This window comes from Ailuropoda melanoleuca, chromosome 7, assembly GCF_002007445.2.
Source record: "Ailuropoda melanoleuca isolate Jingjing chromosome 7, ASM200744v2, whole genome shotgun sequence".
In the NCBI taxonomy this organism is placed as follows: domain Eukaryota; kingdom Metazoa; phylum Chordata; class Mammalia; order Carnivora; family Ursidae; genus Ailuropoda; species Ailuropoda melanoleuca.
Window position 1 is genome coordinate 35408448 of NC_048224.1, and position 288358 is coordinate 35696805.

Below are 288358 nucleotides of genomic sequence, written 5' to 3' on the forward strand. Positions count from 1 at the left end.
TGACTAGTTCAAAATCATACTAAGAAAAGGAAGGTCCCAAAAAATGAAGTTTAGCAGGCAATCACCAGGAGCACTTAGGGTTGAATGGGGATTTATGAAAGAATAAAATCCAGTCTTCATCCTGGCAGATTTCCTGGCAGATTTTCATGTTTTGGTAAATATGAAAAACCTGGATTTCAGCTTTAAGCAAAGAATGAAAAGAATAATGATGTGTCCATAAGCTTTAGATAGATATGTTATAATTTTATAAATAATTTCTCAGATTAGAAATGAAACAGTAACTAATTAAGATAGATGGAGAAAATATAAGGCAATATGTACATATAGGTTTATGCACTTTAATAGACATTCACCAATTAATGGAGAAATGTGAGAAAGGCAACTTTTAGAAATTAATAAAGACAGTGAAAAGTCTTTCCTCTGATGAACAAGTTATAGCATGTCTTTTAGACTTTCATAGTCAACTAAGATCATGTGGTATTTGAGTGAAAGGGAGATGAGAGGTCTTGCAGGCCAACATCTCCTGATTTACAGCTGGCTTCTTACATCATTCACCACACACATGTTGGGTTTAGACAGACAAAGGAAGGAGTGTAGGGACTGAGCTTAGATCTCTCTAAGAGATCGTGGTGGGAAGATGATGAGGGTCCAGCAAAGAAGCAAAGTGTATGGCTTGTGAGATTAGAGGAGAATCAAGAGAGTCAGAGGCCAACTGAATAGTATATTCAAAGAGAAAGCAGAAGATCAAGTTTGATGAGGGGGACTGAGGTTTCATTAGAGGTCATAGGTTAGATGTTCTGGTTCTAACTTCCATGTTTTTTCCATAATGCCATCTTCCCTCCACTCCATTGTTACCTTACCTGAGCTTCAGATAGGATCCCCCCTCTCGCTCTGGGGAGCTGCTTACTCGTAATCAAGTTCACTGAAATTTCAATAGAAATGGTGAAAGAGGATGTCTTACTTTGTGTTTTTTTGAAATAAGGATTTGAGGGAGACAGAGAGAGGCTGTATTAATAAGCATATTATTGCTATGGGCAACTGGCTTAGTTTCATAGCGACCCTCTGAGGAAGCATGGAGGATATGCTTCCACATTGTCAGGAGGGTCCTGCTGGGGTAGATATTCACAGACTCACTGGCTGAGAGTTTCCCACCTGGGGGAGTAAATATTTAGCATGTCCCAGTTTGCCTTGTACATGTTCTTCAGTGCTAGCAAAAGTCTCTAAGCAGAGAAACAGAGAAGCATGGGTACTTGAGGTGGGAAGCTGTCTGCATGCCAAGGAATTTTCAACACTGCTGCACGTGAACCCAGAGGTAGGCTGTGTAAATATGGGCATCTGCTATTGAGGACAATGCACATTTGATTATGGTAGCACTGTTCACACACTTGGTCGATTGGCTGGACTTAGTTTCTTTTTAAACTATAAGCTATTTGGGCAGATGACCAAGTGATATTCTTCTTTCTTTTTAAATTTTGTTAAAATTTTATGTATGTATGTATGTATGTATGTATGTATGTATGTATGTATTTAGAAGGATAGAGGGAGATGGAGGGGTAGAGACAGAATCTTAAGCAGGCTCCATGCCCAGCACGGAGCTCGAGGCAGGGCTTGCTCTCACAACCCTGAGACCAAGACCTGAACCAAAATCAAGAGTCAGATGCCCAACCAATTGACCCACCCAGGTGCCCCAGGTGGTACTATTCTTAAGCACTTGCTAAACTGGGAGAAAATATATACTAGGTGAGAGATTATTTTTTAACAATATTTATCATGTCTTGAGAGTAATAAAATATGGCTTGATAAATATTAGAAAGGATAATACTCTGCCCACTTTTTTGTATCCAGAAACTTCTGGAAAATCTTTCAGTTTCTGCTGAAACTGAAAACAGAAGAAACAGAGAAAACAGAAAGAAAATTATGGAAATATAAATATTATTATTAGCATTCTATTCTTTTTATTTTAAACTTTATTATTTAAATCCATCTAATATCAAAAGGATTTCATCTGGCTAAAATAAATATTAATATTTTTATGTGTTTTAATCATGTGCAAGTCTATGTAAATATCTCATTAAAATGAAATTATTCCTAAGTTCATCTAGTGAACTACTGTCATTATCTCAAGAAGCTATACTTCTAACCTTGATAACCAATGAGTTTTAATTAAATAGATGATAAACCATTTCTTAGTATACCTTCTTAACTTTCTACAGGGAGGTTATTCACATAGATATGCCTTTAATTGGCAACACAGACGATCTGAACTAGGTTCTCACTAGAGAGCCCAGCTATTCCAAACAAATAAAAAACATGGTTGCAAGCAATGCCATTAATAGAGGATTCCCTGAAGCACAAGCCATATATCCTACCCTCTGGTTCTCTGGGTTGTCCTAGATGAGGTCAGACCATGGAAAACATGCCCACACAGACAGTATTGCTTTGGCCCTTCTAGAACTAATTTTATCCAATCACGATTTGATACTATCCCACTGGCCTACTGAGGGGCTGCAGATAAATCCACAGATGTAATGGCCCTCTTAAATGTTTAAAAAACAAACATAAACAGACAAAACCTTGCCTTTATCTTCTGAGTGCTTTGTCACTAATGTGTCTCACTTGCTCTGGCCTGCCCCAAACACACATGTAGGAAGGACTCTGTGCCATGCATTACTGTGTGTTAATTTACCTCTGCTGTGATTACCTTTCTACTCATTTTTACCCTGGCTCCCATTTTCTTTAACCGTTTTCCCCTTTTTATTGAATTTATTTTTATAATTTGACCTGAATCCTTTGTGTAACTTGAAGAGAAATAAAAAAGAAAGAGGGTAGGTAGGTAGGTGGCTGGGATAAATGATTTGTAAGCATTTAGGGAAGATTACAGTGATTATTGGATCCAGTATGGGTTCAATAAGTATAAATCAGGCCAAATTAACAAGTATGGGAAAATATCATGCATGTAATGTATCCTAATTTCAAGAACATGTTTTCTCTTTCTCATAATGTAATACATCAGATGCTAACTTAGTTAAGTCAATTCATCCCTGATTGAACAATGATAACAAAGGAAGATTGATTGAACAATGATAACAAAGAAGGATTGATTAATGAACTTATTCCAACTTGGAAGAGGTCATTAGTAACACAATTTAAAACTCCCTCGTTTGCCTTGAATCTTCAAAGAGATCACAAAAACATTGGGCTTTGAGGATTTCATAAAGCTGGGTGAAATATCTAATAAAATGGAAAACAATATCAAGACTGAAAAACAGTTTGGCAATCTGAAATGGTAGACCAATTATTGCTTTAAAGATTGTATTCAACAACAATAATAATAAAATCTTGATTTAAGAATTAAATGTAAAAGATTTAAAAATTGTATTTCACAAGTTCAAAGTGAAGGAAAAAACTAAGACCTGGATGGGTGAATATTTGTTAAAATAAAAATGCAGGGGAACTGAGTGGTATTACGTTGATTTAATTTAAGTACATAACATTATTGCTGTCAAAAGCTAGAACCATTATTGCAAATATTAATTGAAGTCAATATTCAAATGAAAGTCAGTTGAACTCCCTCACACCACCATTAGCATTACACTGTTTGTGTTCAATACCCCATCTTTTAAAGACAGGATCAAATACACATTTGGAGAAAGAAAATTGAGATGGAGAGCCTCTGGAAATCCAGCAACAAATTTAGATGGGTTGGGGGGTGGATTTGTTTTCAGACTTTTGGAAGGTGCTCTGGTAAAAGAGAACGGGCATTTCGTGCTTTCTAAACAGAAAAGGCAAGATTATAAGCTGTTTGAGGGTAGAAACCATGTCCGAAGGATTTTAATGTTCTTAGCAAGTCCAATTACACTGCAGGTGTTATCTGATATTCACAGAAGTAAGGAACTGATGCTATTAGAAGACAGATTCCATGCAGCACCTGGGTGTTTCGGTTGGTTGAGCATCTGCCTTTGGCTCAGGTCATGAGCCCAGGGTCCTGGGATCAAGCCCCACATCGCTCCCTGCTCAGCGGGGAGTCTGTTTCTCCCTCTCTTTCTGCCCCTCCNCCCCCCCCCCCCCCCGGCTTGTTAGCTCTCTCACTGTCTCTCTCAAATAAATAATATCTTTAAAATAAAAGAAGAGGAAAATGAAGAAAGATTCTAACACTATATAGAGAAGAACCATATAAGTGGAAGAACAGACTTTCAAAATATTGAGTTTCATATCACTGGAAATATTTCAGCTGTAAAAACAGTAGGGTGTAGTGGCTCAGATTATGATCATGGGTTCTGGGATAAGGCTGACTTGGGTTCAAATTTCAGCCCTGTGAATTAGCTGTGTGACGTTAGGCAAATTATTTAACCTCTCCAGGTCTCAGTTTCTGTCTGTAAATTATGTATGATATTAACTAGCTTTCGGTTTTGTTGTGATGTTTAAATCAAGACAGTGTTTATAAAGAGTTAGGATGGTATCTGGGACAGTAGTAAACATTCAATAAATCATCATTATTCTGGCAGAAACTGTCTTACAGTCTTCCAAGAATGTTGTGGAAGGAATCCTTGCATCGGATGGGAAGTTGAATGAATGATCTCTTGGTCTTGCTCAATTCAAACATTCTCTGATTCCGTGATTTCTCAGCACTATTCTTTTCTGTATCCTTAGCATTTATAAATGTCTCTAGAATTGCATTTATCTCACTAAGCTGAAAGCATTAAATTAAGGCAAACTTCAACCACCTCAATAGAAAGGACTGGTTCTTGTTCATCTTTATACCTCCAAGTGCCTAGCACACTGACATATAGTAAATAATACCATATTCACTTTATAAATGAGTTATCAAACCACTGAATACTTAATTCATCTGAAAATGTAGATTTGTCATCTTTCAATGAAAATTTCAAGTACAAATGCTTGAAAATATCTGCTTGATCCAACATGCTTCCTTTAAGCCCAGATAAGAAAAGCAAATGATAAAGATTACAATTTCTTTATCTCTAAGCTTAGCCATTAAGAAACCAACATTTTGAGCACCTACTATGGGCCAGGTGTTTTCCTACATAGTCTCATGTGATCTATTAACCCATCTATGAAGTAAATATTATTTTACCTAATTTGTAGATAAGGAAATTGAGTCTCTGAGGACTTAAAAACATTCAAGTCATACAACGATTAGGTGATATATACCTAGATTTAAAATCTGGTCTGTTTCATTCAAATACTAAGCTGTCCCTTTTAAAACATTTTTAATTGCAAAAGCACATGCAACGTGCTTATTTTGAAAATTTTGAATTTAGCAATACACAAACTAAAATAGTAAAGCTCCTTTGTAGCTTTTTCCCCAACCCTACCAATCTCTGCCTTATATGCTCCAATCCATAAGAAATCATGTGTAAAAGCACTCTTTTAAATACTGTTCTATGCATTTACATACTTACATGATATATAAACAACATTAATAATGTAATATGTAATATTAAAAATGTGGCATTTAAAAAATAATTTTTAATGTAATTATGCAAATAGGTCTATCTTAATTGTAATGAAAACATAAAAATTTGTAATAGTGTAAATTTATATGCTCTAATTTATTAAATAATTCCACTATTGTTGGGTATTTAAGTAGCTTCAGATTTTCTCTGATTAGAAACAATGCTACACAAACCATATGAGACCCTTGACTCCAGGAAACAAACTGAGTGTTGCAGAAAGGAATGTGGTTGGGGGAATGGGGTAACTGGGTGGTAGGAATTAAGAAGGGCACGTGATATGATGAGCACTGGGTGTTATGTTCAACTAATGAACCACTGAACATTTTATCAAAAACTAATGATGTACTATACACTGGCTAATAGAATTTAAATTTAAAAAATAAAATAAAATTTTTTAAAAAAAATTAAAAGAAACAATACTATAGTAAGCACCTTTGTACACATACACAAATATTCCTATAAGATGAATTCTTAGAAGTATAGATTTTCAGTCAGAAAGCTATGAATATTTTAAATTTTGTTAGATATCACCCCATTGTCCACCAAACCACTGTACAGATTTACATTTCCACAAACTCAGTACTGGTATATCCATGTCAACACTGGATAACACAAGTTTAAAAGATATTTGACAATCTGATGAATGCAATTATGATTATTATAAGTTTCACTTTCATGATTATTAGAGGTGTAATGTTTTTTTAATAGGTATTTTGCCCATTTTGTATGGCTTCTTTGAACTGTTTGATGACATTCTATGTCCATTTTTAAAATGTAGATTATTTTTTCTTTTTTTTTTAAGATTTTATTTATTTATTTGAGAGAGAGAAAGTGAGTGAGAGAGAGCATGAGCAAGGGGAAAGGACAGAGGGAGAAGCAGACTCCCCACTGAGCAGGGAGCCTGATGTGGGGCTCTGATCCCAGGACCCTGGAATCAGACTTGAGCAGAAGGCAGCCACTTAACTCACTGAGCCACCCAGGAGCCCCTAGATTATCTTTTTCTTATTGAATCATTGGAACTCTTCGCAAATAATATTTATGTCATATATGTTGAAAATATCTTCTGCAGGTCTGTCATTTGTCTTTTTTTTATGTAAAGTTCGATGCTCCATTAGTTGCGTATAACACCTAGTGCACCATGCAATACGTGCCCTCCTTACCACCCATCACCAGTCTATCATTCCCTCACCCCCCTCCCCTCTGAAGTCCTCAGTTTGTTTCTCATAGTCCATAGTCTCTCATGTTTCATTCCCCCTTCTGATTACCCCCCCTTTCTTTATCCCTTTCTTCCCCTACTGATCATCCTAGTTCTTATGTTCCATTGATGAGAGAAATCATATGATAATTGTCTTTCTCTTTTAACTTGCTTCACCTATAAAACTTATTACGTAAATTAACTGGACAATTACGACATTTTAGAAAATCTTTTCATAACCAAGATTATAAAAATATTTCCCCATGAGTCCCAGTATATTACAGTTTTGTTTTTTCATGTTTATAATTTTAATCCATCTGGAATTTATTTTTGTACATGGTGTGAGAAGGGAATATAACTATTTCTTCCCAAGTGGAGACATGTTTCCAAAATTAAATCTGAAATAATTGATTATTTCCAACTGATCTGAAATACTATATCTATTATATACTAACCCTCACATGAACATAGGCTGGTTTTGGATTTTATATTCTTTATTGTGTTCCATTCTGTATTCAATTTGTATTCAACTCTTGTCACTGTACCTGTATAATAAATTTTATGATATATGAGGCATTAGGCTTCACACTGGTCTTATTTTTGACAATGATAATTTCCTCTTATAGATAAGTTTTAGAATCAGTTATCAAGGTGAAAAAGAAAAGGCCATTTTGGTTGGGACTACTACGGATTTGTAGATTATTATAAAGGGAATCAACAATATTGAGGCTTTTCATATGAGAATGCAATGTGTCTCTCCATTTTCATGTCATAAGTCTTAAATTCTTTCAGTAAAATTTTTAAATATAATCATGTGGGCTTTGCACATTTCATTGTCTATTTTAACTACATTATAGATGTTTTAAAAATTGTCATCTGTGTGATTGGGATCTTCTATCCCCGTTGTATTTTCTAAATGGCGTAGTGACACACACTGTGAGTCATCTACCAAGTAACCCTCTGATCACTCCTTTCTTGCTAATTTTATTTGGGGTCCTAATTTTATTTGGGGTCGGCAATATGCCCATTCCCAGAGGATGAATCATGTTAAGGTCTCAGTCAGCCATGGCAATCTAAATGATTGTGCTTTTACTACATGCTTACTTTCTCTAGCACTCTTGCCACCAATATATTAGCTAGTATTATACAATGTGTGAGGAGAGAAATTCTGATAATATTTACTCCTTGATACAAGTAAAATCTCCTTTGCTCCTGCCCCCACTCTTTCTTCTAACTTTCAATGCTGATGAGCAGGTCTGACACCTGACTGGGATAAACCATGTGAAGACAAAAAAGCAGGATGTTGAGATGCTGTAGCAGACAGACAAAGTGTCTCGGTCCCTGAAAACATTACTGAGCCACTGAACATACCAATGAACTGATTCCCTTTTCAGGAAATAAGATGTAAACCTTAACTCAGCATTCTCTAACTGAGCTGAATGCTTCCAAACCTATTGAGATATTATTGGCATATGGGGAAATTAATAGATTTTTGTATGTTTCCCTTGTCTTCACTTCTTTTCTTGAACTCTGCGTTCTATTCATCTTTCAAAGGGTTGTTTGAGAGTTTCTAATTTGCATTCGCAAGTGATGACGGTTTGGTCCCAAGCTTTCTAATATTTATTCTTAAAATTTCTTGAATTATTCCAAAGGCCGAGACTTCAGTGACATGTTGAATTGTATTAGTGAATAACAGGTATTGTCCTTTTTAATTCCTGACCTTAATGAGAATGCTCTTAATACTTCAATAGTAAGTTTTGCTGTAATTTCCTGGTAGATATCCTGATAATGAAAAAAGTATCCTTCTAGTTGTGAATTACTGAAAATTCAATTTTGTTTTATTTTGTTTTGTTTGTAATCAGAAATGGATATTAAATTTTATTAACAACTTGTTTTGGCATCTATCAAGACGATCACATGGTAATTCTACTGTGTTCAGTTAATGTAATGAGCTACCTCAATAGATTTCCTGGTTTTGAGCATCCTTGCTTTTCTGGGATAACCTTATTTAGTCATGGTGAATTATTTCTTTGATACACTGTTAGATTTTTATATGAAATATGTTGTTCAGAAGTTTTGCATTTCTATTTATAAGCAATATTGATATAAGGTTTCATTTCTGTATTTGGTTTGCTTTGTTTTATTGTGGGGTTATAGAGTAACGCTAAGACACAAAGAATGAGTATAAAATCTTTAAACAGCACAGGACTTATACTGTGATGTCTAAAACTTTCTGTATTCTTTAAATTTTTCCATGAATGTCTATTACCTTATAATAAAAATAATTTAAAGATAGGGGCGCCTGGGTGGCTCCGTTGTTAAGCGTCTGCCTTCGGCTCAGGGCGTGATCCCGGCGTTATGGGATTGAGCCCCACATCAGGCTCCTCCGCTGGGAGCCTGCTTCTTCCTCTCCCACTCCCCTGCTGTGTTCCCTCTCGCTGGCTATCTCTGTCAAATGGATAAATAAAATCTTTTAAAAAAATAATAAATAAAAAAATAATTTAAAGATAAATACATACATATATTTTTCAAACAGGAATTATCAATTCTATAAGATGTAATAGTTTACCTAGTGCCTCTGCAGTGGGAGTTGGGGATTTAACTATGCTTTCTGTTTTTCTGTAGTAATTAGTTTATTTTTCTTTTCTTCTTTCTCTTGAGTCAATTTTCATTATTATATAGATTTTTGGAAAATTATCCTTTTCACCTAAGAAATTGAATTTTATTGCTATAATATTCTCATAACTTTTTAATCTCCTCCATAGTTGTGTTTCTTTCCTTATCTTAATGTTATGTATTTGTGTTGTTTTATCAGAACTATCTGACTTTTCTGTTGATAGTTTAATGGATAAAGTTTACTTCTTAATTTTAATAGAATTCTGCTTTTAACACTCAATACATTCTACTTAAAAAAATCTGGTGAGGGATTTTTAACTCCTTCAATTCAAAGTATCTGTGTATTTTAAATATGTTCTGTTTCTAGTTAATGCACTTGAAGATATTAATTTTTATTTGACTAAACCTGGGTCACATTACATAAGGTTTCATATGTAGTATTCTCAGTGTTGTTTTTAAATAGCCTGTAATTTCAGCTTTATTTTTTTAAATCAAAGATTATTTTCAAAGGTATTTTAAAGTTTTTCAGTAGATAGTTTGTGTGTGTGTGTGTGTGTTTCTGTTCTTTGGTAGCTTATTTATAGTTTTCTTGCACTCTGATCTGTATTCTGCTTTCAATATTTATTGAGATTATAGAGCTTTTATTTTTGTGGCTGAATGCCTGGTCATTTTTAGTAACTGCTCCATGGGTATTGAGAAAGAATATCAGGCACACAGTTCTACACATAAATCTACAAAATCGAGTTTAATGAGTGTGTTATTCAATTCTTCCATATCCTTTTGTGTTTAAGGGCCACTTAATTTGTCATTTTTTGGTGAGCATGTCAAAAATCTACAATTATCATTATAGTTTTGTAAACTTCTCCTTGTAGATATAACAAATTATACTTCACATATTTAGAAGCTATGTTATTAGGTACAAAAATGATGAATTACTCCTTTAACCAATTAAAATGTTTTCTTTTTCATTTTAGTGTTTTAACCTTGAACTTTATTTTGTCTGGTATTGCTTTATTTTCTCCTAATTCCTTTCTGATAGTACTTCTCTGATTTCTGGTTACTCCCTTTTATTTCCAAAAATTCCTGGTCGTTTATTTTTACTTGCAACCTATTTAAATAGCTGTTTGCATTTTTTGTTTCTTAGACCATCATGTTGTTTAACACACCTCCTTCTGGAAATTGACAGATTCTCTGACCCTCAGATAACAAACAGGATATAGAGGAATTATACAACCCATTTAATCAACTTGAATAAAGTTTATGGTTATTAATTTGGTTTAACAATATGAGGTTCTTTATATCTCAGTAGAGAACCTTCATTCATTAACATTTATTCTGAAAATTGACACAAACATATTAACTATACAATTTGATTTCTTCTTACTTTTATTTCTGACATTGTGTTTGTGTTTTCTATTTTCAAATCCTCTTGTTTAAATCTTTTATTTTCTTTTATCGTATTAACTGATTTTCTCATTTCTCTTTCTTTCCTGAATTTTGAAGTCACTGCTCTAATATCTTAACTACTTTCTTAGTGAGAAGAAAGAAAGTTAAACAGTAAACAGAGATATACGATGTTAGATTTAGGATCATGAATCTAACTATGTTAAGAAAAAAGCCAAAAGAAAGATAGAAAGAAAGAAAGAAAGAAAGAAAGAAAGAAAGAAAGAAAGAAAGAAAGAAAAGAAAAGAAAAAAGCTGATGTAAACTTTTGAATGGACTGGTAACCCAATAATGTGTCTACAGTTTTGTAAAATGATAAAGGGGCCATAGGCAAAACAATAACCTATGTACCAACTGAAGGAATTTGTCTAAGTTAAATTACATATAAATTTACCCATTTGTATAAATATGCACATACATGTTATATTTATACATATAAATATACATATAAACTATTACATATTATATAAATTTACATAAATATGTATAAATTACTATTTATATATATGGAGAGAGAAAGTCTGCTCAAATATTTAATAAAACCTAAACAATATTGTGATTTTTTCTAGTTTAAAGAGATTAATCTGATAATAAAAGAGAAAATTAGAACCAAGAATAAAACAGACACATTTGTTAGAGTAGACAGATAAATGGAAACAAATGGGGAGTCCAGGAACTTATTTTACTACATACAAAACTCTAGTGTGTGATGAAGGTAATCTTTCGATTAAGTGGGTAAAGAAAGGGTGTTTTTAGCAATACTGTATCAATTAGTTAATGATTTGGGAAACAGTTGTTTGATCCCTACCTCATATCTCATATTAAAATAAATTAAACATAGGTTGTACAATTAAATGTGAAAATAAAAATCTTGAAATTTGTGGGGGGAAAAACACCCACGTAGATAAGTAATTGTCCCATTAAGGATTTTGAAGGCTTTTCTAATATTACACCAATGGTAGAAAGCCAAAAGAAAATGAGTGATAAATTTGAACACAAAATATTTTAACTTCAGTATATTAAAAAAGCAGCATTATCAAATTTAAAAGCAAAAACTAAGAAAAATATTTTGTTCCATATTATAAGGGGTTAATATCCTTATTCTATATAGCGACATCACAAGTCACTATGAAAACACAGATACACAATCATACCAATAAAAAATAAGCAAAAGATATACATTATCCAATTACGAAGGGAAAAATACAGAGGAAAGATTAACAGTAGTTCTCTCTGTATTTTCAGACTAGATATTACCTTATTTTTTCTTTTGTTTAACTTCTCTGTATTTGCTAAGTTGGCTACAATACATCTTACTTTTATAATCAGGAGATCTCGATCTATCAGGAGGTATATATATAGACATGATGCAAAAAACATATTCCTATGTTATATTGAGAGTTTAATACTTGACAGTGAGGAAAGATGGTGCTATCTGGAATCAGAAGTCCTGAGTTCAAGTCCCAGGGCTCATTGAATGATCTTGAGCATGTCACTGAACTTTGAGCCTCAGTTTCTCCAAATGTAAAACAGAAGAAATAATCCTCATGTCATAAATTGTTGTGAAGAATAGATTTTTAAAAATATATGTGTTGAATGCTTTGTGAGGGTCATTTACAGATGTCAGAGATTCCTATCACAGGTCCAGTGTGTTAGGGCTTTTCCCAGCCTCCAGACAAAATCTGTGCATCTTCTCTTACAAACACCATATCCCTTTGCCTGATGAGGACTTGGGTTCCTAAACTGAGGAGGTGACAGACGTGCCTTGGATTTTGCAATCTCCTCAGTGAATGGGACAGGAGCACCTACTAGAGCCTGGCTACATACAGGTTTATAGTTAAATGAAACTGTAGTAATAATCACGATTGCTTTCCTTTTTCCATGTCATAAGCTTTATCATTCAGTTCTAGTATCCACAAGAGTTAATTCAATTACCAAACCAATACTACACAATTCCATGTTTATGACATTAAGAAGTCTCTACTAGGGCCCCTGGGTGGCTAAGTCGGTTAAGTGTCCTACAGTTTCACTCAGGTCATGATCTCAGGGTTGTGAGATCTCTCTTGGGATTCTCTCCCTCTCTAAAAAAAAAAAAAAGACTCCCTACTAATTTCAAATTTGGTGCTCTGTCATAAATCAGATGAGAGAGCACTGGCCAATCTCCTTTTTCAATAACAGGAATAAGTCCTTTGTGAATGCTGCATGATATAGAGGTATAAAGGCAATGCAAAAGGACCAAAAGAACCCAAATTTCTTTTCTGTGATTCTATGCAGAATAGCGCCGATTCTCCATTTATACCTCTATGTGAAATAAAAGCAGAATTACAGTTTTCCAGGTGAAAAGACTTACGCCTCCTTGCCTTTTTTTTTTTTTTTCCTTTTTGAGTCTAAGCCTATAAAAATCCTTTTAGATTGAAAGATGAGAAGGGGGCGCCTGGGTGACACAGCGGTTAAGCATGTGCCTTCGGCTTAGGGCGTGATCCCGGCGTGATGGGATCGAGTCCCACATCAGGCTCCTCTGCTGTGAGCCTGCTTCTTCCTCTCCCACTCCCCCGGCTTGTGTTCCCTCTCTCGCTGGCTGTCTCTATCTCTGTCGAATAAATAAATAAAATCTTAAAAAAAAAAAAAAAAGATGAGAAGGAAAAAGCGGAGAAAAACCCTAAACATTCTCAAGGAAGAGAGCATGTTGATATATGGAGAACATAATTAACTGCTCTGTTAATCGTCCGAGTTTACAAAAACGGTGAAATGGACTGAAAGTCATCAAAATAATTTAGAGAAAGAATAAAAATTATTTATTGGTTGACTAAGCTGTTAATTATTGTTGGTTATGGAAAGTATAAAATCTCATTTCTGGGAAACCTTATGAAGGAAGGGAAGGAGAGAGAGAGGGAGAGAAGGGACCAAGAAAAGGAGAAAGCTGAGTTTTTGGTTCAATACCAGTTCAAGGAAATCTCTTTTGCTAGGATAGGCAAATTGGATGTAGTAGAAATCGCCATGAAGAGAAATTGAGTAGGTGTGGATCTTCAATAACTTTGGTATGTAATCCCGCGCATGTTTTCATGAGAAAATTTCTCATCTGGCATAGATCAGTGGTTTTCAAATTGTGCACTAGCGGAACGTTGCTGATCCAGAAGCTAAACCAGAGAGAAGGAGTGGTCTCTATACAATTTACAGAAAAATGAAGGAAAATAAAGTTCCCCCTTTGCTGTAGTTTATTATAATAATTCCCACACTGTATGAATTTTTCTGAACATATAAAACTGTTTCTTAGATTTGAGATTTCAATAAACAAAATATTCTTGATTTTAAGATTTTCTCTTCCATTTTTAAAAAACCTTTGGCACTAAGGTCCCATGTCTGGTAGCTGAGTTCTAGCAAATAGCAAATGGAAAGAGCAAGCAGCAAGTAAATAGTACTAGGAGAATTTAGATATGACTAATTTGCTTGGGCTTTTTATTAATAATTATTGTTGATTTTTAAAATTTTGTTTAAATAGTAATGGATTGGTTTTTGGCAGGGGTGCCTATTTTAGTTTTGAGTTTCTGGACTAGAGACCTGTCTTTTGACTTTAGAGATTTTCCTTTATCTGTGCCCTCTCACAGTGAAGCTTTAAGGACTTGGGTCATACTAGCTTACACTTAAAAACTCCCATGTTCTTTATATGCATTAAAAAAACGCTTCATAGCAACCTTATAAATATTTAATTGTTCTTCTTTTACAGATATAAAAACTGATGCATGGAGTCCAAGGTCATCATTCGTAAGAGCAGGAGCTGGAAACTAGTGAGTAGATGTACATTGCTGGATTTCGTTTTGTCTTTCTTCTGAACATTAAATCAATAAATACTCACTTAAAACATGCTCCTTGGAATGAGCAGATTTTCAGGATAAACATTAGAAGGATACTAAAGAGTAAACTTGTTCTGCATTTTAGACACTTAAAAAAACCTATAACTGATACTCAACTTTTATGAAACACTGTTCTTAGCAACTTGCTGGGAAATCAACCCTCAACCTAATAGATAGGAGAGAGAATGTGTAGATTCCACATTATGGTGAAAGGGTAACTAACATGAAATCTTCAAGGGGTCAGTCAAGGGTTAGTGGTTAGTGGATGAAAAGTCAAGTTAATTTGGTGCTGGTGGTTATTATACAAAATCTGAACATTGACCTCTTGAGTATAGGCTGTTTAGGAAATCAAATGAATATATTCAAGGACTTCAAGATGTTTATGTTTTAAAATAATGATTAATGAAACCTTACAATTAAAATTTCTTTTATACATTTGACAAACATTTGGTTCAGTCAGTCATTATAATATAAGAGAAATTCTGGGCTGGCAAAATTTGCTTGCAAGTTCTAAATTTTTTCCTTTCTAACTGCAAAAAAAAAAAAAGATATATTCATTGTAGAAATGTTTAAAAATCTGAGAAGTTGGGGCTCCTAGGTGGCTCAGCCGGTTGAGCTTCTGACTCTTGATTTTAGGTCAGGTCATGATCTCAGGGTCCTGGGATTGAGCCCCTTGTCCAGTTCTGTGCTGGGTGTGGAGCCTGCATAAAATTCTCCTTCTACCAGGGAGACAAACGGTGAGAGACTCTTAACAATAGGAAACAAACTAAGGGTTACTGGAGGGGAGGTGGGTGGGGGATGGGGTAACAGGGTGATGGGCATCAGGAGGGCACTGATGTGATCCGCACTGCGTGTTATATGCAACTGACAAATAACTGAACTCTACATCTGAAACTAATGATGTACTAAATGTTGGCTAATGGAATTTAAAAAAAAATTAGAAAAAAAAAGATTCTCTTTCTTCCTTCAGCCCCTCCCTTCCCGCACTCTAAAAAAAAAGTTTGAGAAGCCACAGTGAAAAAAAATATATACCCATAATTACATCACCTAGAAAAATTACATCACCTGGAAAAAACTATTAACATTTTCATTATACTTTCCTAGTCATTTTTCAATGCCTCAGTACACACATAAAAACACACACACACATACACATGTGGAATAATGCTATATATATATTGTTTTGAACTCTGGTTTTCTCTTATCAAAAAATCATGTAAATATTTCAATGTCATTTAATATTTCTTATAGAATTTGGTAGCTATATATATATATTGTTTTACGTAGATGAACATATTTTCTTTAACCAATTACTTGTTGGGTATTAATGCCACAATGAACTCTTGTACATAAATTTTTGATGACAGTCATGAATATTTAAGCCAATTTCTAAAAGTTAAATTTCTGGGTTGAAGACTTTTAATATATCCAGAAAGACTGAAACTTGTCATAGACCCACCAACAGAGAACTAAAGGGTCTATTTTTCCATATCCTCCACAACTGGGGAATTATGTATACTCTTAACAATCGGTAAATGTAAATACACACACACACATATACACACACAATGCAGTATATATTTCTGCCAACTTGTATGTATAAAAGAGTATCATAGCTTTCATTTTCATAACTGATGAAGTTGAACTTTATTCATACTTAGCCATTAGTAACTTTATTCTGAAAATATTTGGTAATATTTTGAGAGTATAGAATTCTAGATTTCAAAATACAAAGAAGTTAGGAGACCTGGATTTTAGTTTTCTTTACACCATTAGCTTTGGAAGACCTTAGGTTAAATCATTCTATCTCTTTGGTCCTAAATTTCCTTTTGTATATAAAATATACTCTAAATGGCCACTCACACATTCCTGTTGTCCCTGTGAAAAGCAAATTAGATTATTTTTTTATGAAAAACAGTTACTGTACCACTATTTTATTAACAATATTAATTAGCTCTTTGAAACTCATTTATAATTACATGACACATAAAAGGAGGTTCTATCATTTAACTTGAAAATGTTTTTAAATAAACAGATAATTGACAATTCAGTTCAAACAAAGCAGTCAACCACATAGCAGTATATATATGTGTGTGTATATATGTATATATACATATGTACATATGGTTTATATATACTTATATAACTTACAGATTATATATAAGTTGCACATTTTCTAAATTTTTTATGAGAAGTCAAGTTACTATTGACGCATTGGTATACTTCCTTTCAAGGTGATCTGCATGTGTGTGCGTGTTATAAAAAATAATCAGTGATCATAATTTTGTATCTAGGTCTTTTACCTAGCAGGAGGCCATTTTTCTATTTAATTAGAAAATCTTCCTAACAATTTTAAGCTGCCTAATACATCATATTGGGGATATATTCTTATTTATTTACCATTCCTCTTCTCTTAATCATAAGTTATTTTCAATTACTTACCTTACCTGTGCCACTTTTTTTGTATAAGTTTTTTCTCCATTTCTGATTGGTCCCTTAGGAGAGATTCTAACGGGAAGAATGAGGGGACAAAAAGTGTGACCATTTTAAGATTTTAAATATATATTGTTAATTGTGCTAAAAAGACTTGTGCAAATTTTTAATTCTTACTAGGAATACATAATGGGAGGGCTTAATTTGGGGGTATATTAGTCACCACTGACTAGATGATGATGATTATGATGATGACTTCTGAAATTTTAAAAGTGATTCATGTTTGTACACACAAAAATAACTCAGGGGCGGCTGGGTGGCACAGCGGTTAAGCGTCTGCCTTCGGCTCAGGGCATGATCCCGGCGTTATGGGATCGAGCCCCACATCAGGCTCCTCCGCTGTGAGCCTGCTTCTTCCTCTCCCACTCCCTCTGCTTGTGTTCCCTCTCTCACTGGCTGTCTCTATCTCTGTCGAATAAATAAAAAATAAAATCTTAAAAAAATAACTCAAAAACCATTTTCTTTTCCGCTTCTCTCACCCCTTACCATTAACAGTTTGGCATGTATACTATCAAACTGTACTTTAATCCAAAAGTTTTTTGTTACTTTAATTTTAATAATATATTTACTTTGATATGTATTGAAAATGTATATATAAAATAGCCCATTAGACCTGTGATATCATGGGTATTATTGCTTTTGATAAAGCTAAATTATTTTTAAAGTTGATTTAAAAATAATATATATTAAGTAAATAACATGTCAATATGTAAAAAAAAAAATCTTGAAAGTGATCTGGGAACAGTAACTTTAGGAAAATGCCATAGAGGTATAGCTTCTAGAGTTGACTGCCTCTGACCAGCTCTGTGGTCCTGACCAAGTCATGTCCCTTCTCTGAGCTTTAGTTTCCGTGCAAGTAGCAGGAATCTGGAAATACTGGTCTTTCTGCTAGAAGGGGATGCTTCAACAAATGGGCAATCTTTCAGTTGAGTCTTTTTCTTCTGAATTTTGGTTAATCTAATCATAGTTGAGCTAAGGTTGCCCTCTTTCCTAAAAAGATCTTCTCTATTAAGAAATTTATGTAAAGGGGCGCCTGGGTGGCACAGCGGTTAAGCGTCTGCCTTCAGCTCAGGGCGTGATCCCGGCGTTCTGGGATCGAGCCCCACATCAGGCTCTTCAGCTATGTGCCTGCTTCTTCCTCTCCCACTACCCCTGCTTGGTGTTCCCTCTCTCTCTGGCTGTCTCTATCTCTGTCGAATAAATAAATAAAATCTTTAAAAAAAAAAAAAGAAATTTATGTAAAAATATGAGTTAGGCAGGATATTGGCTTTAAAATGAAGTCCCAAAATTTTTCTTTACAAAATATTACTTCTCAATAACTCCATAATAGGAGCAGAAATGTTCGAGTTAATCATAGTCTCCAAATTGGCTAAATTCCTGTATTGCTTTTGAGAAAGTAAAAACAAACAAACAAACAAAAAAAACAAAAAAACCCCAAAAAACAGAGACAAAAAAACCCAAAAACCAAAGTAAAGTTCTATAACCAAGTAATGTGATTTTAAAGCTAGCGGTTCAACAAGTAGATCATGCATTGACACTCTAACCTATTGTCTCTTCTTCATCTTTGCATCCCTAATATTCAGCTCTGAGTGTGGCACATTGTAGCTGCTAAACAGATATTCAACAATTAAATGATATTACACATGAATGTTCCGTATTACGGTAACTAGTTTGATAGAACTGTAAATTTAACTTGTACCTATGGGAGAAGGACATTTTTTTTTTTTTTTTGGAATTTTAGAACATTGCTATTGAAACATCCTCTCTGGTATCCAAAGGTATATACATAAAGATTCATATGGAGTAAGTTTAATATAAGTTATTGCAATTTCTCTTCCTTTGAGAGCTGTTCAAAATCATGAACTATCCACCTTTGCCTTCTTTTCGTCACTCCTCCCTAGGCATGGACACTAGTCAACTAGTTATACATATTTGGATATGGGTTTATGAGAATATATTAATTTTTCTGTAAGGGTTTAGAAAGAAGGTGTTAGTGACTTAACTTTTTGGGTATTTGGTGGATCCATAATTACCGAATTTAAAATAAAAAAAAAAAACTTTTTAAAGACAGTAATTTCCAATGACAGTAAAAGATCTCAAGGATTTAGAATAACCCTTTGAAAATCAGAAACTCAAATAATAAAAGGCTATATTGAACTGCATGGAAAAGGAGTTTTACATAGGCAAGAAAATAACACCAACTTCAAGAGGTCTGTCATAATATGGTCAAATGTTTAAAGATGGAATAATTGAGGCTTCTGAAAAAGCCATACTCAATTCATTTACTCTTTGTTTTGCTAAAATCATCAGCATAAAAGTTTTCCAGCTGGAATTTAGAAAGTGGGGTTATAAACTGGATTTTTTTTTGTTTCTTTGTATAGTTTTCAGTAAGGAGAACTTTTCCTTTTTTATATGTAATATTGTAGAGTAAGTAACTCTTGTTTCAGTTGAAATTCTCTTTTTAATGTAGCCTCTGGACCAATTCTTCCTGCCACGATTCCTTCCCGCAGGTGACAGAAGGCCCTTTTCCTCCCATAAACACTTTTCTTTGAAAGATCTGGGTGCCTTCCTTTCCTAAACCTTTAAAACCCAAAATGATTTATAGGCTATCCCTATCCTGGTAGAGGTGGGCAAGTAAGTGGATCATATTTGCATGGGTCACTCTGATTATGGGACTCGGCTGTTTCTTGAACTAAAATTGCAAGATTTAGTATTCTGTTAATGCTCATAAAGGCACTCTTTTGATGAGCCATAATTTCCCTTTATGAGGAGCCTGCATGCCAGTCACCCATGATAAGGGAGAAGAAAGTCCAGACTTCCAACATGTTCATATTTCCTTATGAACATTAATAAAGTCTTGAAATCCCATATGACCCCAGGGCATAATGGCATGGGATACAGAAACAAAAGGCAAATTTCACACAGTCAACATGTCCCCATGAGACTTCCCTCACATTGGTGGCTGTATACAAAACCTAAGCTTTTCCATTTTTAATGCAAAAAAGTTAGAAATTAACCTTCCTGGTGGAGAAGATAGCCCACCAACTAGGGTTGTGTTATCCTTGTGAATATTCTTAAGGAATGACATAGCAGGAGGTGCGAACTTTCTCCTGTTATCTTAATTGTCCGCTAATGGCAAAGCATAATTACAGTTACTTAGGTGCCAACTTTATCAAGGTTTTCACTAAAACCTTCAGCCACAGCGCTTTCCTTGACTGACCCAGCTTTTATTTATCCAGTTGGTTTACTATCATTTAAAAGAAAACTGCCCCCAATAAAAACAAGCAAACAAAAAGCCTAATCCCCAACCATGTTAAATTTCTTTCTGTTATTTTAGTTGGAGAGTTAAGGCACTTGTGACTCCAAAAAAGTCGAAAAAAATTATGCATGGCATCATTAACTGAAAATTTAGCCTTCCCACATTCAAAAAGCAGGGCTTTGCGGGAGTTTTGCAATAGTTCGCTTCACGGCTTTGGGAAGTCAATTCTCTGCTAAACCAGAAGATGGTCTTCTAAAGACTGTCCTGTATTTGGAATGGAAGCTTTAGCCATTGTACCTTTCCCCCAATGCACCCACATGAGAAGCCCGAAAGCCACCCATCGGTGTCTGGATCTCCTCGCTGCCTTTGTCCCTTCTAGACGTAGAGGCTTGGAGAGGAGGTTTAGTTTCCAAGGATTGGAGCGTTTGAAGGGCGGGGCCATCTCCAAGTCCATCTCCCCTTTTTGTCCTCTTCTCCTGGGACGGGAGGGAGGAGCCAGGTCCCCCCGCGGCCGGTTCGGGAGCTCTCTGTCTCGGTCGCTGGAGGTGAGTCTGAAAGGGCGGCAGCCCGTTTAATTGTAGCGCAGGTTAATTTCTCGAGTTCACCGCAGTCGGTCGGCCAGCCGCTTCCCGGGTCTTTGCCAAGTGGGTTTATGAGGTCTGAGGCGTGTTGGGGCGCGCTCGCATTCTCGCAAAAGTCTCCTCCCCAGGGCTCATTCCCCGACTGCGGGCAGCCCTTCGGTGCCCCAGGAGCCTTGGGTTTCCTCTGACCTCGGCGCTTCCTCCTCCCTCCCCACCGCCTGGTTCCGTGCGACCCTGCCCCCGGGGAAGGGCGGCCCCCATCTTAGGACTTCCGACCCAAGCCAAGCCAGGAGGTACCTTCACGTCGAGGAAGATTTTTATCACAGCCTCCAAAACCCAGCGGTAATAGGGGCTTTCAACCTGAAATACGATTGTTATTTTCCCGGTGCAGGGCTTGACAGAGAAAGTCAGCTTTTTATTAAAGACAAAGAGGTAAATTATCAGCTGGGGCACTGAAGGGACGGCGGAGACCTGGCGCGCTTCCTCTCGTTGCCACGAGGAATTTGTGGGGGAGCGGCAGCCGGCGCTCAGACACCCCTGGGGTCCCGGGGGAGGAGCTCGGGGCAGAAGGACTTCCCCGGGTTCCTCCGGGCACCTGGAAGGGGGAGTCCTCCCAGTTCTGCACAAAGCCAGGGGCATTTCAGTTCTGAGCAGCCTTACCGTCCTCCTCTCTCCTTTCTTCTTTCTCTTCTCTTTCTTTGACTCCCGTCTCTCTTTCGCCTCCGTGCTTTCTCCTCCTTGTTCTCCTCTCCCTACTTTTTCTCTTCCCTCTCCTTGCCCTCCCCCTCCTTTCTTCTCCACCGCACGCGTAGAGTGTCATATATTTATTTATTTATCACCCCCGCCATCAACACCCTTTTAGGGCTCCCAAGCTTTTCAATGTGAGTGGGAGGAGAAAAGGGCAGGAAGTGTTGACTGCGAGGGGGTGAAATCGTGCCTCTGGGTGAGAGATTCTGCCCCGGAATAAACGATTGGGAAAAATCTTGGAAAATGAGGATTCGGATCTGTTTATGAAAGCCCGCTATCCGATGGGAACCAACTCCGCGCGCGTCTCCTCCTCCCCTTTATTGTATGGGTATATGGGTCTGTCTTCCCGGACTGTTGTTTGGAGGGCCGGGGGTGGGGGGAGTATTAAAGAGGACAATCTAGCCCTGGATCTTCTACACCGCGCCTTCTCCACCGGATGCGCGCTCCCCAATGCAAAGGAATCCAGCAACATCCCCCAATTCAGACGCGGACAAAAGAAACTTTAATTAAGGTCTCTGCCCCGCGCGCTGTGTGTTTCTCTCTCCCGATGCTGGTGATGTCCAACTCGAGGATGCGAGAAATAGAAATGGTACAACCAGCCCGTGCCCTTGAACTTCAATTGCTCCTGACTTGCTGTATTGATTCTTTTTTTATAGTGTAGGCACCCCTCCCCCCATCAAATTAAAGCCTTAGGAGACATTCGACCTGGTGAGGGGTGAGGGGGAACCCATTCCTTTGCAAAAGAGATAGTTCAGAACGATTTGGGGAAAATTACACTAAATAAAAATTCAAGGTGTGAAAGCCTCATCTTGGTTCTCTTGTCTTCAACACCATGACACCTTATCATTAGAAGCGCTGATTGTTACTTTCCGAGCCTTTAGATGATCAGCCAGAAAAGTGCAAACAACGTGGGGCTGGAGAGTGTAAAGTTATTTAAGTAGGCTTTTTTTTTTTTTTCTTTTTGGTGCGCCGTCAAAACATTTCACAAGTTAGGAAAATAAAGTGGTGGTTCCGAAGCTCGGAATGATGGGTTGCTTCCCTCCCCCATCCCCCTTTCCATATCAGAAAAGAAATAAATGCACAATGAGCCTTTATTTCGGGGGAGAAGACTTCAAAATACGTGCCAGTAATGGACAATTTGAGCTTTTCACTGGAGATACTCACACCGCAAGCTGGAAAGGGATTAAAAAGCCCCACGTGGTTGATCTGGGTTTAGACTTGCAACCTCTAGTTCCCCATGTATGTTCTTTGCAAAGATTGGCCTCTAGATGGATGCGGTGTGAGGGACTCTCTGGGGCCGGGGCTCGGCGCCTCGGGCTGGGCTGATGGTGGGAGAGCTATGAGCGGCCGGTCAGGGTCCTCACTGGGGGCTTCTTCCGCCGGCCAGGGCGGCCGGGCGCCTCCGGGACGCGAGCGCGCACGCCTCAGCCCGGCCGCCGCGCTCCTCGCACCGCCTTCTCCGCAGGTCTTTATTCATCTCATCTCCTTCTTCCCCTTCTCCTCCTCCTTTGCCTCCTTCTCCTCCTCTTCCTCCTCCTCCTCCTCCACCACCACCTCCTCCTCCGCCGCCGCCGCCACCTCCTCCTCTTGCATCTCACTGGCCTGGCTCTGTGTTGCTCTGAGTGACAAAGACAATGTCCCAGCCTTAACTTTGCAACCACCTTGCCTCCTTCTGGGGTTCAGCGGGGGGGGAGGGGGGACAGCAGCCGCAGCCTCAGCCTCAGCATCTCCTCCAGCTTCTCCTTCTGCTTTTCTCCAGCTCTTGGATAATTCTCCCCCTCCCCAGCCCTTTTCTCATTTCTTTCTTTCTTTTTTCTTCCTGTCTCCTGCACGTTGTTGTTGTTATTAGAAAGGCTTCGCGCACCCCCTGGTGCTCCGGCGTTTTGTGTGGCAGGAGAAGATTGTCTTCCTTCTCTCTTTCTGTCTTGCTTTCTCTCTCCCTCTGGTTGCTCATTATTCAGAGAGAGACACAGAGGGAGGGAGAGAGAGAGCGCGCGAGGGAGAGGGAGGAGAGGAGAGAGAAGAGGAGAGAGAGGGGAGAGAGAGAGTGAGAGGGAGAGGGAGGGAGGGAGAGAGAGGGAGAGGGAGAGAGAGACGGATATCTCAGGTCATCTGCAGCTGCAGCGAGTCTGAGGAGCCGAGGAAGGCAGGGAAGATGGCGATCCTCCATTGCTGAGACCCGGCAGAAGCACATGAGACTCCCAAACAACTTCCACAACAATAACCCGAGCAGGAAGAGGAGAAAGAGAAAGAGGATAAGGAGGCGGTGGGGCTGGAGAACCCGAAACACCTCCCGGCGCCGGGACGCTTCTTCTGTAAGTTACTGCAATTAACAACCACCTCGGGGTGGTCCGAGTGCTCCGGGGAGGAGAGCGCGGGGCGGTGGAGGCACAAACGCGCTCATTCATTCGGCCAAGGAGGGTTGGTGGAGCGGGGAGGAGAGGAAGTCCCCTGCATGGACTGGCTGTTGGAAGAGAAGAAGAAGCGAGAGAGAAGAGGAGGAGGAGGAGGAGGGGGAGGAGGGAGAGCAGGAGGGGGAGGAGGAAGAGGAGGAGAAGCGAGGGAGGAAGAGGAGGAGAAGGTGGTGGTGGCAGTGGAGGTGGCTGTGCTTTTCCTGCTGGCTGCTCCTTCTGCTGGGGGGAGCGGAGCGCTGTGGCTTAATTAATTTCGTGTAGTTCTATGGAGAGAAGAGAAAATGAAAGATGAGTGAGAAGAGAGCTGTAGGCTTAGGACGGATGCTCCGAGTGTGGGGACAGGAGTAGGGACAGAGAAGGGGGCGGAGGGCGGGAGGCGAGGGGACCTGAGCCGAGAGCCAGAGGGAGCGAGCGAGGGGCAGAGGAGGGAGCGCTCCGAGCCGCCCCGACCTGAGCGGGTTGACCTCTTTCTTTCTCTGTCCCTCTCCTTCCTTTCCCCCTCTCTGTCTGCCTGTCCCCAGCCCGATGGCAAAGCCGTGCGGATTGGCACCCCCCTCTTCCTCAGGTATTTGGCTCTCTCTCTCCCCGAAGTTGGGATGCGGGGTCGGGATGTGTCGGGGGGTGGCTGCTGCCGCTGCTGGTGCTGCTGGTGCTGCTTGTGAGGAGAGAGGCGAGGAGCGGGGGGCACGGGCCGGGTTGGGGGGGCGCAGGTTCAGGAGCAGCTGAGGAGCTGTCTCCAGGCTGGGGGTTCAGAAGCGTCTGGTGGAGGAGGACAACGGTTTCTGGAGAGGAGAAGCCATTACACACGCTTGGCTCTCTGAGGAAGGGAGAAAAGAAGGCAGGGGCCTGGGGGGTCGCCTCACTCCTGGTGCAGTTCCCAGGGGTCTGCCCTCCTTCCAGGCACGAGGGGAAGCCGCAGCCGCCCCCCATTGGAGCAGCCCCTCTCTTTCCCTTTCTTTATCTCCCTGTCCTCCATTTGCAAGCTGTCTGCTTTGGTTCCAGTCCAGACTCCAAAACACAAAGCTCCTTCTCACGTTCATTCTCCAGGCTTTTCACCATTCCTGAAGGAACCCTCATTTTCTTTTCATTGTAGCTTCTAACCTACAGAGAGGGAGGGAGGCTGCCTGGAGTTCCTTTTATATTCCTCCTCTACCCAAAGGGGAAAAAAAAAAGTTTTATTTTTCAGCACGCGTCTGGGATGGGAAAAGACCAACCAGTTGGGGCTTTCTCCCAGGGCTCCCGGGGTATGTGTCTGAGTGTCTGTGTTGGTTGTTGGTTTGCTTTGGTTTTGTTTCTGGAGGTGGCTTGCAGGTTTTTGGAGGAAGTGACTAGTTTGGTTGAGAGCTGGGAACTGAGTCAGGTAAGCCGTGTCATGTTGTAACTCCACCAGAAAATGGAGGAGAGCGGGTTTCCAGGAGACAAAGCTGAGATGAGAAGTGTTTATAAAATTATGGATGTCTCCATTTTGAAGCTCTGTTGGTGATGGCTGGAGGAGGAGGCTTGCCTGCTTACTCCTTCTTCTTTTCCAAGGTGAAATCTTGTGGTGGTTCCTCACCATCTATTCATTATGCAAGGAAATGAGGGACTTGTAAGGGCTGCTCAGATTTTTCTCCCACCAAAGGAGTGCTTTCACAAGTTATTGAGGTGTTTGTTGCCATTTTAAAGTAAACTTTGGAAATTTTTTTTCTTCTTTTGAGTGGACCCTGAAGGGTTTTGACCTCCTTCAGGAAAGGCAAGGCAAAAGCTTAAACGTTTTCCACCGAGGTCTTCACCCAACTTTTAAGCTGCTCCAGGTCTCCTGAAAGTCACCAGGAATTGTTATTTCCTCATTGTGAAGATGGTGGTGACCCTAGAGCTGAGATTTTGGAGTTCTGAGGCTTGGTTATCATCATGATTTGATGCATGGCAAGACTTTATTGTCTGGTTTGGGCTGATTTCTGCAAAAAGGGAAAACAACAACAACAACAAATCCTGCAAGATCTCAGAGGAACTCTAAGACCAACTGACCCCAGTTTCTCCAGAGTCCACATTTCTCTTCAGGTTGTTCCATTTGTGTATAAGGCCTTCTTTTAGTTCCTTTGTTTTCCCCCTTCCCTTTCATTCTGCTCTTTTTCTCTGTGTCCTCAAATACTGTAAGTCTTCAGAAATATCAGATGTCTTCTTAACAATGTCACTATGGAAACAAATTTTTAAAAGATTATGTCTGTGGAGAAAACCTTATGTCCAGGTATCTTCCTTCACCTTTTTAATTGGGAAGAATTTAGTAGTCCTATAGGAAGACATTTTGTGAGGATGATTTGAAGGAAGGACCCAATACTACCCCAGTCCACACACATTGATTGGAGTTCCTCACAGATTAGTTCTAGAGAATGTATGTAATTGATCCAAGTAAAGAACAAAATCCTGAAATGCTTGAGGAATTAATAAAAGCCAACCATGAAGATGTTGCTTTACCATTAGGTAAGGTAGCCATCTTGAGGGTGAGGGAAGATGTTGGAAGAATTTTAGGTGGACTATTGATAAGATAGGTGAGGAAGCCTCCACGGTGGAATGAAAACTTGGAGGTGATTCAGAACCAATTAATATATTGTAAGGAGGCTGATTGGACCTTGTTTTCACCTAAGGAGAGACTTAGAAAGATACCAGCTTCAACAGAAATAAGGGACACATTGGTGAGCGACTTACACCAGCTTTTTTCTTACTCTGCTTTCTCATTATGTGTCAGATTTGTGTGTGTGTGTAAAGTTCCTCTGTCTACAGTATTATTGTGCATATTGAAGTGGTTTTAGATTCCAGATGTAATTATATTCTGTTGAGTAGCTGGTAGCAGTGTCATTCAGTAAATGCACAATGCTGTATATGACAACATCACATTTTTCAAACCAAACTGTTGTGTCATTAATTGAGGGTTATTGTTCTTCTGAGGAGTGTGAAAGGAAAGGAGAAATACATGGTTCTTTGGCTGATAATTGTCCATGGTCAATGAAGTAAAACCCTGTTTTTGCAGACGAAGATGTATGGTTTTCAAGATTTTCAGTTGATGTGTGTGCTCATTTAAAAATACTTCTCTTCACATCTCTGCTTCTTTATTAAAAACCTGGGCTTCTCCCAGAGCATTTGAAAAATCTTACTTCTTGGAATCATACCTTTTATTATGCAGTTTTGAATGTTATCTTTTGATACCATTACTTTTGCTCTTAAGTGGAATGTTGTCAGTGTTAATACTTATAAAATTTGTTAATGCATGTATGGATCCTACTTGATCAAACTCGGAAGTTCAAATGCAATGGAATAAAAAGAGTTATTTGGGAAAGTAATTACCAGATAATTTTGCATCTTAATTAACCATATTCGTGTATGTAAACATAAATACGTTATAGGTTGATCTTGAAGCAAACTTCCATTATATCTTTGTTGTTGTTGTTGATACCAGGACAACCGGTTAATTACTTATTTTAGTGGGGGAAAAAAAATCTGACAAACTGGTTGCTGGTCCAGCAGTTTGACTCACCACATTTTTTACTTTGTGACCAAATGTTTTGGTGTCTTTATAGACAGTCTTAGAGTTGAGCTTTCCTGGAGGGAAAAAATTAAGTATCTAAGAGGCATTTTGGAGTTTGAGAATATGTTCTAACTGGTTACCTAAGAGACATGTTCATCTCTGATGCCCTCCATTAACATGGGAAGCACCTAATATTAAAGATGTGGTTTCTTGCATTTTTCCGAATATACAAATTAGAAATGGGACACGTGTTTTGGATAAAGTGCTATGAGAGAAATACAGCGAGTGTCAAATTGAACATTTTCATTTGATGTCAAGGCTCAGAGATTTTTTTGTTGTTGTTTTTGAGACATCAAGTTGATGAGGCTCGTTATGCAAATTTTTTCCTTAGCTCTAATATATCACAAAGAGAAATCATTCTGGAGAAATATATGTGAGCTATGAGGCACATTGCAGTAGAAAAAATTCTTGTTGGATCTTTGTATTCCATAATATTTTTCATATTAGATTTATGTCTATCTAATTTATTGAACACATTCCCTGAGGACTTTTTTCCATACTCCTTGGAGTTGGAAACAACTTTTAGGTAGAAAAAATATATATGTACACACATGGACACACACACACACGTGTATGTGTGTGTGTGTGTGTCCATGTGTGTGTGTTGTTCTTTCTTTCTAATGAGTCTTCTGGAAGATAGTAAGAGAAAAGAAATCCAACCCCACTAATGGACTTGAGAGTATTTGTGGTCAGTTTTCCTGAAAGAAAAGAATGGTAAAATTGCCTCGGGAAGAGCTCTGCTTTCTGTATGATGGAGTTTAATAGGGTCTAGTCTGTCTTGAATTCTTTCCTGGTGTTGCAAGTTCTTGGTTAAGGTAACCTTACTCATCTTCTTTGTGCTATATGCCTTTATCAGACTTAGCGCTCACCGCCTCATGGGACAGAGCATTGACAAAGCTGTATTGAATGTTTCAAGTTGAAAACTGGAGAACAGAGGTGCTATTACACAATGCCACACTCATAAATTAGGAAATATATAAATAATGAGCTCAGATTGCAAAGGGATCTGACATGAGTGTTTGATTGGATGATTGGTATGTGGAAATTAAGGAAAATCAAAAGAAGTGGAGGAAAATATTTCCAGGGTCTATCATTACAATCCAGCAAACTGGAAAAAAAAAAAAGTTAGCCTGTATATGTGTGGGGGGGGCAGGTATTTGAGGTTCACATAGTTAATGAAATTGGTGGTTTTGAGAGAAACATTGGCTGGGTGTTGGTGACCTATTAATTGATTATGAGAAAATAGAGAGGAGAGTAGATAATGCTAGAAGAAAATTCCTCTTGTGTGATATGCCAAGACATCTGGCAGATGTTATGTTGGGCCCTAAGGAATGGACAGTTTAATTTTAGCCCTAGCAAGGAAATGGGAAGTTCTGAGCTCTTTTAATAGCACAAGCCTTAGTTTGGGGAAGGTTGCTTAAAAAAATAAGAAAGGAAAAGAAAAGAGGCATTTATTGTAATATTGAAAAACTCCAGGGAGCACCAAGATTAAGCTGAAGTTTTGGGGTGAGGGATAAAAATCTTACTTCCTAAGTAGAAATGAATATAAAAATCACTTAAAAGTTGACTAATAGGTACCCCATAAATGGTGACTATGAAGAACTTCTAATTGAGAAGCTAGTTGTTTTGTGCCTTAGAGAGATAATCTACCTCAGATCTTCCCTTCCCCCGGCATTTTATTGAAGAGGAAACTGGCAAGGAGACAGGCAGTGACTTGCCCAAGGTCAGAAGGTTCAGTTGTAACAAAGCCAGGCCTAGCACTCACAGGTCTGCTGACTCCCAACCCAGTGCCCTTTCCACCACCCCGCTGCCTCTGATTGTAGCGGTTTGTGAAACACCGGCTCGCCTCTCCAGAGTCCAAGCCTCTCTGAGAAACTCTGTAATCAAACACTAGTGGGGAGGGAGTATTGGTTTTTGTTAGTTGAATTTACCATGTTGGGGCTGAGCATGGATTCATTCATAGAAGTGATATGTTCCAGAGGCCAATTTTGTTCATGGGACTTTCAGTCAAGTTGTAAGCTAGTGGGTTTGAGACTATGCTTTTCTTTAAATTGGCCTACTCTCTTATATAGTTTTGTCATTCAGGGCTTGGGAGTCCTTTTCAAATGCCCTTCTTTGGAGGTTTGGGTTTGTTTGGGTCTATTGCAACTTCCCAAAGTGCCCACAATTGGACTCAGAGGATCTATTTTGCAACATGGTACAGATTTAAATTGGCTTCTCTCAGAGATGCCATTTTGTAATCCTGATGAATGGCCAAGGGAGTGAAATCCAGTCTAAAACAATTACTGGTGATTTTCCAGTATTCCAGACTCCTCCAAAAATGTGCCCTCCATATATCTTCTTGGAGCCCAGTTCTCTCTTGCAGACCAATGGCTAGCTATTTGCCATTCCCCAATGAAGTCATGAAGTCATCCATAAATTGAGTTTTTAACAACACTGGGGACATTTAACCAGAGAGAGCTAGAGAGATAGGACAGTACTTTGGAAGGGTGCAGTGGGTTCCATTTCTGACCCCTCTTGGACAAGTGAAAGTCATTTTGTGTAAAAAGAAGAGTGATGTTTGGAAGTTTCCACATTTTCTAAGCTTCTTCCAAACTAAAGCATAAATTCTTAATCCAGGAGGCAGTCTGGAGAAGGTATTGCTGGATGTGGACTTCTGGCAGAAACACAGTTAACGCTATAAACAGTTGAACCTCAGTGTGGCACTCCTCCAAATGAGTTGACTGTCGAAAATAAAATGTTCCAGAAGAACTGGGAGAACAGGAAAGAAGTTAAAACAGCATGGTTTGCATGCCAGTACTGAAGGAAGAAAAAAAAAAAGTTGGGCTTGGGGGGTGGGGGCATTGGAGAGAAGATAATCCCAAATTGAACTGTCTCCTGGATTTAGAAGAGCTGGGAAGAGAAGTTTCCAAGTGAGGGAAAATGGATTTTTATGAATTTAGATTGTATTTGCAGTTTACTAGGAAGCTCTTTTGAATCTTTTGTCCCCTTGAACTTTGTCTCTGGAGAACTGTACACACTGATAAATAGAAAGTCAGTTGGAAGTGCTTTGGATTTACAGTTTCTGCTTAGAAATACTACCATCAAATTTGTCTACTTTCTCAGGGCTCCTGTCCTTATTGGTTGAAGCTTTTTAGCCTTTGGATGTGTGGCTTCAACTCCAAGTTGGTTTTTTCAGGTCTTGGAAAGATGAGAGGTTGGGAGAGTGAGTGGGGTAGGAGAGGGTAGGAGTATGGTCACCTGCAAATGCATTGTCTTTTAATCCTGGTTGAGCAGATTACGTGGTGTCTTCAAAGCCTTCTTGCCTAATTCCTAGCTGGAGACGTTTTTTCATGAGTTATTCTTGGAGGGAAGGTTTCTTTTTGTGCCAGGTCATGGGTATTTTGATATTGATTTCCTTGCTTTCGTGTGTTGGCTTGTTCCGTTGCCTGCATGTTGCTTCTGGATATTAATAAAATACTTCTGCTGTGCCTGTCCACATCTTAGCCCCAACTTCATTCAGAGAACACAGCCTGCACTTGGGGGTGAAGGGAAGGTTGGTAGGTACTTATTTGTTCAAAAAATAAATCCTGAAGACGGCTTCATTCAGAGAAGGATTTGACAGGCTTTTGAGTAGACTTTTAACAAAGACCACGCAGGGGAAGATGGGGAAAATTCTACCAGGGACCAGTAGCTCCTGATTAAAATGTTTTAGGATCACTTCGTAGGAAATTAAGCATTTGTCCAAGATGAGTAAGCAAAGACTTACCTTTGGATTCAGATGGGCTGGAGCACAAAAGCAGCTGGAGACCCAGGCGAGACAACTGTGTCAGAGGTAATTAAGCCTGGGATTTGTGGAGAGGCTTATCTGCCACAGAGCCCAGCTGGGGAAGGCCAGCCTCCCTCCCTAAGCCCTCATCTGGCCAGTTGAACCAGAACAGGAGCTAAGGCCTTCAAATTTTGGAGTTTCTCTCTTCCCTGTTCAGATTTAAGAAGGTAAAGTTGTCATTATTCAGTTTTGCTCATGTCAGCTGAGTACTTGCTTCTCTCTTGAGCTGGGAAATGCCACGGGGTGGGGGTGGGGGGCTGATTTCCTCTGAGGGAACATTCTCCCTTTTGACACTACAAATGTGCCTATAACATTGTACTTATTACTCAAAAAATAATTGTGTGGTGGCACAATGTGGGATACTTGAAAGATGTTTGCTGCACAAAGGTTCCAATACTCACCTGCAGATTAAGAAATGGGTTTCTAAACCATCTCATTTCTATTGCTAATGAAAAGCTTTGGAAGGCACCTGTGAATTAGAGCTCCAGCTGCTATCATGGTAGGGGAAGTTAGGCCTTGAAAGGATACACGGATTAGCCCGTCAGAAAAGCAAACAGTAGCATCAGCACAAGTAGGAAATAGGGTTGTTAAGCTAACAGAAAAGTAGGCTAAAGCATTGCCATAATTATGTGGTGGAAATTTGCTGGGAAGGAGAGACAGGAGAAGGAGAAGGAAAAGCAGGAGGAGAGAGGCAGGGGAGTGATTGGCGAGTCCCAAGTAGAGGAGGGCTATCCATTGGGAAGAGCCTACAGGAAGAAGAAAGGCGTTAGCAATAAAGGAAGTGGGAAAAGCCCTGGTAATTTGGAACCTATTGCATGTGAGAAATGAAGACCAGAGCTCAGACCCACAGTCTTTGGTCAGTTCTTACTGTAAGAAAAAAGGAAAAAGACTTGAACTTGGAAGACCATTTATGTGACTTCAGGGCTACAGATCGGCCTTTTGATAGAGGACAGATGGACACTTGAAGGAACTGGTTAAGTAGGCCCAGGTGCAGCTTTTCCTGGAAAATGAACAAAGTAGAGAATAGAGCACAGCAGAAAATCGCTGCATTATTAGTGGGCAGGCAGTATGATAGTCCTTTCCACGCTTACCCACTGAGCTGCTCTACCCTCGCTGTGGGTGTTAGAAGGAATGAAGGAGGAACAAAGACGCGCTTCTTTCCAAGGGGAAAGGAGTGGACTGTGACAGCACCTGGAGTCCAGTTTGGGATTAAGCCATTTGCTAGAGCCAGGAGTTGCAGGCCGGTAAATCCCATCCGGGCACATAAAAATCCAAAATAAGGCCTTTGTGGCCCAGAATGGTTAGCCATTCTAATCCCTAATTACATCATCCCTCTGTGTTGTGACCAGTTAGTCAGCAATTGAGTATCAGTCACTCAACCCAGATGGGGTCTGGTCTAGGGGTCCTTCCTGTGGGGTAAAATTTGAATACTGGGCCATAGCCCGAAGATGGCCAGAAATAGATGCCAGCTAGAGATTACATAAGGATTTCAATAACGAGTACTTATCACCCAGAAACTTTTTCTCTTCAGTGGTTTCTGTTTTATACGGTCTTCTGTGAAGCCTGGAAATTGGTCCTGATTATTAATAGCTGGGGAGGGATGCTGTGTTGGAAGAGGCCATTTTGATCTGAATGTCAGAGTTCGGCTGCTGGAACTTCTCCCCCTTCTGCTGTCAACTGAATATTATCCCTTCGGATACTGGGTAAGAATACCATCTATAAGGTGAATAATTATGACGGCTTCATCAAAAAATGCTGCCAACTGCTCTAGAGTAGGAAGATAACACAGACCTTCCACAAAATGCTCTTCCCCCCCCCGGAGAGACTCACAGTTATTATTATCACTAGGTTGCATTGGTTTAACATTGAATCTGAACCAGGGACTGTTCATATGGTAGAGAAAACTGAGGTTCGGGGAGGTAAAGTCATTTACCCAAGGTCGTGGAGCTGGAAAATGGGGAGCTGGGGTTCACACACAGGGGTACTACCTTCTGGCCCTCAGCAGGTGGGAATTGGCCTTGGTTATTACTTACTATGCTAATAGCTTATAATCCTGATGGTTTATCTCTTCCAGTTGCTTGTGCCACTAGTAGATCCTGGTGTTCTAGAAGGGAAATTTGAGCATAATGGAAAATTAATTGTAATATATTGGTTGATATGAGAGATATAACTTATTGTAATAGCTTGACAAAGTGTGTTTGACTAAAGAGTACCCTGTTTTTGTTCTTCTGAGTTATAGAGGGGATGGTGAAAAACAGCAAGAGACCCTGTACAAGGAAATTTAGAGAAAAAATATTTTTAAATTGTACTGTGTGAAGCTCAGAATTGTAGTTACACATGTGGCTATTTAAAAAGGAACACCTACCTGTTACAGCAGAAAGATACGATGTGTGACTTTTTTGTTTTTCTTTTTGTTTTTTTTTTTTTAAGTAAAGAAGGTGTCTTACTTTTTTCCTTCTTAGGGCTCCCGTTGAAAGTCTCAGTGTCCCATATTGGCTCTGGTTTACTGTTAGCACGAGACATGTTTCCAAAAGCCACACGGACGTATTTGAAAAGTAGTTCCACTATCTAATGGTCACTTCTAGAAAATAGCACAGATAGTCTTCAAAGCGTGTGTGCTAGTATCCCCCATGCCTTTTAGTGATCACCACGTGCCCTATTTAGATCCTAGAGACATGATGAATGTTTGGGTTTTTATTTGCCTCTCCCTGAAACATCACAGTACAGTAAGGAAGCTGCTGATGGATGACCACAAATGCCCTTAATAGAGTAACAAGTTGTACTCAGGGAGCTGGAGCAGGTCCAGCTATCCCGAAGATACCCAGGACAGTAGCTTTACTGTAAGACAGGCAGTTGGGGCATTCGTTGCTGAGTAGGCTTTTTAACCTCGAGACAACTAGTCGTGGTTTTATAAAATCTTAACTGCTATGGATCTGTTCAGGTGATCTCCTGTTCCCAGACAGACTTGTACCCAAAATCTTTGTAGGTGGATAAGCACGTGTCCTGTTTATAAAGTGTACCGAGGAGGCTACACAGCTACCCTTTTTTTATTTTAACCTACCATGCGTGTCTTCTGCCAAACTTACCAAACCATTGTTTTCTTAGATAAAGGCCCTTCATGGGGGAAACAACCTCAGAAAAAAAATAGCTACATAGTGGGAGAGAATAATGCTGAGTTATAGCAAATCATGTGGGTCTCCAGGTGGAATTTCTGAGTTAAGAGGCTTAGGGAGCATCTGCTGGGACCCTAATCAGCAGCACCCAGCCTTCTAAGATACTCCCTCCAACCAGCTTGTCTCCAAGACCAGTTCTGAACATGGTTCCCCAGTTTTCCTCTTAATCCCACTAGGAGAAATCTACCCGGATTACCCTCAGGAGCTTTGCAGAAGGTGCAGGTGAATTGAGTCAACACACGTTTGTGGGTACAGTGACATTCAGTTGGGACTAGGACTTTGAATTCGAGAATATACTCCACGTGAGAGGCAGGGTGGCCGAGGGACCCTTGGAGCATGTCCAAGGAGGTAACTGTAGAAAGTCTTATGTATTTAGGCCTGGTGGGGGAATCTCCCATTATACTGAAAACAAAAGAAAAGAGCCTCTTCAAAGGCAGGTTCCACTGTGATGTGAAAAATCACATTGCAGAGATCACATAAAATGGCACGCATTCAGGAAAGCAGAATTGTATCCTTCCTTTCACTTGGGTGGAAGTTCCCACCATGCATTCTATCTTCTCCTGTGGTTTTGCCTTGGATTAGTAACTTTGGGGGGGCTGGGAAGTGACGTGGCTTTGAAGAACAGATGTCAGCTGTCTCTGACATTCCTCCCGACTCCTTGGTCGACTCAAGTGTTTTGAGTACCTCACCCATTCTTTTTCTGACCAGTGGCTGTAGCTTGTTAATAATGAAGGAACACCCATAGGTCCTGAAATTAGCAAGTGTTAAATGTTATGTGATTATTAGGGAAAAAACAAGATAATCTAGTCAGTGGGCTTAATTAGGTTGTGATTGCCCAATTGCTGCTTCATGATAATTATATTCATAACCCCGTTTCTAGACGTCAACTACAATTATCAAAATTGACCCCAGCACAGGTAAGTTTTAGCGATCTTATTTGAAGCAGCTACTGAACGGTGAATTTCCAATGTTCCCGGGGTGTTCCTCCCTGTTCCTTTTCCCCCTACTTGCTACCTTCCCATCATCTTTTAGCATTCATAGCAGAAAGATCGCTGGTAACATTATTTTGTCTGTGACTATGTACATATTGCATAGCGAGTGTTGATGACTACAGAAAAATACTGAAGAGTCAAATATGAGTAAAAGAAAAAAAGAGTAAAACATTAATAAATCAGCAAATAGGAATCTTGAAGCATAAAGATCCGAAATGGGCTAGATTTTTTTTCAGCACGTGAAACCTGTTCAGTAGATTTAATGTGATTCATTTGAATTGAGCCTTTACTTTATAAGGAATAGTCCTACGGTGAAGAAGAGTTCCCCCTGTGTTTGAGATACTGTCTTAACATGATTATTAAGGTCTGAGGAACAGGCGGAGAACTTTTAACTTTGAATTAACCAGACCCTCCTATCCCCCAAATTCGTGACATTTGCTGCTAGAGTATTCTAGTAGAAAAAGAAAATGTCATTGGTGGGGACGTTGTTCACTGTTTTTCTCCCCAGTGAAGGCAATGACTTCTAGGAAATGCAAACAACAACCTGTATCAGAAGTGGGTATGTCAGTGTGATACCATGAATCACTGGGGCCAGATTGTCACTTGGCGGCTTTCCCTTTCTGACATTCAGTTATATGAAAAAATAATGGACTTAAAATTTGCACACCATGGCTAAACTTCAATGCAGTTGAACTGTCTGAACAGCTAGGAACTTGGTTACTATATATGTGTGTGTGTGTGTGTGTTGTGCGTGTATATATATATATATATATATATATATATATATATATGTAAACATGTATGTGTGTATTCTCTCTGGGAGAAGGTGCTTATTTTTTGCTGAAACATCAGGAGTGCAAATTTCGCAGAATTCCTGGGTGAACATGCAGTTCTGTGTGCGGGGGTCTTCATTAAGAAAGTGGTCTGTAGTGTGTAGAGCAGACTCTCTGGGACTGCATGAGCACAGGATGAAATTGCTCTGTCCCTTCCTAGCTGTGTGACCTTGAGTAAGTCACTTAACCTCTCTGTTCCCATGATTTCCTACCCAATGAAAGGGAGATACTAATATGAATCTGTAGAACTGACATAAGGATTACAAAATATTGTGTGGTTTAAGGGTCCTGGTTCATAATGGGCACTTGAAAAATGATAGTTCCTTCCTTCCTCACTGATAGAGAAACTGGGGTAGAGATCTCCCAGGGCTTTGCCAGATGTGAATTGTTTTGTCCTTGGTCTTAAACTCCGCTTTTTGAGTCCCGCCTGATTAACCTTGTGCCATGTCTGCCTTAACTGATGAATGGTCCTCACTGCTGCTGTGCAGTCACGGGGAGACTTCCCGGATTGTGCACCTCTGCTCGGCCTGCCTGTGGACCCTGCGGTACTCTACATCCGTGTGTGGGTGTTCATTCGGGATTCATAAGCGACCTGAGGATGATCCCATGGCCTCTTGGGATAGTGTATTTTCCTGGTGACAAAGCCTATCCCAACATTGCAGAGATTTCCTGAAATGTTGTGGGGGAACAATTTTTAATCAATGTGAACTTCCTTGAGCATTTTGGAAGCAAGATGTTACTACTGTTCCTATCGTTTGGCATCATTCTGGCAACAATGATTTTGTCTTTTCAAGAATGCGGAGTTTATTGCAATGAAAATTGTGCTTTGGATGCCCCTCCATAGCTTCACTTATATGGCCAGTTCCGAGCCAGTTCGAGGACTGGCCAGTGGCCTTGTCTAGAATTGCTTGGGTCTTCTCTGTGCAAATGTTTATTTTGATAGTCCGTGTCTGCTTGGTCTTACTAATGCACTGTAATATCAGATGCTTTGAGATCTCAGGGGTAAGGAGGCTAATTTTAGAGTGCTGTAAGGGTAGATGATATTTCAAAGTGTAGAATGGTAGGACCTAACAAGACTTACCTAAACCTGTTTGCTCCAAGTCAGAAGAACATATGTTGGTGGCCTCCATGGTGAGCTCGTGGTGGTTGGTGATGGCCGGGGCAGAAATGAAGAACGTTTGAGTGGTTCTTTGGTAAAACAGTGTAGGGACTTTTCCCCTTCAAAAGCAAATTACCCATGATGATTTATTTATTTATCTTCTGTTCAAATTTTTACATTTCAAGAACTTCCAGAGACAAGGGTCTCAATGGACTAATTTTTTTTATTATAAAAAATTTATAGTTGCCGCTTTAAAATTGTGTCCAGAGATATTTGAGGAGAGAAGAGACCATGCATTTGTTTCCTGGTGTTCAGATCTCTAGAATGATCTTGAGTGAGAGATTTTGGGTCTCCAAGGGTAGACCCCAAGACTAAAATAAAGGGGTGGTGGTGTAGCTGGTTGTAATCATACGAAATGCCCTCAATAAACTAAGACATACTAGGAGAAACAGTAGGAGTTGAAAGTGGGACCTCTTAGGATGCCTGAAAAGCTGGGAGTGGAAAGGTTTCTCCAATTTCCTTGAGATTTTGCTCAGAGGTGTATTTGGGAATGCCCCGTTCACACGTGTTTGGTTCTTTGCAAGTTGTAAGATCCTTACTTAACCGGATGGCTGCAAAGTGGTAGAATGGTGATTGGTTTAACTTGGGTCAAGCTCCTACTTCTCCAGCTTATCTTTAAAATGGAATTCTGTCTAAGAGGCATAATGTATGTAAAGCACCCAGCACCCTAGCAGGTACCCAATACATGGCCGCCTCTGCAGTTCATTTGCAATGATCAATTAGTAGCCATCCAGTGCCTCTCCTGCACAGGGCTTGCTCCTTGCCATTCATAGCCGCCTGGCTTTGCACGCCCAGTTAGCAGTTGTGGGATGATGTCGAGTTGGAAAGAATGTAGTGTCTTCACTATCCTACAGCGTGTTTTATGGATGCTCTTGTAGTTCAGAAATGTGTGCCCATCCATATCTCCATTCATCAAACATTTACTGAGCACCTTTTGAGTACCCTTGGCACGCCTGCAGCATGCCTGGGTGGTCGAACCCAGGGGGGTGTGAGATCTCTCTCCCAGTCACGTTGGGTTCTTTGTTTTGGTAATTGAAATGATTATGATGGAGATGGTTTCCTTAGCCCCATTTAAATAGGTTGGAGCCAGGGGCTGGTGAACTGTGGCTTTAGCCAGGGGGAAATGGATTCCTGTTTAGATGCCTGCATTGCTGAGTCTTTGTGTGTATATGTTTACAATATCATTTGCTAACCGTGTAGTCAGTGCTGCTGGGGTACGTAATCTGGCAGATCATTTAAATATTTACTCCAAAATATCTTGTTCTCTGTTGGTGTGAAGTAGAGTTTCCAGATATTTTTAGGTCATTTTCATCTTAGCAACCCTGTTGGAGATGAACCAGACACGCTGCTGTAAACTGTCCCCACATTTTGGTAGAATTTAATAAAGTAAAGTTTAATGGTTTGGTCCCAAGAGGCCAGTGAACCATCTGGTTAGCAGAAGGTTAGGTCGAGTTGTGCACGGCCGCTGGGAGGGCCGCGGAGCCGCGCCGCCACCCCGGTGCCATGTCCAGTTGCCGAATGCGTGAAGCATTGAAATGGTGCTTTCAGGTTTGCCGAGCCAGCAGTTCTGTTAGCACCGCTGTGACGCAGGAGATAATTCAGCTGGGCAAGCGGCAGCATGGGGGTGGATCTCCAGTACAGGATGTGTAATGTCAACATGAAGGATTGGAGCTGGCAGAAGGAAGGGAAGCACTCATTTCATGCCAGTGCAGGAAGCCTAGAGAGATGCTTCCCACCCCCTTGCGTCTTGTCCTCTTCTGCAGCTTTCACATTATATGTTCAATGATTACCTTGTGCATGGGCCATGGCAAAACTTCAGCTGATTTTCTGCCTCTTTTGGAACCTGTCAGCATAAACAGAGTGAACCACATTCCACACACATGGAGGGCGGGCGAAGGCAAGACTTAGCTGCACAGCCTGGGAGGAGGAGAAAGGGCTTCGTTAGGCAGGAGCATCTTTGTGCTGGAGATGGAATCCCATTGTCCGGCCCTTTGTGCTCAGATTTGAGACCGGCCATCCGTTCAAAGGCTGCAATCATCCCAGAACACTGGGCTGCAGCTGTAGTCTGTGGAAGCCTGCAGAATGGTCCCAGAGATTCTGCAGGAGCTTAGCAATTACATAATTGCCGTGTAACTGGAGAGAGCCATCAGGACTGTCTAGTTCCCCTGGAAAGAAAGCTTCTACAATTTAAGGGGTAGATTGTTTTCCCTTGTTAAACCTGAAAGCTGATGAGCAAGGACATCAAGCCACCAGGCTGGAACCGGGTCCTCTCCCTGGCATGAGACAGGAAGATGTTCACAAGTACACTTGGCTGGACATTCAGTGGACTTCACAGCTGCGTTCAGGGGGGGGGGGAGAGTGAGCAACTAACCAGGTCTCAGAAAAGTGGATTCTTATATCCGTTGAACACGGTATCTGACTTGTTTCTAATCTGTGAGGCGACATTCCGTATGCATTCAAGGCATGGAGTTTTCCAGAGCTTTCCTAGGAATGGGACCAGCAGAGCTGCACTTCATCACCAAGAGCCCTCTCAAGTTCTGCTACCTGCTCTGGAGGATTTTCACAGCCTCTCTTGAGGGAGCACTTGCCTCAGACGCTGAGCAGCGGACGCATTGCAGGGCCTGACTGTCATGCGACGTTCCTAAATGCTGGAATCCTCGCCACATCAACCCATGGTAGTGCCTCGGCAGCCCGGGGGCTGGAGCAGACTGGACACTTTGTCTGTGAAGACCTCACAGCGCAGGAATGAATTCCCTCTTTCAGCTACCTGACCGCTTGTTTTCCATAGTTGAGAAAATTTTGAGGTGGAGTTGGTTAAACGTAGGCGTGAGGGCTGCACTTGACCAGCGAGAAGTCCAGGCTCCATTTCTTTAGATACGAAACAGTCATCTAAAATTAGCTGCATCTCCTAACCCAAGTTTGGGCTTGGTGTTTGTTTATGTGAAGTAGCTCTGCCCTTCAGCAGCCCTGCCTTTCTGGGTCCGTTCTGCAGGGCTGCTGGAGTAGAGAGTGGGTTTATCAATGGCTTTCAGTTGGGCCTTTGATCGCTATGCTCTTCATCTGTATCTCTCAATTGAAATGTGTTTGTAGTCAGAAGGCAAATACAACATTTTGGCTCCTTTGTGAGTTTTTAAAAGGAATGGCCAGCGGGCGCTGTAAGGGGTTGGACCTCCAAGGTGGATTGGGTCCACAGACTCCTAGACCTTTTACCTTTAGACCTGCTTTATTCTTTACCTCCTGGGTTTAATGCTGAGGTTGATGGATGCCAATAGTTTCTTTTAGAATTTTGATTCCTGTGAAAGAGTGCTGGTGGGTTTTCAAGGAGCCAGGCTATCTCAGCACTGCACTTTTATTTTGTAGCAATCTGAAGGGGCGTATAGGATCACCCATGGTGACCCTTTCCTGCGTCATTCCAGGCAGGCCTTGGCATGCTTCAGCAGATGAGTAAGGGTGAGGGCAATTGGCAGGAGGACCCGCTGAGTTCATCTTGCTTCGTATCTTAGAAACTGGCCTGACCTTGTTCCATCATCGTGTTTGGGCACTCTGAGAAACACTGGCCCATCTTTCAAGGGTCCTGGAGATTGTGTTGGGATCAGTGTACTCTCATACTAGGAAGGGACACTTGACTCAAGTGCAGAGACCACATGTAAGGAAACCCTTGGCTATCAGTGTTGGGAGGCCTGTGAAGGCCTTGGCAGTGAGGGCCATGGTGTATAGTAGAAAGAACGGAGACCTCAGAGCCAGTGAGTAGCTGCGTGACCTTGAGTGAATGATTTCATCTTTGATCTTCAATTTTTTTTTATCTGGGGGAAAAAAATCTACTTTGTAAGCTTCAAGCACATGGCGAGTAAATGATATTGTGAATGTAAATCTCTGGTGTAGAGCCTGACGTATAGTGAGCACATAAAAAATATTCCTTTTTCTCCCATTCTTAAGTTGCCATAGAACACTTATTATAGGCAGAGCACTTCTAACAGGGACTGAGTCAGAATACCCTTGAGTCCGCATGAAATCCCCATTAGGGGGCTTGTACTGGTGGGACTGATGAACATTTAACATCTTGGCTTTAGGGGGCTGGAGCAATATGTTTTATTATATGGTGACTTTTATTTATTTAATTTTTAAAAAGATTTATTTTAGAGAGAGAGAGAGATCATGCTTGCATGGCGGGGGGGTGGCCAGAAGGAGAGAGAGTTTCAAGCTGCTCTGTGCTGAGCGCAGAGCCTGATGTGGGGCTCGATCCCATTACCCTGAGATCATGACCTGAGCCAAAACCAAGTGTCAGACACCCAACTGACTGCACCACCGAGGTGCCCCTGTATGGTGACTTTTAAAAGCCAGTGTGTTCCTCTATGAAACATGACTCTGAAATCTGGTAAAGGGGGAAAAAGTACCTTAACCTCTGTTTGCACTATCTTGAACATTCTGTAATAGATTATTTATTAAATTCCTCAGATGCGGTTCTATTTTTATTTTTTGTTGTTGTTTTGACTGTGGTTGCACAACTAACTCCTTTAAAAGAAAAATCTGGCATTTCCCAAAAATAGCACAGGTGGGAGATAGAGTTGGGTGTCCAGAACCCAGTAGACTTGAATTAATGATCCTCAGAGCCTCTTTTCTCTGACGTCTAACCCAGTGTGGCATTCCTTATGTTGGTGTTACATGAAGCCTTGTTGACTGTTTTCAGAGGAAAAGTTAAAATTTAGCCAAATCAACTTTGAAGGCCAACCAGTAGTTTCTCAAGATCAATTACTGAACAGGACTTGACTAGAAGCTGCAGGAAGGCAGGCCTGGGCTCTCTCTTGTCATGGGTCTCATCAGTGCCTTGCACAGTGCCTAGGGTAGATGTACGGCATCAAGAATTAAGTGTTGAGTCAATAAACCAAATCCAACACTTTTTAAAAAGGTCATCTTGCTTTTAAATATCTGTTCCCTAAATACACCTAGATTTTTTAAAGACAGAACCGTATCTCTTAGTTTCTTCTAAACAATGACTGCTACTACAGATATCACTAGTATAAAGCATTCAACTTGAGTTAAGTGGAGATTTGGCCCTGACATTTTCATTTAAAAATGAGAGTTAATGTAAGTTCTTAATCAAGGAGAATGTCCCAACTCTGCAATCCGTAATAAATAAATATATTCTGGAAGTAAGAACAACTAGATTGCCATCTAGGATAAAGAAGCCAAGGAGAGTTTGAGTATTGGTGGCTTGGGAAGGATACTGATTTGAGGATGACAGTTTACTGGTATGATTCTGAATGACCCCTTGGGGCATTGTAAAGTTAGATTTTGTGGAACTGAGTGTGAGACATTGGGAGGAAAAAGTCAAACTCAGGAATACTCAGCAGCTCAAGGTCAGTGGTTCTGGAGGAATCTTATTTGTAGTTTTATATGAAAAAGACATGTCTTTTCCCAAGACTTTATTTGACCTGTTAAGTCTATATGGATCATGGCATGTTTTTCATGGGGTAAATGGGTGATATGGAAGCCTCAAGGAATATAGAAAAAAATGTTAGAGAAAGAAAAGATGAGTATGGAGCGTTTCCTGTCAATTTAACATAATTGGGAGAATGAGGCAATGGAAGTGGGACAATAGTCATGCTCTTTGAACATGGTCAAGCAGGTTCAGAAAACGTGCTTCTCCACCTTTGACTTCAGTTCTTGAACATTTCAGTGGAATGATTTAGACCATTGAAAGTCTAGTATGTGCAGAAGCCTTCTAGGTATGAGGTGACCTTGCAATATTAAAAAACCCACGGATCCTGTTAGTTCCAACCCCACTGAAGGACATATTCTGAAGAGCCAGCTCATTAAGCAAGCTTTTGAAGGGTGTGCGCTGCAGAGCAGTTTCCTGTTATTTGGTTAATGGTTGACCTAGTTCTATTGCCATATGCTTCCTGGAACGCATTCTAATATAAAGTATGTGTTAAAGCAAGACTAGGATAATAGCAGGAAAGTCAAAGCCTCCTGAAGCAGAGACCATGTTAATGCTGGCTCGGTGAGGGCAGAATAGGGTATGGGTGGAAAATGAAAAGACTTTTCTCTTCACCGTCCTGTTTACTAATTCTTACTGGAGTCCTCGCACTTCATCCCAGGGCATTCCAAGGAGTTGCCTTTTCGCACCGTACCTCGGACGTACATAGCCTGCATTGTTAGTTCATTTTCTCGAGCGTTCCAGACCCGGTTAGATGTTGAAGTACCCTGAGTAAAATTATTACTGCAAGGAAAGATTAGATTAGATTTGGCTAATGGCAGGTGATTTTGTTTTTGTATTATTATTTTTGTATTGCCAACAAAGGATTAGTAAATTTTTTTGTCTGAAGTTTGGATGGCGTCCAGAGTCTAAGACTGAGGCTTCTTTGACTTATTTATCATTCTACCTGGAATCGGCAGCCTTGGCTGTTCATTTGGATGGACAGGAAAGTCCACGCGATCACAGGGGCTGCCGAGCAAACTTTGTACCAGACACACAATGTTTGTTTTAACAGCTTCAGAATGTGAAGAATCTGTGGGTCTAGTCTGCTAATTGCTGGATATTTGGGTGGTGGTAGAGGAAGCTGTTCTCTTCATTGCACATAAAGAAAACACTTGAGGAACCACAAGTGTGTGGGGTGGGGGTGGGATGGGGTGGATGGTTCCTTTTAAATTCGTTTTTTAAAAAAATCACATCATTGTAGAATGGGACAGTGATTCCTAAACCAGGCTGATGTTCAGAATCATTCTGAGAACTTGGAAACAAAAAGGAGGTTATTAAAAATAGATTTTTAGGTTCTACCACAGGAGAGGGATTCAGTAGGTCTAGGGTGGGACCCTAGAATGTGTATTCTTAGAAGCCTGATTTAGGAACCACTGGTCTTGGGAATTCAGTATCCTTAGGCAGGCAGGGAGGAGGAAGCAGCCACTGTGCTTTCATGTCTCACAAGCAGGAAGTAGGAAAAGGAAAAGAGATGCTGTCAGAACTTGGTATTTGTAGCTGCTCATAATTTGAGCTACGGAATAGGCTTTCGTCTTTTCTTCCCCAGGAAGTCAGTACCTCCAGGGCACCTTAAGGGTACCGTATACTAAGTGATTTGGGTTTGGGAAATGTCATCTTAGTGGCAGGCCACTCAACTGTGCTCCACCGCCGTCCCCATCCTCCACTACCCCGTCATCTCCCTCCCACCGTGGAGACAGTGTGAGCAGAGTATCTGTCATTCATCAATTAAATTGGATGGCGTTTTTTCATAGTAATACCTTTGGCTGGAACAAAGGGAAGTTACCTTATGTTGATTTCTGTATACAAAGAAATTGCTACTGATCACCCAAATAGCTGCTGCTTTTTTTTTTTTATCCCCCTCTTATTAACAATAAAGAGATGCACATGTTGACTGTGGACTTGCTCCACATAGCTGCCCACCTGGCCTGGCTTGAAGCTATTGACTCTGACACTGGGCCACAGCTCAATAACCCATTTGTGAGCCAGAATGGCTTTGACGTCAGGATCACCCTGATTTGGGGTCTTATAGTGTGCCTGATAAATAGTGGATCTCGAACACACAGTTAGTGGGTCAATGAATGACTGAACCAGCTAAGTAAACAATGCCCCCAAGAGATAAGAAGTAACTTGGAAAGAAGAAGATTCTGCTTCAAAGCGATGTGTGTGGTCAGCATAACCTTTTTAAGGTTGTTTTCTGCATTCATCTCAACAAAAAGGAAAATGACCCTGCTTTAAAATTTGACAGACCAGATACTTCGGCTTCCTGAGAAAATGCAGGGAAATTATTTCTTTATGTGTTCTCTATCCCCTAAAACAACTGTCATCACTACTATCACAAAAAAATCCCTGCACCACATTCAGGAGAGTGGCACAGAACAATTATCGTTAAGGCTGTGTGATGTTCTTTCTCCATTCTTCCTTCGAGCTTGAAAGGTCTCGTAAGGAGTGAGAAGAATGTTGTTTTGGAAGAGTAGAAGAGAAGAAACAGTTGGGTAGAAAGAAGAGAATTGAGGAAATTTCTCTTCTTGGTGGTAATCTGTTGGTAGCAGAAAACAGTGGTCATGGCCTAGGAACTCATAGTCATGTCCTTGGCATGCTTAGAAGCTCCAAGAATGGAAGATCGTCTTTTCAAAGTTATTTTGAGGAGTTGGACACTACCTACTGGGCTTCTAATGCTTACCCAAGTTAAGAGGTTGAAGTGCCTCCAAGGCTTTAAGTAGCAGCTGAACATGTGATCTTGTTAACCCTGAGATGTTGTTGAATAGTGACTCAGATCACAGTGGCAAACGATCCTGTCCTGTTCCAGCCGCCCCAGCAGAAATCGGCGTTAGGGTCACCCTGTGGGCAGATAGTACAGGGTTCATATGAAAAATTTAGAACAAGGACAGCTTGAATTGGCTGTCCTGTACATGGGACTTAGGTTGAGTTGGTGGACTTCTGTTGCTTGGTGTTTTGGACCCATCTGATTCATAAGTGTTGCCAGTTTCTCCCTCCACCCCTACCCCTGCCCTCTCATGAACCACTTGAAGAGAAGGGGAGGATGCCAGAGAGAGTCATGAGTTCTCCTAATGATTTGCTCTTTGGATGTTTCCTCATCTAGATAGACGAGAGGCTTTTGTTTTCCCCAAGAAAAGGTAAAGTATGCCCAACGTAGCCTAGAAAATGCGTGATGCCTATTTTGAATAAAGTAACAGATGAATAGATTGCATTTTTACTAAATAATAATTAGGAGGTAACTCAGACCCAAGAAGCTAGTTTGTTGGCCTTCTATGAGAGGAGGTAGCTGCATAATGACTCACTGAACATTACTGACTTACTACAAAAGAAAAATGGGGGTGGGGTGGTAGGAAGGTGGTTGAGCTTGTTACCTCACCAGACCACTCTTTAAACTTTCTCTGTCTTTTCATGACTCCAGTATGTTTATGTAAATCCAGAATTATTTTAAAGCTTAAAATGTCTTTCTGTTCCGCTGAGTGAATGTGCTGCCTATTTCAAAAGTTGATAATGACTCAAGGGTATCCAGCTCTCAAGATTCAAGCCACTGCATGTTGGCAATGATACTGAATCCCAGTTTTATAAATAAAATGCCGGGGTGCCGCCTTGAAGATCCAGACGCAGTCTGCGAGCACATTCTAAAACTTGATCCATGGGTACACAGCAGTGTCAACTCCAAAAAAAAAACCCACCAAAAAACAACACACACATACACACACACCCAGAAGAGAGGGTCCAAAAGGGAAGGAGTTACTGTCATCTGCCCTGAACGTAAGGTTACTAGTTATATTCAAAGAAATGAAATCCCAAGCCGGAATGGATCTGTGAAATCATCCTGCCCAACCCCTTCATTTTGCATCTCTGGAAAGGCTAAAGTGATTTGTCCAGAGTCCACAATGTTAAGAAGTTGGTTAGGGAAGCCTGAAATGCAATTTCAGTGTCCTGCCTCAGCCATCTCTGCTTATTCCACTAGAACAGTGTTGGCAAGAAGCTTGTATTTCTTGTGCCCGTTTTGATTGATTGGTGGAGACTGCCCGGAGCTCCGCTTTGAGGGTTCTGTGCCTTGTCGAGGCTTGTTGGAGAGGATCGTGGAGATCAAGCAGAGAGGGCTGCAGTAGGCGGGAGAGGGTAAATGATAGGCGGTGGCACTTCCCCATACTTGCTGTCCCTTACAATTATGTGTTTTGAAATCATAGACTCACTCTCCACCAAAACACTTTCTCACTTGGTGTTCATGACGTCTTTCTGTTTCCAAATGTTTTAAACCCAAGAAGAGGATATTTAGTCAGGAGGCGACTCTCAGGCAGAGCAGCTTATCCAGGTGACTTATCCAAGGTCACTAAGTTGTTAGGGAGCAGTTGGAACCAATGATTGGGTGTTTGCAGTGGTTTTTATCAACTAGCCTGAGAGCTTGCTTTCTGCCTTCTTCTTACGGTCTCACCTTGATACTGGTGAAGGGTCACTCCTCTCCCTGTTCCATTGCGACCTTCTTGGCTGTTCTGCATGCTGTCCACAGTTTGCCTTTTATTGCCTACACGCTTTGTGGGACCTCCTAGACCATCTGCTAAACCCTTTCCCTCTGTGGATGGTTCAAAGAGGTTGTTAACTTGCGCAGGGTCACACGGTCAAGTTGTGGAAGGGAGCCAAGCCAGAACCCTGATCGTGACCGTCACTGCTCCAAGATAGTTCCTTGGAGGTTTCCTACCTGCTACAGCACATGCGATTTTGAAACTAGAAGCAACCTTGGAGGTTATTTATTTAATCTGATTTTATAGCCAGAGAAATGGAATCCAAGAACATTTAAGGGGCTTGCCCAACCCAGGTAACTAAGTTGTCAAGGAGCACAAAACCCCTCTGGGTCTTGAGGAACAAAGCCAAACCCACGGTGTACATTTTTTTTTTCCCTTTACTTTCCCTCTTTTCTTTATTTTAATGAGAAAAATGAACTTTTTTTCACTAAGTTCACAGGGGGCATGATTGCCTTGCAACATATTAGAATCTATAGATTTCATATGGTTAGAAGTATGAAACGGGTTAGAAGACGACGACTTTTTGGATTAACCTTATATGATGTATGTAGTAAATTTAGAAAGAAAAACTTTGGTCATAAATTTCTTATAGGACCCTCACAAGCTTTTAAGTATAATTTCAGAAACCTTTCTGCTTCCAAAGATAGGCTGATGTGAGGGTGGGTAGCAATCTGAAGGGCGCTGTGAACTGGAAATTGTCTGGCGCGGCACTAGGCACATGAGGGTTGTTCTGTCGCTGTGATGTTGTTTATCTCCATGATTTGGAGCGCCTCCTGCCAAAGCTGCGTCCTGCTTACCGCATGTATGAACTAATAATACTTTGCCCTGGACCGGACCAGTGTTTGGTGGGGCGGGAGCTGCGTTTCACAGGCAGAGCAGTCTGTTCACGTCTCCTGTGAGATGAATGCCATTGGTAACATAGAGAGAAGACCCTGGCAATTTCCCATGAAGGTGCAGCTGTTTGCCGCTCGTGGCTGGTCTGGAAAACAGAACTGAAGGTCTTCCTATTCTTGTTGCATTGTCAGTGGCGGACGGCTCCTCTGGAGCGAGCTCAATGCTAACTCCACCTGTTCCCATTGGCCACTTCTATCTACCCCGATCCCGACCACATTAGCCCATGGGGAAGGAAAGCGATCTAGATTTCGAGGGGTTGTTGGTGCTCCAAAGGGTGTCGACCCATGGACCTCCTAGCAAGTAGGCGAGGCGGCCCACCTCGGAGCCATTGCCCTCTGCTGGAACATTTCGTTTTCAAGTGCCACCACTCACAGAATCATCAATAAAAACCTTTTTTGCTCCTTCAGGTGCCTCAGTGGAACCTTGAGCCTTTTGTTTTGGAAGATAATGGTATCAGTTCTACACAAACCCGGGAACAAACCACTCTTAATTCCTTTTCCTCCCAGTCAGTTGGTTTAGCAAAACGATCCCCTTTCACTTTAACAAAAAGATTCTCTTTCTTGCTTAAAATATTCCGGATGTGCTTTAACTTGCCTTGGGGTCATAGCGCTTGTCTTCCAGGACTGATGAGTCTTGTCAGTTGCCCCAGGGTGAGAACTTTAATAAGCAAATTGCACACACCTGGTTTTGCAAAATATTGGCCTAATGGGGCACCTAGGTGGAAGTTCCTACTTCCACTCCCTGTGTACACACCCTCCATCCCCACCCCTTTTAAAAGAGAGGCCTCAGAAATTGCTGCCTCTCCATTTATCTTGTAAAACTTTCCTGTCTCTTTGCTTCCCTGTTGTGATTGTTAACGAGCTCCGGTTGTTGCTGTCACTGCTGCTGTCTTGGGTTTGAAAGTAATGGCAGTGATGGGATGTGGTATAGGTATGGGGCAGTCTGGTTGAAAGGGAACAGGGCTGGCGAACTCTCTTTGTCAGGCTGTGCATCCCCCTGCCCTGCTCTTTGATTTGCCGCTGCCGTGGGTGTTTGCACAGCCTTTGCCTGCTCTGACTCTTCTCGGTTAGTTGCAAAAATGACAGCCTGTTGCCCTGTTTTTAGAGACTGGACGCGAGGCTTACCTGTCTTTCACTTCTGTGCCTTCGTTTGATCATTCATTCCAACCTTTATTGAGCATTTGACTACTTGCCAGGCATTGTGCTAAATATTGAGGGCTACAGAAAGGAAAGACCCAGACCCTCACTGCCTTCCAGAAGCTCATAATCTAGTATTTACATCTCCAGTCGTTGGCAGGCGAAACACACTGACACACCTCAAAGATGAATTATAATGCAGTTCTTTTGGATGCTGTGCTCTCTCATTGCCAAAGAGCAGCTTCCCCAAATAAAGCTATTTGGATGTCTCGCTTGTCACCCATTCTTTTGGACATGTTGGGGCACCCAGGCGATCCGGATGAAGGATCACTCCCTTAAAAAGCTGCAAGTGGCATTGATGTGTATGTATATTCAGACCAACTAATGGGCTTGAACATTTGAGCACTTTATGCTCCAGACTAGATTCCACATTGATCTCAGATGACATCTGCCATCCTTCCAAGATGCTTACAAGATTCGTAGAGTAGGCTTTTTCTGCACTGGTCAACCTGTGCATCATTGGATGACGTTCTGCCTAAAAGTTTATAAAATCTGGTGATGGCATTTAGCTCCTAAGCCATGAGAACGTATGGCTTTCCTGGCTTTGACTAGGCTGTGGATGAGCTCACTCTTCAAATCTGTTATCAGCCCGTGTTCCACCATCATTTCCATGTATATACCTCAGAAATTCCTGTCGTCAGCCCAATAGCACCCGAAATACTTTTTTCAGGAACATTGGTGGTCTATTCTAGTCTCTTGGTTTGAAAGAGTTTCTCAGCTTTAGGAAAATTCTTTCATCCACTCCTAGAGTCCCTTTTGGGGCGTATAGAAAGCTAGCACAGGAAACCACTCGATCATGTCCTAGCCTATCTGCCTTTGGCAGTTCTTCATTCATGTCCGTGAGCATGGCTGTGCATTTGTTGAATTATGCAGTTAGGCTCAACGCCATTTGTGATGAGAAATTTTTGAGGCTTGTCCCTACTCAAGCTGACATTTAGGCTTACCTTACGAGTGTATGGGTAAATGTCTCAGGTTAGCCAGATGTGTCTAGGTCAGAGGGCACATGCTTTGATATGGAATTCCAGAGGTCATTCCCTGCCTTTGTCCTCTACACCAAAGCTCATGTCACTTGCATCATGCTGTGGCATGAAACAATATTGCATCGCAGGGAGTGCATAATAGACTGTGTTGTCCAATTATCATGAGATTACTGAATACTTTTGCCTGGAAACTTGCCAGCAATAGTGAACAAAGAGATGCCCCAAGCCACTTTCTCACCTTTATTCTTGAAGACTAAATGGCATTCTTAATGTCTGATGGTTTCCTCTGTACCCTTCTTATTGAGTAAAGAATAAGGCATGCTTTTTTTTTTTTTTTTTTGCTTGCTCGCTTTGACAAAGAATGTGGCTGGTACAGGAAACCAAGATTTTTAGCTATTTTGATGAGAATTGGTAAAAAGTCAAAGGTGGAACAGAGAATACTTATAGGCTGGAAAAGGAGATGACCAATTTCTAGGAAATGGGAGATTGTTTGATATATTTACAGTAATAAAGAGAAGTTCTTCCTGGAACAAAAATATTGCAGAAATAACAAAAAGAGGCAAAAAAAAACGTGCATTTCCCTAGCACACAAATTATGAATCCCATGCTTTTTGCTACTGGAAGTCCTGACATTTCTTGAATTTCTCCAACTTTCTTGATTTTCAAAATCTAACATTTAATTCCAAAATCTTTATTCATCTCTGTGTTTTCGTTCTCCCTGAATTATCTGTGTCCTCTGAAAGTTTAAAAACAAGTGATATTTTTTTTCTCATCTCTGTTGGCGGAGACACACAATGGGCTGCCTTTCCCCTTCTCTGTGGAAAGAATGGAAATATGGTAAGCAGCCAGCGGAGCTCCATACGGATTGACATTCCTTACTTCTGCTTTTGATGTTAAGATGGTCACGAGAGAGAAAAATATTTTCGGTTCCAAGCCTAAGAAAAGGACATTCCTTTCTGTCTTGGCACTCTTGTTTTCATGGTGTTGATTTCCCCCAGAATCATCTTCAGTCCCATTAATAAGTCACATCTGAAAATGAAATCACTTTTGTAAGTTCTTTTCCTCTCCACACCCTTGGTTATAGAGAAGGTGACGTTTTCTTAGATTTATCTGAAGTAGCTTAGGATATATTTTCCTGGCATTTTTGCTCTGGGTGAGTTCCCATTGTTGATCAGGCATATTCAAGAGAGGTTTCCAGAGCCCTGCGAGACCCATCCATGCATTCTGTTCTGTTAAAGAAAGAAAAAAAGTAGTTAAAAGAAAAAGTTAGTGTTCACCTTGCTTTAGAGAAGGAAATCTCAGAGGAATCGTTTTCCTTTTAGGAAGATTGGGGTTTGTAGGTTAAATTCCACATTATACAAATTCCCTAATGACAAAGAGGCTTCGCGATCAACAATCTTTCTTCAAAATGCATTTCTGTATTGAAAGAGGGGATTCCATTCCATTTGAGGCTGTTGATTAAGACATGAAGATGAGGTCTGAAATTGTTGGTGGCCCAAGGTCATTGGTAGAACTAATGGACCATTTGAAAATTATTAGCAGCTGGTTTAATAGAGTTGTAATAACTACAGCTGTGTGAGAAAATCCAAGCACAAGGTACTTGGAATGTCCCCTTTGAGGTCCTTTCCTATTGTTCCAGAATAATCCTGGCATCCATTTAACAAAAGTGCAACTTGGACAAAAGATTAGGGAGCTGTGTACATGAGCGTGTAATACAGGCTTTATTTGCTTTAGGTCTTTGACCATATTTTTAAAAAAATTTTTTAAAAATTTTGGTGTCATTTACCTTCTCCTGCAACCAGCACATCCCCATGTCCCCACCAAAAGCACCACAACTTCAGAGCGTAACAGTGTTTGAGGATTTTAATGGTTTATCTAAGGAGTGCTCTTTCTTTCCACTTAACATTTTTTATTAAAAATTTTAATCATATCAAAGGATTTATGGGGTTTAATTTGCTAAACTCCAAGGCAGTGGAGAAAAAGACAACTAGAAGAGATGCCATCCTTTTCTGAAACACACCTTTTCTTAAAACATAAATGTTGTTTCTGGTTTTGTACAACCCAATAGAGGAATAATTTGCTCAGATCTTTGCTTCAAACCTGGAGGCACACACATGCACACATACATAAGCATGTATGTGTGCATGTATACTTAACATTTGGTCTGTACAGAAATATGCCTATTTCCTCCGTCTGTCATCTGTACCTTGCTAACCCAGAGACTTGACAAGCAAGGGAAATGCAGAGAGCGTTCCACCCTTAATGAGTTCCACAGTCATGAGTCACCCTGGCCTCAGGCTTCTCCTCTGCCTCATCCTATTCCTGCTCTCAGAGTCAGAGGTCTGGATCTCCAGTTCCTGACTTTGGAACTGGGGAAGAAGGTGGGAGATGACATAGCTAACATAGAGCAACAGTCCGCTTCTGCATCTCAGGGAAAATTCTCAAAATATCCTGCCAACACACAGAAGTGTGGAAGTCAGGTTTAGATAAATCCCTGCCTTAGGGTGATTTGCAAAGCTCTTTATAAATTAGACCAAGGGCTTTCAGTGTACATCATGTAAATGTGTTCTCCACAACAACTCCGTGAAGCAGATGTGCTCTCTGTGACCCACAGAGGTCAAATGACTTCCCCAAAGCTACAACTGGTTGAAAGCCAGGACAAAGTCCCAAATAGTGTCTTCTGACCAGCCCTTTCCAGTACACCATGGATGACTCACCCATGAATGACAAATGCTTTGTAGGTTTTTAAAGGAAGTTGGGGATATTCAGGAGACATCCTCTAACCTTGTGAGGATGTATCACCCTGGAAGGAAATCACCATGCTCTTCATAGAATTGTCCTCCTCAGGGCCAGTGGCCGAGGTGGCTTGCTTTGGCTTTTGTAGGATAGATTGGACATGGGCGAGGACACTGTAAAGATTTCATAAGATAGCAAGTGTCCCCAAAACAGTGAATAGTCCTGTCATGGTAGTTTCCCTTCGCCTTGACTTCACTCAGAAAAGATGTACTCCAGCTCGTCCCCAGAGTAATATGTTCGAAGCAACAGGCTCTGCTGGAGAAGGGGAAGGGGAAATGCTCATGCTACCCGAGAGAGGACAGACACTCTATCTTCTAAGGACCAATTATCTACGATGTTTGTTGTCGAATCTTAATGGTATTATTGTGCAGTGGCTCCCATTCTATTGTGATTCCTGTTTTGAGTATGAGAAGACAGAGGCCCAGACAGGTTAAGTAACTTGCACGTGGTCACATCAGTTAGGTGTCCATGCAGGGATGTGAACACAGGTCAGCTGTGATCTTTCCGTTGTGCAATGTGGCCTGCGGACCTCTCAGATTGTTGAGAAACAGGATACTGGCATTGCTGCAGGAGTAGAGATGTCCATGCAAGTAATGGCTAAAAATTATTGGCGACAGACTATGTGCCCAAATAATTTTTATGTAGCACCTCATTTAACCCTTACTGTAATCCTACGAAATAGTGCTATCGTTTTGAACCTGGATTCAAACTCAGGCAAGAGTGCCCCAAGCCCATGCTCTTTAACTGCCGTGCAGGATAGGGCTCTGCAGGCCAACCTCCGGGTTCAAAGTAGCCCTTGTTGGCCCAAGGTGTTTTTCAGCGGGATCATCTCTGGGGTTGGTGCGTTATGAAAACGACCAGTTTAACATATAGGTAAAGAAGTCATGGTTTGAGGAAGTCCTTCATGTCTCTATTATTACAGAGATAAGCTACCGAGATCTTATTTCAATAATCCACAAAGCTTGATGTGACACCTTCCTTGTTGAATGGAAGGGATCTCTCACTGGTTCATCTTTGAGGAAAATGTAAAGACATTGCAGGGCAGTAAGCCAGGGAACAGATGTGATTCGATTAGCAGCTTTAATCTCTCACTCCAGATGTTCAGCTGCAGTAGGTGACTACCTCAAGGTGAGTTCCAGTGCAAACTCTACTGAATAAGTACTTCGTTCAAGTACTCGAAGTACCTGACGGTTGTTGAAGTCTATGCTGTCCCACTGCCATAGCTCTGAGCCACATTTGAAGAATGCCTGGTCCAAATGGAGATTTTGCTAGAAGTCTAAAATATATTAAATTTTGAGACTTAGTAGATTAAAAAAAAAAAAAGAATGTGTAAAGTATCTCATTAACATGTGTTTATATTGATTACCTTTGAAAATAATAGTTTGGGATATATTAGGCCAAATAGAATATGTTATTGAAATTAATTATACCTTTTTCTGGCCGCTAGAAATATTTAATTTACCTACATGGCTTGCAGGATGTTTCTTTCTGGTCTAGGTAATTTCCTTGCTATCTAGTTAAATAGAAAATATCTAAAGAGGGCCTTTATCATAGGTTCATGCGCTATCTCTGAGTACTGTCTGGCTCAAGTATTCCAATCTAAGGACTCTTTTGCTTCTTAAAGTTCTTGGTCGACATTCTATGCTTTCATTGGCACTGTTCTTTTAAAAATACAGTTAAGAATATAATTTTTCATCTGTCACTGAAGAACAACTGTTCCTGATGTTAAAAAAAAAAATTGAGCTCAGACCATATCTCATTGTTTACTCTAGGTGGGTCAGAAAGTGCTGAACCGGTTATTAGATAGAATTCACAGAAAGAGAGTTAGCTGCTGTCCTTTCTCCCTTCTCAATGTTTAAGTTTGACCCTAGACATTTTCCTCTTCACCTCCTGTGTGTCTTCCTAGCCCAGACCTGCTTTCTCCCATCCCCGGACCATCTCAGTAGCTGCTTAAACAGCTTCTGTCTCACCACCCTCCCTGCTTCCCCCCGCAGCCTCAGAAGTTCTTCATACTGCTGCCGAAATAATCTCGAGAGGACACAGCTTTCATTATATCACATTCCCCTGATGAAGGATGATAAGCGTTCTTTGTTGCTGTCCCAATGAAGGTAGAAGGGGAAGGATCTGACATTTAAGACTTCATAGACGTTATCTGTTTAATTCCTAGGAGATGGATATTTTTAGCCCCATATTTTTAATCCCTAGGAGATGGATATTTTTAGTCCCATTATACAGGTGAGGAAGCAGTTGTGTATCATGCCTAAGGTCAAGGGGTAGGCCATAACTCTAGATCCTGACTGCTAGGGTGAGGTCCTCTTGCATTTCTTTGCTAAAATCAATGCTAGTTCTACTGACTGTGCTGGCTCCCTAGCTTTTAAGAACATTTATTATCAAACCCACGGACTCACTGTGTCCTTTGCTTTCCTAGTTGTTCTAACTATCTTTGTACTTGGAAACTGTACCATAACAATCCACGTTTCATTATAGAGTGTTTAGAATTCTTCATTCTCTAATTTTTTTTAATGTTAGTCTTGTCCCAACTCTATTTTTTAACTTCTGTTAGAAAGAGCATGCCTTTTCCCTGTCTTTTGCCATCCCCCCACGTCCCCGTGGTTCTTGTTTTTTGACCCCATGCCTAGAACCACACCAGTTGCCTGGTAGGCACTCAGATGTTCAAGAAATGGATGAAATTGGCACATGGTCCCCGATCAATAAATATGTGTTTTTGGCTCAATTGAAAATGATTTTTCTTTTAAATGAGGGCAGAGAACGCCAGGTCAATGATTCCCTCTTCACTAGTCTAGATGTGTGATGAAATGGCCTTTGGCAATGACAAGATGCTTCTAAGCCAAACCTTACCTCATTGAGTCTCAGATTTCCACCTTATCTCAGTCGTGGCATGAGATGGTCATGACTGGTGGCCCATATATCTCCAGGGGGTAATGGATTATATTGCTTCTAATATTTCCTGGAGGGACATTTAAGATGTTCCTACCTGTTTGGGGGTAGATTCAGGGCAGAATCGTTTCCCTCCATAGGGACTCTTGGAACAAAACTGAACAGTAGGTGGAATGGTCAGTCAGTTGGGTCCACCGATTGAGTAAAGTTTGTGTTCAGTTATGTGTTCTGCTCAACTTTGCTTTTTCAAATCGTGTGGGACACATCTGCTCCTGTCTGAAGTTTATGAAGAGAGCTAGCGAAGCATTGACATTTGGTCTGTTTGCTAATCGGCAGTTAGTGTTCTGTGGTCAGTCTTGGCTGTATGCCTTTTGTTCATGTGCCCACATTATTGTGTGGACACATATTAAGTCTTTAAACACCAAAGTGATCACACACCCACACGTTCCCTAAAATGTGGGCTGACTTGTTGGAACTGGGGGACTTTTTTTTTTTTTTTTTTTAGATTTTATTTATTTATTTGACNACAGAGATAGAGACAGCCAGCGAGAGAGGGAACACAAGCAGGGGGAGTGGGAGAGGAAGAAGCAGGCTCATAGCAGAGGAGCCTGATGTGGGGCTCGATCCCATAATGCAGGGATCATGCCCTGAGCCGAAGGCAGACGCTTAACTGCTGTGCCACCCAGGTGCCCCTGGAACTGGGGGACTTTTTTTAAGGGAGACCGTTGAGCTTGTTTACTTATTTCTATGAAAACACTTAAACCTTAAAAAGAATTTCCAGCTTGTAATAATCAAAATATATACAAACATTATGGAAGTTGGAATTCAGAGAAAGTGAAAGTTCTTTCTAATCCCACCCCCAGAGAGAACTTCTTTTAAGGGTTTGGGGCATATATCCTCTTTTCCTATATTTATATACTAGCATGTTGTTATTGTTGTCATTTAAATAGCAATAGATGATGCATTCTGTTTTGCAACTTACTTGTTCATTTATCTGAAATGTGAAGAACACTTCCTAAGAATTCCTTAAGGAGAAGTACAGGTTTTATAAGGCGGGCAAAGGAGCTGGATGCCTGGGGTTCTTAACCTTTGGTGATGCGAGCTTTTCCTATCAGGTGCTGAACTTTGGCCATCAGTGACCTCATTCTACTTTCATATGTCGGTCTTTAAAGACTTTTTTTTTTTTTTAAAGTAATTCCGGAGAAGTCAACTATTTGGAGATCAGTTAGTTCTTTTTTCAACCTGACATTTCTCATTCCCCCTCAAATACACCAGTCTTCTGGAATGCAGTCGCGTTTTATGAGTGCAAGTGGTATTTTGTAAGGACACTCTACTCGGTCTGAAATTTCATTGCCAGAGGCAGGAACAGTATAAGGAGCATGGTAATGTGCACAAGGAGGATGAAGGTAAAAACATATCATTAAATTAAAAAAACTCCAGATTAGCTGGGAAGTCTTAAGACAAGGACAGCATTGAGATTAGGAAGGGGATGCCTTGTGGTTGAGAATAGAATACAGAGGGAAAGAGGCAAGCAGAAGGGTCCTGCTCATCTCCCTGAAGATGGCTTCCAGCCACAGGGCCCCTTGCTCATGGCCACATGGGAGTGAGGCTAAAGCCTTTCTCTATTTCTGATCCCCAGTGTCTCTGTCAGCCCCCCACCCCCCCGCCGCCCTACATGTACACACAAATGCACACAGCCCACCAGTCCGGCTTGATTCCTTATTCCTGGGTACTAAGACACATTCTGTTCCACCTTTATAATTTCTCAAAAAGGATGCATCTTACAATTAAAGTTTATATTTAGTATGCATAGGTTTTTTTCCCCTTGAAAATCTGTGTTAAAGTATGTCTCATAGTAAGTTTGTTTTCCCAGTAGAGGAAGGAGACCTACATACTGTAGGTTCCAACCATTGACCAAGGCTGGGATTGAACCACACACAGTCCTAGCTTTCAAGGAACTCACAGTACACTGTGACAGTTAAGCATAACTACCTAGTGCTATATGAAAATTGTAGTATAGCACGTGCTACCTAATGCTGTATGAAAAATGTTTGGGAGATTAGGGACATCTAGGAAGGGTCTCAACGTAGCTCTGGGGGGCCAGGCAGGGCTTTCTAGAGAAGGTGGTTCTCAACACGGCGGGGGGCCCCGGGGGGGAGGTGTGATTTTTCAGACCAGTGGAAAATACTGTTGGTTTCGCTACTGGGATTGTTGTCGCCAGAGGAGGGAGATGTTACTGGCATCTAGTGGGTAGAGGCCAGGGTGCTGTCAAACATTTTTCAGTGCCCAGGACAACCCCCTCCCCCCGCCCCCAACAACAATCAGTAATCTGGCCCTGAATGTCCATGTACCAAGGTTGAGAAACCCTGGGCTGAATTGAGACTGAAGGGTGCTGGGGGAAGGGGGTCAGTGTAGAGAGAGTCCACAGTGTCCAAGGGAGAGAGAGTTCCTTACAGGAGAGCGTGGGCTCTGGTGGAGAATGGTGTGGAAGTAATGGTTCAGTTAGATAAGGAGTCAAAGTATCCTTTCATTGGCCCTAAGAAGGCTGCTCCTGACCATAGGGAATTTGTTTTAGCAGAATGCTACTTAGACATGCCAAATGTAGAGGACTGAAGAAGGAAGGAGCAGGAAAGCAGTTTGTCTGTGAAAAGGGGGAGCTTATGGTAGTAATGGCGGTTATAATTAAGCCTTCATGTATGTTGGAAACTATGCCAAATGCTTCATGCTCACTGTCCAGGATCATTCCACACAATGACCCTGTGAGATGTGGATTTCTTTGGATGAGGAGGTGGAGGTTTGGAGAGTTTAAATAATTGGTCAAGGATTCACAAAGCTCATAAATCATGGAAATGGGATTCAACCCCAGGCATCTTGGACTGGACCTGTATTGTTTCCCAAGGGAAGAAGATAGGCCAGGGACATGGGTTGGGCGGATGTGCTCGTGTGTATCTGTGTGTGTGAGTAGGTTTCCCTCTTGGATGAGAGGGTTTTCAGATGGGAGTGAGTCGGAGAGACTCACATTGGCTAGTAGTCAGAGAGAAATTGAAAATGCAGGTCAGGTGGGCTCTTGGATGAAGCAGGAGAGGACTGGATCAGGAGCCCAAGTTGAGGAATCAGCCTGCGATCAGGCGGAGTGGGAGCATGTCTTCTAACTGTGGCAAGAGAAGAGGGAAAGGATGGGTGCCCCTTGGGATGAGGAAGGGAAGGGCAGACAGAAGATGGAAAGTTCTTTTTCTTCTCAACTAGACATAATGAAGAATGGAAGGCAGGTCAACATCAGACTACGGGGTAGAATTGAAACCAAGAATTTGCAGAGATGCCAATTTGAGGTCAAAGAGAAATTGGGAGAAAACACTGATTTAGACAAATCCAAGGTTGAGATTTTTTCTAGGTGGTTATGAGGGAAAGACAATGAGCTGGGCTTCATACTTTGATTTCAGGAGCTCATTTTCAGTCTTCCTTTCACCTGCTTAAGTTCCTTTAAGGAGATCAAGTGTAGCTTTTCTTTCACAGAGCTAGAAGACTTGTCAGTGCATGTGTAGAGCAACTTGTTGGTTGAAAATTGATGATATGTGGATATAATCAATTAAAAATTATCTTAATGACCTCAAGACTGGAATTCCCCGAATCACTGGATATGGCTCATCTGAGATTATTGATTTAAGGAGTCATTAAAGAGTCCCAAACAGGGTAGAAAAAGGAATGCCGGGGTTGGCAGAAGAGTTAACATTCTTAGTAAGGTGAGCTGTAATAAAGCCATTGAACACCAGTATCTTGCCAAATCACTCCAGTGCTTTACAGTTGATGAGTGTTTTAGATGCTCAAGTAATAAAGTCTTAAAGTTGAGAAAGTTCTGAATTTTTAAGTAGAAAATGACAGTGTTGTTCACCTGGGCACACATCTGGGTCATTTACTTGTAAATTTTGGAAACTATCTCATCTTTTTCAAGTGTTATTTATTTTACTTTATTTTTTTAATTAAAAGATTTTATTTATTCATTTGAGAGAGTGAGCAAGCATGAGTGGGGGCCGGGGGTGGGCAGAGGGAGAGGGAGAAGCAGTTGCCCCACAGAGCAGAGAGTGCGACATGGGGCTTGATCCCAAGACCTGATCATGATCATGACCTGAACTGAAGGCAGAAGCTTAACCATCTGAGCCACCCAAGTGCCCCTTTATTTTCTTGTACAAATGCATTGGCTAGCATTTTCATAACAATGCTAAGTAATTATAATCGTTGTCTGGTTTTTAACTTGAATTCTTTTAATGTTTTATCATGAAGCATATGCTGAGTTGTGTGTGTATATATCCATATATTATCTTACTAAACCGTTTTTTTAGAAGTGGATCCTGAATTTCATCAAATGCTTTCTAGCCTGTTCTGTATTGATCAAATTATTTTTTCTCCTTTGACTGCTTAATGTAGTGCCGTATAGATTTTCTGGTATTGAAATACTGCCTTCCTGCGTGAATCCCACTTGATCATGGAGTAATACTCCTTTAATGTGCACTTGGATTTTATTTGAACTCTTGCCTCAATACTTATAAGTATATTGGTAGCTTTTATTAACATTATGATTATTGTTTTGAGGTAAGCTTTGCTGTCTGTGTTACACTAGCTTTGGAAATACATTGATGAAACTCTTAATGCTTTAAACTTTGGACCAAGTTCAAAAATATCTGATTTACTGATTCTTTGAAGGCTCTCTGATGATTGGGGTGGCTCTTTTGTCTCGGATCCTTGTCTTCCATCAGTATGGTTTCTTCTTGGATTAATTTTGGTAATACATGTTTCTAGACAATCATCCGTTACTTTTATGTTTATAAATATTACTATGACTTACACGTAGTAGTTTCTAAATATAATTTCCTTTTTGTTTTTATTTACATTTGTGAATATTTCCTGCTTCTTTAATTTTCTGTATTTGTGGTCCCTCCCCCACTCACACCTTTTCTCTTATTAGGCTAGCTAGAGATTTTTATTGGATTTTATACAGTATTAGATTTTTTTTTAATGTGGTTATTTGGTCAGTTTTATTGTTTTTTGATTTTTTTTTTACTCCTGATTTTCTATCTTTATCTTAATTATATCCTTTCTTCCACTTTTCTTCCTTTTTCTTTTTACTTGTGTTGGATGTTTAATTAATTTAGTGTTATTTCTTTTTTTTAATCTAGTATTCTTGATTTTTATAAGAATTATTATTTCTTGATTAACAATTTTCATAGAGCTATGAAATTTCCTCTAAGTACAGCTTTTACCAAATTCCGTATTTTCTATACATAACATTTTAAAAGTCACAGTCTGTAGTTGAGTTTTCATTTCTGGTTAATCCAGAAATTGTTGAGGAGAATGTTAAAAAGAATTTTCCAAGTGTTTGGAATATTTTGTCATTTCCCCCACCCCCACCCCCAGTTTTATTGCATTGTAAGTAAAAGTGATGGACTTTTTTTTTCTGTTTCTAATTTATTGCCTCCTAATTCTGACATGATAGACTCCTGTAAAGCTCCATGGGCATTTGAAAATATTTGTAATGTCCCGCAGTTGCTTGAAATGAAAATGTGTTTTCTATATCTAGGATATAGAATTTGAAATGTATCCCTTAACTGAATTCTGACTATTCTTAGTTAGCTTTCCTCATTTACTCTATTAAGTACTTATGTCTATTTCTTCTTTTATTTGTTGCCATTTTGTGCCTTTATTTGGTGATGCTAGGGGGCCATAAATATTCAGGATAAATCTTCATTGTGGATTATACTTTTTTACATTAAGTGTTCATCTTTCAATTTCTATAATTATAATTTATTTTCCTTTATATTGTGAAAATTTTCTGCTTTTTATCCTTAATTTTCTTTAACAATTAAAGGTAGGCCCAAAAGCTTTCTTGAGAGTTTAACTTTGAATAATATTAATCATGATTTACTTTTTCTTTCCTTGATGTTATCTTTTACATTATTACAACTTTCAAACTTTTTTGTCTTTTTACTATGTGTGTCTCTTATAGACCAAATGGAATTAGAATCTGACTTTGAATCTACTCTGGGGATATTTTCCATGGGAGGATTTATCCAGATTGCTTTTAGTGATATAACATACATACTTGATTCTAATTAATTTCATTACTAGTATATTTCTGTGCAATGTCCTTTGTCCTCATCTCTTACTACACGGTTTGTGTTGGTTAGAAAAATTAAAAGCTACATTGTCATTTTATTTTTGTTACTGATTAAATTTTTAACTTTAATGTGCTTTATACCTTTACTTGGAGATTTATTAACTTCAGAAGGAAGCAATATCTAGTATTTTTTCTTATGTGCTACTATGAAAGTTGAGAATTTTCTCCCACTTTCATTTATCCTCTAATGCCTCCCTCTTTGTTTCTGTTATTATGCTTAAGGATTTTTCCCAATTCTATGCAATTTTATTGTTATTCTATGGGATGATTTATTGTTATTACAATTATTACATTGAAGGGTTTGTAATCTTGTTTTGCATTTATTATGAATTATTCAGTCTTAGTTCTAGATGAAAGAGGACTCAGTGCTCAATCTTCAATTTATCTCTGTGTTCCATATTCTTGAGATCTTGATTTTGAAACTTCCCTTGGTTGGGTATCTTCCATCATTGAGTAGACATGGAAGGAGAGTTATTAGTAAGTGCAGCATCCCTTGACTCTGCTGCTTGGAAAATGCTTTCTTATTACTTTTATACATGGTTGCAAAGTTAGTTGGGAACTAAATACTAAAGATGCTCCCTCCTCTCTCTTTCTTAAGCCTCTGTAGACATCCCTTCACTGCTTTCTGTCACTGAATGTTCCTGTGAAAAAGTCCCGAATTTCCCCCCCGTAATTGACTAATTTTAAAGTGTCTCAATTTTATGGCAGTCAGTGTTTACTCTTGAAATTCTGTAAACTCTACCAAGATGTCTCATTTTGATGATTCTGTGTTACATTTTCCCGGAATGTCAGATATTTCTTTATTTCAACAAAATTATTTCCTATCACAGATTTGAGCATATTTTGTTTTGCTCTGTTTTGTTTTGCTGTCTACTTCTAGAATACCTTTTATCTGTGTGTTGGATCTCTGTTGTCAAACCTTCTTATCTGTCATCTTCTCTACCTACTTTCATCTGCTTGTCCTTTTCCTCTGCATTTTGTGCAGTTTTTTGAAGACTGTTTTCCACATCATCAACTTTGTTTTTGGTTTGTGTATTTTGTCTCTTTTTACTTTAATATATTTATTGGTTGTGCAGTGGTACTATTTTTGTTGTCAGTTTCTTTCTTCAACTGCCAGCTTCCCTTTCATCTCATTCTGATGTCTTATCATCTTATCTTTGATCTCCTCTTTCATAGTATTTCTGTTAATTGTTGTATGTAATTTTCTTCTGCGTTCTGTTCTTTCAAAATAGATTATTCATTGGTCTTTTCCATACCGTTTCTTTCTATTACTTTTTTTTTTAACCTGTGTTCATTTTTTTCTGATTTATCTCTGGTTGGGACATAACTATCAGAACCTGCTCTTGGCTCCCAACGAGTAAGAGCAATATCTCTTTAAATTTTCTCCTTGAGTCCTGCTCGATTCTACTTTCAGAGCCTGAGTTTGGATCTTGATGGGCTGGCTTAACTTCTTTGCCCCTTGAGCAGTCTACCATGGTCCCGTGGTTAGGTTCCTGGGCAAGACACAGTTGATGAATTTTATCTCTGAACTCTGTAATTCTAAGCTCTAAGTCCTACTTTTGATTTGAGGGCCCCATCGGTCTGTTGCTTTGGTGTCGCCAAACTTTTTTCCCCTTTGTTTATGTTGTCCTTCTTTTCCTTCAACCAAGCCTTTGTTTGCAGTTTGAGACAATTAGCCACCATTTTTTCTGGGAGTCCCTTGGTTAGCTTAAAGCAATATCCTTCCTTTGAGGGATTTCCAAACACATCTGTGTTTTCAGATGTTGATTCTTACTTCAGATTTAGCTCTGCACCCTAGCTTTGGTGTGATAATCAAATAACCACACCAAGTTTGGAGGTGTTTTCTAATAAGATTTTTGATCATGAAAGCCTCCTGTCAAGGAAGATGATTTCGGGTTTTGAAGATTTACCCAGCTCTTAGTATTTTCTCGGTAAAATACTCTAATTCTTTCCTTTGTGCATTGCCACATCCCACTTTACAGATATCAAGGACACCATGTCATGAACTGTTCTGAAGTTTTTATGGGAGATGGATATCAATACCAGCATTGTATTGGCCACAGTATTCACTGTTTCAAAGACAGGAACTCTGCCTTTTATGAGTGTGCTCTTCTGATGCTGGATTCTGCAACTTAGTGTTTTCCCATTAATTGCTAAATAAGAAGTAAAATATTTGCAAACATCCATCCTCTCTTAGGCTCTTTGAAGACTGCAGAGCTATTATTGTAGTCATTCAATGACCAGCATTTAGAAGTAAAGTTCCCCTCACACTGGAGAAGGGGATTTACCATTGTAGCATACACTGTTTCATAGAAAGGAAGATTTGAGCTTAATCAGAGTCTCCCTAAGGGCTTGTTAAAATACAGATTGCTGGGCCCTTTCTGACATATTAAGTCTGGAGTGGAACGTGAGAACTAATTTCTAACAAACTCTTGGATGATGCTGAGGCTACTGGTCTAACAACCCTCCCTTTGAGAATCATTGTCCTAAATGATGGGGATTACTTGGACCCTAAAAATGTAAGTAAAAGTATTCTATAGAGAGGAAACCATGAAGAAACGTAGAGATCTCAGCATCTTCTTGATTTCTAAACCATTCTCTTCGTTACAATAAGGAACCCTTTCTAAGAGACCCTTATGGAGAATATTTAAAAAGCTAAAGATGATTCCCAGCCTTTCTGATGCATTAACTTTTTCATATCCAGTAATGAGTATAGATGTTTACTAGGAATAGAGATAAATAGAAGATCGGTACATACATACGTATATATGTAAATGAGGTGGAATATTCCAAGTTCTGGTTGGTTTCAGAACATCACACATAATTTGAAGTAAAACCTGGTATCAGCAATGTTCTGGAATTAATTGGTCCAAGCCACACACTAGATGTGCCATGAGAAGGCTGGCTTCCTTGCCAGGCATTTGTCCAACTGACTGCTCTTCTCCTTCCCGTTTTAAAAAAACTGACCCTGGTATTTCCAGATACCCCTAAGACGCATTCAGCTGGCCTCTTCAGTGACTTTGTTGGCAGTGCACATTTTCCATAAGAAACAAGACGGTGTTTCTCATGGGGTAGATTTGGCAGGCATAAAGCTACGACGTAACCTTGCTCCATTCCATGAGGTTGGATTCTGAAGAAAGATAATTCAGTGTTATAGCTCTTGTTCTTCTGTGTATACCTTTGTCAGCAACTTTCAGTCTTCCAAACGTGTTTCCAAAGTAGGAACACGCTGTTTGCATGCCTAAGAAGGTCTTTGAACAAACTGCAGACGATGGATTTTGCACCTTTTCAGTTACTCTCCTGAGTGTAGAATTTGAGCAGAGGAAACGGGACGTTATTCTGGAAACGGCCTCCCCAGTAAAGAAAGGCTCTTGTGAGTGAGGATATATGGGGCATGGACTTTAAGTGTGAATAGCTATTAATGAACTGAATAACATTTATAGTGTGGTTACTGCTGATGTCCTTTCTCAAATTATGGAATTGGAAAGATTTTTTTTTTTCCTGGCTTCAGAGAATTTGTGTTCTAGAAGCCCTGGGCAGGTTCTTTTTTCATGAGGCCTCAGTTTCCCTACCTAAAAAGTGAAGACATTGGACCAGGTTGATTCACATGGTCTTTGAGATTTCCTCTCTAGTGGACATTATGAACCGATAGGTAATTAACTTTTAGAGTGAATTCTTCCGTTTGGCTTAAGGAAGGTATGGGTAATATATTGCTTCAGTATTTGTCAGGGACATGGAGGAGAGAAAATTCTGCTCCTACCTAATTCCGTTATACTTGCCTCCACTGAAAATGTTTATACAGTTTTGAGCTATAGGGGAGAATTTTTCCTCAGGCTTTCCAGAATCCTTGCAAACAAGAATTAAAAGGTTTTTGTGGAGGGAAGATAACCAAATAGTCTCAAGAATAGCCCCAAGTGATGATTCCAAGTGTCACATCAGTTCAGGGAAGCTTAACAGTGTTATAAATATATGGGTGGCATGATGCCGTCAGAGAACCTTCCCCATGGGTGATGAGGAAAAGGAAGATGGTCACTTACGCAAATACAAAGACAGGTGAAGACTTAGAGTTCCTTGTACCCTAGGAGTTAGCGAATCATTATGATGTGGCTTCTTGAGTTTCATTAGTTGGAGTGGGGAGGAGTGTTGTATAACACTAAGTTTTGTTTTTCTGGAGGTTCTCTGGAATTGCTTAGGTTCCTAAATGTTTAGCTTTCCGTTGGTACCCCTGGCATATCTTCTCCTCAAAAGCAGGCATGTGCACAGTCAGGCGTCCAACAATTCTCATCAGGACCAGACCTGTGCTGGGCCCTGGGGGTGTAAGAACCAAAAGGAACACATGACTTGTCCTCTGAAGACTGATTCTGAGTAGCCTGGGGCCCCATCTCTTTGAAAGAAGATAATTTTACATATTGAAGAGCAGAAATGTGCATTATGTTTTCCACAGAAATTTTAGTTGGAGGCCACATGTTAAGTGTAGAACTTGACATTTTTAATGACATTGACCCCTTACCCTCAAAGCCCATGCATGGGATCATCAACAGTGCAAGGGCCTTATCACTGAAGAAAGATGGACCAGTCACTCACCTTCATCTTACATTTTTTTTCTTGAAAAATTTTTAGTAAAATACCCAAATCAGAAAAATAAAACTAAAAACCCATGATCTGTGACATGAAGACTACCAGATCATTTAGAATCATAGAATCATAAAATCTTTGAGCTGGGAGAAAATTTGCTGATCATCTAGTTCAGAGGTTCCCTGGCCAGGACCCCGTGGAAGGGCTACAAAGGCAGGTGGGTTATATACAGAGATTGAAAATGACCCACAGACCAACCACTTGTGAAAAATTTCCAACTTCTGTGCTATTGACATTTTAGACCAGATCATTCTTTGTTGTGGGGACTGTCCGGTGCTTTGTGGAATGTTCAGCCACATCCTTGGCCTCTACCCATTAGATGCCAATAACACCCCAGTCTCTGGTTGTGAGAGCCAAAAATATCTTCAGAAACTCTCAAATATCCCTAGCCTGGGGAGGGGGGGATAGGCAAAATTGCTCCTGGTTTGGACCACCACTGCTCTGTGCTAACATAGGTTTAGTAGAAGAATCTAATTCTCAGGACCACTCTTTTTATGTTTGACTGGAATCTTCAGAAGCTCTGACTCATTCATTCATTCAACACATTTGCTGAACCCATTGTGTGAACTGTCCCCAGTGCTGAAGATACCAACACGAGTAGACAGGCATGGACTTGCTTTCAGGGTGCTTATGTTTTAGAGGAAGACAGACCACAAACGGGCGTCTTGTCCGCAGTGAAGGAAATAAAGCAATAGAATGTGGTAGAGAGAAAGTGAGTGTGGTCAGGGTTGTGGAGAGGGGGCTTGATTTCATGGGGGGGTCAAGGGGGTGGGCAAATGTTAGATGGAGGTGTCAGGGAATGCCTCTTAGAGGTTAGAATCTTTGAGCCCAGACTTCGATGATGAGGCATCAGCCGTATAAAACTGCACATTTGTCTCTGAATAATAATAAAAGTAAAGGAGTGAATTAAGTCAGAAAAAAAATTCTTTCAGAGATGAGAAGGAAAACTTGTAAAACACTCCCTTTTTGTATAAAAAGGTTGAATATCATAATCTAACTTCTTCATTTAGCAAAATGTGCCAGTAAAAGCTTCGAAAGACTCGCTCAGGGTGAAGGTGACAGGCAAGAGTCATCACACCTGCTGTAAACATTCTTTCACTTGCTGGATAGGCATTTCTGTATCCTCGTCATCTCTTTTCTTTCTTTTCTTTTCTTTTCTTTTCTTTTCTTTTCTTTTCTTTTCTTTCTCTCCTTCTTTCTTTCTTTTCTTTCTTTCTTTTTAGAGCAACCCAATAGTGAATAAGCTGAAAAAACTAAATTTGTTGGGCAAAAATTCGATTTATCATTAAGGGTTTATGGAATGTGGGGCTTGGCAGAGTACTGGAGCATTCTAGTGTTTTCACATGGTGATAAATTCTACTGTTGGGTTGACAGATGTCTTAACTTTCTGTTTAGAAGTTTAGGGGTTAGGTAGGAGAAGAAAGGGATAAAGAAAGGGGGGGGTAATCAGAGGGGGGAGTGAAGCATGAGAGCCTGTGGACTCTGAGAAACAAACTGAGGGCTTCAGAGGGGAGGGGTGGGGGAATGGGATAGGCTGGTGATGGGTAGTAAGGAGGGCGCGTATTGCATGGTGCACTGGGTGTTATACGCAACTAATGAATCATCGAACTTTACATCAAAAGCCAGGGATGTACTGTATGGTGATTAACATAATATAATAAAAAATATTTTAAAAAAATAGAAGTTTAGGGGTGCATTGGTTATTAGGAGTAAACTTACTTGCTAAAAGTAAATTGGACATTGCAAGAGAAAAATTCCTTGCCTGTCTTTTTTTTTTAATTCCTAATTCTTGGGTATTTGCCAGTTCCATACATAAACACATACTGTGTTTTTCCTATTATAGGATTCTATTAATTTGTTGGAACAACCAATGGATGTGAATGGGCCAGCTGGTTAGCTTAGCAAGGAGGAAGGACAGCCTCTGATAGCTTCTGCTGTAGGTGGAGGCCAAGAGGAGAAAAGGAAAACAAAACAAAGCAAAAAACCCAGCCCACAGTCTCCTTGGTCAGGAGGATCTGAATGTGTTTGTGATTCACGTAGGCCCTGCCATTGTTTACCTTTCTAGAAAGGAGTCTGCTGACGGCTTTCATCCTGAAGGGTTAGTTAGATCAGGAACCAGGGTTTGGAGAAAGACAGGCAGACCCAGGTGCCAGGCTCGTTTAGTCAGTTTTGTCAGATACAAAAAAATGAGGCTGGAAAGGTCGTTGCAGCGCTTGGATCCGGCCCTTGCGCTCCACGGATAGGGGCGAACTTGGGATAATTCACATCTGAAGGAAGTGACTTGTCTGAATTTTCTGAGCGAACCGTGTACAGAAGGCAATGTGCAGGTGTCTGAGGGATTACATTGGGATTCTTGTGGGCTTTTCTCCTACCTCAAAGAGTTCTTATAGCAAAACTTTCTTATCCTCTCCACAAGTCAACTGCCATACCCCAGTTTTCTGTTTTGTTTTGTTCTCTTCTTCTCTGAGCGGTAATAGAGAACAAGGTAAATTGTTAAAATGGTGTCTGGATTCAGTAACTGAAACTGTGGAATTTAGACTGTGTGTGGTTGGCCAGACCTGCGCCAGGGACGGTTACAGCTGCAAAGACATGCTCAACTCCTGAGGTCAGTCAGGCTCTCCCAGCCACAGAGGAGGGACTCCTCCATGCCTGGCGTGGTCTCTTACGATGTGAAAGATGACTTTCACTCCAGCGTCTGCTTACTCTGCGTCTCCATCAGTTCTGTAATGAAGACCCAGCCGCGTATCTGCAACTTCCCTTTAATTTTGCCATTTTGATAATGAGAGTTCTTGTAGTGTGAAAAGTGTCTGTGGAAACCCAGCCAGCATTCTGAGAGTCTCTAGGGGAACACCATGATTTTCCGTCTCTGCCGTTTGGGTGCGGACTGGCCCCCCAGGAGAGAAATCCGTTATCTCTTGTTCTCAGTGCCAGGGCAAGAATGGCCTCAGAGTTTCCAGGGAACTTCCTGATGGGCCCATGACATTTCAGAGACTTCGTTCAACACCAAGAATGGCTTTCCGTCATCTGGAAGAGCAAGATGAGCTGGGGTCTCGTTTGTCACCATTGCGTTTTGAGCGTTTTGGTGTGAAGGGGGCGTCTTGGTTTGTTTTGTTTCTCAAGGAGAATATTGTCAGGACGCTTCTCAGAATTAGACTTATCTGGCGGACTGCAGGTTCCCCTTTACAGACAATGAAGTCTAAAGCTACTGAGATACCACCCTGCTTCCTCCCTTTCTTTTCTAGTCCCTTCTCTCCTCTTTTATCTCCTTGTTCAAATCACACGCTTCCTTTTCTAAGGACAGGAGAGCTGGCAGGCTGCCGATTGGCCTGTTGGCCTCAATTAGCCTTATATCATTGCAAAGGAATGCATGAATTCTCCAGAAGGTATGTACTATCTCTTTCTGTATTAGACACTCACTACCTGCCTTCATAACAGGTCACTCAGCCAGAATTGCTTATTTACATATCTGACAGTTTTTTTAGTCACTTAGATTACATCCCTGGATGCTCGTCTCATTTTAATGATGATCCCAAAGGCATCTGTTATGAAATACTACTCAACATGCCCTGTAACACTTGAAAACTTTATGCAGAGCAAAGCTAAAACAAGAGATTACCTGCAAAGGACCATCATTGGCCAGAAAACGAGTGGGTTATTAATCTGCACGTTGCCTGCTTCAGACTTGTGCTGATGTACAAGGTCCACAGATGGACCGGGCTGACCACACAGAACAGAGGCGACGTGCATTGGCAGGACTCAGGGCCTCCTGGTATTTCTCTGCTAGCATTTAAATTCAGTCTCATATTGGGGGTTACATATGTGATTGCAAATTAATCCTTTCTCTTCTGAAAATTTGGTTTTGAAGAACAGCTGTGTCTCCCTTCTGAATTCCTTAATTATTTATCCTCCCTGATATGTTAAACCTTTCATTAGTGTGGTGAATTGCCAAGAGTACACAGAACTGCTTAGATCATGAGGCAAACAGTATAAACATTGGATAGGACATTTGAAGACACCACATGGCGAGCCAGGATCTATAGTGGTCCCGAATGCTATGGGATCGATGGAGATAGCTTGCTGTCCGGAGTCCTTTGTTGGTTTATTTTGCTGGCTTATTTTATTATTATTAGTTTGTTAACTAAGCATGGGGGGAGTACATAAATCATTTGTACTTCTTCGGAAGGGGCTGATTGTGCTCTGGTAGAGTCCCTGTCAAGTTTGGAGTGTACATGCTCATATCTGAGGTCAAATTAAATCAGTAAAATTAATTAATTTCATACATATAGAGAGAGAAAGAGATAGTCTTCGTTTGCATTTATCACCTTGATCCTGCAACTACTGTTCCTGTTCCTGAAAAGAAGGTTCACCTCAGTCTCTTTTGGAAAGATGCTTTAAATGATTTTTAAATTACTAGAACTCCCACTTTGACCGTGATAAGGGTAAGTGATAAGTAGTGATGGAGAACACCCCTTGTTGTCAGAGTACCGACCCACCTCCACCAAGTGCATGAGTTAGTGGGTTCCCCCCCTTTTGCATCCTCAGCTTGAAAATTCTTCCTTCCTCCCAAACCATGGCAGTGCTGGGGTTTACAGTTAGAAATGCTAACCTCCTAACACCCTCCCTGCCCCCAGCTCTTTGACCTCACCCTGTCGGCTGTTTCCGATCTACGTTCGTAGAGTGATCTTCAGGTTCCTGATGTTTCTGTTTTTCTAGCTGCACTATTCCTGAGTTGATGCATTTCACTACCAGTCCTGGGATAATTGGTTTTTCCATTCATTGGAAAGTAGGAGAAGCACAAACAACAGGTGCGAACTCAGACCTTTTATTAGAATTGTGATGCAGGAGAACTGGGGAGCTCGGTGTCTTAGAAATGAAACTAGGTTTCTGGAGTGGACAGAGGAAAAGCACCTTATGGTGTTTCTGATTCTATTTCTCAAAGGCTTTGAAGGTTATAATTAGTTGCCGCTGAATCCCTGTGGCCGTGGCGCTTCCCGGCTTTATTTCTGGTCTGCAGTCCTTCAGTCAGAGAACAGGCTTGATCCAGGCAAGGCCTGCAGGTTTTAATTCGGGCACTTCCTGTAGACAGTTGGGACTTTGACTTGAAGACCATGTTTATGCACACCTGGAGAACAGGGATCGTCAAGCTGCCCTGGGCGAGGGTTGATGGTGGCCGGGTGGTGAGAACACCGTGAACCATCAAGGGTGCCTCCCCCTCTCCAGGTACGTCTGGGCTGTGAGCAGGAGAAGGACACACTGTGAAGCTGCGGGTTGTCCCCTCTCACCGTCACCGAGGCATGATGGCTCCCCGGGATCCTGAACACAGAAAGTGGGTGTGCAGCTGGTGTAAACGAGAGAGCAGACTGTGTCCACACTCCCTTTCCCCTTTCTCAAGTGTATAATCCAGATCTGGAGCAAGATCTCTGGGTTTTCTTTAACGGATGTCTTCAAGCATTTGTCAGATGCGGAGAATTGGATTTAGGGGTTCTCATCCAAACCCCACCTTGTGACATCCCCAAAGTAGAAATGGAAACGGAACAAACTGGCCATGGGTAATAAGTGGTACTGAAGAGCACTGAATAATTCGCATGGTCTGGGGGAGTTTCGTGCGTGTTGGGAGGACTGATCACGTTCAGCACTAGGGTATTAGAGAATGAATCCATAGTCCCCGAGCACATCTCCTCGTGGCTGGTGCTTAGAGTCTGGTCTTCTATGCCTATTTGACCTTGAGGGGCCTGGGAATACTGCCTGGGGGGGGGAGGGGTTAGGACATGGGGGTGCTTGTTTGATTTGTAGACTCACCCCATGACCTTCTGAAATAGCATTTCTTTTTAGTTAGTTGCGAAGCTTCCTCTTCTGCTTTTGATTTTGCTGATTGGGTCAGTGTGAAAAAAAAAAGTATTGCTAATCTCATTATGACAGTATTTTTAAATGAAGTAAGTCGATAGGAGATCAGGGCTTTTAGCTTTAAATCATAATTTTGGAGCAGATCGGCATCTAGCTGTCTTTGAGGGTTGCTGCTCTTTCTGGGTGGGTGAAGCAGTCAGATACACAGAGCTTTTTCTCCTCTTTCCCCTGGTTGTGGGTTTCTCAGAGGATTACCATCTGCTGTGAAAACATAGCGTGGTTGATGGATGGGTCATCCTCGGATCTGGTTTTCTTTGTCTCCTGTGCTCTCCCATTCCTTTCTTCTCCTCCTGCTTTGACTTTTTGCACGTGTGCGTGGCCTCGGTCTCATCAACACATCGAGTTTCTGTGTCTTTGCTTGTTGAGGCCATGCTGGAAATTTCTGTTTTCTTCTTCTGTCAGCGTCTTCAGGAGAACTGTGTACACAAAGGCAGAATGGCTTTCACAGGAGGCTCCGTCCTCCTTTCCGTGCTTGGTGCAGACATCACATTGAAGGCCCCTCCGCTGTACCTGACGCCGGTTGTCTCAGCAGCCTGGAGATTAACCTCTTCTAAGGCTCTGAGCTATTTTTGAGGTAGAGACTGCAACAACATTAAAGCTAGAACCCATTAGGAAATCACTTTCATCATCTCTTCTTTTTCCAAATCGGTGGGTTTTTTTTTTTCCCCTCATCTCATGACCCTTTAATCTCCTTTGTAGCAGAACAAGGAGACTGTTGGTTTGTGTTTGCATCCAGCGAAGTTAGAATCCTTGATAACAGCTTCCGAAGACACACCAAGATATTAGAGAACTGCATAGAGAGATGAATTTCGTGTCTGGGTGGATGACTTAATGCTGAAGGGGCCCTGCTTTCCTTGTGCAGAACCATAATTTTTGTTGATGTTGTGCAAACCAGGCTCAAAATTTCCAAAAGACACACAGCAGAAAGCCTTTTGTTGCATTATTTCTAAAGGCTTGAAGTTTTGAAGGGAAGAGATTTTGTTTTCCTCTCGGGCTACACAATGGAGCTTTCAGAGAACCTCTTTTAAAAGGAATAGCTACAGCCTTTGTGTTGAAGGGTGTGTCTGTTGGCAGGGTCCGCTGATGCAGACAGACTGGCTGGTGATTAACAAAGGTCATTAGACTTTGGAATCTGGCAAGCAGAGTCGGATGGTATGTCTTCTGTGTGTGGAAGGACGACTCCCAAGAAGCCAAGGCATTCTGGAGGTCCCCCCAACCCACCCCCAAATCCTGCTGTAGAACAGGGTCTGGTCCAGGATCATCCTGCAATAACCAGTTAGCTCTGCTGGGACTAACGAACAAGCTTATCAATCATGGGATAAAAGAACCTTCGGAGATCTTGGTGAATGACATTTGAGGAGGAGAAAGGTGCTGCTTTTCGGAAAGCAATGAAAACAGTTCATTCTTTGTTGAGAGGAGAAGAGCATAGGAGGAGCCCAGCCTGTTCTACTGCTCATTTCTGATTGTCAGCCTAGCAGAATCCCAGAGAAGCCATGTTGTGCACGGAAGAGAAGCTCTGAGCTAAAATGGCTGCTCCTAAAGCTCAGAGGACTAGGGCAGCTTAGTGAGTCTTAGAGCTTCAGTGACGCAGGAGCTCATATCTCTTGAAAGTGTGATAAACACATTCAGCAGAGCTGTGGCTTGTTTGGCTGAGATGAAAGGGCTAGGCTTGGGGGATGGGGAGTGCACACTGGATGATCTGCTTTTTTCTGTGAAGTGTTCTAAATGCAGGAGTCGTCTGCACCATGGAAAAATTTGTTTTCAGGTCTAATGGACTGTGCGAAAGGAGAAGTGGGGTGGGGCCTCAGTGACTGCTGTAATTTGATCCAGAGCTGATAGCAACCTCTTCCACACAATTTGGGTTGGTGCTTAGGCATAAAAGCTTGTGTATCTCGAATATTGAGACTTAGTTAGCTGAAAAGACTCTGGTGCACAGTTCAGTGTTTATTGAAAAAGGATAAATTGCTGGGTGAAAGAAGAGGAGGTAAATATCTGTGTCTCACTCTGGGAGCTCAGTCTGTCCAGAGCTGGACTTGCCAGAAGGTATTTTAGCAGGCTATCAGCAGGAGCATTCTTTCATAGAAAATCCACCCACCATGGCTGCTTTCTCTACATTTGACGTATTACTCGACTTTGTTCCTCCTGCAGAAACAGTTTACCTTTTGCCATAAAAGTATTGAAAGTTGCTGTACAGTAAAAGTATAGAAAGATTTGGCTTTGGTTTTAGTTCTTGGACTTCTGGTTCTAGATTACAGTGACTGGGTAAGAGTTTGTGGTGAGCTCAATGAAGTCACTCACTGATGAAGATAATAACTGGGTATCTCAACTCAAGAAATGTATTACGGATGGGACAGACTACACCTTCTAATACATTTTTAACTGCTTAATGGTGAGCCTCTCCATTGAGTTAGTGTGAAGCTATGTTTCTTGGTCACACAGTGAAGAACGGAGTGAAGGTAATTGGGGCAAGTTTTGCTTTATTCTACCCCAGGTTTATGGCTTTTTGCAGGCAAGTATACACTTCACGTTTGTGAAGGACAGCCGCAGGAAAAGAAAGAGTCATGACTTAGAAGTCCCTCTTCAAAACTGTGTCTGTTACCTTAATGTAAACCGAGGCACCAAAGTGCAACCTTAAACTAGAAACTGGATTGTCATCTGAAGTTGGTGGTTGGAGAATCTCATGAGAAATAGTTTATGACCTAATTAGATTGGAGAAGCTGTTAGGTTATAATTGGTAGGTAGTAAAAGGTAAAATAACCATTTAGCTTATGAAACACATACACACATGCACACACACACACACACACACACACACACACAACTAAACTGTTCGTGGGAAGGAGGAAAGAGGCGTACCCCAGTATCAATTAAGATACTAGAATAATAAAAGGCATAATAAAAGCTCTGTATACCACCAGTCCAAGATTCAATACTATATTACTATTTGGGAATGAAACATCAATGTTCTAATATTAAAACAGCTAACGAAGATTGAAATTTGACCTTTTTTCAGTACAGACATACTCTTTACTTCTGAGAAGATTCTAGTTCAAAAAAAAAAAAGAGTCCAAGCCAGAATCAAAATCAGTATCGACTTACCAAGAAATTCAGAAACTACTAAAACTTTTGAACTGTTAGGGGTTTCCTTGACAAATGGCACTTGAAGATGTATTTATATCAAACTGGAAAATGTTTATCTGGATCCCCCCCCTTTGAAGTTATGAACTCAAGGACACTATCCCTATTATGTCTGGTTGCGTGTCTTTGGCCGGTGTTCCAACTGGCAAAGTTCAGTGAGAGAAATCTGCCGATACTAGAGATTTTTCTGTTCATGGACTTGGAGCCCCATCGACTTGGGATAGGCAACGAGGGCAGCTCTTACGGTGCTGTGTTCTGACTTCTGTCGCAGGTTCCTAATGTGAGAAGGTAGGCCCGGATCATGGAGGTGCTCCAGTGTGATGGCTGTGACTTCAGAGCCCCATCGTACGAAGATCTCAAGGCGCACATTCAGGATGTGCACACGGCATTTCTGCAGCCAACTGACGTTGCTGAAGACAATGGTAATGAGCCACGATCCGGGTCCATGAATGCCAGTAATCAGACGGAGGTGGAGTATTCTTCTATAAAGGACGAATTTGCGATCGCAGAGGATTTATCAGGTAGGTCTTCACCGATCCTCGGCATATCTGATACAGTCTGTCACGCTCCTCCAGGTTCAGCCTGTAGCTGTGGGTCTTGGTATGTGTGGCTGCTTCAGAGTTTCTTGCTCTCTGCGAGCCATTTTTGCGATTTGGGCATCATGTTTCTCTTCTTGAGTGTCCTGTGTTATTGTCCTTTTGGCTTCCTTATGTCTCTTAGTTTCCTTTCCATTGGGAGAACAGGATCGTATCTTGCAGAGTTCTGGAATGGGCGTCGCAGTGTGTGAAATGCTGTCTTTTTATAGCCGTAGGGCACGTTAGTGGGAGATGAGGGGAGTATCGTTTCTAAAGCTGAACGCTGCGTCGTCATCTGTGAGAAGCTGTAAGTGTGTGTCCGTTAGTGCTTCATTAATACTCTTCAGGGCCTCATCTGGAGACGTTAGGACTTTTGAATGTGATGTGTATTAATGAAGAATAATTGAAAAGAAAAATTGCTTTGCATGATGGAATTTCTCAATTCTCTTTTGTTTGCTTTTCTGTTCTCACTTACTACCTGATGCTTTCTCTTTAGGTCAAAATGCAACCGCACTGGGGGCCGGAAGCTACTATGGCCATAGTCCAGGATATTACGGTCAGCATATTGCCCCTAATCCCAAACCAACAAACAAGTTTTTTCAATGCAAGTTCTGCGTACGTTACTTCAGGTCCAAAAACCTCCTCATCGAACACACAAGGAAGGTCCACGGAGCTCAAGCTGAAGGGAGTTCGGCGGGCCCCCCTGTTCCAGGATCCTTAAATTATAATATCATGATGCACGAGGGATTTGGAAAGGTCTTCTCTTGCCAGTTTTGCACATACAAGTCACCGAGGAGGGCGAGAATAATTAAGCATCAGAAGATGTATCACAAAAACAATCTGAAGGAGACCACTGCTCCCCTCCCTGCCCCTGCTCCAATGCCAGACCCCGTGGTCCCACCCGTGTCCCTGCAGGACCCCTGCAAGGAACTGCCAGCAGAGGTCGTGGAGCGCAGCATCTTAGAGTCCATGGTCAAGCCTTTGACCAAGTCTCGAGGCAACTTCTGCTGCGAATGGTGCAGCTACCAGACCCCCCGCCGAGAGCGCTGGTGTGACCACATGATGAAGAAACACCGCAGCATGGTCAAGATCCTTTCCAGCCTCCGACAGCAGCAAGAAGGGACTAACCTCCCCGACGTGCAGAACAAAAGCGCCCCCAGCCCCACTTCCAATTCCACCTACCTGTCCATGAATGCTGCGAGCCGGGAGATGCCCAGCACTAACGTCTCCAACTTCCGGGGCTCCATCAGCAACTCCATCATGAGACCCAATTCTTCGTCCGCTTCCAAGTTCCCCTCCATGTCTTACCCTCAGATGAAGCCGAAGTCCCCTCACAACTCTGGCCTTGTTAACTTGGCGGAGAGATCGCGTTACGGAATGGCTGACATGACCAATTCCTCTGCTGACCTGGAAACTAACAGCATGCTGAATGACTCCAGTTCTGATGAGGAGTTGAATGAGATAGACAGCGAGAATGGCCTGAATGCCTTGGATCACCAGACATCAGGCATGTCTGCAGAGCAGCTGATGGGCTCAGATGGCAACAAGTTGTTGGAGACCAAGGGGATTCCATTTAGAAGGTTCATGAATAGGTTCCAGTGCCCCTTTTGTCCTTTCCTCACTATGCATCGACGTAGCATCTCCCGTCACATAGAAAACATCCACTTGTCCGGAAAGACCGCCGTCTACAAATGTGACGAATGTCCGTTTACTTGCAAGAGCTCGTTGAAACTCGGGGCTCACAAACAGTGTCACACGGGTACAACGTCAGATTGGGATGCTGTGAATTCCCAGAGCGAAGGCATTTCTTCTTCCCTGAACGAAGGCGTCGTGTCTTACGAGAACTCAAGCATCAACGGCAGAAAGTCAGGAATCCTGCTGGATCCCTTGCAGCAGCAACAGCCGCCGCCCCCGCCCCCGCCGCCACCCCCNATGCACCATGTGTAATTACTCCACCACGACTCTGAAAGGACTACGGGTCCATCAGCAGCACAAGCACTCGTTCTGCGACAACTTGCCAAAATTTGAGGGGCAGCCCTCAAGCCTGCCGTTGGAGAGTGAGACAGACAGCCACCCCTCTTCCAGCAACACTGTGAAGAAAAGTCAGACCTCAATTCTTGGGTTGTCCTCCAAGAACAATTTTGTAGCTAAGGCCTCTAGGAAGCTCGCTAATGACTTTCCCCTCGATCTGTCACCCGTGAAGAAGAGAACGAGGATTGACGAGATCGCAAGCAACCTGCAGAGCAAAATCAACCAAACGAAGCAGCAGGAGGATGCGGTGATCAATGTGGAGGACGACGAGGAGGAGGAGGAAGACAACGAAGTGGAGATAGAGGTTGAGTTGGACCGGGAGGAAGAGCCGACGGAGCCAGTCATGGAGGTGTCCACGGCCTTCTCGGCCCAGCAGATTTGGGTGAGAGATGCCGGTGAGCCCCAGAAGGAGCCCAGCTTCCGAAGCGTCGCCCACGATTACAACGCCACCAACGGGGCTGAGATTGAGCTCACGCTTTCTGAAGATGAAGAGGATTATTACGGCTCCTCGACAAACCTGAAAGATCACCAGGTTTCCAACGCCGCTCTGCTGAACACCCAGACTCCCATCTACGGGACTGAGCACAACAGCGAGAACACGGACTTCGGTGACTCCGGAAGGCTCTACTATTGCAAACACTGTGACTTCAACAACAAATCTGCCCGGAGTGTCAGCACCCACTACCAGCGAATGCACCCGTACATCAAGTTCAGCTTCAGGTACATCTTGGACCCCAACGATCACAGTGCCGTGTACAGGTGCCTGGAATGCTACATTGACTACACCAACTTCGAAGACCTACAGCAGCATTACGGCGAACACCACCCAGAAGCCATGAATGTACTCAACTTTGACCATTCGGACCTGATCTACCGGTGTCGGTTTTGTTCCTACACGAGCCCGAATGTCCGAAGCCTGATGCCGCATTACCAAAGAATGCATCCCACGGTCAAGATTAACAACGCGATGATATTTTCCAGCTATGTCGTGGAGCAGCAGGAAGGGTTGAATACGGAATCCCAGACACTGAGGGAGATTCTGAATTCGGCCCCCAAGAGCATGGCGACTTCCACTCCCGTGGCTCGCGGTGGCGGTCTGCCAGCTACATTTAATAAAAACACTCCTTCAAAGACCTTTACTCCAGAATGTGAAAATCAGAAGGACCCCTCAGTTAACACTGTTGTCGTTTACGATTGTGACGTGTGCTCGTTCGCAAGCCCCAACATGCATTCTGTCTTGGTTCATTATCAGAAGAAACACCCGGAAGAAAAGGCTTCCTACTTTAGGATCCAGAAAACCATGCGAATGGTGTCTGTGGACAGGGGCTCTGCCCTTTCTCAATTATCATTTGAGGTGGGTGCTCCAATGTCTCCCAAAATGTCCAACATGGGTTCCCCACCCCCCCCACAACCCCCGCCACCAGACCTCAGTACTGAGCTTTACTACTGCAAACACTGTTCCTACAGCAATCGGTCAGTTGTGGGAGTGCTTGTCCACTACCAGAAAAGACACCCAGAAATAAAGGTCACTGCCAAATATATCAGACAGGCTCCTCCCACAGCTGCAATGATGAGAGGGTCCGAGGGGCCCCAAGGCTCCCCTCGGCCACCCGCCCCCATGCAACAGCTGAACCGTAGCAGCTCTGAGCGAGACGGCCCTCCTGTGGAGAATGAGATGTTCTTTTGCCAACACTGTGATTATGGCAACCGGACGGTCAAAGGTGTCCTCATTCACTATCAGAAGAAGCACCGAGACTTCAAGGCCAATGCAGACGTGATCCGGCAGCACACGGCCACCATCCGAAGCCTCTGTGACCGGAACCAGAAGAAGCCTGCCAGCTGTGTGCTCGTTGCCCCCTCCAGCGTGGAGCGGGACAAAGCCAAGCTGCGAGCGCTCAAGTGTAGGCAGTGCGCGTATACCTCCCCCTACTTCTATGCACTGAGGAAGCATATCAAGAAAGACCACCCTGCCCTGAAGGCCACGGTCACATCCATCATGCGCTGGGCATTTCTAGACGGCTTGATAGAAGCTGGCTACCACTGCGAGTGGTGCATCTATTCACACACAGAGCCCAACGGTCTGCTCCTGCATTACCAAAGGAGGCACCCAGAGCATTACGTCGACTACACTTACATGGCGACCAAACTCTGGGCGGGGCCAGACCCGTCCCCTCCCTCTCTCGCGATGCCCGCGGAAGCCAAAACGTACAGATGCAGAGACTGTGTTTTTGAAGCTGTGTCCATCTGGGACATCACCAATCACTACCAGGCGTTCCACCCCTGGGCCATGAACGGTGATGAGTCGGTGCTGCTGGATATCATCAAGGAGAAAGACGCCATCGAGAACCCCCTCCCTCCCTCCGCCGAAGAGCTGGTGGGTCCTGTGAATTGTGAAAACAGCCTGCCCACTCCACTCCCCGAGCAGGACACCGAATGCCCAGACGATGCGAGGCTTTCCCCAGAGAAAAGCATCCAGCTGGCTTCGGCCAACCCGGCCATATCGTCCACCCCATACCAGTGCACGGTGTGCCAGTCTGAGTATAACAACCTGCACGGCCTTCTTACCCACTATGGGAAGAAGCACCCGGGCATGAAGGTGAAGGCGGCCGACTTCGCCCAGGACATCGACATTAACCCAGGCGCCGTCTACAAATGCAGGCATTGCCCGTACATCAACACCCGCATCCACGGCGTCCTGACCCACTACCAGAAGCGACACCCGGCCATCAAGGTGACTGCCGAGGACTTCGTGCATGACGTGGAGCAGTCTGCCGACATAGCCCAGAACGATGTGGAGGAGACGAGCCGGATCTTCAAGCAAGGGTACGGCGCCTACCGATGCAAGCTGTGTCCATACACGCACGGCACATTGGAGAAGCTCAAAATCCACTACGAGAAGTACCACAATCAGCCCGAGTTCGATGTCTTTTCCCAGTCGCCCCCGAAGCTGCCAGTCTCCCTCGAGCCCGAGATAACCACTGAAGTGAGCCCCTCCCAGGTCTCGGTCACCGAGGAGGAGGTGGGAGAGGAGCCCGTGTCCACGTCTCACTTCTCTACCTCGCACCTGGTCTCGCACACTGTGTTCCGGTGCCAGCTCTGCAAGTACTTCTGCTCCACGAGGAAGGGGATCGCCAGGCACTACCGCATCAAGCACAACAACGTCCGCGCCCAGCCGGAGGGCAAGAACAACCTCTTCAAGTGCGCCCTGTGCGCCTACACCAACCCCATCCGCAAAGGGCTGGCGGCCCACTACCAGAAGCGCCACGACATCGATGCCTATTACACCCACTGCCTGGCGGCCTCCCGGACCATCAGCGACAAGCCCAACAAGGTGATCATCCCGTCCCCGCCCAAGGACGACTCCCCGCAGCTCAGCGAGGAGCTCCGGCGGGCTGTGGAGAAGAAAAAGTGCTCGCTGTGCTCCTTCCAGTCCTTCAGCAAGAAGGGCATCGTGTCCCATTACATGAAGCGCCACCCGGGGGTGTTCCCGAAGAAGCAGCATGCCAGCAAGCTGGGGGGCTACTTCACGGCCGTCTACGCGGACGAGCACGAGAAGCCGATGCTGATGGAAGAGGAGGAGAGAGGCAGCTTCGAGAAAGCCGAGGTGGAGGGAAGTGAGGCGCAGGAGATCGAGTGGCTCCCGTTCCGCTGCATCAAGTGCTTCAAGCTGTCCTTCAGCACGGCCGAGCTGCTGTGCATGCATTACACTGACCACCACAGTCGGGACCTCAAGAGGGACTTCGTCATCCTGGGCAGCGGCCCCCGCTTGCAGAACCCCGCCTACCAGTGTAAGCACTGTGATAGCAAACTGCAAAGCACAGCGGAGCTGACCTCACACTTGAACATTCACAATGAGGAATTCCAGAAGCGTGCCAAACGTCAGGAGAGGAGGAAACAGCTTTTGAGCAAGCAGAAATATGCAGATGGTGCTTTTGCAGATTTCAAACAAGAGAGGGTAAGGCTATGTTTTGATTTCCCTTCCCCCAGGAGGCCTCTCGTCACTGGTACCCACATGCACGTCTTCGTTGCCAGCCAGACTGCTACAGGCTTCCTAGTGACTTAGCTTGCCAGAGAGCTCAATAAGTCAATTAAACGTTTCGAGCTTGATTATCCCCCATTCTATGCTCACCCTTCTCCACGGCCCCGCTCCCCTCCCTCCCACTCCTCCCAAGGCTCCCCAGGGGAGGGCTGGGGTGGTTTCTCTGTATCTCCTTCTGCCAAGTAGCCTTATCTGAGGCCTAGTTACAGGACGACGCTCGCTCTCTTTCTAAGGCAGCTGTGGGCCGTCTCTTGGTATCACTAGCACCTCTCAGCCATGGTTTTGGTCTGCAGTGTCTGCTACATGAACCTAACATCTCCAGGAGTAGTTTTTTTTTTCTTTTTTTTTTTTTCCTTTTTCCGGTCAAGACGTTCGCTAATGGCGTAGCTATGCAACGTTTCACCTGCGTAGGTGACATTGGTTTGAAAACCACATAACCCCGTGGCCGTGACGATGAGGCTTCTCCACAGAAATCTTCTCTGCTCACAAGTTGTAACATATTTGGGCTCCAGAGACTTTTGCATAGTAGGCAGCGTGCCACGGCTCTGACGAATTCGTTTGTAAAAATACTCCCGTCTCTCTCCCTTGGTTTTTAACCTGCTAATCCGCTTTGAAATAAAACCTGCTAGTAAGCTATGAGCGTAAATGCTGGTGTGCTGGGGCGGGCTCGGAGTACTGATGGCTACCACTGTATTTTACCAGCCTTTTGGTCACTTAGAAGAGGTGCCAAAGATCAAGGAGAGGAAGGTGGTGGGCTACAAGTGTAAATTCTGTGTGGAAGTGCATCCGACGCTCCGAGCCATCTGCAACCACCTCCGGAAGCATGTCCAGTACGGCAGCGTCCCGGCAGTGTCCGCCGCTGTGAAGGTGAGATGCGGGCAGGGGAGGTGTGCATGAGCGTTCCTGTGTGTGAGTGGTGCGAGTTACTGATTAACCCCCATTGCTCAAAGCAGCTCAGGAAAGGGCGGCCCAGAATGTGGGCATTCCTGAGCTGTGCTTGGATCGGTCTGGCTTGTTTTGATTTTTTTGCAGGTTGGACCCTCTTCATCTTTCGTGTCTCGACCTGGTCGCGTTTCGATCTGGTTGCCTTCCATGAGGATAGTTTGGTGGAAACGGAAGATCCGGGCCTCTCGGTACAGGAGGCTTTGGGTCGCCCTTCTATTCTGCATTTAGTGCCATTAGGTGTTTGCTCTTCCAAGTTGCTCGAGCTCTTGAGAGGAATCAAGTGGGTCCTGTTCCCATCATCTTCTGCTCCTCCCACTGCCTGACTTCTTACTGTTCTCATCTGGCTGACGGTGCAGGGAGCCCAGGAGAATCTTTTACTTCTTATCCTGGGTCCTCTGAGGAGTGTAAGAAGCATCTAAATCTACAAGCCTTCAAGTCACAGTAGGCCCCGAGAACCCCTTGACCTGATTTGGCTCCTTTGTCCCCTGGTCCCCGATGTCGCTGACCAGTCAGTGCCTTCCCTCCTCCCCCTGACTTGTATTAGGCCACCTGTTTTGAACTTCGTAATCCTGATAGCAGCCGCTGTTTGAGTGAGCGAGCCACCATCCCTGCCTGCCAGGATTGGGCTAAGCACTGAACTTTGGGCAGAGACGTTAGTCAGGTCAGGGCTCGGCTCTTCCTCTGTAGATACGTGAATACGTTTTGTCATCGGCCCTTCTCGATCCGGTGTCCTGTTTTGCCCACGTAGCATGGACATAAAGTCTCTGCTTTGCTTCACTCAAGACTGAAGTCCCTCTGGCTCTCAGCAGAGCAGTGGCCTCCGGGGGCAGCGGCGGTCAGCTTCTTCCATGCCACCGTGGTGTGTCCCAGGCTCGTTTCCCGGAGTCGCTCGAGGGAGACAGAGCAGCTCTTCGTGTGTAATCAGTAACCTAAGGAGTCACCTCCAAACACGAGTGTCCTAAATCCAGGCTGCTCCTCACGTTTTTAAGTCGATCCTAAGCAGCCACCCCTACAGTGGGTGAAGTCACCATATGCAGGGTGGGGAGGAACATGGGTGGCAGAGGGCAGGTTCCTTCCCTTTCCTTCATTTCCCAAGGATGGCCCACGGCTCCTAGATGCCCAGACTACTCTGCTTTTTTTTTTTTCCTCCCTCTTCCTTCCTTCCTTCCTTTCTTCTCTCTGAGCCATAACCCTAACCCTGCTTTATGTCAGTTCAGGTGGGATGGCAATTTGGATTTTCTTTCTAAGACGGGAAAGAAGTGAGTGAACGGTCTTCATGGTGGGAGAGCCCTCTCTCATGTTTCCCAGGCAGTAGCAGCCTATGCCCGGACATGTTGCCCTCAAATTACCAGCACTGCATGAAGAAGGGCAAGCGGGTTTGCCCTCCCTCTAGGGGGAGCCAGAGAGGCAGGGGAGGAAGCTCTAACAGGAGATGCCGATGAGTTTGGGAGAATGAAGGGAGAGGAGGAGAGCTGGAGACGATGATGATGGATATTTATTTTGTTGGTGGGGCGTGTGTGTGTGTGTGGTTCTCTTAGCAGGAGGCCGAAGACCCTTCCCACTTGTTCCTGGATGGACTGGAAGCAGCCAAAGATGCCAGTGGCGCCCTGGCGGACCGGGTGGATGGTGAACACTGCTTGCTTGATGGAATGTTGGAGGATGGAACCCGGCCGGGGGGATACCATTGTAGTCAATGTGACAGAGTCCTGATGTCCATGCAGGGGCTGCGTTCTCATGAGAGGAGCCATCTGGCCCTGGCCATGTTTACCCGCGAGGACAAGTACAGCTGCCAGTATTGTTCCTTTGTTTCTGCTTTCAGGCACAAGTAAGTGCTGTCGCCTGCCCACAGGGGGTGGCCGGGAGGAGAGAGGTGTCCTAGTGGAAGGCAGCTAAGCTGGAGCAGGGGAGAGGCGTGGGGGAGTCCGGGAGCCCCGCTCAGGGGTTCGTGCCTGCTGTTTAGCTGCTTAGGTTACCTCGGGCCTCAGTCACCCCGTCTGTCAAATGGGGCTAAGAGCATGAGATTGCTCTTGGTTAGACTTGGCAGATACACGCCTTTTTTTAAAAAGTGCCCATTTTGGAGGCGCTGCTCTGATGTACAAAAGACCAGAAAGTAGATGAATTTACTGGTGTATCTGTCAAACATTCATCCAGAACCTCGTCGTCATTTGAGGAAGTTCAAGTTCCATTTGGGAAATTAAGGGGCTAAGGAGGTAAAATTAGGACTATTCCCTCATGTGACCGAAGAATCATTGTTTGAGATTTTTTTTAAAAAGACCTTGAAAAGTAAGGAAGTGACTGATGCCAAGAGACGCTTGAAGGTACAGAGAGATTGAAGGAGTGGCCCGAGGCCCATCACAGCTTTGGAGTTGTAGATTTGGAGTATTGTGACAGGCTTTTGGGGGTGACGGGAAGGGGGATGGTTCTAAGAGGAAACCACCTTTTGTTGCCTTTCTCTGGGAACTGTCTGAGAGAGAGAACGTGGTCAATAAATGTGTGCCACCATCTTGGATGGAGGTGACCGATTGTAAGACTGACATGTTGTTTATTTTTAGGATGGTTGAAAATACATGTTGGGCTGTTTGCTTCTCAGAAAGATTAAGTGCTGGTTAGTTGTTGAAAGGCAGGAGGAGGCAATGCTTTTCCAGAGGGTGGGATGGGTTACAAACCCTGAATTCTACGGAGCCTAATGTCTCGTCTTTGTCGTCAGACCCATGCGCTGACGTAAAGCTTGTGAAGAAGTATTTATTCCACAGCATCTGTCCTTTCTGACACCCAGTAGAGTCTCAACAGATCCCTGAGAATAAATGGATGCCCCCTGCTCTAGGCAGTGTGCCGGGGGGGACTATAAAGATGAAGAGGCCATGGGAGTTTAGGGGCTAGGGGAGTTATAAATGCAGCAAGCACACGAATGAGGCAAAATAAGCACATGTCTTTCAAAAATTTATCAATAAAATGCTATGACGTTTCAAAGAAGGGAAATGTTACACCGACTGTGGAAGAATTGGGAAGGTTTTATGGGGTAGGGAGCATTTGAGTCAAGTCTTAAAGTCAGAAGACGGGACTTGAATAGTTTGGAAAGGACGTACAACATGGTGGAAGGGACAAGCATAAGCCTGTGGAATGGAGTGCAAGGCTCATGGGGGCCCAGCTGGCAGTCCAGTCTGACTAATCCTTAAGTTACATGTAAAAGAATAGTGGAAGATAATGTTCGAAGACTTGAGACCATATTTGGAGTCTTTGTGGAATTAAGACTTCGTAATTTACATTACCAGCAAAAGGAAGACTCTAAAATGAGCAGAGTGGTCACAATTGCTGACATTTCCAGAGACTATGGGTCAGGCAGTGAGCTAAGTGCCTTCAAGTATTATCTCACTTTATTTTTAAGTCAGCCTTATGAAGTAGGCTCCCACTGCTGTCTGCATTTTGTGGATACGAAAAGTGAGGAGGTTTATATAACTTGCCCAAGCCACACGGTTTATAAGCAATAGCTGGGATTTGATCCCAGGCCGTCTGACTCCATACGTGCTCTTGAGTTGAAAAAAAAAGATGGGAGAAACCATTAGGAGCCAGTAATAGTGGGTGATCCGAGAAGTTAGGATGAAACTTTGGGAATGGCTAAAGGAAGCAGGGATCTAGATGACACCTAGGTATTCTGTCTGGTTGACTGAGAGTGGTGGTGTCCTTTGTACAAGCAAGGAGATGAGGAAGAGCGTCTGTTTTGGAAGGGAAAAAACGATGGTTTTGTTTAGGGCTGGTTGAGTTTAAGAAAGCTGAAGGACACCCAGAAGGAGATGTCCGGAGGCGATTGAAAATGCTGCTTTGGAGCGCAGGACAACATTGTATGTTTAAATGATCAGCAGCACCATTCCCAGATGAGTCATTTAGAATGGAATCTGGTTCTCTGGGGTACCGGTACAAATTAGAAGTCCTTCCCACACTTTGTTTGGGAGATTTATTATTTTTTTAGACTAGTAATTATTATGAAATACTGGGAGCCCACCATAGTTAAATAACTTCTTTATAAGTTGCTCTGGAAGACTGAGGTACAGCAAACATGGTGGTGTTTATCAGAAGGGATGAGTAGCCTTTGGATCCCATGGCTTCTTTGAAACCCACCTGCACAGGGCCTCTATAGTTGGTGACTTGACAGCCCGCTGCAAGGAGCTCAACTACTTTGAAACTTCCTTGCCCTCCTGAGTGTTCACCAGGAATGCAGAGTTGAGATTTAAAAAGAAAGCCCTTTTTACATGCAAAATTTCTCTAATTCCTGTTTGTTTGTTTGTTTGTTTGTTTGAAATAAGTTAAGGGATTATTTGATAGGTATTCCTCGCAGACTTCGCAGAAAACTTGCATTCACTGGTATTTTATCTTTTCTCTTTGGATGCCTTCTTCCGATTATACATGCTTCTAGGGAAGGGATAATGAGAGTCTACTATGCCCTGTTCCCACTGCCATGTTTCTGAATCCGAAAAGGCTCTTGATCTCTTCCTTCCTTGAGCTTCCCTTCGCTTTTGAGCAGGCACAATCACTCTTGTCATTTTTGTTGTTGTTGGTTTTGGTTTGGGTAAGCACCATCCTTGGGAAGTAACAAAATGACTGAACAACTTAGAAATGGGATTGCTGGAAAAGGGCAGTTAGAAAATGTATGTAGTTGTTAATCCTGTTGTTTTTCTCTCTCCTTTATTTTTCTTCTCCATCAAGCTTGGATCGCCATATGCAAACCCACCACGGACACCATAAACCATTCCGGTGCAAACTCTGCTCCTTCAAGTCCTCCTATAACAGCCGGCTGAAAACACATATACTCAAGGCTCACGCTGGTGAGTTGGCCTCTCTGATGCACGAGTCCTCTGAACTTGAAATCCTGTGGTCTTCCCTGAGCGAAATTCAAAGTCTCTTACCCGCACATAAGAAAAAGTTATTCTTGACATGGTTGCGTGTTCATTTCTATTTTAATGTAATGAAGAAACATAAAGAAAAATTATAGAATCACCTGAAGCCAAAATAATACAAGCCCGTGTCACCCATGTCATAGTTGATATGTGTTACTAACAGGTTTTGGTTTTTAGAGCAATTTCTAAATAACGCAGCCTTTTTTTTTTTTTTTTTAAGATTTTATTTATTTGAGAGAGAGAGCATGAGCCAGGGAGGGGCAGAGGGAGAGGGAGAAGCAGACTCCCCGCTAAGCAGGGAGCCCAATGCGGGGTCTCGATCCCAGGACCTGGAGATCATGACCTGAGCCGAAGGCAGACGCTTAACCGACTGAGCCACCCAGGCGCCCCTACCCAGCCTTTCTAATGGAAATGTATGAATTGTTAGCATCTACTGAAGATACTTGCCAACTAAAATAAAAGTGTAATCTTGAGGAAGTTCAAAGGGACAGAGTCCTCAAGACATGTAAGATTTCTCATGCGATATCCTTAAATGCATTTCCTTCCAGCAGATGAGAAATGACTTGGGGTGGTGAATGCCCAGGAGCCGTGCTGGTCTCTGTCACTCTTCTGTTCCATCTCCTCGCGCTTCTGTCATGAGCATCCCTCCGCTGCCAGGCTGTGCGCCAAGCATGTTATGTTCATCACACTAGTTAATCCTCATGACAGTCCGGAAGCGTAGGTGGTGGTGTCCCCCTCCATGTCAGAGGCGGAGACAAAAATGAAGTGATCTGATCAAGGCCATATAACCCATTCACTAGGAATTCAGCTTGAGAACGAAAGCCTGCATCCTTCTCGCTGACAGGATGCTGCTGGTCTCTGACGGAGGACACCCGCAGGTAGCAGATCCGAGCTCAGCCCAGACAGGAAAGAGGTGTGATGCAGGGAGGGCGTGGGGGCCTCTCCGTGGTGTTGTCACCCACGCTCAAGCCTGACTCGCAGCACCCAGTGGCCCTCTCAGAGGTTTTGACCGCCTTTCCTGATGTTGGGTCCTGTCGACCTGGCTTCATGGAGTAAAACTGAAGCCATCCAGCTGCCCCAAGACCCACTGAGCTGTGGACGGGACAGGGAGACTGGCTATAGGGACTTCTGTTCGTCTGTTAGTATTTTTATATTTTCAGGAAAAGTCTACTAAAAGCTGTAGAGTAAGAGACTTCAGGGTTCAGACCACTATTTTGTAACGTGTGTGCATATTGTAAATTCTTCAGCTGGGACACCATCCTAGGGAGTTTTTCTCACAGGTCTCCGCCTTGTCAAAAGCACTGTAAGCCGTGGGAGTTGGGTAAATGATTTGGCCTGTGGGAAGGACTTTAAGAGAGTACCAGAGGTCGCCCGCAGACTCCAGAGCCCTGAGCTGACCACACACACTGGCCTTTTGTGCTTGCTGGTTGGTGAGAAGGAAACATCCAGAAAGAGAGAAGGAAACATCCAGAAAGAGAGGGGGTGTGGTACAGTTTGTTTCTCTGCACACCTGGGAACCTTGGTGTCCGTGGCATGGCCTTTAGCCACTGAGAGTGGCTTGGCTTGGAGAAAGCCAATACATTTTCCAAAACGCTTGACTCATCTTGTCTATTCTAGATGGATTGTTTTATTTTAAAGGGTAAACGTCACATAGATGAATCAAATAATCTGGATTTGAATGCTCTCTCGGGTTATGCTACTTGCCACTACCCATCCAGGTTCATGCAGCCAGGCTGGCATTAAAACATTAAAAAGTGGAATAAGGAGGGCGGTAGCATTCCATACAATCATGAATATGTTAACACATATATTTCTCTGTTATATGGTAAAAAATATTCTATATATCCATATTTATTATAGTAATAGATACTACTGTTGACAACTGGGCATTATCCGGACCCCCAGATAATATCTGGGGACTGACTGAGGTTCTTGTTCAGGTCATGTGACTTGGAACTTCTCTTCCGCCTTGGGCTGTAGTATGTTGCGTTCGTCAAGGTTCTCTTCAAGGCTTTCTTGGCAGCACACGCGCTGGGAGTCATCGTGGTGAAGCAGAGGCTCAGCGCAGAATCAGGGATGCTGCGCTCACCTCACACGTGAAGACGTTTAGCCATTTTCAAGATGGCGGGGAAAGACCCATCTCCGCTGGGTCAAGGCGAGGGCAGAGGTTTACCTTTTCGTTCCTGCTCTGTAGCTCTGTCCGCACTTCCTCCTCGCTGGCCCACGAAACTTTCCTTGCTACTGGTCCTTTCTACTCCTTTTTTCCTCTCTACTTCCTTCTCTTGCCTCTCCTCTGGTTTTAAAATTTCACCTTAAAAAGAAATGTTAAAAAAAAACACAAAAAAACAACTCTGCTCATTAGAGGAAATTTGGAAATGAAAGAAGAAATAAGAGTCAGTCACCCATAATCTTCTTCTCTAAAGACCACTGTTGTTAACATTTGATAACACTTCCTCTCAACCGTTGCCTCTATAATTATTTTTAACAGTAGTGATTATAATTTAATCCGAAATACATTGTGCCTTTCTGTTTGTTTTTCTCAGTATCACTGTTTTATTTTGTTATTTTTTATGTTATTACAAACCCTTCAAGACTTTATTTTAATGAATGATCATCCATCAAGAAAGCTGTGTCCACATTTACTTAATTGTTTTCTTATGGCTGGAAACCCTGTGTGTTAAAGGATATTTTCTTAATATCAATTCCAAGCAGTGCAGATCCTGAGCTGCAAGCAGGAGCATTCAAAGCCTATTGTTAGAAAAGCAGAATTGCTTTTCTGAGTCGATCAAACCAGTGTTTGTCCAACAACATAGGCGTGCCCATTTCACAGGCTGGCTTTTTAAAGTGCACTTAATTTAAATGCTGACATAGGGCAAAGGTGAACCATAGTCTCATTTGGTCACTGTGTTTCCGTGGTATAAAAATAATTAAAATAAAAGTGCCTACTTTTACTGAAACGTCCTGTTTATCAAAGAATATTGGAGATACACACGTGCTTATACATATGCAACTATCTCTCTCTTAGTTAAAAAAAAAAAGACTTATTTTTACCCATTTCTGCACTATTGATTAGGCAGGGGCGTGGAGTTTTATGCTGAGGTTGGTGAACTGGTCCAAAAAAACAAACAAGCTAGGATGTGTGGCATCGAGGGGATGTATAGTCAGCAAAGAAGTGAAGAATGAAAATAGCACAATGGAGTTGGCACATAGTTAACCCTGTGCTTGGAAAGCCACTGATAGGCCCTTGGAATAAGAATTAAGCATATTATATTCTGCAGATGATAAAAAGCATCCTTGAATGAAAGCCGACATGGTCATTTCTAGTGGAGAGAGAGAGAGAACGAGAGACTGGGAAACCATTCTGAAGGAGGGATCGTAGACCTTTGGTTTCACTCCCTGTTGGGGAATCAGTCCATGGGCTCGTCCCTGTAAGTAGAGCATGAAATGAAAAGGGACCAGGTCACTTGATCGTGGAGCTCATCGAAGAGTTTCAGTCCCAGAGGAGCATTGTGGTTGTGGGAAGGGACGGGTAGTTGGTCTGTGAGGCTTCTTAGACCATGAAGCTTCAGAGACACTTCTCTTGCACGTGTTAACTATGTCATTTTGTTTTCCACCCCACCTTATACCCTTCCGTCTTTTTCCTGTTCTGCCCCTTACTGCCATCTTCTTCCAGGTGAACATGCCTACAAGTGTTCTTGGTGCTCATTCTCCACCATGACAATCAGCCAGTTGAAGGAACACTCCCTCAAGGTCCACGGAAAAGCCCTGACCCTCCCCAGGCCACGGATTGTCAGCTTGCTCTCCTCACACGCTCACCACTCCTCCCAGAAAGCTACCCCGGCCGAAGAAGTGGAAGACTCGAACGGTAACGAAGGGCTTCCGAGTCCTAGCTAACCACCCAGGGCTGAGGGGGGCTGGGATCAGTGGCCAGTCATTCTTTCTAGAGGAAAATCAAATACAAAACCGTGACGGTTCAAGTGAAGGAAGAAACGTGGAAAGCTTGAAACACTATAGAAATTGGGGTGGGAGGTGAGGTGCCCGTGGTGAGTGTCCGGTGCCGTGGCGGAAACATCAGTCTGGACTCGGGTGAGCGTTGCTTGTGGAAAGAGCACTCCGTGTGGATGGACGAGGGTTGGAGTCTTCCCTGTGGTTGTGAGCAAGAAAGTGGATAGGATACCAGGCAGATTTATTTGTTTGCTTAGTTATTTATAGCCTGTGTTGTTCTTAAAAAAAAAAAAAAAAAAAACCCGAGAAACCCGAAAAAAAAAAACACGTGCCATGAAGCGTTTGGGGTACCACACTAGGCTACACAGAATTCGGGGGGTGGGGCAGCACATCTGTCTGATTCTGTCACAGGATGATTTAGGGGTCACGTGGTGATTTCTGATAGCCAAAGGATGTTGACTAAGGACCAGTCGGAAAGAGGGTTTAATTGCCCAGGTTTGGAGCTTCAGATACAGAAAGCCATGGAGGGGTCTCCTTGCTGGCCGTGTACCCGAAGCTGTGGGGTTGAGGGGAGGTTGCTGGTGTGACACACTGAGCCAAAGGACAGCTTACTGTTTTGACCAGACCCAGAAGCAGAAGTGTTTTGAGTGCTCAGCTCGCCTCAGGGGACTGCAGAATCAGGTGCTTAGGACGGCGGAAGCGTGCAGATTCTTGGGCATATGGAAGCTCCCAGAGCTGCTCCCTTCCCTGCCCCTCCAGTAACCAGACATCTCCTACCCGCTCGAGTTCTTCCAGCATGGGAACACACTGTTCCCAAAGTCTGCTGTTCCGTTCTCGGGAGGAGCTTAGTGGACTGGAAGGAAAGTTCACGGGCTCTTGGCCACAGACGATTGGCTTCAAGTCTGACTTCTCTCAATGCCAGTTGTATTTTCCTGGGCAGTCGTGGCTTCTATCCTCATGTAGAATTGGATCACGATGCTGCCTCCACTGATCATCTTGAGAGTAAGGAGAAAAAGCACCCGTGTTAAATGCCCTACACAACACCTGACACATGGTGGGTATTGAGTAAGTGGACATTTTATTGCTGCGATTTTCATGCATTGTAGTTTTGGCCTTTGCGGGCCATCAGTAACAAGTGTGAATTTGGGGTTATTTTTAATGTAAGGATTTAAAAAGAGAGCCTCTTCAGGTAACCTGAAGATCTGACAGCTCAGCATGTCAACATGGCCTGATTATGAGATTATCCAAAGAGTAAACGGGTAATCTTCCTTCATGAGGTCTGCAAAGAGACAGCTGTGGGAGGAGAAGGGAAGGCGAGTCCTGAGGCTAAAGTTGCCTCTACTGGGTTCCGGAACTTGGTGGCCTCGCCTTTCCAGCCGTCAGACACTACAGTAAACACAAGAGCTCCTTACCGGTATTCCTGTCTTAAAGGACTTTGGCTTAACCAGGAAGGCTTGTTATTTCGGCTGTGGCTTGTAACGAAATGAATCTCAACTGTTGTGTAGTGGTTCAAAGTGTAGGAGGAAGCCGGGTGCATGTTGTGGTTTTCTCGGAAGACTTCGAGTCTCAGCTGGGAGGATAGGGGGTGGGGGCAGGGAGCCTGTGCGAAAGGGGACAGAAGATGTCCCCTTTGCACCTTGAGACACTGTTCTTGGAGAAGATCGGTATAGTGCAACAAAGGGCAAAATGTCATTTGATGTGGATTGTAACATCTTTATTCACATGATTTTTAATTAATTGCTTTCTTCTGAAATGGAAGCTATACCTGCAAAATCATTTGGGTGAAATTGATGCATCCACACACCATTTCCACCAAGGGCTTTTCCTGTGACATTTCTCTCAATGTCATGTCCTTTTTTTTTTTTTTTTCCCTTTGTCCTCCTCCCTTGAAAGGTGGGCCTCAGTCACAGGGCAGGGGAATCCTACCGACCACTCACTCGACTTAAGTCCATACTCGGCCAAGAGCTGTGCTCTGCACAGAAGAATCATAAATGAATACAGTACCATTTTGGTTCTCCGACAGCTTAAAACCAAATATTTAGAAGATACTGTCAGCATGGGTTTGAACCAACCATAACCCTAAGCCTGAGGTCTAACGTTTTCAGGGGTGATTTCAGAGTTTTGGAAGTGAGACTGGGTTAGGACCTTGGGGTGGGTGATCATGGAAAGACGATAGTAGGATATTAACTCTGCCGAACACAGACAGTCTGTCTTTAGTCCACCACAGAAAGATAATTTGCAATATATAAAAGTCTTTTCCTTTCCCTTCTATAGAAAGAGCACACCAACTGCGAAAGCCCTGGGTGGCAGCTCTTTTAGTGAGGCCCACACACAAGTCACTGGACCTGCACTGTTCTTAATACATATAAATAAACTTTATCAGTGGTCAAATACATATAAATAAACTTTATCAGTGGGTCAGTGATTAGTTTAATTTGATGGAAAAAAAACTTGATTAGAAGGTAGGTAAACAGAAAGAAAGCATCAAATGGGCTGTTCTCATGAATGAATAATTCTGTGGAAAGAATGATAGTTTATTCGTTTAATAAATATTTTCTCGAGTCCTTACCATAGGTCTTGCATAGTTTTGGATGCCTAAGAATGACTGAAGAGGTTGAAACTGGGAGGACTATTTGCTTGGGAGCTGAGTGGTGGATTCCTAGAAACGACTAAGTCTGGGGGATGAAAAAACATCTGTGGGGCTAGACAGTGGCCTGTAAATCATGCCTTGAATGGTGTTTGAAACACGCATGTGAAATCCAATTGCACATTTTAATAGGGAGAAGCTCTGGGGCTGTTGGCTCTCAGTTCGGGTTTCCCACACTGCAGATGCCAGGACACTGTGAACACAAGCACCAAAAATGTGTTGCAGGCCTGGGGGGAGTAGAGAGCCATAAAACCAGGGAAATCACCAGTGTGCCCTTGGCTTTCCGATTCCCTAGCGAGGGATGGGAATAAAACTAGTTGACATGCTCACTGCTGTGTGCATTGGTCAAATGCTTGCAGTCTTGAGAGCGAGCCAGTCTTCTCTGGCAGGAGGAAACGGGCTGAAAAAGAAGGTTCTTCCAAAGCTGCTTTCCCTCACAACCCAGAGGGAAGCACTGCAAGGGAGGGAGGGGAGCCGGGGAGGCAGAAATGAGAAGGTGGAGGGGTGATTTCCCCCCAGCTGCCCAGCCACACACCTGTTCCGTACATAAACAGAGCTCTTGGGCTCTGGGCTGTCCGTCTTGAGATGTCTCACCAGCACGTGAATCCTTTCTAGATTCTCCGTGATCGGTTGTTGGAAGGAAAAGCAAGGGCTGCGTGGCGGTGGTTCTGTGTGTAGGATAATGGGAAATGACACATAATTGCTATTCTAAACAATGCATTAAGGGGAAATCATAAGGTTGTCAACAAAAGGAAGTGCTCTGTTGTGTTTGTGTTTACTGGGTTCCTTCTCCTGCCATAGAAAATGTAGGACTGGGTTTTATCACGCTTTTTTCCAAGTCTCTGCTTTCAGGACAGAGAAATACATAGACACACATGTCTGTAACATAACAAAGAAACTAGAATAGCCTAGTTTAGTTAGGAGATCTGGTGAGGTCTCAGAAGCTACACAGTGCACGGGCGTTGGCTGTGTCATTGAAAATTGAGCTGTATCCTTTATACGAAGTCAGGCCAATGGTGACAGTTCAGTATTGTTCCCCCCCCCATGTCCCCAAAGAAGAGATTATTTTCTTTTTTCTGTCTACCCAGTTATGCCGCGTGGAATTGCCTGCTTTAGGAAATAGCTACTGTGCTGCGTTTAAAGCAAAAATGAGACACTAAGACCAGGGACAAAATAAATAAGGTGAATGAGGATGACACAGTTCTTCAGTCTATGCCCTAATGGCAACCTAGGGAGAATGCCATGAGCTTCTGGTCGTGATACCTTCCTCTCTTTACAGTCTAGGTCTCTATACAGTCCACCCAATGGGGAAGTCTTTGCTGTTACGAATTAGCAGGAAAATGTAAGGAGCTTTGTGATTTTTTTTTTCTGTTAGAAGTTTTCAGTTGGCTTTTCTATTTTAAACTCTAGAATAATGCTTGATAAGCCCTCTTTTTATCCAGATACCTCTGACTAAGGAACTCCAGGCATTTCTTGTCATGTCAAAGTCCTGTGTGTTACGTGCGGAGTTTACCATTGGGTCACACTTTCACCACTCCAGAGTAGCCTCGCTAGCTCATACTGATGCCTGCTACCACTCTGTGCTTGCTCCCCCACCCCCACCACCACCGCAACCCCAGCATCTAACTTCTGCATTTCCAATCCCATGCCTTTGCATAGGCCCTCCTGGGAGCTTGGAAGGATTTCCTTCCTGTCTGCTTCTGTCTGTGAGCCTCTGACTTCACTTTCTCTGAAGACTGACTTTTACTGGCCCAACCCTCTACTCTGGTAATTCTTCTATTCATGATATTCTCAGGGCTCTCTTTGCATTTGTGGATATGCTGCTGGTTTTGTCCCCTAATTTTCTGATGGGAGCAGTTATGTGTAGGGTATATATTAAATACTAACTTCTTTTGAATGACCAATGATTTCTTGGAGACATCACAATTTTCAGTCTAGTTAATTATATTGAGTCTGTTATGTCTAACTAACTCCACAGAACCAAATTAGGAGGGCACATTTATTTCATTTCCATTTGGGAGTAAAGTTTCAAAAGGCAAACATTCTAAAGATGAAACCTCAGGGACTGCTTTAATAGAAATTTTCTGGTATGTTCTGCAAGAAGAAGAGATCTGTCTTGACGAAGTGTTCCAAACATTGTCATTGTTCCCTGCATAACATGACCTTCTGTACAGGTGGGGAACTGAAGGTTGAAATAGCATAAGCCTTTGTAACCCTCAGAAGGAGACCGAGAGTAGTAGAGCTGGAGAGGTGTGGCATGACAAAAGTGGTCACCTGGTAGCAGGGCCAGGTGTGGGCTAGCTAGTTCTGCATATCTCCATAGTATGTGGTTGCAATGAAATCCAAGTTCAAAGAAGCTATAGAATGAAACCGACCAACAAAACTCATGGATTAATAACATTTTCTATTCTACCTCAAAATTTTACCCACCAGGATTTTAACATAATGGAGTGATTAATGGAAGACTCCTTTTATGAGTCTTAATACCGGTCCGTTTCTACACACATCAGGGATTGGCCAACTTTTTCTGGAAAGGACCAGATAGAAAATATTTCCAGCTTTATGACCCATACCGTCTGTTTCAGCTACTCAGCTGTGCCATTGTCCTGTGAAAGCAGCCATAAACACTGTAAATAGATGAACATGCATGTGTTCATCTATTTGTACAATAAAACTTTATGTACAAAAGCAGGGAGGGCCAGATTTGGCTTATGGGCAGTGTGTCCCTACCTCTGCCCCAGATAATTGGAGGGAGGGGGAGGGGATTACAGCTATACCCATGGAATGAATCCCGTCTTTAACAAATGTCATTATCAACCTTTATATTTAACACGGAATATTCCTAGATGCCACTTGAAATGTAACTTGACCTAAATATATTCTTTATTTCATATATGAAATGTAGGGCATTAGATAGAACTTTTAAAACATTAGCATGTGAATTACATTTAAGCTTAAAAGAAAATCTTCTCTAAGAATTATGTTGAGTCTAGCGCCCAGCTATCAACTCATTTAACCTTGACTGCAGCAACACTTGACACTTAAAAATTAAGATCTGAGATGCCTGCTTTTCAAAGAGAAGCTTTTCAGATTTCTAAATAGGTCAGACATAAAATTCAACCTTTAAGAGGATCCAATTAGTTGCTAGGGCATCAGACCTTCCACACAGGTTCCAACTGCAATCAGATTTCTCTTGGGGTGAAGGAAAGAAGAGGTGGTTTCTTTAAAAATGACAATAATGACGTGGGGGCTCTAGAGTGAATCATGGTGAAGTACAAAGATTTACATCGTTCCTAGCACGTGGGATACAAGGCATAGTTTTAATGGCTTGAGCATAATTTTTAATAGGTGCTGCTAGTCACAGAAATTATCTGACCAGAGAATACTAGCCTTCCCTTTTTGACCTCAGAGTTTCTACATTAAAATGTGATCTACAGTTTATTTTAATGCTTATTATGAAGAATGGCATTGCCACCAGATTGAGAGGTTTGCGACTCCAGCGATGCAGTGGGACCGATGATTCTGTATCTTCTGTCATGTGCCCAGCGGTCTTCAGACCTTAAGTTGTTAGAACTTGGCATCCGTGGCAAACACGAGAGCCCCAGGATCCCCACCACCCCGTAGTCGCGTATCACGTGACAGACCCTTCCCAAAGAACCCACCTGCCTGAGATTTCTGTGACTTTCTGAATTAGCCACAGTTTCATGTGCCAAGGATTAAAAAACATTTCAAGTGTAAGCTTTCTGTGTCCTGGGAACTTAGTCAACTAACCCATCTCCCTCTTCTCATGCCAAGAAAAACATTTGTTCATCAGAAGCATAAGCATATACTACGGAACGCACTCAGAATTAGTTCCTAGCAGCACTGGAGTTTGCTTCCTAACTCCACGTCTGATTCTCGCGTCTTTGGGTGGACGGCGTAGGTGTTACCTTAAGTCTCCCAGAACCTGTGCTGAGTGAAGTAACTGAAGGGAAGAAGGAATCTGTTTTCTTCTTTGGCAGAAAATATTTTCTGTTATTGTCCAAATCATCTAAAACGACTCATCTTGGTTCTTTCTGGAAAGAAAGCATTTTCCCAGTCTTCGCGTTGCCCTCGTCAAAGTTTCTTTCTCTGGAACTGGAGCTAGGTATTTTAACCCTATTATATTTGAGGTAAAATCCTCTTCTTGAGACTTCTTGATTCTATAGGTCCTCTCCTCGCTTTCAAATATTCTTCTCTAGAGGATTTTACACAAGCAGAAGGAAGGGTATTGTATTTGGGGGGACCAGCTTGAAGTGAGCCATGATTCAGAGGTAGAGATCCTGGGACAGTCTTGCTGGATCCAGCAGAGGGTACGTCCTACGCAAGCTTAAGTAGGTGAAAAGATTTTTTTTGGTCAGGTGCCGAGATGGGAAGAAGATGCCAGAAATAATAATTTGGAAACAACTAGTATTTATTTTTAGAAATAAATTATAGGAGTTTTGATGGTACAGACCAGGAAAGCATGTCCAAATAATACACACATTTCCCTGTTAACTCATTCATCATCCAAAATAATATCCTATGAAAAAAATCTCGGTTGCGGTGGTTAAATAAAAATGGACCTGAGAGGTTCAGGTAGTAGGGTCTCCTTGCTTTTTGCTGGATTCACTCCCTTGCAGTCTGTGCGCAGGAAAGGCTATGTCCCTGCCACAGGGGCTCTTTACTTTGCAAGTAGTTTCAGAGCCATCAGCTTGACCCAAAGGAGGTGTTGGCTGCGAGTACAGAGCCCAGCTAAGGTTTTATTTACCAGCACACTGCTCTTCGAGAAGTCATTCCAGGGCTAGGTTCTTCAGCTTCCTCAGGGACACAGAATATTCTTAGATGACTCATGCAAGCCACCCTCCTTATGTCATCTTTTATTTTAATGCACTGTGAGCCCTCCACCAAAGCGGCAGTGATAGCCAGTCGAGCAACAGGACCTTCGAAAGAACCCTTAATCTAGGCCTTGGCTTTTTAGCCTTGCTAGCTATTTGTTCCTCCTTGACCAGTTTGAAGTGCATTCTAGTTTTGCTATAAAGGGTTCTACCAGTCTCTTTTTTAATTCCTAAGCGATAAAGTTAATCATCATTTTTAGTTTTTAAATTCTGCTCGTTGCCTTAAATTTGTCCTCTGGTTTAATATGTCTGATGAATCAGGGGTACAAATTATTAGTTTCTCAGTTTATAAAGTGAGAGACGGATACCCCGAGGAGTGACCTGATGCGTTCTGAGAGTCACAAAACGTGTGTGTGGTGTAGCTTGTCTGAATCTGAGGCTTGTGCCCTTAACCTTTGTGTCACCTCATGGCATACATACTCCAGAGTGGCTAAGGGACAACCTCCTCTTCCATGTTTGCGGATCCTGGAATCTTCCAAAGGAAACTAAAGCCACGTTCTTATTATTAATAATAATAAGGTCCAAATATCTTTGGACCTTAAGTTAATAGATATATAGATAGTGTTAAATTAGAACAGAATAGAGTGAAATGAGAAATTGTATATTTGGTTTTTAATAGTTATGGCCATGGAGAGGAGAAGAGATTGAAGAGTCATGGAAGGCTTCTTGGTGGAGGTGGGGCTCAGGCTGGGCCTTGAAGGATGAGTGAGTTTTGCACAGGTGGAAGAGCATTCAGGGTGGAAGGAGGATCGGAAGTGAGCAGACATGCAGAAGGAGGAATCCTGGGACACACAGAGAAGCAGTCTGGCTTCCGCAGAGGATGTGTGTTAGTGAGAGGACAGTTGGTGAGGTGAGCAGAGGTAGAGCGAGACTACAGTGGTACTTAGTTACCAGGAAGAGGTCTTTAGATTTTAGAAATGCAGGTTGAGCAGGGAAGACCAGCAGCAAGCTTTCTATCTCTTTTGGAAGCAGGAGGGTACTTTTGAACTACAGATGCAGTGAGCTAGCATCTATAGTCTTCGAGAATGAACGTGCATTAAGAATAGTCATGAGAGGGACGCCTGAATGGTTCAGTCGGTTGGGCCTCTGCCTTCGGCTTCGGTCATGAACCCAGGGTCCTGGGATCGAGTCCCACATGGGGCTCCTTGCTCAGCAGGGAGTCTGCTCCTCCCTCTGTCTGCTGCTCCCCCTGCTTTTGCTCTGTCTCTCTCTCTGACAAATAAATAAAATCTTAAAAAAAAAAAAAAAGAATAGTCATGAGAGGTAGTTACCCCCTTTTAAGATGCCCACATAGATTATTCTTTTTTTTTTTTTTAAAGATTTTTTTATTCGACAGAGATAGAGACAGCCAGCGAGAGAGGGAACACAAGCAGTGGGAGTGGGAGAGGAAGAAGCAGGCTCATAGCAGAGGAGCCTGATGTGGGGCTTGATCCCATAACGCCGGGATCACGCCCTGAGCCGAAGGCAGACGCTTAACCGCTGTGCCACCCAGGCGCCCCAGATTATTCTTTTTGATTACAAAAGTAATAACTACTCAAAATTAAAGAACAGCTTTATGGCCGTACGTAACCTAAAATGTAAGAGTCACCCGTGATGCCAGGCTTTTGTTTCAGTGCCTGAAATAATCTCTATTAACAACCTGCTGTGGAGTCATCTAGGTATTTGTTCTATGCATATACAAACGTAGGTTCTGTTTTAGTTTTTTTTTTTTCTTTACAAAACTGGGACCATAATATGTAAACTATGTTTTTGCTCTCACTTGATAGATTCTATCATTACTTAACTCACACTGTATTTTAAAATATGAGGGTCTATATCTAAAAAAAACAAAAACAAAAATGATTCCCCTTCATATAATAAATATCGGGTATTTAAAAGCTTCAATTACTTGTGTGTTTGTGTGATATGTGGTTAGGACGGGATTCTCAGAATTAGATAAGGCCTTTGAGGGTTTGCCAATCAAAACTCCATTAATTGTGTTCATTTTAAGGCTCACTCATTGTCTAAAAAAATTTCTTAAGTTTTTTTCCTGCTGCTTAAGGCTTAATACATTGGAAATATTGGCAAATTGTCCATAAGTTAAATGACAAAATCTAGATTACAGACTGTCTAGACTGTTCTGAGTATGAGCTATAATGAGATTTTGCTAGGTGATAAATATAAAATATGCTGGGTAGCTTCTGACCCTCATATTCTCTTCCAGTATTAGACTTGCCAAATATTCTTATAATTGTTGCTTATCATATCTGTCTCCCCAGCTAAACTGCGTGCTCTCTGAGGTCAAGGACTGTTTCAGATCCCTAGCGCTTGGCAAGCCATTCAATAAATATTTGTTGATTTGAATTCGAGCGGGAGAATGAACCACACACAAGGAGAACCGACAGAACAATAGTTTATATGTGGAAAAGCCTGGGACTTTCAGTGACTGTGAGCTCAGTTGTGCCGCGTAATGTTTGGAAAAAGCCAATGGAATTGGGCTGTGTGTATATGGTGATGTGCTGCCCTACCCTGTTGCACATTTTCGTGGTCACACCTGTCTCCTCCAGTTAACTAACTTTGGCCTTCTCCCCAGTGACAACACCATATCCCTTTCAACTCTCTATAACCAAAGTGACTCATCTCTTTTCTCTAAGTGGCCAAGAAGAGGGAGCACATGCCTTACCTGCTGCCACCTCTTGAGAATATTTCTGCTTCCCTCATGTAATGGTCCTTTTCAGGTCCCTGCTCTCTGCTTATTTCCTCCTCCTGATATTCTGGAATGTTCCTTCACTTTTCTCAGTGAACTCAGTGTCATGTTCACAGGTTTCCTTTTTACTCCAACCATGATCGTCGTGCTCTTGAATTCCAGTATACCAGACTCAGTGATAATGACCCAACAAAAGTCGGTCTCTTCAGGTAGAGGGACTTACCTCCTTCCTGACTGTGCTCCAACCACCATTCCCCTGGCCTGAATTTCACCCTAACTGCTTCACCTCCAGCATCTCAGGCTCTAAATTCTCTATGACCAGGACGCCTGGCTGTCTCAGTGGGTTAAGCATCTGCCTTCGGCTCAGGTCATGATCCCAGGGTCCTGGGATCGAGCCCTGCATCGGCTTCCTTGCTCAGCGGGGAACCTGCTTCTCCCTCTCTGCCTCTTCCCCTGCTTGTGCTCTCTCACTCTCTTGCTCAAATAAATAAATAAAATCTTTAAAAAAGAAAGAAAGAAAGATTCTTTGTGACCTCTCTACCCATCCCAGGCCACCGGTACCCATTTCAGAGGGGCTTTCCCCAGCATCCTGTGTCTCTAACTTGCCAGACCCGAACCCTAAGGAGCCCTCACTCCACTTCCTCTGATTTTAGCCAGTCTTCCTAACTCCAATCCCAAGCGTTTCCAATCTGTTTTCGAGGTTATCTTTGTTAACCACAAATCTGATTTACGTTTAAGGATAAATTTGAGCTTCTTCAGATTTCTCCCTTTACAATGCCAGTTTCCCTGCAAGGATACTAGTTTTTCTCCTGAGTGAAGGAGCCGGGAATGGAGTCAAGACCACTATGTTTGAGGTTGTCAGCAGCTGCAGGTGTCTTGCCTGCCCCACAGCTAACCATGGATAAATGGCGGGGGCGGCTGTGTAGTTAATAGCTGTGGCGATCACAAATGATTGTACTTGTGCGTTGTGATTTTACTGTTGCTCTGTTTTACAGTTATTTTAAAATTTTGCCCATGGGTAAGTGTTTAATTAGGAATCCAGAGAGGGGAAGATGAGGAAATCCACTTCCACCTTGCATGCAACCAGGAATAATGCCACCAAGCTGTCCGTTAGAAGAGACCACAATTGTGATAACTAAATCAAAGTCAGTGAATTTCCCAACTAACACATTGAAAGTGGTAAGTCCTGTATATCGTTATGTCAGTAATAAGGTCATTTTTGCTAACAGAGCTACAGGGTTACCTATGTAGTGAAAGACTAGAAAACATCACTCTTTTAAAAATTTAATTCTGTGTGAGAGATTTATTTTTTTCTCTTTATTCTTTCTTCAATGGCTTCATTTTTACGTGCCTCTGTACCCCTGTAGCTTAACAAAAAGGTTTATAATCCTTTTCACTATATTTCTCCCTCTTCTAATTTTCTGGGATATTATCTAAAATCAAGTTATGCCTCAGGAAGAATGTCGAGAGCATAGATGTTCACCTACCATGTGTTGCCAGAGCAGCAAAGGGTTTGAGAACTATAGCATGGAGGTGTGGTCATTCTGGACAGGTCAAGGACAGGCTTAAGATTTAATTTATTTATGTATGTATTGGCCATTTTCTAAACTGAGAGGAAGCAAAAAAAGTGTAAGAAAGAAGTTTTGTAAACTAATATACTGAGCAAATTGGTGGTTTGCTTACTAATAATCATCATAAGCCCAATAAAAGGAGGTGAAACTGAACTGAAATTCTACTTGAGCTGGCCTCATAAAGCCACATAAAGTTAAGTGCCCAGACCCTCCTTGCAGACCAGGGAGAGCGGTTCTGGGCTTCCGGTGTGCAGAAGGGGCGTGAGGGTCCCTGAGACCCAACAGGTCAGCACCATCCAGTGACACACCGAGCCTGTCCCAGGTGTGCCTGGGCATTCTGGTGGCGGTCATGGCTCCCCTCAGGCGTTCACACTCAGGGGAAGCACCCGAATGGCCCAGGGAACCTCTTCCCCAGCTTGTAACTGTTTATTTTCAGTGGAACTTTGGAAGCGTGCTACGGTCCTGGAATGGAGTGTTGACTCTTCTTTGTATCACAGGGTTCATTTTAACTGAGCAAAGCAACTGGAGCTTGTAAAAACTGGGGGCAAATGATTTTTCGGGAGACTAGTTCTCTGTATAGATCCTCTTTAACAGTCTGCACGGGAAATGTTGGGCCCCTGAGTTGGAGGTCCGGCTTGACAGTTGCTAAAGGCCCAAATCCAGGAATCCATCCACACAGTAGCCCATGAGACACCCACTGGTGCAGGCTTTGGCGGGGGTCCTGTCCACCACTCTCTCTCCCGAGTGTGCTACGATAAACCATTTACCTAGCCTCCGGTTCTCATATGTAAAATACTGATGATGCTTCCTTTGTGGGGTTATTTCAGGGGTCAAGTGAGATAACATATGGAAATGCTTTCATATTCTAAGTTACTGTAAGAATATTAGATCATATTAAAGTGGTAGAGTAGAAGCAAATTTCTTGTCAGTTTATAATCAGTTGTCATCATCCAGAGATGGATGAGGATTTTTTCCTTTTTAATAAAACAGGAAAAAAAATTTCATGTTTTGCCTTAGAGGCTGAATGAAACCTCTTTACATCACGAGCTCTTTCTTGGGAGTCTAAAATAATTCAGTGTTTGGAGCATGGTGTCTAATCTGGAGCCCTGTTGATCTAAATTTATTTGAACTTTGGGGCTTAATTGAAACCGTCTACACAAGAAGGTCCTTAGCAGTGGATGACCTAACGGGCTGGTGAAACACACTGATAAGTCCCAGTGTCAGACATCATTAGTATTGTTATTACTGGCTCTAATCAATACATATCTTTAATTAATGATAACTGTTGTTTACGGGATGTCTATTGAGTGAGCTCTTTACAAACGTCATCTCATTTCATTTCACCCACACAGCAGTCCCACGAGACAGGAACTTCCGTAACTAGCTTCCTCCTGTTTGTGGAAGGAGGAAAAACGGCTTAAGAACGGTCAGGGTCACTACCTGACAGATTTGGGATTAGGATGCAGGTCCACCTGACTCCAAAGTCCTGTCCCTTATGTCACACCATTTCTCTGAACCAGTTCTTAGATGTATTATTTTTCCCTTAGAAAGTCTGAAAAGGGGGAGCTCTCGGAGCCCCAGGAAAGGGCTCTGTGTTTTAAGTACTAAAACCTTCTTGGATATGACCTTCTGCAGTTTGATTCTGCAATCGCAGTCTTAACCTCCAAATCTCTTGAAAGAACCAATGTACCCAGCTTATACTCACTCGCCACTTACTCTTTTTTTAGATGGCTGGAATCTACGTTCTGCCTTCAGCCTTTCATCGAAACCACTCTCATGAAGGGACCTCCTATCGGCTAACTCCAGGGATGTTTTATCTGGGAAAGAGTCAGTCCTTCCTTGTTCACACCTGCCACCGCCTCCTTCTCCTCCCTCTCCCTGTCTGGCACCCCTGGCAGTGTGACTCTGGCCCCTAGCACAGTAACGAAATGGCTTGCACAAGGGTTGACGACGACTCCAGACAAACAAGTCCAAGGCCTCTGTCCTGCCTCATCCTTCTTTTTTTGGCCGTGGCATTTAAAACTGCTGACTTTCCTCCCAGGGGAATTCTCCCGTCGTTTGGGACCTGCTGTCTCTTTCAGGCTATCCTCTGGCCTCGCTGGTAGTGCCTTGTCTTTACTCTCTTTTCACCGCTCTTCCTCCAGCTGCCAAGACACAGACCTTGGGCAGGTCCTCCGCCCTTGTGGTCTCATCCTTGGAGCTCCCCCTTCACAAACACATGGAATCAACTCACTATTTAAATGATGCTGCCAAAATCTCAGCCTCCAGCCCTAACCTGTCAGGTTCAGCTCCAAACCTTCTTTTCCGTCTGCTTCTCACCTTCTTTCCCTGGTGGTCTCACACAACCTTCACCTCAGAGGTCCTGAAGGGAACTCCTTACCTTCTTGTCCCTCTACCAGCGCTCATGATAGCCTGCTGGACTTGGCTGCGTCTTCAGGTCTCAGCCCATGATCCATCAGCCACTCAGCTGCCCACAAAGTCCTGTTGTCCCGTCTCCTGATGTCTTCTCACTCCCCCCATCCCCTCCTTCCCACACCGTCTCTTATCCAGCAGCCATCCCTATACCTGCTCCACCTACAAACTCCTTCCTTCATCCACTCCATGCACGGTTGAGTCGCATTATTGTCCTACTCCAAAACTGTAACAGCTCTACGTAGCCTGTTTTAAAAAAGTACCCACCCTCAACATTCTCCATGCCTCTTCCCAGCTGCTTCTCCTGGCCTCCGTTCCCACATGTCCACACCCTACTTGTCCTTCAGAGCCGTGTGCAAATTCCTTCACTTCCATGATGCTTCTCATGATGTCCCTGATGTGTCAGCGCTTCCTTCTCTGAAATCCTCTGGTGCTATGGTCTGCCTCTCGGGGATGCGGGTGGTCCATCCTGCCAACTCTGTAGTATTGCCAGAAAAGGAGTTCGTTAGAGACAGGGTTTTTGTCCTGCTCGTCTTTATATTCCAAACATCTGGCATAGGGTTACTTTCTTCTGAGAGCAGTTGTCCTATAAATGTGAAATGAAAGTTGTCCTATAGTAGCTATTAAATAGTTTGAAGCAGGAAACCTAGATTTAAATTTTTTTCTCACTGCAGAGCCTCATTGTCTTCCAGCCATTCTGCTAACAACAGATCGAAATACCCTCGAGCATTTGCTCTTTTCTTTGGGGGCTCACTCATTTGCGGTGTGTGCTGTAGTAATCTCCCCTAACAACCTGAGAGCTCTTGAAATAAGAGATCTGGTGATCTTTGTATCCATCAAAAACTCAACATATAGTAGTTGTGTTTGTTAGGAATAAACAAACCATTTACATAAAGCTAACAAATCCAGAAGAATATTGGATCACATATTTTGACCATCGAGTTGAGTCTAAATGAATGCAAGAAAATATGTGTTGTGTCCTTGGCTTGACACATGGCTATTAAAACTAAGGAGTAAAATACAGATCTAGAAACGTTTTGGATGTTGCAGAGGCCCTGTATTGGGAACACAGACCGCAGGATTTGGGCTGACACTACCACGTTTCTCGTCTTTGCCAGCATGTGGACATACCACTTGGTTTTTGCTTCCTTGTTAGTTTTTTGCACGTGAAGGGCTGGTAGGGAGCAGAAAAGGTAGCCTGTTGGGTTTCTGTCTTTCCTTCCCATAGGTAGGGCCATAATCTATTCCAGATGTCAGTGTCGTACATTCAGTAGAAACAGTAGGAACTGAATTTCAGATGAACACTTGCGACCTGCTGGTAGAATCCAGAGCAGAAAAGGTACTACATAGGTGTTTTCTACTTAACAAAACGAAGTCTGTGGAATCACAGGCTGCTACTGATCTCCCCTCTGCAGTAGGGAGTGTGCGCGAGTTGGTTTTTCTCCCAGTGGGAATGCATTTATCCCAAGCCGCCTTCGCCATCCAAGGTCATTGGTCAAGGCCAAGGGCCGTAAGTGCAATTTAGAGAGAGAGAAAAGGTAAAAATGTGCGGCCTCTATCTCACCTGCTTCCCGCTTAAAACCCTCCAGGGACTGTCTGCTTTGCTTTCAGAATAAATTCCAAGCTCAGCATGAAATTGTTTTCTGGGCCCCATGTTTCCCTCTGGCGTCCTTCCTCACCCCACACCCCAGCTGCGTGCTGTGCGGCGAGTGCCCGGCCTTCACAGACGCCTGCTATACTGCAGGCCTTGCTCTTCCTTTTTCCCAGCTTGCCCTTCTCCGCCTATTTTCACCCTTCCTCCTCAGTATTCCATTCACTTGGCTAATTCCGACTCATCCTTGAAAGCTTGAGTAGTTTCCTCCAGAAACCTTCCTGTCTGGCTTAGAGGCCTCCTTGTGCTCCTTCTAGATCTTTGAGCGAGCTCTCTTGAGTGACCCAGCACTGATCCCACTCTGTTCTGTCTTTCCATCTCCCCCAAGACCATTGGCTTCTTGAAGGCAAAGGTCATCATTTTGTGTTTGGGTCCTTCAGAGTATGGCAGATTCCCTTGCACACTATGGGCACTCAAACAAGCGGTATGAGTGACTGAATCTAGAAGTGTTGGTGTTCACAGTGCCACACACTGGCCACGGCACTCAAAAGGCCGAGACGTATAGATGCAGTGATGGCAGGGCTTCTTCTTGGTAGGAGCCCCTAGGTTTCTCATACTGAGTACCGGCCAAAGACCCCAGGCTCAACCAAGCCACAGGTTCCCAAGCAAGCTTAGATGCCCTCATTAGTCATGAAATTAAATCCAAGGTCCATGCAAGCTGAGAAATTTGAGGCAGAATCTCTCATAGCCGTAGGGAAAACTGGATACTCAAGCAGTACGCATCACAATAGATCAGGTGGCAAGAAGTGCTGTCCAGAGGGGAACAAGGAAAAGGGGAGGGAAGGACTGGGGCTGCAGCATCAGGTGGGATGGTCAGTGATCATGAGGATGACTGCCACACCTATAAATTGGATACCCAAGGACCTTGCTCAAAGCTGGAGGTGAGCTTGAAAAAAAATTTTTTTTGAAAGGAAGTCACCCCCAGAAGGCTTGCCAGAAAAGTGTCTAAAGTTTGGAAATGAAATTCGCTCTGACAACTCTTTTTGCAGCAGGTTGATTTGTGACCATGCTGTGTGCATTGTGATCCGACAAAATGGGGCGAATCATGGAGTCTGTGGTGTTATTCAGGTCAAGCCCTGCCTTTGAGCCGAATCCAAGCCCCACGATCACTCCCCTCCCCGCCGCAGCCATCTCCACCTTCCAAATAAGCTGGTGGGTTGTTGCCAGAAGTAGCAGTGTAGCTGGCTCTGCCCAGAATCAGTCAGTCAGAAGCTAGCTGCCGAGCTCCTGCCACGTACCTGGAGCTGGGATGAATGTTCGTTACATCTGTTTAGAGAAGTGGAAGAGATGCCCGCGCCACTCCGTCCTGCAGTCCGGTTAAGGAGACCAAATTCTTGCATGGATAGAAAACACTCCGTAAACACTAGAAGGCAATTTATAATTCAGTACAAAATTATGTGATGTCGACCTTAATTGCTGTGGAACGGAGACCCTTAAAGCACTGCTTTGTGTACCAGGCTCTACGCTTCCCGCGCTGGCCTCTACTTCGCGCCGCACGCACCGTGATGCTTGCCAGTGTCATGGTCTCCATTTGACACGGGAGGAAGCAGAGGTCTTTGCAACTAGTTGTCTCCATAGGGCTCCCAGGGGGCCTCAGTATGCCTCTGGAACCTCTTTTTCAGTTGCTCCCTTGGTTTTCCCATTTCAGGGTCATGGTGAAGATCAGCAAGAGACCTCATAAGAAGCCCTTGACACAGGTGCTAGCCCAAGAGTTGGTGGAGACAGTAGAAGGTGACCCTGGATCTCACCACCTGTCCTTCTGCCTTCTTGGAGGCTTCTGCCCGACACCTGAGCCCAGCCCCACTGAGCAGGCGGTTTAGAGCTGGCAAAAGAGCTGTCTATTCTAAGGGAAGAGCCTACTGCTTTAACGGTGATTAAAAAATGTAGCTTAACCCAGAGCCAGGATTTTCTTCCACGGCATGGGAATAGGGAGAAAGAAAAGGAAGAACGGTAGGAAACCCACCGGGTGTGTTGATTAGGACACTCCCGCTGCTGGGCGACAGTTTCAGAAAAACTCTGTGCTTTGAAGTGTGGCTGCTTGTTCTATTCTTGATAAACCATTGCCTTTCTCACCTGATTTCCATATCATCACTTACAGCTCTACACGGATCTAAATATATATGCTTATACTCAGATGTGTTCTTTTCTCCTGATTGTCTAATCTTTGAAGAAACTGCTACAATTGTTCCTGCCCAGGCTGACTGCAGTGTTCATAGCAAGCCGTCCATTGTGACCATCTCCTTGAAGTCAGTAGGCATCTTCCTTCCAGTCAGGTCTTGAGGAGGAAGCTCTGTGGCCTTGCCCACGGCCTGTGAGCCCTCAATGCCATCTGAAGTTGCTAGCAAGCTCTCTACGGTTGAGGCCAAGCCACTGATACAAAGAGGCTTTTGTACTCCAAGTTTTGAGTTGGATTTTCAGTGTGGTAAAGACGTCTATATGATCTAAACGAGCAGCAGGAAACATTACTTCCTCATCACACAATTCAAAAGAGTCGCAGGTGAATTTTGCATTTGGTATTGTAAGAGCTTCTCAATTAACAATGGCAGATGCCACCCAGAGTTTCCTCCAAAAAAAACATTAGAAAAAGGCTCCTTTACCACACATTCGTTCGTTTCCCAACAAATTTCCAGCCCGCTTCAAGGAGGCTTTTTAAGAACACACACTTTGAGTTACAAATAACATTTAGTGCAGAAGGAATACCTACGATGTTTGCTAATGACTGTGGCAGAAAAGGAATGTGTTTTTGAAACTGGGGCACACAGGAACCCCAAGTTCTCTTCCTGTTTCTCCATGGACCGGCCGGGGAACAGGAAATCATCTTATCTCTATTTTACCAAACTGCCAGAACTCTTTATGCAAAATGCCTCTTCTGTACGCTACATACCTGGGATGAGAGTGAGTTCCCAATAGAGAAAAATTGGTAGAACAGTTTATACGGTGAAAATGTGATAATTGTGTGCAAGGAATCCATGAATACCTTCTCATGGATTGCAGAGGGCTCCATTTTCATGCCGTAGTTGACTATAGAAGAGTAACGTCCCATTCGGTTACACCTGTGTATCTTACAAACCTCTGTGCCCATCCCTGGTGGAAAAAAGGAGGAGAGAGTTGCATATATATGGAATCCACTGAAGTGGCTCCCAGATAGTTTAGACTTAATAGCTGATTTAGGGTCAAAAGCAGAAATCATGCCTTTGGCTTCTTGGAATGGCCATGATTTATGAAATTCATGCCATCCAAACTCTCCAATGTTCCAGAAGCCATTCTCCAGGTAATTAAAAAAGACCCAGGCTTGTTTCAGTAAAAGTGGGTCCGTGTTTCAATGGGAAGCCTCTATCAACCTCAGTGTCCCAACAAGAGTGTGCCATTTGGTTCACTGGATTTTCCTTTTAAATCCGGATTTCTAGAGCACTTTTTTCAGTTGGAACTCTTTTTGGATCTTAGTAACATGTTTATTGAGCACCTGCTTTAGAAGTTCTGGGGGATATGAACTTTAAAGAAGTTACAGATGCATGGATGGATGGATGGATGGATATCCTATTTGCAAAGAGATCCTAGTTTGGCAGAGGTAGAATAAATTAACCCCAGTGCCCCATCTTGAGCATGAGTAGGAATTTTAATAATTGTAACTAGAAGATCAAGGAAGATGTTTATAGTGATGGCAAATTTGAACTGAGTTGGGTTTTAAAAGATGGTAAAAGTTGAGAAGGCTGAAAAGTAGAAGAAAGGCATTGCAAGACTGAATGATGCGGTGAAAGCAAAGCACAGTGAATGTTAGGAGCCTTCCGTGTGGCTGGCAGGGAGCAGTGTGGGAGCAGTGTGGCTGTGGGGTGGGGTAGGCCTGGGACGGTACGGAGGGCGGGAGCACCAACAGTGCAGTTTGGATCTTTTCCTGTAAGACATGGTGATGGGCATGTTTGCTTTTAGAAAAGAAAGGAATCTTAGGAGGAGAAGAAACTTGAAATAGAATGCCTGTCATTTTGCAGTGGAAGCTAATGCACTAGCCACACGGCCCGAACCAGAGCGGTGGAGTAGTGAGTGGATCACAGAGGAAGTGCCATTCAGAAGGTTGAACCAACAGGGCTTTCCACTCATTGAACACAGAGACCGAAAGAGAGAAATGAATCGAGGATTTGCTCTAATTTTGTTGACTGGGTGAATGGTGATGCCATTTACAGAAAACCACAGTGAGACAAATGGTTCTGTCCCCCAAGTCTAGGGCCTGGCGAACTGCGAGTCTTGAGACCCTTGCAACGAACTTCGATAGGATGGGACACTAACTCTCAAAAAAAGAAGATAGCCTTTTTTTTTTTTTCTGTTTTTGTCATTTTGAAGACTAATTTTTTGTTTTGTTTTTTTTCTCATCTATTCCCTGATCATATTTCAAGGTTTTGTTTTTACTCATCAGAATGACAGGAAGTTTCAAAGTGTGTTTCCTTCAAGTTTGGCCTCAACCTTATTTTCAGGATTAGGCGTTTGTTTTTCCATTTGCCTCCATGACAACCAAGCCCAGAATTCCTATATATAGTCATGCAGCGCCCATTGTCCCCCTGGCCATTGTAGCATAATCTTGTGCATCCAAGCCAGAGAGTTCCACTGATGATGGAAGATGAGGAGGTGCCGGAGTCCTTGGCCTGGAGATTTTCAAGGCATAATCAAAAGAAGGAAATAAAATAGCGTGGCTGCCTCTAGAGATTTATGTTCCCCTTTAGACACTATCCAGGAGGAGTTGAAATGGCTCGTGTTCCATAGCTTAGTTTCTAGCACAATTTCCTTTTGGAATGGCCCACAGATAGAGAGCATTTTTGAGACTCTTCAAAGGAATCGCTTGGAAAGTTGCATCGATGATTTGTAGTTGGTGGTATTCTTCTGGATGCCAAGTTCTGCTCTGTGTTAACAGCATGAAGTAAACAACAGGTATTTTGAGAAACAAAGGGCGTTAGAGAGTAAAGTATCAAAAGGATTCAGATAGAACCTAAGAAAACTTATTAAATAAGTAAACTTTTGGGGTCTATGAATCACCTTCAGAGTGTATTGTTTTCATAACTTACAATGATAGGTGGTGGTTGAATGGATAGATGGACAGGCAGGCCTGGATTTAATAAAGTTGTCCACAAATTCAATCCAGCCACATTTTCATAAGTACCTTTGTTTCCTAAGTACCTTTCTTTATGAAAGGACTGTGAGTATCTGTGACTGTAAAAAGCACGTGAGGTCCCGTTCCTGCCAGTCTGAAGTGTAAGCTCCCCAGGGACCCTTGGTTTTTTTCACTCATGTATCCCAAGTGTTTAGAGGTACCTGGTACATAGGAGCCTCTCAAATAAATATTTTCTGAATTAATAGAGAATTGCGAGCAAATATAGACTGATATAGTAGAGACTCTATTATTTGATGTAATCAATACCTACCTTCCCAGTTAGAGGTGAAAGTTTCTAAGTGCAGGGAATCCTTTTTAAAATGCGTTATGCATTTTATTTTCACCTGCAAAATAGATTCATTCACCAGGATTGTGGTGTAAGGTCAAGCGTACGTATTGGAGTCCTTCAGTTGAAGTTCCCCATTTCCTCTCTTGCATAAACCACAGGCACCTACATTGTGTCATGTGCTACTTCCAGATCCAGTTTCTTTTAAGTAGAGTGGTAACTTAGACATTTGTGGAACAGTCTTAGAGCAGAGTCCTTCTAGATTTTTATGTTCTCAATCTTTTATAGTTGGTCTTGCCAAAACATAATTTGACAGAAATTTTTTTTTTAGCAACTTGACTTTATCAAGTCTTTCCAAAGCGTTCAATGTAGCTTTCATAGAAATGACACTTTATGCCCATATTTCATCATTTTAGGTCATATTAATTACATCGACCAAGCTCAGTAGCAAATATAACAGGTACAAAGAGGTCTGGGAGCAAATCCAGTGGGTTGTTGTTAGCATGAGCTCAACTGTTGGAAGCAGGAATGGATGCGCCTGCTGGAGGGTGGCCCGCAGCACCAGCCCAGACAGGACTGCCATCGGTCTTCTTGGGTCAGGATGTTTGAAGGTCAGAGGCATTGATCTGGCTGGATGTGATGGTAGAGATTGCTTCGGGGAACGTGGGAGTGTAATGTGAGGTGTAATGAGATCAGGGCGAGAATCCCGGTGTGCCTAGGCAGACAGAGCTCTGAGGAGAGCAGCGTCCCCTCTGGATTGTTGGGAAAAATCATCACAGATGACATTTCAGCTGAGCTCGGAAGGGTGGGTAGGTATTTGCCAGGCAAAAAGAGGAGGGAGAGCACTTACTTGCTAGCCCTGGTCAAGGACTCCCAATGGTGAAATAGGCAGAATGTGCAACTGGGAATTGGGAACGAGCTAGAAGTGAGGCTCAACGCCTGCTCTGGGGCCACACTGAAGAGCTCTGCGTGCTGCACTCAGGAATCAAGGTCTCGCCTTTGGGCACGGCAGCATCATCCTATCCTAACCGTGTGAGATAACATGTGGCCTGTAGGTCTGGACTAGAACAGATATCTGAGGAAGGATGACCGGACAGGAGGCTGTTTGAGCTGCCTGTGCAGGATATGAGGGCCTGAATGAAAATGGGAAGGGGAGGCTAGAGAGGGAAGTGGTTGGAGCGGAGTGTGACACAGGTCTCTAGGACGGGGTACTTGGCTCAAGTGCTGCCGCCAAGGGCAGTTGGGAGGAAGAATCTCGCAGCGGAAACTGGAACGAAGCAGTGACCCATTCACTGACATTCAGACACGTGGGCAAAGGAGGAAAAGGGCAAAGAGGAGGTGGGTCTTCAGCGCCTTGGGTTTAAGGAGTCTGACATTTTTTTTCAGCATTAGATGAAGACTCAATCATCTCAGAGCTGGCTGGGTTCTCATGGCGGCAGGATTCTCTCGTCCCCACAGATACCTGGGTCACTAGAACAGACGTGAAAACACTTAGGCTATTTTTGTCTTTTGCCTACGTTTATTAGCAGTTGTGTGCAAGAAGTTGCATGGCATTCCAGAAGTTTCCTGGCTGTTAACTAAAGTAGGTCCAAGCAGAGATCACTGGGTGGACTAGTCCAGCCTGAGGCATTGGTGGCTATGAGAAGCCACTATAATTTTTCAGAAGCATTGGGGAAGGCTTTTCAAGGCAATAGTCTGTCCCTTTTTGAAACAGAACTTGTTTGGGGGTGCTGAGCTGGAGACCACTGGGCTTGGCTAGAGGCCCCTGGTCCATATGTAGGCAAAGCAGTGTATCCCTTTGGTCTGTGGTGGCCCTACAGCTGGCTGTCACCTCAGGAATTAAATTACATCTTTAATTGCTCTCTTGTTAGATGTTAGTGTGCTCTTCTCCAGTTTCCTATGACTTCTTGACTGGATATAGTGGGCTGTATTTCCACCATTTTGGGGTCCCATACTTTGGATATTTACAATCCTTGCAGTTAAATTATCCACAGGTAGTATTCTATTTCTGGTTCCTTCTACTACCAAACTTGAGTTCCTAAATCACCTGCTTTTCTAAAGAAAATTACAATTCAGGCATTATTTTGAACTGTCTGTATTACTTTAGAAGATTTTAAATTCTCCCTCATGCAGTCTACCCCCGTCTCAGGTGTACATATTTTTCCATTCAGAGTCATCCTCCGATCTTCGTTCCTTCTCCCTTTCGGAATTAAGTGACGTTTTCTCATTGTGAATAAGAATGGAGTTATTTCACTTCTATTTATGACTTAAGATGCAAGTGTGGTGAATTGAACGTTCCAGCATCTTCATGTCTCGTGTTGACTTCATTCATGAACACACTAATACTAGTTATTCGTGGGCACTCAAGTTTCTCCTGACACTCTCCTCCTTCTCCTTCCATCATCCATCAGTCACCACGTTCCGTTTTTGCTTCTTCTCCACTAGCTCTTTGTGGTTGCCTCTATTAAGACGTTTATTTCTTTGCATTTATCACAATCAGTTATTTATGTGTCCATCTGAGACGGTGAGCTGCTTGAGGGCAGGAACCAAGTCCTGTGCCCCAGAGCTGAATCTCCTGTTGACTTAGATGCTCAGTAAATATTTGCTGAACAAATGGATATAACTGAAGCATTTGCCCCCCTAGGCACCCCTAATTTGCTTACCTAAGGTCCTTTGTCTTTTATTTTCTCCTGGTACTTGGTTCCTGCTGACCAAAGAGCCTGCCTCCCCAAGCCTGCAGGAAAATCTAGCTCAAATGGAATTAAGTGTGGTTGCTGGCACCAAGATCCTTCTGCCACTTTTGTACCTTCGCTCACATCCTCTCCGTGGAGCTGCAGAAAATTGAGAATTGATCTCCTCGTATAGCTTCCTTTTTAGATCAGTCGGTGCCTAAGGGGGCTGTCCTCTGCAGTGCCCACAATTTACTGGCCAATTGATTCTTACTCTTCCTTATGTCTCCCTTAATCTTGCAATAGTTAAATTCTCCTGCTACTGTTCAGTTGTTCTCCTTGCCTCTTGTATTCCTTCAGTCAGTGGAATAAGTTTGCCAGACGTGGAGAAGGCCTGTGTTGTCACAACAGCTCTGCTCACCTGACCCCTGCTAGACTCCAGCTCTGAGAAGATACCCGTCGTGTCATCTTTGACTTTGACTCCCTAGAGCCCGCGCATAGCCTGGCACTAAGATGGTGTTAACTACATGTTCATAGGGGCACCTGGGTGGCTCACTCATTAAGCGTCTGCCTTTGGCTCAGGGCCTGATCCCGGGATCCTGGGATTGAGCCCCGCATCGGGCTCCCTGCTCTGCTGGGAGCCTACTTCTTTCTCTCCCACTCCTGTGTTCCCTCTCTTGCTAGCTGTCTCTCTCTGTCAAATAAATAAAATCTTTTTTTTTTTTTTAAAGATTTTATTTATTTATTCGACAGAGATAGAGACAGCCAGCGAGAGAGGGAACACAAGCAGGGGGAGTGGGAGAGGAAGAAGCAGGCTCATAGCAGAGGAGCCTGACGTGGGGCTCGATCCCATAACGCTGGGATCACGCCCTGAGCCGAAGGCAGACGCTTAACCGCTCTGCCACCCAGGCGCCCCTAAATAAATAAAATCTTTAAAAAAAATAAATAAATAACTACATGTTTGTAGCCTCAGAATATTCAAGAACACTTCATTCTGTCATGCTTATTATACTCCCAGAGTTCACTTGTTTGTCATTTGCCTTTATAAAATCAAATTTCTTGTGATTGTTTCTGTGCTGGCTAATTTTTAGAGAAAAAGGAAGGAAAAAAGACCCTTGAACTGATAGTCACCTGGGTTTGGCTGGCACTGTGGGAGGTGGACTGTAGCAAGAAGGAACCTTCCATTTCTCCACGATCATGGCTAAGTGAGAGCGCTGGGAGGTTTCATCTGGAATCCAGCCCTTTCCCTGGCTCAAAAGCCTGTCCAAGGCCACCAGAAAGCATCCGTCTCCCATCCGTGCTCCTTTCTTTCCCAGCCAAATCCAACCTGTGGAATTTCAGAGCAGTGTTACTTGAGGGCAATTTATCAGGCATCTATGAAAGCCTGGGCCGGTGGGTGTCTGATTCTGGGTATCTGCTGTGTTCTCCTGCATGGCCTGCTTATAGACTTGTCTCCTATGTGATCCCATGTTTTCGTTTTTATAAAGCATCTTAAAATTTTGGATATTCTTTTTTTTCCCCCATGAAACTTGCTTTATTTTTCCCCCCACATGCTCTGAAAGGCTTATTTTAGTGTTTTCTTTCACATCCTGTGTACTGTTCTCTGTTTTCATTTCTGTCTATTCTAGTATTATTTTCTCGACCATTTCAGTTTTTCTGCCACCTTTTCTCCTCTCTGCTACGTATTTATTGTTGATGGACCACTCAGATGTTCTTTCTCGTTCTTCTGACTTGTATCACGGGATCCAAGGTCACTACTGGGTATAGATGCCTGATGGGCAAGACTCAGATTTTAGAGTCAGACGAACCGTTGTTCAAATCTAACCTCTCCCTCTTACTAGCCATATAACCAACCGCCTCAACTACCTACTGGGTGAAATTGGGATGAGAACCTATAGTGCACACCGTTGTGAGAATTAATTGCTAGCTGTTCAATAAATTCCAAACCCATGTCTATAAGTACCATGACCGTACATGCTAAAATTCTAGTTTGATCCTGATTTTATAAAATATTATTATTTTTATAGACTGTTTACAAAATGGATAGCTACCCGTGACTTAGATTTATCTTACAACCATAGCTGTATCTGATAATTTAATTTCTAAAACTTTTCATATAAAGAAAGTCACAGGTTAGAGAATTAAACTCCTAGATGGCAGGCATGTCTCAGGGTTGGGTTAGGAACGTAGGGACCAGCCTGGTGTCTGTTGTTGGTTCCACTGTAAGGATTACTGGCCATCCGGTGATAAAGATAAGACCTGGGTGGCCACGTTGGGTTCAGTTTCCCCCTGGACTCACAGCCCTGTGCTTCCGCTGCTATATTTCTCAGTGACCGCAAGCATGGCTGTCGAAAACATGGAGTTTTTTCACTTTCTGTAAGCTCAGAATAAAGAAAATAGTCTTTTTTTTTTTTTTAAAGATTTTATTTATTTATTTGACAGAGATAGAGACAGCCAGCGAGAGAGGGAACACAAGCAGGGGGAGTGGGAGAGGAAGAAGCAGGCTCATAGCAGAGGAGCCTGACGTGGGGCTCGATCCCGTAACGCCAGGATCACGCCCTGAGCTGAAGGCAGACGCTTAACCGCTGTGCCACCCAGGCGCCCCAAGAAAATAGTCTTAATGATGATTTTTAACCTCCGTGACGGGTCCTTCACTACTGACAATCTGTTTGCCTTTCTAACCGGGGCACAAAAACGACCCTCTTCCTGTTCCTCAGGCTGTGCCTCGTGAACGAGCTGGAATGTTATGTAGCTTAGCAAGTGGGCTTTTTTAAGATCGGTGGAATCATACACGCTCACGTCTTTGTCACTTTAGTGCCCAAAGTGCTAAAATTGTACATTATTCACAAACTCCCAAGTGAGAGAGAATGAGAGAGACATAGTGTGTCTTGGCACCAGAGAGGAAAGTAAAGCTCTAAGAAGACCCAAAAAGTTGTAACCTGGGCATTATTACAAATGTACCCTAAGCGGTGGGATTTGCCTATTTTTGTGAATAAACCTGTCCATCTGATTTTAACCAGGAAAAAAAAGGAATTCATATCACGGTACATACGGCTGTTCCTTTTGCGTCGCCATTTACGAAGGAAGGGCGCTGAGCCCCCCTTTCTTGGAATGCTTTCCCTCACCACTTCCTGCATTTCTGTTTCTTCAAGTTTCATGTAACATATATATACCGAAGTTAAAATTTAGAATTCGTTTTTTGGGATGGATGGAATAAAATGCAATAGACCCTAGAGACAAGAAAAATGTGTTAAATCAAAGGAGACTCCCTCCAAGGGAAGGAGGGAGTCTCCCTAAGAGATTAGAGCAGGTGTGAAGTTGGGGCGGGTGGAAGGTAGGGGAAGATGAATTTACCTGGCTTATGATCAGAGTCTGAACAATGGGGTTCTTTACAATTCTGTAAAGGGGATCGAAGCTGTCGGGGGCCTGTGTCTGAGGTGACGACCAGCCTCCGTGCTGGCCTGCAGGACTCGCCGAGTTGGGTGCTGGGTCTTGAAGGGAGCTGGAGGCTGCTTTTTGAGAAATGGGCCGTTCCTTGGGATGCTCATTTTGGTGTCTGGGTAGATTGGTGGGCGGCAGAGAGCTCATGGGCAGTGGGACCCAGCTTCGGCCTTGTTGGTCCCAAAATTTCCATCCTGCAGAGCAAAGAGCAAACAAGAGGACAGGGGCTTGTGGGGGATGCTGGTGGGGCAGTGCCCAACCCGCAGCTCAGGCCTGTGTTAACAAGAGAGGCAGAGTGTGTTTTGTGCTTCCTTGTGCGTGTGTTTTAAGCAGAAACTAGTCTTGAGAGCTTAAATAGAAAACATCTTGAACAATCCATGCAGTGGTAAACAAACCTGCTATTGAAAGGAAGAATGAGAAGTTGACAATTGCATTATTGTGATCCTGAGTGGGTTCATCAGCTAGGGTTGAGGAATAAAGAAACCAGAGATAAAAGCCTTGAGTAAAATGAGTTCGGTTGTGTCATTCCTTTCTTCCTTTGTCTTCAGTTTACACCTGGTAATGAACCCGTGGAGGCTCAGAGGTATTGTTCAAGTTTCCTTTTGTTTTATTTTTGTGTGTGTGGCAGGTTTGTTTACAATTTCCAAAGGGGTTTTCTCTCCATCTTGAGGAATACGAATTGAGGAGGGGGAGGAGGAGAACAAGAAGGGAAGGTATTTTAGTATTTTGAAGACAGGAGGTGGCCTCACAATCAGGGAGGCTGCTCTGGTTTTGTTTTTCTTCTCAAAGAGGCCAACGGGTTGGATGGTACTGGTTTCATCAAATACGGGTTTTACAGAATTCCTCCATGTCCTGCCTCGGGGAATCGTGCTTTGGAAAATTAAGTGTCCATCAAATCAGGAGGAGGCTGGTACAGTTTCAGTCCCCTTTTCCCCCTTGCTTTTTGAAAGGCTTAAAAAAAGAGCCCTTTGTTTTCTTTTCAAGGAAAGTTGCACTGGAATTCATCTATGTGGTATTCACGGACCTCATTGTGTCATTCGTAGGCAGCTGTAGGTTCTGCAAGACAATGTTGCCCGATGCGTAGCCTCAACATTCAAAGCAGCGTGTTGGGGAAAGGTTCAAGACCTTTCTCTCTCTTATTTTTTTAAGAAACCGAAATTTTCCCACCTCCCACCCAGATCAGATTTCTCCACCACATGCCACGGAAGCTCCTCGGGGTCAAGATTTATGGCCGTCATTTCCGACATTTTCCTCCACGTTGCAAACTTTGAAATACCTTTTAGGGAAACTTATTTGGAATTTCATTTTAATGGGATTTATGAATAAATCTCCATCTTAATGCTGACTAAGCTTTAAACATCCATTCCAGGAGAACGCTATTAGATCTTTAGATTTTAAATTTTAAATCACTTGACTGTGAAGGCATAAAACATTTTTATATTTGTGAGTGCCATGTGTGTGAGCATTTCTGTTAAAGACCTTTTTTTTTTTTTCTTTTTTGTGGGGAGGGGGTTGGCTTGAATAATTCTGGGCTGCAGAGGCAGCGATATTACATCATCTACTTGCCTTTCCCGCGTCGGTCCCTATGTGCTTTCTGCGCGTTTATCTGTCTCCCCTGCAGGGACGGCTGGCTCTTCTGTGGCGGCCGGTGCCACGCCGCCATTTCCTTGAGACCACAGTTGACTTTCTTCCTTCACTTTGAAACCTTTCCCGTCAGAGTTGTATTTTTAATAAAATCTGGGTCGTAGGATGTCAGTGAAGACGAAAGGTGGATCGTAGTCATCTTAAAAAAAAAAAAAGTAGTCCAGAGTAACGTCGGGGTTCTCACGGGTCAGAGCCGCGCGGCGTCCCGGCGTCCGGTTGATCTTCCCCGTCTGTCCGCAGACTCCTCCTACTCGGAGCCGCCCGATGTGCAGCAGCAGTTGAACCACTACCAGTCCGCCGCGCTGGCGAGGAACAACAGCCGCGTCAGCCCCGTGCCTCTTTCTGGGGCCGCCGGGGGTGCCGAGCAGAAGACCGAGGCTGTTCTTCACTGCGAATTCTGTGAATTCTCCTCTGGCTACATCCAGAGCATCCGACGCCATTACAGGGACAAGCATGGCGGGAAGAAGCTCTTCAAGTGCAAAGACTGCTCCTTTTACACAGGCTTTAAGTAAGTGGCATGGAGAACCGCCTCGAAAAACAAGGGGGCTGTGCGTGCTCCGCCCCCCACCACACTCTTCCCTGCGCTCTCCTACCCGGGGTTCGGGGAGGACCCTGCCCATGGGATCCTACAGGGATCGGGGCCAGTCTTCGCCAAAGGAGGCTAGTTCCAGAGGCTGCTTTGGGGTTTGTGGAAGGGGGTTGAGGATGAAGCACTCGCTATGTCAGAACGAGTTCAAGTGTTAGGGCAAGTGAGCAGCCAAGCAGTGTGAGATCATGGTAAGGGATTTCTCTGGCCCAGTGCATGAAGCAGTGAGTGTTTTTCCCTTCGGAGGACTGTCCTCCCTTTTTTAAATTTGTCTTAAGGGGAAAAAAAAGAAATCTATGTTTTTGAAAGCAAAGTCAAAGCCAAGAGAGAACATCCAGCAATTGTGATTTCCCTGCTACCTTTATAGAAAATTCCTGTTTCTCAAGATCATATTGTCAAAAGACACCCAGAGAAACAAGATTCCAGCACTGTGAAGACTGGAACTGAGCAGTTGTAGAGAGATTGTTCCTATCTAGAAAGAGATAATCCAAAGCCACCTTTGCGCTTGTGTATAACAGAATGATGAACTCAAAGAACGGAGTGCTTCCTGTCATGTCATCTAGACTCTTGTTATTTAAGTGCATCCTGTGCGATGCTGTTTAGGTTAGTGGATATGAGCGCAGAATGTGGAGCCTGGCTACCTGGGTTTGAATCCCAGCTTTGCCACAGACTGGCTGTGTGACTTTGGACAAGTCCCTAAGCTTCTCTGTGTCTCCTGTTCCTTATCGGCAAAATAAAGATAGTGATATGACCTCACTTATAGGACTGTTATGAGGAGTAAATGAACCAATATATCTAAAGTGCTCAGAATAGTGCCTGGTGCAAAGGAAACACTAATAAGTATTATAATGTCATAGAAAGCTATTATAATAATATAATATTAGATGCTCTATTACAGGGGTAAAGCTATTATTATCTTCCTATTGCAGTCAGGACCTGAGCCTTAGGCCACTCTAGTACTTCAAGACAGACTCCACACGGCAAGGCTGGCAAAAGTAGGCTTCACGGCCAACAAAAAAACAGTCGGAAGGAGAACAAGGTTTTTTTCCACCAACACCTTAGTTGCTGGGATTTGATGGGAAATGTGTTACTTCTCTGACCATTAATTGGGTTCAGTTGTTTTTCAGATAAATATGTATGTGACCTTAGAACTGAGAAAAGGCTAAAGACCCAGATAACAAGGGCCCACTGACAGGTGTACATGTTCCCCAGAGAGAAGCACTTGAGTTAATAAGAAGGGGACCTTGCCCATTAGACTCTTGGTTTCATCCATTTTTATGAGACACTGAAGGCTTTGTAAATGATGAAGTTTTGAAAAGGATGGAGGGGAAGGCAACAATAGCCTTCCACCTTTAAGGTGGTACAACAGCTCGGAGTTTAGTTTACCTGGTCATCAGCCGCCATGATGTCCCAGCAACTTGCTCTCCCCACCCTGACCTGCGCAGAGTCACATAGGCCGCTGGGAAATCAACCTGACTCTAGTCCCTCTCCTTCCAAGCACAGTGAGAAATAAGTTCTCATAGGGATTTTGGCTTTATGTTTTTCTTAGACAGCTTCTCATCTTCAAGGATAAAGTGTTTGGGGAAGTCCATTTCTTTTCAGAGTAAGCCCTGACCCCAGCCAAGTGGCAAAAATTTTCAAAAAGGAAGTTAGCACTGCGTGACAGGGTTCAGCTAGTGGATGAGTGACCAAGGAGCTTGTGGTTAGCAAACTTGATGAACGACTATGGTTTGGGCCCTCAAGCAGGGGGTGTTTGAACGGCATGCTCTCTTGTCACACTCATCGCCTCTCTCCCCCACCTCTCTTCCAGATCTGCTTTTACTATGCACGTGGAAGCTGGGCATTCAGCGGTTCCCGAGGAGGGCCCCAAAGATCTTCGCTGTCCTCTCTGCCTCTATCACACCAAATACAAACGCAACATGATTGACCACATCGTGCTGCACCGAGGTAACCTTCCTAAATGTGGTTTTCTTGGGGTAGAGGGCTGTGGGTGGCGTTTCAGGGACGCGCCTCTCGAGGTGACCGCTTTGCCCCAGTCCCTAGCTCCTCACCTTCTCTCCAGGGAATCACAGTAAATGACCACAGTGATAGCCCACGATAAAAACCCCTTCCTGCCACAAGGATCTGCTCCACTTGGAGCGAGGCAAAGGTGATGGGTTTAGCAGTGAACCTTTCTCTGGGGCTTCCCAGTGTGAGGGATTTTCACATTCAGATTCCTCTGCCCTCACCACCTCGCTAAGGAAAGAGCGAATGAGAAACAGAACGGGTGGGTGAGGGTTCATTATAAAATGCGAGGAGCTATCTGGTTACAAGCAATTTGTTGGAGGGACACCAAAATGATGACTTCCAAAGCAGAGCGTGGAGTTTCCCATGAAATGGGTGGAGAGAGAAAAATTCTGAAAAATAAAAGTGGTCTTATAGGTATTAGAAATCCCAGAGGCTTTGGATTGAAGTTCTGGTTTTAAGGCCCCCTGTATTGACCTGCTCTCCCATCTGTAAGAAGAGAGGACAGTCTAGCCTGTGAAATAACGCACCGAGGGTCTAGTGCCTTCTGTGGTGGATGCATACTGGGTGTTCTGTACATGTTGCTTCCTGTTGATAAACAGGGATAGTTCTTTCAAGTTCTCTTCAGTTTTTCTTTCAGTTGAGTTTACTCTTGGCCAATTAAAACACTGTTAAACAACAGGCTTCCTCCGCATTGAAAGGAAAAATATGTTTATGTAAAAACTACTTTGTCCAAAGAAGATTCCAGCTAGAGGTAGATGGGAAAAGATGACCAGAATCCTGGTCGCCAGTCTCTCGTGCTGTTTCTGTCCACTGTTCTTTCATCTTTCTTTCGTGCCTTCCCTCCCTCCTCGTCCCCCTCTTCGTTCCTGCCTTCTTCCTTTGGCCTGTAACCTCAGGAGGCTTTTCCATGTTTGCCACGTGGGCCTCAGAAACAGTGAGTGTGTCTTCTGCTGTCCTGTTGAGACGTCACTTACCCTGACATGCTAGATATTTTTGAAGCATTTTCGAAAGTTTCCGGCACGTCCCCAGCGCCGCTGTCTCAGACCATTGCATTTTGTGACATTTTGCCCAGGTCTGCTGCACACCGCGTGGAAGGCCCCGTTTAGCACCCTTAGATCTCCTTCCTCCCCAGGCCACTCTGAGGAGACGTGAGGTGGCTGCTGGCTGGGGTGTCCGCCTGCAAGTAGAGGGAAGCAGTGTCGGAACATGGAGGCAGGAATTCTTGGCCAGATTGGCCCCACCCAGGGTTCCACCTCAGTCGCCTGGCTTCTCTGGTCCCCCAGCCTATGTGTGGTGGTGGCTCCGTGCCCCCCTCACAGGGTGGGGAGAGGCCATGAGTAGTGTTGCTGCCGAGCGGACAGAAACGATGAGAGACCTCACTTCTGTGGTTGGTTCCCTCTGGCTTTGCATGCTTCTGCCTTGTGGGCTCAGAGCTTCAGTGTCTAAGGAGCTCACTGATTTTCCTTTCGTTAGCTGAGGCTTCAAGAAAGGGGTGTGGGGGTACATAGAGTAAATGCTAAAGCTGAGAAAGGCCCTTGGAATGTTGCACTTGACACCAAGTCACTTCCATCCAACAACACCGTGAGGGCTAGTATTTTTACTTGTGTTCCTGCTTTGCGTGCATGATACATGAAACTGAGAAAAACTGCTTTTTCTTTGATTTAGTAAAGATATTTGTGCACAATGATAGGATTAAAACAAATGGGAAATTGGGGCAAATGCTGAATAAGGAGAGACCGGTTGCACGTCCCCTGGAGGTACAAAGACACTAACCAAGGGTTTGGTGACCAGTGAACGCCATGAGGTGCTGTGCACCTGCTAGCCGTGGGCTGCGGGTCTGGCTCTGAGAGCCCAGCCTCCCTCCCCCTCTGGAGAGGAGAAAACAGAATCCGTTGGCTTTCAAGTGTTTGTTAGACTTTTGAAATTGCGTTCAGGAGATTTTCAGGAATCCTAGACAACGAAACCCGAAAGTGGGGTCTCCGAAGGGGAGCATGTGCGATCCAGTGTGCATTACCCCACCACAAATACGGTGGGAAGTCCCCCAGGGACGGGGAGAGCTGGCCAGTTGATCCGGAGTCACCCGTGCGCTCACAGTGCTGCGAGTCCACTCCGGGCCACTGATCCCATGACCCATCCATCATACTGCCTGTCACGGGTTACTTACAGTCTCTGCTATTTATTTATAGAGGTAATTTATGTTGAAAGAGCTGTCTAAACATATATATAAATAAATAAATACCGTCCTTATCAGGGTTGGGAAGTGCACGATCTAGAACGATGGGGCGTTTGAGGATCGGCAGTAATAATGACAACATTAACAACAACAAATCACTGTCACTGATTGTTGACTAGGACAGGTGCTGTACTGAGTGAGTCCAGTTTACAGAATTCTCACAAAACCCTAGATGGTGTGGGTATTACTGTTATTCCCCCGATAACAAGAGTAAAAGGTTCAGAGAGACTGTGTGTGATGCAAGATCCAAATCACTAATAAGTGACCCAGCTGGGCCTGAACCCAGGCTTGTCTGCCCCACAGCGCATGCCTGTAACCACCAGGAATCCCTGTCTCTCCCTTGGGAGGGTGGTTGGTGTCACCCTGTTGAGCGTTCTAGTGGCTTGTGGCAGCTGGGTCTGAGGACAGAATCATCTGTGGGGCTGGAGGTAGAACTGAGGACCACGGAACCCCAGACGTCTGGGTGCCTCAGGGCAGCCGTGTTTGCCGTCTGTGTCCCAGCCTGGGTTTGGTGTCCCATCTCAACCCAAAGTGGCATCTCCGTGGGAAGCTGGTCTTGACAAGTCAAGAGATAGGGCTGGGTGTCTGCCTTGTCATTTCGAGTCGGGGCTGATCTCAAAGTAATGAGAGGTGGCTCTTCCTGCACCTGCGTTTTCCTTGCTCTGGGGATGAGGAAACATCTCTGGTCTCTGGGGCCTGTGGTAAAGGGAACTTTCTGAGGCCTTGCTTAATTAAAATACTTGGGATGAAAGGGAAGAAAAACAACTTCTGAACTGGCCCTGAGACTAAGATACTGCTTGCAAGAAGAGTTGCCTTAGCTTTTTATCCCAACAGAATGATATATTTAAATAGGGAGGAAAGGGAAGAGAATTCACTTCACTCATGGGAAATCTGAATAAGAAGTGATCATGGGTTTATGTGGGCTGTGGCAAAGGAGCACACTGTGTGTCCATGCGTTCAGTAAGCGTTCATTACTTGCTTGTGACATGCCGTACTATGCTGGGTTCTTGGGCAAGATGAGGCGTGTGAGACCTAGGACCCGCCCTCCTCCAGGAGAAGAAGCATGTGCTTACGTCTCCGTAAGGTGGTGAGTGGTGGGTATCTAGGAGATTCACGGTGGCAGCTGTTTGTGTTTGGGGTAGAGAAAGGTGGTGGAAGGGTGGCTTTCAAACTGATCCGTGATGACATTTCAGCAGGCAAAGAAGATTGAAGTTGGGGTGTATTAGTTTCCTGGGTGGCTTAAAACAACAGTGTACGGTCACTGCTCTGGGGCCTGGAGTCTGATATCAAGGTGACAGTTCCCTCTGAAGGCTCCAGACAGAAATCCTTCCATGGCCCTCCCTTGCTTCTGGTGGCTCTTGACATCCTTGCCTTATAGCTGCGTCCTTCCAGTCTCTGCAGCTATCCTCACGTGGCCGTCTTCCCTGTGTGTGTCTTCTGTCTACCCTCTCCTCTCCTTCTAAGAGTACTACTCATTGAATTTAGGGCCCACCCCAAACCACTGTGACCTCATCCTGACGAGTTACATCTGCAAAGACCTTATGTCTCAATAAGGTCCCATTTTGAGGTTCTAGGTGCACTTGAATTTCGGGGGGACACTGTTGGACCCACTACATGGGGAAGTAAATTAGGTAGGTGGGGAGCAAGATGTGTTGACAGAGTGGTGTTCGAGTGTTCTGAGGGGGGCTGCAGGGAATGGGGGCAAGGCTGGTAAAATGTGTTCCAGCCAAATTAGGCAGGGCTTGGATACCACTGTAGGAGTTCAAACTTTACACAGTAGACAGATGGGAAACCAGGGTACCTGATGAATACCAGCGTAGCACAGATTGAAGCCAAGGATTGGTAGACCCATTTCTTTGAGGAACTTAGGTCAGAGCAACATTTGGTGAGATTGGCCATGATTGGACCAGTTTGGAAAGGGAAAAATGAAGCCCTAAGATTTTTTTTGAAGGAAAAGTTTGGAGGTAGGATTTTTGGTGGATTTTCATTCAATGCAACAGATATTTATTGAACATTCACTACATGCTAGCATTGTTTGAAGCTGTAGGGATACAGTCATGAAGAGTCAGGCAAGGTCTGTGCACTGAAGGACCTTGAACCTTAATGGGAAGAGAGACCGGGAACAGGGAATAGTTTCATGAGTACATTTCCACTGAGTTTATTAGTGTATCACCATCATTGGAAGCACGATGCCTCATGCACAGACGGCTTCGCCTGTATGTACCTTGCACACTGATGGTGCACCTGGAAAATAGGGTACAGATTGAATTACAGGGATGAAATACAGTTTTGCCAGATATTTTTAATTCTGAGACTTTGTAATCCCTGATGCTGGTCTCCAGTTGGCATATTAACTTAAAACTTCTGCTTCCCAGCCCATAACCCCAATACGTGGGCAAACACTGAATTTAACTGAACCCTGAAGGTGGATATCTTTTGGGAACAAAACTAATCTCCCTTAATTTACCTGATCGGTATCGCTTTTCTTAAGAGAAAAAAAAAAAAAGCTACAGTGTGATCGCCAGCCTTTCATTTTATTCAGTGAAATTAATCATTCCCTTCCATCCCCACCAGATACTTTTGCCCGTTAGAATTAGAGGTGTGGTTCCCAGCTTTCTCTGGCTTGACGGTGGTAGCCTGGCTAACATCAGAATTAATAACTTCTTACCAGGACCTGTTGTCCTTACATTTATGTGTATCCGTTTATGGTCATGTTTTGGAATAATTGTTTTTTAGAAACTATTGTTATTTTCTTAATGGCTTTCTAGTACTCAGCTTTTGTCACGCGTTTGGCCAAAAGTAATGGGTGGGGCTTTGGTTTGGCCCAAAGAGGGTCTCAGCCCTTGAGCAGGATCATTTGCATACGGAGTTTGTTGGCGTGAATGACTTCCAAATCTCTCCCTGCTTCGTTCAGACTTGGCATGTTGTGGGGAGGAAACCCAAGTGTGTTGTGGTTTGCCTTTCAGGAAGAATTTTTCCTTGGTGATTCTGGACTCCACAGTGATGTGGTTTTTCTCTGTCTTGAGCAGAAGTGACCCTCCGCCCTCCTGGTAGTTGCAATTCGGCAGATTTTTCCACTGATCACCCAGGAGTTTGACAGCACACCCTTCTAGGCTCTCTTGCACCTCAGTTCCCGCAGGCTTCCGTGGGGCATTCCTCCTGGGTTTCATGTCCAGCAGCAGCACCAAGCGGCTTTTGAGTAGGAAGAGATGAGAGACACAATCTATCTTGTAGTCAAACTGGTGAAGTCATAATATTTTTGCAGCCAGCTTTGGAAGCTGAGTCACAATGAGTGTGATTCAAGCCTTGATTTCTTACCCAAGGTAATTTTGAGAGGTGTGAAGTCAAGAAAGACCCACAGTTGTCGCTGCCTCCGTAGGAAAAAAAAAAGTCCTGAGCACTGGGCTTCTGTAGCCAAGACAGGGCTCCATCCATACCTGGAAACGTTCCAGTCTCTAACTTTATGTCCTTGACTTGCCTCAATAATGAATAACCTCATTCAGAAAACACTGTCCGTGATTTGCCTGCCTTTCCAAGCCTGTCTTGTTTTTTATCTTGGTTGTGTTAGCCATGTTTTTAGAAAGGAGAAAAATTAACTTTTTTTTTTTTCTAAAATGAATATCTTAGTAAAAATCCATGTAGCCCAGAGACTTGGAATGTTGATGATGTCTTCGTTTGGAAATGGGAAGTCTTATGTTTCAGAGTAAGTAAGCAGGAAATTACCTCTTATCTGATTCAGAGAATACTCGAAAGGAGTTCAGATAGAAATGGTTGCCTGCGACATGCCTGTAGCTTTGGTACTCTTAAATCTTTAGGAATCAAAGGCTTATAAATAAACGGCATGCAGATCGGATATTCCAAGAGAGTTCTTTTCGGGGATGAAGGAAGGGGGCCCTGGTGCAGATCACAACTTTGTTCTGAACCAGAGGCATGACTTTGAGGAAGGAGTCCAGCAGGCCAGTCCTCAGCTTCCACACCAGTAAAGTAAAGGTAATAAAACTGACTTTGCAGAGTTTTTAGGAGAATAAAAAGTTAACCGTGAGGGTAGAATGCCTAATAGTGCTTGAAACAGAGTGAGCTCCTGGTAAATCGCCGTGGTCATTTCCATGAATTATTATTATTTAAACTCCAGAGTATTTTGAGTGCTCAGGACTTTGTGTAAAATTCACTTAGACACACATAGTGAAATTGGAAACTGCAAAGAAAATTAACCAAGGTGGTAGAGGAATTGAAAGGGAGGCCTATTTAAAAAAAAAAAAAACCAGTCTGAAAGAAGCGATTCTTTACGGGGACAAGTGAAGACTGGAGGCTGCCTGCACGGCTGTCTCCAAGATGTTGGAGGCACTGATACAGGGACTAGTACACCAGCTGCGGTCCATCTCCACGGAGGGCAGCAGAACCAGAGCGTGCGAAATGGGCCAGAGCCTGAGAGGACACAATCCAAAGGGGGAGCCAACACAGAGAGCGCAAGGGGGGTGGTGCAGTCTCAAGGAAGGTGCAAGAAAAGTGCATGTCAGCACTGCCCCTGAGCTCCTGAAGCACAGGAGCCGGTCCCAGGGGTTCAGCCCGTACCCGTCTCGTGCTTGGGTGCGGGCTTGCACGCGTGTCCCACCCAGAGTGGCTGGAGGTAACGCTGGGCACTTGGTGTAGATTACTGGTTATCGACCAGAGTCAGGGTGCTTTTGTCCAGCGGTATTTTTGGTTGTCACCGCTGGGAAAGGGGTGCCATGGCAGATGGTCGCTAGAGGCCAAGGATCCTCAGGAGCACCCCGCAGTGTGTAGTACAGCCCCCAGAATGTCAGTAGAGCTACTGTTGAGAAACCCCGGCTCGAGGAGGAGAGCATCGTAGCTTGGGCTTTCTTGAGGCTCCGGCTGGCTGATGCCAAAGCATTTTTCCTCCGATTACACCAAACCATGGAACTGAATGGTTAGAAGACTGTTAAACATTTGCTATTCTAAGAAAATGTGTGGATTACATTATAATCATGTGTTTCTTAGCTGTCTGCTCTACTTTGGTTTAAAAATATTTATATTTCTAAATAAGCGACTGACTCTTTGTATAGGGAAAATAACATATGCATTAGAGCTCCGGGGAGTATGTAGCAGACAGCACCTTCCACGCTTCCTCTGGGCAGCCTTTTGCTGGCCAATTAATCGCCATATTCAAGGACTCCCAAGGCAGGGACCGCCCTGCAGTGAGAATGTGGTGGCTGAGACGAAGGCATGGCTTTGGGTGGGGAGAATTCCCCAGGGGCCAGCCTCGGCCAACAACAAAGGGAGGGCTCGCAGGGAGAGCCGCATCAGTGCACAAAACACTGATGTCTGGAAACGTTGCTACTCAGTGACTCTGAGAATAAATCACGCTTTCTTGACTTAATAATACATTGCTGTTTCTAAATAATATAAGTATATGTTGTGTGCGTCCATTTGTAAACTTCCAGAGTCTTCTGAAATCCAGACACAGCAGGAAAACACACGCTATATTTGATCCTTGCATAAATAGCACAGATTTTAATTTTATCCCAGTTATGGATATCTGGCGCGTGCGCCGATACTCTGGGCAGACTGGTGTGAAATTTAATTTGAGCAGTTAAACACAAGGGTGAGAGAGTGCAAAATAAACAAGCACACGCATTTCCAGCCCTACAGCATTTGGTATGTTAATGGGAAAAGCACCCAAATCCTCTCTCTCTCTTTTATTTTTTCCCTTGTGACAATCAGATTACAGATTGTCTGAAAAGGCACAAATCCTCCCTATCTCCCATGCCACCCCCACCTCCCCCCCCCATCCCGAATGTTGCCCGCAGCCGTTTCATTTGTGAGCTTCTCCTAGTTAGAGCTGGAGTTTTAGTGAATGAAAACGTACAGGTCCTTTGTTTTTAGATTTGTTATTAGATGAGAGAGTCCCTTGGTTTCAGGAAAACCATCTCCTTGGGAACATCTCGGAAGGGGAAACGAGTGGAACTGGAAACAGTGGGACTTAAAGGTTTTCCTTCTTGACAGGTGGGGATACAGATCGCAACTGGGCCAATTACAACCTCTGTGACCTTTGGAAAGTTACTAAGAGCCCCATTCCTCGCTTTACTGATTTGTAAAAACAGGAATACCTCCAGCCTAAGAGAGTCGCCAGGAAGGTGCACCGTTGGGGCACACAGGGGCTTAGGGAACTGTCTGTTCCCTTTCTACTTAGGGACATCTCTAGATCCAGCCCAACTAGCACATACGGAGGAACTGGAAAGTGCTAATGGTTGCTGTCAGTTATCATTACTGTGGGTAAAATGTGGCCACCATTCTCGTCCCTTCCTTTAGCCACCTCCATTCAGGAATTAACAAGCACCTGATTTCAGCCTGCCCACCTCGGTGTAAAGATCTTTCTGGGGATTAAGTACACCAAGAGGTTTTGGTCTTACAAACTCTTACCTGTACCAGAGGAAGATGCCTTTTGGGGAATGGAGGGAGGGATAGCGTGCATGTGAGTTCACAGACACAGACCCGTGAGAGGTAGCAAAACCGGCTGAGTTTCTTCCTCTATTCCAAAGACAGAGTGTGTGCTGACCATCAGTAAAAATTTCCATCTTTCCATTCAATTTGTTTCCACAGAAGAGCGAGTTGTCCCCATCGAAGTGTGCCGTTCCAAACTGTCCAAATACTTGCAGGGAGTAGTTTTCCGCTGTGATAAGTGTACCTTCACCTGCTCCAGTGACGAGAGCCTCCAGCAACACATAGAAAAGCACAATGAACTAAAACCTTACAAATGCCAGCTCTGCTACTATGAGACCAAGCACACAGAGGAACTGGACAGCCACCTGCGGGACGAGCATAAGGTACCTGGACGGGTCTTCTTGCGTCCGACCCTCGGCACCCCTGTGGGGACAGTCCTGGTGGGGAGACGGAGCTCAGTGTGGTCATGCCCGCTGTGGGCGAGTCAGAGACGTGGACTAAATGTTGCAAGTGCAGTTCCTTTTTTTCTATGATGAAAGAAATGAGAGGTCATTTTAGAAAACTGGAACACAGAGATGGGGCTAAGGAAAATCACCCCTAGTGCTCCCGCCCAAATCCACCTGCTTAGCATTTTTTATCTCTGCCCATTTCCCCTTGTTCTTCATAATTCTGATGATACCACATACGAACTATTGTGTCATCCTTTAAAAAAGTTTTTTTTTTGGTTTGGTTTTTTTTTTTTTTTTTACTCAACAGGAATATTTTTCCATGCTATTTTAAACATATCGTCAAAGGAATCGACAAACTTTTTCTGTAAAGAACCAGATAGTCAATATTTTAGGCTTTGCAGGCCAGATGGTCCCAGTGGAAACCACTTACCTCTGCCCTTTATAGCAAGAAAGCAGCTACAGACAAGACATAAATGAACGGGCATGGCTGTGTCCCAGTGACACTTTATTTACGGAAGTAGGCGGCAGGCTGGGGACCCGAAGTTGCTGGCCCTTGTTCTGATAGCCAGCCACCTTGTCCCTCAACCATGTAGGTCATTTCCAGTATTTTGCTAACTACAGAGATTTTCCAGAACCTTGCTATTCGTGTCTAAACACTATAAGGGCTGTAAAAGACGTGTCTTACTTAGGGAAGAGGATTGATAAACAATAGTTCAGTACCTGACCTAAAATAAAGGGTTTGTGGGAAAAAACACTTCACTTCCAAAGGTCTGCTGATCAGAAGGCAGAATCCTATAGGGCAGCTTCAGAGAGCTTATTTGGTATATGGGGGAATTGAGATGCTTGCTTCTGATTTCGTGGATTGCCCAGAGTCCCGAGGAGGTATAATTTGTATTAGTTTCCCGAAAAAAAGCCAATTGAAATGTTTTCTAATAAACCCAAAAATCCACAATATTGAGGGAGTGTTTACTTACAGCACAATGAGAAGGGCTTTCGATAGTTGTTTATCTTTGCTCTGTGTCGTCCTCCTCTTTTCTGGCCTTGCATATCCAGCTTATCAAGACTTTAGTCCAAATCATCTGCACCCAAGGGTTAGAATTTTTCTCCGGGGTGTCGAGAGAGAAGGCTGAGGTCTGTCACCCATCCACAATGAAATGGATTCGTGGTTACTTTTCTGCTTGGAATGCATTCATTTTCTAATGTGTCGGCCCAAAAATGAAAGCAGAGAAGAAAAGCCTGAGTTTACCTCACTGAGAAATTTTCATAGCCTTTCTTAGTCAAACTTCCTGGGCATCTCTGCCCCCAAACTCAAAGGATAATCACTCATCTATTTCAAACCAAGCTTTCTGCGTTTATGCACATGGATCTTATTTATGTAACCACTTCTGATCTCTTTATTATAGTGTTCAAGCCTTTGGGCTGGTATTTTGGGAGCGCGCAAACCAGGAAGATAATTTCTCCCGTTGTTACACAGTTGCTGTGAGTCACTGGTGAGAATGTTAGAACCATACATGCGTGGAACCAGGGGCTTCACGATACCCATCAGGGCAACGGGTTGCTCCAATAAAGAGGGCCCCAATTTAGAGCTTTTGGAACCAAACGGACCTGAGTTTGAATCTTGTCTCCACTGCTTACTATACAACTTCAGCAAGTTACTTGAATTTATCTATTTTCTGATTTCTAAATGGGAATCGTTTTATCTTTCTTAGAAGTTGTGTGAGATTAAACAAAGTCCTGGTATATCCCACACTTTGGTGAGACCCAAGGTGTTCCTCAGTCTGCTTACGAATTGAGCTATGGTACCCATCAGAAAGGCAGTTAGGTTCCCAAAGAACTAAAATATATTTAAAAATCAATAATTATACCTTGCATCTTAGATACGGTCTTTGATGTTATATTTTCACTATGCCATATTATGTTCTTTAATTTTACTCTTTCTCATGGTTGACCAGCTTATTAAGTCCAGTGAGCACCTAATTGAGGCTAAAGAATTGCCCCTTCCAGCATGTGTAATGATCTTCATCGTGCTCTCAATTGTTGTTAAGTTCATGAGACTTGTTCTTATTACTGATGGCAGCACTTTCTTTTTCCTACTTTCTAGTTCTTTGTTTCTAAATGAGGAGTACAAAATGTATTTAGAATTTTTAAAATAACTATCCAAACACTATTAAAGATTTTATTTATTTGAGAGAGAGAGAGTAGAGCAAGAAAGAGAGAGCATGAGTGGGGGTGAAGGGCAGAGGGAGAGGGAGAAGCAGACTCTCCGCTGAGCAGGGAGTCTGATGCGGGGCTTGATCCCAAGACCCTGGGATCATGACCTGAGCCGAAGGCGGACAGACACTTAACTGACTGAGCCACCCAGGTGCCCCCAAACACTATTTTATAAATAAGGATAGCAGTGCTGCTGAAACAAAAGTTTTGACTGGGAGGCAGTGACATACACTGGTGAAAAACTGTCATTTATTGGGATGATTTCAGCATTTATGAAAGGGGTATAAGAGTGTCATTGTACAATGAGCTAAAGTGAAGTTTGCTAATAATCCAAATAAAAGTCAAGGACCAGGGTGCCTAGATGGCTCAGTCTGTTGGTTAAGCAGCTGCTTTTGGTTCAGGTCATGATCTCAGGATCCTGGGATCAAGCCCCAAGTCTGGCTCCCTGCTCAGCGGGGAGCCTGCTTTTCCCTCTCTCTCTGCCACTTACACCACTCCTGCTCTCTGTCTCTCAAATAAATAAATAAAATCTTTTTAAAAAAATGTCAAGGACCCTTATAAGGCGAGAACAAGAAATGAAAGGTGTAAGAACTGGAAGGAAGAAATGAGACCACTTGGCGTTCACAGCCAAGGTGACCTTTGTACATAGAAAATCCTAAGTAATCTGTATTAAAAAAAAAAAAAAAGCTACAAGGATATTAGTGAGTTTGGCAAAGTTGCAGGGCATAAGGTCAATAGGCAAAAATCAATTCCATGTCTACATACTAGAAATGGAAATCTGAAAATGAGATTTGATTAATTTCATTTACAGTAACATCAAAAAGAATAAGATATTAAAGAATAAATTTAACATAGGAACTGTGAAAGCTGTACACTGAAAATTACAGAATGCTGAGAAAAATAAAAGAACTAAGTTAATGCAACATGTACTGTATTGGATGAGAGGACCCAGTATTGGCAGTTCTCCCCAAGTTGATCTACAGAGCCGGCAGAATCTCTGTCAAAATCTCTCTTCTTTAATAGAAGTTGACACACTGATCCTAACATGTAAATGCAGAGGACCTAGAATGGCCTAAACAGATTGGAAAAAGAACAAACTTGGAGGACTTCACCCTTCCTGATTTCAAAACTTCCCTGAAGCTGTCGTACTCCCGAGCATGTGGTATTGGCATATGGACAGATGCATGGGTCAGGGATGCAGAAGAAAAACTCCAGATAGCGACCCTCATCGATGTGGTCAGTTTCTTTTTTTTAACCAAAGGTTCCAAGATAATAGGGAAAAGGACAGTTCTTCCACAAATAGTGCTTGAACAACTGGATATCCACATGCAAAATAATGATCGTTGACCCTTAATTCACTCCTAACACAAAAATTAAATCAAAATGGATCATAAACCTCAGTGTATGAACTGAAACCATAAAACTTTCGGAAAAAGAGTAGGAAATCTCCCTTGGGTTAGGAGAAATTTTCTTAGGATTCAAAAGCTGTGGACATTGAAAGAAGAAAAATGAGTAAATTAGATGTCATCAAACAAGTTTTTGCTCTTCGGAGACACTATTAAGAAAACAGGCAAGCAACGAATTGGAAGCAAATATTTGCAAAGTAATTATCTAGCAAAGGTTTTTAACCAAAATATATAAAGAACTTTTACAACTCAATAGTAAGAAGGTAAAAATTCAATGAAGAATGAGAAAAAAATGTGAATAGACACTTTACCTGTGTGGATACAGAAATGGGAAATGATCACATGAAAAGAGGCTCGGTGGGACGCCTGGGTGGCTCAGTTGGTTAAGCGGTGAAGCGTCTGCCTTCAGCTTGGGTGGTGATCCCAGGGTTCTGGGATGGATCTGCATCAGGCTCCTTGCTCAGCGGGGAGCCTGCTTCTCCCTTTGCCTGCCGCTGCCCCTACTGTGCTCTCTCTCTGTCAAATAAATGAATAAGAATCTTAAAAAAAAAAAAAAAAAGCCTCGGTAAGATTCATCATTAGGGAAATGCAAAATAAAACAGTAAGATGTCACCTGTGAGAACGGCTAAAATTAAGAAAGACTGATAGTGCCAAAGTGTTGGCAAGGATGTGGAGAAACTGGAAATCTCATACAGCGCTGGTAGGAATGTAAAATGGCAGATTCACTTGGGAGCATTTTGGCAATTTGTTTAAAAGTTAAACACACACTTACCATCTGATCCAGCAAGTCTACTTCCATGTAAAGTGGACAGATAAACAAAATGTGCTATATCCATACAATGGGATACTACTTATCAATAAAAAGAAATGAGTCTACTGATAACAAGGAACAACATGGATACCCTCTCAAGAACATCATGTGAACTAGACAGGAGCTAGACACAAAAGATCACATATTATATGATTCCATTTACATGCAATTTCTAGAAAAGGCAAAACTGTGGGGACAAAGCAGGTTGGAGGTTGCCTGGGGCTGGAGGTTGGGAGATGGACTGCACAGGTTATGAGGGAATTTCTCTAAGAGAAGAATTCTTAAACCAGATTGTGGTGAAGGTTGCACAAATGCATACCTTTACTAAAACTCACTGAACTGTTTTAAAACAGATGACTTTTATGGTGAGCAAATTACACCTCATACCTAAAAGATGCAAGTTTCCCAGGACCTGACCCATATAGTAGGTCCTCAATAAATGCTAATTTCCTGCGGGGTTTTTTTGATAAACCTGATCCTGGGAACAGATCGATCTACAAGATGCCAGAGATCCAGATTATTGTGTAAACCGCCAAAAATAAAGTGTGCAGTAGTCTTAGCCATTGGTTCTAAATTAAGGTTTACTTCCCCGCCCGCCCCCCCCAGCAAGACTGTGTGTTGAGTGTCTTGCTCATTATATTCTTCCACTAATAGCATGAGGTGATTTTGTGTGGTGGAGGGAATCTATAGAAGAAACTAAGAGACACTGTGGGATGTGTTTTCCATCAAAGGATATTATTAAACAGAACTGGATAGCCAAAGCTGGACTTCTGAATTCTTGCCTGCAAAGCCTGGAGACCTCAGGAATGTCTCTCAAGTTGTCACACTGTATCGTTCACAGACTGGACAGAATCGTGGTACAGCAGGAAGGATCCTTGAAGCCAAATACCCTTCTAGTTAAGAACCAAATTCCCAACTGCTCTGATGCACACTGCCATGCAGAAGAGGGAAGACAGCAGCCCTCATTCCGTACGTGACACACAGCCTCTTGTCTTCTAGACCTTTATCTTCGCACCAGTGACCGAAGACTCACTTGCAGTCTCTTGGAATCTAAAGTAAATAGTACAGGCTATTTAAAATTTTATTTTTCATCCTTCAGTTCCATTTTTTTTCAATCTCACTAGGTCTTCTAGAGATGGACTGCTCTCTGTGCTTTCAATCCCTCCCTCCTCCATTCCTTCCCTCCCTCCCACCCTCACACACACAATGAAGTCCTATATCAGTAGCACCAGTTATTAGTAATGCTGGTGAGAGATGAAGACAAGATTTTTAAGAACCTTAAAGTCATGAAGAAAAAAAAACAAACCTTGAACTTCTCACATTTAAAAAACACATTTTTTTTAAAGAAAGTTTGTAAGTATATATGGTACCTTGTTAGTGTTCTTTATGGTTCTGAAGTCTCTTTGCTAATTTAAGGAACATAAAAATATATTATCTCTAACTTGGTTTGCTCATAAAATTGTCATGTTCACTATATTAAATTTAGAAGGATAGTCTATTCAGGCAATACACATTCACTAATTGAATTTACTTTGAAATGTTTTTAATTTTGTATACAAATGGAGCCTCAGGCGGCCAAACTCGAAGGAACTTGTATCTCTTACTCTTTTTGCCAGTTTGGGGGCAGCAGCAGCACATTAAGCTCAGGGGGCATCACCAGCATTTTAGTGATGCCAGTGAAATTGTTCCGGTTTCTGGACTAGTGAAATCCACGGTGGCAGAGGAGTCACCTAGAACATGTGTGTCCAGCAAAGGAAATGAGGGGAAATAAAAGAACCTTCCCTTGATTCCAAGTCATAAAACACACCTTTGGCCACATTTTTTTTGGATTGTGTTGGATTGTGTTTAATTTTGAAACTGAGTGCCAGCAGCTTTATCTTGAGCGACTCTGAGGATTCCTGCAAGCCGGGGGTTTCTCCTGAAGACAACATCACTCGAGCTCTTGCTTTCCCCTCTAGGAAGTCGTCTTGCTTCTTGATTTGTCAGCCACAGTCCCTGTTTCTTCCATGGATTTTGGAGATCAGAAGTAGAGGAGCAAGAAGGCTGGATGTGCCTGGCCGCACCTCACATGGTATTTTTCAGAAGAGTAGACATTTGAAGATGTTCTTTGCCTGTAACTTCTGAAACTGTCCACTAAACTCTCCAAAGCGAACTGCTCCTGCTTCCAAAGCTTCCATAGGACTGTTCTTTCTCTCGAGGCACTTATTTCATCCTACCTCAACTTCCACTTAACTCTTAACAAGTCTCTGTCGTGCCATTGGATGCAACGTCCTTAAAATGGAAACCATGTTATTTATCTGTCTTTTCTTCCAAAATCTAGTCAGAGTACCCTGCAGGCAATAAAGTATCGGTAGCTATTTTCTAAATAAATCAATATCTGAAATCACTTTTAAAATGGGAAATTTTAAGTACCCTGTTTGTTCATATAAGCAAGATGTAGCAGCACCATCCACATTTTTGCCCTCTGGATTTCAAGTTCAGGAGATTGGCGACAGCTCAGTTGGCCAGCAACAGAATTCTGTGACTTTTTAATGATCCCTTTCACTGGGCTTTCTTGAGTACTTGTGACTACGCTTATCCTGAGATGCTCAAAATGACTTGGTTTTTGTCTGGGCTTCTGCTAAGTTAGGTCTGGCAGAAGCATGTTTTCTGCTTCTGACTCAGTGATTACAAAAGAAGACAGATATTCTCCTTGACCTCTGTGCTCTATACCCTCCTGGGTACTTTTCCAGTCTTTATTCTTATTCTTAGAAAGGTTTTTATTTTGAAGAAAAATTCTCACAGGATACTCCTCTATTCCATCGAATTTTGCAACATTATAGTCACAGTACTTTTTTCTGCCGCCTTCTTGTGTTCAGTTGGTATCCTGTGGGTAATTTTTACATATTTCATAAGTAATTTTGCATTTCTACAGATGATTTGCATTGTAATGGGGAAAGCTGGAGCCTTGTCATATGAAGATGTGAGTTCTAATCCTGGCTTTATCACTTAGCTTCTTTTGCGTTGCTTTCCTCATCTACAATTATGGAAGGTAACACATATCTCTCATAAAAGTTAAGTGATCCATGTGAAAACAACTGGATTAATTTTTGGCACGTGATGGCTACTTGGTAAGAACGAAAACAAAATCTTTTAGAAAATGTCCAGTTTTATTCTTAGTAGCAAGCAAATTTTTATCGTTGGGTACAGCATTATGAAATTCTTTATACTATATGATCTCCCATGGTTTTTATGTTACCAGTAAATTCAAACAACATTTCTTGTATGTCAATGAGATGACCGATCTTATACTCTACAGTGAGCATATAAAGCTAAATAGGAAGTACTTGCTACCTTGGAAGAGTTTATAAGCAAGGAGGGGACACAAGCTTAAAAAAAGAACCACAAGGCAGCATGATAAGTGCTTGACAAGGTGTCTCCCAAGTAGGACGGCAGCACAGGGCACAGCAGATATGGTGTCGTGGCTTATCTCCCATAGAACTTTCATATGCTTAGCTGAATATCCCTTCTAGAAGCTTTTACAGGAGCTCTGGTCGAAATGCTCTGATCCGAGAATTCAAGATTTTTACCTGCACCCTTGACCGTCTTCTTCCTATATGAAATCATAGAGACAATGCTTTGCTTTCTCCTCTCTGATTTCATTCATTCTGACTTTCAAAGATAGGCAAAGATCGCTGGGTAGCCCACCTGGTAGTCAGAGGTTGGCAAACTCTGGTTCATGGACCAAAGCCGGCCACCTGCCCATTTTTCTGTGGCCCACCAGCTAAGAAGGGTTTTGACATTTTTAAATGGTTGAAGAAAATCAAGAGAGTACTCTTTCATGACACTTGAAATTATATGAATTCCAAACTCCAGCGTCCGTAAATGCGGTGGTCTCGGAACACAGCCATGCTCATCCATTTCCGTACTGTCTGTGGCCACGTTCAAGCTACGGCAGCAGGTAAGGAGCTGTGACAGAAACTAGACAGTCCAGAAAGCCTGCAGTACCTGCTTCTCTGGCCCTCTGCAGAGAGTTTGCTCGCCCGTGCTTTTAGGCCTTTAAAATCTTTGCAGCGCTACATATCCTCGGTGTGGGCCCAAGATGGGCATTTCTGATGTAAGAGGCAGTTTTTCCGTGTTCTCTGGTGTCACTTTTTCTGGAAGTAAAGATGTTCACTCTGGCCTTTTTCACACGAACAGACAATATTAGGTGATGTGCGCAGCCTGACAGCATGTCCCTTTAGAAGGTACGGGTGTTAAGTGAGAAGCAGGGCAAGCTCTGGAAACATGGAGGGATTCTTCTGGATCACAGTCTCCCCCATTTAATGTCTGCTAAGTAATCTGCGGACAGGGTTGTCCAATTTCCTGCCTTCGTTAGCCAGCAGGTTTGCACCGGTCTTTCCTGTAAGACTGGGTTTGCCACCATAGTATGAAAATGCATGTTCAACTTGGTAGTATTTGTAAATCATGGATGCTTCTCCCTGTAGAATAAGCCTCAAGTATGGAAATCCGTTCATATGCTAGGGAAATTCATTCATTTTGCTGAATGGTTAAAAACCAACAAACAAAAAGACAAACACAGTTGTGGAGCTTGAGTATCCAGCGTGAGCACGGGAGGGTTTACAGCGCCAGCTCTCCTGCGTTAACGGGGAAAGCGTGCTGTTGCTGGCACCTCATTCACATTCTTAGGGGCGAGTGGCCTTCACAGGGGACTTTGGGTTTGCGGGCAATCACAAATAACTTTCACGAGATATAAGGAACTATATATAGCTTTATAGTCTGAGAGATTATATTTGAACAGTCCAACCTTCAAGCTCATGTATGGTTACTTTTGCCTTCCAAAGTCTGCGAGGAGCCAGGTTCTAAATCTCAAACTCTTAGCCTTGCTGTTTCTCCCTCTCTTGTGGGCCTTTTGGGAAACAAGGTAATACATTTCTGTGCGCCTCCAGAGAAAGAAGTGAATTTCCCTCAATAAGTCTTGTGCACCAGCTACCCACCAACCTCCAGGTCCAGAAAGTAACTTACTGGTGTGTTCACTTGAGAAGCCAACCCAGACATCAATTGGAACTTGAATAAAAGTCCACGGCCTTTGACTTTGATCCTGTAATTTCACGTCTGGAAATTCTAGCCTATAAAATTAAAGCTAAACATGAAAGAAAGAAACTGTATAATTTACATACAGTAAGATTTATTGCTGCATTTTTAATAGTGAAAAGCCAGGAATAGCCAAAGTTAAACTCTTATGGGAGGAGTCAGATAAACTATAATATTATTTACTTGATAAGATACATATATAGAGACTAAAAATGATATTTATACAGAGAATGATATTTATACCATGCCGGGCATTAAAAAAGCAGGATACCCACTTGTGTTTTTCAATATGATTACAGCAATTAAATAACCTATGCAGAGAGAACAGGATTACAGAAATACAATACCTTGTTGACAGTTGCGTGTAGGTAGTTGGACTTGAAGCTTTTTCTGTTTTCCAGTCTTTGTGACCTGTATATGAAAGCAGGAGCTATTAAGTTAGAAGGACGGCATGCAGCCGGCAGCAGGTGAGCGCAGCGCCAACTCTAGCAGAGACACGTGCTGGCCGTGGAGCTGTGAACGAGCTACACAGAGACGCTGGCTATCCTCATGGAGCTAGTTCAGTGGGGGCGGCAGGCCATAAACAATGAACCGCCGAGTATGATGAGTTATATATAAAAGGGGAGGGGAGAGGGTGGAAGCATAGAGTAAGGATAATTAACCAACAAGGAATTTAGGGAAGGTCCCCCAGGTGTAGTGACACGGAAGCAAGGCTGGAAGACAGGAGTCACCGCGTGAACGAGGCAGTGGAATTTCAGGCAGACAAAGTGGCATGCGCAGAGAAAGGCGCAAAGTCAGGAGCACAGCGTATCCTGGGAACATCAGGAAGTTCAGGATGGTAGCAGTGGGCTGTAGAAGGTGGGCCAGGGTAAGAAGATAGCTGGCCATTTCTAACTACGGTGAGAAATTCAGATTTTATCCTCAGGGCAAGCAGAAACTGACATGAGTGGATTTACATATTTATTTTTACTCTCAGACCACACTGGAGCATAGATGCAAGAAGGGGCAAGAAGGGATGCTGGGAGAGGGGGAGGCTTGCCTTATTCCAGGTAAGAGATGGTGGCTCCATAGTGCAGCAAGGGGGGACCTAGAGGGTATGATGCTAGTGAAATAAGTCAGACAGAGAAAGACAAGCACCAAATGATTTCACTTATATGTGGAATCTAAAAAACAAGCAGAAACAGACCCATAAATATAGAGAACAAACTGATGGTTCCCAGGGAGGAGGGTGGTGGGGGATGGACACGGTGGGTGAAGGGGAGAGGGGCATACAGGCTTCTGGTCATAGAATGAGTCAGTCACAGGGAGGAGAGGAACCGCATGGGGAATACAGTCAATGGTACTGTAATAGTGATAGACTGGTAGTAGCTACACTGGCGGTGAGCAGAGCATAGTGTAGAAACCAATCACTGTATGGTATGCCCAAAGCTAACATAACATTCTATGTTAACTATGCCTCAATTTTTAAAATCACTATTTAAAAAAAAAAGAAATATGATAAAGTCCTACTACCTTTGAGAAATAGCTAAAATTCTAAATAATAGTTCAAAAAAAATTTTTTAATGCCCCAAAGAGGGGGCCCCTGGGTGGCTCAGTTGGTTCGGCGTCTGACTCTTGGTTTCAGCTCAGGTCATGTTCTCAGGGTCATGGGATCGAGCCCCACATTGGAGCTCAGCAAGGAGTCTGCTAAACTCTCTCTCCCTCTCCCTCCATCCCTCCCTGCACTTGCTTTCAGACATGAGCTCACTCTCACTCTCTCTAATAAATAAATAAATAAATGCAGCAAGGAGTCTTCCTTTTGTATTAAGATTAATATGGGATGGCTTATGGGGATTTGAAGTTCAGTTAGAACCCAACATTGTAAAGGGTTTTTATTTTAAAATCTTCTACTTAAATAGCAAGATTTTTTGTTTTTGCTTTTAAATCTTTTAATTACCTAACAAAGATTTTAGAAATCTTCAGGACACATAAATCCTGGGTTAGCCCCGGATGAACGTCATACCGTGGAAATGTCATGTACTCTTTTAAAACTGTGCAGATTCCAAAATGTTTTCCAACGAAGGGATGATGGTGATGGGAAAATGGGCAAATACAGGCCCCAAAAAAAAAAAAAAAAAAAAAAAAAACCAGAAGGAGGAAAAGAAAAAAATAACATTTGGTTTTGTGACAGATCTCCTTCTGTCACCATGAGTTTCTTGAGAAGCAGGGGCTCCTATACCTTGCATGGAGTCCGGGGTGTGGGGGTATCATTGTGGAAGGAAGGAATGAATGAACGAATAAGTGAACGAATGAATACGTACTGATTAAAGAAGGCATTTGAGGATTCTTTTTGACCTTTCTTGGTTTTGTTGTTTTCATTTCCTGGCAGAGGCCACCCCTCACGCCTCTTACGCACACCTGCTGATGCTCCGGCTAGAGATGGGAAATAGAGATGGTCAGAAAAGGCTCCCTTCTCTGTATTGGTCACCTAAGGATGTGTACTTCACACATATTACAAAGTTAGGTAAATTGGAGCCTTGCCTCGTTTTCCTGAAAAACCGGCAACCCAGAAAACTTTTATTCAGATATTTATCATAAATGCTATTTGGTTAAAGTGTAGACTTTGTGGCTAAACATAACTTCATAAATATGCATTTACGATGCTTGTTATAAGCGTTTCCAAAAGCCAAAATTGGAAAAGGCCACATTCCCAGAAAGGAGAAGGAAACTACATTTTGGGGAACTCTTGTGTTTCAGGTAGTGCGTTGATCCCCTTTTATGAACAGGGACACGGAGCAACTTACCCACAATCGCGTGGTTAATGGCAAACTCTGAACTTGAACTCAGATCTGTCAGACTTCAAAGTCCATGCTTCTTGTGCTCTTTTTGCTTTTATGTCATAAAAACAAATAAAGAAAAGTCAATATGGGTCTGTAGGAGTGAGGCATAGTAGATAAATCTAGATAGGCAGGTGCTGCCAACAAAAAGCTCCTCGAAGACTGTTACTGTGAACTCCTAGGAGGGAGGAAGGAGAAATAAAGATTCTGAACTCGACTCTTCCTCCTTCGCACCTCAGTCTATTAATTTTTTATTAATTTTGCAAATGACCAAAATAAGATCTTGCCTTCCCTGAGTGCTTAGTATTGTGATCTACAAAAATCTCTCTCCTCCCTCATGTTGACTTGTTTTCAGAGTCAAGTGTTAACTGATTCCCTGGACTGCGTTATTCTAGTTAGATCAATCCATCGTTTCTCTCATTTTAAAAGAGCTCTTATCCTGAGTTTTCTTTCTCCTTTTAAATGCTGCCTACCTTCTACAGGATGTTGTTGGGGCAATATTAAGTCTTTTCACAGGACTGTCTGTTGGCCCTGGTACTCTGAGTCTCTTTCCCTCCCATTTGTCACAGTTGATGACGATGTTCCCATCTGCCAGGCATATGGAATTGGTGGTGCTCAGCAAGTCTTTGTTCCAGTCTGGTCCCAGAGAGTATTTTGGGATTATCTTGTAAATTCTCCCTTTCCTCTCCTGTGCCCTCAATGTGCTCTATCTCCACTGTGGTAGCTATGGAAATCTACCTTGGAATCTAATTAGTGATGTCCGCCTTGCCTCTTCAGCTAAACTGGGAGCCTCTGGAGGCCAGGACTGGGTCTCCTTCATCTTTGTGGGTCCCTTTCCTGACCCCCAACAGGGGGAGCACAGTGCCTTCCACAGAGGAATAAGCCCATTGCTGTTGATTGGCTTGAGACATTTTGTTGGCTTGAGTTCATGCTAACCTTTCATTCCTGATAGTTCTATGCACACAACTGGAGAGATTCTGAAAATAGATGGGTCAAGAAGGTGAATTTTATGCTATTGTTGATGTGAGACCCCTAAACATAGCATCATTACAAAGTTTTCCTAGTGTGGATTTTTATTTCCCTTGGGCATTATTTGGAGGAAAGTGTGGATTCCCACATTACTCTAATCACGTTTTACATAAGTAAAAATCAGCCATAGTTAACACTTAGAGGGCTTTTAGGGGTTACCCGTCTAGATTTTTTCTCAGTTAATCCCAGCCTTAATCGATAGGTTATGGTCAGCTTCAAAAACAGTAACACTCACAGTAACAGTGTTGTTTTCCATTTATGGAGTCGGGAGTCAGTTGTCATCTGGCCTAAGCTGGGGCAGCCCACATCATGGTGAAGAAGGCTGTGACTCATGCTAGTTTTTAGGATACTTACAGAGCCTTTTCACTTCCAGAGGTATTTGAAACTTTGGTAGTTTATAAAAGTTACATCTTTGAATTTAACGCAAAAAGTGTTATTGGACACCTACTCTATACCCCAGGCTTTGTGATACTTTGATTTCCTGCTGACCGGAGCTCGTATTTTTTACTGCATTTGGTAAGGAAGGTCCAGAGTTCCTTTAAAAATGCTGGAACATGGGGGTAAAAGATAGATCCACCTTTGGAGCAGTCTAAGGGAAGAAAAGAGCCTCTTAGGCACTGGTGTTGTTTGGTCCTGGTTCCAAAAACACAGTCAAGGGAAAATGGTGGTAGAAAGATCTCTCCCTCAGGGAGAGCCCTGTTTGGTCTGTGGTTCATGATTCTGTTATTTGTTTGGACCTTTTTCAGGTGAGCCGTAATTTTGAACTGGTTGGACGGGTTAACTTGGATCAGCTGGAACAGATGAAGGAAAAGATGGAGAGCTCCAGCAGTGAGGATGACGACAAGGAAGAAGAAGTGAGCAGCAAGGCTGATGACAGAGGTTAGTCTCAGCCCTGCCCTCAGAGGCCCAGATGGCATCTAGCACGTCCGTGGTGAGACAGAAGGGAGGCAGAAGCTTGTTGGAGCAGGAACAGAAGGAATGATCCTTCTTAGTTAAGTAGCAGAACAGACTGACTTAAGAAACATGTCAGGGGCCATGTCTTAGTGAACCGTTACCGGCTAAAGGAACTCCAAGGAAAACAGACGTTTTCTAACTATAGCTATATGTTTGTTAAAAAAATATATGGGGCTGATTTGTTTTTAATAAGGAAAACTGGTGTCTAGGGAATCTTCATAGTAAGGACAGGCAGACAGTGAGACAAAGACACTGTAAAGCTATGGGGGAATGTGAATGAACTTCCCATTGAGAACTTAGGTAATATTGCCGCTGCTGGGGTAAAATTGAGGCTGTGTGAGGGGCAGTGGGTGGCTGCAAAGGACTTGAACCCTGAGCTTTTCCAGAAGTTCCTCTACCTGACCCTTTTCTTAACCCCCTTGCTGCCCTTTTTGCTTTTTGGGAGAAAGAGGGCAACAGTTTTTATTCAGCTGTGTGTTTGCAGGGAACGTTTCATGGGATTTTTGTACTATTTTTCCAATTTCCTCTGAGTCTATAATTACTTTCAAAATAAAGTTTTTCAAAAGTATGTTTAGCTGTAGGCATACATTTATGTGGTCTAGAGTTGGTGTTCTGTATTGTTCAACATAGAACATTGTGGAAATCCCAGGATGGTGCATATAAGAATATGGGTTTGGGATCTGTTAGGTTAGTTATTGCAGATTCATCAAAAGCACATGGATAACAAACGTGAAAAATAAACATTATAGATATGAGAAGAATGATGTTAGTTACCAGCATCGAGCTCCCTTATGTGCCAGATCCAGTGTTGGTGGGTTTTATATGACCCTTTCATTTATCTTCTGTAAAGTAAAGTGTTCTGCAGATGGCCTGCCTGGATTTGGCTCCCAGTTATGCTACTAAACTAGCCCTGTGACTTCGGGTAAAGTATTTTATCCCATGTGCATTTATCATCTAAAACAATAATATCACCTACCTCTTAGAGCTGTGGAAGGCTTGAATGAGATCATGTACAAGACACCAGTCCAGTTCCTGGAACATAGTAACCACTGCCACATAAATGATAACCCTGCAATGTACATGGTGTTATTATCATTTTATAAATGGGGAAATAAAGGCCCAGAAAATTCAAGAGCTCATTCAAAGGAAAGAAAAAAAAACGTCATACCTTGGAGGCTGAATTTAGGTCTTTTGGCTCCAGAGGCAAGATCTCTTTGCACTACATCCCATTTCCCCAGCCCTTTGGGCAGTGGAATGTTCTTCATGGAAGGGAACCTAACGCTGAATCCCCTTCAGGCCTCACTCTGAGGTGCACTTCTGCAGAATATCTTTGTTTTTCCTCCTTTCTCCGTCTGCAGGCCGACAAAAGCCTATTTGGCGGCCATTTCCCTTGAAGGTTCTCCCTGTTCTTTTTCCTGACCTGCCCCACTTCCACTCCATTCCCACCATGACGCCATAGCAGGAGACCACAGGTTTGCGATGTGAGGGGCCACTTGGGCCCCTCACCCTCCAGGGAAGACAGCAGCAGGGACTGCTGATTCTGCAAAGCCCCCGTGCCCATGGTCAGCCTGAAAAATGAAGGGACAAAGAACACATCCTACCATCTAGGTTGATTGCCCTTGTAAAGTTACAACTTTTATTAGAAGAGGCCATAGTGATCCATTTCTTGCAAGGAAAATGGCTATGATCTAAGGAAGCATGGTTCCTAATTTTCTTTTTCTTTTCTTTTTTTTTAAACATTTCACAAATATGTTCTTAGTGATGAATTCTTTAACGTCTGTGCACTGTTACCAGAGTTCTCTGGAAGAGGATGCTTTTGACAGAGGGTACAGAGGCTCCTTTTGCTTCATGATGCTCTGTGCCCTGCTGTTCCTCTCCAGGAAATAAATTATTCCTCGTTGGATGCTATGACTTTTTTTAATCTCTGAAGCTGAGCACATATGATTTTAGAGGTTATAAGCATGGCAGAGGCTAGAACCCCTTTTAGTCTTCCCCTCCTCTGTGATTCCTCCAAAATGAAAGCATTGCAAATTAGAAAAATGGATGGCGGTTAAGGATTGGGGGGCACCAGGCAAATTCCCTTGCTTGCCCAGCTTGACTACCCCCTTCTTATGGGCACTGGGGCATCAGACCAGTTCGGTTTGACTGGAAAGAATTTCATGGTATCTGATTGTTTCTCACCAGAAAGTGCAGAATCCACATTCATGAGCCTAACCACATGGGGGAAAAAAGTCTTGGGGTGTAGGAGCATGTATTCCTCTCTCTGAGGGTAGGGGATTTACATGAGTAACTTCTGGTGATGCTAATGGGCTTTACAAGCCTGCACCCCCATCCCCCTCGCGATTCTTGAAAGAACAGCCTCCTTTGTCTCATCTCCTTTGAATCAATTTTCCACCATCTAGGTATATTCTTGCCAACAAGAAGAAATGGCACACAATAGCCTCGGGGTGTTTTTGCCAGACGGTCTGTCTTCTAGGAGTAGAGCGGGAGGTGGCTTTAGTGCAGCTCTCAGGGCTGATGGAGAGCTATTTGATGTGTGACAGGTAATGACTGGCCTCCTCCTTTGAGGAAGAAACAGCATGAGCCATTGGAAAGAATAGATGACTGGTTTCATGTTTCCTAAGGGTAAAGGAGCAAATGTGCCAGGAGCATGCCCCTCGTTGGCAATGTAGACTTTCATCAGACACACTCAGTCCGGGGGGCTCATGTCCTTGTAGCTCCCCCAGTCCCCGTACCCTTTCCAACACGGGAACTGGAGAGGAGACTGACCGCATCCACGCTGCAGGCCCTGCCTAGGCAGCTCAGAGGGAATTTGAAAGGGAAGAAGCCAGGCATGAAGAAATCAAAATTAACCCAAGCAGAATCTTCCCCACCCCCTCTCATTATGCAGTTGGGAGGAGTCAGGAAGGCATTCTGTTGATTTCTTGCCCAAGATAATCCCTGCTAAGGAATTAATGCGCAGAGCAGATGGTGCTGTCTCATTTCCAATGAAAAGAATCAAGGAAGATAGTCTGTGCAATTATTTTTAATGGCTTGTGTGGTGATCTTCTTAATTTGTGAGAAAATGTTTCATCTTTTGTTAAAACTGGCCCCATTCACATAGCTTTTTGTGCTAAAGATTAAGGCAGCGCAGAGACACCTATCCTGTTAACATCATCCTGAGGATTTTATTAGATGGAGTATTTCAACCAGGAGACATCCACCTGTACCATCTTGTATGGACAGGCACAGAATGATCAGATATGTAGAGATGAGGGACATTTCCCTGTCCACTGCCCTTGCTTTGCAGCATGGCCGCAGGCCTGTCTCGGTCCTGCTGTTTATTCCCCATGGGAAGATGGGCCCTCTGTGGTATAATGAAAGACATATGGGCCTAGGACTCAGGAGAACACAAAGGCCATGTGAGCTCTCATCTTTGAGTTTGCCAGGAGGAGTGGTCTGTGAACAATTAGCCGGCCAGTCGCATTTATCAGACTCCTAGCATGTGCCCAGCGCCATGGAGAAAACAAAACGACAGTCAATATTTGACGTTTACAACAGGCCTGTCCAGAAATGTCTATATCCCCACATTCATGAGTACCACCGATTGAGGAGCAGATGCCGGGCAGCCAGCCAGGGTCCCTCACCAGCTGAGGACGTGCTTTCACGTACCAGCCTCCCTGTTGTCCAGGATTCTCGTTCACTCTAGATTCTTCACTTGCAGATCTCATTCAGGGCTCGTAGCCACCCTGTGAGGTGTTGATTATGCCATCCGTGATAGGTGAGCGCAAGTTGTGAGCCCCCGGCCTTCCTTGCAATGAGCTGAAACTCTGAAGGTCTGCTCTGCGGAACCTGCTCCGGTGCCTCTGTATTCTTTTTAGTGAGCAAGGATAAACCTGTGTCGGATAGAAAATGAACAGGTGCTAACCCGGGAGGCACTGACAGAGCACCCCAGAAGGAAGAGAGGCGGTAGATAAACCTGCTGAGACACTGCTGGAATGGACAGAAGGGGTTCTTCGGGCCAGAAAGCCCCAGATTATTTGTGATGGAAGCAGCTGGGCCCATGAGGAGGCATGGGGATGCTGGGGGCCTGGGAACCAGGAGCGGTTCTTGAGAACTAGCCAAGAAACACCCTTAGGTGAGAAGCCAGTCGGAGAAAGAGTAAGGAATCTGGAAATTGCCTTCATGGGTGGGTTTACAAGTGAAGGTAGGAGAGGAGGTTTCCTGTGACTGTGGACTCACCTCTTCCACCTCCTCCCAGAGCACACAGGTAACACTTCTGTTTTCTCCTCACAGATCTGATGAGATTTTCTGACCGTGGGGCTGCTATTAACACCGAGAAGCGTTTTCCGTGTGAATTTTGTGGACGGGCGTTTTCGCAGGGCTCTGAGTGGGAAAGGCACGTGCTGAGACACGGCATGTAAGTTAAGCCATCCCAAGCCATCACTTGCCCAGAGAAGTAAGAAGTGGCAGGGAAGAACGGCTTCTTTTTGTTTTGTTGGGTTTTTTTGGTTTTTTGGTTTTTTGTTTTTGTTTTTTGGTTCTCCTGACAATCCATAGACCCCTTCCTCTATGTCACACTTCTGGGCATGGGAGGAGAGGCAGTTGTCAGGAACTAGGTTTTGTTCTTTTCTGTTGGTTTTTTAAGTGGTCACCCAGACACAAGTCAAATGAGGAAAAATCATCTTTACGAATGACAAATCTCACCCAAGCCCTCGCGTGAAGTTTAGTGCTATTCTCCAGCCAGTGTCCCTTCAGCTTTCATTAGCATGACATTTTCTGATAGAGCGTGGACCGGGGTCAAAAGATCTGGCTTCTGTTCCTGCCTCTGTGATGACTCATTCCCTGAGTGGCCTTGAACGTGCCCTCGCACCTCTTGGTGCCTTCAATGCTCTGCCTCGGGGACAGAGCCAGCTTCTGCCTGCCTCCCAGGTAGGTGGGGGCACACCCGCAAAACACAAGATCCTTGAACAAAAAATTGTCCCCTAGACAAGGCACTCTTAGCCCACAAGATACAGACAACCTAGGAGTTGGTCCTTGAGTAGAAAATGCCCCAGAAACTCCAAACATCTAAACTTCAGGGAAGATAACTAAGCTTCCCAAGACATGGGTTCCATCTTCAGGTTTTTGCTCTTTGTTTCTCTGATTTGTTTCTGGACCTGTCCATTAAATCTTTACCCAAGTTCCTCTTTTCAGTCTTATTAAATATGGCCAATCTCCAAGCTTGTGGGTTCCACGGATGAGCTTGAGTGAAAGACAGTTCTTGCTCCTACCACTTGTGGCCTGTGACTGACCCAGTAGACAAGGGAACATAAAATGATTATGTTAATGTGTCCACATTACACATGGTGTAATTAAAACATAGCATAATAATGGATTCTTTTGTAGATTCACATCTTTAATAAGATGCCAGAAAGACATGACCTAAGCATAACATGTAGCAAGGATAAATCACTGGCAATTCAGTCCTACATTCATGGCACTTATGCAAAGGAAACCCCCAAGGTCTTTTTAGGATCAGGGAAGTAAGAACACTTTTTGGTTTAATTAGAAAAAAAATGCATACTTACCTGTCTCTCCCATCAACTTTTTTCCAGGGCATTGAATGACACCAAGCAGGTGAGCAGAGAAGAAATCCACCTGAAAGAGAGTGTGGAGGACAGTATTAAGATGCCCTCTATAGAGGAAAAGGAAGATGATGAGGCAATCGGGATAGACTTTTCCCTAAAGAATGAAACAGTAGCCATCTGTGTAGTAGCTGCTGACAGATCTCTCCTGGAGAATGCAGAGGCCAAAAATGAATAAGCGTTTGGTGAAATTCTTAATCAAACCGTACTTGAACCGTGATGAGAAACTGGGAGGGCCAGCTTGGGCTGAGAAGGGGGGGACAGAAAAGAAGACAGAACAAAGCTGCTTTTTAGGACTGAACAATCTATTTTCAAAGCACTGGTACCTGTGTGAGTGAGTATGTAAATTAAAGTTATTTAAATGGTTGGAATATGTGGCTCCTTTTCCATCACTACACCTTTTCTTCCGGATCTTCATCATGGAAGTGTCATTTGTTGTGGAATATGGAAGCACCTCCCGTGTGCACAGTGTGCTCTGTGGCGGTCTTGGACAGGATGTGGAAACAGAAGCTCCATGACAGTAGAAGACTTCTCTTAGGGGAACAACTTTTTGACGCACATCTTTTGGTGCGTTTTTCTAGTTTTAATACCTTAAGCTTTTTCAAGACCTAACTGCAGCCGCTTTGGGAAAAAAACAAACAAACAAAAAAACCACAAAAAAACAAAAACAGAAAACAAAAAACTGCTTTGCATAAAACAGTCACCTGTTTCCTAGTACCTCAAACTTAACCAAGGGAATTCTCTGCATTTGTCAGTACTACCTGTCGTCGTCGTGGTTAAATGTAGAGAGAACTGGGCAAGACGGTGAATGGAGAAAAAAAAAAAGAGAGTTTTAAAGAAAGGAACACAAATTGTGCTTAAAATCCCCACGTGGGTTTTATTTCTTAAAATACTGTGATTTTTTTAATTATTTTAGTAAAAAACAAAACAAAAAAAAGAAACAGACTTTAATTATTAGATAACTGTTTGTGAATTGTCATCCTTTATTCCAGGTAAGCTGTTTATTAGTGTTCAACTATAATTTAGAATTTGGTAGATTCATGTGAGCTAATTTTACGGTGACTGTGGAGTTTTGTTTGCCATATGTTTATTTTCTATCAATTTAAGTGTTACAAACACAGCACAATTCAGTTTTCACATAAATTGTTTTTTGTGTGCGTGTTGTTATTGTTTTAATTTGGGGGCAAGGGAGATTTAGTTTTTTTGTGAATAGGAATGTTTTTATTTTAAACATGGAAATAACAAAGAAGTTAACTTTTTTTTTCTTAATTTAACTAAAGAACCAAACTTTTTGGCACAGCTATGCAGCTTGTGGGCCAGACGAGGAAGTCCTCTTCACCCTTTTGTTGCTCGTCAAATTAACACATTATCCGTCTCACACAAATAATTTCTGTTAGGATGGGCTGGCTTTTGTGTGTGATTTTAAAATCTGTGTTCTGTTTTTGTTTGCATTGTGTTTGGGGGAGGGTTTTTCATTTATTTTGCGGGACAAGGGGATGTGCTAGAATCCCATCCCTTTGGTGAGAGTGGACAAGAAATATATCCTACAAGGAGCCTGGAGAACTACTTTTTTTTTTTTTTTTTTTTTTTAATCTAGCTGCCAGCTGCTCTGTTTCCCCATATTAGCTTTTTCAGGAAGGAGCAGCTTAGACTAAATCTAAGTCTACGTTTATAATATGTTCTGATTGTGAACAAAGGGTTTCATTCCAAAAAAGTAGAAAAGAACTTTCCTTGAAGCCTAGGTTATAGTGAAGCCTGCGTGCGTGTGCACTTGGATGCGTGTGTGCTCGTGTGCGTGTGTGAGTCCTTTGATTTTCATGTTTTGTTTTGGTTTTGTTTTGTTTTGTTTTGTTTTTTTACTTGGAAGGGTTGTGGGAGGGGGAGGGAAGAAAGGGACAGGGAATTGCTGAAATGACAGTGTCCCACACAGCTTCAAATAAAATCCATGGAAAGATATTGCATTTGTGGAATAAGTGCTTACTTGAAAAGCATGTTCTTCTTTTATTTTCTTGCTGTTAAGAAATTTTATTTGTAGGGAGTTTGTTTTAATTTAATTTTTTTTTTTTTTAGGGATGGGGGCCATCATGTGGAAACCAGAAAATGGGGAAAGTGTGATCTAGACAAAGATAACATTTTGTATCCATATTTGTTTTTAATTGGCCTCATTTCAAATGTACTAAACAGTTCCATACCTGGATTGGGTGTTTGTAATGGTTACCAAAAAAAAAAAAACAAACAAAAAAAAAAAGAAAAAAAAAAGAAAGAAAGAAAAAGGAAAAAAAAAGAAAATAATTGTGACATGCTTTTATCACTACTTTATTTTTCAAATAACATGTAAATATTGTAATCCATTGGATTTTGTTTTGCTAACCTGTTAATAAAAATATGGGACCATTATCCTTTTAACAGGGCTAGAATGTCATTTTTTTTCTGTTTTCAAACATATACCTGATATTTTGTGGCCGCACATTTTGGATGCATTATTATAATTCTGTTGACTGTAATGACATAGAATTTACAACATTTTTTTTGTTTAATTTATACAGAGGACATTTTTTTTCAGAGTTTGAGAGAAGAAAATAAATAGCAAAATGAGAACCTGTTGACTCCAATAATCAGTGTTTCCCTGTACTTGATAGGAGAGAGGGAGATCCTGAGTTCTTGAAGCCAAGGGTTTTAAAAACAACAAAAACACACAAGTAGGTTATTCAAGTTGTTTGCAACATACATTTTTGTAATGAAATGTGAGAAATTAATAAAGAATTTTTTTCACATGTGTCTATGTGCATCTGTTGTAGATCATTTACAGATATGACCACAGATATGAAATGCAGGAATAACAACACAGCATTGCCTTTCAGTGCATGTACATGAGAGCTAATTCAAGCCATTGAATCTACACAGATATGGAAAGCAAAGGTCATATACAGTGAGGTGTGAGCTGGGATTTTAAAAGTTAACATTTCTGCATCAGATACTTATCACCAATTGGAATTTTATGGAGGGAAGGTTTTCCAGCAAAAATGTAAATCAAGGGGCGCCTGGGTGGCACAGCGGTTAAGCGTCTGCCTTCGGCTCAGGGCGTGATCCCGGTGTTGTGGGATCGAGCCCCACATCAGGCTCTTCCACTATGAGCCTGCTTCTTCCTCTCCCACTCCCCCTGCTTGTGTTCCCTCTCTCGCTGGCTGTCTCTATCTCTGTCAGATAAATAAATAGAATCTTTAAAAAAAAAATGTAAATCAAAATGGTGGGTGAAGCTTCAGAAAGAGGAAGTACTAGTGATTAAATGTCATCTGGGGACCCTGAATCCATGGGGAATTATTTTAAGCTAACTGCAAGACACAACCATGGCCACAAACTATCTTACTGTGCATCCTGCACTGACTATTAAACTCAGAGCTGATTTATACTGTCTTCACCAGGGTTAGGAGAAAAAAGGTTCATGGATCTTTTGTCCAGAGCTCATTCTAAAAACTTGGTTCTCACCCTTCCTTGTCCTCTTGTATCTCTTCCACGGAGGAAAGTTTTTAAGACACTTAAAAGCATATAAAACAAAATGGGAAACTAGGTAAGTCAGAACCCAAAGGGAAAATGAGGACTGAGTAGCAACGTGATTATAGTAGAGAATTGGCAAAAATGCATCCCAAGAGTCATGCGTAAGCCATATATTTGGCTCAGAGCTTCCTGGTAGGCAGGGCAATGAAAGATCAATCAATCATATTCTTAGTAACTTTATTACCAAATGTTCAAGAGATACTCCAACTTTTCTAAAGCTGCAAGTTGGGAAGTTTCTTCTGTGTGTTTTTCTATAGGAGAGAAAGCAATATAGAACTTATCCATTGCAAAACAGCTCTTATGGCCACCATCAAATATTTAATGAACAGCGTTTTTACTGAATTGATGTCTAGCCCGTATTCCCACTGTTTTGTGGAAATGAAGTGGAATTTACTGATGTACTAATCATGGTAGGGGTTGCAACAAGGCAACCTTGGAACCATAGAGGTAGGCCTCCATCTGGTGACTCAGGAATCCATGCTTCCCCATCTGATACTGCCATCTCTACACATGAATACTGGGATCATTGTTGAGAGCTTTGGGTGGTCTACTTACTTAGATGCCTCACCCAGGAAGTAGCATACATCACTTCTAAGACGTCTTGCTTCAAGGGCTAGATCTGTTCACAAGGCCCCACCTAATCAGGAGAAAGCTGAGAAGTGTGTTGTCTTGTCTACCTGTGTGCACAGGAAGGACACATGAACTGACAAACTCGACCACAATCAGGAACGTAGTAGAAGTTTCCTTTGGAAGCAGTAGAGGGGACAGAAACCCTCTATTCTTCATAAAGCACCAAGATGCTGGTCTCATCACCCATGCCCCTAACCAATATTTTTGAGCAAATATTTGGTGCTAGCCGCTACGTAACAACAAATGACCAACATGGCACCTTCCTCCTGACAGCTCATGTAATAGTGAGGCCAGAGGTGCAATGTGGGAAAGATGAGCAGCACAGGAGGTGCTGGGGCTTGCTGGACCTTTAGCTACCTCTGTGGGTACTGGCAACCCTGGGGAAAGATGGCCTTGATTGTGAACGCCTTTTCTCTGTCGAAAAGCTGACATTTGATTTAGGGAAAGCATATGAGAAATTGGTTCCCAATGCACATTTGGAGGGTCTTTAGCCCTAGGTTTAACAAACATTGCCATAGGACATGCTCTGCCCTTGCAACTCTCCCTATTTCAGGGCCAGGGGTGTGACGGGACAGCACTTGGTCACAGAGACTGTAAGACGCTTCGAGGTATTGTGCTCATTATTCCCTGAAAATGTCAGTTCTTTTCCAAACACCCTGCTCTGCACATGCCGTTCCCTCTGCCTTCAGTGAACTCCTTTTATTCCCCAAAATTACCTGCCCTTTAAGACCCAGCCTCAATGTAACTTCTGATGCGACGCCTTCCCTGACTCTACAGTCATCCTACTTATCACCTGTCCCCTGCCTTAATAAACATTTATTGAAGACTCTTCTCCTCCCCACCCCCCCAGCCCAGTTCAGACTTTAAGTAGCTGAGACACATTGCTGTCAGATGCAACTAGCCTTTTTAAATTCAAATATATTCCTGTTGATACCAAGTGTTAGTTCTCATCTGATTTGGCATCAATGTTACATTTTCTTTCAGAGCCTGAGATTGCTTTTTTAAATATCTAAGTAAAAATATGCAGTTTAGTAGAGGAAAGATGTCTTTGTCTGAAACCTTAGGCTCTCTGAAAAAACATCAGAACACTGAACACCAGCAGCACTCCTCCTTAAGAGGTCACTTTAGCCATCCCCCTGCCATCTTGCTCCGATGTGAAGAGGAAATGGATGGGAAGGTCCGCTAGGTCTGAAGATTAGGCATCGGTGGTGACTAATGGGGGTGTGGGGTAGGGGAAGCAGAAGCCAGAACTGGCGGTGATGGCAGTGGAGATGTGTGGCGGTGACAAGGGGGTAGACTGTGTGAAGATGCAGAGTGGTGAAGGCAAGCCTCAAGGATGGGGAGGGTTGCTCCAGAGGCAGGGTTGAGGGAAGACGTTTTCTTGGAATAAGAGAGAGTCGGACATGTTTATCATCCTGAGGGAAGGAGCCATGGTAGCGGCAGGGTAACTGGCAAGCAGACTCATCCTCGGATCCTGCCCGCAGCAGAGCAATGGGCTTTGCAGATAGAGAGGGACTCTTTTCTCCTGGGGGGGGGGGGAGTAAGAGGAAAGGAACGTGCTCTCCGTGTGCATGCGTGGAGGACACAGGTGGGGACTGGGTTCATGATGATGAACCTTGTCTTTGAGGATGGGATCCAAAGTGCTAGGTGGGGGAGGAGTTGGCAGAGAGGTGGAGATTTGGAGCTGCTACAGAGGGCCACGGAGAACTGAGTGGAGGGGACAGGGAAGCAGAACAGAACACAGTTACTATGTTCTCCATATGACAGAAACAGCTTACTCCGAGGGTCTGGGGTAAGAGGTCTTTTGCTAGGACTTCCCTCACAACCCCCACTTCCCCCCCACACACACACACACTACAACCACCATCACCACCTAATAAAGAAAGGAAATGGGGAGACAGACAGAGCCAGCTCTTGGAGTCAGAAGGGATACTTCCTTTCTCCGCCTACTTAATTATCTGGCTTTTTGAATTAGCGGTGGAAAGCAAACTTGCCTTGTTCCTATTCACAATTTCTCTCTTGAGTTTGCTCCCATTAATGAAACAGCTTAGTTTGGTTTAGCTAACTGCATGCATGACTTCCAAAAACCACATCACAATGCGGGAGGAATGCAGCCTCTAGCAACTCTACAGCCGCTTAACCACATTGTCTAGAGAGAGGAGCGGGGCAGTGCCAGTGGCTCCGAAATCCATTTAAGATGTGTGAAAACACAAGATTGAAATTCTGACCTTTCCCCGAAGCTGAAAGAACCTACTCCAGGGGGCTGTTTGGATGACTGTGGCTGCAGGCCTGGGCCCGTCCATGGCTCCCCAGGACCCTGGCTGCCAGTGGCCTGTCCAGCTGGGAAGCCCTGCCTCTCTGTGTCCATCTGTCCCTGACGGGGGCATGGACCTGAAGGCCGCTGGGCACTTTGGACAGGGAGATGCTGCTGAAAGAATAGTATTGAGGCAAGAGGAGGGAGGTCGTCAAAGGGCAAAGAGAGGAAACACTTACCCAAACCCTGTGGATCCTGGTCAATGGTCACCCACTGCTTTTTCAGATTCGCATCAGAGAGGAGATGCCACCCCATGGGCTTGCTGATGCTAATCCAGATGTCAAAATGTTTGAGGCATCCTGGGGCAGGAGGAAGGGCATGGAACTTGGAATTAGTCACATACATGGTACGAAGATTATATATACAGCTAGCACTTAGCACAGTACATTTCTCATAGTCTGTGCCCAATTGATATAAGTCATCATTGTCCTTAATGGTTTGGAATCTTTGCTTCCCCATCTGTTGAGGCCAATGAGGCCTCTTCCTTAAAGTGGCTTCAGATGAACATAGGAGAGAGAGAATGTGATGTGTTTGGCCCCTGAATCTATGAGCTACTGATTTTTCTCCTGCTGGGCCCTACAAAAATGTAAAGGGCATGGTTTCTTTAGACGGAATGTGTCATAATAGAACATCTTTAGCTCACAGTACAGGCTCTAGGGTCAAACAGAGCCAGGTTTGAGTGCCAAGTCCTTTTCTTATTTGCTTCGAAAGCTTGGAAACGTTTTCAGCCTTTCTGTGCCTTGGTCTTCATATGGTGAAGACAAGCAGTGTGTACTATGAAAATGCAAGATGAGGCAGAGTCTGGAGCAGAGGTAGTCCACACAACGTGAAATACTGCTTCTTGAGAGCAGGGGCGCTCCTCTGCTTCTGTGGTATTCCTACACCTCTGAGCACAACTGGCCCACTGGACAGGGGCTCAATAAGAAGTTAAGGCGGAATGACTGAGGGGTGAGGCAGGAGAACATCAGTGCCAATTTCTGAAAGGAGATGTGGCCCAAGGGGACCTCTGAATTTTACTAGTAGCTCAGTTGGGTCAAGGCGGTGTTTATACCCTCAAAGTCTTTGGTACATGGCTGAGTCTTTTTATTTTTTAATGCAATTCTTTTCAAGCTTTCTGAAAACAAAAGTATTCTTCTGCAAGCCTGTGTCCTACAATCTACCCAACTCACTTCTCAGGGATGTGGTTAGGGCAGATGGTACTACGAACCCTTGGGATCTGAGGGGTCTGTCTTAGAGCACTGGCTCCACTAGTGACTAGAATTGGGACCATGGGAGAATCACTTTCCCCCTCTGAGTCTTCTTTTCCTTACCTGTGGAGTAGCGTGTTCATAATAAAGCACTGCCAGGGACTAGAGCAAGATGGCAGAGGAGTAGGAGACCAAAATTTCGTCTGGTCCCAGGAATTCAGCTAGAAAGTTATCAAACCATTCTGAACACCTACAAACTCAACAGGAGAGCGAGAAAAGAACAGCAGCAACTCTATGACAGAAAAGCGACCACTTTCTGGAAGGTAGGACATACAGAGAAGTGAGTCTGCAGCAATATATGGGAAGACAGACCACTGGGGGAGGGAGCCTCCGTTGGCCAGCTACCAGCAATTGATAGAGCAGTGGAGCACAAATTTGGGACTTTTAGACATCTGCTCCAGTGAGGGGATCTCATCTGGTGGCTAAGTGGGGGTGGGTGTTGGAACCCTCACTGGGACAGTGTGGTCTCAGGACCCTTGAGGTCATAGAAAGACTGGCGGTGCCTGAGTGCGGCAGAGCTCCCCAGTATCTGAGTGGGGAAGCTGGCCGCAAAGAGTGAGCAGAGGAGTGAGCTCTCAGCTCGGGGTGGCTATAAACCGTGATCCATGGCAGATCCAGGGAGACTCCCCTTGCTCCCCCCAGGGAGGAGTGACACAGGAGCCTCCCGCAGGAATCGACTGGGTTGGGAGACTCCAAACGGGGTTGTGTGCCAGAGATAGAAATGTTCAGGGAGACAGGAATGATTGACTGCTTTTCTCTGAGGGCACACTGAGGAGGGGGGCCCCAAGCTCTTGGCTCCTCTGGGGCAGGAGATTGGGAGGCCTCCACTTTCATTCTCATCCTCTAAAGCTGTACAGAAAGCCTTCAGGGAAAGAAAGCCAAGCTAAGCAAACTGGAGATGACTTAGCCTGGCCCCCAGCAAGGGCAGTGCAATTCCGCCTGGGGCAAAGACTTTTGAGAATCCTTGCAACAGGCACCTCCCTCAGAAGATCAGCAAGAACGTGAAGCCAAGACCAAGTTAATCGATCAACAAGAACTGCTGAACTCCAGCACTAGCGGAATAGAGCACCTAGAACTCATGGCTTTTCACCATGATTCTTTAGTCTTTCAAAGTTAATTTTTTAATTTTTCTTCTTTCCTTTTTCAATTTCTTTTTTTTCTTCTTTCCTTTTTCAACCAACTTCTTACCTTACCAATTCCTTTTTTAAAATCTTTTAATTTTCATTTTTACAGTCATATTCCATCTTTCACTGTAATTACCCTTATTTTTGTGTACATATAAGTTTTTCTTTCTTTAAAATTTTGGAGGCAGTTTCTTCTAACAGACCCAAAATACACTCAAAATCTAGTGCATGGCTCTGTTCTAGTTACCAACCTAATCATATTCTTCTCCTTCTTTATTTTTTTTTCCTTTTCCCCCCCAGCTTCGGGTCTCTTCTGATTTGTTTAGTGTATATATTTCTGGGGTCATTGTTACCCTGTTAGCATTTTGTTCTCTTGTTTATCAATTCTTCTTGGGACAAAATGACAAAACAGAAAAACTCACCTCAAAAAAAAAAAAAAAAGAAAAAGAAGCAGTACCAACTGCCAAGGGCCTAATCAACATGGACATTAGTAAGATATCAGAACTAGAGTTCAGAAAAATGATTTTAAAGTTACCAGCTAGGCTTGGAAAAAAGCATAGAAGATACCAGAGAATCCTTTCTGGAGAAATAAAATCTGACCAAGTCAAAATCAAAAAGGCTATTAATGAGGTGCAATAAAAAATGGAGGCTCTAACTGCTAGGATAAATGAGGCAGGAGAGAGAATTAGTGATATAGAAGACTAAATGATGGAGAATAAAGAAGCTGAGGAGAAGAGATAAACAACTACTGGACCACAAGGGGAGAATTCGACAGATAAGTGATACCATAAAGACAAACAATATTAGAATAGTTGGGATCCCAGAAGAAGAAGAAAGAGAGAGGGGCAGAAGGTGTATTGGAGAAAATTTTATCAGAGAACTTGCCTAATTTGGGGAAAGAAACAGGCATCAAAATTAAGGAGGCACAGAGAACCCCCCTCAAAAAAAAATCAATAAAAATAGGTCAACACCCCAACATCTAATAGTAAAACTTACAAATCTCAGAGACAAAGAGAAAATCCTGAAAGCAGCTCAGGACAAGAGGTCTGTAACCTACAATGGTAGAAACATTAGATTGGCAGGCGATCTACCCATAGAGACATGGGAGGCTAGAAAGGACTGGCATGATATTTTTTTTTTTAAGATTTTGTAATTTCTTTATTCGACAGAGATAGAGACAGCCAGCAAGAGAGGGAACACAAGCAGGGGGAGTGGGAGAGGAAGAAGCAGGCTCATAGAGGAAGAGCCTGATGTGGGGCTCGATCCCATAACGCCAGGATCACGCCCTGAGCCGAAGGCAGACACTTAACCACTGTGCCACCCAGGCGCCCCTGGCATGATATATTCAGGGCACTCAACGAGAAAAATATGCAGCCAAGAATACTATATTCAGCTAAGCTGTCACTGAAAATAGAAGGAGAGATAAAAAGCTTCCAGGACAAACAGAAATTAAAAGAATTTGTGATCACCAAACCAGCCCAACAAGTAATATTGAAAGGGGTCCTCTAAGCAAAGAGAGAGCCTAAAAGTAACATAGACCAGAAAGGAACGGAGACAATATACAGTAACAGTCACCTTGCAGGCAATACAATGGCATTAAATTCATATCTCTTAATAGTTACTCTGAATGTAAATGGGCTAAATACCCCAAGCAAAAGACACAGAGTATCAGATTGGATTAAAAAAACAAGACCTGTCAATATGCTGCCTGCAAGAGACTCATTTTAGACCCAAAGACACCTCCAGATTTAAGGTGATGGCGTGGAAAGCCATGTACCATGCTAATGGACATCAAAAGAAAGCTAATGGCAATCCTTATATCAGACAAATTAGATTTTAAACCGAATACTGTAATAAGAGATGAGGAAGGACACTATATCATACTTAAATGGTCTATCCAACAAGATCTAATAATTGTAAATATGTATGCCCTTAACATGGAGGCAGCCAATTATATAAGCCAATTTATAACAAAATCAAAGAAACACATCAACAATAATACAATAATAGTAGGGGACTTTAACACCCCCTCACAGAAATGGACAGATCTAAGCAAAAGATCAACAAGGAAATAAGGGCTTTAAATGACACACTGGACCAGACAGACTTCATAGATATATTCAGAACATTCCATCCCAAAGCAACAGAATACACATTCTTCTCGAGTGCACATGGAACATTTTCCAGAATAGATCACATCCTGGGTCACAAATCAGGTCTCAACTGGTACCAAAAGATTGGGATTATTCCCTGCATATTTTCAGACCACAATGCTTTGAAACTCGAATTCAATCACAACACGAAAGTTGGAAAGAACTCAAATACATGAAGGCTAAAGAGCATCCTACTAAAGAATGAATGGGTCAACCAGGAAATTAAAGAAGAATTTTAAAAATTTATGGAAACAAATGAAAATGAAAACACAACTGTTCAAAATCTTTGGGATGCAACAAAGGTTGTCCTAAGTGGAAAGTATATAGCAATACGAGCCTTTCTCAAGAAACAAGAAAGGTCTCAAATACACAACCTAACATTACACCTAAAGGAGCTGCAGAAAGAACAGCAAATAAAACCTAAACCCAGCAGGAGAAGAGAATAAAGATCAGGGCAGAAATCAATGAAATAGAAATTTGAAAGAACAGTAGAACAGATCGACAAAATTAGGAGCTGGTTCTTTGAAAGAATTAGTAAGATTGATAAACCCCTGGCCAAGACTTATCAAAAAGAAAAGAGAAAGGACCCAAATAAATAAAATCATGAATGAAAGAGGAGAGATCACAACCAACACCAAAGAAAGACAAACAATTATAAGACATATTATGAGCAACTATATGCCAACAAATTAGACAATCTGGAAGAAATGGATGCATTCCTAGAGATGTATAAACCACCAAAACTGAACCAGGAAGAAATAGAAAACCTGAACAGATACGTAACCAGCAAGGAAATTAAAACAGTAATCAAAAATCTCCCAAGAAACAAGAGTGCAGGGCCGGATGGCCTCCCAGGGGATTTCTACCAAACATTTAAATAAGAATTAATACCTATTCTTCTGAAACTGTTCCAAAAAATAGAAATGGAAGGAAAATTTACAAACTCATTTTATGAGGCCAACATTTCCTTGATTCCAAAACCAGACAAAGACCCCATCAAAAAGGAGAATTACAGACCGATATCCCTGATGAACATGGATGCAAAAGTCCTCACCAAAATACTAGCCAATAGGATCCAACATTACTTTAAAATGATTATTCACTACGACCAAGTGGGATTTAGTCCTGGGCTCCAAGGGTAGTTCAACATCCACAAATCAATCAGTGTGATACACTACATTAATAAAAGAAAGAACAAGAACCATATGATCCTCTCAATAAATGCAGAAAAAGCATTTGACAAAGTACAGCATCCTTTCTAGATTAAAACTCTTTACAGTGTAGGGATAGAGGGTACATACCTCAATATCATAAAAGCCATCTATGAAAAACCCACAGCAAATGTCATTCTCAATGGGGAAAATCTGAGAGCTTTTCCCCTAATGTCAGGAACATGGCAGAGATGTCCATTATCACCACTGCTATTCAACATAGTACAAGAGGTCCTAGCCTCAGCAATCAGACAACAAAAAGAAATAAAAGGCATCTGAATTGGCAAGGAAGTTGTTAAACTCTCACTCTTTGCAGATGATATGATACTTTATGTGGAAAACCCAAAAGACTACCCCCTAAAACTGCTAGAACTCTTACAGGAATTCAGTAAAGTGGCAGGATATAAAATCAATGCATGGAAATCAGTTGCATTTCTGTACACCAACAATGAGAGAGGAAAGAGAAATTAAGGAGTCGATCCCATTTACAACTGCGCCAAAAACCATAAGATAATTAGGAATAAATCTAACCAAAGAGGCAAAAGATCTGTACTCAGAAAATTATAGAATACTCATGAAAGAAATTTAGGAAGACACAAAGAAATGGAAAAACATTCCATGCTCATAGATTGGAAGAACAAATATTGTGACGATGTCTATGTTACCTAGAGCAATCTGCACATTTAATGAGATCCCTATCAAAATACCATCAACTTTTTTCACAGAAATTTGTATAGAACCACGAAAGACCCTGAAAAGCCAGAGGAATGTTGAAAAAAAAGCAAAGCTGGTGGCATCACAATTCCAGACTTCAAGCTCTATTACAAGCTGTAACCATCAAGACAGTATGGTACTTACAGCACAAAAACAGACACATAGATCACTGGAACAGAATAGAGAGCCCAAAAATGGACCCTCAACTCTATGGTCAACTAATCTTTGACAAAGCAGGAAAGAATGCCCAATGGGAAAAAGACAGTCTCTTCAACAAATAATGTTGGGAAAATTGGACAACCACACGTAGAAGAATGAAACTGGACCATTTCCTTACACCACACACAAAAATAGATGCAAAATGGATGAAAGACCTAAAGACAGGAATCCATCAAAATCCTTGAGGAGAACACAGGCAGCAACCTCTTCGACATCAGCCATAGCAAATTCTTCCTAGTCACATCACCAAAGGCAGGGGAAGCAAGGGCAAAAAATGAACTATTGGGACTTCATCAAGATAAAAAGCTTTTGCACAGCAAAGGAAACAGTCAACAAAACCAAAAGACAACTGACAGAATGGGAGAAGATATTTGCAAATGACATATTAGATAAAGGACTAGTATCCAAAATCTATGTATAACTTATCAAACTTAACACCTAAAGAACAAATAATCCAGCCAAGAAATGGGCAGAAGACATGAACAGACATTTCTGCAAAGACATCCAAATGGCCAACAGACACATGAAAAAATGCCCAACGTCACTCGGCATCAGGGAAATACAAATCAAAACCACAATGAGATACCACCCCGCACCAGTCAGAATGGCTAAAATTAACAAGTCAGGAAACGACAGATGTTGGCAAGGATGCGGAAAAAGGGGAACCCTCTGACACTGTTGGTGGGAAAGCAAGCTGGTGCAGCCACTCTGGAAAACAGTATGGAGTTTCCTCAAAAAGTTGAAAATAGAGCTACCCTATGACCTAGCAATTACACTACTGGGTATTTACCTCAAAGATACAAATGTAGTGATCTGAAGGGGCACATGCACCCCAATGTTTATAGCAGCAATGTCCACAATAGTCAAACTATGGAAAGAGCCTAGATGTCCACTGACAGATGAATGGATAAAGATGTATATAGATAGATAGATAGATAGATAGATAGATCTGGGATCACGCCCTAAGCCCAAGGCAGACGCTTAACGACTGCGCCACCCAGGCGCCCCATGAATATATATTTTTAAATTTTTCTAAAATAGAATAAAAAAAAGACACAAAATGTCAGTGACATTTAAGACATATTAAAACACTAATAGCAAGTGCTATCCAATTAATTTCTATTTACAATCCCTTGCTTGTAAGATTTTCAAGAGCTCCTTCCCCTCAAGTTTTGAGGAGGAAGGTGAAAATTCAGATGGCGGTTCAAAGACAGATGAAGGGGAGTCTGTTGGTTGGCTTGTTTGTTCTCATGTTCAGGTTCCATCCATATACACATTGTCTTCTCTTGGTTTCCCTGGGCATTGTGCTCTCTGTTCCCCAGAGACCCAGGCTCAAGGCACCTCAGAGAACAAACCCTAGGCACCATCTGTATGCACAAGGTGTGCTCCTCCCCTGGGATACCCAGCCACCTAAGGAGGTCTGGCCTCTGGCCCTGGCTCCTCCCTCACACCAGCTCCTCACCTTCAGTCCCCAGGCCTGGTCATCCACAGCACAACACCTCTTGAATCCATCCGTCACTTGAACTAAGTCCTTATTTATTAAGACCGCTATGACCACTTCTTGTCTGGTTCCCTCCCATCTAACCAGGCCACACGAGGCAGTCAGAATGGGAGACAAATCCAGCTCTGTCATTTCCTTTCTTAGTACCTCTCAAACCCCTCTAGCTCCGTCCACTAGGGCCCTGCCCCACAGATGCCCATCACAACCAACACTGTGCAGTCAGTCTCCCGGTTACTCCTTGTGGTCTATCAATGGAAGCTCCATGCCTCTCCACATGTGGCTCCAATTGCTTGGAACCCCTCGCTCCACCTCCAACCTAACTAATTCCTGTTGCCCTCGCATACTCAGCTCACATTTAACCACTCTGGGACTCAAGATTTTATCCCATAAAATGAGCATAATAATGGTACCTACTTCACAGGTTGTTGGAAGGAATAAATGGGTCAATACATAGAAGGCATGAAGATCCATGCCTGGTGGTTTGACAAACGCTAGCTATTATGTATCCTTTCTGGGTAGCCTTGACCCTGAACTATACCTCTCAGGTTACATGTTTCCATATTGCCCCACACTTCCCTCCTCACGACCCTTAACAGATGGAACTCAAACTGAATCACTGGAGTTAACATTCCTTGAGATCCTACACGGGGTCGTATTTATCTGTCACCACTCAGAGTAGGGCAAGCAGCCTTGCAGGGATGTACTCAATGTTAGTTGAATGAATAAATGTTTGGGTCAAGAAGCCCTTCTACTATGGCCTCAAAGTCACCCCGGACGACTTACAGAGCCCCTTCTCACTAGGGCTTCTGACAAAATACCCTGCCTATGCTTGAGCTCCAGCCCCAGCTCTCCCTAACCAGAGACAACCCCTTCAATGTGCTGTGTTGCTGGCATGACAGGCAGGATTACTTTCTCTTTCACTTAAAAAAGGAAAAAAAGAAAAAAAAACAACCACGAAGAGGAAAATGACTTAGTCATCACTGTCAACCTTGGCAAATAAACATTGCTATTACATACTCCAGAACTCAAGGAGCAACACATAATTAGGCACAGGTTCAATCAGTGGCGAGATGCAGGATGGGTGAGCGCCGAGGGTGAGTGGCTCATTTGCACTGCAGAAGAGGTGGGGATGTTGATTTCATGGAAACACTGTCTCTAAGATTCCCAATTAAGTAAGCACATTAATATTTTTAAGGGCCAACCTAGACGAAATGTTTTTGCTGAGAAAAGAAGAAAGTTGTGTGGCTGTGTTTCTGAGAGGCAGCAGCAGATTTATTAGGACTTTACCTGTTTTCTGATTATAAAAGTAATATATTTTCATGGTAAGTACCTTCGAAAATGCAGAAAGCAATAAGGAAGAAAATAAAAATCTCTAATAATCATATACTTACGGTCCTATCATCCATTCAATTCACTCTATTTTCCTTCAGTAGCTCACTCAGCAAATGGTCTCTTTAGTCCTGTGGCTTTAAATGCCATCTTTATGTTCATGATTCTCAAATTAATATTTCCCACCCCGTTGACCCCAACCAGCTCCAGGCCTAGATGTCAAAGAGATGGAGACTTGTGCATATTTCATAGCAGCAGCTCGATGGGCCACAGAAAACCTCTTGATCCCTACTCTCCCCATGAAGACCTGTTGTTGTCTCTCACCTGCTCCATATTAGTAAATGCCACCCTTATCCACCTGGGTGCGTCAGCCAAAAACTAGAAATCACACTGAGGAAGGGGCAGGTGGGACTAGGTAGGGAAAGAGAGGTAGGGGCCACGGGATCAGGCTCACAAAATTCCAAAAATGCAGAGGTGAAAGGAAACCAGAGATAAGGAAACAAATCAGACCATCTTGTGCTAGGTGTCTGAGGTGGGGTCTTGTCGTAACAGCTACTTGTGACCAACAAAAAAATTACAGGACCCTAAAAAGTAAGCCATTAAATGTGTTAAATCACGAATCCTTTCTCAATGGTGATATCAATAGAGAGGTTTAAAGGATTTAAGTTCCCTGGTTAGCTTTCACTGAAAGACCAACCCTAAAAGCCCCCAGGGGCAGCCCTGTCAGGACCACTCTCACTCCAGGAAGCTTTTTCTGTTTCCTCGAGGAGTAAAACTCTATTGCTTTACTTACTCTCCTTTGTCCGCAAGATTCATTCTTGGACTCTGAGAGACAAGAACCTCATTCTCCCACTTCAACACCTTACTCTTCACACCTAGTTAGCCCATCAAAAAGTCTTAATTCTAAAGAACACCCAATCCCCCACGTGCCTTCTAACCCCATTGCCATCATCCAAGTGGTGGAGGTCAGTATTTGGCGTGAGGGATACGCTGTGACCAGGGCCCTAACTTGTGTCTCTGCTTTCTCTGTTTTTCGTACGGCAGTCAGAATGATATCTGGTTATTTTCTAAAGCCTGATACCTAAAAAGTAGGATTGCAAAAACATAAATAATTTAAGGCCTTGATTATATATGTATAGATATCGGAGCAGATTTACAGAAATCACCTCCCAGTATTGACTGCTCCAGCAGGGTCTGAGGGTCTGGATTTTAAGATAGTGTCTGTCCCCAGTTGTACCCCATGCTTGGCCAAGAGCAAGCTTCATTCTTTTCATTGGTTTACATTTCTCTCTCTGCTAGTGACGGAAGCAATGATTACCTCTTTGATCATTCCCTATCTATATAGCAGTATGAATTTTCAATCTATGGCACAAGGAATCAAAAATACAACTTTTACAATATTTCCCCTCATAATCAAACTTGGCATCTATCTGGAACCCCCATGTTGTCCAGTGGCACGAAACTCAAATCTATTTAATTCTAGATAAACTCAATCTCTTGGGGGTTTTCTCTGTCTCCCCAAGTTTAAACACAGTAGGTTTGGATTTTCCCCAACCCTTCTTCTAAATCAGTTGAGATTGTGGGATGGGGAGGGGCTTTATAGGAAAGCCCCAGACAGAAAAAAAAGGGAGGGTGATCTGGGTACAGCTGTCATCTGCCTTTGCTGGAATCTACTAAAAAGAACTTTACCTTTTGTGATCTTTGGTGAATCCCACTTTTATCGGCTGAGATGTCCCCTTCACCACTATCAATTCCAGTGTCCATTGGCCCAAGCAGTCCATACCTGAGCCTCTTCGGGTCACAGGGACTTTTCAGACACTCCTCCATGTCAGTCTGGGGCCATGCAAGACAGAAGGAGCTATCTTGGGCTCTCTGTGCATCTTGCTGTCCTATCATCTCCCCAGCCTGGGGTTAAGCTCAGGGAGGAGAAGAGTAGTGTGGTAGACCTGGAGACCCACACTGCCCTGATCCTTCTTTATGGAAGGACCAGCTGCAGGGAGTGAAGCCAGTAGACGTCTCCAGCTCTCAGCTCCTGTCAGATACTCTTCCCATCTGGTGCAAGGTCATGCCCTTCTCAGAGCGGCTTGCACCAGAGAATGAGTAAGGTGGAGGGTATAAAGTCTGGCCATTACACCCAGCAGAATCCCCTTAGCAAGTAGTATTGCTCCAGAGTTCCCTATCGGCTAAGGCTTGTCTCAGTTTAACTTCTCCCTCTGCAATCCTGCTTTCTTCCCCTTCCTTTCTTACATGTTAATTCCTAATCACCATCTTGCACCCCAAGCTTCCTCTCAGGGTATACTTGCAAGGAACCCAATCAGTAACGTTTGCTAAGCTGAGCCATGTTCAAGGTCCCTTGAGAGAAACACTCACTGCAATTCTCATTCCCCATAAGAACCCCCCCCACACACTTTTCAGCTCAGCCCCTGGAATCTCTACAGATTCTATAGAACTAGATCATTCACTTCAAAAATATTTTAATATGTTTTTATATTTTAAACTTTTATATATTTCTTTATAGTTTCTATATTTTTACATATCATCACACGTTCTCCCCAAATCTATTGTAAATAGCATAGCATATGGCTTTTGGCACGAGAAAAGCCAAGCTTTTGAAACTCAAAAACCTTTTCTATTAACCTGTTTTCTTTGCCAGGACTTTGAAAAGGCTCTTTTGAAACTCAAGATTGAGAACTGATGCCTTTGTTCTCTTTTGTTTGGCTGTGGCCTCCCTTCCTCGAGGCAATGAATTTAGGCCCTAACTGCTGCCTGCGAGGATAGAGGCTTCCCAGGGTCTAGCAGAAATGGGGAGGTCTGTGTGTGTGGAATATGGAAACTACTTGGGTTAACTCAAAATCTTATTCTACCTGATTTGCCAAATGCCTGTTGTCCCTCTAAACACCACTGAAAACAGCTGGAGCTCAAGTCTGTACTGCTTCTGAAACCCAAACATGGAAGGTGAAGTCACAGCAAGAGTGAGCGCTCTCTACAGTCCCAAGTGTCAGTAGTTAAAGCTAAAAGATGCTCTACCAGAAACTTGGAAATAAATTTTCTCCTGAAAAAGATATGCAAAGTCACCTGAAAGGGACGATAGCATTCCGAAGTGTAGGGCTCTGTTATATCTCCATATAGATAGGCTAGACGGTTCAGAAGATGGGGTTAGAAATGTTACAACAGTGTCAAGAGAAAGAGTCTGAGAAGCAGATGTGGCCAGTCCTATTGGGAAGCCCTTACCTGTTGTGTAGGTCGATGGAGACACAACGTTCGTAGGATCCTGTTACAGGGGTGGCCCTCAATGAAGCACTCTGTTTTGCCCCTTCCCTTGAATCTGGGCTGGTCCTGTGACATGCTTTAACCCACAGCAGAAGTGATTCAGCGCCAGTTGTGGGCTTAAGCCTGAAGATCTATCGGCTGAGCCCTGAGCCCCCAGGCTAGGGGTCTGGCAACACTGCTGGGGAGACCTATGGAAAAGCCACGTGGAATGAGGAGTCCTGAGATTATACGGAAAGAGAGGAGGTCCAGCCATCCCAGCCTCCCAACTGTACCAAACCCCCACTGACCAGCAACTACAGCCACCTGTGTGACCCTCAGTAAGACCAATAGAAGAACTGCCCAGCTGAGCCCAGCCCATTTTGAAGAATTACTGAATCAGTATCATGATCTAAATGCTGTAGTGCTTTGTCATGCAGCTTTAGTCAACTGCAAGGAAGCTGGAGCTAACAGACCGTCTCAAGTCTTCAGAATTATGAAGTGGATTTATCAGGTGTCTTCATTAATGCCATTAAGTAATCAATTCATCTTACTCCCTCTGTGCTAATTCCTGGTTGACCCAACACAACCTATCCCCAGTACCCCCATTCCCTGCCCTACCAAGCAGTTCTGATTTACGGGAAAGAAATCACTGGGAAAAGACTGGTGAGAGCTTTCTTCCTGGCTTGCAGATGGCTGATATCTGTGTCCTCACAAGACTTTTCCTCAATGTGTGCTGAGAGAGAGAGAGCTCATGCAAGCGAACTCTCCGGTCTCTTCTTATAAGGACACAATCCTATCAGATCAGTGCACCACCCTTGTGATCTCATTTAACCTAATCACCTCTTCCTCGGCCCTGTCTCTAAATATAAATCTATCCTAGGCACTAGGGGTTCGACATATGGATCTTGGAGACAGACATTCAATCCATAACAATGAGTAAAGACAGAGCATTTAGGAAGCCGAGAGAAAGGGAGTTAAAGAAGTTCCTGCTTGGTGGCCATTATTTTCTGTGACCCAGGACACAAGATTGTCTGTTGACAATGAGTGGTATCAGGAGATGACCGAGGCCAGAGGGAAGGAAAAGAGTGTTGGAATGGAGCAGTGGGCTACAGGGAAGGGGGAGGAAGGGAGGGTTGAGAGTCCTGTTGCAGGTGAAAGTATAGGTCTGAAATGAAGCTAATCCAGAGCACGGCTAAGCACTTTAATTTGGGAGCGATCAATAGTTCAGATACAGGAGCAAGGGAAAGAGAGCAGTAAATGTATCCCAGATAGAAGAGACGGGTGTGTGTGTCTGGGGTGGCGCTGAGGGTCGGGGGCGGAATGAGAAGGTTAAATGCAGCTGAAATACAGTCCATGGGATTCAGGCTAGATTAGAAAAGGAGCAAAAATGAGCTGGGATTTCTTAAGGGCAAAAATTTGGATGGGATCAGAAAAATTGGGATAAGAGTAAAGAAGCAACTTAGGAATACCTGAAAAATAGCCTCTTATTTCATAAGAACTCAGGAAGGTTAATGGTTCCATTTGTGTCTTCACCTGACAAAGCTGGGTCTGGAAGCTGCTTGATCCCCCATCCCTACTCCATGCCTTTCTCTCCTCAGATGGACTGCCGAGCCCGCACACACATGCGCTGGATCATTTTTGTTGCAAAGTCAAAGAGCTAATGGGAGATTTGTATGAAATTGTATTTATAAAGAGAGGCTCCTCAAAAAGAACAATTCTTGAGAATTTCACCAAGTCAAAGAGATACATTTCTTCAGCGGAGAGAAATGATTAGTTGAGGTGCTTGTGATACAATAATTACGCGTCAGTGGCGGGAGAGCTCTCCCTGGATTGCCCCCAGTCGAGCCCGGAGCCCAGGCATCGTTTAGCTCTCCCACTCTAGAAAGGTGACCTTGGGTAAGTCAATTAACTTTCCTAAGTCTGTTTCCTCATCCTGAAAACAATTTCCCTCCCAGGGCTGTCACGTGGGCAGAACGAGATAATGAATATGAACTAGTGCAAGGATGAGTCATCATTATTTTGATCCGGTGGCCAATCCTCATCGGTTTCCTTGAGGCTGATCTTTCTCTGAGCAGACTTACCTAAAAGAATGATGGGGGATGGGTTTTCTGCTTTAAACGAAGTGGCTTCATTTCCCATCCAGATCCACTGAGGACCGTCAAAAGGTAGTAGAGTCTGTGAAGGAACCAAAGCGGGGTACCCCTGTCCGAAGCAGCTCCTGGGTCGAAAGCAGGGTTTCTCGAGCTTTAACATGCCTCAGAATCCCCTGGAGGGCTTACTAAAACATCAACTGCAGCACTCCACCCCCAGGATTTCTGGGTCAGTAGTTCTGGGGTGGGTCCCAAGTATGTCCACATCTAACAAGTTTCCAGGTACTTCTGCTGCTGCTTTTCAGGAGAGAGACCAGACTTTGAGAATCACAGACCTAAACTAACTACTGATCTGACACAGTGCATTGCGTCCCAGGCTGCTCCTTTCCACAGCAGAGCCAGAGGGAGACGTGTTTCGTTTCACAAATTAGTAAGAACACTGGCTCCTTCTCTCCCTATCAGTGGTCATAAGTGAAAGGCACTGGCTCTTAGTGATTAAACTCTAGAGCTGGCTTGGCCAATCGGCCTGGGAAGAGGGTTTTACCATACACCTAAATGAATGGGTTTGATCAATAATTAAGTGAGCTGTTTCTGGAATGATTGTGTTGGGGCCCCGGTCATGCTGCACAGTGTAGGAGGCGGCTAGGGGTGGTTTTGCTTGTTCATGCTGGGTTCAAAAGGGCTTTGGGAGTCACAAACTGAGCTGCACAGAATAAACACGGTTTTTAAAGCAGCACTACTGACAGGTAGTGGTGAAGGAAATATAAAGTGCTGCTAAGTGTTGGCTTCTAAACCTCTTTCTCATGCTTGAGAATTACCACACTTGTGAAGTTGTGTCCAATTCCTACAAAACTGAAAACACCAGCGCTTGCCTCCTGGCCTTCCCTGCATTTAGGGGACCCGATGGGGACTCTGTTCATCAGTGCACTAACTTCAGACTCCCCCAGAAGTTAAGGATCCAAGAAGCAGGAATCATCAAGAATCCACCTGCCAATGAGTGGGGCAACTCCACTGAGTTTCTAGAAGCATCCAGGCAGCAGTCCCAGAGACATCACAAGGCATGTTGGTGGTTTCAGGTGTGCGAGCCATGGCCCCGAATGCCCAAGGAAGGTTGCACCTGTGCCTTCACCAGGCCAGTGCTGGGCCCGTTTGGGTGGTGGTATTCCTGCCTACGGAGTGCCCAAGCCTCATGCCGGAGCTTTCTTGGGTTTCTTGTTTTGCTGTTGTTTTATTAACTTTTGTTTGCAGGTAAGAGCCCTGTTCGATTCAGAATAAGTTCAAAATAAATTCTGAAATAAAAAACCTACCTTTGAATTCTGCTCTTCCACTTTGGGGCCATTTTGTGCAAATCTCTTAGCCTGTCTGAGCCATAACTCCTTATACACTAATAGGGAAGAAGAGGACTTTTTTCCTATAGGTAGTTGGGGGGGGGAATGAGATAAATATGTGAAAATGCTTTGAAAACCAACCTGCACTATAAAAATGTATTTTTATAAACATGGACTGACACACATAACCTCTCTGAGACTTTATTTTAACCCTTCCTCAAAATCAGTGGTTCTTTGCTTCTCTGTGTCAACTGTACCTCAAAGTGTCTCTACTGAAAGCATTTTCACAGTGAATTTTAGCAAGCTGCTTACTGTCATCCCCCTACACTATGAGCTCCCCAAGGGTAGAATCTTATTGATCTTTTATTTTCCCTCTACTGTCTATTGTTATATAGTAGGTTTAGAGTAATTGTCAACAGGATGAAAAAAAAATTAAAAAAAAAATTTGCTGGGACTCCGTGTGTGTACCAGGAAGTTTCCAGCTCAGGTGCAACTCTCACTTTCTTCCTTTGCAACACTTTTTGAATCTGTAGCCAAGTGCCCCAATGGACAAGGGAGCGATCAGATGGAATATGCTCCTGGCGAGGCGACCAGTTGTCCTACAGGTGCAAGTGACGGACACAGCAGAGGAAATGCGTCTTAATTGGTAGCGTGAAAAACATTTCCCAGGTGCTAGGCTGGGTTGTAAGTACCATCTGTCCTGCCACAGAGGATTAAAGGGAAGAATACCTTTCTCTGGATTCCGGGGACAGTGTAGGCATCAAGATGAGCTGTTGGTATTAACTTGTCTGTACTCCACCTGGATAATTGCAGGCGAGGGAATCTGTCTAGGGTTTCCATTTTGAAATCAAATGGATGATGCGGTGGCAGGTCTCTTGTTCCCAGGTGTTTGGTTGCATTTGTTAAAGGGTTTTCTGGGGAGAAAGAGAATTAAACATTTTTCTGTCTATCCTGCAAGGTTTTATGTCAATATATTCCACACTATTTGATGTTTGATCTCCCAGTGGCAGAAGAAATGAAATGTACTCTTCATTCTTGCCCTGTCTTTCCTTAAATAGCCTTTTTTATTCACCCTACTATTGCTGAGCTCCCATGAAAGGGCCAAGTGCTGTACTGAGTTCTGTGGTCACTAAGGAAGATATGACATCATTTCTAAAGTCAGGAAATTCACTGTCTTGGATGTTAAGAAACAAAACAGATGAACATAGGGGAAGGGAAGGAAAAATAAAATAAGATGAAAACAGAGAGGGAGACAAATCATAAGAGTCTTTTAACTATAAGAAACAAACTGAGGGTTGCTGGAGGGGAGAGGGTGGGAATATGGGGTAACTGGGTGATGGGCATTAAGGAGGGCACTTGAAGTAATGAGCACTGGGTGTTGTATGCAACTGATGAATCACTAAATTCTACCCCTGAAACTAATAATACAGTATATGTTAATTAAATTGAATTTAAATAAAAAAATTTTTTTGAAGAAGGGTCTCTATAAGATTGGCTATGAGGGCACTGAGAAAAAAGGGGTTGCTCTCTACTGAGACCGTGCCCTGTAGCTGGCCATAGAAACATGAAGCTGCTGGACACCTTCTGTGTTAGGTAGGATGGGCCAGGCTACGCTGTGGTAACAACTTCCAAATCTTAGGAGCCAATAGCAAAGGTTTATGTCTTGTGCATACTACTGGTCCACTGTGCAGCTGAAAGCTCTGTTTGAATCCCCTTACGTAGGACTCAGTAGCTCTAATTCAAATTTTGTTGGTCACTATAGCAGAGGAAAAAAAGATCACTGGGTGTCTTGTGCTGCCAATTAAATGCTAGCCCAGAAGTGACACATATCCCTTCTGCTTACAACTCACTGGCCAGAACTCTTTATATGATCCCGCCCCATCACAAGGGGTTCAGGAAATGTAAATCATCCCTGTTCCCAGAAGGGGGTATAATCAGAAATACTTAGAGGACAGAAGAGCTGATATACGGGAATCTGTGTGTGTGTGTATATATATAAATGTACATGTATATATAGACGTGTATGTATATTTGTATATATGCATCTGCATCCCAACATATATATCTCTTTATATAAATAAATATGTGTGTGTATATACATATGGGGGAAGAATACGAGAGAGAGAGAGAGGTGTATAAGCTAAAAGATCCCTTTCAGCTACTTTGGCTAATAAATCCTCTCTTGTCTAAGCTAGTTTGCTTTTGATTTCTCGCATAAACAACTTAACGAGTCCCGACAAACACAGGAATCACATGTGCTCAGATAAACCCACATTTGAACTTCGGTGTCTCACCTCATGGAGGGCTGGGTGCTCCAGACGCGAAGGGCATGGCAGCACCATGAGAGAACGAGGCGCGCCCGCGGACTGTGGAGACATTTGATGTGACGTCATTTTCACTGCACGGTCTGGGTGATTCTCAACATGCATGAGCTGGACAATCTCTGCTTTAGAGAATACCCAACTATTCACCTCTCAAGAATCTCCCGACTCTTACTTCATTAGAGCAGTATTCTAAAAACTTCACGTCCCTTATCCATCGCAGACCCTGTGAAAGTGTGGCTTTTAAACAAATTTAACCACATATCCTTGGGTTTCAGTGACCGTCAGCCTCTTGAAAGAAGGGCTAAACAATTCATCTCATTGTTTTCCCTAAATTAAGGGAATTCCTTTCCTGAGACAAAGTCTGGCACCTGGGGTTGAGCTAATGCTTTTCCCCGATACCCACAAATAAAGAGTCAATGAACAATGAGTATGCACACACAAACATAACTGCGGAGTTGTTTCGGTTTGCTTTTGGGTGGGGGGGCCATCAGATACATTCATAATCAGGCTGTTAATGCCCCTCTGCCTGATCCACGTGTGAACCTCCTGCCTTACACCACATAAAGTAAATAAACCTCAATGAACAGCCGCCTCATCTTTAGTAATGGGAATAAAAATAATAACATCCATTTATTCCTAACTTCTCTGTGTCCAGCTCTATGCTGGGTGTTCATATGCTTGATCTGATTCTGTTTTCAGAGCACTCCTGTGATAAGTATGGTCACCTCCATTTTAGAGATGAAGAAACTGAGGCCCCAGAGAGTTTGAATCATTTGCCTGCAGCTCGTGGAAGTCAGGATAGGAATCCAGGCGTTTCCTTTCCAACACACTCACTTCTCTGCCTCTCCAATTCCCCAATTCCCTAGCTCCAAAATCCACTCTCAGTGCACACGTAGGGGGTGTGAGTTTCTGGTCTTGCAGCTTCTGTGGTGGGAGTTGAGCTTCTGGCAAAGAAGCTGGGGAAGAGGGGATGGCTGTTAGGAGGGTGGCCAGCAGCGGCTGCCCCTCCATGTCACCTGGGACAAGGCTGAAGATACTTGGAAGTGTTCACACCACAGACTAATGAAGAGGGTGTGGCTGTCGTCTTCAAATCTTCAGTCTCTCCTACAAGCGCTTTAGGAGGTAAGCCTAGGACAATGGTGGTGATTCCAACGAGCATCTTCTAACACCCGCGGTAAAGAGAATGGGCTTGAACAGAGGGGAGGAAACTCAAGGTGTTCGGACCAATGGAAAGGGAGCAGGCCGTGGGGAAGGGGGAGCATTCTGCGGTCAGACACACCTGGATTTATCCAGGTCCGGCAAATCTCGGCTCTGCGGACACAGGACAGATCATTTAAATTTTGAGTCTCTCTTCATCAAAAATTAAGCCCAGGGGCACCTGGGTGGTTCAGTCGGTTAAGTGTCCGACTCTTGGTTTCGGGTCAGGCCATGATCTCAGGATTGTGAGATGGAGCCCCGCGTCAGGCTCTGCACTCAGTGAGGAGTCTGCCTGAGGTTCTCTCTCTCCTTCTCCCTTTGCACCCCCCTACCCGCTCGTGCTTTCAGTCTTTCTCTCTCAAATAAATAAATAAATCTTTTTAAAAATTAAGCCCAATAATACCTATTCTACAGGATTAGAGGTAATACATGTTCAGAACCGCCACAGAGCAATGTAAAGAATCATACTACAAACACTGCCATAGAGCAGACCTGCCTCTCTGTCAGCACAGCGGGTTTACATGCAAGAACCAAATGGGAAGAGTGCAATACTGAAATGCTTTACCTCTGGAGATGCCGCAGGGTAAAAGATCTTTATTAACCACAACTTCCCAAAATGTGAACGATTTTCTTGGTGATTCCAGGACACTTTTGAGAGCTGATGGGTGGGGGTGGGGGGTCTTTTTACAGAAACTTTTTTCTTTGTGTGTGTTGTGGGAGGGGTGGGGAGCTTCCCCTATTATGTAAACCTTATCTCCAATAAGGGATCAAGTTACTCTTGGACATAACTGCAGTGAGCCTGTTATCTACCCTCGATCTCTATAAAATTCTCACCGCTGAGTTTACAGTTGATTGATTGTTCATTCCACATACTATAATTGCTTCATTAGAGGCTTCAGATGGTTCATTGTGTTGGCAACTTCCTATAAAACTGTCTGCACAATCAGGGCCAGACACATGCCACTTGAGTCATCAGGAACTGAAGCGTTTGTTTGTTTGTTTGTGTGCATGTGTGTTTATTTAGAAAAGGCAGCCTATTACACGGGATTTAATCCTAAGGCCAGGTGGGATCCCACCAGATGGGGAGCAGCCCGTGGGCACACAGAGTCCCTCCCTGTGTGATCTCAGTCACAGCGGGGAGGCAGCTACCATTCACTTGGCGATGACTCCCTGATTCCTAGCTCCAGCCCCTGCCTCTCTCGCGAACTTCATACTGAGACACATACCTCCAGACACCGGCCCCCCGTCACTTGGATTACCCCACAGGTGTCATCTACTCAACATCTGCACTACTGATTGCATCCAACCCCCACCCCCCCGCAGACACCTGTATCCTCTCCTTCTCCCCATCCCAGGGAGCCGAGCCATTGTCCCCACAGGAGCACAAGCAGATGTCAGCTCATGGTCTACACGGCCACCTTTCCCTTGTGTTCCATGCCCAAGCGCCAAGCCCTGAGGACTACTTAGACTCCATTTTCTCAGTGGGTCACCCCGCATTTCCACGGTCACGTTCCTGGCCAAAGCTACCACTCTTTCTTCCATGGAATACAGCGACAGCCTCTTCCCCTCCAGTTCCCCAGGGGCTGGAGGAAGGCAGAACCACCATGTAAAGCCCTTCCAAAACTTTCCAACATCCTTAGCAAAAAGTCTGAAAGGACCATGTTACATTAGATAATACTTTTTCTCAGCACCGTGCATTCCTTCCTCTCCTTCCTTTAAAAATTCCTTATTTCTCATAACCCCCTCTACCCTGATGTTGGGGCCACGTCTTTCTCATTCACTGCAGATTAACCTCTGGGTTAGCAGGCTTCCAGCCATGGAGAAGGAGCCAACAACCTACCCACTGACCTCTGGTCAAAAAGACCAAGCTGGTGGTACTCCCATGAGCCGGCTCTACGCCCCCTGTGCCAAGGCGACTTCAGGGAGGCAGAGAGGGACACTTTGCAAATCAAGTGGGCAAAACATAACAAATCAGCCTACTTTGAGAGTGGGATACAAGGCCCCTCACAAATGTGCCTCTCTGGCCTCAGCCCCACCAAATCCTACCGTCTTCTCCTGCCTCTGTCACTGTGCAGTGTATGCTCTGTTCCACAAGCATGCCCCGAACTCCTAGCACCCCTGCTTTCACATATGTTGTTCCTCTGCCAAGAAGACCTTTTCCCTCCTTCCCCGCCTGTGGAAATTCTATCCACACTCAAGAAGTCGGCTCTGTTCTCCTCCTGTGTGCTAGTCATCTTGGGCTGCCAGAAAATAATACCATAGACTGGGTGACTTATTCCTCACAGTTATGGAGGCTGGGAAGCCCAAACTCAAAGTGCAGGCATGGTGGGGTTCCAGTGAGGACTCTTCCTGGCTTGCCTTGTCACTGCCTCCTCACACGGTGGGAGGGGAGAGGGAGCTAGCAAGCTCTCTGGTGTCTCTTGTTATTAGGGCACGAATCCCACCACAAGGCCCCACCCTCATGCCTCATTTAGCTCTGCCTCCAAAGTCCCCACCTACAAATACCATCACACTGGGGATTAGGGCTTCAGCATATGACTTTGGGGGGACACACAACATCCTTCTATCCTATCCTCATGTTCTACTATGTACAATCATTTGGATGCCTATGGAAATCAAGGCCTTGCGATGGGCTTCATGTTATTTATTTCATTTAATTCCCACTACTATCCTAAAAGGTGATGCTTTGTCTCCACCTTAAAAGTGAGGACAAAGTTTCCAAGTGGATAGACCACTTTCCCAAAGTCACACGACCACCACGAGGTGGCCACAGGCCTGGAATCAGGAGCTCCTGACCCCACAGCCAGGGTTCATCTACTCCCACCTACTGCCTAGACCAGGAGTCCATGACTGTTTTCAGGAGAGGGCCAGGTAGACGATATTTCAGGCTTTATGGTCCATACATTCCCTGTCACAACTCCTCAGCTCTGCCATTGTATGCAAAAGCAGCCATAGATAATAAATGAATGAACATGGCTGTGTGCCAATGAAACTTTATTTACGTATGCGAGACTTTGAATTTCATGTAGCTTTCATGTGTCATGAAATAGTCTCCTTTTGATATTCCCCCCAACCATTTAGAAACATAAAAACCATTCTGAGTTCATGGGCTGTGCAAAAACACACCGCTTGTGGATCCCTGTTCTAAACAACAACAGTGAACATTAATAGTAATTATTTTTTGAACCACGTCTCTTCTCTCCAACATCTCTTCATCCCCTTAAACAGAGCCCCATAATACTCCTGCCATGTCTCCAACAGCCCTCTTAACATCTCCCACTACAGGGTCTTTTCACTCGTCACTCCCTCCGCCTGGAATGTGCGCCTCGTGTGTGCTTCAGGGCTCCTTCCCCATGTTCCCCCATCCAGAGTGGCCTTCTCCACGAGGCCGGCTGACTGCTCTGTCTAAAACTGCCACAGCCCCCTCTGTCACTCCTTGTCTCCTGAATCCCGCTTCATCTTTCTCCTCAGCACTTACTGCCATCTAAGCAAGCATATATTTTCCCCATTTGTCTTGTTTATTGTCTCACCCCCGTTAAAATGTGAGCTGCCTGCAGGCAGGGACCTCTGGTTTGCTCAATGCTGTAATCCCAGAAACTAGAAGGGTATGCGGCACATCGCAAGAGCCAACAAACATCTCATTAATCCATTCATGCATCTAAGCCACTCACAAATATCCCACATGGGGTAGATTCTCAAAAAGCTTGGATGAATAGATTGATGAGGTATGTATCAAGTTTCTCCAGAGATCTGACATTTTGGGTTTGTAGAGAATCTCTCTCATTTTCCATGGAGTCTGTACAGGGCACAAACAGGCCCTGTTATTTCTCTGGCCTCCCCCTTAAACAATGATCTGTGCTGAGATTTCTTTGAGGTGTGAACTCCTGACCCTGATGCTTCTGGAACACGGAGCTGGAGGCTCTCAGGGAGAAGGCAGGACGTGACTGGGGCCTGGGCATCAGCCTCAGACGGGAGCAGCAGATGGAGCTGGGGACAGCTTGGTGAGGGAGGCACAGAATTCTGGCAGAAAAGGGAAAAGGTGTGTGCCAGGGCTCCTGGGCGGGCTGGCAGAGGAGGACGGGCTTCTTGTTAAGTTAATTGAGGTAATTTTTGCTGCCACCTTTTGGATAGTAACAAAATTCTCCTTCTACCAGCCACTGATCATACCTCTCCCTCCTGCCACATTCCATTGTGAAGAGACAGTGCTCTAAATTTAGCTACATTTATTTAGCTATTCCTTAAAACTTTGTCACTTAAAAAATAATTATAGGATTTCTCTGACAGACTGTAATACATGGAGTGCACCAAATTACAGGTATAATTTGGAGATCCAGCTGGGATTACCAAATAAAATTGACAGCAGCAGACTAATTCCAGAATAATCCATGGGGCAGCTGGAGAGACTTTGTTCCTTAGGCCCCTTTCCTTCATCTGCATATTGAGCCAAAAGGTCAAAGAAACTGGAAGAAACTAAAAGAAGGGCTCTTAGGCCAAGGAATGGAGCTCAGGGATGGCCAGGCTTTCTTCTGTTTATCAGAGCCGAGAAGATCACTCAGTCCCCGGAAATTTAGATGTGCTCACCCTGAGCGCACAGAAAGTTAGGATGAGTGACCCTCTGTCTTTCTACCCGGACAAGGGCCTGGCAAAGACCTCTAGGAGAGGAGGGTTTTTTTGTTGTTGTTGTTTTCCTTCTTAAAAACAAACTCTTCTGAGTTTGTTAACTGTAGAAACCAAAGTTAGTCTCCCAGGGGGAAAAGAGAAAATGGTGCTCAGGAGGAAAAGAATGGGTCCCTCGGGGAAGTGACGACCCCACTCAGCAGAACACTGCTGGACATAAAAGTCACAAGGAGATGAATAATTCTGTTTCTGATTCATCCCACAAACAGCGCCGAGCTCCCGCCAAGCTCCCACTTTGGTACAGAGTCCCCCTGCTCCCCCGCCCCCCAAGCAAATCAGAAGAATAAGGGAGATCCATTCAATCTGAAACCTTCTGTAGACTTCACAGAAGAAGGGCTCAGGAGGGGCAGAGAGGGCCCAGGGAGTAATGCCTAGGAGAGCGCTTGGCTCTAGAGACAGGGACTGGTGAGGACGGTACCACCCTGCTGGTGATCAGTGAGATCTGTGGCTTTCCCCACGTCTAAGTCAGACTCCTTTCTTCACAGAAGGTTCATCATGGCTTGCTTTGGGGTAGGAGGAAAGGGCTCTCTGGCCAGGTATATTTCCTGGGGTTCTGGGTAGAGGCTAGGGTCCAGGACTCTAACTAGCCCTTCTGAAGTTACCCCGGGTACACCTGGTGGCCCAGAGTGCCCCCAGCATTAAGACTGCTGGCTACACCAGTTGGAAGGAATCTTCTGGGTTTTCTAATCCAAGCTCTGTGTTTGGCAGGGTGGCTGACTCAAGCCCAGAGCAGTTAAGAGACTTGTCAGGCCACAGAGTGATGAGGTGGCCACATTGTGAAAAGAAGGCAGCTCTCTGTGTCTACTATTTTTTCTTTTAAGTTTTATTTAAGTTACCTCTATGCCCAGTGTGGAGCTCGAACTCACACCCCCGAGATCTGGAGTTGCACACTCTTCCAGCTGAGCCAGCCGGGCACAGGGCTACCTTTTTATAGCAACTCCTGGGCTTGCAGAAAGAGCACCGACATTGGAGCCAGCTGTCTGTCCTTAGGTGTGAATCCAGACCCTGCCATGCAGGCTCAGGTAGGTCTTCCAGAGCTGCCGCTTCCTCATCTGTAGAGTGGGGGATGTCCTCCCTGCCGAGCCTCCTGAACAGTCAAGTTGTAAGGATCAAACGATCCAGCTCTATAAACTGTAAAGTGCTGAGCAAACACTGCTCGCTGTCATATTTTCTCCTCCTTGGCTCAGATCCCAAAGGGACCCAACCTGCTAACTTCAGCCAGAAAGAGAACAGCATGATGTAGCAGAGAGGTGTGCTGGCTGGGTGATGATGTCGCCAGCGCAGCAGAGGGCAGCTGTCCACCCCTCCCTCTGCCCCTCCTTGTCTCTCCCAGCCAGGGCAGGAGTGAGAGAGTCCCGAAGCTGTCCACTTTCTGGAGTAGCTCTGAGACCCCGGCTGGGCAAGAGCCAGGAGGCAGATCTTGGTCATTTGACCAGTTCTTTCCTGCTGGTGTGAACATCTCAACTGTCAGCCTTTTCCTCCTGACTTTCTGAGGGTAGAGGACATGCAGAGGACCCTGTCCCTAGCTATCTGACCCCTATGAAACCTGAGGCTGTTGGGCGATGACCGGCCCACAGATTTCCCCAGCTCCAGCCACGGCTTCCACGGTCTCTGACCAGAACCACCAGCCCTGCTTGGGGAAAGGAGGGCAAATTGCAGAAATCCCAGGACTCTATGTGGTCACAAACCCTGCTAGTATCTGAGGAAGTGGAAGAGCCTTGGGATGCCCCTGCAGACAGCCTTCTAACCAGCGACCACCTCTGAGCCCGAGGCCAGCACTAACTAGACACAAAATTAATACTCTCTGAGCACAACTACATGTGAGGGATTTCCCCTCGCATGACCACACGGGGCCCCCAATACCTGCTGAGTAAGACCCTATTCCTCCTATTTCATAAATGAGGAAATGAGAGTCCAGAAAGGTGGTGAAATTTGCCCAAAGTCATGCGGCTAACAGCAACATTCATAATGGCCACCATGAGTGCTTTTAATAAGCCAAACATTTTATGCACATTTCCTCACCAGGACCTCACGATAACCCTGCCGTGGTCATTGCTCTCCCTGTCTCCTAGAGGAGAGGGCTGGCATGGATGCCACCAAGGCCCTGCCCCACCACACAGGCAGCAAGCGAGTGGTAGATTTAGAGTGAAACCCAGACCTCACCGGCAGCCTCCTGCTCTCACGTGGGAGGCTGCTGGATGGAGACCCATGGCTCCTGACGCCAAGCCCAGGATTCATGCTACACTGCCAGCCATTCAGGATTCTCCCTAGAATCACCAAGGGAGCTTTTTACAAACTGGATTCTCGGGCTCCACCTCCAAGATTCTGGTTCCACAGATGTGGGAAGCCCCTGTGAGGCTGCGTCTGTAACACATGCCCTAGGCATGCTGGTCCCATTGCTGCCTATGTAACTGTCAAGGTCTCTAACTGCGAGGTCTTGTCGGTCTCCATCTTCCATCCTCAACTTCTGTCTTCACCACAACTGGCGCTGTCCTCGCCTGTGTCACTGACAGCCTCCCCTTGCTGTGAATCCGGGGGCCTCACCTCTACCGGCCTCTCAGAGGCCGACAGCACCAGTGACCACGCCTCCTCCATGAAACTTTCTCTATAACATCCCTTCTCTCATGGTTCTCCTCCTCCCACTCTGGCCTCCCCTTCCTGGCCCCTCTTTGACTTCTCTTCCTCCTTCTATCCCTTTAATCTTGCTGTTCCCAGAACTCTGTGCTCAACCCCCTTCTTTTGTCATTTTCCTTGCCCTTGGTGACCTCATCCACCCCACAGCCGCAAGAGCTCCCTTTGTGGTGACGACGCACATCGCCTGCTCAGAACTTTAGCAGAGCCCCAAGCCCATGGAGGTTCATGTGTGTCTTGACTGCCCACCTGGTTGTCCCATGGGCCCCTGGTAGGTCTGTCATGGAATACGCCATCTTCGCCTGGTCCTCCTGGCACCTCTTCTCTGAGAAGGATCAGTCATAGGTCACTGAAGGCAGAAAACTGGTGGTATTTGGGGTGAGGGTACATTCCTAACCCCTCCTGTGTCCTGCTATTACCAAGGTCTAGAGATTCTAGCTTCTAAATATCTCAGAAGCACCCCAGCGCCCCATCCACATGGCCACCATCCCATTCTTCCTGTCTTCAGTGCCTGGTGCATGACTCTGGTGTCACCCTAACCAGGCTCTCAGCCCACCCAACCCACTCTCCACCTAGAAGCCAATCAATCAGGCTGTCCCACTTCCCTATTGAAAACCATTAAATGTTTCCCATTACCTTCGGTGTGAAATCTGAGCCTTTGATTTCCTCCCCAGAATACTTCCTGAGGGGCTTTCCTTTCCAGCCACATCTACAACTCCCCACCAAACAGCCCTGTCTATGCTCCGGTTAGGCCTGTGTACAGTTCTGGGAAAGCTTTGGGGTGTTTTGATTTCTTTGCACATGTTATTCCTTCTGGCAGGAAGACTAGCTCCTTCTCCATGCTCATCCTGCCAGTCTCCCTAAGGAGGCACCTCCTCCAAAGCCCTCTCTGGGCACTGGCTTTCAGCAGGCAGTGCCCTCGCCTGCCACAGCACCCAGGCTTAGCTCTTGGCCCGGTGCTTAGCACCAATCCTGAGCTATCACAGCCTGGCCTGCCCCTCCCACCAGACAAGCCCCATCCCGTCTCCTGCACCTTCCGCTCTCCAGGGTGGAACCAGGGGCTCTTACTGAATGCCTGCGGACTAGTAATGATAAAAATAAGAACCACACCATTCATAGAGGACGAGACTGCGATGCTCTGCCCATGCATCCTATCACTGAACCTGCACAACAACCCTAGATGGTTCCTAATTTTTATTCCCATTTTACAGATGAAGAAACTGAGGTGTGGGAATGTTAAAGCATTTGCCCAGGGTCACATGTTTAGCCAGTGACAGAGTGGAGACCAGAGCTCACAGCCCAAGTGAATGAATGAATCAATGACTGAGGAAACCGTGATTTCAAGAGGCAGAGTGATAGAGCCTCTGCTCAGATTTTAGTTAGCACCACATTCGAGGAGTAAGTTAGCCATGTAGTCTTGAGTGCATCCCTGGGAAAAGAACTCTGAATTCACCATGATTAAAACCAATCAGCCACCCCACAGCTCTGAGGGCCTGGAGTACCCATATTCCTGAGAAACCAGGTGAGAACGGTCTTCCTCATCCATCCCCTTGCCTGCCCCAGCCCTGTCCTCCCGCCTGTCCACTGAACAATTCCCAGCACCACGTGACTTCACTGGAAGCAGGACGGGCTGTGGGCTGAGCACCACAGACCCCATCGCTCCCTTCAATTACCCCCAATTCCAGGCTATGCCGGGAACACACGAGGGCAGAAAAGTCTTGAAATCTGCGTGCGGGAGAGGTTGGGAAGGTTGAAGAGAGCAATTTTTGTTTCACATCATTCCTTTGTATAATGTTGTATCCTTCTGACAAGTCCGCATAATACAGCTTAACTTCACCAATTGCTGCCTTAAGAGAAAACAGTGAAGACCTATCTTTAATGTCAAATGAACAATGGGCAACCTTCCAGAGGAGGAAAATGACTTGCTTTGAAGGAGCTGGAGAAGAAAAGTGCACAATGTTCCAGCTTAACGTGAGGGGGGAAGAAAGTCAGCAGCTGTGTGCTGGCACATCAGCTCTCCGGCTGCAAGACGAGGGCGGCATCCGGCAGCCTCAGCTGTCTGTCGAACCACAGGCTGAGCAGGAAGCCTCCTAGCATGGGTGGGTCTAGACAGAGGGTGTTTGTTCCCGGGGAAAGTCAAGCTAGCCCCCCCAGCCCAGGTGTGTCTGCGGGTATAGGCATAGATGTAGAACTTCCCCTTCCTGGATGATGGATACTGGAAGCATATGGGGAGCCCCTGGGGACTTTAGCCCCGGTCCTCCTTCTTCTGCCAGAGCATTCTGTTTGCACCTGATTCCCCTCACACGGGGCCACTCTCCATGAGGCACTGAGATGAGGGTAGATTCTGACCAACCTTGGCATAAGGGCTTGGCCGACCGAACAGTATTTAAGTGATTTAAACACTCGAGGTTTCTGTCATGAGATAGCATCTCAGGCTGCCTTTCTAGATTCAGATTCCATACCTGCCACCTCACTTCTGATACTTCAGCCACAGCAAGCTTTTTATGTTTTCCTGATGGTGCAGTGTCATATGATCTGCTGTATGCCACAGTGTCTTTGTACTCGCTGCTGTTTGGGGTCTGAAGTGCCCCTGGAAAGACTTACTCATCCTTCAAGTCTCAGATCAAGTATTTCCTCCTTTAGGAGTCATATCTGAGCTCCCCCGTGAGTTTGCCACCCCCCTTCTTTGGGCTCCAGGCTACCTCTATCAGAGCAGATATTACATTGCATGAAATTTATCAATGTACATGACCTCTCCCCTATCAGGTGATGACTGTTGCAGGAGCAGAGACTTTCAGTCATATCTATCCATCTATCTATATATATGACTGAATATATGTATATTCTCAATCCCCGCTGCAAATTAGAATTACCTGAGGAATTCAAAACAAAACAAAACAGCCACAGCATCCACAATGTCTTGTTAGAAATGCAAAATCTCAGGTCCAGTTCAGGCCAATTAGATAAAAAAGTCTGGGGTGGGGCTCAGCCATTTGTGCTTTTATAAGCCCTCCACATGATTCAGATGTAAGCTAAGTTTCCTTTGTCTAGACACTCAGAGCTAAGTAACATATTTCATCACCCCCAACACATACGATACACAGTGGTAAAGAAAGAAAAAGATAAGTACAATTAAAAGCTCCTTCTTGGATAAAAAGGGAAAGGGGAAGCAATATAGTGGAATAACCAGCGTGCAGCACGTACACAATAGCATGAATGGGTGGGGGTAATACAGGGAGGACAAGGGGATAACCAAGATGCCTTTGCCCTGTGATGGAGGATGCTCCTTGGCCAGACAGTCCAGCCTCCCCTGGTTCTTTTTTTTTTTTTTTTTTAAGATTTTATTTATTTTTTTGAAAGAGAAANCCCCTGGTTCTATCCTCTGGCAGAAACTCCCTCGTCTATTGACCCTTAGCCACAGTTAAGAGGGACCCTAGGCAGCTTTCCCTTCTCAGGGCTGCTCACTTTCTCTTAGTGAGTTCATGGGTCTGGGATGGCTCTTGGAGTTGACCACTTAGTTACAGATTATCATTTGTCAGGCTTTGTGTTTTTCAGGCATTACAACTTTCTAGAACCTTAAGAAACTCTCAATTGATTTGCATCCAGTCAAACCCAAAGTCAGAATTATGAGTCCTTGAATCTAGATCCACTGTCTGAAGGTTTCTGTCCCTTAGCAGCAGGGATTCCTGCCCTGTCTATTGTTCTAATGATGCACTGAGGAGGGGGTGGGTGTGTGTGTATGTGGGGAGGGCATCACTATAATTCCTTTTGCTTCTCTCCGCATCCCAGAGGATGGCTTTTTACACCGTAAAGATATTAGGAAAGGTTGGAATATCGTGCTACCTTCAGGTTCCCATCTTTTGCCCCTCTGTATTTTCACCTCCCATCACTTCACTTATGCCAAGGTTAGCATGGATAAAGAATTTAGCTTTTACTACTCACAGCACTCCTCTCCGCCATCCTGGACAACTGAAGCCATCCTGGACAACTGATGGAGACAGTGTGGACTTCCCTCAGAAAGGCTGTTTCCATCTCACTCAGCTTGGTTTATACTTACAGGCTATTACTGAAGGCCATAAGAACTGGCCAATCTTCTCCAATATAATTGTATTTTCTAAATCCAGAACATAGTTTGAGTGTCAAGATAGTACATGGGACAGTTCAACCCAGCTGCCATGGAAGACATGACTGGGATTTTTGACTTTCCAGATAAGAACAGAGGCGTTCTTGGTGCTCTGCACCCCACTGTGTTAGCCAGTCCCACATTTTATGGTATCACGTATCAAACCCCACTTCCAGAAGCCAATGTCATTATTATTTAGGACTTATTTCATGACAAGTGGAAGAAACCCAACTTTAAATGGCTCAAGCAAAAAGGGAAATATATTGGTGCACCTGAATGGGAAATCCAAGATGTCTGCTGCCTTCAGATGTGGTTATACCTAAGGCATGGAATTAAGCCTCTCTTGTTCCCTTGAAATCTCAGCTCTGTCCTCCTTTGTATTGAGTTCACTCTCTACTGCTAGTCCCAGGTTGTTATTTAACCAACAAAAAAGAAAGCACCACTTTCCTACTAGCTCCAGGAGAAGTGCCATTGCTGACTCTCAGCAGCCCAGCGTTGTCATAGGCCCATCCTTAAATTAATCACTGGGGCTAGAGAGGATGTAATACAAATGACCGACCATGTGCCCAAACTTAGAGCCAAGAAGTGAAAACAGGCCTAACCTAAAACACACAGTCTGAGCGTGGGAAAGATGTTTTCCCAAGAGAAAAGAGTGGTTCTGTTGGCAGAAGAAGAGATGGTGGGTGGGCAAACAACAGAAGCTCACTTAAAGGACCATGACTGCTTGTGCAGGCTCTTGTGTCCCCAGAGCTCAGTACAATGCCTGCCACATAGGGCATGCTCTTTCAGTATTTGTTTAATGAATGAAAGAATACATAAATGAATTCAGACACTATCTTTATATTCCATATCCTCCTGGGGGAGCTCAATGGAAGATGAGTTCTTCAAGAGCTTCTAGGAGTTCTAGTGGATAGCCTAATTTTAATGACCCCTGGATTTGCCCATTGGAGAAACAATCCTCTTCTCCCCATAGGGATCCCCTTTCCCAACACGGTCTCAGAAGGAAAACCTGGCAATGTTCCACCAAACTTAAAAATACAACTGCAATTTCTCTGAAGCAGCAGAGTAGTACATTGATTCTTTTTAAAATTCATTTCTTCCACATTTACTGAGCACCTATTGTATGCCAGACACCATGCTAGGTACTAGAATATACGTGTAAAAAGTCATAACCTCTTGCTTTAAGAAGCTCAAGCCTAGTGGAGAGACCAAGGGATTAAAAAAACTGGAGCCAGCCTATGGAGTAAAAGATTATAGGCTTTGGTGTCTGACCTGGATTTGAAATCTAGCTCCATCACTTAATTACCATATAACATCAGGAGAGTTATTAACCTCTTCAAGCCTCTTTTGTCCTTATCAGTAACATTAGCTACAGTAATATCGCCAACGTCACAGAGGTGTCATGTGAATTAAATAATAATACACGTGTACAACATGTAGCTAGAGCCTGGAACAAACGAGAGTGCTTCTAGTTGATGCAGTAGAAGTTCCAAGAAAGAGCAACTCATCCTGGAGATGTCAAAGGTCTGATGGCAGAGATAAGATTTGAGCTGGTTCTTAAGGATGAGCTGGAGATCACAAAGCAGAGGGCCTAAGGGGAGTGCATTCTGAGAGAGGGAATGGTTTATTCAAAGCTTTGAAAACCCGAAGAAAATCCGTCATTTACAGAGCAGCAAATATTTCCCGATGCCTTGTATATTGCTGGGATAGTGACGGTAGTGGAAAGATATGAAATACTGACATTCAGAGAAAGAATAAGGATCCTGGGACTTCTTTGTCCATTGGGAGTATAGGGCACCTGGGAATCCTTCCTAATTACTGAAAATCATTGGTGTCCCAGGTAAGTGGGTGTCAGAACAGCCATTATCTCCTGTATACACATTAAGATGGTGCCTTTCAGATGGATGGAGAAGTTGAAGGTCCATTTACAGTTCCTTCTGAATGACTTGCAGTAATACACAATATTTATTATTCAGAATCTGAGTGAAGCAGGGATGGTGAGTTGGCAGAAGTCAGAGGAGTAGGGGATGGCTTGACTCCTGGGGGAAAGGTTGAGAGGTTTAATGAGATAATATCCAGAAAGCACTTTGATCTCCCTGAGGCGCCACGCTGCACCTCCTGTTCAGGGACTATGAGATCTGGTGAGATAGTATTTCTAAGTAGAGATGCCAGAGTACAGGAATGCTAGACAGAACAAAGGCGGAGAAAGACTTGCTCCTTAAGTAGTTTCCCTCGTCAGCATCAAGGCTAGAGCCAGCCATTACAGCAAGCACAAAAAAACGCCAGTTTGCCAATTTGGGGACTTGGGTCCAGACACTCAGGATGGCATGTAATGGCATCTTTCACCAGGAAGGAGTCACCCCTTCCTGCCGCAAGCCAAATGCCAAGCTCACATCAAACAGACTGACAGGGCTCCTGAGACTTCCTCTCAGCTTTGGTCCTGACCCTTTCTCTCTAGCCCAGCTCACGTCCCTCGTCCCCACCTAATTCAGATTGCCAGTTGTGACAGAGGAAAAGAAGGCCAGCTTCCAGAATTCCAAATTTCTGACTAGCTGCTTACTGATGCCAGAGGTCCCTCATGGGTGCATACCATAGAAAGAACACATGCTTTGCCACCAGGATGGGTGGAGGAGGGTTGGGCTGGGCTGTGTGAGGTAACGTTCTTCTTTTCTCTTACCCTGCTGCGTGCCTCCTTTTTCTAGATCATTCCCTCATCCCTGCCTGGCATTACAGAGACACAGGAGAAGCTCCAGTCCCATGAAACTAGGGACGCTCAACTGTGTATCCTCATAGCCAGATTCTCACGTAATGTTCCATATGGATCCTTTCAGATTCGTATCAGGGTAACTGGCTAGCTCTTCATCCAACCTATTCATGTGTCCTGGGGAGAAACTCAAAAGGGTGAAACAGTAAAATATTCACAAGGAAGGGAGAAGTTTAATTCTCTTTATCCCCTCACCCAAAGTTTGCCCCCTTTCACCATGACCCAGTTTTATGTTCCTGATGACTCAATTTGAACAGGATCCATTTTAGAATTCCTTCTCCTTACACATTTCTATCAGCTAGAATGAAACTAACTGCTGCAACAAATGAACTCCAAAATTTCAGAGGCCTGACTTTGTAAAAAGCTTGTTTTTTATTCATGGTCAATGTGTGTGTTTTTCTGCCATTATGGGAGCACTTCAAGGACAGGGAGAGGGGGTGTTATCACCGAATATGTCCCCAGCATCATGGCATCAGGAGATGGGCTTTTGGGCGGTGATTAGGTCATAAGAGCAGGGCCCCCAAGAACAGGATTAGTGCCCCAATAAGAGACATAAGAGAGATGACCTGATTCTCCACCATGTGAGGACACAGCAAGAAGGCATCTATCTGCATCGCAGGATGGTGAGCTCTCACTAGGAACTGAATTGGCCGGCACCTTGATCTTGGACTTCTCAGCCTCCAGAAACATGAGAAAAAGATTTTTGTCATTTAAGGCACCCAGCCTATGGTATTTTTGTTATAGCAGCCTGAAGTGACTAATACAGAGGGGGGCATATTTCCTTCAGAAATTCAAGGTTGTCACCTTGAATAGCTCTGCTGTCTTCATCAGGTGGCTTTTGAGGTCATCCTGCAACATCCACTTTGCAACGGGGAAGGGGAATGAAGGATTAGAGATGAGAGACCATTGCAGGCCAGGCCTTGAAGGGGTGCAGCTCATGCCATTCACATCCCAAGGACTAGAAGGCAGTCACATAGCCCCAGGTAATCGCAACAAAGGCAATTTGTTGCTGTAATCTTGCTCCAGCAGCAGGAGCAAGAGTCAATAAATTGGATGAAGAGCTAGCCAGTTGCCCTGATTTGGATCTGCAAGGATCTGCAAGGATCCATATGGAACATTATGTGAGAATCTGGCTCGAAGCATACACAGTTGAGGTGTTGGAAGGAGAGCAACAGCTCTTGTAGATCCAAATTAAACCAGTGGTAACCAGGGAAGATGTAAGGAAGATGAGATGTCAGACCCAGGGTTCGAAAGCTGCTTGTAGGAACCTTATGAGCTGGGTAGTTGGACACAGGGCTGAGGTCCTAGAGGCCCAGGGCAATGGGGAGACGCCACATGCTGATAGTTCTGCTGATAGGCAGAAGCAAGAAATGCAGCCACATAGACAGTGAGATAAGCTTAGGGCTCAATAAAGGAACTGGTTAAAGAGCTCATCCTTGCATATTCTAAGTCTTTGAAGAAGATGACAGACATGTGGGAGGAGAAGAGGTCTGTGAGTAGGTACAAAAACCCTCTACTTGTGAAGGGAAGTGGCACGGGGGTTGGTAACTAACATCCCTGGGGCTGGGCAAAGAGCAGTGGGATTGCCTTTAAAAAGGAGATGCAGAAGGAAAGAGTCAGACGATATTCTGGACAGGTGAGTACAAAGGTAGGGGGATCATAATGCCATTGATGGTCCTGAGGTGGAAGGTGTGAGAGGGTAAGCAGCCTTCACTTGAGAGGGCTGTGGAGCAGGGCAGCTGCCCCGGGGTCTGGGTTCAGGTGAGGCAGTGGAGGTTCTTACAGAGGCCCAGTGCAGAGCTCCAAGGGCAGAATGGCCTGGCACTGGGCCACAGCTGAGCTGGGTGGGACTTGGAGAAAGTGGGAGAGTACAGGTCCCCAGGTGGACCTTGGGCTGAGGGAGGCCATGAGCCCAGTGGGATGATCAATGCATTCCACCATATGTAAATTATACCAATTTATTAAAAAATGGAATAAAAGCTCCTGAGGGCAATTTTTCAAATTATGTAAATTACATAGAAAAGTATCAGCCACTTCCCCCCAAATGAAGAGGTTTGTCTTATATACACATTTTTGTAAAGGCATAAAATATGAAGAAGATAAACTCACTTTAAAATGCATATAAATGGCTAATAGGTGAGCAATAATGAATATTTTTAAAAGACCCAAAACTCAAAGAAACAAATTGTTCTGCTGCTCTTTTCCTCACTCACATTAGGCTTATCCGAGCTGGTGTCAGCTCAGGTTGGAAATGCCAGACAGAGAAGTAGAAAGCAACTTTCATGGGGGAAAGGAAAAGGGTGGATTCTGCTTTAAAGGTTAAATTTCGATCTGGGAGCTGTAACAGCACTGTCAAATAATTATTATTGTTATCTTTACAAATCTATTTCCCTTTAAAACAAGTTGGGAAATTTCTGACTTAGTTTAAATGAGACCTCAATTCTCCCAGGCCTGATCAGCCACCTGAGGCAGGGTCTCCTGCTGGAAAAGTGCTGTGCTGAGTCATTAAAATGGCAGCTCCCACTGAGAGAAATAACGGAGCCAGATTCTCCAGGCAGAGCTGCTGAGCAGTAGGGGGAGGGAGGGAGGGAAGCTAATTTTTCCAGGCAGATCTTTTTCTTAGGCACTGTTAGTCAATATTTATCTAGCTATTCACGGAATTATAACTAATCATTTATCTCTTTTCCTTTTCATTATATTTCTCTGACTCCTTTTGGTATGCTAAACTTGAGCAACAGAAGGAAGTTCTGGCCTCTTCGTTGCACATTTGAAGACGTCAGAAGTTAAACTTCTGGCTGAGCCATGATCAAATTGTGAAACGCAGTTGGTGCAAGACCTATGAAAAATAAGCCTTATCCATCCCCCTCCTTCTGTGTGTGGATTTATAGAGAGTTAAGCTTTAGGAAGTAGGATTTGTTTTTCTAGAGTCTTTTTTATTTTTGTTTTTTGCCGTGATACCATTTGCGGGTGTTACTAGCCCAGTTGTTCTCGGACTTTGGACATTAGAATGTCCCTGGGAGGAGAAATTTTGTTTGCCATTGTGAAGTGCAGGGGACACACCACAGATGTTGTCTTGACAGTGAAAGGTCTCAACTTGCATTTCTGTAAGAATCCTGAAGGAGCCAAGGCCTTCCACCAAGCCCTTTTGATGGGGGGGGGGGCCCTGAAGTGTGTGATCACAGTCCCTAGAGGACAAGAAGCCAGAGGATAAGAAGTTGAAGGTCAAAGTCCCCGGGAAACACTGCGAAAGGCAATTAGTGCACAGATGTTTTCTGGGGAAGGAAGTGAAGGGAGAAGTGTTGGGTGAATGGAAGGGAGAGTCAAACTGGGATGCAGCTTCAGTGGGCCCTGGGGGAGCTCTGAACTGACTCTTCAGTGAGGTCCAAGATGGAGATGACAGGACTGGGTCCCTGTGCCCCACACTGATCAGTGATCAGATGGAGGCTTTCCCAGGGAGGAGCTACCTTGGGAGAGACCACTCCCTTTAGCTAAGGACAATTCCCATAGATGGCAGGCAACACTCCCAGCAGCTGGGGGTAATCCTAGTGGCACATCCCAGCACCCACTATGGGACCACTCCTGTACATGACGTTGACTGCTGAGCCTTTCTTGAATGCTAAGAGACTCTTCTCTGTCATTTGCATATGGATTTCATTTGCATGATCCTTCCACATCCATTGTCTAGTTCCATAAAGAGTAACAGAATGCTAGATGGGAAAGGAACAAGATCTAATTCAACACCCTCATTTTATACATAGAGAAACAGGGGCCAAGAGAGTAGAAATAATTTACTCGAGGTCCTGTAGTTGTAGCAGAGCTGGGGCTGGAATCTAGGTCTCTGATTTCCGGGCTCCCAAGCTCCTCCCACTCTCCATGCCTGCTGCCTCCGTTTGATTCCCACAGCGTCCCTGAGGCAGAGGCGGGAGAGGCATTGCAGATGGTGATGAAACAGATACAGACAGAGATATATGAAGACCAAGGGACAACAAAGCTCACTCAGTGAGAAAGTGGAAAGATTCCCAGCCAAGTCTGTTTGATGACAGAGCTGGTTCTCTGTCTACCACAGCACACCAGGGGCCTCTCCCAAGGGGCCCCATCTCTATTCAGTTCAGCTCAATGATCTTTTTTTTTTGAGCACATGGACATTGTGGTAGCTCCTGGTGATATAAAGATTAATTAGCTACTATATCAATTTTCAATGAGTTTGCTGCACTTAAGTGGGAAAAGAAGAGCAAAACTGCAAATCAGTTCACTGTCACTCAGGAAATGTTCTGTTAGAACTAAATAATGCAGGCCACCTGGGTGGCTGAGTCGGTTAAGTGTCTGCCTTCGGCTCAGGTCATGATCTCAAGGTCCTGGGATCGAGCCCCAAGTCAGGCAGCCTGCTCAGCTAGGAGCGTGTTTCTCCCTCTGCCTCTCTCCCCAACTTGTGCTCTTGCAGTCTCTCTCTCTCAAATAAATAAACAAAATCTTAAAAAAAAAAAAAGATCTAAACAATGCCAATCTTCAACCCTAGCTCAGTCTCAGGGCTTCCTGGAAGAGACATACCTGAAGGTGTTCACATTTGAATAAGAGACCCAACACCTCATTTTCCTCACACCTCTCCACCTGCTCTTCCTTGGCATTCCCTAGCTCAGGTGGTGGTTCCACCATCTACTCAGTGACCAGAGCTGGGGACCTATAAGAGGGGTCCAGAGCTCGGCTTTTTTCCTTCTTCACCCTCCCCACAACAAGCCATTTGCCGCTGAGGATTCATTAAGCTGTCTCCTCCCTCCCCCAACCCTCACCTTTGACTTAGTTTATATATCATGACTTCTTAATTTGATGAGTAAAACCACCTACTATCTGGTCTCCCTGCACCAGTTTTGCTCTGCCCTTTCCTTTCTGCCTGTACCATCTTAACACAGGGCACATAGTGTCTCTGCCACTCCCTGTTAAAACTCCTACTGTGACCCCACACAGCTTTCTCCTAATGTGAAGGCGTTGACATTTCTGTGGTTTCAGATACTGCTCATTTGCCTGGAAAGCCCTTAATTGAATCCCCTTTTTACATTACAAACAGCTGCTCTTTCTTCAATACGCTCCTCAGACACCACCTCCTCCAGGAAGCCTTCCCTGATGTCCCCATTGCACCCAGCTTTTAACCCAATGAAGCCTTTACCACACAGCTCTGTACTCATTGGTCTTGTTTCATGCCTTTTCCACTAAGCTGTGAGCTCCTGGAAGGTAGGAGGTTGTGTGTGGGGGTGGGGTAGGGAGTGCTTATTTGATGTGTGTTCCAAGCCACCTGCACATGTAAGTGGATTAGTAGTTGTGGCAGAGAGGCAATTTTGGGTAGCAGGAATAGCTTGCATAAAGGCATGATGGAATGAAGCGATGGTGTACTTAGGGTTATATGGGAAAAAGTATCATCATAACATAAAGCAGAAGACAGTAAACTTTTCTAATCATGGCCATAGAGTACCTATTTTAGGCTTTTTAGGCCAAGAGGCAAAATTGAAGACACTGTGTTATACTTGTATAACCATTTATATGTAACTGTTCAGAAATGTAAAAACTATTCTTACCTTTTGCTCTGATCTTGAGGACCAGATTTGGCCCATGGGCTGTCATCTGCCAGCTCTTGTCACAAAGGATGAGTAGATGAGGTCCACAGTGAGGGAGAAGCCTGGAGGAGTAAGCAGTTGCCTGATTGTGGAGACCTAAAATGGCAGGTGTAACACCTCGGATTTGATTCTATCATCAATGGCAAGCCCTCAAAGGGTTTCAGGCAGGGGAGTGAGCCGATTGGATCTGTATTTTATAAAGGCTTAGTTGGCTGGAATGGAGAAGAAACTCCATTCATCTGGGCAGGCAAAACCGCACCAACCCAGTCACCACTTTCTGACTCCAACACACAAGCATCTCAGATGGATCCCAACACCATCTCTTCTCCTGAATGAAGCATTCCTGGAAGGAGCTCCCAAGACTATAATCTCCTATATCTTCCTATATGGACTTGGGGCCTTGGGTTGGGAGAATATCTGGAAGGGATCACTTTCTTCTGCCCAAGGAGAATGAATCAGATCATTTATCACCAAAGGGACAGGGCCCACGAAGAACATTTCCTGTGGATCTGCAGATCTAGTTCTTCCTGGATCTCCTCATGACAATGGTTATGTACCTGACCTTGACTTCACATCAGTCCCAACTCCCACACTTAGTTCCAAAACAGGTCTTAAATCACTCAGGAGCCAAGCCAAGCCAGGCTCAAAGAGGAAACAGCCTTGGCCAGGTCTGTGTTCCAGTACACTCTACAGACATCAAAACAAAGACAGGCTAAAGTCTAATGAAATCACTCTCAAACAATGAAAGCAAGATGTTGACATCCTCTTCAGGGTCTGGCCCAAATTAAGATTGTAATGTCCGTGGATAAGATAGGCAACTGAGTCAGAAGCCTTTCCAGGGAGTGGTCTTAGCAGCTAAATCAGATGTTGGCAATTACTGGATATTACAAATTTGTGAGTTAAATGGTTATCTGCTTTGGGATGTCTGTTTTGACACTGTGAGACCATCCCCAGAATGATTAACTTAACAAAGGCCTCTAGGGTGGCCACACCTACTTTTATTGCCTATATTAACTTTCCTCTACACACTTCCCTCTAAGAAAGCAACCTTGAACCTGACTCTACTGACTGGCTGAGGTCGTGGTAAGCATACTTCACCATTGTCTTTCTGGTTCTGCATTCATATTCAACTTCCTATAGAGGAAATGCGTTTTAGTGCTCGTGTGAGATCGAATCTGTTAGCTCCAGGCTACAAGGAGGCCAAATTAGTCATTCAAATGCTGAGTCTTCATCAACTTAGTCCCTCCCTCACCCGATTCAGGGAAAGTGGCTTCCTTAGGGTTCTGCAAAGATCCTCGCAGATTTTGTCACCAAAGAAGGACAGATTTGACCAATATTCTCTCAAGAGCTTTTGGTTTTATGAGTTCTGTTCAGAACTGGGCTTTAGAAACATGGCTAATATATATTAAATAACTTGAGAATGGCTAACTTCAAAAGTTTCAAATTATCTTAAGAACACCATCATGAGTAATGTCTACGATTCTCCCACAATAACCTACCCAATATTCTGATGGTCCGATATTTTAGATGAAATATGACAACAAATTGCTAGGTCCCTTAAGGATCTTATAGTCCAGACCCTCCTACTTTCACATCTAATATCAAACTTTTAAATGGGTATCCTGGTGGGGAATGTGATTGAGAGTTTGAATTAAATGGAATCTGGGTAAAATACTGTGGCTATAGCAGATTATCCCACTAAACCCTTGGCTACTTTTTGACCTGCAGAGCGTTTACTTATTTTGTGCAAAAGCCAGATTCCTTCTGTGCATCCTTAAGGAGAAGACCTCGTCTGACAGGTTACATTTAGTTGGCAAGTCTTTCCAGAATCACAGGGCTCTGGGAGCTAGAGGTATTATAGGACATTCGTAAAGGATTATTTCTGGATTGCTAAACCACTTAGTGACCTATTTTGAGGTTATCCGGTTAAGACTAGGATACTATCCTAAGAGGAAGAGGAAGTTCCCGGGGTAAAGATAACCCAGACATCCCACACACACCACTGCCACCAGTCTCTCAAACCTTTTGAGAACTGGTGAAGGGAGGCCTGTGACCAGGTATTAGAATTCTGCCTTCACAAGATTCTGCTAAGTCCTTATTTTATACCCAGAGGTCAGCTTTGAGGGCCTGGGTGTATATTATAGTAGGGTAAAAATGAAGAGAAAAGTCTATGACTCTCACTATCAAAGGCCTATATAAATAAGAGACCAGTTCCCCAACACACAGATTGGAACTTCTGGCCTTAAGATAGGCAATCATTCATAAGTTTAGGGAATGTGTGCAGTGGGTCATGGGGCACAGTGACTCAGAATGGGAACCTGCACTGGCCAGTAGAAGCAAGGAGCCAACACGTAGGAAATACGTGGATGATGGTAATCACTGCACCCACTATGCCCAGCTTAGCCCACCGCCCAACATCACCCCGATTCTGGGAGAGATGTGAGATCTGTGAGTTCTTCACCAGAATTCACGTGATGAAGGAATATTCTGAATGCCACTTGCCGGGAGAAGGCTGTCAACTAGAGGAAGTACAGAAGTCCGAGAAAACCGCAAAAGTGGAGATTGTGGCTTCTGCCTGGCAGACGTAACTGTGTTGGGCTGTTCTCCTAACCAGATCTCTGGACGATACAATATTTCATAGAATCATGTGACTTTTCCTGGGCTCATTTCCTGCTGTTGAATACATGCAAGGGCCTGAGTCTCTCTTACCTGAGTTAGGGAGCTGTCCTCGGGAGTCAGCTCTTTTGTACTTTCTGTGTCACCCCAGACTCCGCAGCAGTGCTAGTCCCCCTTTCAGTGGTCTCTTGGTGCCTTAGCTTGGGATTCTAACTTGAACGAAGGTCATAACCAAGAGCTCTGGTAGACGAAGGCACTGACCACAGCCCCACAGATTGGCCAGGGCAGGATGGGCCATTGTGGGAGTGCCGCCATCACTTAGCTTAGCATCTTTGCCTTCCCCTTGAACGAAGGCCGCCCACACCAAACTCTTTCTAGACCTTGCAAGACAAAAATCGAGTCACTACCTGCAGGCACCTCCAGCTACACCACCAGGCACTCATCGACTCTGAGGGGCGCTGCAAACTCTCTTGGTATAGGAAAGAAGCTAAACTTTGGAGCTGGCCAGGTTCGCCTGAGTGGCCCTGAGTTTAGAATGGAGGGAGTGGACGCACTCTGACACAGCATGAAGATGAGAAGGCAGGTGGAGAGCAGGGCAGTTCTACTGCTTTACAGTGATGGCAAGTCTGTGTCATGTGTTTACTAGGGGGCAGGCATTGTCTAAGCATGTAGGACAAAGTCATTGGAGCCTCCCAACAATCAGACAAGGTAGGCACTGTTTTTGTTCCTACTTCATAAATAAGAAAAGTGAGGCACTGAAAAGTGAAGGAATTGGATGCAGGTGGTGAGGGGTCATTTGGGGAGTCAACCCCTGGCTGGTGGCTCCGGCGCCCCCACTGCTACACGATCCAGCCCCTTTGAGGACTCTATTTGACCTCTACCATAGAATCTTTCCAGGTATTCTAGAGCTTTACTAGCCCCACTTTACAGAGAAGAAGTTGAGTTTCAGAGAGGTCAAGTAATTTGTCCAAAAAGCACAGGGTTAGCCAGTACCCATGCAGGGATTTTAATCCCCCTCCTTCAAACCCCCACTTTTCCCTCCCCATCATACGGCACACTCAATGGGTTCATTTTCCAGAAGTTTTGAAACCTATGAGGATGAGAGAGAGAAAGGGGGGGGGTGGGAGAGCAACTGAGAAGGGAGGGGGGAAATGGCTATTTAGGGAACAATTAAATTAATGAAATATTTATTTTTCACACATGTTCTGAATCTGAAGTTATATCGCGTGAGGTTCAGGACATAAAAATATATTATGTGTTACTTGTTTGCAAATAAAATGTCCAAGCCTCGTTCACTTAATGACATAAAAGCCTGGAAAAGGATTGAAACAAACTGGGACAATTTAAAAATAAAAAAATAAGCCCCTTCGGGGATGCAAAAAACCCCAAAACATGTTTTCCGCTCATTTAAAAAAATCATCATGGTTTCTCCTCTATGGTTGTTAAGGGCTCTGCGGCAATCACAGACAATTAACAGTTGACCGTCTGGGAGAAAGAATTTTGGCCCCACTGTGCAGCCTCCCTGCCTCACCCACAAAGGGTGGCACACTCCGGGGAGCTGCTGCCATTCATCAAATGGGCTCGGCTTTTAGACTCAGCTTTTAGAGCCACCCCACGGGGAAGGGCAATTGTTCTTCATGGTCTCAAGGGAAGACATCAGTTTGGCGGTGACAGTCCCCAAATCGCATGCATAATTGTTCTGAGGGAAGTATTATAGGACCAACAAAAAGAAATCTGTGCTGTATTATTTTGCAGGTTCCAACTGGTTGGATATAAAACAAAACAAAAAAGAAATTACATACTTGATGTGAAATTAGAGCATTTAACATTTCTGTTTCTTTTAGACATTTTAATCTATTCCTCCATGAGGATAGCTAATGGTTGTCTAAAAAGCTTTTGCCACTTTCCTACTGCATGTTAAGATGCCTATTTTCTTTAGCTGGTCCTTCCAACAAAACCATGTTCATTTTGTTCTTAGGATTTATTTCCAAGGATACAGTTCTTAGAGTAATTTAGGAATTATCCAAAGAATTATTAAAGGATTTAAGAGTCTTAATATAGCAGTATTAATTTACTAAGGGATCCTTCAGGAAATTTTTTTGAAGGTCTGGTGGTGAGAAAAATCTTAGAAAAAACATCAGAGCCATAGGCTTCAACATAATTAATAATAACAGAGATGGAGAAATGTAGTTGTTCTAAAAAGAAGTTTTTTCATATATAAATGTATATGTGTATAGGTTACACTTATATCAGGCAAATTCCCTTGATAGTGTTGGGCTAATATTTTTCCCCAAATGCATTATATCTTTCCATCATCATGAAGAGATACATGATGTATAAGCCAATCCACAAGGAAGGGTGATGGGCTTGCTCATGAACACTTTTTCTATTTACAGTCCTACTCTTAAAGCTAATTCAGTCCTCCTTTGATCCTAGGCCTAATAATAAGAACTATTTGGGTTTGAAAAGTCATATTTAATTTCAGAAAACCAGTCCTTTAAGTATTTCCTCGTGCTAGCTACTGCTGAATGAGCCAGATGGTTTTAATTAAACAATCCACTCTGAGCCTTGAAGAGTACACAGAAGCACAATCCGCAACTCGGCCGAGTCTTCTTCCCCCTCGTGCACATTCGCATGTTTTCATCCGTAACATATGAGGTGCTTGCTTCATCGTGCCTCACATATCACCCAGTAATGAACAGGACATAGAAATTCTCCTCCGCAGAGCATTTCTATAATCTGTGGGGAAGTGCTGTGAAAGCTATGTGTGTGGGAGCAAGAGTCCAGAGGGCGTGCTCCAGTGTGAAAGAGGATTCAGAACTCGCTTTCCAAGGTGGCGGCTCTGTTACCTGGCCAGCCTTCTCTTTCACGGAGCACCGGGGGAGTATTTTAGAGCTAGCATCTGGGGCGGAGCGGAGTGTGTGGGAAGAGAGAAGGTGGCTACCTTTCCCTTGATACAAAAGGAGAGAAAAGAAGGACCCCTTGTAGGTGGGCAATAGAAAGAGAACCAAAGGAAGGGGAGATGTCTGAACTTGGGGTTCCAGGCTGAACACTGCTTAATGTATGTGCCAACCCCGTTTGTTCATTACACAAGGAATAGATTGCTCACAAATGCTGTTGGACGTGTGAATTCTTCCGAGGAATTCAGAGAAGAGGACAGAGAGCTAATGTCCTGGTTACATTCTCACGAAATCAATACAAGCAGCCATCCCAACCCTCCAGATCTGCAGGTTTCAAAATGAGTTGAAAATTGGGAATGGTGTTCTGCTTTCTTGAAAATGAATGGCAGAGTATTGACCTCAAATTTCTTCCCAGGTAACTCAAGAGGAGGATCTATTTTATAGTGAAAGTGTTAGAGATTTAGGGAAAAAAAAACCCAGCATATCATTATAAATTTGTTTAAACCCATAGAATGTACAACACAGAGAATGAACTCGAATCTAGGAACGGAATGTTAGTGTAGGTCCATTAAATATATCACTGTGGTGGGGGATGTTGATAATGGCCCAGCACCTGTAGGAAAAAATCTCTGTACTTTCTGCTCACTTTTGCTGTGAACCGAACACTGCTCTAAAAATAAAGTCTTCTTTTTTTTTAAAGCAGCCTCTACTTTTACCCTAATTGCCTTTGTTTCATACTATTTCTCATAGCATTTATATTATGAATGGCTAATGTTTTTATTATTTATTATCTGATTTGCTTTTCTCCTCACTACTATGTAAGAGAGGGACTTCGTCTTTTTTAACATTGTATTTCCAGCACTTGGAAGATGTTTGGTACTTAGTAGGTGATCAATAAATATTTTCTGAACAGACAAATGATAGTAAGACTATAAATATATGCAATCCGAAATGAATGATCTTTGGTAGAATTCAATAATTTGGTAGGCATATGACCACAAGCAAATCACTTCCCATCCCCGGGACTCCTTTTCCAAGTTGTCCAATAAAGAGTTTTGCCTAAATCAGCAGTGAGCAATCCTTGGTCTGAAGAATACATGTGGACCACCTACTTATACATACGATCTAATTTGTGTGTTAATTTATGATAAGCAATATCATCTTTGATCTAATTTAAGCATGCAGTTAGAAACTAGAAAGCTGCTTCCTTGTTGCAATTTCTCCAATATGCATAGAAATTAACATTTAGTGACTAAAAGGCAGTGCCAAATTTTTCATTGGCATTTTTCTATTTAATAAGCAGCTAAGTTGAGTTATTAAAATATACATTTTTCCATGGAAATCAATAAAGCTATTTTTTTTAAAATTCTGACTGACAGAAAAACTGTGCATACCTCTTTTCCCCTCAGTTGGTCTTAGTGCAAAATAAAAAGGTTGCTGATACTTGGTAGACTCTCTCTTTTCAGAGATAAATGACTAAGGTTTATCGAAGTGGACTTGGAGGTGGTATGCAGCCAATAAATCTCAATTAGTCTACAGTAACTCTGTACTATCGTTATGAATCAGGGGCTCATAACTAAATCCCCTGGAACAATTGTGCCTCCTACATTTTGTTAACTGTAAGGTAATGGTAAAACATCTATTTGTCTTTAGGGTGATAGGAAGAGGGGTAAAGGACACAGCTGGCAGGAGCTTGCTTCTTTGTTTTAACTCTGTATTTGAAGACTCTTGCTCTGTGAACTTTCTTTATGGATTCTGAACTTCACGTATAATTAAATCTCCAAAGACTAGAATGACAATTGGCAAGTTGCCACTCTAGCAAATATGACTGATTGAACAATACATTCCCAATTGTTCCCTCTGCTTCCACATTGTTCCTCTTCCAAGTCATACTAAACACAGCCATCACGATACTCTACCCAAGCCTAGATCTGATCATATTGCTTTCCTGCTCAGACACTCATGACGTCTCCCCAACACCTGGAAAATCCAACCTGGGGTTTTAGCATGGCCTTTGATGCTTCTGGTCTTCACAGAATGAATGTTCTCCTCAAAGTTCATGAGGTTCTGAATGGATCCTATATGTTCCTCCTTCCCTGTGTCTCCTCCCTTACTCCAGACCGAACATCCCTCTCTGTCCCCTCACCCCTGCCAATACTCCAGAAATTTGTTGCAGTGCCCTCCTTTTCTGGAAATCTTCCTAGAGACCTATAATCACACATGCACGTCAAGTATTTTGTATCTCTCAGATTGACAGTGACTCATTTTGCCTTTTAATAGATGTAATTATTTGTATCTTATTACCTTTTCAAGACTATAAGCTTCCTAAAGCCTGTAACCAAGTCTCATCCATCCAATTCCCAAACATTATTTCCACTGCTCCAAACTGCTTCTTTCCTTAGGAGGAGCAGCTCAACTACTTGGCAGGAGTGTGTCTCTTCAAATAGGAAATGTTCCACCAATGCTGTAACTTCTCTTTAACATATAGGTGGCCCTTAATTCTGTCTCCTGTGAGTCACAAGAGCAAGACCCCTACCCTCCCACCCCCCACTGTGAGGCCACCACATGATAAGAATACCCAGTAAAGACTGTCTACACCAGCCCATCCCCCTAGCTAAGCAAATGCATTTGCAATCCAGAAAGGGCTGGAGGGGATCCGCTTCTCCTTGGCATTTGTATAGTTTCCTGAGGCTGCTGTAACTAATCACTATGAACTGGGCAACTTATAACAACAGAAATGTGTTCTCTCACAGTTCAGAGACCAAAAGTCCAAAATCAATGTGTCTACGCGCTCTCTCCAAAGGCTGGAGGGGAGTTATTCCTTGCCTCTTCTTAACTTCAGGTGGTTACAAGGAGCCTTAGTGTTCCTTGGTTCATAACTGCATCAGTCCTGCCCACGATCTTCACGTGGTGCTCTCCCTGCATGTCTCCTGCCTCTGTGTCTCTTCTCTTCCATATGCACACCATTCATACAGATTAAACCCCAATCATCTCCACTTGATTACATCTGCACAAACCCAAATTCCAAATAAGCTCACATTCACAATTCCTGGGGGTTAGGACTTGAGCTTACCTTTTTGGAGGACACAATTCAACCCACAACAACATCCAACCCCCTCTCCCTTGTACAGCTTACTACTCACTGAGTTACGGAGATAACTGTTCACGGTCCTACGGGTGAGCATCAATCTCCCACTCTCCACTTTCCCGCCCAGAGACATCACTAAAACCAAACCTTTGAAGAAGAAACAAGGATTCCTTTTTTTAAAAAAAATGGAGCTATCATTTTAGATTATTATCTTTAATTGTGGCAAAATATATATAACATAAAATTTATCATATCCACCATTTGTACCTGTACAGTTCAGGGGTATTAGGTACACTCATGTGGCTGTGCAACCATCACCACCATCACCACTCAGAACTCTTTTCATCTGGTAAAACTAAAACTCCGTACCCATTAAATACTTGCCCTTCCCCTTCCCCTTGATGGCGCTATTAAACGTGGAATCAGTCACAAATGACTGATCATTGAGTTGCTTTAACCCAAGGTTTTGATGATATATAATTTACACACATATGGTGATTTTATATATAAATGTGTGTGTATATATATATATATATATATATATACACACACACATACAGTGATTATACATGTGTGTGTGTATGTGTATATATACACACATACAGTGATTAGAAGTAAAATAATAGTCTGGTGATAAAGTCTCCACTAGAGGTAGGTATAATAAGCTAGTCTGGTGCAATTGAGAAGAGTTTTATGCTGTTTGTCCCAGAATGTGACCCAATTCCCTGATTAGACTGACGAAATTATTGCCTAAGCAAAAGTGACTAGGGCCCCTTGGGGATGTTTGTGGTAAGCCCTCATGGGAAGATCTCACTGGCCCCATTTGAAAGTGCATTCAAATCAACGCTACATTTGTTTATAGGTTTATCTGTGCCAGACATTACTCTAAGCACCGGGACACGGAAATAATACATTCCCAGCTTCAAGAGCTCAAGTCCTTAGGAGATAGAGATAGTTAATACCAGGAATATCTGGTATTTTTCTTTTTTTAAATACAGTTTTTCTATCTTCAAAAAAAATTTTTTAAAGGATGCTACATGTCAACTGTACTCCAATTTAAAAAAAAAGGATGTTAAAATCTTCCTTTGGGCAACTTCCTTTTCTTTACTCCTCTGTGTCGTCAGTCCCAGACCCGTGGTATTGCACCTTTTAAATATTTTTCATCGGGGATGGGCTTTGCAAGGAAGGATGAGGCATTTGTGGGCATTAAGCAGAAGCTGGAAAACACAAATCTGAAGATCGGGAGAGTTCTGTGTTGGAAGAAAGGTTTGAGAGCAGCTAGCTGGAACTGGTCAGAGGACAGCTAGTGGAAATTTTCCCCAAGAGTATCTGTCTATGCTTCTGCAGCTTTTCCTGGCCTGAGGGAGTGTGCACTCCTTCATAAAAGTATACTGCCCAGAGGATTGTAGTATACCCTTTTCCAGGAAGCTCTTGGACATCCCGAATATTCTCTCTCTCTCTCTGGCTATTCTTAGCTGTTGATGTTCTGCCCTCAGTCCTTTTTTTATGGTCACTTTATACTGTCTTCCTGGCCCATCTCATAATCTCACGGTTTAAATTACCATATATAATCTGATGAGTTCAAAATGTAAGTTACCAACACAGACTTCATTCCTCAACCTTAAAATCACAGATGCAATTGCCTAGGGGCATTTTCCCTTAGAATTTCTACTGGCATATTCCTTGAGCAGATCTAAAAGTTACCTATCTCCCACTGCCAAATCTCTCCACCCCATGCTGTGCTCTGTGTGTGTGTGTGTGTGTGTGTGTGTTACACTGGTGAATTGCACTAGCATCCGTGCCTTTTTCCCCCTCTCTCTATCAGAGACACATGGAAGGAGAACAACATAACTCAGAGCTTCAGGGTTCTCATTGCTTTTGGAATTAGATCATCTTAAATTCAGGGATATGTAAGAACACATTAAAGATTAATGGCACACTCTCCAATTCCCATGCCCTTAATATTGTGTTCCCCTATTGCAGTAGTGCATCAGAAATTAGGCAAGATTGAGATGTGTAGACTTCCATTCCAAGAATAGGCACACTAGAAAAAAAAACCAAAACAGATCAATATTCTATACTCCAAAGCCAGGATTTTCAGAGCTGTTTACTAGTGAGGCAGTGACTTTTAGAACTTAATTTGATTAATGGGTTTTAGCCACTACCTATAGCTAACGAGAAGACCAAGAAAAAAATGTCTTTATATAGCTTGTGGGATTTTGTCAATTGATTCCTTATACTTTTCAGTGTTGGATAAAGGAAAGCAAGCAGGACAAGAATTACCTAGAAGGGCTGATTTATTTGGATGATGCACTTGTTTCTGGTAAGAGCTTGGTGGAATGTGCCAGTAGAAGGCCTGGAGTTTTGAAGGAAAGTATATCTAATATTGCTCTTTGATACTATTCTGTTTGATCTCACTTAATGATGTTGAGTATTAAGTGTCACAAGAAATATATTAGACAATTGACTCTTCCAATTACAGAAATTTAAAGATGTTCCTGGAGTTCCATGGAGGAGATTTTGAAAAATGATTCCAGAATTATGAAACCATAAATGAGTTTATTCCGAGCTATCAGGTCAAACACCCAGAAGCAAGGAGGTCCAGAGACCTGGCCTCTGCATCCTCAGATGGGAAGGCTATGACCAGGCCTTCAGGCTCCTGGTGGATCATTTGAGCTTCATGGGTCCAGGGTTTCCTTTTAGGATAATAAAAACGTTTCAAAACTAGATACAACATTGTGAAGGTACTAAGTGCCTCTGAACTGCTGACTTTAAAATGGTTAATTTTATGGTGCATAAGTTTCACCTCAGTTAATGCTTATAAAGTCCTGTCAGTTGATAGTGGTTGAACTCTCCTGCTCCAATAACTTCCTAGTTCTTTTGCAAGAAATCCCCAATGCATTACCATGTGTTATAAGATGCTACAAATCCCCTGCCTTCTCCTCTCACTTCTTTTTGCCCTCATGGCTGCTTGCTGTATGCTAGTCACACAGTGTTTTGGGTTCTTAAACACAGCAAGTTTGTATTCTTTTTCTTCTTCTTCTTTTTTTAAGGTTGTATTTATTTATTTGAGAGAGAGAGAAAGATAGCACACACAAGCGGGGGGGGGGGCGCGGGGGGGGAGGAGCAGAGGGAGAAGGACAAGCAGACTCCACGCTGAACACAGACCCTGACTAGGGGCTTAGTCTCATGACCCTGAGATCATGACCTGAGCCGAAATCAAGATTTGGATGCTCAACTGACTGAGCCACTCAGGCGCCCCTCAGCAAGTTTGCTTCTACCTCAGGGTCTTGGCACGAGCTGTTCCCTCTTCCCAGGATGCCCTTCCCTTGGCTTTGTGTAGGACCATCATTTTCTTATCACTCAGGTCTCAGCTCAAAGCCACTTCCTTGGAGAAGTGTCCCCTGAGGAGTGCATCTAAATCTGTCTCTCCTTAGGCTTGGGTTTGTTTCCTCTCTAGCACTTATACCATGTGAAATTATTTTTAATTCCTTTTTTACTCGCTTAATATGTTTCTCTCCACTAGGAAGTACATTTCGTCTGAAGACGAATTTTGTAGATTCTGTTCATTTCTCCATCCCCACTGGGTGACACACGAGGGCATCAAAGATTCTTTGCTGCATTGAGGACATCAGGGTGGCTCAACTGGTTAAGCATCTGACTCGATTTCACTCAGGTCATGATCTCAGGGTCATGAGATTAAGTTCCAGATCGAACTCCATGCTCAGTGTGGAGGCCACTTAAGATTGTCTCTCTCCCTCTTCCTCTGCCCATCCCCACTCTCCCTCTCTCTCTCCCTCCCTTAAAAAAAAAAAAAGATTCTTTGCTGCATAAAGGATTGGAAGGGAGGGAGGGAAGGGGGGAAGAAGCGAAGGCGAGAGGGAGAGAAGAAGGGAAGGAGGGAGAGAAAGAGGGAGGGAGGGAATAATGAACAATCCAATGAAGGAAGACTGTTAGGTCACATATAGGTAGCGGTGGCCCAGACTTCTGATAGATTGACAAAGTTGGCCATAAGTGCAGAACAGCACTGGTGTATCATAAAGGCAGTGGTATGCTTATAAATGTTTAATAACTAGTTCTCAGAGGTGGGGCTGGGTGTGGGAGGTGATGTCCTGACTTGGGGCATTTATCAGTTTGCATAGTTTAAACATTTTCACCGTGGCTGATTTCAAGCAATCAATAAGTTGTGGTCTGGCTCATGAAATTCCTGAAAATTTAATAATCAGCCCTTATGAGCTGGTACAAGCCAATTCCAGCGCACCACTGTAAGAAATGATGTATATCTGGCATCCCTGAGATAGTCCTATACTTGCCTCTTAAGGAGAGAGAACCTGAATCCCAAAGAAGAAAAACCACTGGGTCAAGATTATGGCAAGTACACAGCAGAGGCCAGTTCCTTTTTTAAAGGCTGTTTTTCTTTGTAAAGACCTTCGGATGCTGTCAAAAGAAAAGCACGAAGAGGCACACCACAAGTTCTGCCTTGAGAGGGCTTATTGAAAGAGCTGTGAGGCTGGGTAGCTAAAGCTTCTGGCAAGGACCCAAGCAGGTTGACAAACTCCTTGCTTGCCAGAAGTTTGGCTAGCCAGAGGGGTTTTCAACACTTGCATTTTGCTTGTGGAAGGCTCCACAGTAAACTGTGGTCTCCCCCCACCACCCAACTCGAGTTGTTCTTCAGGTCACAAGGACATCAGCAAAAGGGTTAAGGAGCTGACCTTCTGTAAATTCAACTTTCATATCTCTAGGAGTAAAATTGAGGGACATTCTTAAAAGTTGGTTTTGTTATTCAAAACAGAATTTAATTCAGAATCCAAAAGAACACCTAGGGAACACACATAAACACACACACACACACACACAGAGGAAAGAAACACCAAAATTCACCCCCCCACAACTGCATCCCTTATCAAGCCATGCCCCCTTCTATTGTAACACTGAATATGGTGTTCGTTTCCCAGGGTTATTCATGTGGTAGACTGTTGGCTCTTCAAGTGCAGCAAACTTTTCTTACTCATCTTTCTTTCCTCAGTTTGAACTCTCAGAATCTCCCAGACATCTCGCACAGAGCCTTATTGATTGACTTGCTAACCTGAGAAATGTGGAACTCTGTGACAAACAGAAGGACGCAGCAGGTGGGAGGCCTAGGCTGTAAGCCCCGCTCTCTGACCTGAACGCTAGGGACTGAGACAAACCATTTCTTCTCTTATTAGAGCCTCAGTGTTCTCATCTGTAAAATGAAGCCATGGGACTGCAGAATTACCAAGGTCTCTCTTGTCGCTCAAAATCTCGGAGTATAGAACAGTTTTCAGATTGCTTTATTACATTCCCTGGGTTGCAAAGTAGTGAGCTATTTCTGAATGCAGCCTTGTTCACATTTGTGAAATGGAGTTAAGCAGCATGGAGTAGTTGAAAGCACACGGTCTGCAGAGCCAGGTAGAATTATACTTTCAATCCTGCTCCTCTCCAGGCTAGCTGTGTCACATTGAGCAAATTACTTCACATCTCTGAGCTTTGCATCCCTCGTTTGTGAAAAGAGACTCTGAACCTCTTTATGGGGTTGCTATGAGGAGTAAGTGTGGAAAGACAAGTGAAGTGCCCAGCACCTAGTAGGTAGTCCGTGAATATTCATTTCTTGGCTGTTTTCCTTTTTCCTCCACGTCCAATTTAAGAATACACAAGAGCAAAAGGGATAATATCACTGAAATATTTTGGAGTGACTACAGTTAACTTTGGGTTGGATTTGTATAAGATAAAAGATCACAGAAATTCCCCCTGATGTGGCATGGAAGCTTGCTATAATGACAAACCACGCTCTTCTCTTGGGTGCTGAAATCGATTTCTCCATTAGCTAGTTTATTAGTGTCTCTTCTGCCCAGCGAGGCTCGTCTGTATAATGGAGGGGTTCATAGATTAAGAAGAAGGAGGGGAAGGAGGAAGAGGAGGAGGTGGAGGAGGGAGGAGCACTAGGAGAGAGGAGAAGGAGGAACCAAGTGGGGAGATGGCTGGCCGTGGCGGCACCTGGCCCCCTCTGAACGAGGGTTGATGTGTGGGGGAACGTGCGGAGGAGGAAGGATCCAAGCCAATGACACTACTTGAGTGGACTCCGGTCACTTCTGCTTCGACTTCAAGGTCAGCAGATAAAGATTGCATCTAGAGCCAGTCTTTTTTGTCCTTTTTAAGGTTCTGTTTCATATGATTTAAAAATTATTAGACCATTCACCATGATGAAGCATAGGAAAATAAGAAGAAAGTAGAAAAACACATTAATTTGCTTACAAGATTATATTTGCTTGTTATTGTTACTCCGCATTCAGATAGCATTACATTGACATCAGTGGGATTACACTCAATGTCATGTTTAATGACTTGCCTAGCCTCACTTAATTAGGAACAAGAGTTTCTCTATCAGTAGAAATCAACATTGCCATCTATTATCTGTGACTTATTACAATGTCGTAGGGGTGTAGAAATAATTAACCAGTCCCCGTGATAGGAATTTTTGGTGTTTTCACAACTGTGCAGACCCATAGAAGCACTTTGAAAGAAGTTAGACTGCTCCTGCAAAGACGGACCCTACCCAAGTGGAGAGAACAGACTCAGCTGCAGTGAGCCTTGGAACTCCACTCTTCTGAGCGTCTGGCACTCTTTCTAACTATGGAGTGGGAGAAGGGCGAAGGGAGTTTCTGTAGCTGCCAAAAATTCTGCAAGAACTTTCTTCTTTTTAATGCCGTAGACCAGGACTTGGCCAAATCCGAGCCTTCCACCTGTTTTTGTATGGCCTGGAAGCAAAGATGGTTTTTACATTTTTTTTTAATGGCTGAAAAAAATCAAAAGAATAATACTTTGTGACATGTGAATTATGGGACTCAAATTTCAGTGTCTATAAATAAAATTGTTTTTCACCTCGCATAGTTACCAAAGTTTTATTGGGACAGGGCCATCCTCATTCCTTTATGTGATGCCTCTGGTTGCTTTGGGGCTAAGATGGTAGAGTTGAGTATTTGCAATGAATATCTTACTGCCTCTGGTGCCTCATATATGCCCTTTTCATAGTCTGCCAGTGCCTGCCAGGGTCTGTTTTCTACTCAACATGACAACTTCTTGTGTTCACAATGATATTTAATAGTCATTAAAGCCTGAAGCTTTATAATGATTTCTAGGCTTGGAGAAATCTTGGGTTATAGACCCGCTCAGTCACTGATGAATTTATGTGACTCACTTCTTTGCTCCATGCCTCAGTTTCCCAGTCTGTCAAAGAGGCACCTTGAATTAGATCTCGAAGGTACTTTATTCATTTCTCCATTCAACAAACATGTTCTTTGTGCTTATTATGTGCCAAGCTCCATGAAAACTTGGGAGCTTCCTCATAACGTTTATGACGTGGGACAATATTCTGTGGTTTTCACTCAAATGTAAATGACTACAGGTAAGACAAGGAACTATGAAGAGGTCTATCAGGAAGAAATCCAGGAGGGTCCCTTGCTATAAATGCAGGCAAATGACTTCTCCCTGAAATAAAATTCAGAGTCTCAAGGAATTCCAAATGCAATAACTTCTTGTAGGCGACTCTGAAGAGAAAAGTGTGTCTTGTGCCAGGACCCTCTCCTCTCATAGCTTTTCACCCACTCCAATCTGCCAGAGGAAGTTTTCCTGAAAATACAATCGTAAGATGTCATGACTCAAAGGAACTGCTTCATTTGATGGAGAGGAGCTGGAGCTAGAACACACCTCTTTTTCATCAAAGTTTCAGATCCTTGTGACTTGCCGATTCAGCAATCACTAATTGAGCTCCTGCTGTTGTGCACATCTGTGGCTTGGGGTGTGCTGTGTCTGGGGGGAAATCCTGATGTGACTTCAAAGCCTAAAGTTTCTAAAACTTTGATTCTCTGTACCCAAACAGGGCTCCTCAGCAGATACCACCTCAGGATGACTTTCTAAGAGAGAAAGACTGACCTTTTCTAGATTTCTCAGGCATTATAAACCAAGGACCCTTTGAGGCCATGAATGCATCTTTATGATTATCAATATAATAATCATATCAGCTAATATTTATTAAACATCTATGTTCTAAGCTCAGCATTAAGTATGTTATATGCATTTTTGCATTTAATCCCCCCAAGGTAAGTATTATCTGTTCATTTTCCAATGAAGAAACCAAGGTTAAAGGACCCTAACTAAGTAACTTACTTAAAGACACTCAATTAGCTGGAGATATGCCAGAACCAGAAGTCAAACCCCTCTGGCTCGGAAGTCCTTGTTCTTAATACTATTGCGTATTATAGTTTTATTAACCTTTCCTTTCCCGAATGCATACAGTGCTGATTCCTTCGAATTGCCTGCACCTTCTGCAATTTGATTCAATTCAATCCAACTAATATTGAAGTTTCTACTCAAGGTTCCAATAAACAGTGCACCTCTGATTGCTTTGAACAATTTTTTGCTAAGCCTTTTCATATGTATGTCTTGACTAAGCTGGTTTGCAATAAACGCAAAGAAGATCTCAACTGAATGATGACCTAGCATCCCACATCCACTAGACTGTGCTCCTTAACTTCGGGGGCTCCCTTGACTTCTCTATCTGCAGCGCTTAGCCCATTGCAGGTGTATAGACTAGAAAATCATAGTAATGGTCACTTCCTGGAGCCCCTCCTAAGGGCTCCTGGACCTCCTCAGACCCTGCTGAGGGCTCAGCCTTAGGCAGCCATGTTTTATGACGTGATCCTCTCTTCTTTCTTTCTTTATTTTTCCTGGGGGGCTTAACAACAGACGTTTATTCCTCGTGGTTTTAAAGGCTGGCCAATTCCATTCCTGGTGAAAAGCCTCTTTTTGGTTTTCCTGCTGTACTCCCACACGGCACCTTTGTTTTACAGTCATTGGGAGCTTAGAATGGGGTTCAGGTGTGACAGGAAGGCAGGGAGGGAGGAGAGAGAAAGACTGAGAAGAATACATTGGAGATAAAGGTAAAACTTAGAATGACAAGACTAAATTGGATTGTTGATCCAAAAGATTGGATGGAGAGAGGGAAATAGCATACCATCAAAATGTAGTTGAAAGGCCTGCTTGTCTGTGAATGAGAAGAACCGGAGAGCACCCACAGACGGGGGCCTGGTGAACCCTCACGGGGAAGAAGAAAACCACTATTTACAAGGCCCTAGAAGAGGTGGGCACAGAGCAATCAGGCTCATTTACAGGAGACAGGGGAATGCATCAGAAGGAAGGGGGAGTTGTAATATAATGACAGACTCACACCCTGGATCTGCAGCCTTGGATCACTCCGAGCCTCTGTTTCCCTTCTCTGTCAAAGAGCTTCTAGTAATAGTTGCTGGCAGGGGGTTGCTGTATCAATCAAGAGAGAGAGGGGCGCCTGGGTGGCTCAATCATTAAGCGTCTGCCTTCGGCTAAGGGTGTGATCCCAGAGTCTTGGGATCGAGACCCACATCAGGATCCTCTGCTGGGAGCCTGCTTCTTCCTCTCACTCCCCCTGCTTGTGTTCCCTCTCTCGCTGGCTGTCTCTCTCTGTCAAATAAATAAATAAAATCTTTAGGAAAAAAAAAGAGAGAGAGAGAGAAAGGGCTTGCACACTGTGTACACCTGTTTCTTGCCTTTTTTTTTTTTTGAGGGAACATTCATGAGGCAAATTCTGACTCAGATGAGGAACACCCAGTCTCCTTTCATAATGGGATCATGAGAAAGGATACTTTTGACTTTGATGCAATTGCATGCGATTCCCACAAATGCTTCCATTCCCAAGGACTCAGTGGTTTGGTTTCAGTGTCTACTATCTGCATCATAACAACAGTGACGTTTATGGTCTTAGACTGTCGTTCTTCCATGGACTCCAGAAAAATGTGCAGGTCGGTGCTTTTTTTTTTTTTAAGATTTTATTTATTTATTTGACAAAGAGACAGCGAGAGAGGGAACACAAGCAGGGGGAGTGGGAGAGGGAGAAGCAGGCTTCCCACTGAGCAGGGAGCCTGATGGAGGGGCTCGATCCCAGGACCCTGGGATCATGACCTGAGCTGAAGGCAGACGCTTAAAGACTGAGCCACCCAGGTGCCCCTGCAGGTTGGTGGTTTTGAAGAACCTTCATTCAGACTTAGAAACAACTGACACTTCATGTATACTTGGTAATAGTATTAAACTAGAAATGTGAAATTGAAACCATGAGAAAGAGGTATGCTATTTGGTATAGAGGTATGCAGTTTGGTGCAGTTACTGTAGATAGACTTCAGATTTGACTCTGAGTTTCCTGGCAGCCAAGGCAAAAAGGTAAGTATACTGGATTACTTAATTCTCACTGCAGGGGAGAAGGCATACCAATTCTTTCTTCTTTTCTAAAGATTTTATCTATTTATTTGAAAGAGAGAGAGTGAGCACAAGCAGGGGGAGTGGCAGAGAGAGAGGGAGAAGCAGACTCCCTGATGAACAAGAACCCCGATGCAGGACTTTATTCCAGGACCCTGGGATCATGACCTCAGCCAAAGGCAGACGCTTAACTGACTGAGCTACCCAGGCACCCCAGGTATACCAATTCTTAAGACAAATTCTAAAACAAATTTGTTATAATGAATAATGTGACATCTTCAAAAATAATTTTACAGCAAATGCGAAATATTTTGAAGATGGCTGCTTCTCAAATCTGTCCTCAAATCTTTCCTCAAGGGGAAGATTTTAAAGAATAATTCCAAACCTTTTGATCATTAGGAAGCTAATATCATTATCAAGGATAATATGGCCCAGTAGCTTTTACTGGTCCAGCTCCCCACAAGGATAGAACTCAGAATATTTACAGAACCAATAGAGTGTAGTCCCATCACTGATTAGCCATACCCAACCCTGGATGCACATGTGAAAGTGGGGCCTGGAAATAGCATTTTCTCTGAAGTTTCTCCTAGTAATGCTGATGTGAAGCCACATTAAAAAACCTCTGATAAATTATCTTAGCAAAGGAGTTAAGCAACACTCCCAGGGAAGTCAGATCCTCCCAAAAGGACCATGAAGCATTTACTGTTGGTAGTTCATCTTTTAAAAAATATAAACATACCCTTGCTTTCCCAGATAATTTGAAAATGCTACCACCTCCATTTGATGAGCCTTGGTGCCCCTTCTTTCCATGGTTTTTCAAACATGAGATGTTGGGGCAGTTAAGCACTTGGAATACCAGCATTGGAGTGGTCATGCTCATTCATCCTCAAGGACTTCATTCATGCTGCTACCCCATCTGATACCTCCTTTCCCTGCTCACCTGACACCACTCCCCCACCTTGCCAACTCCTACTTGTCCTCGTGACCGCCATTTATTTTTTTTAAAGACTTAATTTATCTGGGGTGCGGGCAGAGGGAGAGAGAGTCTCAAGAAGACTCCCTGCTGAGTGCAGAGCCTGACTCGGGGCTCGATCCCACGACCCTGAGATCACAACCTGAGCTGAAATTGAGTTGGACGCTCAACCGACTGAGCCACCCAGGCACCTCATGACCTCCATTTAAATGTCATTTCATATAGGAAGGCTTCCCTGGGCACATACCTGAACAAGGTCTGCCTACCATTGGCTCCTTCCTGACCCTCCCAAGGACTGTAATTTCCTGTCCAGAGGTGTCTTCTCCACTCTACTGTGAGCTCTACAAGGACAGACCCTGTTTGGTCTTTTTCACCCGGTATCTCTGGTGCCCAGCATAAAGCCTGTTGTATTGTAGATGTCTAATAAATATTTGTGGAGTGGATGAACGAATATCTGGCCTGCCATATTGTATACATGCAGAAACTGAGGACCAGAGAGGCACTTACTAGAAGTTCAGCTGACCATCACTCACAGAGCCAGGTCTAGAAATAATGAAGATGATAAAAATGCACTGACCCTTTGCTAAGTCCCTGGCACTGTGCTGAGTGCTGTTTATCCATTATCTAGGTCAATCCTCATCAGATGACTATGAGGTAGTTCCTAAAACCAGGTGCCGTCCTGGATTCTCTCCCATACCCTCTCATCTAATCCCTCATCAAATTCCTCCAGCCCTACAAAACATATTTGCATCTGACATCTTCTTTTTACCTCCACCATAGACAAAGCCACTGTAATTGATTGTCCAAACTACTGCAACAGCCACAAACTGATCTCCTGACTTCTGTTCTTGGTCCCTCCAAAACTGTTCTCCAGCAGCAGCCAGACAGGGGCTGCCATTGCCAGGGAGGTCATGTTCTTTTGCTTAAAACCCTCTGGTTTCCATCACACAGGATTGCGATAGAAGTTCCTTACCGTGGCCTGTGAGACCCAAGAGGATCTGGTCCCTCCTAGCTTTCTGACCAACTCTACCACTTTCCTATTGCTTGCTTTTCTCACCACACTGTGCTCCAGCACCCTGACTTCACCAAACGTGTGCCTGTTTTTAAGCCTGTGCCCAGGGAGTGCCTTCCACCTACAGCTCTCCTTCTATTTTCTCACTGCCCAACTTCAGACCTCATTAAAATGTCACCTGTTCCGAGAAGCCATCCCTAATCCACTCCAACCTAAAGGAGCCCCTTACTCATCACATTACATTATTGTTTTTTCTTTATAGTACTCGTCACTATATAACATTTTTCTTATCTAATTTTTTATTGGCCATCTGCCTCCACTGTCATATTGCCCCCCTGAGTTATTATCAGCCCCCAAGATCTCATCTATATCATTCACCACTGTACTCCCATACTTAGAACTGCACTTGTTCATTGCTTATTACAAACTTTCTGAATTAATGATTAATCAACACCCATTTTTCAGATGAGAAAACTACAGCTCAGAGAAATCCAGTAAGTTGCTCAAGATCACACATTTTTAAAGGGGCAGCACTGGAATTCAAGCACATGTAGCTTCTCTCCAGAAACTTTACTCAACCCTAAAATCTAGATTCTATAGCTTTGAGCCCAGTGTCCAGTTCTCTCCACCATTCCGGATTCTTAGAATGGAAGGCCTATAGCGTTTTTCCCTCTAAGGTGGCTGAGATTCCCAGATGAATTGGGCTTTGAGTAACCATCCTCCCCACCATTGACTTTGAGAGGCATGGGGCCAAGGCTCCAGCAACCAATCCCTGCTGCCCAACCCATAGGTGAAAACATTTTGATGGTCCCCACTGTGCCATTCAGGGAAACAGCCCTCATATAACACCATCCCTGGGCCTTGGATGGTAGGACTATTTCCATTCTCCCTGCCATAGAGCTGCTGGGGAGTTGGGGATGTGTATAAATAAGACATGACTTGGGGCGCCTGGGTGGCTCAGTCGTTAAGCGTCTGCCTTTGGCTCAGGGGGTGATCCCAGCATTCTGGGATCGAGACCCACATCAGGCTCCTCCGCTGGGAGCCTGCTTCTTCCTCTCCCACTCCCCCTGCTTGTGTTCCCTCTCTCGCTGGCTGTCTCTATCTCTGTCAAATAAATAAATAAAATCTTAAAAAAAAAAAGACATGACTCTACCTGATGTTGCACGGGGCTCTCTCCCTCTAGAATGTTCAGGGTANGTGTTCCCTCTCTCGCTGGCTGTCTCTATCTCTGTCAAATAAATAAATAAAATCTTAAAAAAAAAAAGACATGACTCTACCTGATGTTGCACGGGGCTCTCTCCCTCTAGAATGTTCAGGGTATGAGAGGCCTGGAGGTCACTAAAACAGAGTAGTGAAGCAGAGTGGTGAATGAGGGCTGTCCTGGGGATGAACTTTGAGTTCCAGAATCCAAGCTCCATTTCTGCTGTCCTGGGACTCTGTGTGGTCACAGCTGGGGGCAGAGAGAATGCTGGTTCCACCCAACACTGCATTTATTAGCTCAAGAAAGACATTTCACGAAGCCTCAGCTTACTCATTTGTAAAATAGTGATAGCAATCCCCACTACACAGCCCCAGATGGTGGTTCACATTCTATTCACTCAGGTGATAAAGCTGGTAGGGAAGAGACAGGAAGGAAAGTTATTGCTGAGGATATATTTGAAGGGGAAGAGAAGATGAGGTGGCAGGAATTTGAATAATAATATTCCATTCCCTGGCATTGCACTGTTGCTTTACAATGTAGTTTCATGTCTATATCTCTGTGACGACTCACAGCCTTCTAATATGCACATTACTATTACCATAATTACTCCTAACTCACACAGACAATATCCTCCAAAGAGAAGATACTGAGTCTGATATATAGAATCATGTAGTAGGAGGTAACCGTAAAGAGCAGATATTTATAGTTAGAAGATCTGTATTTAAGTTTGCATTCTACCATTTCAATCCTTGCTAAAGTCTCTGAATATCAGTTCCCTCTTCTGTAAAATGGGGACAATAGTTTCTCCCAGAGCTGTGATCTTGTAGGTGAAATGCTTTAAGATGAATGCCACAGCTCTATAAGGTATGTTCTAACTTGTCCTATTGGGGAATGCCGCTGGCTTCCATCTCACCTTTTTATGAAGGAGAAGTGATTCTTTTGGAAATCAGTACCTCCCGGCTGCCTTTCAGGATCTGGGAGAAGGTTCTGGCATAACCTGGCCTAGGCTGTTAGTCTTGGGGCAGTGTGGCATAATTGCAACCTTGAGAGTACATGAATGTGAGATGTCAGAAGTCTCCTAGCCTCACGCAGAGGGCCCTGACCCTCCTGGGTCATCACCCATTTGTCAGCCTTTGTCCACTTTTGGGGAGGTCTGGGAAGACCCAGGGCCACATTCCAGAAAGGATCCAGAGAAGGACAGTTTGCCACAAAGCCAAAGGGCCTGTGCTTATGCTGTTGGAGAGACCAGGGTTGGCTCTGTGAGCTGATTCTGCTCCTTGTCAGGCAGAAGGGGCCAGAATCACTTCTTGTCCACCCATTTCCTATCTGCCCCTAAGGCCGAAGATGCTGTCTACTAGCCCCACAGCGACAGCTCTGTGCTCAACTTCAGGCCCAGCACACAGTTGCCCCTGACCTCCTCATGCTGGCAACCACTTTTTGTGCTGTTTAACAGCAGCGAGAGGAGCTGTGGCCTCCCCTGCCCTGGGGAGTGTCTGCAGCGAGAGCAGGCACTGAATTGATTTTCAAGATTAACTGTCATCCCCAGCTGGGAAGCAGCACTCACAGGAACTGAGCAATCTTTGTGGGTTTTCTCCTGCTTCAGAAATCACTTTCTCTGCCAGGTATCTGGAAGCCAATGGATTGGTGGGTCCTAGGAGATCTTTTTCTGGCCACTGAAAGATAAAGCCCTACAATGGTGAGCATGAGGAGGCACTGAGAGAAACTCCAGTAAGAAGGGCTCCCCCTGTGCATGTGAGTTTCATCTTCTTTGCTGTGTGGTCTTAAGCAGATTGCTTAACCTCTCTGACAGTTCAGATCCTCACCTCCTCCCCCCAAAAAAACTATTCACACTTACCTTATCATGTGCTTGTGAAAATTTGAGAAAATAGAAATGCACAAAAGTGCCTGGCCCAAGAAAACAATCAATAACATGAATGGCAGCGGTTTTACAATTCCCACCTCACTCAGGGCTGTTCCCCCAAACTGGAGGGAAATTTTCAACAGGAACTCCATCAAATAATAAAGGTCAAAAAAGGAAATGAACAAATAAGTATCTTGTTTGAATTAGAAAACTATGAAATTTTCATAGTCCAACTTTTTGCTGGTTTCAGACCTTAGTGGTTGAGATCACCCTCCCCACCAAGCTCAACTGCCCATCTCACTTCTACATAATCCCCAGGTCATTCGGGCCTCCACAACAGATCTAGAGAATTAGCTCATCCTATGTCTTGGACCAGTGCCAAAGCTCCTCCTTGTGAATTTCAACCCATTCCCGTTGGAGTCTTGCACACCCCAGGAATGCTCCCTCTGGCACAAGATCCCTGGTGCCCACATTACTTGCAGGACTCTGAGGTCCAACTGCTGAGACCCAATGAAGGTCTGGACTATTAGCCATGCCTGCATGGTATGTCACAGTGTGTACACGCCTGTGAAAACCAGCTTCCCTGACCCCATTCATAACCCAGCCCTCAGTGCATCTCACCTAAATCAAGATCACACCGGATGCTTGTTAAAGATGCAACGTCCCAGGCCGCATCCGTGCCGACCCATGGAGAATCTCTAAGAGTGAGGCTAGGAATCTGCCCATACCAAAAGCCCCCAATTTATTATTATGCCCATGAAAGTCTGAGAACCACTCAAGCACAGGAACAGGAAGGACTTTAAAAATTTCGTAGTCCTCCCCACTTTTATCTGAGAGGAAGAGGGTGTAAACATCTGAGTGAGGCAATCCACCAGGCAGAAGCACCTGCTATCTGTGAAGTGCCCCACATGTTTAAGGAATTGTGATGAGGAATCTTAGGGCAAAAGACTAGTTCCATATTCAGTTGATCTTTAATATATCATTTCATGTAGCACAGCACTGGCCAGCAGAAGGTGTGCGCTGAGTGTTGAATTTATGTCCGTATGATGGAGAAAGGGGATAGAGGCAGTTGATTTTTATTTGAATGTTGCCAAAATGAATTTAGTTCTATAATATTACAGATGACTTGATATCCACAGAGAAAGGATTTGTATATACACATATGTGTGTGCATGCATACACACACACACACAACACTCACACACACACATTGGCTACCAGAAACAAAGACATAGTCTTTCAGATTTATAGCAAAAAGAAAGTAATATTGAGAGCCTACTACATGCCTAGCATTTTTACAAAATTATCTCATACAATTCTCCCAATCCCCTTAGGTAAGTATTATTAGTTCTATCTTCAGATAAGAAGTGTGGCACAGGGTTGAATAATTTTCCCTCTTTCCTTTTGTTATTAAGTGGCATGGTCCATCTTCAAACTGGAAACTGGCTGGGTTAGAACCTCTACCCTTGGTCTGTATCCTTTGCTTCTTTCTTAATTTATAGTTGTGCACCTCTTTATACTTAACAAAGTATGCCTAAGGAGATCAGGGTCTATGAGGGAGTATAAAATAAATGGATGAATATCTATATTAGGAGGTTGACCTGGATTTGTAGAGAGATATAGTGTAAGCAGGGGTTCCAAGGAGGTGGCATTTCCATCTCATTGCAGAGATTTGGAATTGACCTGGAAGAATAGGAAAGACTGCTCTAGGGGAGAGAGAGTGCATATCAGCAGGCAGGAACAGTATGAGTAATTGTGTGGAGGTGGAAATAGCAAAGAATCTAGATTGACTGGAGCAGCAGCTAAGGCCTCAGGAAGGAAGAATGCATGGGCTTATAATATGGCCACTGGGTATAATTTCATACTTCTTCAGCAGTACTCTGCAGCCCTGCAGACTGGAGGCAAAGCAACAACACTGGGGCTGTTTAGGTAGAAATGGCCAAATGGCAACGCATCATGGTTGGCTGGCAGTGTCCTACTATTGGAACAGCTGACTCTGGAGCCCTGATTGGGTTATTAAGCAGGGAGAATAGCAGGAGGAGATTGTGATGGATTGTGAGAACATGACAGATTGATGATTTCAAGAGTAGGAGCTCATGAGGTGTTTAACAATTTGTATGCCTCTAGCTGCAAGGAACAGAAAACTCTAATCAAATAGGCTTAAATAACAAGGGACTGAGTTAACCCACGTAACAAGAAGTCCATAGATAGGACATCACTAGACGAGGACTGTTTGGGCTTTGACTCTGCTTCTCTTACAACCTATGGACTTTGCCCTTCTCCAAATACTGGCTCAGCCTCTGGCCAGTAGCTAAATAACCACAGGGACTGCAGAGGTCAGCTTCACAGAAGACAGTAGCCAGAGGAAAATGAAGATTGTCTCTTTCCTGCATCTCTTATCAGAAAGAAGAAAAACTTTCCTCCAAAGCCCCCAACGGACTTCCTCTCATGTCCCATTAGCCAGAATTAGGTCACTTGCCTGTGCCTAAACCAAATACAGCAGAAGGCGGGAATTCTCATGACTGATGTCATCTGGAGTGGAATAGATGTTGGGGACTCAACTAAGCAGCTCCTCTACGGGAAAAGGAAGAAACCCACGTGTTCCTTCTAAGCCTCTGGATGTTTCTCACACATCCCCTCTTTTAGTTCTCTCCTCCACTCTCCAGGCATGTGCTGTTACCTTTTCTGTGTTAATACGAAAGCAGAGGCTCTGGGAGGTAGTCACTGCTCGGGGTCCCACATCTCCACTGTGCTCCAAAGCCCCTGCTCTTTTATTACTCTACATTGCAGACTCAGAGTAAAGCGGAAAGACAGAAACTGTGCTCAGAGAGGGATTTCAGTGTTAGGTACCTTACATATGGCAACATTTCTTTTGAAGTGCTACACGCTTGGTTGGCTTCAGTGAAGACCTCTAAGACTGAGGACTGTGAGAGCAACAGTTGAAAACATCATCAAAACAGACTCCTCAAACAGGTAGGCTTTCCTGGGGAATAACCCTGGAGACAGCCAATCCAAGGGTGGGTCAGGTTCCAGACGCTGAGGGGTCCCCATGACAAACCACACAAACTGAACAGTGGGTGAGGAAGGCTGGGTAAGGAGATGGCTGGCCTGAATAGGTTGGCACAGACATTGATTTTCTTTCCCTCCTCCTCTTACATCACACCAAATATGGAAAAGGATACCCGCCTACCACCTGTCCTGGAAGAGACAGAGCTCTATGGTTCATCCTCTGGAAGGTGGGAACCAGACAGAGTGACATTTTCTTTTTTCCTGGGCGTTCACAGAATGGGAACTCTGTGAGCTGGAAGCTTCATGAGTGGTCATCTAGTCATTTGGAAGTGGAGAAAAATCAGGATCCAGAGAAGCCAAGTTACATGTCCTGGGGTGGTAGCAGAGCTAGGCTTGAACCAAATCTTTCATCACCCACACCCATGCCCTTTCTACTATACTCTGCTGCCTTCCATTGACTAGCTGACAATCAAAACTGAAAGCAGATGTCTTCTTTCCTGAGAGTATCCCAAGCCCGCTGCAGTTGATGCCGCAGTATGGGTGAGCATTCTCCTAGAGTTCCTACTGTATTGATCGTTGACACGTCTCAGGGCTGATAATGGCAGAACATTTGCCAAATTTCCATGTTAGCCTTCATAGAGCAGGATCTGCATGGAGCGCATTTCACATTCTACTCTATAGTTGCCTCCTGTCCCCCATAGAGACCTATACTCTTTGCCTTATATTACTCTCCAGCAATCGTCAACTCCTTAAGGTCTCCTCCCAGAGCATCTAGCACAGACTTGGTACCCAGTGAAAGACTGCCAAATGAATAAATGTGTGAGACCCGAAGCACCATGAATACGCTGATGCTGAATGATGGAAGAAATGAAAAACCCAAGGAAGAGGTGTGGCAGTGGCTTAAGAGGGCTGGCTCTGATGTGACTTTGTCTCCATCAGGAGCTGTGCCCCATGGACAATGAATTCTTTTCTAAGCCTCAGTTAATTCCTTCAAAAAGAAAAAGAAAAAAGAAAAAGGAAAAAATGCACCTATTTCATTGGTTGCTGTGCAGATTGGGAAAAAAAAAAGTTCACGTAAATCCTTAGCACAGTGGTTGACACCTATAAGTGCTCAATAAGTGGCCGTTAATGTTCTTACAAATTGGAAACAAAATCCAATCTTAGAGAAGTATTTATAAATCTACTGACTGCAGCTGAATTTCAGGAGGTGACAGTGACATATAGGTAGCACTTAGATGCAGCCAGTCATCCTGAGAAGTCCAAGTACTCTCTTTAACAGGTGCCTGCCAAGACTAGGATAGAGAGACACCTTTCCAGACCACAGACTTGTGCTGGAGGTACCACAGAAGAATAAGGGTACAGAGTGTCTGGGTTTCCATGTATCAGTAGCAAGACCCCACACCAGAATTTGTTACTTCATTACTTAGTGTCTGAGCCTTGAAGAAAACATGTAAATTATGCAGAAAGGCACCATATTGTTGGAGGCAAATGAGACCTTCATTATCCCTGTGTGAGCATGGCTTAGCCAACAGAGCAGAGAGAAACAGTAAACCCATCAAGGTCTGGCAGCACAGATGGGCGCTCAAAAAGGTTCCAGGGACCCTCAGAGTAGGGCCAAATGCTGTCGTTATTCAAGCAGTTAACACATGGCTAGGCACGTGCTGTGTCCCTAATGATTCTGCTTCTCTGCAGTCTTCTCTAGGGGAGGCTGTTCATCTGCCCACAATCCTTACCACCATGCCCTTAAAACACACAGCCTACAACCCAGGGAGTTAGTATTCTCCCAGTCACCCACTGCCATTCACAGGAATTTCCATTCCCATGTGATTTAAAACCCCTCCTGTCTCCATGGTCACAATATTAGGCTACGCCATTGTCTCCAACTCCCACCCCTTTTACACATTGACTATATTCAAATTCATCCCTTGTGTTTACTGGGTACCATGGCATCCAGTGCCTGGCAAGAAGCAGATACTCAACATTTGCTGAATGTTGGCACTGATTCAGAGACTTACTCTTCACCCCCAATCCCTATTGCCGTCTCAGATGCCCTCAAGATCTGTTGAAGGATTCTTACAGCATCTCCTTCCAGAGTCTAGTTTTACCTATTTCCATAGCCTTCTCTTCCATTCCAGGAACTTGGATTTATGGCCTGCAAACATCTACCTTTAAAGTCTTAACCTCAAAAATTCATCCATCAATCAATCATTTAAATTAATTAATCTTTAAAATCAATCTTTTATTTTTTCTTGTCTTCCATTCTTCACAAACTTAATCCAAACCATCACTGCTCTTCTCAAGTCCCACGTTACATCTGTTGTCCTGTCACCCCAATTATCTCTCACTTCATACAGTAAAGGTCACCACATATAAATTACCCCCAGATCCCTTCCTATTCACTTCCAAAATTAACTATATTTTCATTTATTATGATTTCCTCTCTTGTGGTCCCTTAGGAAGAAAAGCTTCTTTGAAAGTGAATCCCTCTACTCTTGCATTCTATCATAATCTTCCTGAAACAGTATACATTTCAGCAACCTGACTTTTTCTTCTATCACTCCACCTTTGAAGTTATTTCCTATTTGTCAAACCCAATGAACTTTTAGTTTTTAACCTTAGCTGGTTAACCTGAAGCATTTGAGAAAGTTGACCACATCCTTCTTAGGACCTTCTTTTTCTTCTGATCTAGCACTCACCTTGGGTTTTTCTCTTTCCCCTATATTTGTCCTTGCTGATAGATCCCCCCTGGATTCTTTACCTTTATTCTCTCTTTAAATTTTGATGTTCCCGAGGCTTTGTCCTGGATCCCCTTTTCTTCTTAGTTTTTACCCTCTTCTTGGGTCACGGAACGCACTCGCATGGCTTTTGCTGAATCTGTGCCCATATCATGACTCCCAAATCTATCTCCAGCCAAGATCTCTCCCTTGAGCTTCAGACCCATATACCCAACTATACATAGAAACCTCCACCTGAATGTGTCTCCAGACCTCAACACACTCAAGATTCTGGGCAGTCTCTTCCCCATCATATCCACTCTGTTCCTGAATTCTCCATCTCACTGAGTGGCACCATTGTCCATCTAGGAGAGGCTCAGACATGTGAGTGACTATGCTACAGTCTGGTCTAGTGTTTTTCCTTCTCTCACTGAGACTGGGTGAGGAAGCACTGGGCCTGCCATGAGACTGACTGCAAGAGTTAGCTGTAAAGTAGCTGACCATTAGGTCAGCTTTAATTCAAACAGTGAGATAATTTTAGCCTGGATAGAAGGGAGGCTGTTACTAAGAATTTGGCTGGGATGTAGGGACATCTAGGGTTTTGCAAGAGAAAGAAATAGAAATTGAGAAGTGATCCCTGGCATCTAACCAGCAGGAGGCCTATGTCGTTGACCAACATCATTGAAAGCTATTCTTTTAAGAAGTTCTATCCAGTTTGGAAGATATGCTTTATTTTTTAACGATTTTATTTACTTGAGAGAGAGAGGGAGAGAGGGAGAAAGAACATGAGCGGGGGGAGGGTCAGAGGGAGAGGGAGAAGCAGACTCCCCACTGAGTGGGGATCCTGACATGGGGCTCAATTCCAGGACCCCAAGATCATGACCTGAGCCAAAGGCAGATGCTTAACCCACTGAGGCACCCAGGCGTCCTGGAAGATATATTTTGAATGTCTCAGTATTCAGCTCTCAGGTGAGGTTAGGGAAAACCAAATTCTGGTCAGCTTCTCCACACCCTCTGACCAATCCTGTCCACTTACCAGATACAACTTGTGAAAAGCAAAGAAAACTTTGTTTATACATGAAGATCAAAAGTAACTAGAGCCAAGGAGATCTTCAGGAAAGTCATACGCTAGCAAGATCAACCTTTCAGACTCTACTTTGGTATCTTTGAATGGCTGATTTAAATGTTCTGCCTTTGTCCTGTTGCAGATATTTCCATAAGGATTCAACAGGACTGATATAGCATTACTAGTTTAGAGATGAAGACAGCATTATTATTTTAGTACTCCATATCAGTCATAGGTAATTCACTTCTTCAAGTGGCCAAGGTTGCATGTAAAATGCCACATCAATTTGCAATGCAGACCAGTTTGAGGACTCTGAGAGCAGCCTCTGTATGTTGATAGAACGCTATGAGTTCCAGTTGAGCGAATTTCCTCATGGTCTGAGTGATCCAAACATCAGACAGTGATGCACATTCACCATAGTGCAGGTTATCATGACTACTTCTGCTGTGATGATATGGGAGGAGAGTTATGTATCAAACAGAGCACATACTTTTTACTTTGCTTTAAGCAAATAGCCAGCTGAACAGATTATGCAAAAGAAGTGTCCCCAAACACATCTCCAAGTAAAATGGGTAGGCCTGTATATAATAGCCAAGGAGGTATGACTCTCATTTCACATATGCAAGGTTACAAGTGATATCACATTTTTAAAATGTCTTTTAACCAACCATCTTAATAAGTCTCCACTCCTCTAAGCTGTAGAGAATTCAACCTCAATCTGTCTCTCAAAGGGCAAGGTACTGGGATTTTATGCAATGCTGTGGAATGTGGGATCCTCTCTCACCCAAAATCATTAGTTATCAGTTCACACTTTTAGCCTAAGACACCCATTGCCCAAATGTACATGGTCCCTTTGGGTCCATTGCTTCTGCTGCTTCTGGGGCAAAGTAATATTTATCAGGTCTGGAAATCACGTAGCCATTCTCCTCTGAGGCCTACCCAGATCAAAGTGCTGCTGCCCATTCTCACAAAACCCACTGCCCTCTCTTTCCCCGATTTCCATAGACCCCTTCTTTGGTCTCACTTTCAAGGTTTACTTGATAACAGCACCTCTCTGTCCCCTCCTTCAAGGAAACGGGGCATAGTCTCCTCAGTGGATTTAGACTTTGGAAAACAAGAGCCAGGAAGGGAAGTCTCTTGCAGGCCACTCCTACTTTCTATTCTATCACAAACCTCCGTTGAGGCAAGAAAACACAGCTCCCTCCCTGCATAAATGAAGGGAAAGAAGAGAACACACAGGAGAAAAGTATCATTTTACATCTCCAAAGCTGATTTCACCATTTAGAGTTTCCACTGGTGTGTACTCTGTGTGACAGGTCAGTTACCACAGGACAAGTAAGATGAGATCCTTTGGGGACCAGCTCTTGGACAGCGTCAACAGTGGGCTGTTACCACTACTGGTGAACTTACTCCTGTAGGTTGGCAATAAAAGTGACATCCTGCCTCCGTTCCAAAGCAAGACCTGTGTCTTATAGGAGAATTTTTTCACATATATTATTTCACCAGAGCTCTGGCAGCTCCACTGTGAGAAAAGCTGTATTATCCCCATATCACTGATGGAAAGACTGAGACTCCAAGAAGTAAAGCCATCTAGCAAGTATGAGGTGGAGATGGGATGTAAACCTATGTCTGTCTGACTGCTGGCAATTCCTGCATGTTTATCCTCTTCTGTCCACGCCCCCCCACACACACACTTGACAGGCAAGGTTCAGAGCCCAGAAAGCTAGGCGGTCATCACTCTACCACGTGAGGCCATCTTCCCTAAGCCCTCAGAGTGCTGCTACCTCACTTGGAGCATCCTTTCCCCACCCAAGTCCAGCTCAATCCCCCTCCCTCTTGATTCCCTTTCCAGATGGCTCTGAGCTCTGTCTCCCTGTGTAATCTCTAATTTAACCAACCATCCCTCCATAGTGATCTCCCTTGTATTTTGGTATTTATACACATATCTCATGTCCTCCAAGACGTTATTGACTCTGGAGTGGCATCACCATGTCTGATTCATTGCTACCCTCCCAACACATAAGGCCTGACCCCAAGGAGATACATAAGAAATGCCTGTGAAACAGAAGGGTGAACTGGAGATGAATGAATGTAGGAGGAAAGGAAGGAATGAATGAAGGAACTAATAGATTGAGCTGAAAATGAAAACCCATGGATGATGGCAAGAACCCCAAGCAGCCGTTACAGACAGGGATGAGCCAGTATTCACTACAAAACGTGAGAGAAAAACACACTGGGATTAAGATGGTATCAAAATGCAAATATGATTCAAGGTCTGTGAAGTGGGAGAAGCACTCCTCAGGCCCCAATAATTCCATGTTTCACTCTGGATTCACTTTATGGGTACTGGTTTCTGGATCTATTCATGTTTATAAGGCCCTAAACCTTCTTTCAGATCATTAATACACAGCCACGATGCAATAATGCTACAATGGAGAATAATTTTGGTGCATCCACACTGTGCCAGGCATTTTTCTAAGTATCTCATTTAATTCTCTTAACAATATGAGACTTACTGTTATTTATCCCATTTTACAGATGGGAAAACTGAGGCTTAGAAAAGTTAAGTAATGTTTAAGATCAGTCATCTAATAAATGGCAGAGTCAGAAGGCAAACCCATGTCATCTGATTTCAGAGCCATCCTTCCTAATCACTCTCCCATCTGGCTTTCCAGCAACATGGCACCATGGCTAGCTATGACAGCAAGCTTCCATTCATGGAGCACTTGCTATGTGATGCCCTGAACACTCTGTGGACATTGAATTCACAGCAATCTCATGGCCAAGGCACTGTTTTGATCCCCATTTTATAAACAAAGATACTAAAGCTTGTGTGATGGGGGAGTGACACTATTAGAAAGGGATAAAGCTGGAATTCGAATGTAAGTTGACTTATTCCAAAGCCCATGCTCTTTACCATAATTACTGTATCCCAGAGGAAGCACTCATGATTTTCTCTCTCGTTTGGTAGATGGTCGTGGGGTCCTAGGAAGAACCCTGTATTTGAAACGGATTATTTATGTTCTCATCTTGGTTCTTCCACTTGCGTTTGTACCTTGGACAAGACATTGAACATTTCTGGGTCTCAGCTCATCATCCATAAAATGGAGCGATTCATGCCCCTTGTAGAGTTATTGTGAAGGTTAAATGTGGAGTCAACGCTGATGAATACACTGTGCAAACCTCTACTTCTGTGAAGTAGAAGGGAGTCAACAGGTGTGATTATACTTGTCCTGGAAATGGATAAAAGGTATCTCACAGAGATGAAGTATCTGGTCTAACAATCTCACAGAGAGTCTGTTCATTAGGCCAGGAACAAAGCCCAGATGTCCCTAGGCAGTAGTCCATGTGCCTTTTGCTAGGAGGCCAAGGATCATTATTTGCAAGGATGACATTCTGCCAGCCCCACAGTGCTCCTTTGGTTTCAATGCACATCATCTTTTCCCCTTCCACACCACCCAGCTCTTTTGAGGCCCTTTGACATTCAGGGTAGAAGTCTTTTTCCATCATTCCTTGGCTTAACAGTTGAATTAAGTGGTCTTGTTCTGTGAAAGGGGTCCATCCAGAACGAGCAGTTTGGAGAGAAGGCAGCATGAGCCAGGTCAGGTTTGCTTGTCAAGTGCTTGAGATCCTCTGCTAATGAACACCGTTTTGGAGCTGCTCGGGATTAAGCCATTATCTGTGCGATCTTCACCTGACCCTTTTTGGACCAAAATTCATTCATTCCAATTTCATGCTTAACTAGGAAGGCTTTACAACTCCTTTCTCCCCTGGTATCATTTCTCTTCAATCTCTGGGACCCATTATGCAGCAATTTTGCTTTCCCCAATTTCATTTTCACTTTCAAAGTGAATGTCATTTGTCAGGCAAACCACATATTCTTTGGATCCCTAACTGTTAAATTATTTCTGAACTTGACTTTTTGGGGCCCCATTCTGGCTGACCTAAATTCTTCTCTGTCTTCTACCATTTCACCCTTCTCTCTGAAGGCAGCCATTTGAGGCTTCATTGCCTAAAGAGGCTGTTTCTGGAAGCACTTATCTGTTACCCCAGTTGGATAGTTATCATTCCTATCTAAATTAGCTAGTGTGATCTTTTATCTGAACTCCAGGCAGAACCAATCCTTTGTATGAGAACTCCCCATCAGGTTTCAGACCCATCTGCAGCATCATTCTCGGATGATTCTCTTTGGAGCTAAGATTCAAGTCCTCAATGTTTCGAATGCAATGTTCGTCTCTGTAGCCACTTTTCAGAAGGACATGCCACTCTTGCAGGGATGGTGCCTGGAATCCCAATTATGCCGTCTCTTCCCCAAGACCATCTCGGAGGAGGTGCCCTGCAAGGACCCCTGGTCTTTTCTGTCCCAGCGTTGCCAACTGCAGACAGAATGTGTGATGGTGGGGAGGGAGGTGTGAAGGGGAACAGTTACGGTGTGGCAGAGAGTGACTTCGTACAATTTACCTTCAGAGCAGCAGCAAAGAGGTTTTGCAGAGAAACCATGACTGTTAACACATGTCAAAACTGATCTTATGAGGGAACGGGCAGCTCTCTCTACCTCAGGTGGCACAGACCATGGATAGCATTGGGCTGGGTTTGAAATGCCCCAATTCCAAAGGACCTGACCACATGCAAATCACACAGAGAAAAACCAAGCTTGTGAAGAGGCCAAACAGTATGAAGGACAGTTAAAAGAACTGAAATGTTTAGCCTGGAAAGGAGAGCCTTCTGTGGGGATAAGCAGGGTGGAAAATTCTATCTCAGACTCCTGTTTTACAAATTAGAAACCTGAGACTTGGAGAGCACAGACCCAGGGAATAAGCAGAGTGAACTTTTTAAAGAATAAATGAGATCATTTTGCTTTGCTGCTTAATACCTGCCAAAGACTCCTGCTGCTGTTAATATAAAGGGCCAACCCCAAGCCATGGCCTCCAAGACCCCACATGATGGTGCTGGTCCCCCCGTACAAGGGAGAGGAGGAGCTGAGCTGTACAATCAAGAGACACTCCCACACACACAAAACCATGGCTTAAACAAGGTAGAACCTTGTTTCTTTACTTTGCTATAAATGATACCACAAGTTACAGACCAGACCACGATTCAATAGGGACCAGTTAGCAGCAACTGTCAGCTGATACTTCAGGAACATACCCACGAATGAAAAAGAGACCCCTGCCTACTTTGTCTACATGGTGAAGAGAAACAAGAGCAGTCCGGACCAGAAACTGGAGGGTGGCCAATAGCTCGAGTGAAGATGAAGCACATCTTAAAGGAATGAAGTGTAATGCTGATGTTAATGTGCTATGTGCCACAGTTAACCCAAGAAGCCCGCTCAAGTTTACTGTAAATTAAAGAGTCCCAGTGATGAAAAAAGTCAGAGATGAGCAGTCAAAGGCAGGCGGGGATGCTCTGTTATCCTTAGGGTGGAGTGTCTGTAGCTGTGTGCACGATGGCACCAGGAGCCACCACCTTTCAGTGTCTGCTTCAGTGGTGGATCCTCACCCCGCCCACCCTCTCTGAGGGAGCTGGCCCATCATATAATATATCTCAGTTCAGTACCCTGCTGGCTTCTTTCAGAGCACTTCTCACAGTTTATACTTATTTATTCACTTGGTTTATTTTTGTCTATCCTTCCTCTTCATCCCCACCCCACCGGACTAGAATCTCCGTGAGGGTATGAGAGGGATCTTGTATGTCCAGCTCACTCCCGTATTAGCTCTCTATCCCTGCCTAACAAAGTACCCTACAACAGAGTCGCCTAAAATAAACATTTATTATCCACTGTTTCTGTGGGTGAGGAATTCTGAAGCAGCTTTGATGGTTGGTTCTGGATTGAAGTCTTTCATGACATTGCAATCAAGCTGTCAGATGGTCTGTAGCTATCTGAAGGCTCTGCTGGGGCTGAAGGATTTATTCCAAAATGGCTCACTCATATGGTGCTGATTATTGGTAGGAGGCCTCAGTTTCTTCCCACATGGGTCTCTCCAAGCAGCTTGAGTATCCTTACGACATGGCAGCTGGCTTCCCTCGCGTGAGCAATCCAAAACAAAGCAAAACAGAAGCCTTTACGTCTTTTTTACTTAACCATGGACGTCACAGACTGTCATTTCTACAATACCTATTGGTTACACTGGTCAGCCCTATTCACTGTGGAAGGGGACCAAACAGGAATGTGAACAGAAAAACAGGGGTCACTGGGGGCCTTCTTGAAGGCTTGTTACCATAACTACTCTATATCTCAGCAGCCAATATAGAACTGACATATGGTAGGCACTTAATATGTGCTCAGTGGATGAATGAAGGAAGGAAGAGAGCCCAAGTAAACTCAGAATTATCAAGGTAGTAACTGAATTCAGTCTTGAAATCAAGTCTTCAGTCTCCTGCTAAGTGTTCATTCCCTACTCCACAAGGCTTTCTCTAGGACTTGGCCAACTATGTTCTCTTTTTTCCAATACTCTGACACACAGCCCTGTCTCCCCCAGTCCATGTCAGCCTGTAACCGATCCTGGTGATGGCCTTTCCAGTAAAGCCACTGGTGTACCTGGCAAGGACAGAGCAGGGATCCTGAGAGGCTGAGGGGATGTGAGGGTCTGTCAGATCCATAAGCAGCATTTGGCAATCTAAGGCCATGGTTTGGAAACTTCAATTTGCAGAAAAATCAGCCAAGGAGTTGGTGACAGTCCAGAGTGGAACCCAGGATCTACAGTTAGGAGGGCTGATGGGATGTTCTCATTGCCCATGGTTACAGGATAAACACTCCCATTCTTTGGGCTCCTTTGCACCACTGAGCACAACCTTCCAGAGGGTCTGTAGAGGGTGGGTGGATGGGCTTGAGGAGGGGAAGCCCAGCCACAGAGCTGCCAGGGTAAGAAGATTCAGACAAGCTCAGGACAAGCTGTCACTCCCTGGCCAGCAAGAGGACAAGAGGTTCCTTAATAATTTATTTGTATGTAACATGTGTTGGGTAGTTGTGGTTGTTCCCCCCCCCAAATGGCCTCTGTGAGTGTGTGTGTGTGTGTGTGTGTGTGTGTGTGTGTTAGCTTCTTCTGGTATCCAACTGGGAGTTTGAATCATTTAACTTGTTCAGCATCAGTTGCAATAAACCAGGTGGTTTTGCATTGCTCATGCAAATCACTTTCTCCCCACACATGGCTACAGTCCCAGCTGCCAAAATGTTGTCATGTTCTTGTCTCCAGAGCCTTAATAATACGAAAAAATACAGTCTGTAGCATGTATGTGTTCAACACTCTCCCTGGTTATCTCTGAGCCTGTGTGGTCACTGCTAGCCCTGTCAACGGGCCAGTTCAAGCCAGGACAAGAGGTATACAGATGCCAGTGGAGCTGAAGGGCCAGTGCTCTGGCTCCTCAGGTCATAGATTTTGCTGACCTATTCAGAGTGTCCCTTATTAGAGCCAACAAAATCTTGGATATGGAGGCTGAAATCCCAAATTCCAGTCCTGCCTTTGTATTACTGACTAGATTTGGGCTCCACCTAATATAATAGCGCCTTCATGCCCTAACTCATGTGGGAATTAGGTGAGACAATCAATGTCAAGATTCCCAATTGGTTTTAGTTCATGGTACAGAAATAGATAAAGCACACTGGGATAAACATGAAAGGTTACTCATGGCCAAAGATAATCTTTAGAGGGTTTTGGTCGCTGCAGCCTCTGCCCATCAGTCTTTGGCTAAGGGATCAGTATCTCATGGTAAACTGACTGACTGAGGGTCGCCCAAATTAGTGGCTCTCCCAGAAATGTATGTGGACTCATACACAGCCTTATGTCATGCTTCAGCTAATGAGACATAAGCAGAAGTGACATGCCGCCTCCAAGCAGAATCTTTCAGAGCCAGCGTATAACTCTGCCTTGCTCTTTCCTTCTATTACAGTGACCAGCGATATTACAGATCATCCTGAATACCAAAGTAAAGACTATATGGAGCAGAGCCACAGCCAAACCACAATGGCCATATAGCATGAGCAAGGAATGAACTTCTTTTGTTTTAAGAGATTTGGGGGTTGGGGCGCCTGGGTGGCACAGCGGTTAAGCGTCTGCCTTCGGCTCAGGGCGTGATCCCGGCGTTATGGGATCGAGCCCCACATCAGGCTCCTCCGTTATGAGCCTGCTTCTTTCTCTCCCACTTCCTCTGCTTGTGTTCCCTCTCTCGCTGGCTGTCTCTATCTCTGTCAAATAAATAAATAAAATCTTTAAAAAAAAAGAGAGATTTGGGGGTCATTTTTTACTGCAGCAAAACTTTTCCCATTCTGATCATGCCATGGCACACCTGATGGGACCCTTTGATCTCAAGAAAAGCTCTAATTAATTGGAGAGTGCCAGAAAAATGTTAGCCACTCACTTATACAAGTACCAATGGAATATAAATCCTTTGAGTTTCTATCAGCTTTGTCCTCTAGGGGTCCAGCTTTATCCTCAAGCTTGTAAAGAGATGACTGAAAATTCTAATTATCATACCCATACAAAAACAGGGCATCTCTTTCTGTGTCTCTTTCATATAGAATTAAAATTTTCCATTGGTGCCAGGGTGGCTCATTCAGTTGAGTGTCTGACTCTTGGTTTCAGCTCAGGTCATGATCTCAGGGTCATGAGATTGAGTCCCATGGCGGGCTCCATGCTCAATGGGGATTCTGCTTAAGATTCTCTCTCTCTCTCTCTCTCTCTGCCCCTCCCCACGCTCATGTGTTCTCTCTCTCTAAAATAAATAAATCTTTAAAAAAAAGAATTAAAACTTTCCAGAAGCTCTGTTGAAGCTTCTGTAACATATAATGATAATGATAATGATAATGAAAAGCATGGCCTATAGAGTCACAGAATCTGAGTCCAAATATAGACTGGGTGATCTTGGGCAAGGGACTTAATCACTATTTCTATCTCTGTAAAATGGGAATAAAAATAAAATCATTGTTAGGAATAAATAAGTTAGTATGTATAAGGGTTTTGGACCAGTGCCTGGTACATAGGACACATTTTGTACATGTTAGTAGTGGACATCTGACATGTTCTTGCTCTCCCATCTTATAGCTTTTCATAGTAATCTTCTAACATAATGAGTCCCACCTTCGTCTCTCTTGCAGCAAATTTATCGGTGGCTAACTTTCACCCAGAATTACACAGGGAAAGGAATTCTGGGAAGCATAGTTCCAGCTCAGCCAGATTGACAGCTATCACAGGCTGGACAGGCCAATCACAATAGACTGTGCTGCCAGGCTAAGGATTTGGGTGGTGGGGACAGAGGAAAAGTCTTAGAAAATTTTTGTTTTCTTTTTAAGTAGACACGGCTTGATCAACTTTGCGTAGGTGCCAGGGTGGACAATGACTGGTGGTAGAAGACAGGAAACAAGAAGAACCAATTGTTGCAGTATTTTGTAATTTTCAAGGTACTGCTTCAAATCCTGTGGAACAAGGTGAGATAAGAATGCACAAACAAACAACAACTAGGGTAATTTTCGTTCTGATTTTCTATAATACAATATAAAAAATAAAATACATATACACACACTACATTAAGATACTTCTTTTTTTCCCCAAGAAACATTCAGTCCATTCCATCAATTTCCCAAAATGTGGTGTTGTTATGAAGGGAATTCTGAATTTTTCCCATTGACAATATAAGTGTGTCAGATGATCAAAGTAATTCACTTACATTTTTCTCCTCATGCACCAGCTAGAAAAAATGCTATGAAAAACACTGAATCCACTCACTTAGAACGGAAGAGCTTTCTGGCTAAAAGTTCTACCCTTGTGTGTGAATTTGAGTTTCAAAAAATTCATTAGGAACTAAGAAAGAAGGAAATGATCACCTCGTGAAACAAGTCTCTGCACTAAGTACCCAGGTGCTCCCCTCTCTCTCCCAGCCTTCCTTGTGATTGCTGGGGCTTGGGCGTCCAGTTTGGGCCAATGGACTGGGAACAGACTTGATGTGTCCCATGTCTGGGCCAAGGCAGCTTGGAGCTGGGGTGCCTCCTTCTGTTTTCTGTTACCTACTGTGGTGACTCAAAGGCAACAGACACTAGAGCCACAAGATGAGGAGGATTGTCTGACCAGGACTGGACTTCATGCAAATAGAGAAATGGGTTTTTGTTACAAAAAATAATTGAGGATTTGTTACCTCAGCATGGCCTAGCATAGACTGACTAATATATCTGACAAAGCCTGTGTCAGATACTTTCACACCTATTCTCTTCTTTGAGCCATCCCAATGAGCCTTTGATAAACACAGGGCTTGGGAAGGAGCTTGCAGGCATGCACATAGTTTGTAGGTGGCATTGGTGGAACTTGAACCGATGGGTATGGATCCAAAGCCCATGTGTTTTCTCTCCCGCTGTACCATAGCACATCCTATTTGCACTATAAAACCTAAAGCATCTGGCCATGTGTGGACAGGAAGCATTGACTTCTTGAAGCATTGGGAGGGACACAAAGTTTAACAGGTCAAGGTCCTCATTAGGTNTTTGACAGAGATAGAGACAGCCAGCGAGAGAGGGAACACAAGCAGGGGGAGTGGGAGAGGAAGAAGCAGGCTCATAGCAGAGGAGCCTGATATGGGGCTCGATCCCGTAACGCCGGGATCACGCCCTGAGCCGAAGGCAGACGCTTAACCGCTGTGCCACCCAGGCGCCCCCAGGAAGCATTGACTTCTTGAAGCATTGGGAGGGACACAAAGTTTAACAGGTCAAGGTCCTCATTAGGTGTCCAGGGCTTCAGGTTTGTCCCTCTGACCGCTCCTTCAATTTCTTTTTCCTTTTAGTTCTAGAGGCAAAGCAGCGCTGCGGTTGAGAGCATAGATTTTTGGAGCTCTGCTGCTCATGAGCTGTGACCTTGACCAACATACTGCGCCTCCAGTTCAGCTCCAATTTCCTCATTAGCAAAAATGAGGATAAAAGCATCTACCTTATAGGGTGCTTAAAAGGATTAAATGAGATGGTGTCTGCAAAGTACTCAGTGCAGGGTCTGGCACGTTGGAAATACGTGGTGAACAGTAGCTAGTAAATGTGATGGCCCAAAGCAGCCATTCATTTTAAGGTATAATGGATTATTTTTCCAACAAACGCTTTCTCCAGGAGCTAACTATATAAATAGCCTCAAGACACAATGGAACTAGCCCCAGCCTCAGAGGGGAGGGACACCTTGTCAGCTTGCTTTCCTCTCTCGTGCTTAAATTCATGCCTACACTTTATTCCCATTGTTAGCTGCTACGCTCCTAAAGAGCTCTGGACTAGTCATTGAGCAGGCTGATCTGGGGAGACTGGGGTGGCTCAGTCAGTTGAGCATCTGCCTTTGGCTCAGGTCATGATCCCAGGGTCCTGGGATAGAGTCCTGCATCGGGCTCCTTGCTCAGTGGGGAGCCTGCTTCTCCCCCTGCTTGCTGTTCCCCCGGCTTGTGCTCTCTCTCTGACAAATAAATAAATAAATAAAATCTTAAAAAAAAAAAAGCAGGCTGTTCTAAAAGAGCAGAGCCTCTTTTAGAATAGAGGTTCCATCAAGAATCTCAGGAACCTCAAAATCAATTCCTCGCCTGCAAAATGGGAATGCCAATTTCCATTTTACAGGGTTTATAGGAGGTTTCAAGAAAATCCCATCAGGAAAATCTGTCACATTGTTCCCAGTAATAGGCATACAAGTCTCCTCACCTCAGAAGGGAAGTACCCTGTAGATAATGGTATAGAGCTCAGCTGTGCCCTGAGGGACACACATGCCTTTTTTTTTTTTTATGGTTAGCATTTTTTCACTGTGGTAAGAACACTTAACATGAGATCCACCCCCAACAAATTTTTAGGTGCACAATTATAGTAAAATGCAAACTACAGTCACAAGGTTGTACAGCAGATTCTAGAACTCAACCATCTTGCAGAACCAAACACCAACTCCCCATCCTACTTTCTGCTTCTGTATGTTTGACTGTTTTATATGCCTCATACAAGTGATGTCATACAATGTTCACCTTTCTGTGAGTAGCTTCATTCTCTTAGCATAGTGAAGGATCATCCCTGTTTTGAATATGGCAGGATTTCCTTCTTTCATGATGCTGAATAACATACAGTCTTTCGATAGTGATGACAGAGAAATTAGCATTTTCATATTTAATAATTTTAACTTAAAGTTTATGTATAATTTATGCTAACTAGAAAACTTAGTAAATTCCAATAAACCCAAAAAGGGGAAAAAGGAAAACCACCCATAATTTTGACAGCAGAGATACTTAGATACTTTTCAGACATTTTTTTAGGCATGCATTATTGCTTTTAAGTAATCATAATGTATACTGCTTTTCTTAAAATATTTTTTTATCATATTATGTTAGTCACCATACAGTACATCCCTGGTTTTCGATGTAAAGTTTGATGATTCATTAGTTGCGTATAACACCCAGTGCACCATGCAATATGTGCCCTCCTTACCACCCATCACCAGCTTATCCCATTCCCCCACCCCCCTCCCCTCTGAAGCCCGCAGTTTGTTTCTCAGAGTCCATATTCTCTCATGCTTCATTCCCCTTCTGATTACTCCCCCTTTCTTTATCCCTTTCTTCTACCGATCTTCCTACTTCTTATGTTCCATAGATGAGTATTGTATATTGCTTTATAACCTACTTTTTGCCCTTAACTATGTTTTGGATCTATCTTTCCACATTGGTAAGTATCTATAACCAACTATAGTATTCCCTTATATGGATATAGCTTGGACTAAAGGTGGTTTCCAATTTTTTCTATTGCAAGCAAAAATGTGATCCTCAATGCTGAAATAATCATAAGGCAAAGTGTTATTAGCTCTGTTGGCTAATTTCTGTCCCCACTCCTGACTCCCTTGCTTGTCCCTATTATAAATAATTAAAACGTTTTCCAGTTAAACCTACCTAATTACATATTAATGGTTCCTAAGTCAAAAGATCATTGCTGAGATTAATTACAACAGAGACACTTGTTCACAAAAAAACACAATCCTTATTTCATATCAGAAACAACACATTAATCTGCAGACTGAACTTCATAGACCATAATGATCTTTTACAACAAACACATGTCAAGCAGGGTCTTCTTTGGCAAGGTGGGAATTATGTTATTACTTAATAATCCAGACAGGGGGAGATGAGTTCCAAAATAAGGGAAATTGCTTATGGAAGCAGTTTCTAAATTATAAATGATGTTGCAAAGTGGACAAAGAGATGGAGTCAAACAAAATGAGATTAATATTGGCACTGATCTATATTTACTGTGTGCTCTTGAGCAATTAACTTCTCTGAGCCCCAGCTTCTTTATGTATAAAATACTTAACCTCTACTGCAGATGTTACCCCTCCTTGACTGTTAAGACACAGAGAACAGCCAGAGTGAAGGCTCTCTACCACTTAGAAGAAATTGTCTCTTGGTCCAATTCTATATTTGATAACTCAGGCCAATGGAGTTCTCCATTAATAGGGTGGCCAAAGAATTTACATCCACACTGGGACACTTTTGAGACTTAACTGGGGCACTATAAATAGTTAGCAAGGACAGCAGGTGCAAACTTGAGCTCCCCCAGGCAGACTGGCAACCCTACTATTAACCAAATAATCACCAGTCTACATGAAGCAAGTAGGAAAATCAGGTCATTTAATTTCAAAGTTGTCTCAGTTATTCCCCATGTGATCAAGAAAAATTAATTCAATCACAAACTGAGTGTGTACGAAGTTTATTTGGCCCGTCCAGAATGACCCTTTTGGAACCCTCTCTTTGAATTGTCAATTCTTTTAACAGTTTTCTCAGAGCTAAGAAAACTTCTTTATTATTGGGAACCCATAAATCTTACTGTGCAATTTTATATGATTTTTGGTATAGTTTTCCATTTATTTGACATTGTTTTCACATTCATAATATGCAAAGCCCTAGCTTACAATTATGGGAACTAGGGAGATGGCTGAACCCTAGCCTTTGATTTCAAGAAACCCACAGTTAAGCCAGCAAGACCAACACAGAAGCCATTCATAAAAATGTACCATATGAAAAATTCCAACATGGAGGTATGTGCAAAGCACTATGGGACACAGAGAAAATGGTGATTAATTCTCCCCTAGAAGGCAGAAGTAGTAGCATCTGAGACATCATAAATACTATTTTCTAAGTGAAGAAGTGTGGGGAGTCCCTTCTAGGTGCAAGTTTAAAGAAGTTGGAGTGTGGAATGTGTGAGGAACTGCTCAAGATAGTGAGGCTGGAGGCTGCTGTGAACTAGGGAGAGTGGTTGGCCTGCAAACTCCTCTCTCTGGGTGTTCTACAACCTTCTTCATCTGTGGAAATCTAAACTGAGCAGTCTTACAGCTCCTGCTGCCTCTCTAACAAAACTTCCAATGGCCCCAGAATTTCTTAAAGTGTGTGTGTGTTTGTGTGTGTGTAAGTGATGCCACATGCCTACTAAATGTTACCAGATTTTTGCCACCATTTTACATCAACGAGAGCTTTGTGAATAGATGCCACACTCTAATTTTTAAGACACCTATGTAAGTGATTGATTTTTAGAAGACTGTTTCCTTATAGCATTTAAAACAGGCTTATTCATATCGGGAACCAATGTGAGACTGAGACTCACCCTCTACTGAGCTTACATCCTTTTAAATGTTTTTTCTGCTATCATTTCTATAAGGCAGGAAAAAAACCAACGTGATCCTAAATAATTCTGACCTCTTTAGAAGGCAGCAAAAGTTGCATTTGATTCAAAACAATGCCTATGTTTTTAAAAAAAAAAAAGCAAGTGAGAAAAAAATGCACAGTCCAACCATATGGAAGTGGGATGAGTTGAAGGCAGCTCCATCTCAGAGGAGACCATTACTCACCAACATAGATAGTGCTTTCATGGACAGTCCAGCAGGTGTGTCCAGATCATCGGATTTGAGGGTAGAGGGAAGGGGTGAGAGGGTGTCCCAGAGTCTTACAAATGGGCTTCCATTAAGTCTCTTGCTTATAAGTGACAGAAACGCTATTCAAACTGGGCTCAAGAAAAGCAATTTTAAAGGATTTATTAGATTTCTTAGTCTAAAAAGTCTGGGGTAGGATGGATTAGACCTGAAGGATACTACTGAAAGTTATCTCTTCCTACCTCAGCCTTGCTTTCTCATTTGCTGGCTTTGTTCTCAAGCATGCTCTCCCATCATGCTGACAAAATGGTTGCTCCCTGCAAAACTGTTGCCCTGGTTCATACCTTTACAGCTCAGCAATCCTGGTGGACAGGGAGGTTCTCTTTGCCAAAGAAGTTCCAGTGGAATTCTAGGATTGAGCCTCACTCAACTGACATGGGTCATGTGTCAATATCTGACACAATCATCATAGGCAAGGGGTAAAGTAAGCTGAGTGAGATAATTGTTATTATCCAGGCTGATCATCCTGGATCTTAGATGAGGTGGATAGAGGGTCAGAAGCAGGAAACCCCATCTGGGCCTGGTGAACTGAGAGACAGGGAACAGAGGTTCCAGTGCTATGGCAATGTCTGTCTTCTTCTTTCCCTAACCTGTCTTCTTTCTAGATACACATTCTAATTAATGTTTCCAGCCTTCTTTACAGTGGGTGTGTCCATGTGACTCAGTTCTAGCTAATTGAAGGTGAGAAGTAATAGGTATCCCTTCTAGGCCCATCAAAACCACCTGGCCAACTTTGGAAGCCATGAAGAGAAGATGGTGGATGCACAAAATGGAAGGAGCCTGGTCCCTAAGTCTCTACCACTTAGAGAAAAGCTGCACCCCAAACAGGAACACACACTGTGGATATTCTATCACGTTGAAAACATTAGGGATTTGTTTGTTATAGCAGCTCGCATTAACTAACAAATATGCAAATATCAAAAAAGGAGGGGATTAGCAAACCGAGCAGGCAAAAACAGTTCATGTCTACTACAAAGCTTCTTTGTGTTCGGTGCTGGAAATTTCAGACAGCCTGATGGGTTTAATCAGTCAGTAACCATGGCCAAGGAGTCAGAACTCACGGGTTCAAGGCCTGACTCTGCTACTGATAGCTGTCTGGCCCTTGACCTGTCACTTCTCTCAAACCTTAGTTTCTTCATCTGTAAAATGGCAATCACAATATCTGCTTGATCACCCGGCTGCAGGAATCATATACATTATGTGAGTTAAAGTGGGGGGTAGACTATAAAGTACTGAGCTAGCTTTTATACAAACTGAAAATCACACTGATTTACCCCATTGGTTAGAGTGAAGCATTAATGAATCCATTGGGCCGCACAGAAAAATATTTGCTCCCATTCAGAACCATAAAGATTAGCACCAGGAAGAAACACCTTGAGTCAAATATACATCCTGTCCTAGGGACAGAGACCAATGCTGCAGTGGCCAGGTCTGCTATAAGGCAAGCTTGAAGCCTCCTTTCTTCCTTGCCTCCTTCCTTCCATTCCTCCTTCCTTCCTCCCTTCCTTTCTTCCTTCCTCTCCACTCACACAAATCCAATCCACTACTCAGAACAGTGCTTGTTTCTGTTTTTCCAAAGCTGGCCATCCTCAAGTCTCTTCCTCTCTCTTGGACTAGTGAAATCCAGACCAGTCCATCTTCCTCAGGGCTACTCCATGGTCCTCAAAATGTAATTGTGCCATTTCTCTGGGCCCAGAAATCTCTGGTTTTAATCCTGAATCCAAGATGCATGAAACCCCTCCTGGTGTGGCCCACCATCAGCTCTCAACCTATACTTTTTTTTTTTTTCAACCTACACTTCCTCGTCTTATCTCTGGTTCAGACTTCTCTCCATTCCCTGGGCGTTCCAGCTATTTTCAAGACCTATTTCTGCCTGGGAGTACAGAGGTGTGGGTGACAAATGGAGAGATTGATTGGGAGTGTCTCTAGAGAAGTAAGAGCTGGAAACCTGAGGCTAGGAGGTAAGTAGGCAGTGCAGGTGGAGAGGAGAAGGGAGGGGAGGGGAGTGGAGGGAAAGAGAGTGAGGAAGGGAGGGAAGGGAGTTTCAGGAAGACCAGTGTTTCGGGTGGGACTGTGAGCTTACAGGAGGAAGCCGCAAGGCAGAAGAAAAGTAAGCAGAGGTTGGTATGGGGGAGAAGAAGAAGAGGGAAATGACATGGAGCAGAAGGAAAGAGAAAGTGACAAGAGGGAGGGATGGGTCACCAGCGTCAAGTGCCCAGGGCAGGTCAGAGGGACAGGAGTGAGAAGGAGGAAGTCGCTGGGTTTAGGCAGGAGTGAGCCACAGAGTGTTCTCAGTGGAACAGCTGGGGTGGGAACCCATCTGTCGGGTTCAGGGATGAGGAAGAGGTGAGGAAAAGGCGGTAGAGGGAGGAGCCAAGCCTTTGGAGAAGAAAGGCTTGAAGTAACCTGAACCAGCTCCCTAAGAGGTAACCCACTCCACCTGGCCCCTGGTGGTGGGGAGCTGCTCTCCGAGTCACCAACAGAGATTTCAGCAGCCACCACCTGTTCCTGATGGCCCCGCCAGGTTGCTCTAGCGTAAGTCCTTTCCACCACAGCTTGAAAGCAACCGAATGACAGGTGCTGAAATCCCATCTACTTTCGAGCTCCCCACTTCACTTACCTGGCTCACAAACACCTCCTACCCCCTGCTCCTGGGGCCAAGCCCCACAAGCTGCTAACAAAGAAGCTGTGCCCAGGGATGACCACGGACACGATGCGCGCTAAGCACAAGAGTCAAGGGAATCAAAACATGCTTCCTCCAAGTAAGCAGCTGGTGACCTTCGGTAAGGCCCATCCCAGCCTCAGTTTCTTCCTGTGTCAAATGACAACAGTTCTTACTCCAGAGGGCAGATGTGAGGATCAGATCAGAAACTGGATGTTAAACCTCAAGGGAAACTGTAAAGCTTTCCAAGAGGGTTCATTATTAACAGCGTTCTGATGGTGGAAATGCTCATTTGCCGGCAGCTTGTCAAGCATTTCAACCTGCATTCCTCTCTTTCCCTCACAATGCACATCCAAGGCATCGAAAATCCCACCGGCTCCACCTTGCAAACATACCATGAATCTCAGCACCTCACCACTATCTCTGTAGCCAAACTGGCATCAATGCTCTCTAGGGAAGTTGCAAGAGCTGTGCAGTTGGTCCCAGGCCTCACCCCCCAGCCTTCCCTTCCTACTGTCTCTCTTCTCTCACAGCAGCCAGAGCAGCCTTTTGCCAAATGCAGCTACATCATGTCATCCTCCCCTCAAAACTCTACGGTGGCTTCTCACTGTGTGTACAAAACAGTCCAAAGTCCCTGCTGTGCCCTGCCTCCCACATCCAGCTGCGCCCTGAGCACGGCACACTCGTTCCCACTTCAGGGCGTCTGCTCTGAGCTGTGATTCACTCCCTTATTGAATTCAGGTCTTTGCTCCAACAGCACCTCGCTGGGGAGGCCTCCTGATTATTCTCTTTCAAAGGGCCCCTCCAGCACCCAGTCCTAACCCTACTTCTGCTCTCACTATTTATTCCCTTACCTGGGGCATCTGCATTTGTAAAAGCCTCAGCCCCTATTCCTGGTGGTTTGTTTACAACCCACCCACCCCCATCTCCCGCCCACCCCCAATCAGTTGCAAGTTTTGTTAGGACAAGGGTTTGTCTCTGTCTTGTGATCCTCAACACCTAGAAATAGTGTCTAACAGATGATAGCCCTTAATGCATATCTGTTGCATGAAAGAAAGAATGAATGACTATTCTTCACGCATCTGCCTCCGTCAGCAGTGTCCTGAATTCTGTCCAGCCCACTCCGCACAGCCCAGCTTTGCATCCAAACAGATGGCTTCTGCTAAGCCCTTGACGCTGGCAACCTTGACTCCTTGAAGGAGAAGGGAAAGAGCAAGTTGCTTAATTTGATCCATGGAATGGTTTTTACCAGTATCAGTTTAACCTTTTGAGTGGCAGTGAAAGGTGTGATCTTTTCCTTATTATCTTTTTCTTTTTAAGGACTTTATTTTTTAGAGTAGTTTTAGGTTCCCAGCAAAACCGAGAGTAAGGGGCGGAGATTCCTCCTAGTTCCCTGGCCCCCACACATGCATAGCCTCCCCCATCATCAGCAGCCCCCGCCAGAGCGGTACATTTGTCCCAGTCGATGAACTTATGCAGACACATTATAATCACCCAAAGTCCATCGTTTACATTAGGGTTCACTCTTGGTGGTGTTCATTCTGTGAGTTTGGACAGATGCAGAATGGCATGCGTCCAACCACTGTGGCCTCATACACAGTACTTCCACTGCCCCAGAAAGCCCGCCAGCCATATTCATCCCTCCTTCCCACTGGACCCCTGGCAACCCCTGGTCTTTTTCTTTTCTCCATAGTTTTGCATTCTCCACTTTAGCAAGAAGTGGAAACATTCTTGTAAAAGAGTCCAACAACACAGTTCTGTAGCTAGTAAGTGATAAAAGCTCCTTCTCTTCACCTGCACTCTTCCCATCCCTCTTCCCATCCCCCCCCCCATGACTGTCAATGGTTTGATGTGTTTTCTTCAGGACCTTTTCTATGTATTGACACACACACATAAATCTCCCTTTCTAAAAATGGTACTGCATTGGGCATTATGCTGCAATGGACTCTTTGACTTAGCAATACATCTTCTGGATCTTTCCATGTCAATTCATCTAGGTCGTCTCCATCCTTTTTAGTGGCTGCCTGGTATTCCTTAGTATGGATATAATTGTACTGTATTTAATGTTCTGTGAAACATAAAGGCCAGGTCCTATTTTTGGCTATTCCAAACGCGACTACAACCAACGTCCCTGTACATACAATATAGTACAGATATATATTTCTATAGAAGAGATACCTAAAAGACAGGACATGCTCAACGACATGCATGAACATTTAAAAATGGAAATAATTATACCACAGGATAATCTTTTATTAAGAGAACAATAGGGGCGCCTGGGTAGCGCAGCCGTTAAGTGTCTGCCTTCGGCTCAGGGCGTGATCCCAGCGTTCTGGGATCGAGTCCCACATCAGGCTCCTCCGCTGGGGGCCTGCTTCTTCCTCTCCCACTCCCCCTGCTGTGTTCCCTCTCTCGCTGGCTGTCTCCCTGTCACATAAATAAAATCTTTAAAAAAGAAAGAGAGAGAGAACAATAACACCATTTCCCAAAGACTGAACAAAAACTATGATCAGGGAGAAGGAATTACCATTTAATCAGGGCCCATGGAACGCCTGACCACTCTACAGAGTGGGTATTATTGCTGTCTGAAGGAAGTGAGGAAGCCAAGGCTCAGAGAGGTGACGTGCCATGCCCGAAGTCCCCCAACAACTGAGTGGCAGAGCTGAGCCCCAAGTGCAGTCCTGTTTGCCACGCGCATTGCCTTTACCACACCCCGTGGGGTTTTCTCTTCACCCTCCTTTCCCTGCTCAATAGAAAGGAATATATTTTGCTTGTGAAACTTGATCTGCAAGCACATATTCCAAGTTGCTGGTCGTTGCACCCAGAAACCAGCCTCCTGCTTTATTTTGCTCATCACAGGAACCAAAAGGACCATCCAAAGGGTACGTGTCTTCACGGAGAATCCCCTCCAGGCCCTTCCCCAGGAGGGAGGAGAAAGACTCTTTTGTGAGGCTGCCTCGACCTAGGGGAACCCAATTGCAACTGTCCCAGCTTTGATGGGTCCATGCCTTTGCCTGGGGCTTCTTGTAGCTCCGTTGGTCCTGGAGAAACAGATCCCTCACAACCCATGTGTGGAGCCAAAGGAAGCAATTTCTTGGTAACAAAGGAGGTTCCAAAGTGTCTTGATAGCTTTGCTCTCAAATGGCAAAAGAAAGCTAGAAAAGGCAAGGGGGCTAAATATGCACCCATGAAGACATCTACTGTCGGGAGTAGGGGGGCCAGAGTAGTGTAAAGGGAACAGCTAAGAAGTGGTCAAATATGCAGAAGCAGAGGTCATGAGTCAGAGGGTTCCAGCAGCACAGGCCTGGAAGAAGTCTGGAAGGTCTGCCAGTCTAGTTGCACAGCCAAGACGTGGGCACCTCCTGCAGCTTTCCTGCTGAGAATCAGACCCCCCAGCTCTTGCCTTGCTCACTTCCACGGAGCACATCACTACCCCAAACACCAAGGTCCACCTGTGCATGTCTCTGCCTGTCAGAGAGCTCTTCCTTCTAGCATTTGGAAACTTGCCTCCCCTTTCCTTCCACCCACTGGTCCTATGTCTACTCCCCTAAGACCCCAGAGAATGCGTCCAGTCCTGCTTCCCAGAGACGGCCCTTCCAGCCCTGAGAAATGCCCAAATTCCCTAGCGGCTGTGAAACCTTCACAGCAGGTCTGAAGAGGGCTGCAGGATAGAAGCTTTCTCTTCTTAACAAACAGGTCTAGCCTTTCCGGTTAGGAGAGCTGTCTGGACAAAGAAAACCAATCCCGCTTGTCTTTTGAATCTGCAGCCAGATGGGAAGGGAACAATAGCCCTGGGAGAAGTGGGGGGAGGACCTGACTCTTCACATCTTAATGAAGGTGTGAACTTTGAAGCTTTATTATGAGCACTTGAAAGCCTACCCCTGGTTAAGCTCCTTTCAGCTGCTCACAGTCACCCTGGATAATGAGGCCACAGCTGTGTGGGAAGCGCTGGGGCAGGAGAAGGGGAGGACCAGGGCTATCTGGAGGCAGGAGCCTCACTGGTCCTGGCAGAAAAGCCACCCTTGGCTGCAGGCTCTTCCCCGTGACATGCCCTGGTGGCTTTCAGGGACAAGGAGCTCTCTGTTCAAGCCTGAGGAGAGCAGTAACCCTATTAAGAACAGGAGAAAGAGTCCTGAAGAGTCCTTTAAAAAAAAAAAAACTTCCTAGGTCATAAAAATAATGACTCACACCTGGATGGTATCTTCCATAATCATGCCATCTTGATTCACACAAAAGTCTCTGTGAGGCAGAAAGGACGGTGGCTCAGAGAAGTTAGTGCCCCTGCGTGAGGTCACTTGTCCTGTCAATGGCAGGTCAACTGGTTCCAACCCAGATCTTTTCCCACCTGACAACCCACTCTTCCCTAGAAGCCTTCAAATCAAGTCTCAAGGTCTCTACTGAAAGGTCAAATCATGAGTGGTGTGCAAATATGACAAAATAATAGTAGAACATTAATCAGGTGCTTCCTATATCCCCAGCACTGAACTTCACCTACTTACAGGCATTATCTTATTTAATCCTCATAACAACCAAACCACCAAACAAATTATTATTAGTATTATTACTGATGGGGAAACCGAGGCATGGAGAGGGGAAGCAACTGATCCAAGGTCATACAGCCAGCAAGGGGCCAGACCATAAATCTCAACTCAAGCAGTTTAGAAGCTTATTTCACATGTCCCTACTGTAACTGTAATACCTGTTTATTATAGAAACTGGGAACATCTATAGAAAAAAAAATTCCAAACACGGGTGCTATATTCACATCCTGGCTTTATGCACTAGTGTTTTACATGTGTTCATTCAAGACGAATTTATTGAGCACCTCTTATATGCCAAGCACCATTCTGAGTACTGGGGATTCAAAGGTGAACACGACCAGAGGGTCCCTGTCTTCGAGGGGCTGATGGCTGGGAGCACCTGCTTGTGTATTTCAGTGACCCTGATCATCGGCCTGGGGTGCGGGCCTCCTCCATCAGCACTCCCTCACGCACAGTGCCAGAGGGTTATAGTCAGTGTGTAAAGAATACAGTCACAGCACAAAGAAGCTGTAAGGGTTATCTGAATGCCCACATGACTCCCACCCAATATCTATGTGCTCGGTACCTTTATGCTAATGGCCAACATGGCAGCAAATAATGAAAGTCCTGTATTTTTCCCACTCCTGGTCTCAGTCTACACAGAGATAGAAAGTTACTCTGATGCTGTGAAGGGCATCAAGTGGTATTCCAGTCTCGTGATCGCAAGACAGCAATTGGACTATAAGATGTCACCAGTCCCTTGGGCAGACAGGCTCAATGTTTAGCGCATGAAGCCAGGCCTGCCCTCCCACCTGGGGCAGGAGAATGACCTCCTAAGTATTAACCTCCCATTCTATAAACAGGCAAACTGAGGCTTATAGAATAAAAATTCATTTTCCTAAAGTCACCTTGAGCTGGGAATCAAAGTCAGGTCTATATAGCGAGGCCAGCTTTGAAAGCCAATAGGGCTAGGGATTTTCTGTATCTGAGGCACAGGCGACCTAGTGACCAACCCAGAATGGAGGGATCTCCACTGAAGGGATCTGCTCTGTTAGAATCTAGTCAGCAGCTGGTCCATTGGAGTGTGGCTCTCAATTATTTTTTTGATCTCAGGACCCCTTTAACACTCTTAAATATTACTGATTCTCACCACACACACACACACACACACACGCATCCACACACAAAGGTAACTATGTTAACTCCATAATGTGATAGATGTGTTAATTTTCTTGCTCTAGTAATGATTCCACAACGTATATGTGTATGTTTGTCAAATCATTACATGGTACAGTCTTAAGTATACACAATTCTATTTGTCAATTATTCCTCAATAAAGTTAAAAAAATTATTAAGGACCCCAAAATGTTTTTGTTTATGTAGACTGTATCTATCAATACTTACTGCACTAGAAATTAAAACTAAAAAGTTTTTAAATTTTATTTGTCAATTTATGTTAAAATAACAATAAGAAGCCCATACTGATAAACATATAGCATATGTTTATAAAAATAACTATATTTTCTAAAACTAAAGAATTTAGTGTGAAGGATGGCCTTGTTTTACATTTTTGCAAACCACTTTAATATCTGCCTTAACAGACAAAAGCTGGCTTCCCATTTCCACTTCTGTAGTCAATCGGTTGTAACACATTGTTTTGGTGGAAATGTATGAAGAAAAATACAGCCTCACACAGATATGTACTTCGGAAAGTGAAAAATATTTTAAGAGTTTTTTCAGGTAATTGTTGTTATTCTTCATTGGTACTTCACCAAAACTCAATATAGAATAGCTTCTTAAAGATGAGTCGCAATGTGGAATCTGAGAGCAAATCAGAGAACTTTTCATACTTAGTTACATTAAAATCCACTGGTCTATCTTGGGTTTTAAATGGTTCTTTCACACATGCATGTTTTGTAACATCATGCATTGGTCATTTGGAAAATAATGGTTTGCTGAGTTATGCAGATCTTCCAGATGTTGACATGTTTCATTATAATAGCCTCTGGAAAACCTCACTGTATCTCAGGAGAGAATGAGAATGGAAAGAAAATAAATAATATCTTAGCATTATTATGAAAATAATTTTGACCCTGGAGATCCCCTGAAAGGGTCTCAGTGACCCCCAGAGTTTTGCAGACCACTGCTCTGGCATAAGGGACAGTGAAGACCACTCAGAACCCCAGGTATGGGTGGCTGAACTCCAATCCTCTGAAGGCAGGAAACACTGGGAAGCTGAAACTGAGACAGAAGACCAATCCCTTTGCTGGGAAAAAAACAAAGGAAGAGTGCTTGGACAGGTGCTCAAAGGTCATTCCACATGAGCAGCGAAAGATATTTGAGAAGCTTCAGAAGGGCCCAGCAGACGGGATACAGTCACTAGATCATGGCCAAAGAGTGCATTTAAGCCCCACAGAAGATACTGATCCACCTCCCTCCTCAGCTAGACAGTGTCAGGGAGTGGAAAGGAATGCCAGCTAGATAGAGCTGGCTCAGCAGAGGCCAGGAATGAAATGTTCAGGGTGGATGCCAGTGAAGGTGAACATACATGAAAAGAAGACTTCCAAGTCCAACTTTGTCTATCTCTTTGGGGTTGGAGTCTAAATAAGAGTCTAGGGGTGCCTGGATGGCTTATTTGGTTAAGCATCCCTCTCTTGATTTCAGCTCAGGTCTTGATCTAAGGCTCATGAGTTTGAGCCCTGTGTTGGGCTCCATACTGGGTGTGGAGCCTACTTAAAAAAATAATAAATAAATAATAAGAAGAGTCTAGAAAAAATAGGATTCAGAGATATGGGATGAGGGGTGCCTGGGTTGCTCAGTCATTAAGCGTCTGCCTTCAGCTCAAGGTGTGATCCCAGAGTCCTGGGATCGAGCCCCACATCAGGCTCCTCCACTGGGAGCCTGCTTCTTCCTCTCCCACTCCCTCTGCTTGTGTTCCCTCTCTCACTGGCTGTCTCTCTGTTAAATAAATAAATAAATAAATAAATAAATAAATAAATAAAATCTTAAAAAAAAAAGATATGGGATGACGTGAAAGAAAGAGAGAAAGGGTGCTTGGGAGCCAGTAGGCACCCAGCTTGCCCTGTCATTTTTCCAGTCCTCTGTGCCACAACCCAACCCTTCCCAGGAAGGGTCTCTTGTCTTCATTCTCTGTCAGATCCTCTGTCAGGCTCTCATCACCTTCTTTAACTGGTTTCTCTGCTTTTAGGACCAGTCCTATGTCCAACCTACACCCAACCCTCCAGTTGGAGCTATCTTTCTACAATGCACATTTGGTGGTGTCCTCCCCATGCTTAAAACCCTTAAGCATTCCCTCTGATTGTCCACAGGGTCAAGTCCAAATTCCTTAGGGTAGCACAGAAATCAGGCACCACTGGCCTCCGTTGTCTGTCGAGCTCATCCCTTCCTGTTCAACCACTGACTGAACCCTCTGTTCAGCCATCAGCACCACCCCTCAAACACACCAGCTTCCTTCCCACCTTTTGCCTTTATATGCATTCGCTCTAGGCTGTGAGATCCTTGTCCTTCAAAACCCAGCGCAGTTACTTCTTCCTCCCAAATGGAATTTGGCCTTTTCTCTACCTTTATACATTAGGATTCATGTACTTTTCTTTCTTTTCTTTTTTAAGATTTATTTATTTGAGAGAGAGAGAGAGAGAGAGCGTGCACAAGCACTTGGGAGGGGCCAGAGGGGCAGAGGGAGAGAGAGTCCCAAGCAGATTCCTCACTGAGCACGGGGCCAGACATGGGGCTGGAGCTCACGATCCTCAGATAACGACCTGAGCAAAACCAAGAGTCCCACACTCAGACAACTGTGCCGTCCATGTACTTTTCAAGATGTGATAGCCATTACTACTGTTCTCTGTCCTCCCCAAAGTCTCTCCTGGGTCCACGGTAGGATTGCACTTTCTGGTTCCCATGAACTTAGATGGAGCGCTGTAACTAGTTCCAGTCTTGACAACTGAGTTCTATGAAGAAGAGAGAAGTAGCACTTCTAGGCCAGCAAATTTAATCACCAGTGAAAGCCTTCAGAGCTTTCTTTCTCTCTGGCACTGCAATGGGGAATACTGGAGATGGGCCTGCTCCATCAGCCTGGGTCCTCTAGTGATTCTGATAAGCAGAACTCCCACCCCCACCAATACCTTCCCAATATCCTTGCCAACTCATGATGTATCTATAGTGTATCCTCTGAGATTTGGGGGTTATTTGTTAATGTGGCATGCCCTAGACTGACTGAAGTGTGATCAGAAATGGCCAAACTACAAGTCTGCCCTGACTCTGAGCCTTGACAAGGCTGACCCAGTTGGTACCCAATAAAGCAGTATACACTCCAGCATAGTCTCTGGAGGCTGGAAGGCCTGCCTTTGTCATACTGAATCTGTCTGCTTACCTGGTTTATTCCTGAATCTCTGAAATGTGAAGGTTTTGCTTGTTTTCCTAAATGATCTTCTCTGGCTTTTATTTCCCATGCCTGAGTTTTCCAGAGCCACTGTCCATTTAACCAAGAAATAGAAAAGGAAAGCAAAAGCCATAGAATCCAGGGTGCCTGCTACATCTGTCTCCTCTCTGTTTCTAGATGGCTAGGGGACTGGGATTAAAGGTGTCAGAGGAAGAGGAACAACAGCCAGCATAAACATTGGGAGAAAGCTGGGTTTGAGTTTTGAATGCTAACTCTTATGTATCCTAGCTGTGTGACTTCGGGCTAGTTACTTAAATTTTCTGAGCCCCAGTTTCTTCATCTGTAAAATTTGGATGCTAATGCTTACTTCCAAGGCAAGATCATGTATAGAATGTTCCCAATAGAGTACCTGACATACAGGAGGCATACAACCAACAGCATCTAGTATGAGTGGAGCATGAAGGAACACAGGATATAAATTTCATGTTGGCCACATACTCTACCACCAGGGGTCACTCAAGAACCCCCTTCACTCCATCCCCAAGGTGGAGACTCTAATCTTTGTTAAGACTAAGAACTCAGAAGGACATCACGCTAGGGGATGAAGTCTTCAGGGGGACAAATGGAAGATGTTAATGCTTCTGTGTCAAGAGCTGATTCTCAGATCTCTTGTTCTTGGTAGCTTTTCTCTCCTCCTCTCCATGACTGATCTAGTTAGGTGGACCAAGGACAATGGTGTGCTAAAACCTACCCAACTGCTAAATTTTCAGGAATTCTGCAAGCTGGTTGTCAAACAGCCACAGACAGTACTAAAAAAATAATTACTTCCTAATTATTTTATCACATTTTACTATTAGCTATACCCTTGAATTATTTATGTCTATCGTATCTGTACAGTGGAAATACTAACTAATGTGCTACCACACATCTCTTCCCCACTCAGCATTCAGTGATGTTGTGTTGGTAACTTGAAATCTACCAAGTAGGTGTATTTGTACCACATAAATTGGCAAATGCTACAGATCTGGGCTTGACTTATTGTTTTGTTGATAGCCCAGAGTAGAGGTCAACAAACTACAGTCCAGGGGCCAAACCCAGTCCACTGCCTGTTTTGTACAGCCTACCGTGAGCTTATAGGCTAGCATGATGAGTTGCAGAAACCAAGCTAGGCATCCCCCTCTGCCCCGTGTCCCTCTCTGCTCCCAACACCTGCCTCCCTGGCTGGTGGCCACAACTTGCCACTGCCCAGATCCATGCTGGTTGCCCTGATACACTGGCAGTTCTGCTGTTGGAAACTGCTGAGCACTGAGCCGTAGAATCTCAGTCCAGGAGCTGGTAGCTTGGGGAGTCACTCTGCCTCTTGTCAGCTGCCCAAATTAAGAAGGCTGGGCTCTTTAGGAGAAGAGAATGGTGCGTCAGGATCTGGGTGTCACTGGGACAGAGAGTAAGACTGACCTTGGCAGTCATCATGAGCTGCTGCCCTTCTTTTAAAGAGAGTCCTTGTGAAAAAGCATGGCTCCTGTGTTGGAGGACAGCCTCTGCCTGGGAGAAATGTGGTGCTAGGAGTGGTAACAGCTGGTTTGTCAAGCTGGAGACCAGCTCAGCCTAGCAGGCAAATAGGCAATTATAACCCAGTTAGTGAGTACCATAAGATTGAGGCATGTAGGTAAATGGCTGGATCCAAAAGTATGGAGTGAAGGGTGGAATAACAAAGGAAAAATCTGTAAGGGAGCATGAACACTGAGTTGTCCATGGAGTTCTGCTCTATATCAGTTGGACCAGGCCCGAATGTTCAAAGATCAGCACCATCTCAGAAGGAAGGTTCCTTTTTCCTCTTTGGGGGATAGCACCTTATACTAGAATTTGGCCAAATCCTGGCTTGCCTCACTTGCAGGATTAATTTTAATGGCCTCCCAGAAATATTTTCATCCCACACTTCTTTGACAAAAATGTGGGAATGTTTCCAGCGAGAAGCAGAATCGGATGCCTTCCGTGCATCAGATGGTGTGTTGGCCTGTAGAAAGAGACTCGGTGAATCCACATTCTTTCTGAAAGGCCCTGAGGCGAACCCTAAGAGACTCAAGAGGTAAGAATCTCTCCTATCTCCTCTCATATAAGGAGTGCTTCACTTCAGGTTTGTAATATGTTTTGGATTACACTGCACTTCCCCATGGATTACCACACTTACCCAACTTGGCATGGAAGAATGAGAACAGCTTCTAAGAGTATGGGTTCAATTCCTACCTCTGTCACTGAACATGAGACCCCATACAAAGCACTCCGTCCGCTAGAACCTCATTTTCCTCATCCATAAACTGGGATTCATGATAACTCCCTGAATGGGCAGCTGTGAGGATGAAATGAAAACAGTTATGAAGCCTGAGAGGACATACCAGACCCCTACTGAATGGTACCCATGTTTTCTGGAGCCTGCAGGCTCATTGCAGCCAATGGTTACAGATTCCAAAAACCGGCCAGCCAGTGCGTAAGCCATTAGTAGCCTGAAATCATTCACCGAGTTAATATTTACATCATAGAAATTGGGGATTACCACATATCAGGGCTTTTTCTTTTGGGGGGAGATCCAGTTTCCCACCACACCATTGTTTTTATTATTTCCCTTCTCTTCCTTATATCCTGGAAAAATCCCTGTGAGGTAGTATCATTATCTCCAGTTCACAGATAAGAAAATGAGATTTAGGTTAAATGACCTGCCCAGAGTCAACAGGTCATAAATACCCACTTTTTTGGTCTACAAATCCAGTGCAACCTCCACTCTACCATAGCAGCGTTAAGTCTAATTTTGAGAACACAGAGCCTATCTTGGCTTCTGGTACCTTTTTCCAGCCATTTCAGAGGATGTGACCTGTCAGGACCCAGACTTCCCCGTAGACAACTTGGTTTTACCTTCACATCAGAAAGGCAAAGCTCTGTGCCTACTACAGATAGATCCTACCTCACCTACAAGGTTTCCCATTTGTTAATTTTACTGTGTATTTGTCACTGCATTTCTACAGGCACTTCACCATCTATATAGCATCCTTAGGCTAAGTGGCTTCAAGGGCTCCAGAAACATTATCTCATTGTTCCTTCACTTCCTGATAGAGAGGGTTGGAGACTAGAGCCCTTATTTCACAACGGAGGACAGTGACTTGTCCAAGGTCGCCTGAGAAATTGGAGGCAGTGGCAGCCAGCAATCCTTTCTCTCCTGCCTAGGCTGCTCCACCCATGAGCAAAGAGCAGAGTAGCCGCTGCAGCCTCTCTCCTGAAGGAAGAGAAAATGTCAAGGGCTATCAAGACTCTAGCTGCAGGGCACAAACTCATTACCACCTAGGGTTAAGGATAAAAAAAAAAATACACCCCCCCCCCGGCCGCATGATATCCTACTGTCCAATTATGAGCATCACCCAGGTTTGAAGCAGTTGACATCGTCCACAATCAAGATTCTAAACCCATTCTGGATGAGGACATGGTTTGCATTTGCTGACTGTGGGATGATACTGAAATAGATCCGGGGGGAAAAATACCATGGAGAGAGAGAGGTTTATGCTGCCAGATTATTCTAGCTGACATTATTACTATCATGCCCAGTGATTAAGAAGAAAATAAAGGCAGAGTCCCACTTGCCTAATTTGATTATCTGAGAAGCTCTGTGTTGATTACCAATGTCTGCTTGCAATTGGGGGCAAAGAAGAGGTATCCAACCAGCTAAAAGCTGGGAAATCACACACAGGAGCCCGAGGTCTGTGTAAATGAAATTTAATAATAAATGGGATGTGCTCCCAGGTAAAGAGGTAAATAACAGGCAGAGAAACAGGAGGTTCAGATTATATAGGTAGGAAGGGGATTCCGGCCAACCTGACATATTTGGAGAAATGGTCTGCATTGAGAGAGGAAGACAGGCTCAGGGCAAGAGTAAAGTGAAGGAGGCAGAGGAATGAAAAAGACCGTGAATCAGATATGGAATTACGGTGGTCTCAGGAGAGGTGATTATAAGTACTGTTGCGGGCAGTGTAGAAGAAGGCTTCTGTGTATAGAGAGAAAAATGTAGCCCAATAAGAAGGACCCCAGAGCCACGTAGAGAAAGATTGCAAGATGGGGGGCTAGCCCAGCATCTGCTTGTAAGCCACTGGCTAGGAAAGAAGGGGGCAAGCTCAGAGTGTGTCCTGCCCCAGCACATTTGGAAAGAACTCACGCAGCCAGGGAGCAGTATTGGCTGGGCACCTGATTCCAGAGGTGGCCATGCCATCACTTAAGAATATTGACAACATGCGCAACCTCCAATTGAGCGGCCCAAGCAGAACACTTCATACTGATGAAGTGGTGCTGATACAAGGGAAAAATGATAGGCCTGAGGTCAGAAGACCAGGTCTGTCCCTCCTCATCTGTAAAAGGGATAACAATATAGTTCGTTCTTGGGAGTGGAAGGATTGTGAGGGAAGAAGACAATTTAAAATAAGGGGAAGGAGGTAGCCCTCTAAAGATTAGAACTGTCAAGTCAGCATTTACAGATCAAAACAAAACAAGCGAAGTTGCATTGAAGTGACAGAAGAAGTACCCATGCTGAGCAAGATTTTGCAACCAAAGAGGGCTTGGTGAAAAATGGAAGTACAATAAGTAGGATCGGGGGCAGTGCCCCTTCCAGGCAGTTCCTATGTATCTTATCGCAGACCTAGAGAATTATGGTCTAGTGAACAAGAATACACCAACTGTGGCCATATTAAGATGAGGCTATTAAATATTCCAACCACCCAACTCTACGCCTTAGTTCCATGCTCAACAGCCAGTCTTGAATTTGGCTTATTCTGCTGGGGAACCACTCTGCTAATTTAAAGATATTTATTTATTTATTTATTTATTTATTTATTTATTTGAGAGAGAGAGAGAGAGCCTGTGCGAGGGCACAAGCAGTGGGGAGGGGCAGAGACAGAGGGAGAGGAAGAAGCAGACTCTCCACTGAGCAAGGAGCCCGATGTCGGACTCGATCCCAGGACCATGACCAGAGCCGAAGGCAGCCACTTAACTGACCGCCCCCACTTTGCTAATTTAGTTTCCCCCGGGTCAGGCCTAGAAGAATGTGTTGGCTTTACTTGGAAAGCAAGACCACTGTGTTCACTGAGCTTTTCCCAGGTGAGCAGATGGAGGAGGAGCCCTGCTGCCTGACCAGTGCTCTCCCACACAGCAGTGAGGTTCTGTTCTGCCAGGAGCCTGCGGGGCTCCAAAGGTGCAGAGCTGTACCAGACATTGTCCTTGCCTTTGAAGAACCGGTTGATGGAGAAGCCAGGCATACCAATAATAGAATGTGGTAAATGGCAAATAGAGACCTGGAGTTAGATGACTCTGTGCCTCTGCGACCCTCAACTATAAAATGGGGTAATGGCATAAATGAGTTGATATATGTAAAGCACTCAAAATAATGCCAGGAACATAGCAAGCTCTCAGTAAATGTCAGCCATGAGCAATTACTGGGCACAGTATCATGTGTCTCCACTTCACTGTACATACAGTGCGGCCTCTTGACTTTGGAAATTTTTATTTCTTAATGTCAACTTTACAGCTGTAATGTGCTTTCTCATTATTAATATTATATGATTAGCAGGATATAAACACTATGCTACATGCAAAAGAAAAAAAACCCCAGCTTTGTTCAAGACTGAAATAATAATTTATAAAGTAGGGAACAGAAAGATCTTCTAACACATTCACAGGTTATTTTAATACTTTCCAAATAAATGCCAAGGAAGGCAGTGTTTATAAATAGCATTCAAAACAGCCCCCTCCACTTTCTTGGTGAATGTGCACCAGCTTGTCAATGTCCCCATTGTGCAGGGCCCAGAGCTGGATATAATTAAATCCTATTACCCAGGAAAACTTGCAGCATAGTTGGTCTGACACATTTAATGATTTGTTAACTCAATCTGCAAACATAATTGGAATAACTCTGTGCCTGAGAGAAGGGGGATGAATGTGACAGTACAGCGCCATGTCTGCCCTTAAAGGGCTTATAATCCAATGGATGGGCTAGACATGGGAATGGATAAATGTGATCTCAGGCAGAAATAAATGAGCGCTAAGTGCACATTCAGCAGCTGGAAGCACCAATCTCTGAACTCTCCGAAGGCAGGGTTTTGTCTGTACCCCTTCATCTGCAGAGAAAAGATACCCTACCACAATTAATGGAACTCTCAACTCTGAAGTCAGTTCGCCCAGGTATAAATCTCAGCACAGGCTCTTGCCAATTGTATGATCTTGGTTGCATGAACCGGTTATCTTCTCTAAACCTCAGTTTCCCCATCTTTAAAATAATGATAATTATAATAACTATCTCATGGGGATATCTCATTGGGATAGTATCTCTCTTATCTCATAATAATAGTAACTAACTCATTAGATGAAGGTTGAGATAATGGTCATAAAACACACATCACAATACCTGCCATATAATAGATTAGTATTAAAATTATTCTGCTCACTTCCCCTAACACCTAGCATAGAGCTAATTCATAGCAGGCACCGCTAGGAAATGTTTGCAGAATGGAAAATGCAAGAATAAAATAAATAAAGAGTAAATAAATTATTTAATTAATTGACAAATTATTGTGTGGGAATATAGGTAGAAAAGCAATTCTTCTTGCTTGGGGGAACAAGGAAGTTTCTTAGATGACATAGCATTTGAGAGAGCCCTAAAATCTGGACTAATAAGAAGCCTGAGCCTGCATGCCATATGTGGAACAGGGGAAATATGCGTGGAATGCGGTTGGAGTCTTGGGAACAATCTACATACTGTGGATCTTCTTTCTGGGGAAAGAAGGGCCAGTGGAGATTTTAGTAGAGGGGTTTCATGTAAAGTGCCATTCTGGCCATACACAAAGAATGAAGTCATGGGAGAAGAGAGTAGAAGCTGGGAGAATAATGAAGAAGTCAACACAATAGCTCAGGCAACAGACATGGGAGTCTGACCTAGGATAATGGCGGTGGGAATGGGGATGAGGCTGAGAAGGCTTATGAGAATGGATGGAATGTGAGGGGCAAAGGGGAGGGGGCAGCAAATGAAGATTTTGAGGTTTCTCACCTGGCTGATTGACATAGCCATTATTACAGAGAGAGATTATTATTAAACCATAGAGAGAAAATGGTGCATAACGGTCAGTTATTTCTTCTGAGTCATATAATCCTAGATTATCATGGTGGATGAGACCAGCCCCCCAAACATTCACCATCTGCTGCATAAATTTCACTCATCTGTGTCCTAATTCCAATGCAGCTTCAGGACATCTCTTACTCTTAGAAAGGCTGGACTCATACTGAATTAAAACCTGCTTTCCCATAATTTTCAATCTTTGGTTTCAGTTTGGCTTCTGGAAACACAGATCTAATTTGGACCTTATCTAAGACCCTCTTTTAGATTCAACTGGCTAAATAAGAATTCTACCTTTGTTTTTCTAATTTGTCCATTGAAACAACAGGAGGTATTTCATCAAGTACTTCGCTAAAATCAAAATACACTGCTTGCCTCTCTCTACTATTAAATCTGCCACAAGATGTGGAAGGGTCTAGTTATGTTAGTGCTCAAAAACTAGACACTAATGGCCACCAATTTTTGTATAGGTGCCCAAGAATTATTTATTTAATAATGTATCCTAGAATTTTCCTCCGGATCATCAAGTTGACCACCAACTTGTAATGGAAAAACTCCTTTGGAATCTCCCAGTGCCCCCATCACTTGAAGGAAAAGCATATGATACTTTTGTGACCTTGAACACACCAGACCAGATTTATCCAGCAGACATTCGTGTTTGCTGGTCCTTCTTGTGACATATTCTGGTTGTTTCTCATCTCTCAGATTTTAGTTTAAATATCCCTTCCTGATGGAGGCCTTCCCTGGCCACCCCATCGAGATTCACCCCACCCCCAATACTTTTCCATTACCCTGTTTTCTTGTTTGTGCAGCATTTAAAAACCATTTGCAATGATTTTGTTCATTTGATTGGTTACCTCCGGAGGATAGGGATGTTGCCTTCTGATGTGTGGTAATCCTAGAACCAAGAACACTGCCTAGCACAGAGCCCGTGCTCTATAAGTTGAACGTGTGTGTGAATGGCTGGTCACTCGCTTAGAATTCTAACTGCCCAGCCTCCAGCCCTTTCAGCTTTCATAATCCCCAGGATCACGTTGTTGCTTCCTCCCAAGGTCCCTGTCACATCCACTTTGCCAAGCAATTTTTCCTAGTTGGTCAGAATTAGGTCCAGAACAGAAGTTCCCCAAATCTCTTCCGCTTCTGGCTGAAAAATGAAATTAGCAGCCAAGTCAAGCAAGGCAAAATGGATCAGATGCCCTGCGTGAGGCCGAAGAAAGCTCCCAGCAGTCATAGCCCGCACACTGTTCCTCACGTGGGGAGGTCTCATCCAGTCTCCGGCTTTTGTACACACCCCCCAACGTCAAGAAGAGGGCGGATCTGCTCTCACACTGTCACAGCAACTGCACCCTGACTGACTGACCTCCTTCTTTTCCCTGACTTTGGTTCTTGACTCTCGGCTTTAATGACTGACGTTAGACCAAAGTCTGACAGCAGCTCTAATGGCGAAGTTGCAGTCAATGTATACATGTCATTAGTTGCATGGGTCAGAAACCACTCAAACTACACAAAATAAGAAGAGGAGTAACTGAAAGTCAACAGGGAGTCTCATGGGACTATCATCCCTGTCTCTATCTCTCCCCCTGTCTCTGGGGCCACACGCTCTTGCATCCCTCCTTTCTATAGGGCCGAATCATGTTCCCCTTGCTTAACGACTGGCTTCCTTTCCTTGATTATGGTTTATGTGTTCTCCCAAAACTTTGACTCACGTGTGCTGTGGCTTTGCTCTATCACACTGCAAACTTCATCTCAAGTCTGTATGACCTTTCAGCTCAAATGCCCACTGTTGATTGACTAGCCTGTCTCTAGCCTGTTGATTCAATTACTCCATAGAAAAACATCTGAAAGGTCACTAGCCAGCCAATGAATTGTCTTTTTATTTCAGGTGTTTATCTTTGGTTCAGTCAGGCCTGGGCTGAGAGGCCATCACATGGTTCACAGGGATGCTCCTCACAAGGGTGGTGAGTGGGATTTCCTAAGGTGAGGGGTATAGGCAAGGGAGAGATCTCAAAACATTCTCACATCCTTGCTAAAGTGACTGTTTCTTGTTTGGCCCTGCTTTGTCTCTCTGGATTGGAGCCCAGTTCAAACCTTTACAGCACCCTAGACCTGAACCTCTCTCCCCAACGAAGAAGAGGACCCCATCTCTGCAGTAGTTATCAGCCCTTGTTCTGCTCTGAAGCTGGATTTCTGGTGCTTCTAGCATCAGCCAAACACTGTCACACGTGGGTGCTGACACTCACTGTACCGGATGCAGCTGGTCTCAACCACGGGTGGCTCTACCGCCACATACGGGCTGTTTGGGTTGATGGGGAGAGCTGCTGCCCTTTGATGGGCAGAGGCCAGGGGTCCTGAAGTTCCTGCAGCATGCAGGACAATTCCTCTCAACAAAGACGTGTCCTTTCCAAAGTGCAGCAATGCCTCTATGGAGAAACACAATAAACTGACAAATCCATCCCATCATCCACATATGTGTCCAGCATCTTTACTGCCAGCTACCATGCTTCTCTGAGAATACAAAGATAAATATATGACAAGTACATTTATTTATATATGATAAACATAATTCTTGTTCTAGAGGTTCTCATGGCCTAAAGGGGAAAAGTGTCCTATAAAAATAATACCAAGTGGGAAAATAAGGAAAAACATGAATTCTAGATTTTTTTTAAAAATCACTGCCTAAGCAAGGAAATATAATCGTGGTATACTATTTGATGCAGCAGGGAGATATACATAATCAGAATCATGTAAACTCTCAACTTAATAAGAAGCAAAGATGCAACTATTTGGGGAGGATAAAGAAAATAAGAAGTGGGGTGGCGTTTGTATAAGAAAACTAAATCCTCATCCACTACAAAAGGAGGTCAATAAATAATTTCAATAAATTGCAGCATGGCTTATAAGCACATTACTTAGAAATATGGAGATAAATTTTAAAAGGCAACATGGAGAACTGGATTGGCCATCTCTGGGGAACAGGGTGATAGGACAGAGGTCAGCTGGTTTTGGGTAATAAGCCTTATAATATTATTTAAATTTTTGATCTAAGTATGTGTATTATCCTTTGACATAAAATTTAATTTTAAAGTTATTACAATACAGGCTATGCAATTATTATGAAGCCTATCTTGGAAGAACGTACAAGATGCTATGCATTTATTCTTAATGTTATAATGTCTGTAAACTAGTAAAGCTGTGAAAAGGTTTTGCTAGGCTAAGTGTGCAGGTCTGTGGAAATACACCAGCAATCCCCCACATATGGCTCAGGCGTGTTCCAAAGGCTTATATATATTTTCTTAGCACCTCTGTTGGAACATTCTCTGATCAGCCCACCTGGGGCAGAAAGCAGAACCTCTAGAATTCCGGCGTTGGCTGCCACTCAGGCTGTGGAGGAAAGGGTAAGCTACAACACATACCAGAGGGAGAGCAGTTGGGAGCCTAGGAGACATCCAAGAGAGAGAGGTTGAAGAGAGAAGAGAGACGGAGAAAAGAGACCCAAGAGGCAGCATATAAGGATGGGGGTATCTGTGAGACCTCCAGTCCACTCTAGGGTTTCCCGGTTTCCCCCTTGCAACTGGTCATTTATCTGCCTCCTCTTCCATCTGTAAGATCCTAGCCCGCAACGTCCACACTCAATCACCTCTGAATCCCCTGCATCTGACAGGGCATCCTGCCCAGGCTCCCTAAATAGCAGAGAGTTCTTGAGCATTTACCCCTGATAGGTACTGTTCTAATATATAAGCATATGAGCATGGATGAGCGTATAATACAGATGTTGTCCCTGCGAACAAATACATTTAGTCTTGACACACACCCAGGGAGGTAGGCATTACTAAGTTCGTTCAACAGAGGAAGAAACTAAAGCCTTCAGACATTCAGGAACTCTAATGGAAACACATTAAGCTCATCTGAAATCCCGGTTCTTTTTTTTTTTTTCTTGTTTGTTTCCTTTTTTAATGGGAGTATAGTTGACAAACAATGTTACATTAGTTTCAGGTACATAACACGGCTATATGTTATGCTGTGCTCACCACAAATGCAGCTGCATCTGTCACCATATATTGCTATAACAAAATACCATTGATTATATGAAATCCTAGCTCCTAATAAAATATGACCCCCATTTTTGGGAAGCTGCCACACCAATATAGCTCCTTTTTTCTAGTTCTAAAAATGCAATGGAGGGGAAACAGAAAAAAAAGGTGAGCTAATATTTATTAAATTGTTTTTTTATGTGCAATTAGATCACGTGTGATCTAATTGAAATCTTACAATGATCACTTTAAGCAAGTGCTATTTATTTCCATTTCACTCATGAAGAAATTGAGGGCCAAAGAAATGAATGAGATTTTTCTAGGATCTTACTTGTTGCAGAAGCAAAATTTGAGCCCAGGTCTGTCTGATGACCACGTTTTTCAAGGTAGCCAGCCTCCTGGGCTTCCTAGTGGCGACTAAGGCCAACCCTGCCAAGCCAATGCTGGGTGATCTCAATGCTGGTGATATTGGCTTGAGAGGGCTAATACTTGGGGATCTCTTCTCACCCATGATTCGCAGTCTCTGCACATCCGTGGAGGGATCATCTCAGCATTTAAGACGTTTCTTCTGAATGTTATGCAGTTCTGGGCAGTGAGAATCATCTCTGAACCTATGGAACCCTGGTGTTCTGCAGGCTGGACAAGGCATCAGGTGCCAAAAAAGCAGCACAGTGGGCATTTCCCAGTTCATGGAAACATGTTAAGCTAATGGTTGGTATTTTTTTTTGCTTTTACCAATGGCACCTGTTAGTGCTCGTCCATGCTAGAATCCGGTATTGAACGATGTCTCATATACTTAGCTATTTAAAATTTCATATATCAATATTTCATGGTGTTCCACAAATAGCCCAATTCAAAACATAGATAATGTCAGCCCCACTGTCTCTCCTGTCCGTCTCTGCCTGCCCACAGCTCAGGATACATAGTAGCTGTGAAATGAAGACACTGACTCAAAGATTTTCTTTTTTAAAGGAGGGGAAAAAAATCATTATATGTCCATGTTCCTTTCTACACCCAGCTCTTCCACAATGGGTCCTATCCCTTCCCATGTGCTCAAGGACCTCACTTCTCTCCAACTAATGCCTGTTTTTCAGGTCCTCTTTACAGAAAAACTCTTCAAAAGTTATGTCTAGGCTCACTGTCACCTCTTTATCTCCTTCTTTCTCTTAAAGTCTCTCTAATCAGGTTTAGGTCCCACCATTCTGCTGGAAGACCACTTGCAAGGTGACCAGTGATCTCCACATTGCAAAACCCCACAGTCCATTCTTAGTTCTCTTTATTAAACTCTCAGCTCATTTTACTCCCTCTTTCTCGAAACATTTTCTTCACTTGGTTTCTAGGACATCAATATCTTGTGATTCTCTTTCTGCCACACTACCACTCATCTTCAGTGTCCTTCACTTGCTGACCCTTGTGCCCCAGAGCTCAGTTCTTGGGATCATACTCTTTTGTATCTACTTCACTTCCTGGATGATAATCTCACCCTACTCTGTGTCTAAATGCCATCTATACTCTGACAACCCTCAAATTTATCATTCCAACCAGGACCTCTCTCTGAAATCCAGACTTTTATCTACAAGTACCTTCTTGACATCTCCTCTTGGATGTTTAAATGGTACTTTTAGACCTAAGAAGTCCAAACCAAACTCCTGGTTTCCCCATTTAAACTTTTCTCCCACCTTTCCATTCATTTTGGAAACGGAGACTCAATCCTTCTCAGTGTTCAAACTGGGAATCATCCTGGGCACCTCCTTCTCTCACCTCCAACACATCAGCCAGTCCTGTGAGCTCTACCTTCAAAATGTGTCCCATATCTGACCACCTTGTATCACATCCCTGGGTCTACCCAGTCAGAGCCACTATCATCACCGCATGGATCCTAGCAATAGGTCCTGAGTGATCTCTCTGCTTTCCCATGCTCCTGTTCATTCCATACTTCCCTGCCCCCAGCAGCCAGAGTGATCCTATTAAAATGTACTTACATCATGTCCTACCTTTGCCTGATACCTTCTACAGGGTTTGCTCCATTAATCCCTCAATTCTCTGTTCAAATGTCATCTAATTAGAGAGCCCTTCCCTAACCACCCTATTAAAAATACTAATCTCCATCTACCCACTGTACTCCCTAGATCCCTTACCTCACTTTATTTTTCCTCATATATAAGCTTCCCTTGCTATCTGAAGGTAAAGCATTCCTATGGAAACCTCTGTAAGCCAAAAGGGCATAAAGCAAAGAAGCTACCATTCATCTATACGGAAAAACATTATTTAAAAGGTTTTCTTTTAAGTGATCTCTACACCCAACGTGAGTCTCCAACTCACAACCCAGAGGTCAAGAGTCGAGTGCTCTTCCGACTGAGCCAACCAGGTGCCCCATATGGAAAAATATTTAACATTCTCAGACCTCCCCCAAAATAACCTCTCTGAGTCTTTTCTGATACTTTAGGACACATCTTGCTCACGGGTGCACAAGATCAATCCAGATAAGGCACAGATGTTCACAAAGGCAGCTGGAAGCTTTGGTGAGTGGATGCCGTGATGCTGCCTGTCTTCCCTGGGAAAGCGCTCCGGCTGCTCAGGGCGCACAATGCCTCCATATTGGCTCTCTGCAGCACAAGCCCTAAACGCTATGTTTGCTTTCCGTTTTCCACAAAAATAAAAATCTTCAGATTTCTTTCAGTTAGTGGAAACAGGTACTAATGTAGGTCTTCTATAAAAGGGAAATGGCATAACATGAACCTTCTCAAAGTGGGGAATACCTGGGCCTGTTATGTGTATACTGTGTTATATACTTGCTGTCTCCCTGTACTAACGCTTTGCCTTTTCTATTCTCTACCTTATCCCTGGCACCTAGAACAGTGTCTGACTCAAAGTAGGCCTATAAATTCTTGTTGAATGAAGGAATGACCTCAGTACAAGAAGTAAAATAGAAGCGTGAACACAGAGCAGAGCGTGAAGCTCTGGAGAGGAAGAGCTGGTCAGAGCACCCTCCTCGGACAACATGGTATGATGAGCTGTCTAGCACAAGTTTGACAACTGCTGTCCGATAACAAGTACGAATCACGCCCGTCGAAGCTTGTACTTCACTCCAGCTCAAATATCACCCCTCACAGGCATTATTCTCTTTGGTAAAAGAGTCAAGTGGGACTCCCATCCAAACATCTTTCACGCAAAAGAGATCCTGACTTTGGGGCTTCTTCCCGGCACCCAACAGAAATGAAGGGTGCTGGCTGTCAGCACAAGGCAACTTTACTGTCCCTGGTTCAGCCCACATCAGAAGCTGAGCAAGAAAGAAAATTTCCTCAAACATTTAAAGGACACATTTGGCCAAACCAGACCTGCAAGAGGCTTAACTTTGCTGGGGTTGTTTTGTTCCTCCACTGGAATGGATGCGACCATAGCACTTGGAGAGAGAGGAGCCCTGCCCAGATGCAGAGGGGACAATGCCCAGGCTCTGAGAGACAGCAGGTTAATTTCAGCATCTGCCGCTAGAGGTCTATTCACAGCCAGAAATCAGAAGAGCCATCATTCCTGCAGCCTGTTCAGGGCTCCTAGGGAGTCTCCCGCCCTAGGGTCTGCCCCCCAGTCCGCTGAGCTCACATCCCAGCTTCCAGTCCCTCTGCTGTGGTCTTTTTATCACCTTGTGTTGGGCCCCCTCCCCCCCAAAACCATGGCAGGACAAATGTTAGAAGTGCTGGCTGTGGGGAGCCCCTGGTGAGAAGGTGGGCAAATGAGGAGGTGGCTCCTGATAAGTAAACTTTTCTACATTCAGCAGGAGCATTGCAATTACCCAAAGCAGGGCTTTTTCCCACTTTGCACAAGAAGTATTTCCCCAAAGATCTACCTGGGAATAGAGAGTTGTTTTCATGCAAAAGAAAGGAGTGCTTACAACCTGAAGGAATCCTGCCAGACTCCTGAGTGGCGAACTGATAACTCTGCATAATCTGTCTGTTTGGTAGATGAATGCCTCAGGATTGCTTTATGTGGTTCTCAGGTTTGTCTGTACGTGAGTTAGCAGTATCAGCCTTGGGTGTGTTAGACTCCAGCTCCACTTTTCGTGCAGATCCACTCTATTTTTTTATTGAGGTAAAATTTATATAACCTGAAATTCACCATTTTAACCATTTTACCAGCACATTCATGATGTTGCATAGCCATCACCACTAATTTCAGAACATTTTTATCATCCCAAAAAGAAATTGTACCCATTAATCAATCATTCCCTACTCCTCCTTTCTTCAGACCCTGGCAATCATTCATCTGCTTTCTGTCTCTATGAATTTATCTATCTTAGGCATTTTATACAATTGGCATCATACAATGTATGGTTTTTTGTGTCTGGCTTCTTTCACTTAGCGTAATGTTTAAGGTTCCGCCATGCTGTGGCAGGCATCAGTATTCCATTCCCTTTATAGCTGAATAACAGTCCATTGTGTGGACATACCACATTTTTGTTTATCGCTCACCAGTTGATGGGCATTTGGGTTGTTTCCACTTCTTATCGATAATGAATAATGCTGCAATGGACATTTTTGTGCAAGGCTTTGTTTGAACATCTATTTTCAGTTCTCTTGGCTATATACTAGAGTGAAATGATTGTTCATTTTTGCACTGAGCACCTAGTCTCTACCAGACATAGGAGTACAAAGAGGAATAAGACAAGGTCCCTCCCTCCCACCAAGTAAACTCCTTCCACGCTTTCTGTTTACTGTTCATTTGTTCAACAAATGTACACCAGGCACTGGAAGTACATCCATGGACAAAAGGCACAAAAGTCCCAACTCTTATGGCGCTCACAGGCAAGTGAGGAGATAGGAACGAAAGCAAAACAAAAAAACAGATGAGCAGATAATTTCAGATGAGGGTTGATGGCTATGTTAAGTAGCACAGATATTCAGTTGTGCACTGGGGTAATTCTCAATTGCCACAAAAACACTTGGTAATTAGCATGTCTAAAACTGGACTCTACATCTTTCTCCCATTCTCTCCCCACTTAACCTAGTTACCTTCCTGGTTTCCCTAACCCTGCTATTGACCTGTCTAACCAGGGATTTAAGCCACCATCCTAGAGTCCTCCTTAACTGTCCCTTCTCCCAAATCCCCACATCTAAGTGGTCCCAAGTCTTCTGCATTTCCCCTTCCACATCTTGAGTCAGTCTTCCTTGCTCTGTTTCTCTTGCCTCTGCCTGGTTCAGATTACTATCATTGCTGGATTTCTGAATGGTTTCCCATCTCTCCCCTGCAATCAAGTCTTCCAGCCAGAATTATCTGTCTACAGTGCAAACTCAATCCTGCTGTCCTCTGATATAAAATCTTCACTAATTCCCTATCCACACAGGGTCAAGTGCAAACTCCAGTCTGGCACAAAAGGACTTCCGTCAGCCAAGCCCTGCCTACCCCTCCACCTTCCTGCTGGCCCTCACAGCACCTTGTCTCCAAAAGAAATAAAATCCTTTGCTATCTTCGAATCATACCATAGTTGCATGTTGTTCTTCTCCCTCTGACTTGGCCTTTCATTCTTGCCCACCTCATCCTCTTAAAAGCCTCCTCACCCTTCTCCCCACTGCCACCAGACTGAATTAAATGCAGTGCTGTCTTCTCCAAGCTTAAACTGATTAGCAATTGTTTTTGCTAGTCTTCAAGGGTTGATTTTCTCGTAGGAGAGGCCCATGTCTCGTTACTTCTATGTCCCTAGGGCTGAGTACTTTCTACAAGGTATACAATTTAGCCCCTCTGAACCTCAAGTTCCCTTTTGAAAAAAGAAGTCGATACTACCCACTTTACATGGCTCTTGTAAGGATTAAATGAACAACACTTTATAAAAGAAATAAACAAGCAAACAGATAAAAAAAATTGCCCAGAGCTTGGCTCATAGAAGGCACTCAAACCTTGTCACTATTTTTGCCCACGACACTGCATCAAGAATTCCCTCCACCATCCAACTGCTGCCTTAAACGGCCTCTCCCCAAGGCCTTTATACTTCCAGCAATGAAAACGCCATGCAAATCACTTAGGCTCTAAATTCCTCTCTCCTCCATTTCTTCCTGCATTCATTTGTTCATAGGGACCTGTTGAATTTTCCTTTCACAGTGTTTCTAGCAACAATACCTCCCTGTCCATTTCCAAAGTCACCCCACCCTCATTTAAAAGCTGATGACGTCAAGTTTGAATTATATCTTACTCTTCACTGGTCTCCCCACTCCCATCCCTGCCCTCTCCATGCCTTCTCTCCCCCCACACCCACCTTCTCCAAGGCTCCCTATACTGCAGTAAGCTTCTGAAAAGGCACAATTGCCAAAGGTTCCCATTCTATCCATGCACATATAGGGGTGAAATGAGAACTGGTTAATCATATTAAAAACAGTCCAACAACCATATCAAGAAAGTGTTGTTGATGACTTCCTGAAGCTGGAGGACTTCTGTTCCTCCTTGCCTCTGTCCTGCTCAACTTTTGGTCAATGTTATGAGTGAATTACAGAGAAGAGACATTAACCAAACTGAAAGTAACAAAAAAGTCAGAGGGACTGCAAATATGATGGGTATTTTTTTTTCTAACCTTCTGGAATGTGGAGTGAAAATGAATAAACTATTGTTAAGAATCCATGAGTTTTCTATTAAGATTCCAAAAATCAATTGCATACACACCAGGCCAGGGTGCTCTTGCTTAAAAATGGCTCATGTGAACAGATGGGGTAATGTGACTGCTGAAAAAAAAAAAAAAGGTGAGTCGCATAAGCTTGGTATTGCAAACTCCCATTGTTTTTAGCTTCATGCACAGGATATTGGGAATGTGTGGGACCATATTTGAAGAGGAACATGAACCGACAACACAGTGTCCTTGAAGGAGCAATCAAAATAAAGAGGGGTAAAAATACCACAGTGGAAAATAGACATCACCATTTATTTCCAAACTGTAGATGGAGCCTCAGATGAATCTATGTCACATCATTATACTAAAGGCCAATTTTGTTCAACATCAGTAAAAAGCAATCACCTAAAAGACAAATAATGTGAAGGATCACTTTGGCCAAAATGGCGTCTCAGTCTTGCCTGTAAACCACTGCAACTGCTTCTATATTTGGGTAAAGTTAAATATTCATTGTTGTTCGTTTGTTTGTTTTCATGTAACTGAAAAAGTGGAAATCAACCCTGCTGTCCGTTAGACTGTGATAAATAGTGTTTCTAACCAAACAGAGGCAAGGCCATACTGGGGTTGAAAAAATTACTTCTGAGAGATTATTGCTTTCTTACCCAGCCCTGTTTTGCTCTTTCTAATTCCTGTGCAAGGATTTCTGAGATAACAAGCTGCCAACTTACCCTAAGTTCCTAATAGTATCCAATACAAAACTGGTTCCTGTCTCTCTAGTCTTTCCTTAGCATCACCCAAATCCTTTAATAAGCCCCTCCAACGTTCTCATATCAAGGCACCATGTGTTCTCCCATACTGCAGCAAGCTAAGAAAACCTACTCTTGTTTAACTATAGATATGTTCTTGAAGGTCTCTGACTGGTGGACTTTGATACAACAAATATTTGTTGAGCACCTTTTAAGTGTTAGAAACTACACTAGGTGGTGGAGGAAAGCAGAGTTGATTATTGATGAGAAAGTGGAGGAAGCTGGGTCAATGCCAGAGCTGCTGATGATAAGAAGGAAAAAAAAAAAAAAGAAATCAGGAAATAAGACAGAGTAGCAGAAATTGGTCTGACTGTGTACCAGGGTCCCTGGCCTGCCCCTACCTCCCACTGTGGGTCCCTGCTGAACAGACACTAAGACTCTGTAGTAGGTGGCACAGAATAAGGGTGCATACCAGCCTCCCACAGGGCCTGACCTGTAGACTAGGAGCCCAGGACTTGTGTGGCATTGCTCAAAGAAGACAAGGTAAGCCAATTATACTCCTATTTCAGGATGTCAAGCTAAAATTCACATAGGCCAATTCCAGCTGGCAATGAAGTCAAAAGAATTATCACAAGTTACCCCATTGTATAGGGAACTGGGTGGCCATTATGGACCATCTGCTACTGAAGCCAAGAAGAAACTGATCAGTAGACAGGTGAGACTAGAGGTCAGGGGTAGAGGGCAGCAGGGTTGTCTTAAGTGAGGCCTTGAAGTCATCAAGAAATAAAGCAGCCGTTTTGTGCAATGATATCCCCATTCAAGTTCCCACGAAGCCTGGAGGAACTTAGGTTCCTGTCTTGGATTCTCATGAGCCTTTCTTTGCAATTGATGCCCCTCTTGTTAAGCTAGCTTTATTACTACAATTAGAGCACTAACCAGCACAGGAAAGAAGGAACAGGGGATCCTTAAACAACATCCCAAGACTAGTAACCTAGAAAGCAAAAAGGCAAATGAAGGGAATCAGAGTTCACACAGTGGCTTCTGAGTTCAGCATGGGACCAGACAAGGAAAGGAGTACATGATGAAGGGGTGTGTGTGTTTGTGTGTGTGTATGTGTGAAGAGATATATGTATGTAGAGATTTATATACGTATGTAAAGAGATTTATTATAAGGAATTGGCTCACATGATTACAGAGGCTGACAAGTCCCAAGATCTGTAGGGTGGGCTGCGAAGCTGGAGACCCAGGTAAGGCAATGTTTCAGTTCAAGTCCAAAGGCAGGAAGGAGCCAATGTCCTGGTTCAAAGGCACTTAGGCAAAAGGAATTCTCTCTTATTCAGGGGAGGGTCGCCTTTTCCTTCTAGTTCAGGCTTCGGCTGACTGGATGAGGCCCACTCACATTGGGGAAGGCAATCCTTTTTACTCAGTCTATCAATTCAGATTTTATGCTCATCCAGAAACACCCTCACAGAGATAGCCGGAATAACATTTGACCAGCTATCTAGGTAGTGTGTGGCCCAGTCAGGTTGACACATAAGACTAACCAAGAGGTGGGGGAAGGGGGGAGGGATGGAGTTTCTCTTGCTGGGTTAGTGTTTAGGAAAATTTTATGGTAATTGGGCAAATAGGTTTTTTTGGGTTTTTTTTAATGACTTAGGGAGCTGTTCCAACTTTGCCTGGGCTCAGCCCTCATCTCTTGCCTGGAAGGAAACACGAAAGAACAGAAAAGAATGGGATGAAATCCATCAATTCTGGGTCAGCACATGATTCTCCTCATGGCACAGTGAATACTGCCATTGCTTCTGGGGTGCTGGGCTTCCACTGACTCACTCAGATACAAAGGGGGAGGGGTGTGGGAAGACCACTAGGACTGGAGCTGCCAGGACCTCAAAATTCTGAACCACACGAGTCTGGGTCTGCGGTTATTCCTAGATGCGGTCATTGCTAACCCTGAAATTGCTGTTTTGCATAAGACTAAATGTCTTCATAAACAGATGTTTTGCTATTTCAAAAACTCAGACTCTGGCCTCCCGGCTTAAAAACTACTATTAATTCAGCCTCTGGTAAGATGCTCACGCTCTTTGTGCTTGGGACAAAAGGACTGTGGCACGCTCCTGCCACCTGGTGGCAACATATTGAAAATTGCACACTAGCTTTAACCCTGAAGTTGGGATTTGGGCAAAACACAAGACAGGAAGGACATGCTTTGGGACTCACGTTAGTGAAACCGATTTATTGGTCAATAGAACAATAAAACTGGGAGGGAACTTAGTAATTACTGAGTCCAACTACCACAATTTCCAGATGACGACAAGGCAGAGAGATACTTTATGACTCACTCAAAGATACATAGGCAATAAGGGACCAGAGCCACCTCATTGTCTCTAATCAGGTGTCATTTCCCCTCCAACACAACTCTAAAAAAATAACTATCTTTTTATTTGAGGCAGCTGAAGACTTGAATAAGTGGCAGAATGATGAGCAATTAAGTATAATTTATAAAGCAAGAGAAGGGGACAAATTTCTATTATGATACCGCTTTTGTGAAGAGCACTGGTCTTTGTAAAGGGATTACCTTTTCAGAAGTGACAACATTGTGCCAGGGCTGAATTCTGAGCTTGTTTTTTCAGTTTAAATGAACAGAGATGGGGATGCCCGGATGGCTCAGTCAGTTGAGTGTCCCACTCTTGGTTTTGGCTTGGGTTATGATCTCAGGGTCTTGGGGTGGAGCCCCATGTCTGGCTCTGTACTGGGCGTGGGGTCTGCTTGGGATTCTCTCTCTCCCTCTCCCTCTGCCCCTCTCACTCATGCACTCTCTCTCTTTCTTTGTAGAATAGGTAAATAAATCTTTACAACAAATAAATAAGTGAACAGAGATAGATGTGTATCAGCAAAATCAAGTGAGTGTTTGCTTCTCTCTACAGGAATGGGGTATTATTTTTTCATTTATGCTTTTGTTTATCAAATTTGTATTAAACATCACTATGTTGTGTTAGGTGCTGTGCTAGGTGCTGAGGATACGATGAGGAGAAAAATGGACGAGATTTCTGCTCTTGTGGAGCTCACAGTCTGGTTGAGCGAGACAGACAAGTTAACACTCAAGCACCATGCAAGGTAGTAACAAGGATCCTGCACCTGTGGTCAGGGAGAAGGAGGGAACTAGGACTATGGCGGGTGGCTGTCAACAGAAATAGAAGCAACTACAGCTGCTGGTCCTGAAGAGGAAGCAGGATCTGATGAGATTCCAAATGTGCTCAGCGCCATGTGAACCAAGAGGAAGGGTAAAATGGTGGCACTGTTAAAACTGAAGAGTCAAGTGAGAGTTGGCATCAGGTAGAAGATCCATATGGTCCAGTATGCCTCCTTGGCTAGGAGAACTCACCTCTGGAATGCCAAGTACTGGATGTGATTGTCACCAGAAACAGGGGAAGGGAAGAGGGAGGCAGTAACAGAGGCTGGACCACTGGTCTTGGAAGCCCTGACAGGACAAGCCTATGTCAGGACTGTCTCAGGGACTGGCATTAGGCCGAACCAACAGGAAGTGGGGCAGCCAGCACAGATGGCTTCTAGGGTGAGGGTGCTAGCAGGGTCCAGATGGAAACTCTGACCATAATGTTAATTCATGCCTCTGTGGTTTTCAGTTCAGACAAATGTTGGCCTCTTGTGGGTTTAGCTTAAAGCCATTGGCTGTGTGGGGCCAAGGCCCTACCTCCTTGATTTGCTTTAATTGCCAATTCGCTGATAGCAGAATTTAAAGGAAAAGATGATCAAGAGTCCTGGCTACTGGGAAGACCCCATGGTGCTTCAGAGAGCGGTTGGGAAAAACACTAGTAGGTCCCCTGGGAGCTGAGCTACATCCGAGCCTGGGAAACTCATTCTGTCCTACTCATAATGCAGCACCAGTCTGGGAGGCTTTAGGGTAGGCATTGAGCCTAAACCCTTTAACGTGTCCAATCCAATGTCTCGGGGGGAAGAAGACTGACCCTTCCATGAGGAAAGTTGGCTTGCAGCAAAGAAAGATGGAAGACAGAGCTTGCTTGATTCATGGTGCCAAGTTTTGTCCATCTGTTGGATTGGGTCCCCCCTGAGGAACTTTCTACACCCCAAATCTGCTCTGGAACATTGAGATGGCCAGGCCCTTTGAAGTGAACTTTGGCCCAACTGGCAAGAGATTTGTTTCTACCAGGGCTTGGTCACAAACCAGTCCTATGACTCCGACATAGTTCTCACTCACTGACTCAATTTCCTCAGCTACTCCCGGGATAATTTTTAACACCAAGGAAAAAACTAGTGTCAGGGCCAAAAATAAAAACGTTATGCTAGATATTAAATATCGTCCAAGAGACAGTAAATTTAATGGCCCCAAAGTGGTTTCAGGCCTCTGAGAGGATTTTACTTCTCGAGCACGGGAGAAGCTAAGTGCAGCCTTCTATTTCTGCTCTGCATTCAAAAAGTCATAAATAGTTAACTGTGTGAGTCCTTTTTTAAAACCTCCCAGGAGCATCTAAAAATAGCCTCTGGGGGCTCAATGCATATTTCCTCAGGTCCTCCTCTTAATCTTTCAATATTGGTGGTGACGATTTACTGTTTGTCACCCACGGACTTGCACAGACAAAAGCAGCTAGGCTGGAAGGCAGAGGGAGGTAGCTTGTCGGAAGTTTCCCTTGGGAGCTGAAAGCTAGCATCGATTCACTAGATGCACACAGGGATGAGAGATGTCACCTCTCCTTGACTTGGTTTCCCTGCTAGTAAAAGGGGAAAGGTGGGGAAGACTCTGTCTCCCCAGGGTGCAGCAAGAATCTACCCTTGAGTGTGAAGTTTCAGCAGCTTCAGCAAAGCAGGGCCTGCCAGCAGCCAAGTGCTATTATGACAAGTCAAGTCCACACTCATTACGTGCTTTTGCACCGCATGTCACCCCTGCCATTTCCTATCTTCAGACCAGAGTGGGGCTCTCCTGCCAGATTTCCAGCCCAGTGGCATGACCCGAGGCTGACTGTCCATCATGGGCTTGATGGACAAGGGCAGAACAGCCAAGCCTGACTTAGCCACCTGCCTTTTCTTTACAGCCAGGCCTCTGTTTTCTTTATGTTTCCCCACAACGGTTAAACACCGCTTCTCTCCAACTCTCAGCCCATCTCCTTCAGGAAGGCTCCCCTTGCAAACAGACCACCAGCCCAGAGCACTCCCATTGCCCCAGAAGGAACAGGAGGGCAGCACATACCAGGCTGCCTCCATGCCCTCTGTCTTCTCTCCAAACACTCCTGACAATGCACGGTGATTAGCTGCATGCCGGGTCCCCTGACACCCCTTAACCTGGAAAATCAGGCAGACTTTTCGCGACAGCAATCAGCTCCCAGACACATCGAACCCGTAATGTGATTACGCCATTTACCAAAATGCAAAGAGAGATACTTGAGGCGTTTCTGATTAGGGCTGACATTATCCCTCTAATGGGCCACCGCATTAATCAGAGCTGTTGCTATGACTATGGCGATGGTGGGGAAATAACCCCAGCTTGATTCTGGGCCTACCAAATGCCGCCAAGGAAGAGGTCAGCTTTTGTTAGGGACACAGCAGAACTGCTTCTTCCTGCTCGAGAAGGGCTTTCTATTGAAATCGTACCAGCAGCCAGAGAGGCCTCTGTTTTCTTTCACTATGTTGGGGTTTTCTGGTTCCAATGCTCAAGATGACTTGATAGCATTGTTCTAGGAGGGATTGGGAGGAGTGGGGGGACATGGAGCTGATTTGTGGGGCTGTCAGGGCCTTCTGCTTTCCAGAACTGTGTCTTAATTGCTGGTGGCCCCCTGGGAATCATGTGGGGCATGAGAACCTGCAGGCAGGGGGAGGGATGATCTGTGCAAAAACCCAGCTTTTCCCATGGTGTAAACACTCTGGGCTCATGCTGCTCTCTCTCTTCCACAGCCTCTAAAGCATTTGGCAGAGGCAAGTCCCTACCACACACCCTGTGACAAGGCAGATGGAAAAAACAGGCGGGAATGCAATGGATCTGACAGGCCCGTATGGAAAACCCCTCAGCCTCAGCTCTGTGCTACAGGGAACCCAGGAGCAGCAGGGCTGGGCAGAGGAAATGGGCAGTGGGTGCTGGGGACAGAGCCGTTGCAACTTTGCTCTGGCTAGTTGGTGGCAAACCGTTCCATGGACCCAAGTCAGCCTTCTCCTGGGCGCAGATACGTGCTGAAAAGGAGCCTGCAAGGTCAGCGACATGGCATGGCCCCTTCCTGTACCACAGACACAGAGCACTGGAACAGAATCAGGAAATGTGGTTTCCAGTCCAAGTCCTTCTAGAATTTTCTCTGAGCCTTGGTTTTCCCATCTTCAGAGTGGGGCAATGAAATCTACTCTGCTGCCTTCACAGGGAAGTAAAATTCAAATTACTTCATTTGGGGGAAAGTGTCACGTAAACTCTAGAGCACAGATCTTCAGGCTCGGCTGCATTCTAGGGCCGCCGACGGAGTTTCTTCAAATTCCGATGCCTGGGCCCCAGTATCCGACATTCCAGTTTCACCGGTCTGGGGGGCAGCCAGGGCCCCGGGGACTCTGCAGAGCTCCCACATGCAGCCAAGGTTGAGAACCATTGCCCTTGGGTGCTGTGGGGAGCTGTACCCCACTGGAGCCTCATTTCCAAAGCTAACCTATATTTTTTAATGAGGATGAAAATTTTTATAATAAAAGGCTTTTGTGAGGATAAAAGTAGAAAATATATTAGAGTGCACAAGGTGGTGTATCCCAGATTCCTAATTAATGCTTAAGGCTCTCATTAGAGGCCACTGTCTGCACTTCAGGGGAAAAAGCCTTGTCCCCAGGGCTGAGACCCCAGCCAGCACCTCACACCTTAGCTGTGTGACAGCAGGCAAGTTACTGAATAACAGGGAACATCTACAACACCCATAGCCTTCCACAGGCTTGATCTAGCTTAATTATAGCAATCACCCGGTGAGGGGCTCAGGCCGTTGTCACCACCCTCTGAAGCAACATCATAGGTGATTCAGGCAGTCAGTGGTGGAGCTGGGATTTTAGTCCAAATTTGTCTTATTCCAAGACTGGAGTTCTTTCTATGACCTTCTTGGTTAGAACTGACCCGAGTCAATTTTGTCATTCACCACGTACATCCATGAGGTCTTCGGGCCGCAGGTCTCTGTGTTATAATGAAAGCAGGTGTCAGATAGAATTCTGCCACACAAACTCTCATTTATTAGCAAGCAGGTGCACACACAGGCCTGTGGCTTGCTGTGTGAACTCAATGATAACCGGAATCATTGTCTTTTTAGGTGCCCCAGCAGAGCCTTGCATGAAAGCCTTGCTCAAGGCAGAGGTGACATTTTTAGCCCCAGGATTCAGCTAACCTTGTCGTTGGGTCATGAAAGAAAAATTCTCTGATACTCAGCCCAAAAAACACAGGATCCATTTGGAGTCCTAAGCTCACGGTGCTGCCCCGTTTAGCTAACATAGGGAGACCGATCAGAAGGCCACCAGAACGTTTCAGCCCAGGGTTGACAGAGGCCTTTCCCAATGTCCGTGAAGAAGGAGAAAGGTTAGATCATTCACTGAGCCAACCAAATGTGTGGGGCACTGGATGGGTTTCCTAGGGCTGCTGTCACAGAGTACCACAAATTCGGTGGCTTCAAGCAGCCGAAAAGATTTCTTCATGGTTCTGAAAGCCAGCAGTCCAAGACCAAGGTTTCAGCAGGGCCGCGCTCCTGTTGAAGGCTCTGGGGAAGGGTCCTTCCTTGCCCGTCTCATAGTGTCTAGTGGATTCCAGCAACCCACGTCATTCCCTGGCTTGTAGCTGTGTGTCACTGCTATCTCTGTTTCTGCTGTCATGTGGCTGTCTACTCTCTGTGAGTTTGTGTCTCTATGTGTCATTTCTTCTTCTTTTTAGGACACCCACCATATTGAATTCGAGACCCACCCTAATGCAATGTGACCTCCACTTAACTAATTACTTCCACAAAGGCCCCATTTTCAGAAAAGGTCCTATTCTGACGTTCCAGGTGGACACACCTTGGGGATCACTATTCAACTCAGCACAGGCACCTACATCATGCCAAGTGCTGAGACAAGACAAAGGTGAATACAACTGCCCTGCTGCTGGGTTGCTCGCCCTCCAGGGAGGGAGAACAGCAGGTGGGTGAGTGCTTTGAGAGCAGTGAACACACATTGCTGGTGCAGCACAAAGGAGGTATCTTTCCCAGCTTTGCAGGGTCCTGGAGGTGACCACTGAAGACCTGGCAGGGGGCGGCTGGGTGGAGGAGGTTAGGAGGGTGGCGCAGGCAGCGGGAGGGACGTGGAGGCCCAAGGCTCTGGTGGTAGAGTTGGCAGGACTAGTTCATGGAGACAGGAATGTGGGTTCTGACATGGGCAAGAGATGGAGCCCAGTCTAAAACAGTGGGAATCTAATCCTCTGGAACTCAGGAAGCCAGCGGCATATTTTAAGTGAGGGAGACATGTAGTCATATTTGCACGTTAGAACAATCATGCTAAGGCAAGGAAAAGGGTAAAATGGAAAGGTTAAGATTGGAAATGGGAATTCAACAAAAGGAATGACAAGCCTCTTCTTAAAACAGCAACCATGGGGATGGAGAAGAGAGAAACTGGTTTAATATTTAATCACAAGATGAAATCGGCCAAACTTGCTGATAAATGGAATGTTGGATGTAAAAAAGGTGGAGTTGGTAATGGCATCCCAGGTGTTCTGTTTTGGTTTTTTGTTTTGTTTTCATTTCGGATCTTGAGGTCATCCACGAACTATTTGGGAATGGACCAAGGATTGAATCCTGGAGAACTTCCACATTTAAGAAACAGGAGGAGAACTGAGCTAGAAAGGAATTCAGGGAATAAAATAGTCGAGTGACAGGAAAGCCAGAACTACACTTGGGGAGCATCAAGCAGAGGGCCCCTGGGCCCCAGCCGGAGCTGATGCCTGTGGGGCGGGACTCACTGCGGGGAGGCACTGGGCAAGAAAGGACGCTGGGAGGTTGGGAGACCCAGGCGGGATGGTGCAGTGGCCACTAGGACCAAAGAGCTTCATGTGGGGAGACTCAGCCAAGTCTTGGTGTCCCCAAGAACAATGTTATCAGGGCAATTCATTCATTTGATTAGTTCGCTAGGGTGACCTGGTTTGCCCAGGATGGTTCCAGTTTTAACTCTGAACACCTAATGTCCCAAAAAACCCTTCTGTCCCAGGAAAACCAGGATGGTGGGCCACCCTAGTTAACAAACATTTCCTACACATCTGCCACATGCCTCACACTGCGTTGGATGGTATGGAGGTTAATAACACCAGGAGTAGACGTTTGCTTGCCCCACAGCCTGGAGGGGAAATGATGGTTTAGAAGTGCTTAAAATTAGGGGCATCTGGGTGGCTCAGTCGGTTAAGCACTGGACTCTTGTTTCGGCCCTGGTCATTATTTCAGGGTTGTGAGATGAAGCCCTGCACGGGGCTCCGTACTAGGCATGCAGCCTGCTTGAGATTCTCTCTCCCTCTGCCTCTCCTCCCCCATAGCCACTCCCCCTCCCCTGCTTGCCTGCACACTCGCACATGTGCACACTCTCACTCTCCTAAAAAAAAAAAAAAAAAAAAAGGNAAAAAAAGAAGTGCTTAAAATCTGTCCAAGGGTAGGTTGAGAATCCTCTCTCTCACTGCCAAGGGCAAGTTAAAGGAAGGTGGTTTGAATATAACTTAGGCCAGAGATAGAAAAACATTCTTAGCAAAATAAGGCTGTGGTGTGAGTTCATAAGAAAGTATGTTAATAGGAGAAATATTAATTTCTTGAATAAACTTGAGAAGGACAGGAATTATGCTGATTCTGTGTTTTTAATCCAATAAAAACAGTGTGGCTTTTCCAGATAGCTACATTAAAATGAGGAATAACTTCTCTTACAAAGCTGGGGACAGCCAGGGTCAGAAGGAAGGGAAGAAGTCCACACAGGATAAAATGTGCTTGGTTTTAGATACTCCAGGAGAGGACCAGTGACAATTCAGAAAGGAAAACTGTCAAATCTTGCCTTCAATCCCCTATATTAGTTTCCTGGTGCTGCCATAGCAAATGACCACGGTCCAGGTGGCTAAAAACAGCAGGAAGTCATTCTTCCCAGTTCTGGAGGCCATAAGTTCAAAATCAGGGGTCAGCAGAGCTACACTCCTTCTGGTCCTGGTGGGGCAGGGGCAAGATCCCAGTTTCTGGTGGCTGTCGGTGAATCATTTGGGGGTCCTTGGTTTGCAGGTGCATAGATCTCTGCCTCTGTACTCACATGGCCTTCTCCCTGTGCTCCTTTCTAAGTCCTCCTCTTCTGCCCCCTAATCACCCTCTGCCTTACCCTCATAAGGACAGCTGTCATTGGGTTTAGGGCCCACCCAGGCAATCCAGATGATTTCATCTCAAGATCCTTAAATTAAAACTCCATTGCAAGAACCCCTTTTCCACATAAGGTCACATTCACAGGTTCCCAAGATTAGGACTTGGACATATCTTTTTGGGGGTCACAATTCAACCTACAATGCCCTCACTCACCTTCATTAATATAACCCAAGCTCATTTTCCCCACCTGTGCGCTGGGAGAGGCAAGGAGAGCCCCCCAACCCTGACAAAGAGCCCACCCTTCCTCAGCCCCCACTGTACATGAGAATAAAAGCCATTGATAGGGCCTTCACGTACGGTTGTCCAGGTTGTGAACTGCACAAAAGCCCTTGGCTAAGGGGCAATTGGGGAGGTTACTGAAATACAGCCTGCTCTCTGCTGTCCAAACCATACGCCTTGTCAGCACTACGCCCACTGGAAGAAAGGAACACCTTTCTCTCTCCCACAAAGATACTGCCCAGGTCCTAAGCATTGTGCCTGCTCAAAGGGGTTACTTTTTCTGATTTGAACAAAGGTGCTGTATAGACCAGGGAAGAACCTGGCCATTGACATGCATTACTTCAACTATGTTTGCCAATGGCCAATTAGAGGTGATGGTACCATCTAATTACCAAAATTTTTCAGGACCATGCAAAATCTGCCAGACATTAACAGAGATTGAAAAGAGACTGATTATTTTTTTCGGAAGCAGTGTCACAAAGGGTTTGAAACAAGGGAGAAGCTGCAACAGGTTGTGATTTAAAGGGAGACACTCACTAGAAGCACAAGAAGGGAGAGGGTGATCTGGAGAGGTTTCCAGGCCAGATCAGACTCCATATAAGGACACCCTTATCCTCACCCATTGCCTCCTAAGCAGCGAGGCCTCATCCCTTCTGTGACAGGAGAGGGCAATGTGGCTAGGTTGAGATCTGTTCCCCAAACCCACCTCTGCCTGCCCCATGTTCTGCAAGATTCTGAGGTAACCTTCAGAAACCCCTGCAGTAAAGACCTGCTTGAACATTCGTTGGGAGCCCATGCACCTTTGTTTTGAAGAAAGCTGAGTGCTGTGGTATCTGAGCCAGACAGAGAAGAGCAATGACATCCTCATTGGGGCCGACTGTCTAGCAGCGGATACCCATAGGCAATGGACCACCTGGAAGAAAAGCAAGACCAATCCCCACGTCAATCTGCCTGGAGACCAGTCAGACACCCATCCTGTAGGAGAAGGGGACAGGAAAAAAGGAGCATCTCCTTCCAATGACACTGTCATCTCCTGATGTGTACAACCCCAAAGCCTTTCTTTCTTTTTTTTTTTTTAACATGTTATTTATTTATTTGGGAGAGAGAGCGTGCACAAGCTGGGGGGGGGCGGTTCTTGGAGGAAGGGCAGAGGGAAAGGAGAAGCAGACTCCCTGCTATGCAGGGAGCTGGATGCAGGACTTGATCCCAGGACCCTGAGATCACGACCTGAGCCAAAGGCAGATGTTTAACCGACTGAGCCACCCAGGTGCCCCACCCCAAAGCCTTTCTATAGCCAGTTTTATTGGTTCCTCACAAAATGTCCTATGACAAGCCTGTTCTACAGATCTGGAAAATGAGTTTCAGGCAGGTGACAGTCTTGCTCAGAGGCAGGACTCCCTACTCTTGACTGTGTTTTGCCATTCAGAGTAGTGATTTTCCACTCCCAGTCCTTCTGTGTCAGAAATGCCAAGAATCTGAAAGCTAAGTTCTAATCTAGATTCTCCCTTGCAGAGGTCTCAGGGCATGCCACTTAACCCTGCGGCAGCATTCACTCTGTAAATAAAAAGGAATAACAATTATCTTCCCCATGATGTCACTGTGGAATAGCCAATAAAAAATGATTAAAAAGCAATTGCCAACAATTGAAATCAAATACATAAGAGAGTAAATAGCTGTGTTCTACTATGTTCCATGGGAATTTAGATATAATTAAAAAAAAAAAAGACCAATCCCTGGATATCCATGCAAGTTAGAGGGAGTCATTAGTGAGAGGGAAAGAAAAGTGGATTTTCTTGATGGTTTTATTAATAAGAAAAAGAGTAGATGTGTATTGTTTGTCAAAAAAATGAGATTTTCAGGAGCATATGGCAAATTAATCATTAAGACTCTCTTATGGCTCAGACCCACTTAATATGTTCTCTGTGGTGTGTGTACAACAAACTTGCAAAATTACATTACGGTGGCTATTAAATGATTCATCAGGGTCACTTCCCCAATAGATTTAGAATCTGGTGCTTATTCATGCTTCCCCCTCGGTAAGCTTTATTATCTTAATTGTGTTTGCCAGTGGCTAATTAAAGGTGATGGTACAAGCTAATTGCTAAAATTTTTCAGAACCACGCAAAGTATTTATTTTGAGAGGAGAGGGAAATTACAGTTCCATCTTTGGCAGCAGAAGGGATGCACTGAGATTTTAGCAAACGGTGTGGCTGCTGCTCCTTAGAGTTCAGCATCGGTTTGATGCATAAAGTGATTGGTTGACAGCGTGGACCCCGGAGCTGAGCTATAATTGCTCCCCCCACCCAGGAGCATGCAGGCTATAGCTAGGCTCCTGCTCTCTGACTTGACGTTCTCAATGCCTGGGTTTGGTCCATGAGGACTTTTTCTTTCTCATCACCCTTCAGCATAGTAAGGGGGGAAAACCATGGGTTTGGCAAATTGAACCAGGCTCACGGGGAGTGTCACCAGCAGGGCAGACCAGAGCAGATGAGCTCCAGGTGATAAGAAGTGCAATCTGGAGATAAAGGGCACACTTCAAAGACTAAAGTTATTTGACAGCAGGCCACAAAGACAAGAGAGCCAGGAGAGGCAATGTGTAGAAATTCACGTTGGTAGCTCTGAGAAATCTGGCCCTAATAACCAAGTCTCAGACCCCAGAATGGGGGTCGAGATTGAGACTGGTCCCTAAGGAGGAAAGGAGTAGAAGGCAGTGGAAGAGGAGAATCAAGGCCAGGTCTCAAACA

At 43.8% G+C, this 288358-nt stretch overlaps 1 protein-coding gene and 2 long non-coding RNA genes across 4 annotated transcripts; 1 reads left to right on the forward strand and 2 right to left on the reverse strand.

The window, feature by feature from the left end:
• Window positions 1–23711: 23711 nt before the first annotated feature.
• Window positions 23712–154244, forward strand: ZNF462 (zinc finger protein 462). Its single transcript, XM_002916448.4, is given in 14 exon segments — window positions 23712–23977; window positions 76487–76736; window positions 77287–78721; window positions 78723–82776; window positions 83563–83727; window positions 85527–85630; window positions 88507–88625; window positions 92371–92562; window positions 121922–122189; window positions 124078–124214; window positions 133108–133331; window positions 147490–147622; window positions 151973–152096; window positions 153274–154244. Coding segments are annotated over 13 exon segments (7383 nt in total). The 5' UTR covers window positions 23712–23977; window positions 76487–76516; the 3' UTR covers window positions 153482–154244.
• LOC117802997 lies at window positions 133327–137461 on the reverse strand. Its single transcript, XR_004626528.1, has 3 exons — window positions 137326–137461; window positions 134372–134593; window positions 133327–133475 (listed from the first exon to the last, which is right to left on the reverse strand). It is a non-coding gene; the product is annotated as an uncharacterized LOC117802997 (long non-coding RNA).
• On the reverse strand, window positions 137474–148997 carry LOC117802996. 2 transcript variants are annotated; one of them, XR_004626526.1, is made up of 7 exons: window positions 148866–148997; window positions 148674–148766; window positions 145682–145766; window positions 145199–145310; window positions 143246–143309; window positions 142830–142947; window positions 137474–137530 (listed from the first exon to the last, which is right to left on the reverse strand). It is a non-coding gene; the product is annotated as an uncharacterized LOC117802996 (long non-coding RNA). The 2 variants fall into 2 exon arrangements; XR_004626527.1 differs by lacking the exon at window positions 137474–137530 and adding an exon at window positions 138744–138875.
• Window positions 154245–288358: the final 134114 nt, after the last annotated feature.